Source organism: Nipponia nippon, unplaced genomic scaffold (genome assembly GCF_047370975.1).
Source record: "Nipponia nippon isolate SJK-2023a ecotype South Korea unplaced genomic scaffold, ASM4737097v1 scaffold_8, whole genome shotgun sequence".
Taxonomy (NCBI): Eukaryota; Metazoa; Chordata; class Aves; order Pelecaniformes; family Threskiornithidae; genus Nipponia; species Nipponia nippon.
This window is the reverse complement of record NW_028262402.1, coordinates 666,503-954,860: the sequence shown is the minus strand read 5'-3', so window position 1 is coordinate 954,860 and position 288,358 is coordinate 666,503. Positions and strand designations below refer to the sequence as shown.

The window sequence follows — 288,358 nt, the reverse complement described above, 5'->3', positions numbered from 1 at the left end:
GTTTAGCAGACTAGCTATCTGATGTTGAAGAGGAAAAAATAAATAAATACTGGTACACATAGTTTGGAAACAAGCAAATCTCACAACCTTGTGTTCTGCTATGCCAAATGGTACGCTGGCCAGAGATTCATCCATACCATGAGAAACAGATCTCCCTTTGTTCAATGAGAGCATTTAACTAAGCAGCAGAAGATCCTGGAAAGAATCCCTGGAAAAACAGGATCTGGAGTTGTGCCCTCGGTACCATTTCGTGCAGCATAACTTGAAACCATACAGAAGACTCAACTGTTTCAACTAACCTTCCTGTGAAAATAACATTCAATCCTTTCCCACCAAGCAGAAGGAGATCTTTATATTCCAGCCTGCCAGCAGTTTTGTTGGCATGCTGCATGCATCACAGGTACTGACTCCCAGCAGTTATTTTTCCACCATCACTAGTATAACTTTACAATAACTTCTTGAGCTGCTTATCCCACAGTGGTTTAGCTTCCGTACAACCAACCTGATCCCTGGTTAGATGTCATACTCCAAGCTCCTTGGTGCAGCTGAGCCTGCCTTTGTACAGTCAGTGGTTCAAAATCCCCTCTTAACTCCCTCAGAAACAGTCAAATCCAATATGAAGAGAATGAAACATTTAAGAAGAACAGTTGCATAGATTGCTATTTTCTCAGCCATGAGTCCAGTCATTCTGTCCACAGAGGGACTGATGAAACTTTCTGACTTCAGTGATAATTGAAATGAGTTTGTCAGAATTTCTGGCCTTGATGCAGTGAGTGGTAACACTTCCATGAAAATGAGGGCACAATTATACCCTGGATTTTTTAGAACACACTTATTTTATGCTTGTGACAAGCCTGTATAATTCCTGCAAGAGAAAGTTTAGTCTACAGGAGGACTGACTTCCAGAGGCTATAGCTGTTCACGACTTTTTCTCCAGAATTTCAGTCTCCTCCTTGTGTTCTGCCAACATTGTGGTTTAGTGCACTGGAGATGAACATAGACTGGACAATAAATAACCAAAAGCAAGCGAGCCTCATTCACAATTTACCTTTTATTCTCAGAAGTCAGATTCTATTCCTCAAGTAAAAAGAACTGGAAGACACCTCATGGCTTAGAATCTCATTCTCTGTCTGACTGAAAATCCCTTCTTTTTCAAGACACAGCAAGCCTGCAACTTTTTTTTTTTTCAGCTGGCAAAAGCAAGAAATGTCTCTGGTATTACCAAACTGTCAATAGCACACTTGCAATTGTGACATTTGATGATGTGAATGGTTCTTCATTGGGCTATTTGATTTATAAATCTGATTTATGCCATAGAATCATAGAATTGTTAAGGTTGGAAAGGACCTCTGAGATCATCAAGTCCAACCTATTAAACCTAACTGCCAGGTCCACCTCTAAACCATGTCCCTAAGCACCACATCCACACATTTTTTGAATACTTCCAGGGACTGTGATTGTACCACTTCCCTGAGCAGTCTGTTCCAATGCCTAACCACTCTCCGTGAAGAAATTTTTCCTAATATCTAACCTAAATCTCCCCTGGCACAACCTAAGCCCATTTCCTCTTGTCCTATCACTTGTTACCTGGGAGAAGAGACTGACCCTGCCATGGTCCTGTTGCCCAAGCCACCAGGTATACATTCATTAATATTCCAATTACAAAAACACACATACAGCTACAAAAGGTGAATGTCTTCAGTAGCACTTCCTGTATTTATTGCATTTACCAGCCATTACAAAAAGAATAAAATCAGGAAAAAAGTGATACGCAGTACACAACAGACTTTATGAAAAATGATGAACAGTTTGTACATTTCATTAAAAGTCTGCCTGATGCATTTCCCACCAGTATTTATACAAAAATGAAATGAAGAAAAAGATTCTGTCAAATGAGAAAGGCAGCTCTCACAACATGTCTGTTTGCAAAATAGCCTGTAACATCTAAAAGGTGCATTTCAGCACAGCTTTAGTTCATCAAGCCTCAGATGGGTTTGTTGCCTGAAACAACCTGTGAACTTCAAGTTTCAATATGTTAATGTGCATAATACGTGTATTTGACAGGTGCTTACAACTGGGGGAGGAAATTAACACAGCGGTTCTCACCAGGCTCAAACCTGCTTCCACTCCTTCTGTACTTAGGAAAAACTCCAGGAAAGATTTAAGTGCTTTTATCTTATAAAATTGATCTGAGTGGAGACCTGAAGGCTGGGGCACAATACTGCCTGCCAAAAAGTGTAAAGGTATTGCCCATGACAAACATGCTGGGCATGAGAAGGGAATTCCCTTGCCCTAAGGAATGTTGGCCCCTTCTGTCTATCAAATGATGTAAATTTCAAACAAACATGAGAATGCATTGGTTGAAGGCAGATCAGCAATAACTATTTTTAAGAAGTTTGGCAGCACATTGTGCAAACAAAAGACATTTTTAAAAAATGCTGGAAACCTGTGCTCAAAAATCTCTTAATTCCTTTCCTAAAAAGCAGGTGTTTTATTCCCATCTTCTGCTCTTACTTTTCCCTTTTCTGTTTTTGAGTGAAAAATGCAAATGCTGTTTAGGATTTATGTTCTCATAGAGTACTAGTCTTTTCTTGTTCTCTCTTCCTTTTCCTTTTTCTTTTCCTACTCCTTTATGTGGGGGGAGGAGGGACTATTATTTCTAGGGCAGAAGCAAAAATTTTGAAACAACACGTTTTCTGAAAAGTGTGAAAAAGTTCAAGGAAGTGAAAAACAAGAGGTATAAATCTTTATATCCTTCAGTTGCATTCACTGGGAAAGGAGAGGAGGAAGGAAAGTAATACCTTCAAAAAAAAGTCCACATTTTTGAATTTTCAGAAACCTGAATGAAAAACATTTCAGGTAGCAATGAAACTAGATGCAAAGGCCAGGTTGAGAAGAAGTGGTGAGAAGTGTTCACCTACAAAATTCACTCAAATAAACAAGTCTCTGTGGAGGGTTACTGTACATCCCTTACAAGATGTACTTGAGGGTTTTCATGAACCTTTCTTTCTGCAGGTGACAAGAGAGAAGGCATTTAGCTCCACATGAGAAAACAGGAATGTTTTGTCATGAGACTCCTGGCCTAATTTTCAGTTCTTTAATGGGGACCTATAAACAAATCTTCAGAATTCCCCTGAAAATTTTGTTTGTCAGATCAGGAGCTGAACACTTGAGATGGAGCATGTTGTTTGTGCAAGTTAGAGGTAAATCCGATACTGACCACAAAATCTCCAACTAAGTCCCACTTAAACTGAGATTAAAGGGATTTTTCCTTTTGTCTTCTTTCTGATCTAGGATTATTGTTTCTTCCTGGGTGATTTTGATTACAAATTGTAGCCAGGTAGAAGAGAACCTACGGTCATTGGGTGGTGGAAATGCACCTTGATCTCCAGTAGAGGCAGAATGGAGACCTCATCTCTCATGTAAAACATGCAAATATCAAATAAGCCTGGAAAGAAAGTATCTGCCATTTGGCTTCCAAGACACATGCAAAGATCTTCAAGATGCATTTCATATCTGAGGACTTTGACACCTTGTGAAACCCCTTAGCTATTTGGAAGATTTGCAGAGCCTGCAAAATGCCCTTCTGCCTTTCCCAAAATTCACTGCAACACCACTAAAAACCTCCTTGTGCATAATCTCCTCCTTCTTCCATTTCCTCCAGTTATGGCACACCTCCCAAAGGAGAGAGCATCCAGCTGAGGACATGAGTTCTTCCTAATCAAACTCACTTGCCTATATAGCAATGGGCACTGTGCTTTGCAGTACACAGCTGTTTGCAGGGACCCTCCTTCAATTCTTCAGCAGTAACAATAATGGACAGACTTTTTCTCCTGAAGTGGGCTGGTCTTTCAGCATTTCCTACTATCTGCAGCCATAACATTGGCCGTGAGATTGTGATGTTCTCTGTTTTCAGCGAACATCTTTAATGTGTATACTTGCAATTTCTCCTCAGCCACTCACTGCTGCATGGCACAGCTACAGATTCTCTTGAACAAACACAGCTTGCCCTCAGTTTTAAAGATATCAAGATGGCACTGCTCTGAGACAAGTCCATGCTGTAGTTTAATCTAGCATAAATCTCTGCAGCCATTGACTCTAGTTCATTTCCACCAGCCCTCATGTGCTAGCAGTGGGATTCCTACAGACCATATCAGGGAACTAATCTTGTTTCAAGCTCTTCCTGCCTATGCTTTTGGGGTTAGTTTGAAAACGGATCATTTTTCTTGTATAAATTTAGATGTAGCTTCTCGAAAATCTGTGCTAGCTCCAGAGAGTCAATGGGAGGTGGAGAGCAGCAGGCAAGACAACTTTCTGTGGCAGCCCAGATTTACCTAATTACAGTGACTGTGCAGCCAACATCTTAATTACCCTAGTTTAATATGGCAGAACCAAGACTAAAGCTAACAAGTGACTGGACATGTGCACTTGTGTATTCTCTAAGAGTGCCTGCACCTGTCCGTCTTTTAAGCTGCAGCCCTGATCCTGTTTCTCCATGTGTTTATGCATGGATTTTTTTAAAGTGTGGACAGTTCAACAAAATAAATCAAGTCTGAGAAAGATTACCCATGGTAGCCCAGAAAGAAGGGAGATGTCTGAGCAATGCATCCAGTGGAAACCAGCCACGTAGTCTCATCATGGCAGAGGAGTACTGACATGCACTGTGTTGTTGTGGGAGAAAAGGGAGCAGTGGAAAGTTTTGGGATACAGTGAGGGCCAGGCATCTGAAGTTAGTAATTAGGGACCAAAAGGTGAAAGAAATCAACAACTCCACTGCTTCAGGAACAAAAGTTTGAGATTTTGATCAAGGACCTCAAACTTGGGTGAGACAACACCAGTCTTCAGCCAAGCAAAACCTGATATTCCCATTGCAGGAATGCAATGCACAAAGCTACTGATGAGATGTTGGAACCTGGGTGTCCAGAAAAGGACTCTCATGCCTTTAGAGAAACAGCAGTAACCACCAAGGACTGCTGGTTGACACAGCTTCAGTCAAAGACTCAACATGAGTGCAATGTCACATATTCTTGTTTACTTATTTATCTGCCTCGGTTTGATGGTACTGACAGCTCTTTGAGATCACAGTATGATTCAGGTCTGCCTAGTTCATTTGTACGTCCTATTCTTTCAGCACTGACCTTTCATTCATTGAGCCTTCTGGGACACAGTATTTTTAGATCCAAAGCCCAATTCTTTGACAAAAAGACTACTAGAACCATAATCAGGGTCAGAGTCATAAGAAATGGTACTTTTTGCAAGTGTTTCCTTCCCCAAAGAAGGAAATTGGTCATTGGTTGTTGATTTTGACCAAGATTTTTCAGAACACTCTCATGATTTGCCTCCTAGACAATGTACATTTTCAGGAGGTATGCTAAGCCACCTCCTCTGGGAATCTTGAACCACAGCCTGCATGAGAGCAGCCATACATGTATTCATCATTATATTTATTTCATCCTGTACATTTATCATAAATTAAATGCAGTTAGATTGAACGTCTGAGCATGCTGGTGAGGCAGCAGTTTACAATTCTTTTACTGATGTATTCAGCAACAATGTTGGACTAAGAAGTTCTTGCATGCACCAGTTTCTGCTCACTGGTAGTTGGTGTTTCACACTCAGTGTTGCCTTGTACCACCAGTTGCGTCAAGAGAAGTGACAGTCAGGCCGTAGTTTAACCAAGGTCACTCAAATGGTTTGGCCTGAAAAGAGCACCAATTCTTTTTTCACAGAGTCACAGAATGGTTGAGGTTGGAAGAGACCTCTGGAGGTCACCTGATCCAACCCTCCTGCTCAAGTGGGGACACCTAGAGCCAGTTGCCCAGGACCATGTCTGGACGTATTTTCAGTATCTCCAAGGATGGAGACTGTACAAGCTCTTCGGGCAACTTGTTCCAGTGCTAACTTTTTAAACAGTTAGTAGCCAGTCTGATAGCATTAGAAAAATTCTATCAGGATATCTTTTGGGGAAGAAAATGGCAGTATGGAGGCAAAATAGGTCACTGCAAACACTTGAGGCTGTCTTTGTCACCAAGCTGTCATGGTGTGGAGCCATACTAAGTTTAACCATCAGTCTATTTTTCACTGAGTTATTATGTGTGGGTGGAGAAGGAGGAAAAATAGATAGCAAGCAACATCCGCTTAAACAGAATATCTGACCAGCTACATTTCATGGCTCTTCAAAGTAATTTGCTTATCTACCTTAGTTCAGCTAGATTCTGCAAGGAATTAATCACAAAGCTCTCATATTTTCAGTAGGTATACTTCACCAATTCATTTTCAAAAGAGAGATAATTCAGTCTGTCTACCTGCTGTTTGTGATTTGAGTTTTCTTTGCACTGAGGGCAAAAAATGAAGACAATGCTATTAACTATTCAGTAATATAGAAAACCATGCTGCAAAGCTGTGATTAAGTCATTTATATGCAGAGAAACAGCCAATATATGAAATGGCACTTCTACATCTGCATGAGTGAAGGGCATCTCTCACAGCAGAGCTTCATTTCTGTGTAGGCACTGAAATAAAAGACCAGATTTTGAAAAAGCTCAAGATAGTTGACGTCCGATAAGTGGAAACTTCTCTGACAGAAGGGTACCTATTCAGGTTTTGAAGCAGGTGAGAAATGCTTTGATATCTCTGAGGACCTGGGCTAGTCTGGCCATAAATTCTCCTGCCTAAAATACGTGAACTTCAAAAACTCCAGCTCTTTATAGACTCTGAAACAGGAACTAATCTTTTGGAAAACCTGGCTTGCATCTAAGTCAATTAGAAAATAGTTTCAGACTCCAAACAGAACCTAAAAACTGTAGGATGAACTGCTAACACATTCCATTTAATGCAAGAACACTTTTTGCAGGCTATGCCATTCGTATGGCTGCTCAAACATGAAGGAGTTTATTTACAAAACACCATTATCCTCTTTTCCTTTTTCCTCCCCAAAAGGGAGAAGATGTCACAGAAGATGCCACAGAAGATGCACATACAAAAAGTCTCTTGCAGTCTAAGAAGCATACACATATACATATACTTATATACATCTACTTACATACACATACAGGATTCTTAGATAAGAACTGCAGCCACCTGAACATATGGCAAAGCCGTGGGCAACTTTGCATTCAGAAGAAATGGAGGTCAGTAAAAAATAGAGCAATGCTCAGGGGAATTTTACGGCTTAGACAGCTTGTCAGTACCAAAGACAGCCTGCACCCACAGGAGAATCAAAGGTGTCCACTGCCAGTCACGACAATGAAGTTATAGATAATCTGGCTAACCTGGGTATCAGTAGCTTGCACAAGGGCACAGTGCAGCACCATACTTAAGCATGCGTCAGTTGTAGGAAATCTTGAAGGCAGTAAGGCTGCTCATTAACGTCAAGTGAGACGTGTTTAAGTGCCTGGCTCACCCAAAGCCTGGCGAGCATCAGCTGGTATGAAATGCTACTGTGCTCTTTCAAACCAGATGGGCAGAGTGCCAACACAGTTGGTCAAAGGTACAAAGAAAGCTGACTGCCTTGCGACTTACCCTCCACCCTCCTGTCAGATAAGGAAGCACCAGAGAACCCCACCCCCCACGCTGCCCCTTCTCACTCCAGCAGTGATGGGGGGCAGATGGCACAGTGCAGCCAACTGAAGCAAGAAGTTATCACAGAAAAGTTTTCAGTGTTAAAATACTTGGAGAATTAAGAAATGCCTGGGAAACAACAGTCCCACTGCTCATGTTTTTCCTGCAGAGCTAAAATTTTTATTTTAGCATCTTAAAATAAAAATGTTTATTCTCTTCAGGAGTTCATGTCAGCCGCTCCAGCAGCAGGAGTAGAAAGCTGCTTTAGAGCCTGGATATGTACTAAGGAATCCATATAAACCCGTCAGCAGCTAAGCTTTGCTTAGAAATGACAGTTCAGCGGAGCAAATGTGATAGGAGTCACAGAAGTACGAGCTTGGTCCTCCCCCTGGGATGCTGTGCCTGAGATTATGGACCCAGGGAAAAAAAACCTTTTGTCATTGCCTTATATATTTTCTTGGAAGGTGCATGTCCAATAAATAGAAAACAGATGCTGCTGAATATTTGATTACTTTTCTCACCCCTCAGCATCCACAAATGTTTTATAATTAATGGACCCAGAAAAAAAAAAAATCATTCTATCCCTGTGCTTTTGAAACAGCAAGAGATGGGTCTGTTTAATGTCCTGTGACAGTGGACTTTTATATGTACAGCTCCTTTTCTTGCAAGGGAAAAAAAAAAAAAAATCTGACTGAAAGTTCACTGAAGAAAAGGGTAGATAGAGAAGAATTTGAGCTTGACGTTAATCATAACATTATGATTTTACAGGCTTCAAATTTAAAAAATAGGAGTAAAATGACTAAATGAATAGAGTGAAGAACTACTGGAAAAACCTCTGTAAGAAAATACTGCTAATAAGGTTTCTTGTCTCTTCCTTTGTTTTCATTTTATTCGCTTCTTTTAGTCTCTTTCTTCATAGAGTCCTTTTGTTGAGCCTCTCTCTGACATTGTCATGGATCAAATACACTGTCTTCCACAAACAGCACGCAACACTACACTCTCCAAGCCCAGAAAAAAATTAAGACTTCCTAGTTTTGTTGAGAACATGCACAGCCAGACTGTCACGAGTCTGCAGTGTGCTGCAGAAACGTTCCCAATAGTCCAGCCCTCACTGCCTGTGGAGAGGTTGATCTCCCTCAGAAAGTAAATTGTTAAAGAAATGCTTTCTTTTGAAAAGCTGCTTCTGAACAGCATTCACTCTATACTACTGAGTGGAGCACAACACAAACACAGACAAATATAATTAAGCATTTTGCAGTGAAAATACAAAGTTTCTTTGAACTGTTCTTACTAGCACAGTTAAGTGGGCAGAATTCACTGCCCAGACTATTAGAAAGTCTTGGGTCTAGACAATTAGTCTTCAGCACACATCCCTCACAACTGTAGTTAATCCATTGATGCAGAGGGCTGTACTTTTGACAATCTAAGTTTTAGCTTATCTCTTCTGCTGCACTGCCAGGAGTGGGGCACCATACTGTGGAACGAGGCTGTATGAATAGAAAACTTTATACTTTGCAAAGCAAACAGATGCTAAACTGATGAATGCCACAGAAATACAGAATGTGAAAACAAAAAATGGTATTTTCTTTTTTCCCCTGTAAAGTTGTTGATATAGACTCTGCTGATGACCATCTTAAACTTGGTTCTTCTCACACGACTAGAGTAAGATCACAGAATGGATGTGGGTGGATGGGATCTTAGGAGGTCTCTGGTCCAACCTCCTGCCCAAAGCAGGGTCAGCCTGGGGGTCAGACCAGGTGCTCAGGGCTTTGTCCATCTGCGGCTTGAAACCTCCAAGCACAGAGATGGCAAAAACCTCTCTAGGAAACCAGCCTCACTGCCCGACTGTCCTCAAAGGGGAAAGGAGGCCCCTGGTCTCCAGATTGAACTACTTAATTTTACCTGATGCTGTGCACCTGCGGGGGCAGATGGCCTGCTGTGATGTCACTGTGTGATGGACTGTGACATCAGCAAGCGATGGACTGTGACCTCACGTCCCACGCTGCTTATCTTTGGGCACAGCAGATGCCGAGGGCAGAGCAGGCAGGAGGGGAAGCTGGTTTGTTGCAGGCCCAATGCCCTCAGCCTGCATCCAGTCCCTCTCTCTGGCCAACTACTGACACTTCTGCTTTGCTCTGGTGTCTCTCTGCTGTCTGATGTTGGCCAGGGCAACCTCACTATAGGGAGGGCTGTCAAGGAGGCATGGACAATGGGCAAGGGCATCCAAGCTGGAGGCAAGCCTTGGGGTAACAGTATTTGGCAGGCATAGAGTGATTTCTGCCAGCCCAAGCCTTTACCAAGAAAAACAAGTCCTTCAGCTTTCACCTCCTGCAGGCTGGCATTTCACTTCTCATTTGGCCAAGACAGAAAGTGATGACGAAAGGTGGGGTCATCCCAGTTCACAAAACAACTACCTGCTAGACCCAACACTCAGCTTCTGGAAGCTCCTGGCTCCTAGTCCTGAGTAAAGTGATTCATATGGCTGATAAGAGCTCCCAAATAGGGAAGTAAAAGGTTTTCTTTGTGTAGGGGTGGCAGGACCAGAGATACTTCCAACATTTTGCTCAACATCTCTACTCCAGGACAAAGGTGAAGTGAGAGAAGAAATGTAGAAATACCACTGGAGGAGAAAACACGAGGAGAAGACAAGCAGAATGAGCTTGGGAAGGCTCAGATGTTGACAAGAGGCATGTTAACTGTTACCTTTTTGCATATACCATGTGCATTCATATTCTCCTAAAATCCCATGGTTACTGGACCAGGAAGGCTTTGATAGGGAAGTGTCATCTTCTAAGCTGAATCCTATTAGCTCTAGCTCTGAGAGAAAGTACAATGATGGTTTGGTTTGGCTGGGTTGCGTTGAGTTGGGTTTAGCTGTTTTTTGACCCCAGGGTGCACAGTTGTAGAAACCACAATGCTGTTGTCTTCTCTCCAGAGCCTTTCCAAGCTCATTTGTGGGAGTATTTTTGGGGAGAAATCTGCTGGGTTTTTGTCTCTCTGGTTTGCTTTTCAAAACCAACGCCTGTATCCAGGAAATACTTTCTCTTTGTAACGCCATAGGATTTCTCATCTTCCAGGGACTAAACACTATTTTCACTCCTGTTCCTTTCCCTCCAGCCTTTCTGTATTTATGTAGTGATTCTACTGAGAGTTCTGCAGCAGCAGGGAACAACCTTTACCCTGCTACCCATTCCCATCTAACAGCCAGTTGCTGCTGTATGGTGGTGCTGAGCCACGTCTCTCGCACAGCATTTTCCAGCAGAAACTCAGTCCCTGTCATGCTTTCCAGGAAGACGAGGACCACCAGGCTTTTTCCACCCTTCCCACTTTTGGAAGGAGGAGAAAGATCTGTTGTAAGCGCCGGATCCAAGAACAGCCTAATTCCAAGCTGGATCAGACACAAATGCAACCTGCTCTGTGACTAACTCTGCAAAGCACATTCACCTCAAAATCTCTGCTAGTCTAAAGAGACTGGTTATCATCACTTCTGGCCTCTAACAAGACTGCACTGTTTCCATTCCTTTTTCCTTGTGGGTTTCAGACTATACGGTAATACAAAGTACTAATACTGCACACAACAATATTTGTCCAACTCAAAGGGAGTGCTTACCACAACATTGTTTAATCATTAATCTATAGTTCAGTGAAGTAGCGGGACTACTAACTAGTCTGCTTACCTCTGGACAGAAGAAGGCTCTACTCAGCTGTGTTCAGGGGAGAGCAGCATCTCTAGACTGGACAGAGTAATTCAACAATCCCTTAACAGGAACATTTAAACTTTTCACTTAATGAAGTGATGAGTCACAGGAATAATTGAGAGAAAGGAAGCTTTTTAATCTTCGGTAAGAGCTAGGCATTTAAGGGTGCAATTGTCTTTAAGTCAAGATCTTCTTCATTAAACACTGAACTCAGGGTAAGACATTTTCTACTGAGAGGCTGGACTGCAGCCACAGACTGCTGTAAGGACAGGTCGTTAGGTGGGCAACAGAGTGAGAGACTTCTCTGAAGTCTCAGAAGCTACTGGGAAGTATGCACAGACAGAACCAGGGCTTTTATTTCCATGTGGCTGTTTCTGATCTAGCTTCTTTGGTGACTGGGTTAATTCTTACAAGTAAAACCTGTGTTTCCACCTTTAGCTATGCCTGGTGTCATGAGAAGTGTCATGGTAACTAGCAAAGAGCAGGAACGTCTCTCAGGTGTGTGAGAGGTGGAGGAGTGCCCCTCCCTGCTTACAGAGGTGGGTGTTGCATGGGGCTGGTGTGTACAGCACTTGGGGGCTTTGCAATGTGATGGTGTGCATGGCAAATTTGGCTGTGAACAGCTCCAGGCAGAGACTCCTCAGCCTGCAGCAGGACACAGGGCACGAGTGACAACATCACCCTCACAGGCCTGTCTGCAAACACACAATGCCTGCAGCTCCATCTCTACAAGGGGCAGTGGTGAGTGCTTCAGATGAAGGTGCTAGACCTCACTCCACCCCCTCTGGTCAGTAAATGTAAAATCAGCCTGATTTCTGCATAAGAGCAGATTAAATCTAATGGCCAGGCATGAGTTTAACACCTGAAGGTCAGGGATTTAACAACCCATGCAAAATTACTTAAGGAAGGAAAATGACACTGAAAGCACTCCAAAAGTATTGTACAAGAAATAGTAGAATATGGGACTAAGAATATGAGAAACAGGGATTCCGACTGAACTTATACATACCACCAGATACTAGATGACAATAAACCTTAATGAATATATCTAGTGAAGATGCCTTAACTCTTGCCTACTTTTTTGTCAAACGCCTTAAAAATCAGTGCTATAAATATAGAGCTGGGGAGATGAAAGATAGTCTTCAAAGACATTGGTGTCATCTAGGAATCACATTTTTATGGATTTCCATAAATACTGAGTACCTATTCCATTCTTGGCTTTCAAAAAAATCTTCCCCATTAATCAATGATGATCATCCCTGAAAACAGATACCCACAGAAATAAAGGCCTGTACAGAATACTTGGCCCAGTTTTCTCCCAAGATATTTTTGAGCATCAAGCAATAGCTCCTTTCCATCAAATGCTCTGTTCCTCTACTCTAATTTAATTTCGAATGCAGCTGGCCATCTAGTTCACATGCTGTTCATTATAGCTTTTAAATTTTAACGATGCTCTTGGGCTGGATGCATGAAAAAGAGAATGCGTAGCCATTTGTCGTTCTAGTGGTAATGAAAAGACTGTCTTGGCTGTCCATTTTTAATTCATTTTTAAACATTAATGCTTTTGAAAAGAACAATTTGGCTATGGTTTATCTTCCCAGGTGCCAGGCTAGACAATCACATCATGTCTTCAAAAAGACTTCCTTTGCTTCTAGAGCATGTACACAACTTCAAGACTTGCAGGCTTATGCTAGCAAAAGAGGCCTGGGAAAAAGCATTTGCACATAAGTATAGAGTTATCCACTGTTTCACATCTCAGAATTAAATGTTTTGAGGGAATGAATTACCAACCAGGGCTTATATTCTCTGAAGCTAATTAGGAACCTGGTCCTCACTGACTTCAATGGGAGTTAGTTACTCAAGAATCTTTTAAGAATAAGCAATGACATGGCACTGCAAGATAACGCCAGAAATTACTTGCATTTAACGCAGTTTGGCTTTGATCTATATTTTCTATGGAAAACTGTAGGCATGCCACAGTCCACCTATAAGAATAATCATCTAGTGCTGTTGTGCTTCAGCTGGTTGAATCCAGAGGCTGAGAGGCAAGAGACAACACCTGAGATAATATGACACAGGTGAGTAATTCACTAAATTGCTGACGGGGATGCAGGAAATGGGCCATATGGGTGAAAAATGAAAGAAAGAAGTATCAGCTCCAGTGAAAAATCACAGTAATTTCAACAAGAGTCAAGAAAATAGCTAACACTGACTCATACTCATCAACTTTTATGAACTTTCCAAAAGCAGGTATGTTATTGGAGAAACAACAAAGCAGCCATTTGATTTCCAAACAGTAACCAAAAGTCCACTTTCAGCACAGTACTGAGACATTCAGGATAAAAATTAAAATTTAGGAAGTTCTGCATTCTGCATTCTGTTATTATCTTCTTTCTGAAATATAAGAATAAGTCGCTCTCATGGACAGAACGGATGTTAAATTGCTGCGAAGGGACATCAATGTCTCTTTGCAAACTGACGCAAAATTGTCTTCCTTCATTATCAAATAAAAGTGACATCACATATGCTTCCTTAAGTTTGATAGGACTTAAATAGGATCTATACAGGTTTTATAGACACTCTATCTGAATCAGACAATATCAAATAAATTCATTACACTTTACCATATTAAAACAAAAAAATAATGATGACGACCACAGGATGGAGGAAATGGAGTAAGAGAACCGTCTTTATTAACCAGGATAACAGGGTAAGAGAATATTTTATGAGCTTCATAACAGATTATTTGGTGTTTGAAACTGATGACAAATTTGAAACAGGTGACTATAATAGCAGAAGCATACATAAACATTATTTTACCAGCTAACCTCAAAGGCAGCAATGACACAGACAGAGACCTTAAAATGCACTTCAGGACCTGGACTGCTGCAGTGTACTCTACCTGCAGAACTCCTACAAACCAAGGCTTATATATTTTTTAAGTATTTTTTTTAAAGTATTATCCACCACTGTACAATACTCAAAAGTAGGATAATATGTTACTGATATACTTTAAGAAGTTTAAAAGTTAGTTTACTTGGGAAATTCAGCAAAATACCTTTCATTAGAATCTGTCAGGCAAAGAAACTAGAGCTACAGGAAATAACCCTTTTAATGAAATATGTTTCATATCTAAAGGAGAAATCCCTGGGAAAACCAAAAGCTTCAATCCAGACACCAAAGCCTGAAAGGTCAAGAACAACATACAGATTTTTGGTCTACACTTCTACTCTGCCAAAAGGAGACTGAACTAGCTCTCTGTTTTAATGGCAACTGAGTTTCTTGGGGGATGTATTAGGTCTGGCTGGGATGGAGTTAATTTTCCCCATAGCAGCTGTGCTTTTTATTTGTAGCTAGAAAGGTGTTGATAACACAGCAGTGTTCTGGGTACTGCTGAGCAGCACTCGCACAGCATCAAGGCTGTCTCGCCAACATTTCCCCCCCTCACCAGTAGGCTGGGGGTGGGCAAGATCTTGGGAGGGGACATAGCCCAGACAGCTGACCCAAACTGACCAAAGGGATACTCCATAGCATATGATGTCTGCTCAGCAATAAAAGCCAAGAGAAAGGAGGAGAGAGGGGCATTCGTTACTATGACGTTTGTCTTTCAGAGAAACCACTACAGGTACTGAAGCTCTACTTCCCAGGAACTGGCTGGACATCTCCTGCTGATGGGAAGTAGAGAATACATCTTTTGTTTTTCCTTTGCTTCCGTGCGCGGCCTTTCCTTTTGCTTTATTAAACTGCCTTTATCTTGACCCACGAGTTCTTTTCCATCTTATTTTCTTCTCCCTGTCTTGCTGAGGAGGAAAGTGACCAAGCAACTTGGTGGGCACTTGGTGGCCAGCCAAGGTCAGCTCATCACAGGGGGAAATGTATTGATTTCACTTTAAGAATTCCTCAAGCCTTTTATTGCAGGATGAAAACAGCCATTCCTCATTGACTCCTAGAAGTACTGGTGACACAAAGTATTACTTTGAGTTTTTGCAAGGAAGAAGAGGAAGAAAAGTCCCGAAGGGCCCCACTGAAGCACCAACGATCTTGGAGAAACCTTCAACAGTGGCAGTCAAGCAAAACAAGCCTGCTTTTGCCTACTCCGTAGGGAACGCACTGCAGCCATGCAGAACAGTCAGCTAAGCACGCAGGTCCAAAGCAAAAATTCTCAGGATGAGGCAAAACAGATTCATCAGTGGGCAAAGGATTCATGTTGTCCTGAACATTACTGGGTTGGGAGCTGGCTGCAGGAACAGGTTTTTACAGAGCTCAGTCCTGCAGATATGAGCCTCCAGGAAATCACTTTCAGAAAATTAATATTATTTCCAAATATCCTTGCTTCACCTACTCCCCGCCTCCCCCTTCAATGTAGTTTAATTTTTTTTGGCTCTCCAGGCCTTGATGTAGTCACAGCCATTCCCCTGTGACTCAGCCTATTGTAACATCCAGAGGAAGAAAGAGACAACAGGGAGTGGGATGATGCATGGGACAGGGAAAGTTGTGTGGGGCAGGGTTCAATTTCTGCTCACTAGGACCTCTGCTGCATAACTTGGCAGTACGGATTTTCACCTCACTACTGTGGGACGCACACCTTTCTGGCTTAGAGCAGCTGGCAGTGCAGCATCAACGTGGATGCCACTCAGAGCAATTGTGGCTGTGCAGTGAAAGGCGACACTTGTGTACAGTGGCAAGGAGTGGAGGAGCAAGAGCACTCAGACAGTCAGACCCCGGACTTAAGTGGAAAACGGATATTAAAAGCCAATGGGCAGCTTAAGAGGCTGCTCCTGCCCCGCTCATGGCTCTTCACTACAGCCTCTCACATAAGGCACGATCATGAAGAACAGCATTGCAGCAACCGTCAAAGCGAACTCAGATAGGGCCAAACACACCACTTAGGCACAGTTATCACCAGGTAGGTGGAAGAGAACAGCGCTGAGAAGCAAATCTGCCATCACACCGGCTCCAGCCAAGTAGGCTGCGTAAAACATCCTCTTATTCACTTTTAAGTTCCACATACTCTGCTCATCACTTCAAAGCATCTCAAAGAGGTAAAGTATCACAGAGAGCTGTCTTGCAGTTGGGCTTGATCTTCCTGCTAATGAGGTGGGTGGACACCTCTCTAATGCAGATGCTGACAAGTAAATAGAACTTCTTATTTCATTCTCCACTACCCTTCTAAGTAACATACAACATGGGGAGAGAGTTCAGAAGCTAAACAGTCACACAATGACCAGCTAACGGGTTTCCTTCATGGCCTTTTCAGAAAAAGGGTGGAGTGGCAGGGCAGGAATTTGAAAGGCTTAAAAATCACAGCCAGCATCTGGACATACCAGTTTACCCTTGTCTCCCACCTTACCTCTCTCTTCTGTGTAGTGAGATCATCCATGGCTCTGTGGCAGGACTGGCTCCGGACCCCGTGTCTGCCCAGTGTTGAATTCCACGGAGCTGCAGCAATACTGACAGTCAGCAGGCCCTGCAGCAACATTGATGATTTTGTAGAAATTACATGTGATAAGAGAGCACTAACAGACATTTGCATTTCCTGCATCTCAGTTGTTTAGATAGCTTCAATACTTTGAGGCCATATGATGTACCATATGACACGGAAAGCTGTCGAGCTGACGATGTCCATTTTTTCTTGATCAAGAAGCTAAACACACTTTCAGGGCTAAGGTTGTGCCAGCCCACGGTGGTCTTAAATACTTCAAAGAGTGAAGATTAATTTGCCTTAAAGAACAAAAATATTAGGTCTATTTCTGGTTTACCAATTAACTTTTTACCCAGCATTGCCCATATATTTCTTCCACCGTGGTGTCTCTCTACATTTTCAAACTTTTGCAGTTGTGCATACTTCATTCCTATCACAGAGGAACAAAACACGATGAAATCTGTCACTGTCAGAAATGGAAGAGCTGAGAGCTAAATGAAATAACTACACAGACCCTTACTCAAAAATGTAAAAAAAACCATCCAGGCCAACCATTGTTTTAAGTAAAAAATAATGCAACCCTTCTTTTCCGTGCTCCTCATTTCCTGATCTTAACTGGCACATGGAACAAACATCTCTCTTTTGCAAGACATTCCCAATCTATCTGAAAAAAGTAAGTCTCTAAATCTGTTTGATCTCTCAGAATTCCACCTAAACTTGTTTAAGGTAGGGGCATTCAGACACAGGTCCACCTTTGCTCCTCTGTTTTGTCTGTCACATGAACACAACTGGCACTTATTCCTTGTCCTTGCATACCACCTATACCAGTCCGCCTGGGTTTCTAAATGTGAAAACAAAGATAGGCAAAACAATTTACATCCTGACTGTGGGTCACTGTTAGACGGAAACAATACACCTGGATTTTGGAAAGTAGCATAATGCACACCACATCAAGGACACAGCCACCCAGTGGGAAGTAACGGACCTACCAACATGCTTTAAGCAACGCAGGAATGGGATGCGCACACCCTAAAACTGCTGCGTAAAAGGGTGGTTGCTATAAAATCAAGGTCTGACCTGTTTCTTAATTGACAGCATTTTAACGTGTTTCAGATTATATAATAAAATAAAACAGCATTCGCAGTATTTCCACCAGGGCTGAGGCATTGTCTTGTGCCTTTTGCTGAGGAGTTGAAACTACCTCAGCTTTCACTGTTTTTTGGTGGCAGGGTCTCCATCCACAGTGGTATTGCACATTAGAGAAAGGGACACATGAAGGCAGCATGCCACATGCTGTACCTGGAGGCAGTGGGAGATTTGTGAACCATTTGCCAAGGGACATTTATTCCTCTGAAAGATTTAAATGCAATAGGCTGGTCCCATTAAATCTGACAACTGGTCATTGTTTCCCAGCAGAAACTGACTCTGAAAGTTTTGTCAGAAACCAGTTTAGTGGGGAAACGATAATCCTACTTTCTATTCTAGACAGAACTGCTTAAAATTCTCTTTGATCCAATAATTTTTTATTTAAACTCCTTCTTTATATGTATAACCTGGATGTGACTTACACATTTACTCTGTATTAAAGTTGATCATGCATTATCCTATTGCCTTCCATCAACTATGTTCATTATTTTCTCTCATATAAAACTGCACATAAACATCCCTTCTGTCAAAGCTCAAAATCTTAAAAGTGGTTGTAGCTTTCAACTGATGAGGTTTTTTACAAACCTTCCACTGAAACTTGTTTTATCTTTCCATTTTTAAGAGGAGAAATGCACCCCACCAAAGCTATTTGTACTTCTGCCCTTTCAGATTCAAATGTAGCTTGAATGAAAGCACAAAACCCCTGTTAAGATGCCACCTTAAGACCTTCATGACCTATATTCTGTCCCTGACTTTTCCCTGAGACAAGGCTCTGTGTCTCAGTTCCAGTGCTTCAAAAATGGGAACGTCATCACTGTCTTACATCAGGCAATGATCAGGAGGATGAGTAGGTTGCAGACTGCCAAGGGGCACAAAGATACTCTGCGGTGCTGCACTAGAAACACCAGCACTCAGGAAGACTATAATCACAGAAGCCTGGTGCCACTTTTAATGGTAGATCAAGCCAGGCATAGAGCTATGCTGCTTCCCATTTTTAAATCCATCTGGTAATTCTGAACAGCTTTTGTCGTGTTCAGCATGGCATAACTAGTATTGTGAACACCAAAGATGCATGTGTTGGCTTCTCATCTTTAAAAAAATGCTTCTTGGAATGATACTATACTGTGCTCTGAAAAATAAAACTTAATGCTTTTTCATGAGGAACTTTTGAAGGCTCTGGGCAGCATGCACGGGTTAAATGCAGGCAGTCCAGATACAGGCTGTAGCTGACCACGGGGAGCTCCCAGGACAAGAAAGTTGTAAATAGCTCTTTACCACTTACGGATCTCTTTCTGGAATACTGATTAACTTTATGTTTGAAAGAAAAGCCTATTTTCTCAAAATGTTGTTGTTGCAGAGGATGCACTTTGGGATAAATGAAAGTCAAATGACTCTTGAGTTTGAGTTTATAATTTTTAGTGACAAAATTCAATTAGGAGCTGTATATGTAAATACTAAGGCACTCAGTTATGTTTAAGCTTGTGTGAATATATAATCCTCTTACAGTCTAGATGATTTAATAGTCACTCTACTGAATAACAGTGCTTCTTTCCCCACAGGTAACACAGCTGAATACTGCAATCCACAGACACAGGATTTAACTGGTTTGGAGACCTTAAACTGAAACAGAGTTGGAATGATGCCACTTGGAAAAAGTTATCTTTTATGCACAAAATATTTATCATTTCAACCTCACCAGACACTTATGCAGAGACAGCTCTCTAAGAAAAGAGTTCTGTGCACAGAACTAACACAAATCAAATTAGTGCACTGAAGCTAAAGAGGACACGTTTAATCTCATCTCTCAAAAGTTCTTCAAGAAGTCATTAAAAAGAAGTTTTACCTTTTTTTTTAAAAAAAAATCTCTCTAGGAATGACTAGGAAAATATGACAATGAATTCCCAAGGGTAGAGGTCATGGAGCTCCATTCAGAGATAGAAAATAATATCACCACCCATTGGAATTATCTTTTTTAAATTTACCAGCTCTTTAAAAAGATGGAAAAACTACAGAGTACATAAATGCTTTTTTGATTGAAAATCCTGTTGATGCCCTGCATGATTCCAGTCACGCACTATCCAATGTCATTCATTTGGAAACGGGAACCAATGAAGCTGGTAGCTACTTTAAGAAGCAGTGCACAGGTTATTGCATAGCAGTGCGAAGTTTAAGTGTTTCTATTTTTAATATAAACTGGTTTATTTCAAATGTTTTCCAGAGAAACCATCCATCTACAGATTTTTCATACAAAGTCTCCTTTTTCCCTCCAAAACTAATGGACAATTTTAATCCTATCTTATTCTATCACAGTGCTCATTCATGCATGCAGAGGTATTCATAATACAACACTACTCTAGGAGAGCAATAAAGACCTCAGGAAGTTTTCCCTCAACGCTAAATGCATTTTCATAGCTCAAAAAATGGTTTTATAATTTTAAACTAACTGTATTCTAAATTTCTTAAACTTAGATTTGCCAGCATTTTCTCAGAAGAAAACAGCAGCAGAGCTAAGAGGCCAGTATGTTCAGCTTGTGCAGCCTATGGGGAGTAACATGCAATGAAGAGATATGAGAGCAATGTAGGGAAAAGGGAGGGTGACCACTCATAAGGAATCAATAATATATCAGTGCCTTGCAGTACTTTTCATGATCGAACTCCCTCATTTCCTTTTCTAATTCTTTTCCACTAAACCTAAATAAAATCTTCTGAAGAAAAAAACCCCAAACTTTTCCCTTGGAAGATTTCCTAAAAGCTGCCTTTTTTTTTTTCCTTCAGGTTTTTCTTCAGATGCAAAGGAGTTCTAGAATAATTATAATGGAAAAAATTATGTTTTATGTAGAAAATATTTGTCATTTGAAGCTGACAAGGCTCTTATGCGGAGACAGTTCACGGAGAAAAGAGTTCTGTGTACAGAACTGACTGTATACACTCTGGATACCAATATTTTCTTTTTTCTTTCAATTGTATTCTACTTTCCCATTTCAAACTGTAGTGCACTATTAAAGTTGTGCATTTCCAATTCTTATATCTAATTAATATTTAAATATTTTTTTCTCAACATTGCAGCAGCTGGCATTGTTTTACACTCTTAGCTTGCCCCTAGAGAAGTGATAAGTTTCTAGCCTTCACAACTCTAGGTGAAACTCAATATATTGACAACACCAGCTTGAAACCCTGGAGGCATGCAGGAACAGAAAGATTTTTTTTTAAAGTCATAATTTTGAGTACCTAGTTCACGATGGTTAATAACTTGGGATTGGCAATCTTGAAACAATTGAACTAGAAGTGACAGGCTGAAGTGAGATTTTTAAAAACATAAGTTTATGAAGTGAATTATTAAAAAAGCAAGCTCCATTATTGCTTTAAATAACAGCTCAGGTCTCTGAGCAGACATCTGGATAGCTACTTTGTTGATTATGTGAGAGAGGCATGGATAAATGAACAGCAATTTAACTTAAAAATGACCAAGAAATTCCAAACCAATCAGGGCTGGAAGATGCTCCATCAGTGGAAGCTTTTACTGAAAGCACTTTCCCAAGTTTCCCATGGCATTTTGATTTAAAGGAATGATGTTTTTTTGAGTTTTCGTGCTGTAAATATTCAACTCGGTTAAGCAGAAAAAGCAGTACTCCTGCCTGACATAACAAGTGTTTGTCCAAACAGCAGTGAATAATAAAATGCAGGAAAAATATGCACCACGAACACCATTGAATTTAATGGTTCATCATTCGCTCCCAGCTCTGTATTTCCAGCACTGCTAAGAGGCTTTAACATACTTTGGGTGTTCACAGGTCCCATTTGGTATAGCACACATGCCTTCTTGGTGGCCTGTGAGGGCCTGGAAGTGCTTTGGTCCCCATTTCACAGGCACAGAATAAAAGGCTTGGGGAAGCCGCGCGACTTGCAGAGGGTCAGACAGTGGCTGCACAGCCATGTCCCCCATTTGCACCCACACCACAGAGCTTTTATCTGCAAGGGGGCCAGGAGAGCTGCTTGAGGCATCACCCCCTGGGCAGCGGGAGGTGTTCTCCTGCTCCTGCTCCTGCAGATGGAAGACGGGATCACTAAAGCACAAGCACTTCCCACTTACCAGCTGTAGCACCCTCCAAGCACAGGAGAACCTTCACCCTCCCAGCCACCTTTCCAGTTAGCACCTCTTAACAGCCTCTTTCCATGCACCCTTGAGAGTGGAGGGTCACAACTCCAGCTAAGACATCTGGGAATTGCTTATGAGACCAGTCCTTGAGACTATACTTGTTTCAAGGATTAGACTGAAACGATTTGATTTATGTTTTGTAACATAGATTCCCATTTTAATAATTGTCTTTGTTACCCCAGCAGTAGAATTAAAACTGTGTATCTTCCTTTGGTTGCTGCCTTATTCATGGCCATGGTGCTATGTGTGTGTTTGCTACTGCATCAGCATGCTTCTTGTTCCTCCAGGGAACTCAATAGGAGCAACCTCTGCTCTGTTTAAACCATCTGAGCAAGATGATGCTCAGACTTGTTTTCTTGTTGCCCATGGCAATTTTCTGGTCTTGTGGGATAAAATTCTCTTTAAAAAGCCCTGGCAGTTTGACTTGGACATCGAAGATAGAAGAAGAACAACAGTGATATGAACAATATTAATAAGGAAAATAATTTTCTTCTGATTTTGTTGCACTCAACTGTAGGGCTGCTTCTTCCAGATGAAGCTATTGCTATCAGGCATGCAGAGGAAGATGAACCAGTTGGCAGCACAGTCACACTGCAAACAAGTGACAGGAAGGTATGACAGAAGTTGCGAAAAAAGAGGGTACTTGAACAGGGGTGTATTAGAGTTTTTTGCTAAACTCTTGATTAAGTATCCATAACAACTATACAGTATGTGGTCCTCTACATGAAATAGAAGGTATAGAAGAGAAATTGATTGAGTGAATTTGTTTATTAAGAAAAAAGTTTGTCTGCAGTGTGTTAAAACTTTGTTTCTGTGTTCATAATCCCTTGCAGTTCAATGCTTAGTAAAACTTCCTAATTTCATGTCTGTAGTTTGCTGTTAATGCTTGTAATGGGATCGATAAATACAACTTGGTAGCTTTTTACTATGGGTTTAAAATTAGCAACAAAATTTTTGGTAAACTCTGCGTGAATCAACTCTTTCTATTTTCATTGTTCCTCAGAAATAAAGAATAATGATAAAAATCTACTAAATATTGGTAGTACAAACTGGTAGAAGAGGAAGGCATAGTCTTTTTAGCAGTATGGGCAGGGGGATTCATTGACAGTGCAAGCATGCTCCCAGTAAGTCTAGACTGGTTTTGAAAAGGGCTAGATTTGAGCTGAGTGGCACATGGGAAGAGGCTGTCTTTACAACTTTGTCACAGAGGGACTGAGGAGAGTGGTGGAAAGCAAGAAGGAATTGCCAATCAGTACATATTACTGCACAAACAATATGTTAGAGCAGGTATCTCTGTAGCAAATTCAAAGGCAAAGTATTATTATTAAAAGGTTACTTGCCCTGAGGGAGACTTATTAGGAATATTTGCCAAATGGAAATGGACGGTTGAACCATACCCAAGCGCAGTGATGGAGATTGCTATCACATCTGTTGGCAGTTTCATTCCTGTAATGGCCAGGTGCCCAAGCGAAACATCACACAGGGACATAATTCTTGCAGCAACGTTGTCACTTAATATTGCAGAGTGACCAGTGGTCTCATAAAGACAGGCAAAAAGTGCTGACTTTTATAAAGGCTGTTGATTCTTCCAGCAGCCATTTCTTCATGGCTCTGCATAAAATGTTAATGCCATGACATTTGTTGAAGGCTTAAATCATCCTAATGAAACAGGAACAGTTACTGAACTAATTCATCCCAGCATGTTCCACTGCAGATCTTTTACCAGCAGTTTTAAGATAATTAAATTATAATATGAAAAATGTGTCATTTTCCAGTGAGAATTAACCACATGCAGTTTTATCTGTTTATTTAAGGACTTGTGTAGTCCCCATCACATATGATCTGAACTCAGCTCTGGTATTTAGAAACAGAAATTATTTGTATTTCTTTCACAGATCCTTTTTTCCTTAGCATGTAGGTGAAATATTTCAGAATTACTTCAGTGGGGGGAGAGTCAGTGAGAACAAGTTTATCCCTAACTATTCAGACAACTCCCTAAACCACTTAAAAACTATAGTGGGCTGAAAAAGGACCTTCTAGCATGATTTGAGATAGCTTTAGTTTCATGCAGTGTATGATGAAGCAGAATCCAGTGCATCTGGGTAAATAAAGGAACAAAGCCTGAAAGAGGAAGAGCTACTAAGATGCGTTTTTTCTCAGTCTCCCTGAACTTGTGCAAAACTGAGAAATGAATGCATTCACACAGGCAAGTTAAAATCTGGATGCATTTCTGCTACTGCTTAAATGAAGTGTAAGGTAATAAAAATTCTTGCATCATGAATAAAAAGATGCACCTGAAGTTCTCCTCCTTTTGAGTGAGTAAGAATTGAACAGACCCCTATTCCAAGATATTTCATGCCAAATTACTTTGCTATTAGTAGGGTTTGTATGTTTCTTTTTTTTTTTCCTTTCCTGTGCAAAAATACACTTCCAGAAATTCTTCAGGGCACTACTGAGATGAAAACATGGGGAACCCTACTGAAAAGGTCATTATTTATCAAATAACAGCAACTGTTACAACAAAGGTTTTTACCAAAGTCTTTGGTATAACAAGTTCTTAATTGAAAACCATAAAATCTGCAGAGTGAGAACAGATGAAGGCCCCTCCAAAATAAGACCATCACAGTTTTACTCACAGCTGTCTACCATCCTCTTGGTGAGTCTGCACACTTCTTATCTGTGAAGCTCAATGTCAAATAAAATGCACCAAAAAAACCCAGCAGCCCATAAATGTCTGTATATGTGTTCATAAATGGGAGTCCCCAGACTAGCTTTACGTGTGTGTGTGTATGTGTTTGTATATATATATATGTATGCACACAAAGGTATATAAACATGTATATATAAATATGTGTATACATATGCATTTAAAAGAATGTCTGTGTAATTAAAGTTCCAGTTATACATACTGCTGTATATCATTATGAGTATCAAATCTTCTTACAGAAATTTGCTATAAGGGTTGGGAGGTGTGAGGAAACAACCACACAAGTGCTACGTAGACTCTCAAACGTGAATGTTTAATGAAACTGCCCCGCAACCTACTAGAATAGGTATAGGAAGAGAAGTCCGCTGGGCTACAGTAAGAGATAAGGGAGAACCTGACACAATAAATCAGTGTCCACATCATGCCATTACACCATTCAATAGACACTAGTTTCTGTTGGTGCCACTACTGCTGTAGGCATTGCTTTAGTAGGAAGGGATTCTTTCTGCAGTAAACACAGTCAGTTAAATGAATTGCTGTGGAAACAGACACTCTGCTTTTCACTTATAGAATGCTGATATTCAGCTTTCCAGAACAAGTGGATGTAAGGCAAGTACACAAGTAATACCAGTAGTCTGTCTCTGAAATGAGCCCTTCAGGCTGTCTGCTGAACGGGTCAGTGGCATCACCTCAGGCACACCAGCTCCACCAGCTGCACATCCAGTGTGTGGCACAGTCAGCACAGGAAAAGGAGAAGGAAAGCATACCACAGTGCTGCATTTAATTCAGTTTGACCCGCCAATCTACACCTGAAAATATGGGTCACTCTTTTTAATTCTGCCAGGATCATTCCTGAAAAAAACATGGGTATGTCCACAGCTCCCATTGTTGATCTCCCTCTCACTTACCACTGGAAAACCCTAAATCTTACTTAGAAGATGAGATCTTTAATCTTGGACCAAGTGAAGCATCTTTTTTGATCTAAGACTTACAGTGGAAGAATTCAATTAAATCCCTGTCTGCCCTGACCTAGCTCCTAAATCTTACAAATTGCAAATGTTCCCTTTTGATTTACTTCCATGGCATTTCTTGGAAAACAGATTATTTTATTTCTACAAGCTTAATGTCCACCAACTTCACCCTTGGCATCTCTCAAGAGGTTGTTTAGACTGACTTACACTGAAGGGCCAAGTTTAAATGCCTGAGTAACACTGGTATTATGTCAATGAAAGACAGTAGTCAAGTGATGAACTATGAAGCACACCCTTACCCTTGCCCACTGTCTAAGTGAGAATATATACCGTTTCTTGCTACTCTGCAAGACTCCTGTATCTAAGAAGTCCTGCTCTGCTGAGTTTTAACATCTTGTTTTAATTTGCATAAGGATCACTGCTATCTGACAACCTCGTAAGAATTTCAAAGGCTTTTGCATAGCAGCTGAAATGAGTGCAAAAGCCCGCATTCGCCCAAGGGCATTAAAGACCTTGTTCAGGGAATCCATACACCAGCCATGCCAGGTCTGGAGCAAAGGGTTTACTGCTTGCATGAATGTACCACTTGATACATGCCTACACTCACGCAGCAGCTACTAATGCCACATGACTCTGGCCATGAGGGACCCCTATGGAGATAAACAGCAGCTACATGGACATTATTCATGCTTATGCTGTTGGATTTTTCATCTCTGACAGCAAATTGCCAAGTGAGTTTTGTGAAGGCCAAGGCTGGGAATAACTCCTTCTCGAGAGTCTGTAAGGCAACACTCAGGTGCTGTGAACTGAGGTAGTCAGAAGTTTATATGCATGGAAACTAACTTTTAGTCAGACTGAATTTAGATTTAAAGCACTTCAGATGGTTGCGTCTGGCCAGTCAAATTAAGCCTTGTACAACTAAGAGAGCATACAGGCTGCAACATCTTTTCTGAAGCAGTAGTGCTAAATGCAGATAGGTACCGCTAACACAGATTGATTCACAACAGAACAAGGTGTCTAGACAGGTGGATAAATCATGATAGCTTTTGAACAGGAACCAGGTTTCTATTGTTGTTTTTTTTTTAAATCATTCCTATGCACCATAAGCCACAGCCAGTTTAACCGGAGTACAAGCATTTGTATCGAGATAAGAGTGCCAAAGCCTGTGAAGAAGACTGAGTGAGCAAACCAGGGAGAGGAAGGTACTGGGGGAAACGCTTTTCCCACAGCTGCACGGGAAGCCTCACTCCCAGCCTGCTGGCAGCTTCTTCAAGCCCTGGTGTGGCACTTCCTCATTACTTGGCAAAGCAATTCAGCACCAGCTAACCACTAATCCCACATGATTCAAAATGGAGTTAGGCAGTGCAAAACTGAATTCTTCTAGCAGAGCCCACAGCTGCCTGTGGTGCTCTGCACCCTGCACACAGAGGATGTTAGCTTGCTCAAGCCAGAGAGTTTAACACGACAACCTTAATTTCTGACCTTCCCCAACTGTCATCTCCTAGGAGACAACTCCCTTGGGATATGCAGTGAGGAAATACCCTTCTAAAGACTGGTGATACCTCTCCTCCTATATCTTTTTTTTTTAACTAAAAGTTATAAAGCATCACTCTTTAAAAAGTAATAAATAACATAATAATAATAATAATAATAATAATAATAATAATAATAATAATAATAAGGACAATAGGAGGGGGAAGGAACAGAGATGCTATATCCTAGTTGCTAGATGATGCAGAGAGGCTAAGAAGGTAATCTAGGTGAAGAATGGAAAAGAAATCTTTTAATTACACTTTTTCTATGCTTTTGATATTGGAGATGGATCTCTATTACCAATAATCTTTTCTTGCAGAAGTAGATGAAGTGAATATCTAGCAAAAGAAAATTGCTCACGTACACCTACAAAACTTGAGTTGAACTGTGAACAATCAAGCGCCAGAGAGACTTCTATGTGTGGGTGGTGGAACAGATTGCCATTTCAGCAGAATTCAGTCACTGCTAGTCACATTTCAGTGTTGCCTAACATGCAAGACACAAAAATGTCTCAAGGATAGCTATCCTTACCTTATCTTGGTGGCAGAAAGTGAAGTGAATACAATCAAGATTAATCAAGTTGAAAAGGAAATGAATCAATCAGAGGCTGGGTCTTCTCATCACCCAGGACTGTGCTTGTTACACTATGTACCTACAGGGCATGCAGAAGGCATGGACACACTGCAGGTGCACAGTAACTCTGACACATCACACAGTGCAACACCTAAGAAGAGCTGCTTTAACTTTGAACTTCCTTCTGTTAAAGCAACCCCTTCCTGAAATGCAGATTTGTGCCCGTAACTGTCAGAAACCAGAGTTCTCCCACCCAAAGACTTCATTCTTTCTACTGCACAACTCTGGTAAAAAAAGAAATCTATTTATCAATCTTGGGGATGCTTTAGGTCTAAATTTGTGGTTTGTCCTATTTTAGTAGTTTTTCAACACTGGCTTTTCAGTCTGAAGTCTCCAGTGACTCAACAATAAAGGCAGAAAGTATTTTAAAACTCCCGAAGCCTTCCCCTTTCTATTTTAATTTTGTAGGCTGGGACACAACTGCCCATAAATAATGACACGACATATCAAAATAGCTGTCAGCTCCTGCAGAGGCCCTTTACTGAACTAAAATGATGAATAATGCTAAGTAATAAAAATAGAACAACCGCAGGGGGAGGCTGTATCTAAACTTCAGAATCCAGAAGTGCAGCCCAGTTCCTGGGTGGCGGTGTAATTCTGACCATTTCAAACTATTTTGGGTTGCAAAGCCTCCTGCCTCTGCATCAGCACAAGCACCCCTTCAGGTGGGAAGGAAACCCATCGTTGCTTTCACTGAAGTGAAGCCTGCAGGACTGGGGAATGGGAATTCAGTTGCTCCATAGAAATAAACTGCGGTGCAGGTGCAACATAACCTCTTTAGGTTAGAAAATACTTGCAAGTGTGTCGCATATCTGTTGCGTACTGATTGTTCTGTCTATGCAAGGCACTTGTAAATAAATGTGGGAACTTATTTGCAAATAAGTGTATGTTGACAGTAAAGGCAAAGGGGTGGGTAAACCTCAGGTTCCTGCAGCTGAACAGCTCTAGTGTAGTTGTAACTAATAGGCCAGAAATAGGCCAAATGTGTGCAATTTATTACATTCATCAGGCTCAGCTAAGCCTGAGCAACTGTTCTGCATTCATGGCTAGGGAAATGAATGGCCCTTGGCTGACAAGAAAGGCAGATATTAGAAGAAGAGCTGATGTGTTCTAGTATGCAAGTGTTTATGCTAGAAGGGAACATTTACAAGAGAAACATTTTCTGAAATCCCAGTTGGGCTTCTTGCACAGATAAGGCGTAGAACATTTGTTCATGGTAATACAAAATATTAGATCAATTAGCTCAGCAATTCCAGTCTGAAGGTACTACTACCTATAGCCAAACATTACAAAACCTGCATTTCAACAAAAGCACAGTTGCTTGTATGAGGCAGTTGGAAAGTACAGGTCTCTAACATTGTTTATATCAGCTGTCATTTTCTGCCTCAATTATGGGAGTCATTTAATGGGAAAAGTATCACTGACAGGAATAGCTGTTGAACTGCCGCATCTTCTGCTGGATCTGCATGCAGGGTGGATACACCAGCTAGAGATGAAACCAACAATCGTATCCAGAGCCCCAGGTCTCAAAAAAATTGAAGTCCAGACAGGAACCTTGCTGCACTGAATTCTTTTACATTTTAAAAGAGGGGTCAGTCTGACTCCAGGCAGGCGAAAACTTAAAAGATAACAAAGTCACCTTAGCTAGAAACGAGCATGCTTGTTCAGACCTGGCATTCCCAACACTGTGGGAGATGCACACCACTAACTGTCTTCAGGAAAGCTGAATAGTTAAGAAGGTCAAACATCCTTCCTGCTGGCTGGATACAGATATAAACTGATAGAGATATGACCTGGTCAACTTCAGCCTTCCTCTAGTGGGGAAAAAGTGGCATTGGTAGCAATCAGCTAAGTGAAAGCAAAAGAAAAGCCATAACTTTAAATATGGATCTCCAACTAGAAAAGTCAAGAGGAAGCACAAGACTAAAAAAAGATCTGTTCTCCCTGGATTTGCAGAGAAGAGGGTATTACCAGTTTTGCAAATTCATATGGTAAAAGAGACCTGAGCTTTACAAAAAAACTGTGGATCAAATGCTTCTCTGGTTTGATGTTTCTATACCAATAGTAATTTCATAAAACAATACCGTTTTGTTTATAAAATAACAGTAAGTTTGTTGGATTTAGTTAATTAAATCCAATGTAATTCTTGTGTAAATGACAGCAGAATTATCCATTCTTTGAAATGAAGACAAACAGGCAAAATATTTCATTTTATCAGGCCCTGTCAAATCAATGTAATCAAAAGCTTCTGCTACCTCAGGGACCACTGAAGCTCCTCACCTTCATGGAACACAGCAAGCAGTGGATTTTTAAGTCTGAGTAAGTTGTAGGCTAAGTTGGCATGGCGCTTATGTCCCAAAGAAAGTAAAGGCAGTTCAGAACATCTACTAATTGCAAGGCAAGAAACAGTGTCAGATGAAGTACTTGGCAACCATGGTTGATTTACAAGTACGTGGAAGGCTTAAGAAGTGACAACAACAGGAACTAACAGTCCAGTGGCACATTCTTTTCTGGCAACATTAATGTTGCCCAGTGAAAATAAATAACTTCTATTTTTGGAGTCACTAGCTCAGCTAGTAACTCTACATGCCTTGACTGTCATCTATCTGGACTTCTGTAAGGCCTTTGACATGGTCCCCCACAATATCCTTCTCTCTAAATTGGAAGGATATGGATTTGATGGATGGACTGTTTGGTGGATGAGGAATTGGTTGGATGGTCGCATCCAGAGGGTAGCGGTCAATGGCTCAATGTCCGGATGGAGATCAGCGACAAGTGGTGTCCCTCAGGTGTCTGTACTGGGGCCAGTGCTGTTCAGTATCTTCATCAATGACATAGACAGTGGGATTGAGTGCACCCTCAGCAAGTTTGCAGACAACAGCAAGCTGAGCGGTGCAGTTGACATGCCTGAGGGACGGGATGCCATCCAGAGGGACCTGGACAAGCTGGAGAAGTGGGCCCATGTGAACCTCATGAGGTTCAACAAGGACAAGTGCAAGGTCCTGCACCTGGGTCAGGGCAGCCCTCAGTATCAGTACAGGCTGGGGGATAAAGAGATTCAGAGCAGCCCTGAGGAGAAAGACTTGGGGGTACTGGGGAATGAAAAGCTAGACACGAGCTGACAAAGTGCACTCGCAGCACAGAAAGGCAACCATATCCTGGGCCGCATCAAAAGAAGGGTGGCCAGCAGGTCGAGGGAGGTGATTCTGCCCCTCTACTCTGCTCTGGTGAGACCCCACCTGCAGTACTGCATCCAGCTCTGGGGTCCTCAGCACAGGAAGGACATGGACCTGTTGGAGTGGGTCTAGAGGAAGACCACAAAAATGATCAGGGGGATGGAACACCTCTCCTGTGAGTAAAGGCTGAGAGAGTTGGGGTTGTTCAGCCTGGAGCAGAGAAGGCTCTGGGAAGACCTTATTGCAGCCTTTCAATACTTAAAGGGGGCCTATAAGAAAGATAGGGACAGACTTTTTAGCAGGGCCTGTTGCAATAGGACAAGGAGTAAATAGTTTTACACGAAAAGAGGATAAATTTAGATTGAACAGAAGGAAGAAATTTTTTACAATGAGAGTGGTGAAACCCTGGCACAGGTTGCCCAGAGAGGTGGTAGATATCCCATCCCTGGAAATATTCAAGGTCAGGTTGGATGGGGCTCTGAGCAACCTGATCTAGTTGAAGGTGTCCCTGCTCATTGCAGCATAGTGGGACTAGATGACCTTTAAAGGTCCCTTCCAACCCAATCAGTTCTATGATTCTATGGTTCTATGATTCTATGATTCTATGACAGTCTGCCTTAACTTGGGAGATTTATCCCCAGCAGTATCTTTAAAATTTCTGCTTTAAAACTTGAGACAAACTCTAAGTATTTTCTAACAAGTTCATTTATGTAACAGTGTTGCTATGGTTTGTATTGGCTTGGGCAATAGGACCCGAGACAGCTTATCCACTGTCTTTGCCAGTAAAACTCAGTTAAGCAAGTAACCAACCAAATTCTTTACACGCCTTTTCTTGTTGGTTAACAAAGGGAAAGGAAACTGCAATCTGGTGACAAAGCTGGAATCTGGGGTAGGTCATTCATTGGCCCTGCTCCCATTTACTTCAGTAGCAAAAGTGGAGATAAATTAAATATAACTTCTTATGGTCTTGACTTTCCCCAGCTTACTATCACTACTGCTTATTTAATGCTGGTGTAATTTAACACCAGAAATCTCATGCATGGGAATCACGGAAGGATAAATGCTTCCTTCTGTTTTCAAGTTGCATTTTCAGATTCTAGAAAGTATTTGTTCCTACTTCACTTCATATTCCAAATGTTCTTGAGGAAAATCATGCTTAGCTGCAATCCTACCTTGGATTTAGCAAGGTCTCATGGAACTTTTGTTGATATTTTGATCAAAAAACCTCTGGCTCAATGTTTTCCAGCAAGTTGGAGTGTAATCTAAATGAAGAATCTGATTTAAAAAGGGTATTCAAGAAATCCTTGTAAAACAATACTGCTGGCCAAGGACAGCATGGCAAAACAGCTGCCCCAAAATGAGTGCATGACTTTTGCCAGGGTCGGTATGATTTACAGCATGAGGTTTCTGGCCCAGCTCACCGATTCCTGGGGCTGTGGAGGTTCAGCAAGCCTCTCATCCCCCAGAGACCACAGAGGTGCAGGTTCATAGCTGATCTCTTTCTTATTCCTATACTGTTTTCATCTATACAGTACAAAACATTGTGTAATATTTAATTAAAATGTCATTAATACAGTGATATTTGGATGCTAAGGCTCTTTTTTAATTGACTTGGTGTCTAGTGACCTTTAACTGTTTTTTTAAATCCTGAGTTGCATCTCATTACCAAAAGACAGAAGGAAATGGAGGGGAAACCATTAGAGAAAACTGAAGAAGGGCTCGGGGAAGAGATTAACAACATGCACATGAATTTGACGGTTCTTAAAACACCCACCGGAAAAACAGCTGAGATATTTTGTTTATTGCTGACTATTAATACTGTTGCTATTGCAGCTGAACTCGAGAACTGCTGAAAACTATTGAGGATTTTGAGAAGACACAGTAAGCATTTTTTCTTTAAAGACAATCTCACTTGATTTATTCTGAAGAATGAATTAAGTGGAGTGGGCTTGCTGAGTGCTATGCAATTTGGCCTTTTGATTATGTGCTTGAAAAAAGGTAGTGCTTTAAAAATAGGTAGTGTAATGCCAAGGTAGGCCTTTTTTCCCTATGTGGAACACGTCTGAGTCTCAAATAGCACACTGAAAGAAAGCTAACAATATTGTTTGACCCAAAGTGTGTGCATCTCTGATGCTTTTTGTTTGCCATACAGAGAGATACCACTACAATTTCCTCTCCATCTGTACATTTTTCATGGTAGGGAGGAGCTTTCATTTAACTATTAGAGCAGGGGTGTTTGTGTTTCATTCTCAGCTCTGTTACTGACTCATTAATAAGTTGTTTCCACATCATGAACGTATCTGTTGCGAAAGGTATCTTCATCTTCTATAAAATGTTGAGAAATCCAAAATTGGACTGAGCTACATTAGAATTCTGTGCATCTCACTTTAGAATTCAGCTTGTCATTGACTTCAGAGAAATGCTGAAGTATATGGAGTAGGTTTTATCACCGTCTTTAGAAGATTAGGAAACAGAAATTCCTAGCTTTTACCAGTAGGACTTCAAGAAAATGCAACAGACAGTATCAATCAGCTACTCAGAGTTGGATGGTGAATTAACAAAGGTATAAAATAAGTAAGATTTAAATTTTTGTTTGGTGAGTTTCAGAAACTGCAGGATGGGTTACTAAAGTGTAGTAATTTTATCTATTGTAACTAGAGGAGCTTTAATTTTCTTGCCAGAAGAACTTACATACTTATAGTGTGCATTACCACAGTTCAAGAACCCTGTTGCCTAAAGTGTATGTATTTCATAAATCAAAACTTCAGGGAAGAATAAAAATAGACAGCCTTCATGAGTGGAGCTAGAACAACACAGTCATTATAGTAATGCACGGTTACATAGTGACATTTCTGATGACATTTGTTCCAAAATCCCCAAATGATCCACTTCCAGCAAAAGAAAAGAAAAAAAATTCTACATGTCCTCCTCTGAGTTTCTTTTATCTTCCTCAGGAGAATTCCACATTGGCTATTATTTTTTGCCTGCAACACAAACATTTTGTAGTTTTTAATAAATTACTGCTTCAATTTATGCATTGTTTTTAGAATATTCCTCTATACTGCTCTCTCATTTCTTTTACAGTCAAAACAATGAGGGGGACATTTATACTCTGTAGATGCGTGTGCTTCTATACTAATATTTACTCATAAATGTAATATGATTTATACAAGAGTGATAATCTTATATATTCCAGGGCAATTATAGTAGAATATCAGAAAATGGCATACAGGTCTTTTTTGTGTATAAGATCATACACAAGAGTCACACCAATGCCATGTGAAAAACTTTTCTAAAGAGCCTTCCTGTCATCCAAAAATAGCTTAGCACTTATCATCCATGTACACAGCCCACTCTCGGATCTGAGAAAAAAATCCCCAATACACGATTAAAGAACCATCTTTCATTTTGCATGAGGTTTAGAAATATATATTAGGGGAACAAAACTTGAATGAAAATCTTGCACAGCTCTTGACATAAATAGGCCAGCTTTAATAAAATGATATAGTGAACATGAAGCCCTGTGCCAAAATCTTGCCTTGAAAAGGCTAAAAATGTCAACTTCTTCCTCTTCATGGGGGAGTTATAATTTCACAGCTGCACTTTCAGTTTTTAAACCAGGGAGTCACTTTCTCCCAACCTTTTCTGAATTTCATTAATAGACTAACAAAAGTTTAAAAGGTAGGTGTGGAGATACTCAGGTCATGGGCAGCATAGTATTTAAAAATAGCTGTAGCTCAGGGAAGTTTGCGGAGATAAGAGAGGGGAAGAATAAGGTCTGATCTTACATCCAGGAAACAAATGGGAATATTGTCGTTTGCTTAGTTAAAATACAAGCTCAAATAATTACATGACACTTCTAAAGAGTGCCAGTGTATTCACAACAAAATATGTCTATCTTAACAACAACAGCAGAAACATAAAGGTAATTATAACTGTGATTTGCTTCAAGATTGGCTTGTGTAGCAACCTTACTAAAGCCATATTCTTCTCAAATTCATATGCACCCCAGTATGCAGACAAGGTTCATCAGATGGTAGAAAATGATCTGTCCCTGTGTTCACTGAATCTCAGGTCAAAGAGCTCATGATAAAAACCTTTCAGGCTCAAACCCCACTCAGAAGCAGTTTTGGAAAAGGCATGCTCACTTTTGTAAAGCTAAGCAGTTCCATGTGAGTATTGTGCCCCAGGCTCAAGAAAGAGTTGGTTCCTAGAAAAATCATGACATTCTTTTCATTTGCAAGAGCAACTACAAAAGCTAAGTGTTGGCATCTCAGTTTGTTCTATGGGTCACATTCAGATTTGTCTCCACATTAGAAAAGCAGTAGAGATGTCTTCCCCACCTCTGGAGCTTAAAACACTTAGCAAATGCTCTGAGCTCATCATGCCTTGAACAGAAATCCTCTTGGAGTAAAAACACACCCTCCCTTATCATAAATCAATAGAAAAGAGATCACAAGAGCTAACATTGTATCAACATTTTAGGACAAGACTAAAACTGGTCTGATAGCAATGATGAAGCATTTTGTTTATTGACGTTGACAGTCTGTTCCAAGAAAGACACTAGTGGAGCTGGTTGACTTGTTTCTTTCTGTTCTCTTCCCGGTCACTCCATATTACCAAAACTATTTATACCAACATTCAAGGGAGCTGAAATACTGGAACTAAGCTACTATGCTCCTTCAGTCCCAATCTCTTCATTGAACTTAAAAAAGAAAACCAATTATTTTCTTCAAATGTTGAAAAGCATCTGTGTCATAAAATCTAATGCAATCATGGGTAAAATTGCAATCAATGTCAACAGTTCTGCACCCTCTCCATCCTCATTAAGACAACTGGAAAACAAGAACAGCTGGACTTTATGTGGCTTTCATTTGCAGCTGGGTAGCTTGGGTGGCACAACTACAGCTATTGAAAATATGAACATCTCAGAACAGATCAAAGGATCAACACAGATTTCCTAACTGTGTTCCTCTGAAGACAGATTCACAGACGGCTTCAAATCATCATATGACCCCACATAGGATTATATGAAACCACCTTGTTTCCAGTCCATATAGTGTTACACTTAATGAGAAGCAGACTGTAAAAGCATTATCTACGTCTGGTATAATCTAATTAAGGGTAAAGGTTTTTGTCCAGTACCCGCAAACCTAGCTGTAAACTCCTGACGTACTTTAGTCAGTGACTGAATTAGTCAAATCATCTCTGCCATTGGAAAATTTTATTCTTATCTATTCAAAAACTCTGTAGATAAAAGGAACCAAACCTCTTCTTTTTGTTTAATAACTGAAATGAGCAAGACTAGTTAACAGCACTTATCTGTGTACCTTGACACTCCTTACCGTTCTAACTCCAGATCACGCTATCTTTAAACTATACAGTTATCAGAGATTCTTTTTAACTCATTGAAAATAAAATTGAAAACAAAAATCCTGGAGTAAATTCATTTCCTGTTTTATGGCTTTGAATATTTCTTTTTTCTTTTATTGTACACAAGCTATATTGATTTTTTTTTGCTATGGTTCTTAAACCAAGAATAGAAATTCTTGAACAATGAGTTCATATAGTTATCACTGATATTATTGTAATTTAACAACTCTAGGGCTGTGTAACATTATGTTTTTAGTATCCACTTATTGAATTAAGCTTCATACAGAATACATGTGACATTTCAGATCACTTATTTCTGTAGGGATGCATATACTAGGTTGTCCTTTATTCATGAAAATGCAAGATCAGTCTAAGACCATTCCTGGGTCCAGAAACACACTCCTTTCCCCACTGTGGAAGTATTTAATCCTCTGAAGACAAAAGACTTCATCCACTAAGTAGCAGTTTGGGGTACCAGTCACAATTTCAATCGTGGCTTGACTAGTCCTCTTCCTATCTAGACTAAATAACTAGAGGAGAAGCCATATCTGTCCCAGTGTGATAGAGGTAGGTATGAACTTTTGTATCTCACGATTGATTTGTTTGTTATAGAAGGTACTATAGAAGGAACCACCCAATCCAATGGAGGACAAGCCTCTCAAGAAACTGGGCAAGGGTGGTGGTAACCCAAGCTGAGGTGACTTTGGAGCCCATCAACTCAACACATGCTGCCTCTCCTGTCCTGAGTGACCACCATAACAGAGAGAGGCCAAGCCATGGACTAAATGAAGTCAATGGACATTTATGGACATTTGATGAGGGTGGTCCATAAAGTAAGGGAAGGATATAGGTGTATATAACAAAGGATAGGAAGGAGGGTGGTGGCTGATGAGGACCTGTTGGAAAGTGAAGGACCTGAGCATGATGCAAATGATACGGAATAGGAGATAGAGATTGTATTGGGTCTGGCTAGGGCAGAGTTAATTTTCTTCACAGCAGTCCATAAGGTGCTGTGTTTTGGATTTGTTACTAAAAGAGCCTTAACAGCACACTAACGTTTTGACTGCTGCTAAGCAGTGCTTGCACAGTGTCAAGGCTGTATCTGCTATTCAGGCCACCACCTTGCCCTCTGGTGGGCAAGAAGTTGGCAGGGGACACAGCTGGGACACCTGACAGGAAATGACCACAGAAATATTCCATACCATATAATGTCATGACCTGCAGTAGAAGCTCAAGGAAAGGAGGAGGAAGCAGCAACGTTCATGGTTATGGCCTTTGTCCTCTACTTGCCAAGCAGCTGTCACATGTGCTGACGCCCTGCTTTCCAGCAAGTGGCTAAACATCTGCCTGCCAATGGGAAGTAGTGAGTAAATCCCTCTTTGCTTTCCTTGTGCATGCACCTTTTGCTTCACCTGTTAAACTGCCTTTATCTCAAGGCACAATTCTTCTTGCCTTCCTTCTGTTTTCTCCCTGTCCTGCAGGAGAGGGCTGAGTGAGTGAGTGGCTGTGCAGGTGCTTAGCTACTGGCCGGGCTCAACCCACAACATCCAGAAAATTCAGAATCCCAACCATGCATTGCCATGGCACCAGTCAGGTCCTAAGGGAATGAAATCCGGGTGAACTATCTCAGAAAGGCTCACGATTTATTCTGTGTTCTAATGATTTTTGCTGTGCTACCCAATATGGCATTCAGATATACCGGTACGTCCAGGAGGTCAGTGGGAATTCCTGCCTCTGGATTTTTCAGGTCATGTTTTCCCTTTAACCCCTCTGGCTGCCAAGATATTATTTTCAAAATATGGCCTTTTCTAAAGACTTCTGGACCTGTTATTTTGTGTGCTTGATCCCACCTCTGTCAGCAGGACAGATGAGTACTGAAAGAGCAGTGTTTTAGGGGAAAACCACAAATAAGTCTAGGAAAGAAATGTAGCCTCTGATTAGTTTATGCCATTATTCCAGTGCTTTAATTAGCTTTCTTACTAAAAAAAAAAAAAAAAAAAAAAAAAAAAAAAAGAAATAAGCACAGAGAGGCAAGCACAGATACAACTAACTCCTGTTTGAAGCCACCTGCAATGTCAAAAGTGCTCTTGGAAGACCTGTGGGAGGGACATGGTTGTGCAGGGAACTGGAACCAGAACCAGATAGTTTTGCCTTCACATGGAGAAAAGAACTTTATCTGTCTAGAGGAAATTATCCCTTGGGGCTCCTTTGCTATCATTAATCTTGGGGCTTAGCTTTCAGGGTTTACAGTTTCACAGCACAGAACAAAACAAGAGCCTTATAATGCATGGTGTGGCATACCTTGCTTAAGCAATGAGACATGACAAGTCATGAATTTTTGTGAGATTATTAGCACACTGTGGACGGTGTGATAACATGAAAGGCCGAAGGTCAAAAGCAGAGTCACTTTAATCACCCAGAAAGTATCCTAATTACCCTGAAGTGCATTTCCTGGTCTGATACTGTTGTGAAGCAGAATGGGTTCAGGCAAGTACAGTTCAAGCTGAGCATTTACTGGGCATTACGAGTGCTGCACCTTACCTCCCCAGCTGCCAGTAAGCAAGCATTCATTTATTACCACACTCCTAGGCTAAATCACAGCTTATAGCATAAACACACCTTACCCCACAAAAGGTCCACATTCTTACAGGCAAGGTTATATATATAGCTGGCCATCTGCTTTCCTTCCTTTACCAGCATCAGGTATCCCAAAGTAGCCTCTTTTGGTGCTAGATGTAAAATCTCCTTTTTGTAGCTTCATATAGGAGAAAAATCACAAAGCTCTGCATCCAACAGACTGTATGACTGATAATTAGTCATATAAATAGTACATAGTACATCTTTTAAGACTTAATTCAGTATTTAGCTGGAGCATGTGATACAATATGACAACAAAAATCCATAAACACCTTCCAGTGTTAGTATTACACCTCACCATATGTTATGACCCTTTGGACCTCCGCTGCAGCGTCAGCTCTAGGACACGATTCTGTCCTTAATTACAGAACAAGAATCTCTGCTTTCTTACAAGAATTGAGAGCGGCATCAATTAAGAATGTGACAGTACAATCAGATTCATTATTGTAGACAGCAGTGGAGCTTGGTCACTAGCTTGGCAGAATGCATCAGAATTTTAAATGTACATGTATGAACTTTGTAAGTAAAATGTAAATCTAAAGATTTCATACTTTGCTGTCCCCATGTATTTACCCAAACCAAATACCTAATTCTTCTAATAGCTATTTATAGTGTCGTTATATACAGAAACTTACATTTTAGACATGTTTGGACCACATATGTAAAAAAAGGCCATGGAAGAATTTTTGATTTCTTGCATTTGAGAAGGCTGTTTTACATGTGGTCTAAAGACATGTTTTGAAGGTTTTTAAAAATGTGTTTAGTCTACTCAAGAAGGGCAACATGACAGAAAATTTTTTTCCATACACAGAATGTAACATTCTCTGATGAAGTCTGTTAGCCAAAGGCAAGAGGCTTGAACCTTCAAACCTTGTGCTTTGCCCAAAGGATGCATCTACTCAAAGCAGGTTTTGCACAGGTAAACTTAACCAGTAGATGTAGTCCAAAACATGTCTTATGATAGCAGGATGCGTGTGTAACTCTTAGAGAATGCACCGACTCCTCTGCCCAAAAACACCCAGAGCACCTCTCACTTCTGAGATCAGCAGAATGCAACAACAGTGTAACATAATTGCTAATTAATTGACTGTGGAAATCTTAGATAAAAAACACCTCGTTGCCAATTTGTTAAATTTGGCAGTCTGATATGTCAAAACAGAAGCTGGCTGTGCCGCCTCCTTGCAAGCTGAAAATTATCAATATACTCTCCGCATCCTTTGTAGCTGCAAATGAATTACAGGTTCACATGCTATGCTTCTCCGGGTGAAAATTGCCAGGTACTGCTTACAGCTTACCGTGCTGTTTCTTTCTTCTTAGACTTTCATGCTACTGATTTAAATACCACTTTGTGTGGATTCCTAATGCAGTTTTGAGCAGGAAAGAAAAAAATGAGGTTGATAAGCAAAGAAACAAAATCTTTCCTAGGAAAATTCCCACAGCATGTCCTGCATGTGCTGGGACTTGGCAAACTGGCAAACTCTGACTGAAGAATCAGACCTGGGCAGTTATTCATGCTGTTGCTGAATTTAAGCCAGGCCCTGTAACTGAACTACACTACAATACTCTCCATTATTAAAGTTCAGCTTTGGCTGCCTTTGAACCCACTTAATTGGCTAACCCATTTAGATGCCATGTCAAAGCCTGTGGCCATCCTGGAGCTGTGCAATGTGAGTTATAGTCCTGCTACACCAGCCAGTCCATCAGTATCCCAAAGGATGCTGGTCTCCACTGAGATGTTTGCCCTTGGACAGAGGTTTGCAGAAATGATGTAAAGCAGCTAAAACATTGCCGCAATTCTCTAAACCTCATGAGTGAGCCAGCACTGGATAAAAAGTGACTGGTGACCCTGTTTTCTGAACAACACTCCTTATGTACCTGGCACAGTGAATCTATACCACTGACAACTCATTTTTAAGAGAAAGGCTTGTTTTCTGTCTCATCGTATGTTGAGGCAGGAAGCTTTGTTTTGCCAAGCTAGCAGGAGCTAGAGGAATCCCTCCATTTTGAATGATGCAACAGAAGGGGTCCCAGAGAATGTAATTTAAGTGCCTATGGAAGTCAGCTAAAGTTTTACCCAATCAGAGCTTCTGCTGGCTACCACTGTGCCAAGCAGTTTGTATGTAGCTGACAGGCTAGTGTCAAATGTCATTTTGCTCAGACACACACCCTCTCCAAAAAATTCATTTATTCTGGCAGGGCGGTAAATAACTGTTTTTCTTTTTCTCGCTTATTTAATTGGATTCTAGTTACTCTGAGATACAAAAGTATTTTTAGAACCTGTCGGTTAAGATTTGCCAGGAGAGGATGAACCTGCCATTTAAACCTGCAGTGCAATACATCCGTGCACAGAAACCGACAGACCTCATGGGTCTATGCAGAAACAGCAGGAGGCAAGAGAGATGACAGTCAGGAAATACGCAGCCCACCTGCTTTAGATACTTCAAATCCAGAAAAGCGTGAAATTTAAAGGAACTGGCCTCTTGAATGCAGGTTGTTTTGCATGTTGTAGCATGGGCAGTTCAAGAACACAAGAATGACGTCTATTGCTTTGAACTTCACTATTTTGCGCTACTTCCAAATTTCCTCCCTCACCCAGATTAAAGTGGGATAACTTTTGCTAGTTTTGGAAATGATTAGTAGCAGTGATGCCATTAATTGCATGATTAGCTATAAAGAAGCAAGCTTCCCTCTCTCTTCTACTTCCAAGAGGGAGTAGGTGCCTCTAACAACTACCAAGAGCGTGCATGACTCTCCATCTCTAGGTTACACAGCCAGTGTTGGCCTCATGTTGGTAACAGCCAAGCACTGGCCTGCAAGACCTTACCTGCTATAACTGGTAAAACATGATTGCTCCTCGTGGGTAAATCTCTTTGTCCCAGAAGCTAGCACCTGAGTGGACAGCAGTGTGATAAAACATGGTAGGGTATCTGCACAGCACTGGACATACATACACCAATTTTTCATTCCATTCACCATTGTACGCTGTTAGGATTTCCAAGATGGAGATTTTCCTCTTCTGTTTGTCTGTGCCATTGTAAGTGCTTCCCATTTCTGAAACAGCAAGGGTCCTTCTGGTGGCTCCTAAGAAGATCAGAAAAAAACCTGAAACCATCTTCTGTACCTGGACTTGGATGGAGAATAGATATCTGGTTGTAGGCCACATTGGCAATGTTGGGCTACAGCCATTTCAAATCTCAACACAGCAACCATCTTCTTTCCTCCCTAGCAGCCCGTGTGTCTGCACAAACTGTCCTGGTGAAGTGGCATTCTGCTAGTAACCTCAGGATTTATACTGCATCACCTCTTTTACCTCATCCCTCCACCATGTTCTTTTCCCTGGCATGCACTCCTGACATAATGAAAGACCTGTCGTGAGGCATTCAAGTGATCTGGAAACCCTTGCAAACTACAGGAAACCAAGGAAGACACCAGGAGATACTTTGAATCCAATCACAAAATAAAAGTTTTGCAAACTTGTCATTTTCAAGCTGTCTGCTAAAAATTGGCAAGGATCAACCAGACAAGGTATTTCAGAGATTTTCACTGAAGCCCAGGAAACAAACGCTAGTCTTCTGAAATGCCAGAACTGTGCATGAATACTTCCTCCTCTAAGAGAATTACTTATTCTAGGAACCACATGGTAGGGCATGAAAGAGTTTTGACAGTTTATTCATCAGTTCTACTAACAAAGGAAAATAATGTTTCACAAAAAGACAACACTTATTTCTCTTAGAATCTGTTTTTCTTCTCTGACTTTCTCAGGTTAAACAAATCTGCTTTATTGCCACTCACTAGCTACCAGATACCTGAAATTCTGTCAGAACAGTTACAAGTCCAAACGTTAAGACACACTGTTCACTATTTAGAAAAGAAAAAAAAAAAAAAGGGTTAAATTTATGGCAGGATCTTAGAAATCTAATAACCAGTAAAACCACATTACAGAGAGGCGTAAGCTAGAGGTGACACACAGCATGTAGCTCAGGGAATGAATAAAAACCCAAACACACAAGTGTGTTTAGAGCTGTGAAATTTAAAAATGATACAATATGTGTATTTCACACTCAAGCTGTGGCATTCATGTGCTAATGGAAATTACCAGACCTTGATAACAACATCGGTCCTTCCTAAGAAAGAGGAAGCAAGTTTTTAATTGTTTGATGAGGATTTGTTTGACTCTTGACAAATGATTTCCAATAGAAAATGTCATTTGGGGGGGAAAAAAGCCCTGACTTCAGAAGACATTCAAAGTGCTTTCATTTCAGTTAGAACTTGTTTTTACAGCTTGTGAAAACTCAGTTTCAAAATGTATGAAGTACAAAGGCGGCAAGGACTGGATTTATCAAAGAAAGAAGAAACTAGGTTTTAAAATCATTTCACACAGGGACTAAACAGAAAGAAGATGGGACTTCTGGGTGTGGATTTGCAGAAACTTGGTATTTCTTGGTGGTGGTCACACACTAATGTCTTTGGTGTCACTGCTGATTTGGGCAGTCTCTCTCTCACAGACATTTTTTTTTTCTTCTACACTGCTGGACTTCAGGTGGATTAATGCCCCAGTACAGCTAGCTCTGTAGTACTGCTGGAAGCAGAAGATGAGTTGTCATTTCTCAAAAATGGTAAACTGTGTCCTGCTCAGTCAAGTGAAGTGAAACTCTACATTTAGTCTAAGAGCCCCATGGCATGAGCTATTCGAAGGACCATGTGTGGATTCTGAAAAGCAACCAGACAAGCCTTTGAAGACAGAAGCCCATTTCTTTCTGGATCAAACATGATTCAGTGTAAGGTGATGAAGCTACACAACCAAGACAAAGCTACTAGAAGAACTAAATTTACATCTTTCTTTAGGAGTGCTGTTAGAAGCATAAACGACCAAACAGCTTCCCACTAACCAGTGCCATCCTAATCTGTTCTATCCAGAATCTTCAGATGAAATTCTTAGAAAATTTTAATTTTTTTCCCCTTTAGACAGGAGCAAAGATAAAAATCCACAGTCAGTGGAGCAAAGGTATTCAGTGCAAACCTAGATGAATCAAAAATGCTGAAGGCCTATTAATTGAAATAGTCATTCAGATGACTTTGAGCTTTCCACAACTACCTTCAGGGGAGGTACAGAGAAGGCAGAGCCAGACTCATCCCAGATAAAGAATCAGAGACCTCTGGTCACCACGAAGGTCGTCAAACACCAGAACAGGTCCCTGGAGAGCCTGTGGAGTTTTCAGCTTTGCAGATATTTTAACTCAGCTGCCCAAGGCCCCAAGTAACCTGAATCAGATGGCCCTGCTCTGAGAGGGGAATTAGACCAGAGCCCTCTAGAGGTCCTCTCCAACCTGCATTGCTCTATCTACTCTACCTCTTACAATCAATTAATTAATGCATCCAGCAAACAGCAATGGAGTATAACTCTATCATTGTTTTTTTACCATAACATTCAGCTTTAAGCATAGGAACTTTGACTTAGCAACATTCAGTGAAACATCAGGATTATTCAATAAAGGATATAAATAAATACATCCTGTAGGACCTGTTCCTCCTCCCCTGCTGTCTTGTTACACGGAAAGAATCAGGCCACCAGGAACCACTTTCATTGGGTCCATAAAAAACAACCATCTTTTCAAAGATCTCTGGTCAGGTAAATGCTATGCTGGCAGATTTTGTGAGGGAATGGTAATTTATCCAAACACCTTCAGCTAACAAGCTGCTAGAACAGAATCAACATTGCTGAATAATTTAGTACTGCTAAACTATTCTACCGCCTGCATCTATTCTTCTCCCACTTCAGCAACACTGTTCCTCCACCTGAGTAAGCCAAAACCAAACTCCCTACTTATTCTTGTGGAAACAACAGGAGTTTTGGCCTACTCAGTTGTACATATGCCATTAGAATAATTAATATTTTTCTTTTCCTGGACTGTCACATCAGTAGCACGAAGCACTCATTTCTGCAAATAAAATGCAAGGACTACACAATAAGAAACAAAACTGGGTGCTCAATTATTGAGAACACATAATCTGATGTCATGGTATTCGGACTCCCCAAAACAGTCCAAAGTAGGCCAAGACATCTGTTTGACCTAGAAAACAGCTTTTATTCATTTTTCATGAGAACATTTTTGGACCGATAGCTACAACCTGTATAAATCCTGAATCACCAGAATTTGCTGTACGCAAAGTCTTTGATGGTACTTCTGTTAAGACACCAATTGTCCCTTCTCAGAAGCATGCTGCTCCCTTAGCCTGGCCTTGAGCTTACAGTCCTGCTACCCGTTTGCTGTGTGACCTAGAGGGAGAGTTTGCTTCCATTGCTGTCTCCATCCTCACTCTCCCAAGACCAAGACACATTCCCTGAGCTGACCATTTTGGGGCAGGCTGCTAGCAACCAGCAACACACCTCTGTTCATCAGCTCTGGAGGTCTTCCACAAAAACAGCCTATTTTGTCCTGCAGGATGCAATCTGGATGGTTTAGCAGTGTTTTGGGAGTGGTTTTGGTGGGACATAGGCATTCCAATCCTCTGGTATGGCCTCCCAAAAGAACCTCTCTGCGTCCAATCTTGACTTGGATTCTTTTGTCTCTTTTGATTTATTAATAACCCTTGACAAAAGTAATGCAAACCTTCTGTTATATAGTTAACAGCATCTGAGGAAAATGAAGTCAGGTTTCACTATAAATTAGTACTTCAAAAAAGAAAGCCAAGGCCCTCTTTGGAAAAATTAATCAATCCACAACTTTTCTCAGCCTGTCTGCTTTTAGTTAATGGTTTTCAAGATCATCTGAGAGTTTTGCAGTCAAATACTTCATTTTTTCTTGATGTTTTGAAGAATGAAGCAACATGTATGCAGAAAATACCATTGGCATACGAATCAAAAGTCATTGGATAAAGTGAGATTGCTTCTGGCTTTAGACAAGTCTTGGGCTCTCTGCTGATACCAACAGATGTTGCAGTATCAGTTACATACTCCAAGTTGTCCTGACAGCACGTGACAGACAGACAAACAAAACATCAGGAGAGGAGCCACAGAACTTGCCTCCACCTACTGCCTCCTTTCCTCTTGAAAATGTGATAAGCATCCCACAAAGGAAAAGCTGCTGTGAAACAGGGTTTGTAATGACACTGTAATTGCTTTAGATTGTGCAATTAAAAATCAAGAACACTCGTGTCCTTTGAGAGAATTACTTTTTCGTTGCTACAAACCAACCATCAATATTTCCACAAACTTCTGAGTGGAGAAAATGGCATTTGGTAGCTATTTAGGAACATTTCCCGTGGACAGCAAGGTTACCGTACAGCATCAGGACCAGTTGTAGGCTCAGCAAATTTTTGGACAACAGTGTAAGATCTTAAGGGCGCCAAACTTTTGCTCAGTCCCATAGTGTCCTTGCTAACATCCTGAGGTAAACTGCCTTGGGCAGTCCCTAGATGTATTGTGTTTCACTTAGCGCATCCCTGTGCTGATGAAAGAGCTTTGAGGTGGAGGGAATCCAATCTCCTTTGTGTAAATGATGAAAGACTCTGAGAGACATGCAGATAATTTCTCCAAGAGGCAGGGCAGGAAACAGATACCTGTTCTTGGTTTTCTTATGGCTTCTTCATCAGTCCACAACAAGTCCAAAGAGGAGTTAAGCATTCAGGGCCTGTCAGTTCCAAAAGCACATCTGGTGGGTGACCCCAGTTTTCTGTTTCATTTCCACTGTTAGGAGAAGCTTAGCATTTTGCTGAGATCAGCAAAGGGATTTCTGAAAAGTTTACTCTTGCTTTTCCCCAATGGGAGGACAGTGGTCATGCCTTAAAGCACAGGATTTTACAGGAAAACACCTATTTCACATGAAAGAAGCCTTATATAGCTAAACACATGAGGACAGCAGCTATATTAATTTCACAAATGGTAATAATTTCTGCAGGTTCCAGCAGAAACATATTGTCTGAGAACGTAAAAAAAAATGGAAATCTAGTTTACTTCTAGGTGCCTTACTATATAGTTGCTTAAAATGTGTTTGCTTCAAAAGAGTTCCTTCAATTAATAACTCCAGATGGAAAGGCAATTTTCCCTCCATTATGGTTCACTGCCCTTTTTTCATCTGCCTATAGTACATAGCTTCTAGCTATTATCTCCCAGTAGATGTCTTGCACTGGAGGTCAGGTACATTGCCTTCGAATAAAAGTTGTTTTCTATTAATCAGGTTTTTAATTCTTGCTAATGATATTCTACGCTGCTGACATCATTAACAGAAACATTATTGCCCAGTGACAAGGTATTGCCACATTTCACTGCACTGTGACATTACTACTGCTGTTGGTTCACTTAGTGCCTTAACCATCACCGTCTTTCTCTGTAGACAGCAATTTCACATGGAAAGATTTCATTCTTCTTTGACATTAAAATATACTCCCACTTTTGCTAGTCCACGCTGAAAGAGTCTAATTTAGTCAGCCCATTTTTCTTTAGTATGCCTCTTTGCAATGAAGTCGGGCTTTGTGAATAGAGAGTACTACCACTGCCTTGCAGCTTGCACAGCTGACTACACCCACCACGGAGTAATCAGAGTGAAGCTCTCCTGCCTTGTCTGCAGTAGTACAAATACCACAAAAGCAGAGAGCAATGGTAAATTGCAAATTAGCTTTCTTAGCAGCAGCTAGTAGCCCTCACCTAACATTGCTTGGTTTTGGCAAAGTTATTGTAACACGATCTCAGTTCTGACCTGATGGGAGTGACAGAGTCCTCCCAGACTTGAGAGAAATACCATGGACTTTGTGGGGATGGACATGCAGCACAGAGCAGGGGGCTGGTTCACCTCACCCTCCCTCCAGAGCAAGGAGAGGGAGAGAAATGGCTGGGGAAGTCAGAGCAAGTGCTCAGCACATATGTTGTTCAACAGAGGAAGCACCACTGGAGGGAACGCTTGAACTGATCCTCTTTGTATCAGCCATGGTGTTCCCAGGACAGGAGAGAGATGTTGCCGCTGCTTCCTCAGTGTGGTGCAATCCCACCAAAAACTGTGCTCTCCAAAGCCCTGGGAGATGGTGGCCTAAGATAAAATGTGATAAACTGGACCATTGGATTGAAGGTGTTAAAAGGTCCCACAGTCAGAAGAGAGGGCTGGGTGTGCTGATACCATTAAACACACCAGCAAGATTTAGTCAGTCTGTCAAGAAACTGGGGAAGCTGGGGCACATCCTGCAGCTGGGCTCTGCACCAGGCTGGCTGCCACTGGTCCCCATAGCCATGGTGCCACATATACCACAGCCTGGAAACTCCTGAGCTGTGCTTCTGCAAGTTTCTGACAAAGACTAAGCATGTCGTCTGCAAGATATGCCTGAGCTACCTCAAAATTTGCTAATTCAGATACCCGTGGCAACACAGATGCAACAGGAAGACAGCAGCAGAGGTGAATACTCCAGGCATAAACCAAGAAGCTTGCCTGGATTTGATATTTCACAGTTACACTGTTACAAGGAGGTGGCTTAGCTGGCTTTAGACTGTTCTGGCCATGCCTGCACAAGCTATGCCCACATCCTGACTGTAACATAATCCCGTGCTGTATCCACGTATTTTCTGTATTTTGGTGTACGGACACTTATACAGCTGATTGCAAAGAGCACTAACTAAAAAATCTTTCAGCTGCGTACGTTGCTCAAAGGACAAATGCTTACTGTCAAGTCTCACACACAGTGGATCTTTGACTGGACAGAGTTCAATACTGTGTGAAGGGCACAAGGCAGCTTGTGAAAGAGAAATTAGTATTTTCTCATAATATCAGGGTGCCTCACAAGTGTGAAACATGGAACAGAGATAAATATGAAAGGTCAAGAAAAAATCCCAAACTCTTCACTTTCCAGGTAAAAAAATGGATGGGTTCTGAAAATATAAAAACCATCTGCCCACGTCCTGGAAACCTGCATTTTACTCACAGACAAGGAAATAAACAATTTATTTTAAAATCTGTATTTTTTTCATGTTTAGGCTTCTCCTAGGACCTCACATAGTGTTAATAAAATCTTCTGCTATTCTGGAGACAATGTCAGAAATGCATATATGCTGCAAAATACAAGTTTATATTCACTAAACTGAAAGTCACAACCTTAGATAGAATCTGCACGCATGAAAGATAAAAGTTTCTCATCTGCATTAAATTACCCGTAAAAAGCCCAATGTTATAACTCAGTGTAGACCTGCTGAATTTTCAGTGTATTGAAATTAATTATATATTTCAGAGCAATTTTGCATGAGCCAGTGACTTTTGTCCTTCACAGGTATATTGAAACATTCAGATGCACTGGAGAATTACACTATTAAAGATGCTACAGAGTATATTAAAAATGAACTTCTGCTGAAAGTTTGTTTGTTTTGCATAGCAATTCCCTTTCTGACTCTTGCTAATGATCATTGCTATTAGTTCAGTCTAAATCACTTAATCATCTGATTAGGGGGAGAGGGGGAAGGGAAAAGAAGGAGGAAGAAGAAATCTCACCAGGCTGAGCAATGCCTTTGGTCAGTAGAGAATGAGGACTTTCACACAAGTTGGCTGCCTCCTTGGGCTGTTGCTCTGAGATGGTACCACTACCCCCAAGAGGCTGCAAAAGGCCACAATCCTACGGCTTGCTCTGCCTCTGCCAGCATGCCAGAAACGTAGCCATCATGTTGCTACTGAGAGATGGTCAAAGCATGCACAAAGCGTGAGAAGGTCCCCCATCCAACACAAGGAGCTTTTCCCTGCCCTCAGCTCCCCAACAGTGGCAGACGTAGCAAACTCACTGTCCCACAGACTTCCCTCCCACAAGTCTCATCTCTTTCACTCTCATGCTTGCCGACATTTTCCACATTTGCTTTACAAGTGTGTCAAGCTGTACCTTATTATCACCCATGCAATATGGAGTTCTTCAGTCCATATTTAAAGACTAAAGGAGAGACACAGGGGGATTAAATTAGTTGTTAAAAAAAAAAACCAAACCACAAGAAATTCACATCAACACAGATGTAGAGAATTTCAAAGGCATCGTTGTATCATGACACTCTTGATGACTGATCCACAGCTGCATTTCTTGCTGTGGTGACACACTGTTAGGTGCTTACGTTTTTCTTGTCCGTTAAGTAGCATCAGACTTTGCCTTCACCCAGGCCTCCTGCTGAAGCACACACTGCGATGAAGAACAGGCTGCCCGACAGCCACCGATGGCCAGCCATGTGCCGCTTACAGCGAGAAGGGCATACGGGCTGCAATGCATATCTTCACAGGAACAACACGCCATGTTATCCCTGGACCTGTGGCAGTCTCACAGTTGCTGTGTCAAGATGTTGGGATGTGGCGGGCTCTGGCTGAGGATTTGTTGCCCCTCGAGGCCGAGCACCACTGGAGAGCAGACTGAACCACCGCCACCCAGCACTGTTGGGACAGGTGGATCCTTCATGCACCCTCGGCACAGCAGTGACACAATAAAGTCGTTGCGACCACCAAAGCTGCGTTTTACCCTGGACCCTCTGCAGAGTGGGGGTGTTAACTCATTAACACACAAAACTCCCTCAGACCTTGGGTGCCCGGGACCCTTCTTGAGGAGAACAGGGGACGTGACCAGCTCGCCCACGGCTAATGGCCGCCTGCCCACAAGATGGCTCCCCCGGGGTGAGGCGCAGGGGCCTGCGGTGGCACCTGTGTGGTGTTACTTACCGCTCTAGCATAACCTGTGAAAGAAGGACAAGCAGGTGTTTAAAAAGATACCACAGCTGTGAAATAGCAGATAGGGACCGTGACAGTGTTACCCTGCCATCGAAGCTGGCCTGTGCGGGAAGCCGTTGCCAAGCCACGCAGCACAGTGTTTCTGCACCATTTGCAGATGCTTTCTTTTGCCAGGCTCTTCACCCGCTCAGGCGGGAAATGGCTGCAGCAGCAGGACTCATCACTTCCAAGACTGCTTGGCCAAGGTGGGTGCTTCAGAGCAATCTGCGCTGGAAATGCTGCTCGGCCTGCGTTCCCCGCACTGGGAGGTACCAGTGTGTGCAACTTCTAGGAAATGGGGGGGAAAAGAGGTGTTTCCACAGAAATAAAGCAGGTTACTCCAGAGAGATCAATAAACCTATAGAACACTTGAAATTCATTGTGATAGAACTGTGTAGAATAATACTAGCTATTTGAAAGCTATATACTTCACTGCTCCTCCCAGCACTCCTTCTCCTTCTGAGATACAGAATGAGCCACACTTTTCCATATTCTCCTTGGTGATCAGGCCTTCAGCTAAATATGTAGAATTGAGTATACACAAATGGGCAACTGAAGGAGTCTGGGGTAATGCAGAGTATCTTTGTTTTGGCATTGAATAACAGAAAAACAATCTGCCTGGAAAAGACCTGCATTGGAGGACCTGACATTTAAAGAGCACTGAGGCCTTATAAATAGATTTTTCTGGTCTATAAAGGGCTACAATCACAGACAAGGGGAACAGCAGGCTCTACTGCCACCTGCAAAAGTGGTACCTTTTCTCTTTTGGAAGGCAGCAGTGGTGAGAAGGATGGAAAAATTAAGGTTTAGATGCCTTGCCAGGCCTGTGAACTCAGTAAGATTTGTCCATTGCTAACACACAATGCTCTCCAATTTCTCACGTTTATAGATGTGCTGCTTTCTAAAATGGACTGGGAAGGAGCACTGTCCCCCTTCAGCCTGGAAGGACTGTCTCCTTCCTTTCTCTGCTCAGGAGAGACTCCGGCCTCTGCCACTGGCCAAAGTGCATTGAAACAGCAGCTTCTTTTGAAAATCAAGAATTTTCCTTTTCTCTCATGCTTCCTAAAGTCTTTCCTTCTTCCTAAAAATAACACCCAGCACAATCTGAGATGTTCTCTAAGGCACTTTGTACTCTTGCTCTTTCTCAGAAGGCTGAAAAGCCTCAGACAAGAAATACCAAATAAATCACAAAAACAGAGCAATGTGATCAAACATGGTAGGCCAGATTCTCAAGAAACAGAAATTGATACAACTCTGCTGAAATCCTTGGAACTAAGCCAACGTAAATTAAGTAAAAGATGAAGGACATGGGCCATAGGCCAAATACACTGTTACTTTTTAGTCTTGTGTTTGAAGTGGTGGAGTGCAGTATTCAGCACTGAGAGATGTGTATGTTTAAAAGATGTCAGATTTATTTGCACCACTCAACGTTCCCTCGCTATCACATACCCCCTTGCTATCAAATATCCACATGACTTTTACAGTGGCTTCTCTCAAAGTTTCTCAAACAGTGATATTGGTTACTGGAACACCATTGGAGGTGCTTTTGAAGAAGCTACCAGAGAAGTATGTTGTGTCATGGTTTGGTTGATGAAAGCACATATTCCTCAAGCCTGTCTCCCAGACATTGTCTTGTGGAAATAAGACATGCAGACCTGAGTGTATGGACAAGAGCTCTCTTGCTGCAATTATATGCATTCAGACACAGGATTTCTGGTTGCCCATATTAAGATCCCTCAATCTCCACTGGCTGGAAGCTGTATTGTACACCAGATGACCACGTGTGATGGACTCTGCGTATCACATTCTCCATGCAAAAATACTACTTCTGTGTTTGCTAAAAAAAAAATGGAGAGCTGCTAAGTCTGTTTCCTCCTCAATTTTATCCAGCTAGAAGATGAACCCCAGACCCAGGACAACACCTCGTGAGCCATTAATAAAGCACAGAAGGTGACAGAACTTTAAAAGACAGTTTCAGTTTATGGAAAACCTCAGTGCAACAATGAAATTTAAAATGTACATAGACTTCAGGATGCATTTGGTGCAGTACATGTGAGAAGGTCATAGCTCTGAAGTCTTCAAGATGTCATGTTTAGGGCAATCGACTCCTCCAGTCCTCCAGCACTGGAACTTGAGAATGCCAGGATGCCACATGAGAATCAAAATTGGCAGCAGCTGCATATTCAAGACAGGTTGGTATAGGTCTTTCACAACTTTACACCTGAAACTCTGATGGTGTGAGTTCATGAGATGTTAATATCTCACCGGTACTTGCTAGAAGTTGCGGGCATAAAATGCAAGATGTGTCTGCAATAAAAGTCTGATGGACTGTTCCCAGGCAGAGCATTATTAGTCCTTCTCCAGCTACTGCTGACCCACAGGAATGAACATGAATTGTCTTCCTGATAGATACTTTCACCTTCCAGTGGATTAGACAGATTACAGGAGCCAGGTCCTGCATACTAGTGTGGGACATTTTGGAAAGACAGATGAAGTGAAAACACTGTAGAGAGATCATGATGAAGAAGAAATTTATTCCTATACTGATGCAAGTCCCTAAGCCTTGTCTGTACATTTAAATGTTTCCTCCTGCTACTACTTAGATCCATCAAAAAGAAGAAAAAAACACTCATTCTAACAAGATTATACTAACAAGGCAGTATGGAGCACCTCACCCTTCATTCACATGCCAGCCGCTACCACCTGTGTGAAGAATGTGGTCCAAACAATCTGGTTAGAGTCTGCTTTTAATTATCTAGTAATTTATTCTGCAATGTAGCAGGCTGTGTTCTGTTCAACAGCTGGTTTTTGCTCTGCAGTAATTTGTTTTTATGATAAAAGATCTTCAAGGTCAATAAAGATGGGTAAAAAAATGTTAAAATGGTTTGGAATATGAATTTAAAAATAAAATGGGTGAGTAAATAACACATTTCTCACAGCTTTGTCTTAGTAGTGTGTAGACACACTTTTTGCCTTGACACTTGCAGGCTGACAGCATCTGTGCCATATTTTCCTCTGCAAGTAGCAACAGGGGAGGTTGGAATTAATGTTTGTTTAGGTCTTTTTTTAAGCTAGCTTTATATAGTACACACCCAACAGGCATGCACAAACTAAAATGTATAAAAACCTTGTTTTTCATCTCCTTTTCCAATGCAAATCCTGAATGTGTTTCAGATTTGTCATCATTTAACATCAGGAGACCAGAATGCTGTGCATGACACTGCTCTATTTGTCAGTAGTTAAGACAGCCAGCTTTAACCAGGGGCAAAACAAGGAGGTTTTAGAGATTGGCTTTACTCCTGCACCAGCCTGATAAATATCAAATTGCATTGTCAAACAATTTAACATTTTGTTTACCAACATTTTTTACTAAAGGTTGCTCATTTATTGCCTCTCTGTTGTTTTCTTGGGCTGATCTTTTGGGATAGCAAGGACAGCTGGCTTCCTCCTCAGCCATACCGCTCATGTGTCTGGGTATGAATGGGCTTCTTTGGATTTATAAAAGCTATCCCAGTTTTAACCTTCACGGTGAAAACAGACTGTTGTACAGCTGGCTGTCAGTGCAAACTGCATTCTGCTCCTTACTCTGGAAGGCAGGGAAGTTTCCGGGCATCATACTGCAGGGGATTTTATGTGTAAAGAATACACCTCCTCAGAGCTACATTCAACGAGTCCATCAGTGTCATTTTGTTTGCTTGTTTTGTCTATGACTTTTCTATCTGACATGATTTGTACTCAGATTCTGATATCCTCTGGCCTTTGGCTTCATGCGTGGGTCTGTACCATTCCTTGCAATAACACAAGTAAAGATCTCACATGATAGTTCTTACTAGTTAAGGACACCCTCTTTTCACCCTAACTCCTCTAAGTAATCCCATGCAACTGCTCACTTTAACACCCTCAATTTGAACAACACTAAAACAATGTTCTACTTCCAGGAAAATTCCCATCAAGATCAAAATAATTGTTTGTGATTCCTTACTCTCTTCTATACAAGAATAGCCAAGAGTTCAACACAGACTAATTTATTTCGCTTTCTTCAGTTGCCTCTGCCTGATGAAAACATGGAAGACCCCTGGAGACCAGAAAGAGGAAGCTGAGAGCAAGAAAAAAAGTCAAAACATAATTATAGCTCCCAGTTCAAACATATCTATTTACCTCTTATGCTTCCACACTACCTGCCCTAGCTAGGTTTCCTACAGAAATAAGGACTGTGGGTGGCTCCCTGACCACCTCTGCATCCATTGTCATTTCCGGTTTGACATGAGAGCCAAAAAGGTGATTAGCTGCTAGTAGGTGGCTGTGCAGGAGTGAGAAAACACACAGCCCCTGCTAAAAGTATGCTGACCACAGGAAGAACATGATAGAGCAAGATCCAGGTGGTGAGAAGGCTTTATAAACACTGTTAAATGCAAACAAAGCTTTCGCCAATACTTACGTCATCCTCTGTATCTATCTATATCCATCAGCTTGGAGAGAAATTGTCAGGAAACCAAGCACTATTAATTCCACTGCTTATTGAACTATTCACTTGTTTGTAGCACACTGCCTGTACCTGTCTTAGACTGCAAGCTGCTGGGGACAAGTCCCCACTTTGTTTTTCTTGCACAGCAATAAGCACTGTACAAAATCTCTGGCTAACATTCTCTGCCTGGGAGATCTGGCATGCAACCCAAACAACCCCAGTTTGTTTTGATATGGCAAAATGAAGTTCCTCACCCCAGTTATCAGGGAAATTTAGGCAGGCTTCAAACGAAGTAGCAGTGACACAGAATATACCTGCCACCTGCAAGTGTTAAAGCACAGAGTGACTACAGAAGTCAGAGCTGTGGTTCAGAAGGAAGGTTTTCCTTTCACACCTGTGCATCTTTCCAGGCAATGAGATGACCACAAAAAGCTGCAGAAACGGGTGTAAACTTAATGCCTAGCCAATGGATTAACTTGTTCATCAGCCATTTCCTGTGTGCCATGCGAATTCAAGCACTGAAAAAGCATCCTGCAAATTGATAGATGTACAGTATGTGGTCTCTTAATTGGCTGTTAAGGTTAGAAGAATACGGATTAAGGAATAGGAAAACAATTTGTTACTACCATAAGCAGCTTCAAGCTTCAGGCAGCTTCAGTGTACACTCTAACTACACATTTATTTACAATCTATTACAGCAAACTTGCACAAGAAGGGGCCAGAAAGAAAAAAAAAAGAAAAAAAAAATCCTGTAAACTAGCTTTTGTGCAAGCATTGACAAACGGCTTAGCATTTCCCACTGCTGAGATTAAGTGCTGGGCATATCAGAGCAGACCAAGAAACATTCTGAGGAGGCAGAACTTCATCAGGCTGCTTTGTTTGTCTAATTTTAGGAACCAGACGGAGAGTCTCAGAGGACAAAATGCTATGTCAGATGGCCGGGTAGCCATGAGACACTGAACCTGGAAAGAGAAACCTTCAGTGACTGTGTCCAGGGAGATTTATTCAGGTCTGTAGGCAGAATTCCCCATTGCCTTGCTGCTTGTGATTTTGTATCAGTGCTGCTACACGCTATGCAGTCAGAATGACAATCTATCTCCTTCACCTGCTTTTTACTAACATAAATTAAGACCAAACTGAAAAGGCAGTGGTCAGTTAGGCCTGCTCCTTGAAATGTGTTACACACCTATTCCCAATGCAACAATAAAGTGTACCGATGTCAACAGAAACAAAGGAGCACTCTGACGTACGCCTACATCAATGGGACGCTTCTTTGTCAGATCTTTTAGTGCATTTCTATCTCTGTCATCCTGTCAGTTGCATAAATCTATTCTCACAGTAATTAAAATCGGATCCTTGCTTTGCACTCTCCAGGTTGCATTACACAATGTTTCACACATTTTTATCCAGACTGTTCAGGGGTACAGATCAAAAGAGCTACAAAAATGCAGCTTGTGGTCAAGTAAACAGGGCAATGCTAGCGAGAAGCTTGTCACTCATCAGAGGAGCAAAATGTAGCCTGATTTTTCCAGCTCTTATTGCAAAAAGTAATTGCTATTCTAGCATTTAATGCAAAAACAGTTGTCTTTTCTGGCGGCTAATCCCTGGCAGATGGAGACACAAGTTTGCAGTTTAGTGCATTAGTGATTCCTCATTGTGTTGGTTGTGTGGTAATACCAAATGCAGAGCAAATGCACTACACATCCGCAGGACAGAACCAATGAATATCAAAGCAGTCAGATAACACCTCACAGACACCATTTTCTTTCACTCTATATACATGTTACTGTTAGAGCTTCTGCTCCAGACTTTCCCCCACTGACCATAGCAGGACTTTCTCACTGCGTCCCTCTCATGTGATCAGATATTTTCTGAATATTGCAGAACATGATAGCTGCCAGACCTCTCCCTTTCTGGAAGAAGCAGGTCCAGTGGTCCAGGAACATCCCAGTCTGCTCCACAAATAGGTGTGCTCTTGCCTTTGGGATAGCATACAGACAAAGCACTAAGAATTAAGAGTTAAAATAAATCTGAGTTACATGCCTCCATGTGTCCCCTAGAGTTCCACAAACTCATCTTTAAGTAATGCTTTTCTTGAGATTACTCTAGATTTGTGAGTTTAAGCGGATCACGCAAGAGAATTAGTAAACCTGAAGATAAAAATCTTTAAAAAGAAACCCTGAAAACACTGCTGCTGAATGGCCTCATAAAATCAAAAGGACCGTAAAAGTCTTCGCATTGTTACTAGAAAATACTCTTGAGTTTCGTGAGGGAATAAATATCAGAATAGGTCTGAATATGGTTCCTCTTCCACTGATTGCACATGTTTTCACTGGTCACAGACAAGCAGTAGGAAGCCACAGTTAGGGACAACTCTGCTGTTCCTGTGAAACTGCAATCACTTGCATCAGATCCGTTGTGCTTTAAGGAAACCACTGTGCATCTGAAGAGTGAAAACGTATATTTTGGAAAGAGACAGCAGCTCCCTTCACAACTCAGCCTTCGTGTTAGTGGTTGAACGAATAGGTCTGCTTGGTACTGTGACTCGGGCCAATAATTACTGATTTCTTGTCACTCTGCTATTGATGGTGTTGCTGTGTCAGGTTTTGCTGGAGGGGAGCTACTAGTATGTTTCAATTGGACAGTCTGGACTGTTTTCTAGTTTTGATAAATTCTGCTACCCCTTTGGGTGCCCAGAGCATTTGTCAAAAGACTTCATTCAGTAACAGAAAGCTCCACCAGGAAGGTCCTACTGTGCTGGGCAGGACACATGCTCAACCTGCAGCAATTCTTGGGAGCAGAAGCACAAGAAAATACAGCTTCTAATCCACACACTCACTTCCCTGGAGCTCTGACAGAGCTGTGGAAAGAAGAAAAATTTCAAAGTTCATGGCTATCTGCCAAGAGTGGATGATCAGGTGAGTCTGTTAGCAGGAGTACATAGACCTGGGAAACAAGACCACCAGCCACTGGCTCCTCTCTGGCTTAGACTCTCATTGCATGCTGCCATAAGGTGACAGTCCTTCTACCTGCAGCAGGAAAGAGGAGGATCACACCCTATGCATTGCAACATCAGCTTCAAAGTGAAGCAAGAGTCCAACCTTGGGCTAAACTGACAAGCCGAGGTTCAGCAGGGGTGGTGCCAGCTGAGGAGGCGCTCACGTCCCCCTGTCTCTGCTCCACCAGCCACCACAGCAGCACATCCTCCAGGGACGATGGCACCAGCTTGGCAGTGTGGCCGCAGCACACCTGCAGCTGGGCACTCAGCCACCCACCGGCCAGGTGTATTGCTCTGTCACGCTAAACAAGGACTCTGGGGCCCTCTGCATTGTGCAATACCTCCTCCTTGCAGCGATGTGCATATAAATATGGTGCGTTTTTCTTTTATTTCAAAATGGATGAATGTATGTATGTATATATCTATTTTTTTTCTCTCTGTGTCAGTAGCAGTATGGACTCTTCTACATTCTCCCAGGCCAGTCACAGAATCATAGAATCATAGAATCATTGCATCATTTAGGTTGGACAAGACCTTTAAGATCATTGAGCCCAACTGTGGACTCAATATTTTTAGCCAAACTCCCTATTCCTGTTGATGATGCAATTGTTCTCTAAAAAATCTGAGTATGGGCTGAGGCCTGCTCCTGCAGATAGTGCTTCAGAGGTTCTCACCAGAATGCTGCTGCACCGGTGGTCCCCCTGTAGGAACAAACACGATCGCTTGCCTCTTGCATTCCCAGCCCCATGTGCTTTTAGTGTCATCCTTAGCCTTGGACCACTGCTGTTTCCTTCTCTCCTGCCCTCTTCACACACAAGCACTCCTGCGTGAGCACCAGACTGCACAGCTTAGGTGCTTCCTAGAGAGAGGCAAGACGACAACACACCCATCCTCAAGCTGTGACTGGAGATGATGGAGAGTGCCAGAGTGATCTTTGAATGTGGCGACTTTGCTTGAGCTAGCAGAATAAGTCTAGCAACCTGGAAAAAAGTTGGGTTTATGGCACAGGGCTACGCGCCTTTTAAAGCCATAATCTCTCTTGTCTGCAGGGGTGGTTGTAGACACCTTGATTTTGATAATCCTGCTCAACTGCAGAACTGGTTTTATATTTCCACTGCTGCCATTTTCCAAAATATGCCACAGAGCTATTCAGTTAGCTTTCGTTCAGTCTTATTGTTATGTCCTAACAATGTAGTTAGCGTGCTACATTAGGTCTGGAGAGAGGAAGAGGCAGGCCAACAGGGAAAAGGGAAAAAAAGGTGCAAGTACAGCTCAGAAAGCTATGAATGCCTCAGACAGGATCTGCACTTACTGTGCCAGAATATTTCATAACCTGGTCCTGAGCAGTTTTTCTGCACATCAGTGGCTTGTTGGCTTAATGCTGATTTCCACCACGGTTTTACCTTCACGCACGAGGTTACCATGGAAACTTCTATGCCTGAGAAACTGGGAAGACCCAGCTGTAGGACTGGGGAATACATAAATGAGTAAGCAGGGGAGTAAGTTAGAAGCAAGCAAGGGATTAGGATGTGCACCTTTTCATCAAAGCCATACCTGAACTTGCTACAGAAGGCAAGAAAGGTGCCTTATCCTCGCAGAAGCCATGAGTTATAGAAGCAGGGCACAAGCTAGTTAAAAGGATGCTGAACTAAAATCTAGAGAATGGAAGGAAGACTTAATCTTCTTGCTTGAAAATGTTTGCTTATTAACATCATCCTTGAATCTGATAAACACCCAGCTTTCCCCAACTTGTCCCAGGCAATACTTTTGGCTTTCCTAGCCTTGAGACCGCAGTCAACTTTCCTCCTTTCCTAGTAGCATAAATTAGTTTTAACAAGTATCTCATAAGGGAATAACTCTCCTGTATCTTCCCTCTTCCTACGCTGTTCTCTTCCCCCCTTCTTCCTTCTCTACTTCATGCAGTTCAATAAATCAGAATTTTATATTCTGGCTTGATCTAATATGTGCACTTAGGGAGGTACTATGTGGTAGCTTTTTTTTTTTCCTAAAAGTGAGACACACACTGCACATAAAGAAGGGGATTCTGCTTTTGTCAGCTGCACAATTGTCAGATACTAGCAGCAGCACAGAGTAGCTCATACTCTATGGGTCACAGACAGAAGACTGTTACAAAAGTGGACTTTGTTTTTTCCCTCCCTCAGTTGTTTACCACTACACTTAATACCAAAAATTGTTAGTGTCTCCATTTAATAAATATGGTGAAACACTTTACATGGTCATCTTGATTAAGTCACTGATGATCCTAAAATAATTAAGCTACATAAAGAATTAAGCTACTTGCTTAGGAAAGCACCTTGTCTTCTCACTCTCACCTACAGCACCTATGGCAGCCTTTCCGCTGGCTGGTAGTTGCATGCTCACAGCATGAGCTGTATTGAATAAATCTTGGGAGTAAAACTGAGGAATGTGCTCCTTCTTTCCGGAGAACTCAAACCAACCTGCTAAATGAATTGACTCCACTTCTCGGTGACCTTCCGGGGGGCACAGTTGCAGCCTAATGCTCCCCACTTAAAATACATGCTTCTTTTGTCAAGGGTAAGGCACCATACAACCTTACTTTCAATGATGTCTCAGAAGACTGGAGCCATTTGTAATTACTCTTCCTAGGACACAGCAGACACAGCCTGTGCTTAGACAAACAGAAAGCAATTACTTCTATTGCTAACTAGGCCCTTTTATCACTTTATTGCCTAACAAATTGTTATTATTATCAACTGTCCTTAATCCTTTCCTGTGGTGAAGTCTCATTTTCCACTACTGTCCTTCTGAAAAGAAAGTCTCTGTTTTTGCAGAATTTTCTTTTCTTGTTCTGAGTCGTTCATGGTGCTAAGGTTTCATGGAAGTACTGGAGTTTTCATTAGTCAGGTATTTGCACAGCAAAGCTCCAGTTTGACTTTATGTGCAAGGGAGTGAGAAGCAGAAATATCCATAGAAGACAACAGGAAAATTATACCTGGTAATGTAAGAAAGGCAGCTCGCAGGGTTTCACATCATCAGGAAAGTCAATTTGCAGCAAATCACTGTACCAGAAGAGATATGAGACCAGGGCTGCTTTATACACGGGGCATCTGCACTTTCCAGTCTAATATATGGCATTTCAGTCACTCATTCTTCCTAGGGATGACCCAAATTCATAATTATTCTTAGTCTTTTCCCAAAATTTGGAAAGTTTCCATGATGCCATCTCCCCTCCCCACCCCCCTGTCAAAATACACGGTTTGGGTTTTAATACTAATCAAAACAGGTTTGTTAAACTGCCTGTATCTAGCCGTTATACCAGGAAGCTATTCTCTCAGATCCAGTTAGAAAAAGACATCTTTTGAAAAAGAGACTTTTAATACCTTTGCCTTGGTGCTGCGTGTCAATATGCAGCAACTGCACAGCACAAGCTTTTGCCTTTTGCTCTCAGGATAACAGTACCGACAAAAGCTTACTACGAGATTTGGAGTCCTTATTACCATACTGACTATGAATAATGGCTAGATATATTTTAAAACGTAGCAGGAAAAAACACTTTAGGAAATTCAAGATAACCAACATATGACTAATTTTCTAACCCAAGTTACCAAGTCACATGTTTTATGGGATATTCCTGTTGCCTGTAGAGAGATGGATATATATAATCTCTTCTATGCCACAGAAAGGACACTGGAGAATTTTGGCAGAGATTGTCACGGAAGGAGTTTTATGTTCATCAGATGCAGAGCTGGAGCACAATGGGGACCTGGAGATTTTCAGAAGGTCTGCAGGGAACCCTTCCTGGCAACATAAATTTGCATGCCCTGAGGCTGCTTTAATTTTCGCACCAAAGGTTAGGTCAGTCTCTGAGTACTGCCTGGCAGATGAAAGGCAGGCTGGAGCCACTTTGGATGCCCAATGTCAGCTTCTAATGATCAAAAAGACTGCTTGCCAAGTAGATTAGAAGAGAGATTGACTAGAAATGGAAAAGACCACTGTATAAGTAAATTATATTGGATGATCTCATTCATTTGTTCTGACAAAGAAAGCTTACAAATACTGTAAAAGTCCAAATACTGCTGAATATGTAGATAATGCTAAAGAGTTGACACTTGTGAAGGGGTGATGGCAAATAGGGAGAACAGCAGTAGTTCTGCAAGAGTAAAGTACCGCTTTGAGGAACACTTACAAGAAAAAAATCAGCTCCTACAAGAAGAGCCACTGTGCCCTGGAGCTGCTAATTGCAAGGATTTCTATTTAAATATATGTTTTCCCACAGCTTCCAAGAGGTGAGAAATGTGCTTCATTTTCTTTCAGCCTCCTTGACATTTTTTGGTACTGTTCTTGTGTTATCTACATTTGTTTAAACCATTTCAGCTGTAGAAATGGTATTTACATGCAGGTTTGCTTCACATGCTATTGTCTGCTTATAACAGTATTTGCGTAGCTTAACATTTTAGATTTGCTGGTAATATGCAATTATTTTAATATGTGATTGCTTTCATAGTATTTGAATTGGTGAATACCTGCCTGTTTTTCAGTCATGGAGTTGACCATAACAGATGTTCACTGTTTACATTGTGTTATACTTTGTTAAAAAGGTTTGGTTGGGGAGCAGCAAGACCAGCTTTCTGTTCAGCTTATCCTGAATGTCCACGCTGAGGACCAAGTGGAAAAATTTGGAGCTGCAAAACAGAGATGGTCCAGGAAAGCTGAGAGGTCGATACACAGGTATAGATGGGAAGATCCCCAAGAATAACAATGAGAAGGCAAAGTTACCTTCTTGGCAGGTAGTACTGAGAAGAGTATAGCAATATGCAAAAGTTCTTCTGGCTCCAAAGCAAAGAAATGGAAAAACTCATGTTATAGGTTAAATAACCTACAGCTATTGTGTTATAAAAGTTAAGCACATTCTCCACATTCTTTTATTTGCATTTGAACTTTTGCATCTGAAAGCTGCCTACTCTTATTCCTGATCAAAATCAGTAGGAGTGTTAAGAGATGTCTCAGCAGTCTGATAATCAAGTCTTCATTGAATATTATTAAGATTTTAGGTTGAAGTTTTATTGTATGGGCACTGAACACTGCTGTTCATTCTAGAAGGTAGAAGTCACAAATTTTATTAATAGCCTTTCACTATCAGGCTAAAATACCTAATGAGATTTCATTTCAGACCCTAACTTGGCACCTTGGATTTTACAGAAAGTGATACTTTCCTAAATCCTCTCAGCAAAACAAGAATTGCTCTCTCACATAGCTAAGCCCTTCTCTGTCGTGCTGCCTCCAACATCTAAATCCAGGTCTGGGCTACAGGGTAGCAAGCACCTGAAGCCTGTAGGCTGCGACATTGCTGTTAACAGCTGGTTACATCTGCATCATCACTTCTGTTTGTTCTTAAATGGACAAATGTGGAATGGAAACACAATCTCAATCATATTGGTTAATGGCCTCCCACTGCTAGAGGTGATCCAGCATCCCAGATAATGCCTAGCAGCACCTTATTTTTTAATATGCATGTTTTTATGGACAAGTTTAAAAGGTCAACGGGTTACACTAGAGTGAAAGGAAGAAACCGTATGCCCCAGGAGGAGAGGTGTGATCCATGTTTGCAGGGTTGGTGTCAGAGTTTTGCTGACCAAGTTCCTGAAGAAGCGGCACCTTGCACCCTCAAGTATTCCATAAAACCTCCACTTTTTTATAATCAGAATTGCGGAGATTAGGACTTATACATATGCAACTCAAAATGTAAAGCAAAACACCATTCATTATCAAAAAGTCAGTATGGTTTAGAGTAGTTGCTACAGGAATCACTTATCCATAGAATCCTATTGGAATATTACTTCCTGTAGGGTTTCCCTGTAAAAATAAAAACTAAAAAAAAAATCAACTTGGGTTGGTGTAAAGCCATGTGAATTCTGACTTCAGTGATTTCCCCTCCTCTCATTTCTTCCACAGGTACAAATGAATGCAAACATTGTTCTGGTTGTGCCACCTCAAGATTTGTCTGTTCTCCTTTTGGCAATTGGATTTTCCCACTCCCTCTCTAGCATGCCTGGCTAGACATTTGAACAAACTAGATCTTAAATAATAGACTCCAAGAAGAATATCCTGGATTATAAGCATTATATCAATTTATCAGGTCAGAAGTATCACATTCAGTGACAGACATTTTCTTGTTACAGAGACCTTCATCTCTGCTACCTTCGAACTTCCTCAGTTACTTTCCTCAATAATTTACATATAATCAATACAAAGAAAAATAATAGTGCAAAAGCTCACAGTGGCATTAGGCCATCTAGTAATTTGCAGACAACAGCAAAAGTATATTGACATTGTGATGACTGTTCCTGTACAGGACTGGCATAACTAGCTGCTGAGGGGCAAAATCTCTATAGAGGCACAGCCATGACATTATAATTCATACCGAAGCTCAATTACAATGCATCCACAGTATTTGATTGGGACATTCAGTTTCTGGCTTACATGACTTAAGAGGGAAAATATTTTACTTTTTGGAAAAGTCTCATTAAAATGAGTGAGGAGAACAGGAGGTAATTCTGGTTTTGTCCCTTCTTCATGTTCGTTTCCCCTTTTTGTGTTGTTTTGTTTGTTTTGGGGTTGTGGGTTTTTTTTTCCTTACTCCCTAACTAAACCTTCCTGTACTCGCAATAATGGGCTAAATTCAATCTAAGCCTGTGGGCATCATCAAGGAGGAAGAGGGGACTGAAAATGAAGTGGCGAGTGATTTCCAAGTATACCCATGTTTCCACACCAGGGATTGTCTTATTAAATGCCTGTTCATGAGGAGGTTTGCGTGTCTGCTTGCTTGTTTTTCCCTGTCAAAATGGTCTAAGAGCTTTGGATTACCTGTCTTTACAGTTCCACAGGCAGCTAAGCAGACAGCATTTATAATCAAACTTTTGAAAGTAAGTTTAAATAATGTATTTTAAAATCTTTTAAATTAACATTTTGTCAGGACCAATACCAGTTAAGGTTCATACAGTTAGTGAAAGGGACATCTCAATGTCATTAGCAGAGTCACAGAATACCTCGCCTTTCTTGTTTAGGTCAGACTTTAGCTTCTTTTTCTACGGGCATCAGTTTCCATTCATTCCCACAGGTCTTTAATCAGCAAAACACTCACCATTAAAGCAACAGCTTGAAACTGCAGTGCTCATTTTCAGCTGCTTCTCAAAGAGGCTTCAGCTTAGCTGTAGTCTGAGCAGACCTCCCCTCCTCAGAATTTTTCCTTGTAATCGTGCCCATATTATCAATCCTGATTTTTTTATAGGAGACACCATTTAAGCCCCTCATGTCAGTTACTTTTAAGAAACTTTCTTTTTTTTTGTTGGTTTACATTTCAGCTGCTAAGGTGGTTGTTTCCGATTTTCAAGACTTTTACCTTTGCATTTTCTGTTTATATTATTGATCTACCCTTGGGTTGCTGAAACTGCGCTTGGGGATGACAGCTGACCTGGGCAGAAACCTGGCTCCTGAAAGGGGAATTAAATTAAAAACTGGAGAAGCATTTTGTTAAAAATTTGTCCCTTCCCCTGTCCCTGCCCTCCTTCCCTCCCTCCATCCCATCTGCCTTCCTTCCTCCTTTAGACTCTTTCTTTCTCTTTCTCTTTCTCTTTCTCTTTCTCTTTCTCTTTCTCTTTCTCTTTCTCTTTCTCTTTCTCTTTCTCTTTCTCTTTCTCTTTCTCTTTCTCTTTCTCTTTCTCTTTCTCTTTCTCTTTCTCTTTGTCTTTCTCTTCCTCTTTCTCTTTCTCTTCCTCTTCCTCTTTCTCTTTCTCTTTCTCTTTCTCTTTCTCTTTCTCTTTCTCTTTCTCTTTCTCTTTCTCTTTCTCTTTCTCTTTCTCTTTCTCTTTCTCTTTCTCTTCCTCTTCCTCTTCCTCTTCCTCTTTCTCTTTCTTTCTCTTTCTTTCTCTTTTTTCTCTTTTTTCTCTTTCTTTCTTTCTTTCTTTCCTTCTTTCCTTCTTTCCTTCTTTTTCTTTTCTTTCTCTTTCCTTCCTTCCTTCCTTCCTTCCTTCCTTCCTTCCTTCCTTCCTTCTCTCTCTCTTTATCTACCTCCAACTTTCATTCTCTGTCTTTCTCTTTTCTACAGACCTGCAGGCTTCTCTTTATCCCATATTACAAGGCAGTCCCTGCATAAATGTTGCCACTGACTTGATTTGGGTTTTTTTTAATTCCTCCTAATAAACTGTATATTCTTCATAACACATTATATGTGTATATACACATATATGTACACACATATATGTATATGATTGATTACATGCATGTATGTTATAGTCTGCTTCAGAGAGGAAGAAAAGCCAAATACGGTCTGCTTGGGAGAGGTGAGGCATGTGTCCCACTTTGGTGCAGATATCTGTAGCTGCCTGTCTCTGGGGCGCAGCGTTGGAGGGCGCTGACATCGAAGGTTGCCACTGTCTGGCCCTCGCCCTCTCCCACCTGCATTGCCATCCATGAGCCCATGGATGGCAATGCCCCTTCTGTCCCTCAGGAACATGGACCAGCACCGGGAAGTCCTGCCCCAGCAGTCTGCAGGGACACCGAGTGGTGACCCGTCTTTCCCTTGCCACGGGTGTCCTTTGGGCAGGCTGAGGGTGAAGGAGCCACAAGGCTGCCTGCATCCCTCCTGCCTGCTCTGACATGAGGACAAAGTCATGGCCCTGCACTGCAAAAGCCAACATCTAACCTCAGCAGCCCCTCTTAAATGAGATTTTTTTTCCCATCTACGTCTCTTTTAATGTGCAGTTCCCAGATTCCTTCACAGTCAGCTATCCCTTTTATTCCTTCTGGAAAGCAATATATATAGCGCAGGGCTATAAATAAGACTAGCAATGTCATGGTAACCATGGCAACCGGTAGGCTTCAAACATGGATGTGTGTAAGATTTATAGGAGGCTGCCCTCGACTTTACAGCCAGATGATCTGTCCTTTTTACAATTACACTGCTTGGAATTTGGATTTCTCACCTGGCACAAAAAAAATTTTTTTTTTTTAATAATAAACAAGGAACTGGAGGTTTTTTACCTTTTAAAAAATAAATGGGTGTTGAAAAGAATGCCTGAAAATAGATACCTTCTTTGGATGCTGATTGCAATGATATTTTGAAAACTTTTTAATTTCAGATAAAGGAAGCAGCCATTCTTGCTAACCATCCATTGTAACTATTATGTATCATCTCTTGTTGTGAGGGATAATTCAATTCACTGCAAGGATGGAATGGATGTATTCTGATGTTTTGTGCTGGACAGAATATCAAAGATTCCATTTCTTAAAAATAAATGCAGCAACTGAAATTCAGAGAAGACTCAACTGGGATCTGTCAATAGCTATATAGTAAAAAGGTGCTGCTCAGTTCCCCCAAAGAAGTAGTAACTCGTGGCACAATTTGCACGTGAAGCAGGGGAGGCCTCTGGGTACCTTTGCAGCCCTGCCTCTCCAACAAAGCAGCGACATCCATGCGGACAATCTCCGTGGGCAGTAGCTGGACACTGATTTATGAGGGGGATAAGCGCTGGTCTGCCGCACTGAGGCAGAGATCTGTGTGCCCCTGCCTCCCGCAACAGCAAACCTGTGTCTGCTGTTCCCTTAATATTCATGCAACCGCAGCAGCTCACCACTAGTTGCACAAACTCGCCTGGGAAGCAGGGTGGATGCTCAAATAGCCAGTCCCTGTAGACCTCCGCGTGACTGGCCTGCGACCTGTCATGGTGGAGGCAACAGCACAGATATCCTTTGCTGTGTGTCCCTGGGAGCTTCTCCCCACTCTGATTTATTACTCTGCCCTTGTGGAAATACTGATACCAAAGTGTACAGCAATCCCTCAGGTAGTGGTACTGCAATGTGTTTGGGACCATCGCTGGGGAATGGCCCAGCATTCTGCTTAATTAGTCCAGACAACGATAATTACAGCAGGGGACCTGAAGCTCTTCAAGGTAAGGATAGATATTCATATGTAAATAAATTGATTGCAAAGTCAAACCATGAGCAGAAAGCACTGACAAGTTGCATCTCAAGAAAAGCTCTGGGAAAAGTCAGACCTGAGAGGACCCTCCACGCACAATTCCCATGTTACAGAGAAGGAGTACGATCCCCTAGAGGTGCTAGTGAACTCATCAAGACCAGAGGAAGAGGGGAAAAAAACCTCACAGTTAGTTTTTTCCTACCAGGATCCTGCCATAACCACTACAGCCAGCTCAGCACTGCACACCTGGCTGAACTTTACAGGGGCATCCAGCGTGAGCAGTTGGGTAAAGAGCCTGGTGAGGTCTGTCTCGTCTTCGCTGCACGGGAAGACAACAAATTGTATGTGTTTCTAGACTGTGGGTGGACATGGGGAATACAGGGCTCCCCCAGCAGTAAAACTGCTCTTGTTCCATGAACTTCAGTAAGAAGAAACCTGCACTCTGCTGCCTGAGCTCTTCTTCTTCATACAAAAGCACGGATGCTGCTTGGACAAAAATATGAAGCTTTCACTGTCCCAAAGACAGTTCAGCTTGAACAGTTTGCAGACAGATGCTACAAAATTATGCAGCTCTCCACAGAACAATTTGGGAGTGGCATCTGGGAAAAAAAAGTAATGCATCTCTGTTCTGTAGTTTCAGGTTTGTTGGCAGTCCCTTGGAGATGGATTTGGGGAAGAAAACAACAATGTGTGGCATATGGATGTTTTGGCTGTTCTGCAGACTGGTTCTGCAGCAAATGGAAATTGCTGTGAAAGGCTGATGCTTCTCAGTCCACATGTTAATGGATGTATTTGAAAGGTAACCCTAAGTTTAGTGGTCTTCAGAAATTCCTTCCACAGTGATGTGACTTGTATTTTGGAGTCAGTCCTGAGGCTCTACCCTTTTTTTCTATTATAATGCCTATCCTTAGCTCAGCATCACCTGCAAGCTTTTTGTGATTGGAAATAAATGTGGATCTATTAGAAAATGTTGCTTGCACATATTTTGTGTGTGTGCGTAAAATGCACAGCGTTGAGGGGGAAGCAATATGAGTCAGACTGTTTCTTTCCATTCCATCAAGACTTGCCAAAGGTCTAAGTTTATACAAATACACCACAGAAATTTTTCTCTCTTCCAGCAGCGCACAAAGCATGCATGCTGCCTCCTGCAAAGCCATTATCTCTGCAATTTTTGCTGCTTCCAGCAGCAAGCAGGTTCAGCAATGCCCACCTCAAGCACCTGCGCTCCATCTGTCAGCAACGAATGCTCTTGAACTGACAGAAGTGCCACCAGTGAGATTCACAGTAAAATGCGAGATGCCCGCTTTATCAGCCCAGTGACCCATAACCATCGCCATAGATTTTCAATGAGAGTGCGTTGAGGTGTTAAAATGGCCGTGCTCTACGTGATAAGCAAGGGCGTAGAAAGGTGGCAAGGACACAGTAGATCGATAAAAGTTTTAATGCTGCTCTGTGAAGATGGTGAGCCTTGATCTTGCAAGCAGTCACAGGGTAGCATTACAGCTATCCGTTTTCCCATTCACTCTGGTGGGATTTCTCATGCCAGTAAAGTCCTTTGCAGTGCCAGCCCCGGTGTCTGTTGGTCAAGAATTTAGAGCCTCTTGGTGGGCTTAGACCATGGAGAAAATATATCCTTCATTACCTTCTTTCACAGACAGCTGTCAAATCTGTTGCTGGTACTGAACTGCCAGGCTCTTGCACATTTTCTTCACTCTGGCACCAGTAACACATCTCCAGATTGCTGAAGTTTATTACCTATGAGAAAACACTAGTATGCCCTTGAACTTTACAGCACAGACTTGTATTAGAATAACCTCTCTGCCAGAGAGCAGTTATCCCATCATTCATTTTGAAACCAGGTTCCAGACAAAAGCAGAGTGCTCTTTGATGCTGTGAACAACCTCAAGACAAAGATGAGCACAGTCATTTCCAAAAGACCTCAGACACCCACTTTCCAGGCCCTTTCCCTTCCCTTTTCTTAAATAACAGAGCCAGTTTCTTGCTTGTTTTCAACTGACCTTGCTCAGCTGAAGGCAATAGAAGATGTTGATTTCCGCTAGCTGAGGTTAAAGAAATTACCAATAGCACAGGAAAGATAAGGAAACAGTGGTGGAGCATCTTTTCTTTCACTTTCACAATTTCTATGGTTCCAGTCAGGCATTATAATTGTTCATGACATCTTTTTTTCTCTTCCCACAGACTCAAACTAGAAACTTAGGTTCATCTACAGTTCCCCCAGTTCCTGTTTCATTATGCAACTGGCTGTAAACTATTTATAACACAGATGAGCAGTCTGCCTATCTGAAATGGCTTCTGTGTGAGTTGAGTCTATAGTTGCAGTTGGTTTACAAAGAGCAAACTGTTGTAGGTGAGTAGCTTGCAAAGGGTTTCTCTCAAAACAAATTTTCTCCCTTATATTTCAGGGTAAACAGCTGGCAAAAATAGCTGCCGTTTCCATGGTTAGGGGCCCAGAACTTGCTCCACTGTTGGCTTACCAGTTTTTCACTTGTGTCAGGGGAACTCTAGGCTGGAAATAAATGCCATTGGAAGAGATGTACTTGGTCCTCCCACTGCACAAAGAAGCAAAAAGCCCCCTTTGATGTTAATGAGCTGCTGGTATAGATTGGTGCAGCGTATGGTTATTATCAAGGGGCAGGAGGCCTGATCTGATAGATCTGGGACACAGCCTATTACATCTGTGCCACCCAACACCTGCCCCTCATCAGCTTCAGTCTTGTCATTATTCTGCTAAGACTGATCTTTGATGTTGTAAGAAATTTCTGGCAGGGGCTGAACTTTGTCGTGTGATTCACACACAACACCTGTTACAGCAGAAGCCAGACTAGTCTGGGCAATACAAATTTTAAGCGATTCATATCTGAATCCAATTGACTCCAGCAGAAAATATGCACTTGATTTTCAAAAGTATTGAGTCACCTATCGATGTGTGACTTTGCTTCTGAAATTGTATTAAGCATTTATTTGCATCTGTTGAAGCCAAGATCCATTTAAGAATCCACTCTGAATGTCTGAAAAAACATCTGACCCCAGCTTTAAAGCGGATGGTTAGCATCTCTTTTCTCTGCCAAAAGCAGTTTCCTCATTTCTGTGAAGGAGGAGACATATGGGAAGGGTGGCATGACTGTGCAGCCACAGCGGCTGAAGCAGAAGGAATTTCTTAACATGGTCTTTCTGGACCCCAGGCTGCTCATGGACTACATGTACAGGAGCTTTGTGCTTTGTGGGGCATTGCCACCAGGAACTAGTTTCATGCAGTGTTAGTCCCTGTCTGCGCTCTGCTGTCCTGCATACCTTATGCTGTTCCTTCCTTACTTTCTGCTTCATTCTTTTGGTGGGATTAGTATGTGCTGAAGTGCTACTTTATTGATGATAACAATTATCTCCATAATAAACTGACTTGATCCAGGAAGACAGATGGAAGGGAAAGTGAGAAAAGAACTAAAAAAGGGCACACAGATGAATAGTTTGGAAGGGGGGAGAAAGCAGATGGTGGATGAAATTCATTAGTTTAGTGTAACTGTATTGATCCCCTCCTTTTCTCCCAAGCTGCAGCTAACTTTTGCTGCTCATATTTCTAATCCTGGTCCCCCTGACAGGCAACTTCCTTTCACATTTGCTATCCTTCCAATGCAGTCCTTGGAGAATGCTGACAGCAGCTCCTTGGTTTACCTGCAACAAAGTAAAGCCACAGCCAAACTGCCTTTCCAGCTGTGCAACCAACCAGCAATAAATTCAGGTGGAGATCCAGCTATTGGAAGGCATTGCTTGCTGGTTTTAGCCATGTTGAGACTGTTAATTTGAAAATAGGAACATATGTCCTGTCTTTGCCCCAGGAGTTTAGTGAGCCACTTGGGTACAAAGCTTGAAAGCTCAAGTCCCTCTGAAGTTCAAAGAGACTGAACTGTATTGTGGGGGAGCTCCAACAACAGTCACGTAAATGCATCGTTTCTTGAACAATAATCCAATTACTGCTGTCCCACAATGAAGGCTGTTGGAAGTGGGCAGGATACCCTGGAGCAGAAGGATGAATCTGGACAATGTCCAAGGGCTTTCAGACAAGGCCCCATCCTGGCGAGCGGTTCTGTGGCAGAGGGAGCACCTGCACAGCAGAAGAAGGTGTTCCCCAGATTCCCTCACTCCAATGAGAGGAGCAGAATTTAGCAGGGAAGCCACCCTTGGCCACCAGCAGCAGCCACTTCCCTTTGCCAGCACCGATCTCCTTCCCAAACGGGTTTTCTCCTGTGGGTTCATCTGTGGACACAGAGGAATACCTCTTGCAGCTCATTTGGAAAGGCTCAGCATGCATCCCCCTGAGGCTGGGACCCTCCCTTTTGTGCAGCTGTTGAGCCAACAAGGTAGTGCCAAAGCCCAGAGGGGAAACTGGTCCTAAACCGAATGCAGGGATGGACCAAGGCACACTGAAGTAAATGTTGAGGCAGTAATTAAGTTAGTTGAGCTTTGGGTCTGGCCCATAAATGACTTCTACATCTTAGCATGATGATTTTGCGTGCTGCTAATTTGACTAATTAATTTGACTAATTCTACGCGTTGTAGAACTGTTGATATTGGGGAAGGAAATGTTTAATTTAAAAGCTAATTAAACAACACCAGGCTGTGGTCAAAAAATGCAGCAGGATGAAATGGGTATTTGTCGATCACTTGGGTTTCATCATTTTCAGTGAAAGAAGGCAGGCTTGGTAACCTTAGGAAATAGATACTGCATGTGAGTGAGGAGCAAGTGAAACAATTTCTGATTGACATAACTAATGTTGATTTTTTTTTATCAAGCTGTTGGTGAAGCTCCCCTCTTTCCTACAGTGAGCAATTAGAATATTAATTTTCCACCTTGTTTAAAGGATTTTAGAATTTGTGGCTCAAAATGTTCAGAGTATTTAAATGTAAGCGCTGACATCTAGCCAAATACTGTTAAGTTGGCCGTAAAAGGTTACTTTGTAAGGATACTAAATATATTAAGATTGGATTGCTTTTTCAAAGACTTTGATTAGAAGTACTTCAGGATATTTCATTTGGAGCTTTCATTAGAAGGAGGATTTAGGGATGCTTTGTACATGTGTGCATTTGTATATGTTTCTTTCTTTGTAACATGCTGCATGTGTACACTCTCTGTAATTAGCTATAGCAATAAATTGTGCAGGCTACGTTGCTTCTCCAGCTCTTAGAATCCATTAAACCAATTATCAGGAGAAGTCGGAAGAATGCTTATGCTGCAGTTTGCAGAATTTATGTTTTCAGGAAGCAAATGTAGGAAAGTGTGTGTTTAACATTCACCCCAAGTACTTACACAGTTGCTCATTGAGGTAAGGAGAGGAACATGTATACTTCCTCCACCTAGAGCTGCAGCCAACAGTCCTTGGTCACTGTCATTGAAGAAGGAGCAGGGTCCAAACCAAGGACAGATTTCTGTGAACCTCACTTTACAGTGTTTATCTCAATGACTGTAGTGTGCCCAGAGTCTTTAAAAGCCTGGCATTGAAAGAGCTCATTCTGATTGAGAGAATTAGACTGAATTTGAGGTCATAGCTGGAGATCTGTTCTTTCCACCTACTCCTTCAGAGACTCATCTGCAGGACATATTTCCTCAGGGCAACTCTCAAAGTTGGTGTGGCCACACAAATGAAGAAGTTAAAACTGATGTGGGAAAGATAAACTGCCATGTTGCTGCAATGTGCTACATGGTTGGGGTGACTCTTGCTCTGTACATAGACCTCTGGGTATTCTTCGCTTGAGTCATGGGAGGTGTCATTCTGAGAAGGTATTTCCCCCTTTTATTTGGGGTGGTAAGTTGTCTTGTCACCTTTGTTATGTATCCGTACCCACATTACAGGGTCTGTCCTGGGGCCCTTATAATGCTGCTGAACCTAATCGAAGGTTCAGGCTACCTACCAAACACAAGGATGAGGAGTATCTGAAGGATGCTAGTCTTGGACTTCTGTTGTACAAGAAATCCAGGGAAGTACAACCCCTGGTGAAGAGACATACAGTTGCTGTAAGTTGAAGGCACAAATGAGGAATACTGCAAATCACAGGGGAAGAATGTGGGCCTCTCCTTTCTGTCATAACTGTGGCATCCCTCACCACTTTCTGCCAGAAGACAGATGTAGAGTGTTTTCCTTGATGGGATGGGGTCCTTGCATCCTGGTGAGCACAGGTTGCACTGGTCTCTGCACAAGGCACTCTGAGATCAGGTTCAAGTGCTGCTCTCTGGGTATCTGTGCTTTAAAAAAAGTTTGTAGAAAAACTGGAGAGGTCATATCAAGGACACATCAGATAGATAGATAGCATTTAGGGGCTGCAGAAAATCCATTAAGATGAGATACTTACAGGAATCTGCCTGATTCACTTATCAAAAAGGAGGCTGATCTATGACATGATTGCTGTGGAAGAGTACCTTCGTGAGGAATAATTTCTGTGTACTGACCTTGCCTTTAACATAGCAGAGAAACGTATAAAAGGAATGAATTTCTGGAAGTTAATGTCTGGTCCAAATGAAAAAAAATAGGACATTTTTGAATGGAAATGACAAATAACTCAATTACAACCTGATGCAGAACAGGGAAAAATATCTGTCCTCTCAGCATTGTTCACAAGCTAGAAAAACTATTTCCCATCCTATTAGAGCAACTCAGATCAGAACAAACCACAGCCATGAGTTCTGCTGGGAGCCTTTAGGTGCTATTTTAATGCTACCAATAAAACACAAGCTATCTTCAACTGCAGAAATACTTTTGCTTTTCCAAGAACAAGTATACCTCAGTAACAACAACAAAAGCTAGACCGCACTAATTGATATTGCTACAGCACTTAGAGAATAAATTATACTTATTAATAGCTTTAGGAAGGTTTATTTTTTCTGTGCAATTTCTTTTAAGATAAGATCCTTGAAAAGCAGCACATCAGAAGTATGGAGGATGAAAAAGCCGTGGCCTGTGTTTATGAAAAACGCCAAAGATATGGAATAACAGCAATTAATCAGATATACTGCCGCAGTATAATTGGAAGATGTTCAGACATGCCTTCTAAGGTTGAAGTGCTTATTTGTTAAGATTTTCAGTGCCAAATAAAGCATTCAAATACCCTTTCTTCCATTACTAGCAATGGGAACTGGGCACACGGGTGGCCTAGAAAGCTCTAGGAGTCTCCCTTTCTTTTCACATTAGGACTAATGGAAGACATTTATCCTGCCACACACAGCTGATGCCAAGTTTTTGTGCCTTTGCATCTTGGCAGGAGGCGGTAGCTGTGCTGCAGTCCTTTTGTGATTTTTTCATAAATCAGAGTAGAAAGGAGCGTTGATCATGATTATTGATCAACACCATACAAAAATAGCAGCCTTGGATACAGAGATTTCGTGATGTTTCTAATGCTGACTGTAGATCAACACCAAAAAGCCACAATTCAGAGTGCTCAGTTATGCTGTTGACAGCCCAACAGGAGCCCGACCCCTATTTAGAGAAGAAGCTGTCATTAAGAGCTTTCTTAGCTCTTCCGAAGACCTTTCATTTGTGACAATTTGTTACAGCTCGTAGGCTGGTATTTCTGCAGCTCACATATCATCCTTCCATGCGTAAGGATGGACATAATAAAAATAGAAGTGTAACAGGTCACGTTTCTACACTTTAGCCTAATGGGATAATTTAATGTGCTGTTAATGGCTATAGATCTCTCCCACACTCCCTAAACCCAGTTCTAACAATGTGAGATTTGAGGAAACAGAAGCCTCTGGTCTGGAGCTGTTATTTCTTTTTATAGCTTGCTTTTGCCACTCTGCAGACTGTAAAATTCAAGATTAGTTTGAGATTAGTTTGGATAAGCATAAGTACATCACAGGGAGATTTTTAATTGCTTCTTTCTGCTTTACAAAGCCCATTAGTGTTCAGGAAAAAATGTGTAGAGAATTCATATGTAATATTTGGGTGAAGGCTTTCAAGCCAATGCTTTTAAAGAGCATTCATTGCACAGCAACTTCCACTTGAAAAATCTTACAGCTTCTTTGGGGATCCTGAGCCTTTGACAGCAATGAAGTATTTTTGAAGATCCTGTTTTATTCTGTTTTCACTTTGAACACATAGTATAAAAGTTTTTAATACAAAAAAAATTTGCATTTTATTATAATGTTGAGCCACCAACATCTATTCGATTATTCTATTCAATTTACATGTCTAAATGCACACAAGACATTAAGTCTATGATTACCAAGCAGTTTTTAGATTTGCCTTTTGTAGCATAACCCTTGAAATTCCTCATAACTTCTAGCTTTTCTTGCATCCTTGACAACTCTTTCCATGCACATATAAGCAAAATGTTTTATTCTTTGTTCTGGAGCAATTTGCTTTTGCTTTCCTTGGTACTAGAAAAATGTAATCACGGTGTCAAAAATAAAATATGGTAATATTCCTCTCTGGGCTGCCTTGAAAGTCCCTGAAGCTCTGCCATGTGGGCAAAAAAACCCCACCAAACCTCTATGTGACTATTCTAGGAAATGAATGAATGACAGACTTCAGACTGCAGATATCGTGCCATGAATATACATATATGTACCAAGGCCATTTTCTATCGCATGAGTCATATCCCAATAAAAACACAGATCTCTAGTGATGAGGCTGCAGACAGGCTGTGGCAGCAGTCAGTGTGACAGGCAGCAGTCAGCCTATGCCAAAGCTTCCTTGGTCTCTCCACCAGAGTGATATCAGATTCTGCAGCCAAACAGACCGATAATTCATTATTCCACTGAGCTTCAAGCCAGAAGGGACTACCAGATCTGACATCTAGATACCAGGCTCATCCAGATAGCCTGTATTGAGAGCAAAGTCTGCTGTTAGATCACAGGATGACCTTCTTGTGGAGACTAAAATGCATGTTACAGGCAGAGGACTTTTTCACTGGTGTTTTAGCTGGCTAAGTATATCTTGCAGGCGAAGCAAAGCTGAGCTTACAGCTTGATCTGACAGCCACAAAGAGGCTGAGTGTTTCTCCTCTGACTTCACTGAGATGTGGATGCAGTTTTATGTCCACACACCATCCTCTGCAACTTTGACCCTTCAAGTGACTAAGCAGGATCAGAGAAAAGAACAAGCCTTCACCAAACTGGCATTCACATCGTTAGCCGGGGCAAGGTCGACTAAAGGGAGAACAGCCCAACAGAGTCATCGTTTGATTATGGGTGTGTTTTGTTGAACTGGCACAGTACAGTGTCACATCAACATCAACAGCTTCCCTCTCTCAGACACACCACCACCTGAGCTTACATTGTCAGCCACATGGTATTGGTGTACTGCTCTTCAGCACGTCCTACACCTATAGGTGTATGTGGTTTGCCATAGCTAATCATACTGCAATTAGGAAACTCAGGTTATGAAGCTAGTGAGTAGTTCTTGGTCAAAAGCCATTCAGTTTAGCAATTTCATTGTCCCTCTTTGGCACAAGTTTAGAGTTGGCCTAACATTTACTAATGAAGCACAGGCATTAGATTGCAGTGGAGCTTTGATCTTAGCACTGAGATATTATGAGGCACTCCAGCTCATCACAGGAAAATTCACATCTATGACGGATTTCTTCTACAATTTACCTCTCTCCTGCCTTAAGTTCTCTTGAGGGAAGCCAGAACTGTACATTTATTAATGCAAAATGTACATATCATCCCTGCCTTAATTGATAATGCCCTTTTCCCACCTGGTATCAAGGTCAAGTATTTGTCTAGATGCGTGCGGGATTCCCAGCTCAGACAAGGTCTCATTGTGCTGAATGCTGATCAGACAGATGGTGTGGGCATTTTCCTTTCAAAATAGTTGATAATCTGGGTATCAGACGAAAAATGGCAGGTAAGCAGAACAGACAAATGATCACAAAATGAACTGGAAAAAGAAGTGTGTGGATAAAATTGACATGTTTCCGTAATCGCAATTTTAGCAAAACGGTTATTATCTCACTGCAAACATAAGTAGTGTGGGCTCAGGTGTTTTTTGCCATACTGCAACTCACTTGCCAGGCATGCCTACTACTACTTGAGTTTTTAAATGAAGGATACTTCATTCACTGACTTCTGCAGAATGAGGATGAACTCTTCCTATCCAAAACTGACTCTTCATGGGTAAAGCAGTACCTGCTTGCTTACCTCTGTGCATGTGCTTGAGCTGCACAGACACACTGCTTCCACAGACACGCTTCCATGCTGTTACACAAGAACTGCCTGATGAAATGCAGACAAAAAGAGTCAGTAATTGACCAGATGACAGACTTTATTTTTTTATTACGAATTTGAAAATCAAACTAAATGAACCTTTTCTTATGCTGTCATTCAAATAATATACCTCAAACAGCCAAATCTAAGTTCAGTATCTCTTTTCCACTGTAGTAACAGGGATGCCACACAGTTGTATCCATTAAAACAAGGACACCAGAAATTTATTATACGGCTTCTCTGTCTCATTTCCAAAAATATTTATTCCTAACATACTGAGTGAGAAACAAAGAGTGTATGCATTAATAAATTGGTAGTCCTGAATATCTAACTGATCACTGATCTACGAATGCTCCTTAGCAAAAAATGGTAATGGTTAGACAAAGCATGCAAAGTCATAGTCTACTGATATTTCTGCAGCTTGGTAAACAATGCTGAAAAACTGCAGTCATAGGTAGATCAATGGGAAGTGAAAAAAGATACAAATGCTAAATGTTTGATCTGTCTTGCTCATATGCAGAGCAAAAAAAAAGAAGAAAATTAGGAAAATTGATGAAAATTTGAGTATGTTTTAGTCTAAAAGCAAAGGGAAGCATTTAAAACCCCATAAACCCTAGTTACAGCTGTATTAACAAAAAATAGGGCCTTATAATGATAGGTTTGAGAAGGTTAGCAGATACAGGTCCAAATAATCCAGGAGTGATTTGTCTTCAGCTTCTGAGCCTTTCTCTGAAGTGTGATCAATAGAAAGGTACCAGTAGGGCTGAATTCCTTGGGCAAATCTTCAGCTGCTATAAATCAGTGTAGCTGCCTCTGCTTTGTGATGGGTTCTGAGATCAAGAAAGTGATGGACTTGTAAATGAAATTTATAAGCTATCCAATTGTTGAGTTAGTTATAACTTATTGTTATGCTCAGCTCAGAAACCAGCATATACCAGGTAGAGCTACAATCTAAATCCTTTGTAAAAGGACACATGCAGTGCTTCGTTGGGTAGGTACACAATGGTTTGTACGTCTATTTTACCAGAGCTTTTGCCACTTTTGAGACAACAGTGCCATAAACATTTGAAGAGACTGACAGCACTGAAGTCCATTAATTCTTCTCTTTACAATTTCACCCCTGCAGTGATTGGAGCTTTTAACACAGCTATCCACAACTGCTACAGATACCTCTACCAATGTACTCCTGCACCCTCAGCCGCCAACATACAAGGCTTTTACTGAAGGACTCTGCCAAAATCTGCACTTTGCTTGCCCTTTCATATAACGGGTTTCTTTCCCTCTATATCACCCATACTTACAGCTCCATTTTCTGGTATCTCCAAACCTTTACAGACGTATGCCTTCTTAGATGTTTCCTGCAATCACACTCTCCTCTTGTCCCCTAAGTTCATCCTCCCATATTCTTCCTGCTAAGACACGTTCATGACTGAGCACTTTCTTCTTGCTCTTGGAGAATATTGCAGAACTCCAGACTAGTGAGAGAATAAACCCCAAAAGGCATATATTTTTCTTCCTTCTCTTTGGATGGGGATAAAAAATGAACTAATGAGGTCATCCAGCTGTTCTCCTTCGGCGGTGGTGGTGACATAGCTATAACGAGACATCAACAGGAGCAACGCAAGGTCAGTGTTAAAGGAGAGGAAAACATGCAGTGGAGTTATCCAGCCAGGAATAAATCTGTGATGGTATATATACAATGATCTTTTATAGCTTATATAGACTGTAATCCACAAGTAGGACAGCTGAAGATGGCAATAGCAGATATAATTATGTCAGCGATGTTTGTTGAAATTCGGCAGTATATGGTTACAACTCTGTACCCATGTAACAACTCAACCCCAACTCTGACCCAGAAACAACGAATTACTTCGCTCTCCTTCTGCAACTATCAAAACTGCAATGTAATTTCTCAATTTTCCTACCTCCTAGTAATTTGCTAGATACCTTCACACAGCAATGAAGCAAGCACTGGTTAGCTTCTGTGTTGCCATAAGCAATACTAAAATTACTTATGCTGGTTCACAGTGCACTTACAGACTCACCTGGGCTCAATGGTATCCTTAGTGCTACTGTGAATCTGAGATGCTTGCTGCTCATACAGTTATTTTCATTTTCTCTTACAATGGGACATATCAGAGGAAGATAAACAGCTCTGAAAGCAACTTCCCCTGACTTGCTCTCAATCTTGGCATCTTCTGTTCTGGAAACCACCCTTCTAATCTTCTCTGCAGCTGCTAAAGTACTGTGGCATTTTCTTGTTGTTTGTCTGCAGAAATAAATATTTGCATATAAAAGTACTTTTATTTGCATATAAAAGTACTTTATGAATACATTTATGAGAGACCTGTTTGTCTGCTATGGAATTATAAAATTATCCCATTTGCTGATTGACAAATTGTGCAGGGTCAATAAAAATGGACTTTATGAATGTGAACTGCAGAGCAAAACAAATAGTGTTGGTATAAAGGGCTTGAGATTCCAGCTCTGGTATTGTTAGCACGATCAAATCACCTTTTTCAGAAGTCATTCATGATGTCAGTCTTTTGATTTCAAAGGGTGTGGTTTTCCAGAGGCTGGTGTTTTATTCTTTAATTAAAAGAAAAAGAAATCAGTCCCTTTACACAGTTTTATACTCTGCAAACAAAATCTCCAATCTTTTCTAAAAATATTCGCTTTAATCTATATAAGAGGATGGAAATATTCCTATTCATGTCATCACCTTGTTTCCTGAGTAGACTAATCAACACTGACTGGAAGAAGCGTATTCTTAGTATCAGTAAGGGCATGAAATTTTTGTTCCACTATAGCCATGTTAACTCTAATTCAGAAGGACTATTCAAGAATTTCTTATGGTGCATATTTTCAGGTAGCTTGCTAGGTGAAAGCTAAGTGCCAAACATTCAAAACTTGTCCCTATTCAATCTAGCCTGTGGCAACAAATTAATTATGAAAACAGAAAAAGGCAAATGTATAAGAAAATGTCCATTCAGCAAATCAGAAACATCCAATTGACTACAGAAAGCCAATTCTGCTGTAAGGGTGATAGTATGTATCAAAAAGCCAAGACAAGTTATTTTCTACCTGTAGTTGGAAAGCAATAAACAAATACTGCACAAAAATAACATCTGCACTTTTTCTTGCCTGCCTTGCAATCACAAGACATTACCCTCACAGATTCGATGTATTAATGAGACTTTCTGTTTTTTCCATGACTGCTTGGAGATCGTATGTTTTAGCCTTATGTCTGTTCTTTGAAGTACATGCCATTCCCCTTTCTGAGCAGAGATTATCTTACAGTCGGGAAGCTGTGTGGTGTTTGCAGACAAGACCCATCAAAAAACAACTGGCCCAGGAAGAACCACTGTGCTTGGCCCAGTCAGGGATAATTGCTTTTCTTCCAGCTGGAGTGAACAACTAAACGATGGGGGGGAAAATCATCCAGTCCTCCTGGGAGTCCTCTAGAGAGGAGGGTGAGTTGTGGGGAGACTTTTTTGGGGAGAGAGTTGTGAAAAACAAAGAGTGGAGCGGGGTACGGTTGAGAAGGCAGCTTTCCACTGAGTGGGCTGATGAAAGGGATTTGATGTGGTGAATTTATTTGCCTTGGAGAAATGATGCTGAATGTTCAAAGGGAAGAGTCTGGGCTGAGCTGGAGAGCACCTTTAAATACCTAGTGCTATCAGTTACTTTCGCCTGGTACTTCTTATGAAGCAAATAACTGTTTCCCTCTCACATTTGACCCTTAGTAGGTATGTAGCCAGCTGGGAAATGTTTCGTAGCCAGAGCTTCCTCATTTATTTCTTAGCTTCTTTTCTGTATATCCTTACTACGGTATAAAGCTTTCTGATTCTGGAAATGTTGTTTTGCAGTGCAATAAGCATTTCCATTCTATCTTAAGGCTTCTCAACATAAACTGAAATTATTTTTTTTCCTTCAACACTTTAATATAGAATTTGTATAATATACAGATTTTTCTTTATTAGCTGGAAAAATAGCTAAAAGCAAAACAAATCCTGTCCTTCCTGATGGCCTCAGAAAAGCTGTGCTGCCCCATGCAGTCAGTTCTCTGACAGAGCATCAGCAATGATACGGGCCCTTCTGGAGTCCATCAAAGTTCCCTGCTTGCATGTTTAGATTTCTTCCTTACGACAGAAATTAGAATATGAGGAAGGGTCTTGAATGTCTGTCTGACCAAAGCGCAGCTGGGGTCCAGCCCCAGGAAGTGGTCCTGTGCTCCTGTGTCCTGCACATCGGCCCTGAGGAGCTGGTTGCGAGGTTAGTGAGCCCTGGTCTCTCTGATGCAGTATTCCCACTGTGGGATGCTGAAGATCCACTCCAAGACAAAGGACTCCTGTGATTTTGCAGTCACCTATGCAATGTTGAAGAGCCCCTGTGACTCTGAGCTGGCCAACAAGGTGTGGGTCTGGACTTGCTCCGTAAGAGCATTTGCTCTGTAAGGTCCATTTATACATTTCCTTTTCTGCAGAAATGAAGTCTTGCTTAATTTTGCAGCCAGTTCTGCTTAGGAGAGCAAAGTTGATGATAACCTGATGCTGGCTGAAGTCAAAAGTAAACTGTTTCTCACAGGAGGAAAATGGTTGCAAGGGAGGAAAAGGGTTGTAAGGGAGGAGTTCTGCCACAAAGCATTTTAAAGTTTCTTCTTCAAATATATTCTTAGAAGCAGTTAAGCAGTTAAGGCAGTTAAGAAGCGGTTAAGAAGCAATTAAGGCAAAACTATTTTCTTAGAAGCAAGACCCAAATTTCAAAACATGTCAGGAAGTACTTACTAATTGAGTAACATAGAGAGAGAGGCTTATCCTGAAGGGCATGAGCAGCTTCATACCAAAGCATATTATGTTCTCAAGGAGTAAGTAAGGAAAACATTTCAAATGGTCCATACTGGGGAGCTGCAGAAATTCTGCTTTAGCTGGGGACATTGCAGACATTTCTGAGAAAAGGACATAGTGGTCTTTTTTGATTAGTTCTGTTTTGTTTGAACAGCTGATAAAAAATGGATACTTGCAATTTGCAGGTAGCAGAGCTGTTTTGAGGTCTTGGGGGCATTTTTACGCTCGAGGGAAAGAAATGTCTCTCTGCAAACTTCCAGTGTTACATGCATCACAGAGCTAAAGGAAAAGATTTCTTTCCTCCCGAGGCCAGCATAAATAGCCTTGTTTTGCACACTGTTCTCATTTAAAGCTGCCTTAAAACAGGGGAACCATCCAGTCTGCACTACATTCCCATATGCACGTCTGTGTGTTCCTTAGTAACTAGAACGGGACTGTTCAGTTTTGGGCGGCTCTGCAGGCCAACAGCATTCAATAACTCAACATTTCTCAGGTGGAAGTTGTGACAAGGTCTCTCTGCAGAAGAAATCAGTGCTTTTGCCAGGTCCGTGTAGAGTTATTGCAAACTGCATCATGTATCCTGCTTCCAACCCCTAGAGATCAAAACATAAAGTAACCCATGTGATTTAAAACTCTCCCAGACCTGCTAGGAATTATGGACTTACTATCAGAAGTCTTCTTAGCTCATCCCAAAGGATCAGGGCCTATTGGTGATGAAGGTTCTGTAACTGGTTATTATGGCTACACTATCTGAGGAGCTTCCAGTTCTTAGCTACTAGATCTCGTAGCTCTTAGCTACTAGCTCTGAGTGAGGGCTAGATTCACAAAAGGATTTAGGTGCTGCCAGGAAGTTCCCAATTCTAACCAAGAGAGCCTACATGGACCATCCTTTAAGAGAGAGGGCTGGTATGACAATCTGCCTCTCAAAATAAAGCACGACGTAGTACCTGTACCCCCATCTTTCCAACCTTATACTCTACCTTGGATGTTAGGGATACCCCAAGATGTGAAGAAACCCAGGTTCAGCCTCCTTTTTTTCCTGAATGGATCTTGAGCTTGTCTCCCACCTTGCCGTTCATGAACCCAGTTACCCTTGAGGGCAGATAAGTTAAAGGCACACTGGGCCAGAGCCACAAAGTATTTAGATGAAGGTGTGTGAAGCTGATGGCAAAGCAGGCAATTGAACTAAAGATATCAATTGGATTACTTTTACCTTCCCTCACCTCAAATTGCTTTCACTATCATTTCAATGTTTACTGATATCTTTCAAAGCAGTCTGTAGTACTGATAATCTAAGACTTGTACTCAGCAGCTGCTGCTGAGAACAGCCTGTGCGCTAAGGCACATGTCTATGGCACACCTCACCAACTGACAAATGTATATGCTGTCACGTTAATGTTTAATTATACAACTCTTCCCTATCTCCATCTGCACAACTGAGGAGAGCTGAGACCAAAGGTGATGAGAAAGGGAAAACAGTAATTTGGCAGTGGAAAGCATATGAAAATCTTCCAAGATGCTGAAGCACAAATTACTCCATGAGAGTATGATGGGGCATTAAGCAGGAAGTTGCGGCAGGCAGAGTATTAGGCAGAATAACATCTCCTCTTCAAATTGCAGAGAACAGAGGAAAACAAACCCGGTGCATGAATACAGTGGAAAAATGGAAAGGTGAAGAGTAATACCAAAAGCCCCAACATACAGTAGATGAGAAATGTAAGGAATGTGGGGATACCCATAGTGTTGTGGAGTGGAAAAGTGCTGAGGTGAGATGAAGGATTCAAGACTTAGAGCTTTCCTCCTTTGGTGAAAGTGGAGGTCCTGTTGCCTGATCTCTGCTTTGTGCCAGGCTAAAGCGCTGTAGCAATTACACTCTCTGTCTGCATGCTTCATTCATTATTTTTTTTGAGAAAAAAATCCCAGAACTCTGATAAGCTTTATGATTTATCAGGTTAGTCAGGGCTCCAACAGAAGCCCAGTGTCAGCACTTTCAAAGATGAAGCCAAACTTTCTAAAATTAAGAAGCTTGCATAAATCAAAAGTTTTGAACCTCTGCATCTGAAAGCTCTCTACTTTCCCTTTGCCCTTCAAGTTGTTAGGGTTAATGCTTTTAACAACAATGTTGGATGAAAAAGGAAAGGAGAGATTCACGTGTAATCACCTTGTTTCAGGAGCCTGAGATTTAAGATGCGCAACATAAGGCATTATTAAACTTTCATGAAATGTGTTCATTAAAATGACTGAGTTCCTTTTGTAAATAACTAGCTCCTTCACCATCTAATATCTTCACCAGGCTCTTCACGATCTGATGTCTTTGTAAACTTTGACAATCTCTTCCGCTCCATTCCTCTTCCCCTGCATTTGTTGGAATATATATGCTCCTTCTCAAATAACTTAATATCCCTCAATCCCTATAAATATTAACAAACACTTTGTAGAGTAGGAGATGAAGTGTTTACCGTTCACATCAAAGTTAGTCAATTCATGACCTATTTAGGTTGAATCCCTGTTGGGGGTGCAGGGGAAGGAAGAACAGGATGAGGTAGAAAACAGTCCCCTGTGAGTGCCTTTTGAGCACACATTTAAGGTAAACCTGTCTTGCCTACACAAATATATTTGCATATTGATAAGTAATAAGAATTAAGACATAGGCTTTGTTTGAACTCTTCTTGACATTTGATTTTCCTTTAATAGATGGGTCCTGGTTTGCATACTATGATCAGCAGTATTTGAATGCTCAAACCACTTCACCAAACCAGCTTAATAACTGCTTTCTGGGTCCCTTCAACTCTAGATCTTTTAACATAAATAAATTATCAAAGGTAAATCCTCTTTCCTGAATCTGTGTATTTCAGGGACAGCAAATTAAATGTTCAGTAGTGATTCCCATGTGGTGGTGGCTTTAAGAGTTGCCTGGGGCAGGTGAATGTGTCTGCTACGTGCATAAGATGACATTGAGCAAGTTTCTGAATCTCTTTGTGTTCAGGGTTTTCCCCCCATACTTGTAGGATGGGAATAATACTGATAACTGTAATAAATGTTGAGACCTGGAAGGGCAAATGTTCAAGAAAGGACCAAGTATTTATTATAGAAAGAGCAATCTTATTAATTTATCATTCACTTCACAGTTCAAGCAAGTAAATAGATGGCCAAAATTGCCAAAACAGAATAAAAACCAGAAGGGTAACTTCACTGACTTCAAAACAATGCTATGGATTTATTTCAGCCTTTAACAATGTACCTTACAGTCTGTATCTGCTTTTATCATTCAACTTACATGCACAGTGCAAACGAATGATATATTAACAACTCTTTTTTCTCCAGAGCATCTTTCCGTACTCAGCAATTTCAAATAGTGTTTGAGGTACCTAGACTTAAAAATACACCAAGGAATTACAAAAGCCTCGCTTTTTAAATAGTCCCAACTTAAGAGTTTACAAAGAAAGGAAAGCCTTTGCTGTGATTCAGATTTCATTTTTCTTTAGATAGGTGTTAACTAAGATCATCTGCTGATAGGCAGAAAAAAACCCATCAATGCCACCAACCTGGGTAACATCTTTTTCTTTTAAAACCACTGAAATTCCAATCCTTCAACATCTGATTTTGTGGAGGAAAATTTAATTCCTTGCATGTTTAACAAATTCTAAATCTGTATCTTGCAAATAACTGTATTTTGTGGGGAGTGTCAACAAACACAAACTTGGAAAGTTTGAAGACAAGCAGACATAGAAGCACTCCAAGTCCAGATTCATGCCTTTGCCTTATTTTTCACCACTGATAGAAATTAAATTCCTTACTTTCCTCTCAAAAGTTAGTACAGGGCAAGTACTATCTGGTAAGCAGTGAGTGGTGCCTTGTAAGTGTTCTGCAGAGGTGTAAAAACATACAGAATGACTAACATGTCTTATTGTTGAATAATAGTGCATTTTTATAGTGAAAATGTAACTGGCATTCATGTCCTAATAACAGGCCTAACTCAACTGTTTCATTGTGCTCAGTATCTCATCCTGTGGTGAGTCGCTAAGTGCAAGGGGACAGGAAGACCTTTCCTATTCCTTCCAGGTGAAAATGGTTCTAGGAAAGTGACAGGATATTCTTGGAGAGAAAATAATACAGTTGCAATCCTGTTTAGCCTCCTCTAATAGCCTCAGTTAGATGATCACAGCATTCATTTTCTTTAATAAAATTAAGGTGTAATCATGCTAATGCTATTCACTTACTTTTTGCTAGCAGGAAACTATTGCAATGAACCTTTCTTTCCTCCCTGCCTTGTTTTCCTTCAATGTCAGAAGAAGGTAATGGGTATCACATTGGGGCACGATTACAAAGAAGGTGAATGGTAGAAATGTTTCGTTTGTTAAACAGTTGCTGGTTTGTTATTGAAATAGTCACATCTAGGGCAGATGTTCAAGTTTTCTTCTACTCTGCAAGAGGCAGAGAGACATCCATTTGTCTTTCTGGGAGACTGTGCCACTGCTTAGCTGAAGCAGGAGTCTTCTGCAATAGCTGCAGTCTTCACATTTCTAAAACAAGTGGAGTGTGGGCTTCTGCCACTCTCAATTCCCATATTTTGTTAAACACAAATGAATTTTAGTTTTGGATTCGTGCTAACATATATCCAAAAGCTCGCAGTGGAGATGTGAATAGGTGGTATGGAAATGTCTCAGTCCTTTTTAGTGTGGAGGTCCCTGATGGTGCTGGCACAGGGGGATAGCTGGAGATAGAGAACAGAAATTGGGTTGATGGAGGTCTCTGTGCTCTAGCTCATCTTGTCCTCCAGAATTAATCACTGCTGTCAAGCCAGTGCCAAGGACTCGTCTCAGTGGCAGGAGTTAATGCTACCCTAGGTGAGAATCTGAGACACTGGTCCTGAAGCAGCTCAGGTGGTGTGTTATTGCCTGTCACCTTTCCTTCCTCATCCTCTCCCAGTTTTAATAAACCAGGTGTTTGACACTAACTTGGTGCTCCTAGGAGACCTTGTAGCTACACAGTAGAACAGCTGGAGAAAATCTTCAGGTGTCAGTGAGCTGCCCAACCTCCAGGAAGTTCCTGCTGCTTGTATAACTGCAACACTATTCTGACTCATGGTAAAAGCTTAACTTTGCTCTTCAGTGAGGTCTGGGATGGACAAAAGATCTGGAGCTGAGTAACTATGCTACCTGCTCCTACTCTGTCTGCTTCCTTAATGGTTAATCCTTTGCATTTTCTCTCTCATTTCCTGTCTGTTCATTTCCCCTTCTTTTATCAGTAATCAGAACCTCTCTAAAGCGAGTCAATAAATCCAATCATTACTTGGCCTCAGCATCCAAATTCTTTATATTCATCACTTCCAAACTGACCTCTTTATCCTGGAGGAGCTATGTGAATTGACCTTGTCACTACACAAAATGGTTTGTACTGCCTTTTCAAAGCAAGCACTGCTTCTGGGAACCCGTATCTGAGGAGCCACTACTCTGCGGACACAGTGTATTAACTTTTATTTTTTGGTTCTGTTTTCCTTTTTTTTTTTAATTGACATTTACTATGCGTTCCATTTTAGGACCGCAACTGATTTAGGGCCAAAATGAACTACTTAACTCTTTATCCCACTTGATATTGTCCAGAAACACCACTGCTTTGTCTCTTTGATCAGCTGCTATTTCCTTTCAACCCTCCCAAGGCCCTGGCTTTCCCTTCCCAGCCGAAACTACCAGAGACCTCCAGGCTTTTCAAGGCTTGAAATCTAGACTCAAGTCTTGACTGGACCCTGTTTTTCTGGTGGCAGAGAACAATTTCTACATAAGTGATTATATATCTAGTAGCTGTAAGTGTTGTGTTGATCCTTTGATCTGATAATCTCAAGTCCTCTACTGATTCTGGTGTCTGATTCCTACAGTCATGAGATACCTGGTCATGGCCAGGGTCTCTGGAAGATCCACAGACAAATCTGATTGCAATGACCTAAAGATGACACTTACTTTCAAAACCCTGAGGTATTATACATGAGTAGGGTATCAGGTTTTGGTGTGTAGCCTGAAACTTCTGTAAGAATCAATGTTCAGAAGCAGCCGTTCTACTCAGACTGAGAGTAGGGGGTGTTAAATTTCTGATTGTCAAGGATCAATCACCACTCCTTGTGACAGGTCTGTAGGACCCTGCTTCCATTGTATCTCTGAGCTATCACGGGAGATTTTACACACCCATGTGACACATCTGCCCCTGTACAGGGAAACAATTCCTCTAGGCCAGGCTGTGCGTCAAGAGCACAATAGTGGCTGATCTCAAAATAGACTGTGCCTGCCTGCGAAATATAAGTATGTAGCATCATGGTGCTTGGAGAGCTAAATGTGAGCCTCTTGAGAACACAGAAAGGAATCACATGAATATAATAATTACATAAACTAAATATTTTCCCTAATATTTCTAAAATCTTCTAGATATTCTAAATCTAATGCAATTAATTCAAAGTAAAAGTGTTTGTACCTGATAAAAATTCTATTCTGTGCTACTTGATGCTCCTGTGCCTTGTATTAAATCTAGCAGGGCAGAAGCTGGTGACGAAAAATGTGTAGATTCTTCTCCATCCTCCCTCCTCTGTCTTGTACCCCAACACTCCTCAAAGAGAAGTGGCAGGGACAGTGCATAGTCATTCTATTTTTCACAGAGGAAGCATTTTTTAATTGAGGAACCAAACTTCAGTGGAGCCAAATTCTCTTTGTCTTCTCTCTTTCCTTCCAAACATTGTGGATGACCCTTTTAAATCAGTGGAATTACGGGAGAGAATAAGGTAGAGATGTCTGGTCACAATTTGGAAACATTCCTGGAAGTCTCTCTAACTGTATTGGGTTTGGCAAGGTTTCAGTAGCAGGGGGATTGCAGGGGTGGCTTCTGTGAGAAGCTGCCAGAAGCTTCCCCTGTGTCTGATAGAGCAAGTGCCAGCCGGCTCCAAGATGGACCTGCCACTGGCCAAGGCCGAGCCCATCAGCAACAGTGGTAGCACTTCTAGGATAACATATTTACGAAGAAGGAAAAAAAGCCCTGCACAAGTTCAGCTGGAGAGAGGAGTGAGAATATGCGAGAGGAACATCTCTGCAGACACCAAGGTCAGTGAAGAAGGAGGGGGAGGAGGTGGTCCAGGCGCTGGAGCAGAGATTGCCCTGCAGCCTGTGGTGAAGACCATGGTGAGGCAGGCTGTCCCCCTCCAGCCCATGGAGGTCCACGGTGGAGCAGATATCCACCTGCAGCCTGTGGAGGACCCTACGCCAGAGCAGGTGGATGCCCGAAGGAGGCTGTGAGCCCAAAGGAGGCTGTGACCCTGTGGGAAGCCCACACTGGAGCAGGCTCCTGGCAGGACCTGTGGCCCCATGGAGAGAGGAGCCCACACTGGAGCAGGTTTGCTGGCAGGACTTGTGACCCCACGGGGGACCCACGCCAGAGCAGTCTGTTCCTGAAGGACTGCACCCTGTGGAAGGGACCCATTCTGGAGCAGTTCATGAAGAACTGCAGCCCATGGGAAGGACCCATGTTGGAGAAGTTTGTAGAGGACCATCTCCTGTGGGAGGGACCCCACACTGGAGCAGAGGAAGAGTGTGAGGAGTCCTCCCCCTGCAGAGCAGCAGAGACAACACGTGATGAACTGACCGCAACCCCCCATTCCCTGTCCTCCTGTGCGGGGAGGATGTAGAGAAAACTGGGAGTAAAGTTGAGTCCGGGACTAAAGGAGGGGTGGGGGAAGGTGTTTTAAGATCTGGGGTTTTTTTATTTCTTATTATCCGACTCTGATTTGATTGGTAATAAATTAAATTAATTTCCCTAGGCCAAGCCTGTTTTGCCCGTGACAGTAATTGGTGAATGATCTCTCTCTGTCTTTGTCTCGACTCATGAGCCTTTTGTTATATTTTCTCTCCACTGTCCAGCTGAGGAGGGGGAGTGACAAAGTGGCTTGGTGGGCACCTGGTGTCCAGCCAGGGTCAATGGACCACACTAATCTTAAAGTCAATGGTGCATCCTCCTTGTTCTTAAACACACAGCTTGTCAAGTCACAGTACAATCAAGTGCATCATGAAAAACCTAGAGAGGTCTTACATGTGAAGCTGTTCTCAGAGGAGACGAGCCTTTCCTGCTTCATGCTCGTACCTTGGGTCTCTTATGAAATAGATTTTTTTCTGTTGGTTGATAGCTAAACCTTTACAATTCAAGTGAAGCCTTTACAATTTACCCTCTTCTTGATGCTTAGATTGCATTAGCCGCCTCCATAGGGTAGTAGGTGGCTGTTGGCTGCTATCCAAAGTGCTTTGTGGTTGCAATGGCATTTCTTCCTCTGCCTGCACTTTGACTTGTCTGGAGATGGCTTGTCACCTCTATACAAATGGTGTAAGTATATAAGTACTTTGGGTTTTTTTTAAGACTCCATTCATCATCATACTGTTGTTCAGGGTGGCATGCAGTCCCTGCATGGTGATGAGCTGGCCTGGTCCACTTTTGCCCCAAAAGGGGAGACAGCCAAATGCCTATCACTTATTAAATAAAAGCTGCTGAGTCAGATCAGAATCAAAAGTCATTGACTTTCCTCATTTCTTGTATGTGATTAATGAAAGCAGCCATCCTTCTTGTTACACAGTGCATTCTGTTGTCTTCTATTTTCACAGAAAATTAAATACTGCAAAAAACAGCCTGCATCTTTTCATGATTTTCAAGATGCGCAATTTTATTTGAAGAGAGGAGAAAGCAGAAACTACCCATTTCCAGTAAGTCACTTTCAGAGTTATGACGATTAATTTCAGACACTGGTGTGGTCAGTCCTGTGGGAACCCTGTGCTGTGAGGACCCCATACGTTGCTCTGCTCATCCAGGAAATAGCCATGCACCTGGCCCTTAGTCTGAGCAAGACTGCTGACTGGTTGTAGAGCTGGAGAGGTTGTACTGATACAGTGCAAGACTTGGAGCACAACCCTCCTAAATCTAGGTATCACAGCTGTGGGTAGCAATGCAATGGGCGGTAAATCTGGAATGGTCTGTAGGAACTCCTCTTCTGGCGCTTTCCTTCCTTTTAATGGTTTTAAAAAAAAAACGGTGGCAGTTCAGTCATCGCTCATAGATAATTTCTTGAAGCAGGAAGGAAGCAATGAAGCTGGCTTTTCTGCTCTCGTCATGATGAGCACTCACTGACAGAATGACGTTATTCTCAAATAGTACCTTCTAAAGAAGTTATTGTTCCAGGCTGCATTTCCAGTTGTTAAATCCCCAGACTTCAAAAACAGCCTTTCTGGAGCTCCATTCCTCATATCTGATGGAAAATCTGCTTTGCCAGAAGAGAGAGCAGGTTATTATCAAGCCTTGTAAAAAGAAGCAGTTACCCTGAATGCCCTTGTGTGTGTGACACTACATTTCCCCACCAAACCACACAACCTCTTTGATGTAAGCATTATCCAACTGCCAGATTAGTTCAGGTCCCAGGTTCCTGACCCACCAAAATGATCATTATGACTTCTGTACCTGATTCTCAGCTGCTGCATACGGATGTAGTTGGACTTAACAAAAATGACAGATGACAGTGTAATTAAACTCAATAATTACATCCCTTCTTAATAACCTATTTCTAGAGAGCTGTCCTATAAACTTCAAATTAGTTTTAAACTTCAGGCACTGTATTATTGCACGCTAATCTTGTTGTTAGGCTGAGCACATGAAAAAAAAGAAATTCACCTTGGCATTTGAGCTGATGTAAAGCTTGCTGCTTGGCGGCATCGCACTCGCCTTTGAGCTCTGCTGTGGAGTCATGAGTAAGAAGACAAGCACAGAGGGGGAAGCTCCTGTGCAGGAAAGAGGTAGAGTGGGCAGGGGGAGATCAAGTCCTTAGCTGATATAAAAGCAACTCATTTTAAATTGGTGGAAGTGATTTCCTTGCTAAAGGGCTTTTAAAATTACTCCTACACTGGAGGAAAAAAAAAAAAAAAGAGTAATAAACACTGGCTGATATATCTAACAACTCTTTGTGACACTAATGTTGGCAAGTCAGGTTTTCCAAAGCTGCTCCTCGTCCTTAAAAGTCTTGTGCTTCATCATTGCTGCAAATGACTGACAGCTTGGACCTGGAACCATGAAATGGCAGGCACTGAAAATGGGTTAGGAGGCAAGGACATGGATGGTGGGATGGCAGAGGTGTAAATCTCTTGGTCCTTTCCTGGAGCAGCATGAGAGAGCAGCGGAAGGACATGCAGTTGGAGCTCTGCTGAGGAGCGGTCCACAGCCCTCGATGCTGCCAGACCTGGAATGGGTGCCTGCATGGTATTACAAGGATGCTCAATTTCATCCACCCAGGTACAGGGGTGGACCGCTCCCACCCAGCCCTCCTGAGGCCAAGACCAGGCTCCACTTGTGTGGTGAAAGTGTAGCTACAGGTTTTACTCACTGTCTTGCTCCAGCTGCTGTGCCCAAGTGCAGGGCTGCCTGATGGCTACCCCCAGACAGCCCCACTCACATCCTCTCCAGACCTTATTATCCCTTTTCCCATATCTTAACCCTCCATTTCACCACCCTTGTACCTTCTTATGTCCACCTCAGTCTCCTCCCAAATCAACAACCCACCTCAAATTACTTTTTCCTCACAGACACCGAATTTGGTAGTTCTGATACTGTTACCTGGGTAATCTTTGTCTGATGTGATATACCTGATACAGCTACTTGGGTATGGTAGCTTTTCAAGACTGCACTTCCCAAAAGGTCCTTAGTGCTCCCCCCAGTTATCTCTGGACTTTGGCCATGTCTCATACAAGTCCCCCTTAGCCACCTGTGAGATGTGGCCATCCTTCATGGCACCATCTGTAACTTGCCAGCGTCTCACACAGCTATTTGTTATGCCCAACAATTTTCTCATGTCATGTCCAACATTTTTCCATGTTCTGTTCAGTTTGGTTAACCTCAGGCCAGAGCCCAGTCAGTGCTCTCATCATTTGCCTGCTGCCCCAACAGTAATTTTTAGTGCAGGCCTTGTAGCATGAGTCTAAATAGCACAGTACGTGTGCTCAAATGCTTATCCTTGGAGATCAGACTAAAATGCACTTAGAAGAGCTGTTGCTTGTTCTTTCCCTCTAGGATTCAGAAGTCCAGGGGTACATTAATGGATTTCATGGTCAGAAAGACTTGCTCAATTCATGAGTGCTGCTGGACTTTAACTTAAGGTGCAGCATGAACAAATACAATCAAGTAAAAAACACCAAAGTACAAACTATGGCTTGTGTAGGCCACAAGATTAGGGACCTTTGTTTTACGATTTCATTGATACATCAAAATTAGTCAGCTGCCTTTTGGCACAGGGGCTGCTCAACCTCCAGAAATGGAATACACTTTTAAAAAGAGTATTCAAAAGCAAGCAAAGTGATGGACAGGGAATGGCTAGCTTTGAATACTAAAATAGCATCTTGTTGAGTATGAATGTTACCTGAAGAGAAAGTGCAGTTCAACACATTTGTACAAGAATGAAAAAACCTGATGTAAACTGAAAACACATGAAGATATACCAGGGAAAATCTTGCATAGCTTGGTTAGAAACTAGAAGCTAAAATCCAATTCAGCAAAATAAGACAGGCAAGCTAAATTACTGTGAGTTGATACAAAAATATATAAATAGCAGGGTTACCAATTTAGCTAAATTGGTACATTTTTGTGTAGGATTATCCCTCCTGTTTCTGAGGTCTGCAATTCATACAAATCTGAACCACTGCAGAACAGACCTACTCACAGAAAATTAGGAGGAGCCTCATTTGTTAGAGCGTTGAGTCTTGCTTGTGCTTTGAGACTGATTTTACCCAAAAAATTAGAAAAGACTTGACCAGTCCTTGAAGCTTTTACGGAGGTGCCCACATTTCTGAAATCTAAACATTAGGCTGGAGAGCAAACAGCTGCATGCTATACTTACTCACTTAGTTACTTGTGAGCTAGGCTGAAGATGTAGTCTCCACAGATTTGATACGGTTGTTGTGAAAGCATAAATTTGCTTATTTTGCTAATGCCTCTTCTCTTGTGTAAAGATGTTACATTTTTCCTTGTTTGAACCTCCCTAAATGCTCATGCCTAAGAATATGAAGAGCCCGTAAGGCTTTTCTCCTGCCCACCCAACTGTTCAGGGCATTAAGTTTAGCAGAAGTTATCTCATTTAGGAGGTTAAATTCACTGCTCTTTAGTACGATGGATGATGTTCAGAAAGCTTGAAGAAAATAATGTATGTCATCTCAACAAGCTGGAACTTCACTAAATTCTAACTTTTAGCTCATGTCTGAGCAATTAATTGGTGAGATTTTCAAGCTGTACTGAAATAGTTTTCGTCTTCGTGGCTGTCATACAGGTGAATTCCTTGTCCTTATTCTTGTCAACAGATTTTTTGTCTATACATCAAGTGGTCTCATTAAGGTCCCAAGCAGGTAGCAGGTGAAGTACCCAGCATCAGCTTGAGGACTACACCTGCAAAAAGTAAGCACTATATATTTCTGAAACTCTTTGTAAATTTTTTTGAGTCTTTTAAATCCTATGTGGAAAAGCAGAGTTGATTCTTAAGATACCTGAGTAGCAATACCTGAAATAGTTCTTAGCCCTGAAACAGAAAACAGGTATTTGAGGATTATTCACTCTGCTTTCTCTGGTGGCTTGGTCTTTGTCACCCACGTCTGGACGAACAGGGGGCAGATGCCTTCTGAGGTGTACAGCAAACCCCTCAGGGCTTGTGTGGCATGTCCTAGCTCACATGGACACAGAGTCTGGTGGGGAGAACTGCACAGCTGTTCTGGCTTAGGAGGTTAATGGCCAGAAAGGCTCATAAAATGATGGAGAAGAGGGGTTAATGAGATAAATCTGCACCTCTTTGAATCTTACACAAACATGTGGGGAACTTTTTCTCATTGCTATAACTGTTTTTTTGAATGTGCCAGCTGCTAGTGACCTGCACAGAAGGAATCCCATTGATCTGCGTGTTAGGGCAGGACTTAACCCAGCACCGTTAACGATGCTGACCAGAGAAAACAAGTTGACAAGAAAAAAAAATCTAGAAGTCTACACAGGCCAAAAAAATTAGTTTAAGCAATGTAAAATTTGTGTTCAAACACTGTCCAAGTCGAGGTTGTGTCCTGATTTGAGACTTTAAACGAACAGATAAACGGCAATGGAAAGAACCGGGTTGCAGTATACATCTTGCTCTCAGACATTGCGGACTGTTTGTCTGGAGTGCTGGTTCTAGATACATACCAGAAAAAATACAGAGCATCTCCACTTAGGTGCAAATTCTGGTTTGTTCATCTCTTCCTGTACAGTGATTAGGAATTTGCTGTTACCCATATGGAGATAGTATCTTCTCTCTTGTTAATAGGAAGATGCCAGAAAATTTAAGAAAACTAAAAAAAACCCTCAACATTGGAGGCATATAAAGTCCTCCCATGTGCTAAGGAAACAGCTCTCTAAGTATGCTGAAGCATACTACCTGCCTACACCCACTCAGCTTGAGCTTGCCTACCAGTACACTTTATTATGCAAGTGTAATTTGCTATCATAAAGCTACGAGATGATTTTCCCAAACTTAGGTGTATCACACCCTACAAGCAGTCTTGTGTGTGTGTGCATATACATATGCATATAGAGGGTTTTTTTTGCTAGAAAGCATCAATCTGATGTTGAAAAGCAGAAAGTTGGTTCCCCCGTCCTTAAAAAGTGAATAATTTGGATGGCAGCATTGCAGGGTGCATTGCTCATTGTATTCACACCCCTCTTGCCAGGTTACTTTGTTCCCATTCCCCATGAATCTTCTCCATGGTGAAGACTTATTCTGTGTCCCTGGAAGCTAAAAGATTTTCATACCTGTAGTAGCAATGTAACATGTTAGAAATTGGTCTATTCCCTCTCTGTGGGCTTTAACTTGCACTTTATGCTTGAATCCTTTGTTCTCAGAGAAGAAACTGGTCTTTGCATTTAGCCTACAGAGTGTTTAACGAGAAATAGAAGCTCCCACCATACCTCCCTGTGGCCAAAAGAGTCCATCTTACAAGAGGTTTGGGTATGGCATTGTTTATGAAACTGGTCTTCCCTGAAGCTGAAGTGGAATACTGTTATCTTACTTTGGTGAAACAGATGGTGCATTTTCCTGTGACAAATTAGCTATGCAGTGCCTAGTCTGCAAAGAGTGAGAGGAAATCCTTGATGCCTCTCTGCTGCTTTCTCTTCCCTCCAGGTCTTCTGTCTGTGCAGCACACCACTGCAGACTGTAGTGATCGAGAGCTTGTTCGGGAAACAGTGTCCAGCAAAAAGTGGTCCTGATGTATTTCAGGACTTTGGCAATTTGACAGATCACTCATAATTAGTCATGAGAGGCTTGCTTGGGCCACTGATCGACTCAGGTGTATTTGGCTTGCGCGGCTGAGATGAGAAGCCTCTCTGGCTGGCACCTCTGCAGTCCAGCCAGCGCAGGGATGTTGCCTCCTTCCTGCCTCCTCAGGAAGTTCTTGGATGTGATGGTGGCCTACTGAGGCCCCCTCAGATCTTAGAGAGTTTTCAAACTGTGAACTAAGGAAGCTGTGTAAATCTATATTTTAAGAGACAGTAGTACTACAACAACATGCCCTGCTATTGAGACTATGACAACTGACATACTTACAAGTAAGTGCACTAAATTTTCAACCAGAAACATCTGACACCATAACAATTGGTATGGTTAAGTCTCTGGCTAGTGATGAGGGGTGTGTAATGTCATTTCAAGACAGCAGGAGAAAATAAAGCACAGTGAAAAGGAATCTCCCAAGCTTGAATTCACTGGCAGCTCTGTAGCAGTCAGCCCGAGCTTTCCAGAGTGACACCTGACTGACATATTATCTAACTGCTGCCTGACTTGCCATCAGTGGGCACCTGCTTAGCTTTAGGTGCTTTGCTGAGTTGTAGTCTGAATTGGTTTAAGCAGGCCGAGGATTGGTAACCCGTCGCTGCTGCTTGGCAAGCACTTAACAAAGATGATTAAGTGCAGTGTTCTTAGACAGAATGTACTCAGCTAAAAAAATCCCCAAATAAGTCCTAAAATTATTTTTTTGTTATATTAATTGCAAACTTTGCATTGCCATGCCTATCCACAAATTCTACAGATCCAGTTTGGTCTGTGCATATGTATGTTGTCATTGCCTTGCTCCATGCACAGACAGGTGTGGACATGAATTAAATGCAGCTGTTCTGGTCAGTGAAACACTTTAAAGTCTAATTGGATTCAAAAAGCTTTGCAGAAAGTCTATCCTTTTGCACACTGAAGAGAGTACTGGGGCAAATCTATTGACAGATGATAACAGAGAGGCCTTGCGTTGAATTCTTGTGCACTAGACTCTGACATGACTTCATGTGAAACCTTGTATGTATTTACACTGGTGTAGAAAAAAGTCAGATGGGGACATCAAAGAGGTGTTTATGAATAAGGTGTAAAGCATAAAGTGCTGATTCTTTCTTCTTTTTCAGGACATTGTCTCATGAAATTAACAGCAAGCAAATGCATGCTAAATATAGCAAACACTTTTGTTGTCACTGTGAGCATCCTACTACAAAATGCGATGGAATAACATATGATTGTAGGGCTTCGGTAGCCATCTCTCTCCTGGTAGGGACATGAAGTTTCATTGCAATCCCCTGTACAAAGGGGAAACTGCTTCCCACCTATATGTTGTGCTACACAATCTCAGCTCTTACAGGCTTATGGTGACACAGATTGTTCTGGATTTCTGGATTGGATCTACCCAAACACTCAGGCAAGCAAACAGCTTTGAATATGTCCTGCAATAGGCTTCAATGGAATGACTCGCGCTTTAAGAAGAGTCAGAACATGAGATGTCTTATTGGGACTTCTTCTGGAAAGAGGAGAAACTACTACCAGGAGCTAAAAAAATCAGTAAAAAACAGCTGTGTGAATCCATGTGGGAAGTACAAATGTGGTTGAGGTGAATGTCGTTACATTCATTCTTCCGTGAACATTTACAGACTGCTGAATTATTGCAATCTATTTTTCCAACTCCAATACCAGATGAAGGAGCTGACAGATATCCATGCCCCCCACTGAATTATCATTGATCGAAAACAAAAATTTGTTGCTTTTAGCAGTAAAAAATAAATCTTACTTCTATAGTACATATCCTTACCTCTTTTTTTCTGCCTACTGTAGAGCTGCACCTAGAGAGCAGCACCTTGCCCACAGGATTTCATTAACAAATGTGGGCAGGTATTCTCCTAGCAAGTTGGGAAATCAGTTTCAATGCACTTTGGGTACCAGCCACACTCTGATTCGAAACTTACATGTGTACCGAACTCTACGAAGGAGATTAATATCTATTTAAATTACTGGGCTAAGTATGCTTTTTCTGGGAAAATACTGAAAACTGCTGAACTGGCCATCTCTAAAAATCCCAGTCCAGGTGTATAGCACTAAAACAAAGTACTTCGGTTGTTCTGAAGGCAACACATACTGTTGAGAGATTGCATTTGTTTGGTTTTTGTGGGGTGGGGTCATATCCCCTGATAGGCAGGACACAATTTCTAATGTTTACTATTTAGCAAGTGCTTCTGGTAAAAGATGATCCTTGTTTACATTTCTCAGTTTGTTTTCTCTTTTGTTTGCTTGTTTTGTTCTCAAATGTTCCTCCTATTAATATGTCTTCTGGAACTGCCTGGCCTACTTTAGGCTAAAAATAGCCCTTGTTGCTACTGCTGTAGCTCCACGCAAGCCACACAACACCCACGCTAGGAAAGAAAACCTCATGCCCTGCTGAGCTTCCCTGAAATGACAAGCAGGTCAGAAATCCATATGACCAAAAAGCAGGAGGAAAAACAAATGCTGCCTTCCTGCTCTGCTTCTACTAGGCTTGCTGGTGATGCAAAGTGGGGAAACAGCAGAAAGGCATGTTGGTGTTTTGGTTTCCCTCTGCCTCCTCCCCATCCACCAAGGACAGTAGATGCCATTTCTCTTAGGGAGAGATGTGAAAGAAAAGATGAAACTGCAGGGATATGAAGGTGCAAAGAAGACATTTTCATGTTAGTTTCCAAGCAGTCATTCTTCAAATTAACTTAATTGATCTGTTGGGTAAATATCAGTCTTTGGGTATGATCAGTCCAACGCTGCCCATGCTGTTGCACTGCTTAAATGAACGGAATACCGCTCTCTCGCAACTGAGATGTCTTCAGTGGGCTGTGCCTGTGCTCCTGATGTCTTACAGAGGAAAAGGGCTCTGGATACGCAAATATGTTTTCCTCTGCAGTGCAGCAGACAAAACTTAATACTTCTCAGCCGTAAGTGGATAACTTTACACTACTTGTCTGCTTGTCCCCCTCAGTCCATGTGGCCCATGACACCTGCTGGTGACATGCAAACAGTTTGGGCTTTCTGGTCATCTTGGGCAAGTCACCTCGCTGCCATGTGGCACTGTGCTCCCCGTCTGTGAAATGGAGCGGTAATGAAGTACCCAGAAAAGCTTCTGCAGCTACCTTGGCAACTGAGGAATGGAGCTCCATTGCTTCACAGATAAAAATTTTGTTTTCATGATTTACTCTCTCTTGTGGATGCTATTTTTTTCCCTTTTACAGTTAAGGCATATTGGCAAGAGGACTTCACACACTTATGGGAAACCAGGACTCTGTGCTCATTTGCAGTAGAATAGCTCCTGGATCACCTTTTCTTTGCCCTGCCAACTACGAACTTGACTTACATATAAATAACATTCTCACTTTTAATAACACATCTGTGACTTGGAGGCAAATCTGAGCCTAACGCAGAGTAAGCACGAGCTACTGTCTTGATGTTCTCACTGAGCTCGTAAGTGATAGTTTGTTGACGAAAGGTTGTGTTGAGTACCACGAGTTCAGAGTGGCCCTGCAGCGCCTGCAGAGCAGGAGCTGCTCAGGGGTATGGGGCAATGCATGATTTTTGAGTACGGGCCTACAACACTGTGCAGCAGTCTTGGTCAGCAGCCCTGCCCAGTGCAGAATGAATGAGGCATGGGGGAAGGAGGCACGCCAGGGATGCCAGGGCCTGGACCAAGGCCTGCATCCCACCCTGCTGCTGCTGGCATGGCCTGTGCTCCAGGCCCTGGGCTGGAGGGTCCTCTAACCCAGAGAATCCCTGGGCTTAGGGACAGCAACGCTGTTATGGGAACCTACATCCCATCCTTCTGTGGGTCCACTTTGCTCCCTGGGCACATTCTCCCCACCCCCTCCCTTTTTTGGGGGCATTTGTGTGTGCAGTCCAGCCTGTGGTGATGCTGGGTGAAGCCACTGGAGCTGTATGCTCACAACAGCGGGGGCTGGGGGAGGAATAGCAAGAGGGGGGGCTGCCGGACCGCGTCCAGCCTCTGCCTGGCATTTGCCGAATTACAGGTAGAAATGTCCCGGGGGTGGGGGGGTCGTGTTGCTCCCCGCCCCCGCGGCGTGTGGGAGCGGGGAAAGCCCCGGGGAGCGGTGGCTCCGGCACAAAGGAGGGAGCCGGGGCCGGCCGGGGGCACGGCAGCTCCGGGTCAGGCGGGGGGGCCGCGGCGGTGCCCGGGGGGATCCCGCTTCCCCCCCCTCCCCTCCGCCCGCCCCTCCCCGGCCGGCCCCTGTCCCCTCCCTCCGCTCCGCAGCCGGGGCGGGGGGCTGAAAGCCTGGTCCGGGGAGGCAGAGGAGGAGAGGCGGGCGATGGGGAAGGAGCCGCGCCGGTTATCCTCAGGGCAGCATTAGGGAGAAAAAGGAGGCGGGAGGGCGTGAAAAAGAAGACGGAAAAAAGGGAGGGCGTCCCCGGCCCCCGCCGCTCTCCGCCGCTCCGAGGAGGGAGGGCGGACCACGATGCCCGGCTGGCGGGCGCTGCCCGCCCGCCCGCATGGAGACCGCCGCCCGTAGCGGGGCTGCCGGGCCGCACCGCGGGGTGAGCCGGGCTGCGCGGTGCGGGGGGGGCGGCTGCGGGGGCTGCCGGTGCGGCTCCACGGGGTGCGGACGGGCGGAGGGTCGGGGTGGGCGAGTGGGAGCCCGCTGCCGGGGATGCCTCCGTGCGGCGCCGTGTCCCGGGGAGGGGGGGCTCGGGGAGGCGCCAGGAGCCGGGCAGGGCCCTGGGGGCGTTTGGGCTGCGGGAGCCGGGGCGACGCGGCTGCTTTCCTGCTTACCCCCACCCCGCGTTTCTGCGAGCCGAGACGGGCTGGGATGCGGGAGCTCTACGGGTTTGTCTTCTGCACCTTCAGCATCCCTGGGATGCCCGGGAAGCAGTGCGGGGGCAGAGCCCGGGGTGCCAGGCACCAGCTAGAGGCCGTGCGGGGCCGGTGCGGGCTCGCCGGTCGCCACGTGGCAAGCGGAGGACGAGAAGTGGCCCGCTGGTGACTGCGGTTCATTTACGGAGGGGCGCTTTTCCCACGAGAAGGTGCCGGGTGGCCCCTTTGCCCTGCCGTGGTGCGGCGGACTCGCCCCTTCCCAGGCGGGAACCTCCCCCTGCAAGGGGGGTCCCTCACCGCCGCCTCCGCTCCCCACCTCGGCGGAGCTGTGCAGGCTGACACCTCGCTGGTATCTGGGCTCGGGGTCCCCTGGGGAGCAAACGCCTTCCCCTCGCCCCAGCTCGCTGCCGGAGCAGCCCCTGGTACCGCCCGACCGTGTCTGTAGTGAAACGCGTGGGTTGTCTTCGCCCCGAGAGCGGGGACAGAGCAGTGATTCCCGCGAGCAGCCCACGGAGAGATGGTTGTCAATGAAGGCGGACACCATGTTTCTGTTACTCTATTCCCCGACTGTGCTCGTCTCTCCCGGTCTCTCTTAGCGCTGCAGAGTTGCTTGGTAGTTTGGGAGAAGGCTGCGTGCTGCAGCAGGGCGTGATGGATACACTGCATGCAGGGAAAAGATGGTTTGGAGCAGAAACGCAAAAATGTCACTGTATGCAATGTCCCTGTTAGGTCTGGATGTTTTGAGAGACCTGATTGAGTCTTTTTGCCTTTCTAGAAAACCTAAGTGGTACCAAAAGGAAAAAATGCAGGCATTTTGATCAGCTGTCATTTAAAGCTTGCAGGTAGTGCGATGAGATTTCCTAGCTGACATCTGGGGTTGTACAATAGTTCTTTTGATCCCTCTGGGTGAGTACTTAAGAAATAAATGGGTAAGAGTAACAGCAGTGGTCCTGCACTTGATGTGGTCTTTGTGGGGGCATGAAGACACCTGGGACAGAGCAGGAACTACAGGTGACATCCTCCCTATTGCAAATGAAATGGGTATGGTGAGGAAAAGCAGAGGTCATGGCTCTGTGCTCAGATTTCTGCCTGTTTCTACTTGGGCACAAGGAAGAAGGTTTTTTAAAACCTTTCAGTTTTGTTCAATGGGCTCTTGTGCTTGACTTGGGAAAGAAGGTTTCCAGAGGAGTCACTGCAGAAGGGGTTACCTCTGAGGCAGAGGCTGCTTAGTGTGACTGCCCTCAGCCTTTGAATTTCAAGATGCAGTTTAGTCTGAGGACGTTGCTGTGGACCTCCCTCTTTTTTAAGTCATCTCACTACTCTCGGGTTTGATTTTTTTGGGGGCTATTTCTAAAAATAAAGATGGGTAAGACCTTAGGGGAAATCTTTTATGCATTTGTCCATAGGTAAGTTTGAATGTACTGTACAGGAGGGGAACCTGCTTTGGAAGCTTGACACAGGGGAGGAAAAAGGACAAAATTTACAGCAACTGAGGATCTGTCAAGTACTGGGAGCTATGCCAACAGCACCCTACTACCTCCCCATATTTATTTGTATTCCTTCCTCTCCTCCTTGCCTTTCATTGCTAGCTCTCACGTGGCATATTTCAGTGTTGGCTTATGCTCACTCTGGGTGGAAAACCAGTGATGCTGAAAAACATGCTAAACCCACGTGTATCAACAAGGATGATATTCAATGCTATTTCTCCTTTGATGGTGGATGTGAACTTGTTTCAGCATATGCAGACTTACTGGGCAAAACTGTGCTGGTTGTTGGTGCTTATTAACCTGTTTCAAAACACACAATAAAAAAACATCTTTTTTTTTTTTTTTTTCCCCAATTGATGAGACATCAGAGGAGAGAAAGAGCTGGTGGGAAACCATATCCTTAATTCCTGAGCCATGCAGTCACATCTGCTCAGTTACAGAACCTTTTGCTGGATCTGTAATTGGAGACATATTTTGACTGAATTGAGAGAGTTCAGTAGCAGAAGAAGATTTTTTAATTTGCAATTGCATCATAGCTGTCTTTTTTTTTTTAATATTGTACCTTAATTTTCTTTGACAGCTTTGATCATCATGAAAAATTTTCCGTTTTTTTCTTTGCTCACTCTTCCCTGACTCTTTGTTCAATGATAGGAGTCTAGATGCACTTTGTTGTTTTGAGGGATTTTTTTAAATTGGAAAACATTTCCATAATTGTTACTTCATCGGATAGTATGTCAAACTGATTTCAGCCTACTTTATAGTGCTCTAATTTTTCTTCTTAATAGTTTCCACAGATAATACAACAGCGTGGAGGAAGTGTGTTTTTCCAGTTGTGTTCAGGAGGACCTATTGTGAATATCACTTTGACTGGGATTTTGTTGTGGAATTGTCACTTGTCATGGAACTAGGCCCTCAAGATATGCAAGCTTCTCTAATGGAAAAGACCTACGTATCATCAATGCTTAAAATAAACATTTTTTTAATTCACTAATGCTGGCCTACTTGTACTGGTTGAAGTTATGGCGAGAGACTAACTTTTTAAGTTGGCGAGTCTTCAAGAGTAAGGTGTGTCTTCAAGATTATTTTTCCCCGTCATTGTTTCCTGTAAATAAAAGCAGAACAAAGACGAATTCTGTAGTGCTGATGCCAGAAGCCTTTGTGAGCCTCTCTTTTCTCTCCCTACTGGTTTATGCCAAGCAAATCTGTGATACATGGTCAGTTCTCCAGTAGTTTTCACACAAGGGTGCTGAAACCAGCTGTGCCAACTCATTCTGAGATTGAAATCAGAGTGGTTATTTCTTAGGAAGTGAGAGCACCCCTGCTTATGCCAGCTTAAGTCTTGAAGCCTTTGCTTGGTTTTCAGTCCATTCTTTCCCAGGTGAGATTCCTATGTGAATGGGCTCAGTTTTGTTCTGTCAGCTTGGCTGGCAGCTGAGAGGTTAGTTTTCCAGAACTTGCTGCATAGCGTCTGCTGTGGCTCTGACTGGGAGTCTGTGGTGCTCTGTGCTTTGAATTTCCCAACTCTGGAGGAAATCCACACTCTTCAGATAAGCTGGCTTGATGTTACATTGAGTTCTGCAGACTTAGCCCTGTACTCTTCACAGGCCATGTTTTCTTTCTTTTTGGATTTTTCTTTCTCTCTTTTTTTTTTTTTTTTTTTTGGACCTGAATGCCTGCTTAGAGTTTGTCAAAGCTAATGGGTTTCTAGAGAAGCTGAGTGTTGGACCCTCTTAGAAGAGCTGCCCTGTTCAGTAACTCAAATGGGAGCATGACATTTCAGCGTGAATTTTCATAGATGTTTCTTGTGCTGCTTTTTACTGCTTTGCTGAGGCACCAGTGAATTCAGAATCCTGCTTTACCATCCATCAGTTTAAATCAATCAAAAGGAGAGGAGGAGGAGAAAAAATCCAACTTTGATGGAAACACACATACTGCAAAAGGCAGTTGTATCACATTTATATTCAGCTGCATGCTTCTGTCACCCACGCTTGTAAAATACTCACTGACAACAAAATGAAGTATGTTTAATTTCCACATATACGATAATTTATTGTATTTGCTGAGTAATTACTGGTAGCTTTTCTACGGTAACTTATTTTTTTACTTATTCCAGCCCTTCTTCCATTCCTTGTGCATGGAGGACGGTGTGTAATAACGCATGAACTGAAGAGAAACTCAGTTTGTATTAGCTATTTGTTTTTAAATTGACTGAGATATTTAGCAAGAAACTTGAAAAATATAATTTCATAAAATGCAGCTGGGATTTTTGGAGCATCCCATAAGGACCATTTATGAGAAAGAAAAAATATTGGAATAATGAAGAGTCATTGTAAAAGCATATCTTTTCTTCCCTAAAACACCTGAATCATGCTCCTTTGTGCTTGAAGCTTGCTTGTAATACCCATGAAACACACTCGGTAACCTGTCAGAATAACACAGTTCTGATGGCAATTCTGTACTTGGATAAATGAAGCCAGAAGAACTGTTGAGACACTCTCATGCAGGAATCTTGCTCTCTCAAAGAGCAAACCTGCTATACAAATTTTTGCTCTCCTATGCTAAAACTCTTTCCTACATCTCAGAGTGGCCTTGGCCCTGCTCATGAAATGCTGTGCCAGTTCAGCAAGCAGACCTGAGGACAAGCAGGGAAGGACAGCCTACAAAATGCAGGGCTGTGGGATGACAGCCCCTGTAGACTGCAAAGTGCCCCAAAATGTCATTTGTTTCTTTGTAAGGATCGTGCCCGCTGGCTGCTCTGAGCACGACTGTGCTCCTGACGAAGGCGTACCATGGGGAGGTGTCTTACCAGTCACCATGCTGGGAAAGCTGTCAACAGAGGAGGCAAAATATATGTGTGTGTTGAACAGGAGTGTTTGCACATCTTTTTGGTGTGACTTAAGAGGTACGTCAGGTAGCTCAAAACCTTCGCTAGGTTGCAGAACCATTGGCTGTAATCTACCAAGCTGAAAGTGGAACAGATTTTAAAGAACTGGATGTGAAAAACTAATTGACAGTGGATCATCTTTGCAACTGGGGTATTCAGGGATTTGAGTTGCTGGTAGAAAGGGGTCCACCTTAAGAAATATGTTGTGAGAGTTGGTATGTTTCTTAAGAGCAGGACCAGGTCAGTCAGAAGACACCAGTCTCCAGTGTTATGCTTCTAACACTGGGCTGAGTCAAGGGAATTTCAGATCTCCCCAGTGCAAATGTAAGCTACAAACTGATGAAGGTTTCACATCCTTGCATCACTCAGACAAATTAGTCTCAGTTATCTTGAGAATACAGTGAATGTTATTTGGAAAGACTTGAGAAGATGTTACACAATTTGTCAGTCATGAAAGCCATTAGGAGCAGGTAACGTCTTAGAGCAAATAAAATACCAGAAAAATAAAGTACCATTCAAGAAATAACCAGCTTCCTGAGGCTTTCATTGAGACCCTACTACTTGCTGGCTGCACAGGGCTGTGTAATCCAAATGCAGACACCGTATGCAGACATAAGGTGATGTCCTGGCTACGCGGTTGCAGGTTGGTTTTCTGTGCCGATGAGCATCAGACAGAGGGCAGCCCTTTGTAGCAGTCTGTGGTATTGGGAAAACTAGAGGTGGGTCATGGGTTGTGCACTGCAACCACATTGCTACTGTGAGGCTGCCAAAAACATGAGAGAAAAATCGTTGGTACATAATCATTTCAGGCACTGCTACAGCACTGAATGGAGAGAGGCCATTGTTTATGTGGGGTTGTCACATAGAGTACATCTGCTTCTGCTCTCATGCATGCCCTTGTGCATGAAGCCAGTGACCCAAGTATCTGAGAAACAACTTGGAAATTTTCAGATATCTTAGGTTAGATAAGGACAGAGGCAACTGAAAGGAAAGAAAATGAGCGGTTTGGTGATAATTCAACTTGAGCTTTATAGAGAAGCTGTAATGGCAATCCAGAGATAGCATAAGGGCACATTAATCTGTCCTGCCACCCATCTTAGAGGAGATGTAATTCACATAAGCAAAACAGCACCTGGCCCACCCACAAGCTGTCACTGAGTTCAGCTCACTTAGGGGATAGTGGAGCTGGACTGTGTATGACTTGCATCAGCTAACAGATTATGCAAGGCAGTTGCAGAATATAACTAATTCACAGGTGTTCAGCAAGAAAAGCAGTGTCTGTGCTACAAGGAATGATCTTTAAAGAGAAGCTGTTGAAGGACTATATGCCAATCATTCACTTGTGTGATTTGTATGAAAGTGGAGAAAATTTTGACTAGAACTAGCTGGTCTATGACTTTGTTTCTCTTATGCAGGCAGTTTCCATAGCAAAATAAAATTCTGGAACATACAGATTTCTGCCAAAAATTACTCAGTTCTGAAAAGTTTTGGCCCAAAATATTGAGCAGAAATTATGCATACAATTTTTCAAGCTGTTTTTTGGATGGTTTGTTTTATGTTTACTTAAAATTGGAAACATAAAATGATCCACCATTTTGAGTTGCATTAGGTTTTTCTGTTTTCGTTGTTTATTTTCAGTTGAGAGTGTGAGGGTTTATCTGTTTTTCTGTGTTGTGTTAGTGTCTTGAGTTTGTCAGAGAAGATTCTACTTTTGACTTTGGTATCTAGAGTAAGAGAAGGGATGTGGAGCTTGAAGTAACAAAAAAGAGATTAAGGATCCAGTGAAGGTCCCCTATGTCTACTAATTCTGTTTGTGTGCATATCTATGTTCATTAATCACATTCTTATGGAGATTTTCTTGAGTTTGTGTTTCTATGATAGAAATAAGAGGTAAAGTAGGAGAACAGGGAACCAGGAAGGAAATTGTTTTGGGTTGACTGAAGCCATAAACTATTTTTCTTGCTAACAGGAAGAAAATGTGGTGTCATTTCAGATAAAATGAAATACTTCGTTTGCTTTGTACCACTGTTTTATATCTTTATGGTTTGCAGCTTCTTTTTGTAAAAAATTTCTTTTATTTACCCAGAGTTCAATTTTGAAACTACTTGCTGGAGTTGTTAACTGAAAGCATGTCCCCTGCTCTTTCCTGTGCTCTTTCCTTTGGATTCACCAGTTCCCTTAAGAGAAGGGAAAGCACGCAGCTGGTGTTCAACAGAGTAGCAGTGGTGTGAATTGGATGGATTGCATTTATTTACTATTGCCTGTGATTCCCTGGGAAGTGACTGCATTTGTCCGTACAGAAAAGGGACAACCAAAGACAGATTTTCTTGGCACTGTGTAGCAGCTCTTGAAATAAAAGACTGAGATGCTCCTGTTTTTAAAACCTGTAACAATCTTGTTGCCTAAGCATGACATCAGACCTCATTTCTAATCACCACAATAGTAATGAATAAGCTATTTGCATGAAGAAATATTAATTCCAAGGTAAACAAAGAGTAACAGAAAGAGGCCCTGGCTGGAATGGCAAAAATGAGTAAATGACCTTGTTGTGCTCCTGCTGGCTTTGTTCTCTAAATAGGAATATATAGGTCAAGGAAATGGTAAATAAACTTGCTGACATTTTTTCAATACTGATAGCTCTGCATTTCCTGGCATGATAGTCTGTATTTTCCAGTACATAATGATCTGCAATTAATCTGCAGTCATTTATCCAATCAAATGCTCATGTCTTTGGAATCAACACTACTAGGGTGCTCAAAGGAAAAACAAAGCTCTTATGAGACTAGCTAATCCATTTTGAGAAGGAGCTCATCCTGTAATGTCTTTCAGCCTAGCAGCCCTATAAACATTCTTTCAGTGCTGAAAAAAAGTTTAATTGTTATCAGATACCTGATGTTATTTGAAAATAATTAATATTGATAGTATTAATTAATAGTTGACGTAAACTGTACTCCATCTCAGGTTAGACAAAGTTAACTTAGGGATGGATGCTAGTTCCATTCCTGGTGGTCTGGAGTTAGGAGAAAAATTCCTTCAGCACATGGCTTTGAAAGTTGCATTACTCATCCATCTCCAGGATACCGTCAACGTGCAGATCATCATTACCCTAACTTACACTGTTGAACTGGGCTGTGGGAGATACTTGCTTTGCAATGATTGTGTTGCTTGTTGCCACACTGCTGGCAGTAGCTGAAGACGTTAGTCCTTGATGTCAGTGCCCTCTTAGGACAGCACTTTCTCTTTGATCTCTGTCTGCTGCAGTGTTGCAAAGAGAGATTGGCAGCCAAAGAGGAGAATATGCCGCTTTCCTTAGGAGAATATGGCAGTGATAATAATGATACACACCCAGTGGCTGAAGTTTTCCACTGTGGACTTTAGTTCATCATTATCAGGAAGGAAATTTCTGACCAAATTGGCAATTTGGGTTTTTTTAAGTATTTTAAGAAGTTATTTTTTGATACTAGAAATAGCTGCTTGACTAGTGTTTTAGGACAGACTGCTTTTTTTGGTAGTCTTTATTTGCTTACCAGAACTCACCTTGGCTAACATACAACCCTGTCTTCCTCCGTCATTTCTTCTTGGGAAACTAACGTCTTCATAACATTTCCTTAAATTATTAATGTTGCCATCCTTTTATAATGGTAAGGCTTCATTTATCTTTAGAAGAATTCCTCCCCTGGCTTCATTTATACAGTGGAGACAGGTTCTGCTGCTGTCAGAGACTTGGTCTGATGGATGTATCTCACAGTCCTTAAAGATGACTTAATCTGATCTGGAGTTATTCATGGGGTTCTTGGCTGAATAACTCAGTGAAATGGCTTCACAGATCTAAAATGCATGCACCAGAGAGCTGATGTTTGGTTGCATTACTCCTTTTATGGGGCAGGAAAATACACTTGTAAGTGTGAGCGACATGAGTTCCAAAGACAGGAGGACTTAAAAAATGGTAATTGTTGAAAGAACAGAAAGATTTGTTGAGTAGAGGCTATTTTTCATTATTCCTTTCATGCGTATTTGTCTGGCTCCTAAATTCCTGCTGAGATCATGCTGATTCCTGATTCCAAGATGTTTGCCCTGCTATAGAGGGCTAGCAAAACAGCTGTTCAGCTTTAAATCCCATTACACAGGTCTCATACTAAATTTTACCATGGAGTGCATGGCAAGCACACTTGCTATGTGCAATGATGTGATGTGGAATGATTTTTAAAAATCTTACTGTATTGTGGAACAATAGAAAGCAATCATTTTAAATCTGCCATTCTTCTTCCTTGTTATTCAAGGTAGGGATAGATAGCCATAGCAAAATACTGAGTATTACTGCTTGTAGAATTTCATTTAGCTTGGTGATCTTTAGCAGAAGCCAGTCAATGATGCAGGTAATAAAAAAAAAAAAAAAAAAGGAAAAAGGGAGAAGTATTTATCTCTATTATACAGCATTCAACAAGGGAAATAGAAAGGCAGGAATAAAATCTACACTGTTTTGCGAGGAGAGGTGAATGAGTCAGGCAGTAAATGGTATGTTAATCAGAACAGAGAGAGCACTGTGAGTGTTTCAGGTAATGCTCATATCAAACCACGGGACAGAAAAAGCACATTTTGATAATTTTTCATTCTGCACCTCAGTGAAGAGGTAGTGTCAATACCTAAGTGGGTTTTGATTAGCATTGAATGGCTCCATGGGCAGAAGGAGAGATGATAGGAGGTCAGGATACCCGAGTCCTCCTAGACCTCAGGCCAGTGCATTTTCTTTGTGTGGTGCTTTGTCCCTTGTCAGCTCCTGCATGCTCTTGTAATAGAAAAAGCCATTTTTTCTCCTCTGTTTATGCCCTTTGCCCTGAAGCCAGGTCTGTGAGGTGTCCGTCTCAGGACTCAAACCAGTCATGTTCATGTCCTTCATCCTCCTCAACAACATTTCACGTACCTTAACTGCAAGCTTTTTCTGCTTTATATGACTACGTTGGTGTGACTCTGTGAGTCACACAACTCTTCTGGGGTTTGTTTACTCACATGTATTCAGTGGCAAAGCCTTCCACGGCTTTGCTGGCAAGGATCAGGTCCTTTTCAGGTTTGTTCCCAGGCTACCAGAGGAGTCTGGTGTTCTCTGACCTTGCTTGGGTGTCCAGCCTTGGCCTTCCGTAATATACGGGTCTTCTCAATCCTTATTTACTTTTGTCTCTTATAGTTTTGATTTCATCTACCTGTGATGATGACAGAAGGAGGAAACTGAAACTTCCTCAGTAACTGCATTATGTCAGGAAAGTAAATTGAGATTGCTTGCAAGTATTAGTTAAGGCATTCTTGGTAGTAATTGCAGTTTTGAGTTTGTTTTAAGCCTTAACAGCCTCATGAGAGACTCAAGGTTTTGGTCAAATCATCAGCAATTCAAGACTGGTACTTTTAAAAATTATTTGCTTTTAAGCCTTCAAACAATTCTTCTGCTGGAAGGTTTTGCTGATGAGTTGTGAAGCGCAGGAGGTAATGAAAATATTTCAGTTCAGGTAAGTGACAGGTGGGAATTAGAAACTAACGTTCAGAACTTCTCTCTCCCTCTGCATTAGTGTAGCAGAAGCAGTTCATGCCCTGTTTTATCAGTTTGCTGTAAACAGTAGCTGAACAGTTGAGCAGTGACAGCTTGCAAACAAATGCTGAGGTGCTGGGAGGGTGTAGCTGCTATCCTGAAAGTCTTGCAAAACTCCACATTTAATGTATGCACAGTGTATCCATGTATGACAAATATGAGTTACTACAGATATAGCTGGACTTTAGTGGGAGGGCAGAAGGCAAGTGATATGATGTAAAGTGGAGGTGGAGAAGGAAGGGAATGAAATGGTGTAAAAGGTAGTGGTTGTGTGAGCATCAGTTGTTGTTGACAAGTGTTACGGGAATGAGAGTCGGTCTCTGTTGCCGTCCCATTTCCTTTATACCTTCTAGGCTGAGCAGAACATGGGGTCCCCCAACTTGGTCCTAGCGTCTGTACTCACGCATATGTTAACACAGAATGTCCTATTGCTAAACCAGTCCTATACTGCAGAGCTGTTATATCAGGATTAAGGCCATGCAGCTTCTTGCTAGTGTGTCTTTAGCACTTCTAGCTCTCCTCTGCTGCTGTACTTGGAACATGCTCTTTGTTTGACCTCCTGTGCAAACAGGCAGGGAGTTTAATTTGCTGGTCTTTTAAACACTGTAATGCGTGTCTTGTCTCAGGAACATCCTCTAAAAATGTATCTAAGCTTTGCAACTAACTTCCAGAGAAGCATACATTTCTTTTCCCTCTCTTTCTGGCTGTGCCTGAAGGTACAGTTCATGGTACTGATCTGTTGACAATAGCCTGGTTTGTTGCAGCCAGTGGAGTTATACAGGTTTATAGCAGAGGATGGCATGTGCCATGTGAAAGGTGAAATACAACCCTGTCCAGGTAGCCTAAGTTTTATGTACTACACAGCATTAGGTGGATCGAGTGGGGTGAAATTAAGCCAAATAGAAAAGTCATTGCGTTTTTCTCTCATTTCTGGTTTGCTCAGGTTAAGCAGTGATTAATGCAGGCACTCAAACTCTGTCTAATGGCTGTATTACTTAAAAATTGTTCATTTTTTTAGAAATCTTCATTCTGCTAATGAAGTCTCAACTCCCATCTTGGCCATTGTTACGGCCCTGAAAATGAAATAGAAACAAAAAATAAATTGCAAACTGAAATCTGTGGGTATCCACATTTGAAGTTAAATTCTAGATCTTTTTATGTCAACTCATTCACATTTTGGAGAAGCTATGCTGCAAGAGATTTCTCAGACCACCTTTCCCCTTACTGTTGTGGTGTTTGTCATGGAATTTGGTAGATCTTTGATTCTCTTGAACTTAATGGCAAAGCTTCTATTGATTCAGTGGGATCAAGGTTTGACCCAGTATTTGCAAGTGCTATAAACCCCCCGAACTTAAGTTTTATCTTGCTTACCATAAAAATGGCTAATGCCTAAAATAAATAATTAAATAAATGGACTATCTAGCCTTGATTTCAAATGTTTTCCAGGGAACAGTTTCACAGTAGTTTCTTGTGTTTGTTTATAAGCTCTTATGCAGTGCATGCTGACATGCAGTGAACATCAATTTATTAAGGCATTTCTCTTCCAGCCAAATGTGTGTTTGGCTGTTTTGAGTCAGCCCTCAGTATATGCTCGTCTTTTTCTTTCCTGCCACCTTCCACTCTGCTTTGCTAGCCTTCCCTCCCAGTCTCACAACCTAATGGAAAGATAATGAAATCTAATTAGCTTCTCTGACACAAAAAAAGACCTGGAGCTTGCTCAAACATGTAGTCTTACATTGAAGAACTGCTAACACTGAGAGACTTCTTCAGGAAGTTTCACTTCTTGGTGATTTGGCCAGAAAGTAAATGGCAGGGATATAAATTAGCTTGACAGAAGTAGAAGGGATGAGTACTCTGATGCATTTAGGTCATGAGTCTTTACCTCTCTGTCCAGGGGCTAGGAAGAAGCTGTAGGTAAGTTTATTATCCTGCAGTCTGCTACCACCTGCTGAGCACCTGGAGGCTGCCCCTGTCAGGTGGGATATTGAGTGAGATATGTGGCTGCTCTGATGCCTTTATACCAGTCCCGATATCTGTGGTTGCAAGCACAGTTTATCTGCTGCTGAGTGGATACAGACCAGGTGTCCAAGCTAATCACATTTCCAGTAACTACCCGCCTAATAAGCATCATCCTGAAGAGGGTACCTGGGAAGATCAATCATAATGTAGTCTTGAAGAAGAGCTTGAAGAAGCCAGGACCTTGAGACGGGTTGCTACAAGTTGTATGTTTTGGCTAGATGCAGATGTAAAGGGAGAGACTGGATAAAAGAGTTAAAACGCTCTTAACAAAAGCAGTGGGCATGTAACTGAGAGACATTTGGCTGAGGAGTGGTGTTTTTAGCATGCCTTTGACCATAGGACAGGCTTCTCTAACCCTCAAAGGTTCACATAATATAAAGAAAATTAGCCTAGAAATGAAAAGGACTTAATTAAAATGTTAGTCTCACTTCGCTACCCACTTATTACTAACATAGCATAGCTGAGTTTGTTAATGAGATATGCCAATTATAGATGTTTTCTTTCTCAAAACTGTAGGGAAAAAATATTTTTAAGGTCAATTGCTCTGTCTTTTTTTTTTTTTTTTTTTTAAAAGAAGCTATCCTCCTTTTTAGAATGGTTTTGAAAAATAGGTTTTGAGGAAAGGACAATTACCATGGTCAAAAAAAAAAAAAAAAGCCAACTTTAGTGTTTTTTTAATGCATGTATTTTTAAACCCAATACATTAAATGGAAATGTAGTTCCCTTCTGTACATGATGAAAAGGGAGAAATGGTAAGAATTTGAAATTTAGAAAAAAATAGGTATTATGTGAAATTTGATCATGTGCCATACAGTTTTCTCTGACAGATTTTCTCTAACACAAGGGTGTGTTCCTAAGTAGCAGATTTCCTTTTTATCATAAGGCTGTTACATTAGTGGACATGATTGTCATACTGCTCTTCACATGAACACATACTTCAAGTAGATGTATTCACCAATGGCAGTTAAATTGCTTCTCCTCTTGAAGGCCTATGATCTTTGGATAAAAGGTGGGAGAATATCTTGACACTTAAGGTTTTTTATCTCTGCTGTTCCTTGTGAGGATGTGTTTTCCCTTTTTGTCTGAAAGCCTGCTCTTTGACCTTTCTCCGGCAGCCCCACAAGGGCTAGCTCTCTGAATGTTGTTTTCTGCTGCCAATCAAGATCTACCTTCTACAACCACAACCGCATGCAAGCCTGCCTGGACACGCAGGGCCATGCTCTGCTGACGCTTGCATCTGTATAATCTATTTGAAGGCTTGTAAAGAAGAGCAGAACTTAGCCCTTTGCATTCTCTAATGAATTTCACTTGCCTGTGCCATGGGATTCGTTTTGTCTCTTGCAACCTCACCCCGAACCCTCTTGCTGCTCTTACCTTCTACCCTCTTACTTTGACTCTCTCTGGAAAGGCATCAAAGCTAACCTCTTCTGTCCTTGCTTCACTGTATGTAATTTATTTGCATTGTCCTTCTTTTAGAGTGATAGGAAAGCTACCGTCTAGAACATATCTCACTTCTGCTGTGAAACATTTCTATTTCACCACAGTCACAGTGGGTGGTATATAGGAGTCAGGTGAAGCAAAGCCTGGGTGCCCTTTGCTTCCCTAAACCAAAAAGAGGGAAAGTGGCACCAGTGATGACTGTTTTGGTGATGTATGGCTATCCCTCTGTAAAGAGTAGCAGTGCTTCTTCAATCTTTTCATCACCCGTAAAAACATTTCACAGGAAGTATTCTTGAAGCCAGCCAGAAGCTTAGAGGTGAGGTTATTGCTTTCAGAAATGCAGTTTTTCAGAAAGTTCAAGTTTCTTAGTTACAGTTTCTATTAATTTCTGTGTGCTTGGGTATGCTCAGCATGCAGCAAAGAGAAGGATTAATATATAGGGGCATTTGTTACTGTCCTCCCCTCCTTTCTCTTGGTATTACTGTGCTCTGTTCCTCTGTGACCACCGTCCAGACAAAGCCTCCTGAGAGACAAAGCCTCCCGTTTCACCCTGGCTTCCAGCAGCTATCTCAGGTGGAAGTAGCTCCTTACAGTAGCAGCAGAAGGCTCAACATGAAAGAGTATTCACACTGCTGCTTGGGCGGTTTTGGTAGCATCCCAAGAGGTACTTCAAACCTAGTTCAGGTACACATGTGAGGGCTGAAGTGGCTGGGGCGGTTGATGTGGAGACAGTCTGCAGTACCTGCAGGTGGTTGTGCGCAAAGCTGTGCGGTGCTACGCAAGGTCACACAAGCTTGGGAATAGGGCCACTGTAGTTACATTTTGCTGCACAGGCAATAACACTAGTGAAAAGCTGATGGTTGAAGTCTACCAGTGACCTTTTTTGTGGCACTGCTGTTGTACTGTGTATCCACATAGGACGATGGTGGGAGCCTTCATCTGGGAGGTGGGAGAGCTGAGTTGAAACCTCACCACCCTGGCCTGACACTGCCTTGAATACAGGCCATCTCAAGTAAAGGCAGCATGCAGTGTGTGATTTGAGGTGGAAACAGAGCAGCTGCATTTCCAAAACCCTTTCTCAGCTCCCCTTGCAGCTTCAGTGTGCTGTGAGCATGCCTCTAGGTCGCTGGCCCTGCTCATCAGGCAGGAGGACAGCTAGTTTGAGGACACTGCTCAAAGCAGCCCCACCCCTAGAGCTGCTCTAAATGCATCTGCGCAGAAAATGGAGGTGTTTGTAGGAATAGGAGCCCAGGCTACATCATAGCTAAGCACAAGTTTTGAAATGTCAAAGTCAAGAATTAGACCCCAGACACTTGCAGAGAGGATATTTGCCCAAAAGCATGGTGAATGCAGGAGCCAGTCACCTACAGGTGAATGTTGTCACATGCTCTATCATAATTTAAGCAGTCAGCAACAGGGTACAGCAGCCCTTGTAGGTCATCTGAATGCCACTTCTGGCCAGCTTTCTTGTTTGACAGTGACGGCACCACTGGGATGTTAGAGACCAACATTTGGCTTACAGTTCAACACACCTTGGACTGTATGAGACGCTTGAAATCTAATCCATTATGCTTGCTTAACTTTAAAATAAATGTTTCCTCCTTTTTGGCAAGCTTCATGACTGGCACTGCTTTGCAAGCTAGCAAGTAGAAAAGCAGGTGGTTTCCTGCATCCGTGATGAAAACCATTGAAAGAACAGGTAGCTAATTTTGTTCCTTGGCAAGGACTTGAAATTTTTTAGTTAATTGATGAAGGCCCAAATCTCAGTCAGAAACAAAACCCTGGCTTCATTGAAGCTCTGCCAGTTCAACCAGTAGAGAATACAGCCCTGAGGATCCAAGAGCTGTACCTGGCCATAACAGGTTTGTGAAGAAGATGACAGCTGGTGTGGTAATATTTTGGTGAGAGGGGATGAGAGGTTTTGCAGGGAAGGCTTTTGGCATCGGGTAAATTATTTACTATCCACTTTCTTGTCAGTCTCCAAGGAATAACTGCTTGATTTAATCAATTCTTTAAATATCTTATTTCTTGCGTGACGTTGTTCATTTGGCTAATTAGTTTGAAAGTTTCTGTGTTGTCTGAGCAAGACAGAGATAGGCAGTGTGGCACTCACATGTAAGTATATAGATAATAATAAAATCTGTTATCTGATCATAACCTAACCTTTGAGCATCATTTAGAAGTGTGCTTGTCAGAAATTCACAGTGTCTTTCTAAAAGCTGCTGCACCATGTTCAGCCATCTTCTATAGCACACAGGGTTAAAGGACTGGTTTAAACCCAAAGTATTTTTTGTTGCTGACTGAGTGGCGTGTTTGTAGAGCCTGTTGGCAAGAGGTGAAAGAAATCTCACGTTTCAGTGTGAAATAAAAGCATTAACATCAGATGAAGCCTTCTGCTGTATAAGAAGATAAGCTAGGAAAACCAAATAGAGAAGAAAGCAAGGATTTGATCCAGTCAGACTTAAGGTGATTGAGATTAGACCACTGACTCAGACAGGGCACTGGGTGAAAAGAAGCCACCTGGGACCTGATATTTGATGTGCTAGTTCCTTCACTCAGGTGGATGCCCGAGAGTGGTGGTATGCACTCAGGCATATTCATTCTCAGTTTCAACACAAATTCCATTTCTGAGATTCAGTGTCTTGCTCTCTGTCCTGTCATCCTCTTTATTCTTCTAACCATTCATCAGACTCATTAGATCTGCTGAACTGCCTTATTCTCTGGTCCATCTGTTTTATAGTCTCCATTCCAGAGCTCTGCTGCTGAAATTTGTTTTACTGGATTGAGCTTGCTTCCTGTTCCCAACAGGGTTGAATTTAATCTCCAGTACGTATTCTGAATTATGCTTATGATGAAATATATTAAATTTTTAAGAGTCCATAACATATCATGTTAATCTCTTGATGCCTAGCACAGGTGAACTCCCATTGGCTTCCATGTATATGCTCTGAGTCTTGACTGCATGGATTTATCAAAACCAAACATAAAAAAACTATATAAATGATAGGGTGCTTTTTTACCTGCTGTTATTTTCTTTAACTTCTTGTATTTTTTTTCTATCTAAAACCTTACTTAAGAAACTCTCTAAGACTATATTCTTAGTTGCAAAGAGATTGAGACATTTAGAAAGAGAATGCTACAAGCTTCTGGTGACTTGCATAGCATAGAGGTAGCCTAGGCTGTGTTTCCTGATTTGGTTGTGTCTAGATAGACCTGTGATACTGTACAGAGACTAGTTAAGCAGAAACCTGCTCTTTGTAGTGCCCCTCCATTCCCTCATTCATACTTGGCTTGGTTGTACAGAAGGCAGATCTCAGGGAATGGTAATCTGTATCTGTCTGGGGCAAGGAAGAAGAGATGTGGTGATCAAAATAATGCCCTACAACTTCAGAAGCACAGGCTCAGCTCCTAACTCTGCCTCTGGCCTTGCTAAATTGTGGGTGTCCTAGTCTTTTGATGGTAGTTGAGAGCTATCTTCATAGGTTTTGGCCTCTGAAAAAAGGAATTGCTACCACTGTCTTAGCTTGCATGTAATCATGAAGACACACAGAAGGGAGAATGTCTTCATACTCTATGGACAATAAGGAAGATGTGGTTATTGATTTTATCTGGTTAGACTTGTTAGCTGCAAGATTTCACACCTTATAGCTGCTCAGTTTTACACTGGGAACTTAAAGAGTCTAGAACAGAGTCCTTTTGTCTCAGCTGGATTTTCTTTGGTTTTCTGCTTCACATTCTCTAGGGGTTCTGTTATTGTGCATTGTCCCTGCAACTGTGTGTTAGCGAAGTTGCATAATTTCACCGTCCTAATAGTAACACATGAATCCAACAGCTGTAACTTCAAAAAGAAGCCAGACTGTTAAATAGTGTAGGGTATATGAAATTGCAAAGTAGTTGCAGCACAGGTGGCAGAAGGTGAGTTAAAAGTCTTATCAGCCCAGGGTGCCACTGATGGGTGCACACACAGACCACAAGCACATTTTGGAAGCTGGATTTTCTCCTGCCTGATCATTTTCTTCTCCCCTAGCAAATAGATGTCCATCCCACACACGAGATGCAGATAAAAGCTAACTGCTTCTGCTGACTGATCTCCTGATGACTTTGCTTTTGTTGATGCTACTGCTCTGTCTTATTCTTCCTTCTTGTCCCTCCGCTTCTTGCTTCCAGAAACCACATATGCAAAACTCACTTGCTTCGCTGTTAGAGTGAGAATACTACATGCAAGTTTTTTTGATGAGCGGTGATGAGTATTCTAGACTCTTCAAAAGTAATGATGTAAAAATTATTTTTTGTGTAATGACTTTTTTGGAAGATAAATGTTTTGCTTTCTTTACAAAGCATTCTGTTATTTAAAAACTGACCATCTGAAAAACAATTTCCATCTGGAGCTGCACTCATTTTCTTTGGTGGTTCAGAGTTCTTAGCCAGACTACATCCATGTAATGCAGTAAGGCATCCAGGAAGGGGTACCACACTGCCTTGGAAGGGCACATACACAGTACTTCTTTATAATGTTCTTTCACCTCCAACCATTTCATTCCAAGGACTTCCCAAGTTGGATGTGATTTCTGTGTACAGCGGAGAAAAGCAAGCATATTTTTACTAGGCTTTAATTCACTAGAGAGCGAGCCACATGAGCAGGGAGAGACAGGGAAACAGCTGAAGCAAATTTATCATTGAATTGGAGGTGACATCCATGAAAAATGTTTTGTACTTTTTTTGCCTGGCCAAGCTTTGCCTACCAATGTCTTCACAGCATTAATCACAAGTAAAATGTTCTGCGAGAAACCTTTGCTCTATGTTAAGAAATACTAATGAGGGTATGGACTTAATGTTTTGTCCCTCTTCAGAGGGTTTGCTTGCTGCAGACAGGGAAGGAAAGCTGTCAGCAGAGGGTTTTAACCTTGGAAAGGAAGCAAGTACCTCCCACTCATGAGATGTTTATATTATCTTGCTGTTAATGAGCTATAAGCATGGGATTGACAGCCACTAACATTTCCAGTGGCAGAAGAGGCAGCTTGTAAATGGCCTGATGTGCAGGCAAAGGACCTGTCTATGCTCTTAGCCTGGATCTATGTTAAGAAGAGCAACCTTGCCTGCAAATTCAACAATGAGAGAGAGGTGTGGTTTCGTGTGGCAGTTGCATGGTGGCATAGCAGGACTAGCAGTAATTGGACATCTTCGGTCTTGTGTCAGAGGGCATGCTGTTTCCCTGCTCCTGGGCAGGGAAGTTAGGAGGATAGCACTGTCCAGAGAGGGCAGGGAGACCAAAATTTCCATTATACGGTTGTGAGGCTGCCTACCTGGGTGAACTCTTCTTAGGTGCAGTGATGCATAACACTCTGTGGAGAAACAAGTTTAATTTGTTCACACATATGAAAGTGGTTTTGTTTTCAGGTGTTTTGTGTGCTTATGCCTGGAGCTTGAGTACAATGCAGATCTAATTGCCGTCCTCACCATGTTCACAAGTCCATGGGGCCAGACAGGATCCACCCGAGGATACTGAGGGAGCTGGCAGAGGACCTTGCCAAGCCACTTTCCATCATTTACCAGCAGTCCTGGTCAACCGGGGAGGTCCCAGATGACTGGAAGTTAGTAAATGTGACGCCCCTCTACAACAAGGGTTGGAAGGAGGATCCGGGGAACTACAGGCCTGTCAGCCTGACCTTGGTGCCGGGGAAGGTCATGGAACAAATCATCTTGAATGCCATTACGGAGCACGTGCAGGACAACTGGGGGATCACGCTCAGCCAACATGGGTTTATGAAAGGGAGATCCTGTTTCACTAACCTGGTCTCCTTCTATGACAAGGTGACCCCCTTAGTGGATGAGGGGAAGGCTGTGGATGTTGTCTGCTTGGACTTTAGTAAAGCCCTTGACACTGTCTCCCACAGCATTCTCCTGGAGGAGCTGGCTGCTCACGGCTTGGATGGGTGCACTCTACGCTGGGTTAAAAACTGGCTGGACGGCCGAGCCCAGAAAGTGGTGGTGAATGGAGTCAAATCCAGTGGTGTTCCCCAGGGCTCAGTATTGGGGCCAGCTCTGTTTAATATCTTCATCAACGATCTGGATGAGGGGATTGAGTGCACCCTCAGTAAGTTTGCAGATGACACCAAGTTGGGTGGAAGTGTCGATCTGCTGGAGGGCAGGAAGGCCCTACAGAGGGACCTGGACAGGCTGGATCGTTGGGCTGTGGCCAAATGTATGAAGTTCAACAAGGCTAAGTGCCGGGTCCTGCACTTGGGTCACAACAACCCCCTGCAACGCTACAGGCTTGGGGAGGAGTGGCTGGAGAGCTGCCTGGCGGAAAAGGACCTGGGGGTGTTGGTCGACAGCCACTTGAACATGAGCCAGCAGTGTGCCCAGGTGGCCAAGAGGGCCAATGGCATCCTGGCTTGTATCAGGAATAGTGTGGCCAGCAGGACCAGGGAGGTGATAGTGCCCCTGTACTCGGCACTGGTGAGGCTGCACCTCGAGTACTGTGTTCAGTTTTGGGTCCCTCACTCCAAGAAGGACATCGAGGTGCTGGAGTGTGTCCAAGGAAGGGCAACGAAGTGGGTGAAGGGTCTAAAGCACAAGTCTTATGAGGAGCGGCTGAGGGAGCTGGTGTTGTTTACCCTGGAGAAGAGGAGGTTGAGGGGAGACCTTATTGGTCTCTACAACTACCTGAAAGGAGGTTGTAGCCAGGTGGGGGTCGGTCTCTTCTCCCTAGTAACAAGCGATAGGATGAGAGGAAATGGCCTTAAGCTGCACCAGGGGAGGTTTAGGTTGGATATTAGGAAAAACTTCTTCACTGAAAGGGTAGTGAAGCATTGGAAGAGGCTGCCCATGGAAGTGGTTGAGTCTCCATCCCTGGAGGTATTTAAAGGAAGGGTAGACATGGTGCTTGAGGACATGGTTTAGTGGTGGACTTGGCAGTGCTAGGTTAACGGTTGGACTCGATGATCTTAAGGGTCTTTTCCAACCTTAACGATGCTATGATTCTATGATTCTGTGTTCTTCAGATCACAAAAGGCCTGTCCTTACAATCCACAACCGGGAGTATGTAATCACCTTTGATGTGACCTCCTCATAAACAAACCTCAAATGATTTGGGGCCAGCCTGATTTACAGCCAAAGACCAAATCCCCAGAATGGAGCAACGGTTATTCTGTTTTTATCTCCAACCAGTTTCTGGTTTGCATTTGCAATCGTAACAGGGTGACAAAAAGGTTTTCTTATCTCTTATTCAAACACCAGTATGTCTGAAAAACTCTGTAAATCAGGTGTGGTTAAAGCCAGGCCTTTCAGATTAATCAATGAGAGCTGAAATCTATTTAAAAATGCTGTTTGTTGCAGACTCCCAGCCATGTGTGTGTGCAGAAGCCTGCCTATAGTCTTGGAGGCATTATTTCATCTGAACAGTGGCAAAGAGTGCTTTGCGGTGTGTGTTGCTACTCACAGCACTGTCACTTGAGCCTGTGCTGGAGCTTTGTGGGCAAGGTTTTCTGAAGCATCCAGCCTTGGCCTAACCTTCCTTGCATAGCAACTGATGGTACAATTTGTATGGATGCCAGTGAATGAAGAGTTTAAGCCTAGTGCTGTAGAAAATCCTAGGTAGAGAAGTATTGTCACAATAGGGAATTGTGACAATTGTCACTGTCATATTAGACTGTGTGATTCTAAACCATTCATAAGGGAAGACTGAACCAAGCGCTCAGACATCATAGCAATGAGTGGAGAGAGAGATCTGAAATCCCTGCATGGTAAATGCAATAGCCAGCACAGTATTGTCAAAAGAAAGACCTCTGACAAAAGGTATTCACTGTCAAGTAACAGCATAAAATATTGTGGTTCTTCGAGTATCACATACTGAGATGCTAACAATATGTTAACAAACTACTTAAACACATCCTAACTTTAAACTTCGTGATGGTGTCACCAGACTTAAATGGGTGCATCAAAACCATGGTTTTTTTCATGAATTATGACCTTTGTAAATGGCAGAATTAGCAAAACCAAGGAGAGGGCTATCATATTCTCTTAGTTTTAACTGCCTTTTCTTTGAGAGTTGACATTGAGGACATTTTATTAATCATCCCTAGCTGTGGCTGAAAATTGGATTTGGTTTGAAGGAGGAGTTTTTCAGGTCAACCCAAACTCACTCATCATGCAGTCTTAGTCTTACTATTGGATCAGTCCAGGCACTCGATGCACTTGTATTGCAAATCATTTTGCCTTTAATACCACACAAGAGTCTTTTGTGAATAAAGCTGCAATGTTAATCCATTCCTTGGCTTTTCAAGTAAGTGCTTCTTAGGAGGTGAAGAAGGCAGCCTGTTGCAACGTGAATCCTGAATAGGAGACCCTAGTTCCCTTGAAGTCAATGAATGACGTCAGAAGCAAAACTTCCAGGCTCCTCTGCAGTCCTCATTAGGGCAGCACAGGCATCATAAGCCCCCATGGGTGCAGGTAAGACAGAGCAGCTGCCTCAGCAGCTGCAGCCCTTATTTTGGCCAGTTCTACCTTCTCCTGCAAATCTGCAGCTCCTGTTTACTTGCCTGCTCACGCTAGCATCATTTTTGTCAAATCCAGCAGTGGTGCAGTGACCTGAGGAAATGTCCCTTCTTTAATGACAGAGACAGAACTTTTTAGTTGCCTTTCTTTTTTTCTTGTTGAATATAGCTGAAACTCAGTGTTTTATGTCTTCAGCGTCAACAGATAGATTATTGTTACCGCTGTGCCTTGAAGACATGTCGCCTGTTTCTTTGTATTCAAGGGTAGTGCAATTTCTTCCACCTTGCTGAGCTGAAAGAAAGCAAGGAGGTTGTCGACCTGTCCCATCTCCAGCTTTGGGAAAGATTCCCTGGGACCATTGGATGGGGAGTGGGAGAAGGGTGAGAGGGCTGGGGTGGCAGTGGGGCAGGCTGCCTGCCCTTCTCTCCCCACGAGCCCCAGCCCAGAGGACGGGCATGAATCAATGCCCTCAAAATCTAAGGCCAGGGAGTGAATAGGTGAGAAACTGCTGACTCCTCCCTTCCTACTGGGATCTGACCTGAGTGCAAATAGCTGTGTGCTTTAGCTGACAAAAATACGCTAACATCCCTTGCAAACAAGTCTTGCAAGAGTCAGCTTGATTTTTTTCCTTCCCTTCTCCCCCTTAGTCACGTCCTTTGTAATATCGAGATAAATCTGTGTCAGTCTCAGCTCAGTTTCAGGATCTCTGCTGAAGGGAGATCAATGTCAATGTCTCTGCTGCGGCATGCCCAGGGTTGGTCATGGCCTGTTCTAGACAGCTCCAGCCCTTCAGCCACTGGTGCGGCTGCCAAAACGTATGGAAGAAAGGGCAAAAATGCTAGAGGAGCAGAGGAGTGAGGAAAAAAGAGTGAGGGACAGGAGGGCGAAGAGCAAGGAGGGGCAGGCGGCACCAAGCAGCACCCTGGGGCTGGAGCAGATCTGCCCTGCCGCCTACAGAGAGCACACGCCGGGGCAGTTTTCCTGATGGGTACTGCAGCCTTGGGGAGAGCCCAGAGCAGGGGGAAAGTGTGAGTGGGAAGGAGTGGCAGAGAGAAACCACCATGTTCTGACCAGCCCGTGCTGCTCCAGGCGGTGTATGTGGGGACGGTGTTGGTTGGTTTGCCTTTTTTTCTTGCTACCTGAATCTATTCTACCTGGCAATAAATCAAATTAATTTCCCCCCAAGGCAAGTCTGTTTTGCCCACCACAGTAACTGGTAAGCAATCTCCTTGTCTTTAGCTCGACCCACGAGGTTTCTCATCCTGTTTTCTCCCCGTGTCCTGCTGAGGAGGTGGAGTGATTGAGAGGCTGAATGGGAATTTGGCCGTTGGCCAGGGTTAACCCACCACAATACTCTGCCAAGGAAGCACCTTTAACTCTCTAAATAAATATCTCTTTCATTCTTAGGGGCTCTGGTAGGATGCTATAAAAATCTGATTTCAAATTTTCTTTAGCAGTAGGAAAAAATAATCTCAACCACGCAAAATATTGCTGAATCATTACACAAGGCCCAGAGGATATGGTTCTTTCCTCAGCTGCGTGAGGAAAGTCAGAGTAGTTAATCTCAGTCATCTGCCCTGGCCTTTGAAACCAAAACTTCTGATCAGTCGCTGCCCTGAAAAACGTGCATGAAGGCTGCCCAGCCCTTCAGGGGAAAAAGGCTTGTTGTTACTGATCTATGTGAAACTCTTCTTCAAAAGTGCTTAAGGATTCTGTAAATGCTGGGACTACAGAGGCAAAATACGGCCCCTTTTCTCAAACAGTTCATGATTACAGGCAGCAGTTCCCAAATTATTCTGGTCATGAGGCCACTCTCAGGAATGGGCTGGCCATGTTGACCAGATGTTATCTCCCTCAGTGAAATCTCCTTCAGCACCCTCCTAGCATCTGGGAAATCACACATGTGTAGCTGATTCATGGTATAGATGCTACTGATTCTTTTTTTTTTTTGTCCTTTCTTTCTATTTTTGTAAAGAAAAAGTACCCTTCTTCTCGGTGTTCTTGTAAGAATCCAACTAACAAGAAAAATATCCTGAAATCAGAAGAGACTTCTAAATACAGATGTTGCCATTTTATAATGCAAGGTTACACACAAAGCAAGTGGTGACTTTTTAAAGACATACTTGCTTGGAGCAATTAATTTTTGCCCCCCCCCCCCCGGATCTGCCGTTGAGGCTATGTCCTGGTTAGAGGGCAAGCTCTGCACTCTTATCTGTGCTAGAGAGCAACAGACAGGCACTGTAATGATAGTGTTACTCTGCACCCACAGGAGGCCTGTAAATAGATCTTGATTCAGGCAGTGATGCATGTCTAAATGAAGGCTCTGCGGTCTCTCCCATTTACCCTTTGGCTATGTTGCAGTGTGTCCTTTTGCAATGTCAGTTACAGACAGTCTCTCAGAGCTTGCAGGTGGAAGTAGGAGCAGCATGTAATCCTAGAGAAAGGTATGGGATTTCTGGCAGGCGCCTGTCTGTATAGTCACCTACAAGCCTGCTGTCATACTCTATATTGCTAGCACGTAACCCTTTGAAATACCAAGTTTCAGCTTGTTCACTTACACACAAATCCGCTAACAGCCTCTACCAAAGTGTAAATTTCCAGAAGAGGTGCAAAGTTTCTTGATAGCTGATGACAATAATATACTATTTCAATCAAGAGAGAGTTCAAATGGGACTGCTAAACATCTCTCAGCAAAGCCTTTGAACATGATGATAATAGAAACGTTTTCACTGAGAGACAAAAAAGACCAGAACTGCTGTGAATTGCAGTGATGTAAAGGAATAGCAATAGGACATTGCTATCTTCTTAAGCTGCTAGAAAATAGTAACTTATTCTGGTCTCAATCACAGCTCAGGTCCCTAATCCCTTTCATCTCATTACCCTTGCTGAGCAAAAGATAAAGCAATTTCAAATTTCAAAACAGATCCCCTGCTGTCAGACTGGGGTAACGTCTTCTCAAATCTAAAGTGGAACACGCTCTAAGTGGGTCACTTTTTGTCTTCAGACTTTGCTTGCCTCCAAATGCCAAGTCGGGCACCTGTCCCTACCCCTCTGATGTTAAAAGAAGGTTCGACTCCATGTGGAGAAACTTTTGCATTTGTCTGATAAGGTGAAACCAGAGTGGGATGTCAAAATTTTTTTTCAGTTTATAGTTATATTTGGAGCACAGCACATTAAAAGGCCTCTTGTTCATATTTTAGTCCTTTCAACAACGATGTAATGGAGTTGAGAATTTCTATGAAAGTATGATGAGATGTCTTTTAAAACTGGCATGATTGCTGAATGACCACAGGAAACACAGGTACCATCAACTGCCATTACAAATAGATACTCAGTCTTGTAGTGGTATTTTTTTTTCTTTTTGGAAGGAGTAATGCATAATGCCAGGCTAGGAACAAGCATTATTGTGATTTCAAGGTGGTAGAGAACGGACTATTCTTATTCTGATTATTAATAGTAATTCACTGTGTTCTTAATTAGAGTATTAGCCTTTCTTCTTTCTAGCTTTTTTCCATGCAGAAGAGATATTTCTGGCTTTGAGAAATTTACAAGTCCATGTATATAGAGTGTAAAGCATAGTACTCCCATTGCATTGCTTTTGTTCAGACTTCAACAGAAAGAAACTGTCACTGAGTACTTTCAAATCCTCCGTAAAAGGGCATTAATATAAAAACAGTTTTAAGATTAGTCTGCCCTTGCCAAAAACATTTAAAAAAATCTGTGTTATCTTTAATAAATTCTTTTTTTTTTTTTTTTCCTTTCAGTGAACACTAAAACGTATTGGAGCTTGTTCTAAACTGAATCAAACAGAGCCTCAGCCTTCGGTATATGTGCTAAGAGATCCAGGTATAACTCTAGTTATTTTTGTGAAGCTGTCATTGATTTTAGTGGGTGTTTTGTACAGTAATTGAAAGGTATATTGCGACCTGGAAAGAGTGAGTTATAGCCTTGCTATCTCTACGTGTGGACAGCTGCCTGATCTTAGACTGCCTGTAAAAAGCCCAGTACCAGACCTGTTAATCTTGTCTCATGTCAGAACAGTAACTGACTGTAATTGGTTCAGTTTCAAGTTCAGGTCCCATCAAAAGAAAAGCAAAGTAATGCAAATGTCCATTTAATTTCTGTGTTTTGGACAGGTGAAATCTTGACCTTTTTCTTCGTTTTGCCTTAAAACAGGAGGAACGTTTTTTTCTTGTTCAGGTTCATCACGTAAAGAATTAATTAAGGGGGACAAACCTTTGAACTTAAAAATCTGTCTTATAGGAGAACGGATCCACAGCTATGTCTTCTAGTTCTTCAGAGAGCCATGCCTCTTTTATGTCTCTTCCTGGTTTTCTTATAAAGAAGATCTTAGTCTGTATCATGGAAGAGATGCAGTGCAACTAGCATAAGTTTGCACTTGTAGTTTAAATACTTTTCCAGGCAAAGTAACTAGATTAGCCAAGATAGGGTGGGATTTTCAACTGACAATGGCCCTACTCTTTTGTGTTTGTAGTTTCTATAGTATGAATTAACAGTTCTGAGCTTCTCTGTTTGTGTCTGTACTGACTTTGAGACCCTCATTTTGTCCAAGCTGGCCATGTAGCTTTCAGGAATGCTTATGTTGCTAAACTTCAGAATGAGCAATCACAGTAAAAAAGTCCCTGAGCACCAGTAAGAAGCACGGGAAAAGCTACATGTTTTCTGGACCTCCCTAAAGGAGAAATTGCTTGTGATCAAGAAAGAGGCAGGCTGGGTTTATGGTACTAGACTGAAATAGGGGTTTTCATCTTCCCTTTGGAAATGAAACAACTGGGGAACAGATCAACTCTGCCTGCTGCCTCTCAGGACAGGCCTTAGACAAGAAATCTCTCCAAGGTCTGCTAAGAAATCAGTCATTCATAGACGTGGGATTTGTCCTCACCTCTGCCATAGGAAATCCCATTTCGTGGCTTTCTCCAGCCCTTGATTCCAGCCCCAGCTGCCCTGTTGTGTCCCTTGCAGCTTGGTGGCACTGCTTTGCCTTCAGTACCGCAAGGGGAAAGTACATCTCAAAATGCACTCCTCTGTGCTAATTCTGTCCCTCAAGAAATGTAATGCAAGCCCCTTGTCTTCGTGCCCACTCCTTGTTGGCTTTTGGCCTCAGGTTTGGGTTCATGCAGGCCAGTGCAATACCTTGGTGACTCTCCGGGGTAATACCATGTGTATGTTTCAGTCTTGCTTCTGCATTGGAGGAGGAAGGGATTTTTAACTTGGGGTTGCTTCTCATGCTCAGGTTTAAGCAGAGTAATTCCGAGCCACGGCTGTTGAAATGGAAAAGGGGAGAAAAGAGGATTTTGTATAGTTATGTATAGTTAACTTAGTCTTTCATGTTTCACTTCAATAAGGAAAAAAAATCCATGTAGGTTATGTTACCTTCATTTTAAGACATGGAGAATCTTATCCCGCTGATTTGGTTGGAAGCATATTCTAATGTAATATCCCTGGGCAGGTTATAAATTCCTTATGTTTCATTTGGGCATAGTACACTGGATCTTGTGAATGGTAATTCCATGGGAATTACCTGACAGTTGGGTAAAATACTTTTCATGGGGTGGATAAATGATATTATGGCAGGGGGATAACATGCAGCAGAATGACTGGTCTGAAAAAACAAAAAAATCTGCATTTTGAACATGACAAATTTGACTTCATATCCTCTTTGGCGACTCTGCAGGGCAAGCAGATGCAGCCAACAATGGCATCTGCTGCAGGACTGGCAATGCAGCTCCCGCAACCAGGAGCTGAATCCTTTTCTCTTATGATGTATGGATTAGGTGCCAGGTGCTTTTTAATTTTTTATTAATAAGGTAGAATGTAGGGTATTGGGAATGCTTCTTGTAGATCAGAATAAAGCAGTTTAGACAATGCCAGAAGTAAAGTATATTTCCAAAGCAAAAACCCAGCAGAAGACAGAGGTCTGCTGAGTGTAAATTCTTTGCAAGCTGCACAGATGGCCCAGCCTCACAGCAGCAGGATGGGAACAATACTGTGTTTCCTTACGGTGCAAACAATGATGACAGCCTTTTTCAGTCCTTAAACCAGGGTGAGGAGCAGCCCTGAAGGGGAACCCATTGCAAGCTGGGAGATATAAGGAATGCAATCAGTGCAATGTGAACACTTGCACAACACAGGTGTTTAACAGCTTTTATATTTATGGGCCTTGTTAATGAACTGTAATGATGAATTGCAATTCAATGAATTTCCAGGAACCTATAATGCAGCAATAGCAAGCAAATCCATAAGACTTCTGATTTGTCAGAGTTGTCTAGCCTTTGTCTGAGGAAGATAGACTTTGGCAGTGTGCTGTACACTGTAGTCTCTTCATAATGAATATGCTTTGGGCACTGTGCCAAGATGTAATTATTCAATATGATGAAGTAGAATCCTATCTATTTATCCTGTTTATGCTTCAAAACTCATCCTTTCATTTTATTTTCCCACATGCCAAATGAAATTTAATATGTGTTGTTATTTGAATATAATACTACAGTTCATGGTATTAAATTGTACAAAAACATTTGCAAATGGTAGGCTCGTTGCAGACTGTCTTTGAAATGCCTTAATGGAAAAAAAAAAGGAGGTCTTTTATTACTAATGGGTCCATACAGAAAGAAAAAAAAACATGTCTTACACCAGTGAACTAACAGGTGGCTCAATAGGGCCACGATCTGAAACAGGACAGACTAAAATACATTGACTAAAAATCAGCAGTTTCACTCAGTCAGTACAACAGCTTAGGGGCAACATGGTTTGGTTTTGCTTTTAACTAGAATGGGGCTTTACATTCTTTACCAATTACAGGATTACTTTTTTAGAATGCAGGAAGTTGCTGACATTTGAAAACAAACCAGCATAGAGCATGATCTGGATGCACTTTGTGAGAAGCTGCATTCTCTAGCTTCAGTACAGCAATTGTTGGTCACAGTTAATCTGAACACTTTTGTTTGGTTGCAAAATAACTGTTAGTGTGAGCAGGCAGTGTCCTTATCTAGTTCACACTTTGAAAAGATTTATTTTCCTTTGTTTGATGGAGAATACAGCAATATAACTTTCACAGAGCATGAAGGAACTGAGTTTTGTTCAAACACATTGGAAGGCATCTGTGAGAAAATGAATCCCAAGTGATATAAGCAAGTGAGTTCATACTATGTCTCTTAGTCACTTTTGGCAGTACCTTACTCAATAAGTCATTCCATCAAGACTTCCCGTGGAGTCCGGTTTTACTCAGGATGTCACAGTCTGGCCATTACCTGCTTAGACTTGAGTATTTACACTAATTTAGGAATACAGTGAAATTAGCACTTCACACCTTGATGCCAGCGTAACCATTCCTGCACTGTCACTTGTCTTTAGTTCAGTAGCTTGGACAAGGAACAAAATGAGTTCTGGTCATGTAACTGAGGACAAACATAGAGAAAATGGTGCTATTCCAGGAGCTAGACAAACAAGTTACTGACCCAAGCAGAGAGGTAGACTTAACTGGACCAGGGAAAGAGGGAGTAACCGTGTAGGGTGGGGGTTGCTTTGGGGTTGGTTGTTTTTTGGGGGTGGGGTGTTTTTTTTCCCCCTCACAAGTTTTTTTCAGGCATTTTGGAAAGAAGGGAGTCTGTGTATTTAAAAAAAAAATATGGCTGCAATTTAAAGGCTGGTACAATAGAGAATATACGCTGCATATCCATGTTCTCAGTATGGTATGAATTTTTTTCAGCTTGAGTGAGAGTTTCTCTTCATGCTGTCACAACTTACCCTTTTAACATTGGCAGTTGTCTTCAGTGTGTCAGACAAGATAGGAGCAGTCACATAAGCAGGGCTGCAAAGGACTTGCTTTCTCTGGTGTTGTTTTTGCAGCAATGTAACCCCAGTAATGGGTCACAAGAAGCCTTGTGCTGCAATAATGTTGTTGACTGCTCTAAATTTTCTACTAAAATAGCTTGGGAAAAAAAATCATCTTACCATTCTCTAAGAGGTCTGTGGTGAAGAAAAAGAGTTTGATAGTTTTTAGTAGGCCAAAACACACACAACCACTTGGCTGCACTTCACTCGGCTTTATGGGAGTCGAGTAGCTGTAGCTGAGCTGTTGTAATGTGCTTTTCCTTTTCATCTGAAAGATAACAGTGTAGTATCTAGCTCACAGAATTCTTTGGACAAATTTCTTTAGAATTACAAATGCTGAATTATGGAAAATAAAATGTCATAAAGCTCAGAGATGAAGTGACTTGCTTGAAGCCAGCCACCTGTCTGTCAGTGCAGTGCTTGGGGTAGGAACAGATACGGTCTTTCCAGAGTCCCAGTCTGGTGTCTCAACTGTATGGAAAGAGCAGGCCTTTTAGAAGAAGTGCATAGCATTGATTTTGAGAGCATTGACCTGTACCTGCAGAGGTGAAAGCCTTGTGCATAATTTCCTTCCTTAGCAGATGCAGGTGTCCTGCAGTTGCACAGACAGGAGGACTCAAGGCAGGCAGGAACTCCCAGAGGCTGCTGTTGCTGGATGAGCAGCATAAACAGGTGTAAGCCTGGAGATACTTGGTTATTTTGTTCACTATTTGGGTTGTTTTTTATTTGAATGTGTTATAGAAAATGTGCTAGCTCAACCGTTTCCATGGAGTGCCAAATAAGTCAGAAAACAGAGGCCTTACAGTAACAAGAGGGAGTAGTAAGTAAATGTGTTCAAGAGCTTCTTCATCAAGTGTCAAACGTGTAGAGCTGATGGATTATTCATTTTCCTTTATCAAAAGTAGAGCTGTTTTTCTAAATAAATAGCCACTTCTTTGTATTGTAAGGGAACATGCAAATCTGAACAACGTGATATTTAGCAAATTCCACTGGCTTTTCTTTCATGTGTGAAGACATCTCTCTTCTCTGGAAAGCTGAGACATGCTGTCTCTCTGCTTGTGGAAACTAAGTGCTTCCAGTGCAGCTGTTAAGAGCCCTATTCCATTAAATCCAAAACATTTCGTGAGATATATCAGCATCAGTTAAGCTTTTATCATGATATATTTTACGGTTGGTCACTTCTGACTAGGGATCAAGGGAGAAAAAAGTCTCTGTGAGCGAAAACACAATCTTGAACTTCTGGACCTGAAAATGGGCTATTTTAAGAAAATTGCATCTTGAAAAGATATGCAATTTGCAATGCAGAATGAAAACACAAGTTTACTGTTTTGTCAGGATACAGTATATCCTTTTGGCAGTTCTATTTCTTGATCTAGTGCATGGATATTAGAGAACCCTACCCATCTTACCTCTATTGTTCTGTGGAGAAGAAAGGGGAGTCCTAATTTGAGATAGAGAATTCTGTAGTATAGAAGGGATGGGAAATCACAATATGGAACAAAGCTGTAACACAAACATGGTATGCAAATACCATAATGTGAAGAAACTTCCCTGAGTAATTCAAAAGTGAATATAAACAGAACAAAAATACACAGAGATCTCAGACTGACAGCTCTTTGTTGGAATTATTAATATATAAAGCAAAATGCTAACTCAGATAACATTTTCAGGCCCTTTGATTTTCAGTGCAGCCTAAAATTCCAAAAACGTCATCCTTCCTAACCTCCCTAAAGATGTTAAAATCCTGCAGTCATTCATAAGAATTAATAGCAAAATTTGCTTGGTGTACACATTTTCATATGCATTCCCATCTTTTGTATTCAGTTCCCTGTTATCCAGATAAGGAGTGGTAAGGAGTTGCATTTAATTCTGAGTAATGTGCCTTTAACGTTATCCCACACCTGAGGTTTGAGCCTTGTAGTGAAGCTGGAAAGTGTGAGTTTTAGCTGTAGAATATCTAAAAAGATTAATTCCTTGTTCTCCAAAATTGCTAACTACAGCATTTCTATGTTTACTGCCGAGTTTCTTGCATTGTTAGCAAGAGGTATTTCTGGGAAGCTCCGCTCTGCCAGAAGCAGTTCTTTCTGGAAGCACTATGTTTAGGATTTCACTCGATATGGTTGATACCTTGATCAAGTATAGTCTCATCAGCTGACAGGTATTTTCTACAGAGAAAACAGCATTGTTGTACTGAATCCTGTTGTGATAGCTATTTTTCCAACTGATTTCAGCAGGCTCAGGAAATGTCTGTTGTGTAATGACCTGTACAATCAATGGCATCCTTTTCAAAATGTCAGTGTCTGTTTCAGACCTGAAAAAAATTTTGTGTTCTAATTGCAATTGCATAACTAATAGAAAAGAATAGATTTGTTGTTCAGAAATTCCACTTGGAAACAATTATGTGACTTTCCAAAATGAAGTGGCTTAAAAAAGTAAAAGGGTGCAGCATGTTGCTGTATTCAGAAGCGATTTACCAGGTATGTGAATGTACTTATGTAATTGCTCTGTTTTTTGTAGAAATCATTAATAAAGATTGATGGACTCCACTGCATCTAATTACTCTGTCCAGTGGTTCCTAAGATGGTGAGCTGACTGAAAGCATAGCTGTCAGGAGTCAAAATTTCTTTTTCTCTTTTCCATTCTGAAGTTCTCCTAGTACCTGACTAATATAAACTTGCTTATTATACCTTCTATATCCTGTTTAGGAGGGGAGGGCAGTAGGCATTATGTGGCTATAAATGAAGATAGTTATTCAAAAGAATTGTGATATTTGTTGTCATTTGGTTGCCTAAAAACCACATCTGAAATTGATTCTTAGAATTTACAGATAGTGACTTAGGATAAGTGAATCTTTAGGGCGAAAAATCTTACATCTTCATTATTACAAAGAGATATGTACAAATTGTTTATTATTTACTAATGTCTGTTTAGTTACAACTGTTAGAAACAAGTCAGTGATAAGAATGCATGAGATGGCATGGCAGCTAGTGTATTCATTTTTACAGGAATGTATACCAAAAATGTCAATTTGTTGGAAACCTTTGTAATTTCTCCTGAAATAAGAAAAAACTTGGAATGACATTCAATCTGTTTTGGTTTTTGGTGGGGATTTTTTTCCAGTCCCTCTATTTATTGTATTTTTTCCATTGTTATCTTTTTCACTTTACTAGAGAGCTGTGATCTAAGGAACGAATGAACAATAAAGGTGGAAAAGATTAAACAAAAAAGTTGGCAAGTGAAAGACATTTCTTCCAAAATTGTTTGGTAAAAATTGCCCAAAATATAAATACTTCTTCCACACCAGCAAAAAATGGCAGGCTTTCAAATTTCAGATGAAAAATTGAGGAAAATTTCATGAAAGCCTGTTCCAAATTCTTTCTTTCTCACCTTTTTATTTGTTTGGAAAACTTTCTGGACAATACTTGAGCTATGCAAGCTGTTAGACAGAAAGTAAAGATTAGCTAGAACTTTGTACCAGAGCAGGCACAAGGAAAGAGGAGCATTGAGTTCATCCAGTTGCCATCCCCAGGCTGACAACTCAACATATGAGCATGTGAATATCATGTTTGTTGGAAATAAGTGTAACAAAACTCTGTGGAAGATCTTACAGAAGAAAAAGGCTGTATTTCTTTACAAAACCTCTGAGTAAGTTGATTTTACTTGCATTCATTCTGTCATAGTTTTCATCTACTCATGTTCTCACACCCACATATTTGCAGGGACCAAGACCTGCATTCCTAAGTAGTCTGTCCAGCACCACTTGTGTGCAATACACAGGACAAGGGCAGCTGATGCCTGACGTTGCGTTACGTCCTTGGCATCCTTCTGAATTGGAGACAAGACAGTAGGTTTGGGACCTTTAGGAGGCTGCACTTACTATGGAAATGTCCTGTGCATCAGGATTTTGCTTCTTGTGGTTTCATTAATCTCAAACAAGGTTGCTGCTCATTGTCTGTTTTCCCTTGTTTGTTTGGAGTGTTTGTCTGTTTCTGTGGTAGGGTGCTGGAAGGAATTTCTTCAGTTATTACAGAAATGGCATAGCCAATATTGCTCAGTCCTGATTCCATCTTCCTGATGTGGGGATCAAGGTTATTGGTCTTGTGGTTGTGTCAGGGTGCAGGGCTTGGCAGAAGCAGTGTGTTCCCCACTTTTGCTTCTGGAATTCATGTCCACTCTTACCTATACAGAGTGTCCTTTTGTTTATTCCTGTCCACCCAGGCACACGTGTTTATATTCTTATGTAATTTATACCAACCTTAATGCTTCTGTTACACATCCAGATACGTTCAGTCTAGCTGGCCATCCCACAGCTCTGTCAGTACACCAATTACTGCACGGTTTCTCAAATTTTCTAAAAATCAGAGCATTAAGTAGATTGTTCCCTCCCTCCCTGCCTCCCTCTGACTTCTTTCTCATGGTATAATCCTGTTCCAGGAAGGCCTTTGCAGAATGTGGTAATTTAAGGGAGTGCTACGCCTGGAGCTCTGAAAGCATTTTACAGCTCTGACTTCTGAAGTATCCACATCTTAATTTACAGGCGTGTGTACTGCACTTTCAGCTATGTCAGCAGAACAGAAAAAAGGTGAATACATTTAGAAATAGGCTTCTTTTATTTTTTCTTGTCTAATTTTCATGGTAGTGTAGTGGTGGGGTACTGGACTAGGATGTGAGAGATATGGCTCCTACTCCCCATGCTGCTCATCTCCTAATGGGAACTGTTGTTCAAAAATTAAGAATTGTACTTACCACTGTTGTGATTTGGTGTATTTCTCAAGGATCTGTGAGTCTGTAAAATCAGGAGAGAAACACTTCGCCTGAAACACTTCATCTACTCTGGCACTTTTTTTTTGCTTTTTAATTATGAGGTGGCTTCTTCTTCATTAAGGTCCTTGCAAGTTTCTAGTCACATGGTGAGGCAGACCAGTTTTGCAGATTGTCCCTCATGGAGATGTACATTATTTCTGCTTTGGGTCTTCATTTGTTTCAGGGATTTTTTTTTCCACTTTAGAAATGAGATTTTATGGATTGGTCTTCTCATTTCCCTAATAAATTGAATGCTTGTGCAAACTAAATTCTTAATGCTGACTTCAAGAAATTTTGGGTTGGGTTTTGGTTTTTTTTTTTTTTAGTTTCATTGCAGGCTAAATGCTTGGAACATATGGGTAAGAGCTGATCATATTGAACATTTACATTACTTCCATGAACATACATAACCTCCATGATGGATTTTATTCTGAAAACTTCCAGAGTGTTGGAGCCTCTGTTTTAAATGAGCTTGTATGTCTTGCATGGAGAAGGCTAATATTACTTTAAGGATCTTTAAGAACATCTGCCATATATAGAAATCTTCTGCTGTTTAAGGATTGATCTGAAATCTGAAATCAGCTGGAGCCTTCATTATGTCCTCAGGAGTGTTAGAGACCAGCAATGAATAGGCAGGGTTTAGCACAGTCCCAGCAAAAAGCAAGGGAAAGACAGCTGAAACTTGCTCAGATACACTTGAAATTACTTTGTATTATTAGACTCCTATAGCATGCTGTAAAACTTGGAATGGCAGCTCTTGATCAAAGAAAGCTCACGTTGCTTTCAGTAATGTGCTATAGGGTGTGTAAAGGCCTACTTTATCCCAGATAATAAGTAATCTCTTTGTACCATTTGTGGCATTACAGGTGCAGTTGCTCATAAAACATCAAGTCCTGTTCCTTCAGTGCATTGGTGTAAACACAAAATAACTACAGATATCACCTCGCTCATTTTACAGTTGTGTAATGCAGGTCTGAATTACATCTACAGGACAGAGGCTGCAATGGTACTGCAGTTCATACAGAAATATTAAGTTGTGCCTTTGGCTTCAGTGAACAATGTGATGGATAAAAATGATAATATAAATTGAGAGCAAGTTTTATACTTTGCAGGATTGTGAGACTTTTCCTCTATTTAAAGCAGTTAGGACTGAGGAGACTTCTGGAATGCAGTCTCTGCATTCAATACTAGCTCAGAGGCTTTCTGCCTTCTTCAGGCAAATACTTTTACACTGTCTGAATACACTAGATGCAGAAATCATTAATACTGATGGAGTGAGGTTTGAAAAATGATTACATGGTAATGCAAAAAAACGTAGTAGGAAAAGATGCCATTGCTGATGACAGGCAAATGAACAATATTTGGAAATGACACTCCAACAGAATCCTGGATTACTATTCTTTAATTCTTTGTTGTGATGGCAAACACTTTAGAAAAGCGCCCTGCCTTTTTATAATCAGGACTTTGTTGTGTTTAAAGGACTTCTCAATTCAGAAGTTGTGCATAGAGACATAGACAAAAAGAGAGCAGAAGACCATTTAAGTTATCCAAAGAAGCATATGGCAGTTTGTCTGTATGCAGCAGTTCTTAAAAGCAAAACTAAAGCCTTATGAGTCTATTAACAGTTTCTTTAATCTTATTTCCATTGCTCAGGAGTATCTGATGTTATATAGTTCATTAAACAAGTGACCCTCGGTACTGATTTTCTGAGATCTACTGTAAAACACACCTTAATATTCTAAGGATTCCTTTGTTTCTCATTATTTTTTTCCCTTTCAGTTACTCCTGAGACTGAGCAATATTACTAACCTCAAGTGCCTTTGTCTCGGTTAGCTTAAATTGGAAAGTCTTATCCCTTTATTCCTGCTAAAACAGCCTTCATTGTTGGTAATTCATCAAAGAAAGATATTATGCCTCTCTGAGACCAAATCAGATTAAGTTGTAAGTCCACTGAGTGTAAAGAATCCAACCTTTCTATGTGTAAATACTTCTCCTTGGAGCATCTAACAATAAGGATAAGGAAAATCTGAGACAGTGAAAGACTAGTAGGTTCCAGTTTCACTTTCTTGAAAGCTTTGCAGTTTTCTCTGTTACAGAGAAAACTCTATTTTTAAGATTATTCTTTGATTACATTTCTGATCTGGCCCAAAGTCTGGCAGGGAAAGTTCTTTCTTAGCTTGAATGAGACTGTATTTCATACTGAGGATCAGAGCTGAAGTGATGCTGAGCTCCTGCAGGTTCTCCTGGCATTGCCTCAATGCCCGTCTGTTCATACCACATGGCCCAGCATTTGGTTTATGCTACCTTGGCTAAATGAACTCCTGGGGTTTACAGTGTGCATTCAGAAAACAAGAATCATATGTGAGATATTGGCTTTAAAGGTTCACACTTTTTAGTTTTTAAAATACTATACTCGAGGATGTATTTGCTTACTGGCAAGTCCATGTTTTCCTTCTGTCTTCTGGGGGGGGGGGGTTCAGTGCATGCACAAAACCCGCAAGACTGATTCTTTGAAAAGGTGTTCAGTTCCCTGTTGCTGACAGTAAGGATCATAGTAGGAGTTAAAATGGCTGTTACCATTTGAAGTGCAATGGGAATCTGGGTTCCTTACAGGGTGGAATAAGTTATATCACCACTGCTGTGAATGTGCCCTCAAGGTGACAGATTCATGACTTTATGCAATGGAAATGTGCGTAATGCAAAAAAAGGAACATGTTTAACACAATGGTTATTCATATGAGAAATGTATTTAGATGTCTTTTATCTTGCTGCAAACCTTTAAGTTGGAAAAGGATGCAAAGCGTGGCTGTTACTGAATATGATGGTAATTTGGCTTTGAGTGTAACTAAGGTAGAATTAGGCCTAGTATATTGCTCAGTTTTGAGTCCTAAACAAAACCAGAATTCTAGGATAGATATGCTATCAAATTCGTAGATGTGTTTCCTGCCAGTTTGGCATTCAGAAATGCGCAGCAACTGCTTTTAAAGGGTTTCTGGTTTCCAGTGTTAGAGACCATTTTTCAAAAAATGAGTGTAAGAGATTTACCAGTCTCCTTGGTTAAAACATATGAAATCAGGATGTTGCTAACTGCAGGACTGAAAAATGAGGGAAACAACCTTATCCCCAGCTCTTGGGGACTGATTTGGGTTTTGGCTCATCAGTAAGCATTTCTGCAAGGCAGGGATGGCAGTCACCTGAGGTCATTCCTCTATCAAAGAGAGTGGATGAGCAAAGGAGGTTGGGCTATTATAATTTCTTTCTATACGTGCAAAATCTAGGGACTACGTTGATGTGGCGCAGACTGGTGCCTTGCTTATTCAGTCTGAATAGAAGAAGGAAAGATGAAGGGATAGAGGGATGGGAGGAAGGGAGACAGGGAGAGAGGAAAAGCTGAAAGAGAGGGAGGAAGTGTGTTTTCAAGTGAGACAGGAATAATATTAATACCAATAAATATAAAATCTTTATATCAATGCAAAGAGTATTTAGAAAGACCAGCATGTATGGCATATGTGGAGTTCTTTTCTTTGTTTTGGCTTTGTTTGTTTTTGTTAAAGCATTTCACTTTCTGGCAGTTACAAATCAAATTCTCCAAGGAGAACTGTAACAGGAGTAGAACAAGCAGAGAATTAAAAGCTGCTCCCAGAGGTATAATGCCTCCATTTCACTCGTCAGGGAATAGCAAGGGGGAATATACTATGCTTGGGGAAGGATGAGTTGTCTTCTGTGTTTGCCATGATGCACAAGAGCTGATAGAAGTAGTCTTTTTCACTGACTTTTGAGGCAAGGCAATGGGTTTACAAATACCAACCAGAATAACCTCTCCATTAGTCAAAACAACCTTTGCAGAACAACTTACCCTTTTAGAAAGCGATCCTAGAGTTTATTTGGTTTTGTTTTAACTGCCTTCCCTCTGCTTCCTAGAACCGAAGTGAATAGGAATCATAAAATATTCATGCTACATATAGACAGAGGGCACATTCACCAACCCAACTAAAGGTTTAATGAGCTTGTGTCTATTATTGAGAACCTGTGAAGTCCTGAATATTTAAACCAAAAGAGATTAAGGGAAATGTGAAAAAATTGCTATTTGACGTACTCAGAAAACCCTGTTGATCCACAGATAATGTGCTTATACCCTCAAGAGGAAAGTGGGAGAAAAGGGAGAAGAGAGAGACAAACTTTGCTTATATGTTTAATCTCCTATTTTGAAAGTTAGAGCTTGTTCATTTTTTCAGGGTTTTTTGCTGTTTTGGGTTTTGTGGTTTTTTTCTAATTAAAAAGGCTTTTACCTATAGTAAATTTACAAAACATTCAAGCTGAAAATTAAAATGACTGTTTTGAAAGCAAATGCTTCCAGGGGTTTAAGTTCCTTCTGCCTCTGACTTCTTTCCTCTCTTCCTTTCTCTGACAAGCACACACAAATGATGCTCTCTGTCAGCTCAGGATAGTAAAAAGTGTTTAAAAGTCCAAATAGCTTTCTGCTGAAAAGTTCTGGTTTTGAAAAGAATGCTTCTGAAGGGTTAAATTCGTCCTAACTTCAATGGCACTATGTAATTGCAGTATGTTCTCTACTATCTTACCTGATGTAATTTTAGGTGAATTTTCTTCACGGTCCTTGGGAGAATGTTTCGCAGCCTACAGTGTGCAAGCCTACACTTACACATATTCTGTGCTTGCACCTAAAAAGACAAAGAAAGAAAGCGTGCAAAGAAAATGCACCTGCTGCAAGTTTGCGATTGACAACCAGTTGGTTTGTGTCACCTTTTTTTTTCACTGCCAGTATAGGAGGCAACTAACTATTTGAACAGCACTGTTTATCTCATTAGAAATCAGTGTCTTCAGCCCAAGAAGTCTCTTTGGTATAGGCCATTGAAGGCTATGATAGTGACACACTCATTTCTGTGTGCCTTTTGTTTCTTTTGTTTTAGAAAATAGCACTTTTTAAACCATATTAAGCTTATCCAAACTGAAGGTGAAACAAAGGCATCTGTTCCCTAAAACTTGTACTGATTTTAACTAAATCATTTTCCCTTCACACCATAGGCTTGTTGGTCTATGTGTAAACTAAAGATACTTTTGTAAGATTGGGTAATGGGTCTTATTTTCCATCTTTTGTTCTACTGCAGTATCATACTAGCAAGTTGGACTGACATTCCCCCCCACCCACCTCTCCTCCCCGTTAGACCTTTGTGATTATCATCATAACTGGAGGACAGCAGATTTTGTTAGTCAGATGCTGTTTTGGTAAATGTGGATGAGAGAATGAAGGCATTTGATTTGTATAGAGATAAAGAGCATAATACTCATGTTTCACTCCAGTGGTTTTAAATCAGCTAGGCAGCCTGTTCTTGGCAGGTCATATCCTGAGCTGTCTTCTGCAGTATCTCGAAACAAAATATCATGTGTGAAAGTGGTGTTAAACAGCCATTCTTTTATGCATGCACCAGCACTGAACTTGTGTGTGGGACTGGTCAAAACAGCTGAGCTCAAACAAAAACATTTCTGATTGCACTACTATGCCTAAAAAACAAAAAGCCTTCCTGCATTGCATCCACTGAAAGACAGGCAGAGATCTATCCAAAGGAAAATGCAAGCATTTCCATTCTTCTTCTAGCCTCCAAGGACCACATATGTAACACCTTGTGTTGATGATAAGGTTATGTAAAATGGGTTTGCAGAATTGTACTTCATGCTTGTCTTAAAGCCTGTGCTCCCAGAGTTCAGTGGTTACATAACCCCTGTCTCTCTCTTGCTTTTAAGGCCTGTGCACAATGGTTTCAACAAAAAGCTTTGTGGTAGGAAGATGTGCATTCCAAAAGCTCAAAAAACAGGAAAAGATGAATCAAAGAGTGTAATAATAAAAATAGCAATTTTCACGTAAATATTGTAAATTATAAGCATCTTTCTCATTATTTTAGAATGCCTGTATATAACTTCTAATCTCTTACCTAGGGGTCCTTGAAAGTGCATCCAGCTTGCTTTGTCCCATTTCAAAGTTGTCCTAAAGTACTTTGATTTATTGATAATCATCAGGTTTCATGACTTAGGAACAAAATCAGTAACAACAGGAACTAAAGCAAAAATTGGTGTGGAAATGCATTGGAGAAGAGAAGAAATTTAAAGGCAAAAATTACTGAGGTGAGAACAAGCTAAACTCTCATGGGGAAAGATAGAAGGTCCTGGGTACTACCAAACCCTATCACACCACTTAGTGAAATATTCTGTGACTAGTAACTCCAGAAGGAATTAAGGAAAGTTAAAAAGGAATAGCCTTTTCAGACTGATAAGAATTTTTTTTTAATTTCATCAGATAATGGGTTGTTTCCTTTTGTTACTCTGCAGCTTATGTGGGGTACAGGAATATACCTTCTATGCAGAGCCAAGAGTTTATTTTCTAATCTTAACAGTTTGGGTTTCTAATCTTAACTGTGTCTTAACAGTTTAGTCACCATGCACCAGTTGTTATTACTCTGGCTGAAATGATACCAACAGTCTAAATTACCTCTTTTTTTTAAGTAATTCCCTTCCATAACTCAAGTAAAACTATTACTTATACTCTTGCCGGTACCTGCCCCTTCCCTTGTGTTACACTGGCCCTTCCAATGCCCCTCTGGGTCCTTTGGTCAGTGGCTTCAGTCTTTATCAAGAGGAGGAAATGATGGTAAACAATCAGCAGCTCAGGTCTCAGGTGAAAGGAGGACACTGATGTTCATGGTTTCATCTTGGGCTTGCTTGGGGTTATTTTCATACCTCTCCAAACACAGACAAATCCTTGCCCTTTCTTTATTGGTCCGCAATTTCACATTACATCGAATTTATTCTATGTGTCATGTTTCTCCTTTGTTCCCTTGTAACGCTGATAAACTGGGCTGCATTACTTTAATGGCTCAGGACTGTTGCTGGGTTGTTTATCACCCTGTGCCTGTGATTTCAAAGTCTGCTATCATTCTGCAACTGTACTCCTCTGTGCTGTGATTTTATTCGAGGCTCATAGATAGTTTGCTCTACACAAAATACTTTAATATTAAGACTCTTAGCTGCAGAAATACACCGAAAGTATTGTAGTAATAGGCATTGTACCACACAACTGCACAAAAGCTGAGCTAAAGTCGATCGGGGAACAGTTACCTGGTTGCCACCTGCTGAGACAGCTGTGCAAGATAAATCAAAGCTCCAGGCTGGCCAAGATAAAGCTGGACAAGCCTGGAGGCCTTGCAGAGTTCATACAAATCTTGGGGCCTGTCACTAGTTATGGCAATATCACATTTATTAGGCTACACTTCTCCCTTCAGTTCTGTAATTCTACCTCTTTGAATTTATTCTTCAAGCTGCCTGTTATCTTTATAGTGCTGTATTCACTGAATTCTTTCTAAGCTTGTGGATTTATCGAAAATTTGTGTAGATGAGTTACATGGATATTAAGACTTTATTAGTACTGTGTATGTTTTCACTCAGTTTAATGGGGGAGCCCTCTCTCTGTAGTGGGCCATTGACTAAGGCAAGTTTGTGTCGTGTTGCTAATGAGTATATTAAACAGCATGGGTCTGGTGTGAATCGGACAGGGGACCCAATTATCACAGAGGTTGCTGAGTCCTGTTCTGTCTCTGAGTCTCTGCTTGGTTGACAATGGTGAATGGGGTTTAGACCTACTTTTCTTTTGTATTCTTTAGGAGTGGGTGCCAGTTTGGATCTTTCACCTGATTTTTTTTTTCCCCCCACCTTTTCAACCTTCTTATAAGTCTTGGGGAAAGTTCTTGAATTTCACAGTTCTCATGTTTTCCGTATCTGGGTATTTTATGTCTCCAGATATGTTCTTCACCCTCTTGGCAGCTTATCTGTTCTGTTTCAATGAAACCATTGCTCTGTGGCAATTAATGCATGTCTTTCTTTTTAACCCTTCTTCTTTTGTTTCTTCTGGTGCTTTCCCTGTCTGTCTTCCTCTTCCCTCCATTTACTTGCATTCATGCTTTCCTTATACAAATCCTAATAGTTCTGTTGCAACACTCTAACTTTTCTGAAAACATTGTCTGCTGCCAGGTCTCTACTTGCTCTTGATCCACGCAGAGATTATGTTAGTGTCAGAAGAATCAAATTGACCCAAGTGTTCAAAATAACTTCGTTAAATCTATTAGTCTGTATGTTAACCCAGAGCTCACTCACAGTTTAGCTACAAGACTCACTTCTGTCTTCAGTATAAATGTGCAGTTGGTTCCTGTGCTGCCCTGAGTGCCCTTAATTTGATTTGATTTAGTGAAGAGGGCTGATTGTCTGTTAGCAGTCACATGAATGTTTGAAAAAAAGCTTCTAGAACTTAATTTGGTTTTTAGTTATGTTGGTGGATTACCTGAACTGGCAACAATCTGCTAGATTATTCCAGGGAAAACAAAGTACTCGCAGAACCCCAAACTTCAGTTGATTGGAATTTATTCCGATCACCCTTGTGCGTACTTATCCTTGACAAGCAAATTCAACTGTGCTGGCAGAAACACAGCTATGGCAATATAGAGGGCTTTATTTTTATACCCTGTGTGACCTTTCTGGAACATTTGTATCAGTTAGAGTTCACTTTCATTGCTGTGAGCGTATAGATGGTACCACGAAGGCCAATTGAGACATGGCCTAAGAGTGAAGTTGTGCATACCTTTGGTGTCTGGCTGGTTCAGACTGCGAACTTCAGAAGCTGAGGTTTTGTTCAAAGGAACATGGCCTGCTGGTACCACTTATGTTGATTTTTAATGATGTTTTCACATGAGAATGCTGAGCTAAAGTTGTCTAAGGGCTGTGAGGAGCCCTTCTAAAACAGTGATATATAAGCAAATACCTTATTCTTGTCTCTTGATTTCTAGACTGTACAGGGTAGGACTTCCTACCCTGGGGACAGAACTTTTAGCAGGGCCAGTAGTGATAGGACAACAGGTAATGGTTTTAAAATAAAAGAGGGTAGATTCAGACTAGATATAAGGAAGAAATTTTTTACAATGAGGGTAGTGAAACACTGGAACAGGTTGCCCAGAGAGGTGGTAGATGCGCCATCCCTGGAAACATTCAAGGTCAGGCTGGATGGGGCTCTGAGCAACATGATCTAGTTGAAGACATCCCTGCCAATTGCAGGGGGGATGGACTAGACGACCTTTAAAGGTCCCTTCCACCCCAAGCATTCTATGATTCTATGATTCCTCCAAGAAGAGTCCTGGACAGAGAGTTACATAAATCAAGTTGCTTTTTCCTGTCTCTTATAAAACCTTGCCTGATGATAGAGAACGTGCTAGTTTAACAATGGAATGAATTTTATTCCTCTGACAGCAATGTCTTGATAAAAAACAAATGTGAAATCTCACCCAGCTGAAGTCACTGGCAGCCATGGACAGTGGCCAGACTGTCCCAGCATTGATGCAAAAGTTGTGGAACTCCTTCTTACCACATCTTAAGGTTTTCTGGTTTTCTGTAAGCCCTGCTATGTCCACAAATCAGCACTGAGAGAGACATAGATCATTTGAAAAAGCACTGTCAAGTATTAGATTTGGACAGTGAATCTACAAATGGCTTATGATGGCTGTGGGGCTTATTTTGCATTGCAATCTATGTGGATACTACCATGGTGAAGACAGTATGCAGAAGGAGTTGGTAGCCCTTTCAGCTTCCTAAGAGAGATGAGAACATGGTGACTTTTCAGTTGTTTATTTATTTGTATATCCACTGAGAGTTGAAAAGATGTCACACTACATTCCTAATTACTCAAGTTAAAAGATTGGAAAAGGCTATTAGCTCCTGCATATTAGCAGCCATTGCTCTGGTGCTGTATGTATGTGTGTATGGCTAGACGTAGTAGTTGCAAGTTTGCTGAAATCTTTCCAAAGTTTTCCATGCTAGAAATATGTGATGTATTAAATCTGATACTTCACACAACTTTTCTTTCTTAGATTCCATCCTGCTACTTGTCCTTATCACCAGCACACTAAATACTTCCGTTCCTTTGTTAAAGGAGACACGTTGTTGCTTTGCATCTTGCGGCTGAAATATCTCTTTGCAAACAGGTCCTGAAATGAAAAGATCCTTTTGCAAGTTACTCTCAAGAGAACAAAGCTGTAAAGTAATTTATACTTCCAAAATACTTGAAAAGCACTATCATATGTTCCTCATTGTTTGGGGAAGCTGGATATGTTTAGCTGTCACAGTCCTTCTCTTATGAGCAAGTATTTCCTGTTGTGATAATTGTTGTATTGCTTATCTTGGGGCTCTTTTATGCCAATCATTATTACTGTGAGTTTCGCTCCACCAGACCAAACTCATTACAGTGGATCTCCTCCTCCCCACTGTCATCCATCTCTCTGTCAATTTCCTGCTGATTTTTTTCCTTTGTGCAAGGATGTGCAGGGAGATGGGATTTGGAGACATTCCAGTTTTGTCAGTAGGAGCAGGTAAAAATGTTCAGCTACTGCACACAAGTAGAGGTCCTCTGGGTCCAATTCGTATTCGTCAGAACTGAGAGAGTGGTTGCACACTCATTAATACCAGATCAGTGCACTGTGGATTACCGAGCAGTGCTAAATCCATCTGGGTAAAGTGGTGGGCCTGTGACTGTGATTCTGCTGAATTCGCTGAATGCAAAATCTGCCTTTTCTGTGGCTTTTGGCAGCTGTAAGAGGACAGGCAATACTTGATTCAGAACACAGCCTGCAAATGTAGTTAGCCAGTGATCTTCCTTTTAATAATTCTTGATTATAGATATGCTTAGTACCTGAACAATGCATTGAGACACAGGCTCTGGTACCCTTGATCCAAATATTGGGAAACTGAAAGCTGAATTTTAGTGACACTGAGACACAGTCTTAGCTGTTGCTGAACTCTGTTATTTATGGAAGTTTTATCCCTGCCTTCAGTGACTGTACAGTTAGCTAAGCAATGCTTTGAAAAATTCATCCGTGGCCATTTTTATGGCAGCTGTGCTCTCTGCAGAGATCATTAATGAATCTGACTGCAAGAGGAGCAGAAGCATGTCCCTGTGGATGTACCTGTCACTGGCAGTGGAGGGCAATGATTTGGTCTGTGTTTGGCCACTTTTAAATGAGCTGCTGAGACCAACTGGGTAAAAAATGTCTCACAGGCCCCTTGTGTGCCTGATCTACAGAGCTTGGATGTCTTTTGCAACATTTCCTGTGGAGAAGTGGATCCAGGCTAAAGCAGGTTTTTGTTTTGGAGGAATCAGGGTCAGTCCCTGGTCTGTTGGCCAAGATGCCAGCCATCACACAAGTGCTGTTTGTTTCTTTCTCCACATACAAGGGTAAATAGATGCATAATGATGGCTTTTAAGCTAAACTGTGGCCATGTTGTATGATTGATGCCTAGCTTTATAGATGGAATGGTACAACATCACACGGCTCCCCTGGAAGCTCCAAGAAGAAACTTGCAGCTCTTATGATCCCATCATCTCTTGAATAATCATAATCATGATGGAGTTATGAATGGATGATTGACATGTGACATTAACAGCTAAAAGAGTGAGCCTGCATTTATAAAATACTGGCTTAAACTTGCTAAGAAATAGTAAAGGGGACCTGCTACAGCTCGTAATGTGCCCCATTGTAGCCGCTGCTAGTGACAAGACACAGACTGAAGTAATTTCATTAGCTTTAAGATTTCAGTTAGGCCAAGAATAAATTCCTGACTCTTGATGTAAGGTGTATTTCTTTGGCTTACATAGATGGCACGAGTACATCAAGTTGGTGGAGAAAGCAAGCAAGCCATGCTGGAGGCCTTCATGGCATGCTGGCGCATCGCTGAAGACCAGTTAATGTGTGTGCCTACAGACCTGACAAGTATGTCACTTAAAATGTAGTAACTGACTTTTGGACAACTTAGATGCTACAGGATCACAGGAAAAACACAGAGGAGGGTAAAGATGATCTTTGCCTCCTTGTCTTAATATGGCTGGAACTCAATCTGGGCAAATTTGTGTTTAGTTAAGTGTCAGCCTATGCAGTGTGAGCTGACAGAGCTTGACAAAAATTGGTGAGAGTCTGAGCAAGGTGGAACCAGACAGAAGCCCAGCCTTAGCTGAAATTGGTTAAATAATGGTGTAGGAGATGCAAATCCTGAAAGGGAAGGGTGCAGACTTCTGGGACTCTGAAGCTGAGGTGAAAAACTTAAGTGCAGCACTGGAGCAATGTAATGCCTAATCACAGCTGTTACTAGAGCACCTTCCAAAAGGGGTGCTGGAGTGGGCAGAGACCTATGGTTTCACCTAGTTCAACCCCATCCTTCACTCTGAGGAGCAGAGATTCACAAGACCCAGTGCTCCTGTTAACAAGATGCTGGGAATCTTCAAAGTGAATTTTGGAGCACCCTTTACTGCTCTAAAATGAGAAGGTTGAGAAAGAGCAGAAGAAAGGGAAATGTGCAGTCGGAGATATATCAAGTCATTACAAAATTACTGAGCTAACCCCAGAACTTTAAACAGGCTTGGCTGCAAAATTAGGCCCTTTAAATAAAAATATGTGCACTGAATGGCTTCTTAAATAAGAAGGAAGTATTTGCCTTACCATGGCTGAATGAGAAAATGCTGTGCAAGCTTCCACTACAGCTTCTCAGTGGGTGGCTGTAAAAGCTGGATTAGATGTATCCTCTGCAGCCACAAATCATCATTCTGAGGAGGTACATTGACTTCTGCAAGCTTTAAAAGGAATATCAAAAGCTGAAAAGTTACATTGGAGAAAAGTGTACGTGCCAAATAAAAGCGTATTTGGGTCAGAAGAGATTGTCAGGCTCTGTCTGTGGTCTTCTAAACCAGTGGTCTTCAAAGCAGGGTGCATGCACTGCGAGGGGTGCATAAGACAGTCCATTGAGGTGTGGAAGAAAATATTTTTGTACCACTAATAAATTCTTAGAATAGTGTTTATTTCATCTTTAGCTCATCCTTTTTAATTTCTATTTTTCTGTATGTTTTATAATTCTCATAATATGTTAGTACAGTAGTACATATATACGATTTATAAATTACATACATTGGGGGGTGTGCTCAAAATTTTTTTACTCATATGGGTTTGCGATCACGAAAGTTTGGAGAACGCCGTTCTAAATAGCTGTGGACAAGATCTGAATATCAACCAGTCTGCATATAGAACAACTGTGGTGAATGGTCTTTCCCAGGAGGGCATCTAATTTTAGGGCCTATAAATACGTGAACTACATGTCCTGAGGCAGAACCCTGGTAAGAGAAATAGGAGTGTTTGAGAGGAAAAGAAATGATTGTAAGCTAAAGAAAAATCCTAGGGCTAGGAAAGACTAAGAGGCAGTACAAACTGCTACCTTTGCAAACCATGACTTCCCACTACTCTTGAGAAAAGTGGCGTCAAGAGCGTGTGTGTGGGAAGAAAGTTGTGGCAGGTACCTTTCCTTAGCATGAAGGTCACGGGGGGAATTGAAGCAGTGGGGCAGTGCTTCAGTAAGTGTCATACTGGGCCTTTTGGTGGAGATCAGTACAACAAAAGAAATAAAACCCAGTGCCCCTAACCTCTCAGTCTCAGCCTACAGCCATCCCTTGTCTTTCTGGAGCTTGAGCAAAGTTAAAATGCAGAGACTGGGGAAAGCCTACAGTTCTGGTATAATTAAGTTCTGATCAGGAATTAAAGTGCCTAGGAGCTGCTGCGTACTTTTACGTCTATTGATACCACAGAAAATACTTGATATCAGGTGCAGACTATGGTATCTGCAGTTAGGACAGCTATTCTAAGGAAACAAATAGTAAAAGAGAATGAGGGGCTAAAGACTTGGTTATAGCAGGAGCAAAGAAAGAAAGAAGAGATGCATGTAGAAGTGAAAGAAGCCAGGGTGCTGTGATTGCTGAGGTACAGCTGCAGGATCACACTGACTGTGAGAAGCAGCCTGGAAGCACAGTTACAAAGCAGGTGGTGGGCAATACACACTGAAACCAGTTTAGTCTGAAACATGCCCTAGCCAAGGGCTGGCAGCAGTGTAGGATGCTGCAGAGAGAGCAGAGTGTGAAGCACAATAAAAGCAGGAGTCCTCATCGTGGTGTGAGTCTCGCACGTAGAGAAGCAAGGAGTAAGAAGGGTGGCATTTGTGGCTCTATAGCTCCTTCAGCATGCCTTCCAGAATGTTTTGGAAGAAAAGGGAGAAACATTTACAAAGAGTATCTCAATGTTTTCAGAGGTAAAGCAACTAGACTAAAACAAGGGAATCAAGCAGAGCAAATGCCAATGATATCAATATGAAAATAAAGAGTTTATGCTCTCTGCAATCTTTGCTATTTTTGTCTTCCATAGTATGGAAGAATATGTAACCCATTCCAACGCTATGGATATTGTTAACTTGGCATTTCTTAGCTTTGCTTTCACTGTTTTCGTTTTGTTTGTATCGTCATATATACATGTAGGTGAATGCAATGATGCAATACTTTTCTTATAGGTCAGTTGTCATGACTGAGGTGACAAGAAGAGAAAAATATGAACAAACTAAGGGAAGCAGAAAAACAGATCAAATTTAAAAACATGTTAATCTCCAAAACAGAAAAAGACTATCTTTATGAGAATAGATGTACTTCCTATTACTAATAGTGATCATGCTTTATAGATTAGTAAGACATGAATGCAGTGTTTCAGTATGTAATCAAAAAAAGGTGTGTAAATGTGTACGTGTGTATACATATCTAGAGAAATGCGGTTTTATGCATTTATAAAATGTGATGTTTTGAGCACTACAAGCAGCAACTGTAGATCAGCTAAGTCTAGAACTGTTTCCCATGATAAACTGAGTTTTAACAGATTGCATAAGTATAGCTTTACAATGGTGTGAATGGGGTGACTGCACCTTTGTTTAATATTGTATTTGGGATATTTTAAATAAGCAGTGTATATAGATCAGTGGCCCTCAGATGAGCAGAAAATAACAGATGGTAAAAGCTAGTCTCCTCTGTTATGCAAAATGCTGTGTATGTGTATGATACGCAGTTCTACACCAATTTGCTGGAAAGGATTTTTTCATTTTTAAAGAGCTGATCAGGTAATTTTGGAAAATTAGAATAATAGTATTTTAGAGGTGAGAGCTGTGCATCAGCAATGAAGGGCTATTAAACAAGACACAATGTTCCCAATGGTCTCCTTAGAAGGATAGCAGCAAACAGCACAGGGCAAGATGGGAATGTTTATATGCCTATGTCAGCTTGTACTGTTTAAAGGACTATTTAATCATATTTTGACCAAGTTCAATTATGAAATTGTTCCATTTATTTCCAGTCGTCCTCTGTCATGCAGTTTGTAGGCTCCAGCTGTATTTGAGTGTATATGAATTTATATGCACATATGCACTCACATGTACATGTAAGTGTCCACAAAATATTATAAACTAACTTTCTGTGTACAATTTACCTGATAATAGGTGTATATCTCATGTAAACTCTGTTAAAGAATGTGGTTTTAATCACATCACACTCTTAGAAGTAACATTATGGCCTCAGCTACAGGAATTTCAGAATTTGGCTTTGTATGCTGTAGTTGTCATTTTAATTGTAACAGTTTTATTGTTTGTGCAGGCTGTATTGGCTTTAAAAATCAAATGCTTAACAGGTCAAACAATGGCCATGTGAGCAGCTCTGAGACCTGTATAGGTGACATAAGACAAAATCACACAGGGAAGAGCACAGGCCTCCAGGAAGACCAGTACTTGGCCCTAATCAGGAGCTTAATTCCACAGAAGGTTTTGCAGCAGCCTTTCTGGGTTTATAGGTGAAAGCCTATGTTTTGCAGTCTATCAAAAGCTAGGGGATGGGGTTGTGGTGCTGTAGCCAGACAAATGCTATATTGCCTTTCCTAGTAACAGAACACAGCTTCTGAACTAATTCGCGAGGACAAGGTTTTGTCAGATCTGCATTGTCAGGACTTGTCTTGGCCTGCCTGGAGCTTTGTTCTGGTCTTTTTAACTGTAACATCAATTGTCTAACAAAGTGGTAGCTGCTGTCTAATCAGTTTTAGCTTTAGCTTACTTTTATATGGTTATATAATGTATTGCCTATTTTTATAATGATTTTCATATATTTCTCTACCTAATAAATAGAACTAACAAGTCACTATTCTGTCTAAAATGAACTGTCTGAACCTAGGATAAAAATTCAGCATGGAGGAGAACAGACATGGCAGAGGCCTTAAAACTGTGGGCACAAGATGGTACCAGAGCCAATGGAGCTACAACCAACCAACCCACCAATAGTCAGTTACTGGTTTCTAAGGAATGCAGCCATGGTGTGGGTCAAGCTGGTTTTAGGTGTTAAAAAGAGAGCAAAGAAAGAATATGTAAAGTATACCATATATAGCAAATCTGAATGTGACATGGAATTACAGAAGAATGTAGACCAAGCAAGGTGTAAGTTATCTTAGAAAATGTATAAAAATAAGCCCAGTTGGATCCTAGACTAAAGAGGAATAAGCTCCCAACATCGGCATTGATGCCTTCCTCTTGGAGAAAAGCTCAGGACATTGACAGCTTGCCATAACCCTCTCTCCCATCCCAGACTAAAGCCGTCAGCCATAAAACTCAGGGAGAGGTCTGTGGTGAGCATAACATCACAGAGAAGGGAGAGGTATTACGAAGTTGGTAAAAGATTTTTAACTATTTTGGAACATTTTTGTTATAGTTCACTGAATTTTCTTTTTTCTTTTTTTCTTTTTTTTAATGGTAATAAATAGATCTGGACTATTAACAGTTATTTTATTACACTGTTAAGACGTCAGGTAGTCTAACAGTAAATTCATAAATTCTTGACTTTCCATCCAGGGTGTGTTTCTGAGCCTTCTGCGTGAGCTGTAGTACAATAACGTCCTTAGAAGTGGACAAATTGCAGTATTCAGCCCGTAGAGGTTATACTTGCTTCCCTTGGCCACATAATGGGCACAGGGCTAAAAAGAGGAAAGCAAAAAACTAGGGCTATTTTTCTTCTCCCCCTTCCTTTTTTTTTTTTTTTTTTTTTTTTTTTTTTGCTATTAAGGAGAGCTTCTACCATAGCATTTTTTATGAAGGAAGAGAGCAGGTATGCCAGAAATCCTTTGTCCTCTGTCCTTGCAAGACATGAAGGTGAAGGTGATGTTTATAAACCAGATGAACAGATAAAAAATCCACATAAGATTGAGCTTGCTGCCAAGTTTGCAGGAGTGGGAGTCTGTGCAGTCCTTGTGTATCTCTGACAGCTCCACTGCCAACATGAATACCAGAATATCAGAGGAGCAAGAGGTTGTGCCTCTGGATCTCATCACCAAAGGCTGCAATGTGGTGAGGCAGTTGCTTGTTTACTTTCATAATATTACAGCTTGCAATCAATACTCACATAGTTTTGCTTGCTTGGCCCTGAGGGGACACAATGAATGCATTTTTCTATGTAGAGTCCACTGGCTTGTGCCTATTACATGCCTAGTGTTTACTATTAGCTCACCATGATTTTCAGTTGAAATTTTCAATGCAGCATTCATCCCCTGAAAAAAAATTGGAAATAAATAGAAACATATTACTCAACCAGTTTTCCTTCCCTCACCCTATCTAACATAGCTGTACTCTGTTCATTCCCGTGCTCGTCTCAATATTCCTGCTGTTTTATCTTTACACTATGACCTGTATAAACACTCTCCAAACGTGTTGGCTTCCTAATTTGTCATAGCAGGGAAGTGGGAGGAGATGGGTCTGGAAATTTCCTTGGAGATCTCCATCTGAAGCCTGAGAGTCACTGGCACTTTGCACAAGCCTCTTCCTTCAAATAAAGGAGAAGGATATGCCATTGCTTGCTCAGCAAGGAGAGGTGTGAAAGGGCCATTCATTTTTTCTTGGTTCAGTTATCAGTCAGAGCATCCCACAGACTTTTCTTCCATCTCTGTCAGCTGGATTGGTTGCACCCCCTTGGGAACTGGCAGGGAGCAGATGTGTGGCAGTGCCAGGTAGCAGGGAGAGGGGCAGATTGGTGCCAGGACTGGTTGCAGTAGATCTGTTCCAGTGGAAGCTGCTCATGGCATCAAGGAAATCCCTGCTGGCCAGTTAAGGTGAGATTGTAACGGCTCAGTTCCTCCTGCAAGTAAGAAGGGCATAACTCAATGATTGCACTCAAATGCATGAATCAGCGGCTTGCTTGGACTTAGGCCCAGCAGGGATGGCATACAAAAAGACCATGCAGCATATATTTTTGAAATATGTTTTTAATATTGGGATTCCCAAAATTCTTTCTGTGTATAGCTGTGAAACTCTAGTACAAATAAAGAACCATTATTTTTTTATTCTTGCTGACACATTCAACAAGGCTAAGTGCTGGGTCCTGTACTTCGGTCACAACAACCCCATGCAATGCTACAGGCTAGGGGAGGAGTGGCTGGAGAGCTGCCTGGTGGAAAAGGACCTGGGGGTGTTGGTTGACAGCCACCTGAACATGAGCCAGCAGTGTGCCCAGGTGGCCAAGAGGGCCAATGGCATCCTGGCTTGTATCAGGAATAGTGTGGCCAGCAGGACCAAGGAGGTGATAGTGCCCCTGTACTCGGCACTGGTGAGGCCGCACCTCGAGTACTGTGTTCAGTTTTGGGCCCCTCACTCCAAGAAGGACATCGAGGTGCTGGAATGTGTCCAAGGAAGGGCAACAAAGCTGGTGAACGGTCTAGAGCACAAGTCTTACGAGGAACGGCTGAGGGAGCTGGGGTTGTTTATCCTGGAGAAGAGGAGGCTGAGGAGAGACCTTATCACTCTCTGCAACTACCTGAAAGGAGGTTGTAGCCAGGTAGGGGTCAGTCTCTTCTCCCTAGTAACAAGCGATAGGACGAGAGGAAATGGCCTTAAGCTGCACCAGAGGAAGTTTAGGTTGGATATTAGGAAAAACTTCTTCACCGAAAGGGTAGTGAAGCATTGGAAGAGGCTGCCCATGGAAGTGGTTGAGTCTCCATCCCTGGAGGTATTTAAAAGAAGGGTAGACATGGTGCTTGAGGACATGGTTTAGTGGTGGACTTGGCAGTGCTAGGTTAACGGTTGGACTCAATGATCTTAAGGGTCTTTTCCAACCTAAATGATTCTATGAATCTATGACTCTATGATTCTATGATAAGCAACCAACTGTTTGTTTAGTAGCTTAATAGATTTCAGTAGGGCCATTGACTAAGGTTGTTTTGAAAAGAAATAAACAAAACAACACTAGTAGTTTTCTGGAGTAAAGTACAAGTTTTCATCTGAATAAGGGAAATTTCTTTGGACAATTTTTTTCTTATATTAAAAGAAATAATTTTTAAATACAATTATTTTAATTAGTATTAAAATATCTTTTGCAAAACCCTGAGATATTTGGGACGGGAAAGGAGAATTGTTTTCTAGAATCTATTGTATTGATATTCCTTTATTAGAGTAGACAAAATTTTCAGTCTTGTGTTTTCCCATCACAGGTAACACCTGTGGTCTGTTTTCCGCATCTGCCCTCCATCCCATAGCAATTTTTCTGTAGCTCATCCAGTTTTCCTCTCCTCTGCACTGTTGCATTGTTACCCTCTGTATTCCACAACCTGGTGTTGCAAAACTTGAGGTTTTCTTTTGTTTTCTTCTTTCTCTTCAATGTCTTCCTCCTTTTCCACCAGTTAACTGTGATAAGAGCTTGAGGAGAAGGCTGCTCTGTTTTTTTCCTGTTGAAACTGTCCAGAGTTTCCTTAGTGTCTGTCAGTGCTTTGCATGGAGAGGCACCCAGTGCAATTGAATTGGTTTCAAAGGGTGAAGTTCAGTCACAAGCCCTTCATGACAGTATCCCAAATATCAGGGAGGTCATACTTTAATATTTGGTTTCTGGCCTGAGCCTTGCAAGACTGTCAGCTGTAAATAAAAAGGGGTCTTGACTATTTTCTTTGTAGGTTGTGCAAATGAGACAGTGAAATTAGAACTCTATATGATATTTTAGGACTGGTGATTTAGCATAGAGCTAAACAGAGAACCTGTGTTGAATCAGTTGCAGTTCTGGATCTTGAATATGTTACTTTTGGAACTGTAGACTGCTATATTTTCATTAAACTAATCATATGACTAATCTCTGGAATTTAGAGTCCTGTATGTCTATGAACTGTTACTTTATTGCTGCCCATACCTGCCAGTTTATTGCTATAAATGTCCTTAATGATACATGGATTATCTTAACCAGTTAGAAGTAAAAGGAATGACCAGTTGCCTTTTGCATTTGTTCAGAGAAGCTCACAAGGCAAATTAATTAGTGTACATCAAGATGATGTGCCACAGATGTTACCCACCCTGTGGATGGGTAAAGACCAGAAATAGTCTTTTTGTTTTGCCCAAGATAATGCACAACTATTTCATTTAGATTCACTTTAAAGTTTGAAGGAATGAAATGAGAGAGAGAACAATTAGCTTTTTGGAGTTAAATGAAAGTTAGGAGCAGGATCAGTCTGGTTAATTGCATGCATAAATTCAGTGGTTTGGCATTTTTTTTTCAGAGACTGCTTGTTCCTTTTTTTTAAGAATTTCCTAATGAATCTCATCATCAGATTCCTTCTTCATTTATCATGCACTGTTAATCCTTTTGCAAGAAAGAGAGAAGTGTTACCAGCTATAGCAGGTTAAACTTTTTATTCATATGGTTTTGCTGAAGTGACACCACATTTTAGTGGGTATCATTCAAAGCAACACTGAGTAAATGATACACTGAACATTTTTGCAAGGAATTCAGTGCCTCACCGAATGAAATAGATCAGCCATGATGACACTTTCAGACCTGTAGGACAGGGAAAGGTTTGCAGGTGTGAGAGAGTTCAAAATAAGGCTTGTGGCCATTTTGTTTGACTTCTTGGATCTTAGGATGAATATATCTGCTATTTACACAGTTATGTTTTGGGTTCTACTTAGACAACATCTGTGAAATTCTGGCCAAGTGGCATCAATGTAAATTTTGTTGCTAGCAGCTGTAGTATTGGGATTTCACTTGCCTCCCTGCAGTGAGAAGTTGTTATGAGGCCTCTGCCATGCTGACATAACACTTGAACTCTCTTGAAGATATAAGTGGTGCAGATCCCTTGTCAGTCTGCTTGTCTATAGATTTTGTACTGCTGCTTATTACTCAAACATGGGATAATTTTCCGCATGAAGCTAGTAGCAAGGGAAAACATCCCAAACATAATTCTTAACATCTCTGGCATTTCTTTCTTCTGTGGATCAAATCCTGCTTTGCCACCAGGGATTCAGCAACACATTTTAAGAGATTCATAGTTTAGGAATCCAGATAGCTATTCATGTAGCTTTCTTTGTAACAAGGTGGTGTTTGTATCAAGGATCATCATTTCAGATATGCTGTGAAATATATTACTTAGGTATCATGGTTTGCCATAAAATGGTTTGCTAGTATGAGTGCAGAAATGTTAAAATGTGACCTCTGCTAGCAGAAAAAGGTCAACTCTCATCAGAGAAAGTGTTTTTCTGGCTTAATACTCAAGTGCTGCAAAATTGTCCATCGTAATGGTGAACATGTGTGGGTTTATTTTGTGTATTGGTGGCAGATTTTTTGTTCTTTTACTTGCTATCATTAGTGGTATGTAATTAGTTTCTTGTCATTGAGTCTGTGGAGACATGCATGAGAAGCACTTACTGACAGGCCAATTTCTTTGAATGGCTGTACCTTAAATAGAAACCAGGCATTTAAGCTGTTAGGGAAGTTCATAATAAATTATATTTTGTGGTGAGATCTAGATGCAGTAAACTGAGCTCCTGCTTCATCTGTTCAGCTCCTCTTTTCAGTGTTCTTACAAAGTAGGAAGTCACGCTGCTGATATGGGAGTTCTGTGGGAGACAGGCACCATGCAAATCTTGAAACTTAGAACATACATTTGTTTATGATCAACTACTAGGTAATTTGTCAGTTAACAACTAAAAATCAAGTGTGACTCAAACATGTGAGTCAATGGTTTGGGCATACAATGTCATCAGTCTGACACCATGTTCCCGGTCTGATGGCCATGATGTTGGTCACTCTTTGCCTCTCAGTTCATGATGGATGGGCTCAAGAGTTCTTTGATGATAGGAAGCCAGACCTAGGTGAGTGTCTTCCCTCTTGCCCAAGCTCCATTGTGTGTATGCACTTTTCCACAGATTGAGGGCAACCTCATGCAAAGGCTAACTTTCTCATTTGTAGGTCAAAACCAGTGTGTTCTGGCTCATTGAGACAGCAAACTGAGTGCCAGTTGTCTGGTACCTTCTAATTGTTGCAGACTTGGTACTATTTTCTTAGCTTTACTATTTTTGTGCAATAACACCAAGCAAACAGTCTGTGTTATGTTTGGATACAAGGCAGACAAACCAAATCACAAACAGGTCTTTGTGCTAAAATGTCATTTGGACTTTTACTCACACAATTTGGATTTTGGAATGATTCATGCCTCTACTCAGTGTTTCTGATTACTTGAAAACACTAAAAATGTCTGTACTTTCTCGAGGAAAACATTAAATAGGAATGACTGCCTTTTGCAGGAAAATCTTACCTTTAATTCCTTAGGCCCTTTTGTATGCATTGGTTAGGTTGGTTATGTGGAAAGAGCTTTGGGAAAGACATTTTAACCGTCTATTATCCTGATGCAACTTGTTCAAAATTACATGCATGTTCATGCCAGGGTTGCATTGGGATAATGAGGTGCCTTTGGACATGCCAGGGGTGAAGTTGCATAGAGAGGATGAGAGGCTGTCACGTCTTGGTGTATGTTTGATCGGTGCTTGTGCAGAGTTGTGATGCGCATTCTGTCGTGGTTTCAGTGGCAAGCTAAGGGAAATCTCTATTACTTAAATGCACAATGAGAACTGCATAGTTGTGCAGGAATTAGCAAGCACATTTCAAGTGTGGAGATTGTATAGTCAAGTGGATAGAGCACTTGACAGGAGTCTGAGAATAATATGTCTTTCTTCAGCCGAGACATTGAGTCATTGTGTGATGTCTGGCAAATTGCTTCAACTCTTTCTGGCTCTGTTTCCCCCACAGGAAATAGAGGACTCTGCTTTAGAATGAGATTTGTAAGAGCTAGTGTAATAAATAATGGTTATAATGATACAGTCCTCTGCAAAAGCTTGGATAATAATCTTCAGCAGTGGCATTAGTTTGAACTTGTCTTCTTAATTGAATGGAGGTTTGACATACGCAATTCTGTGTTTCAGTTGGACAAATTGATCCTTGATGAATTGGTGCAGAAGTTTTAGTGGTTTTGTTTTTTTTTTACTAGTAAACAGAATTCTTATTTTAATGAGAAGGAAGATCTTTATAGTTTGAAGCCAATTGCCAACAGAGGGTTACAAATTGTTAATGCAATGTTAAGCTAATTTACAAATGGGGGTAAATGTTTGCATTTTAAGTGTCTTTAACATTGTTACAGAAACGCCCCAGTTGTGTTCCTCCTAATATAGCATTTACATTTTATTTTGAAACAGAAAATTAGCTGCTGCTGAAAAGATCATGAAACTATCTAGATGAAGAGGGACAGGAAATCCAATCCATTTTTTTGTGCTTGCATCACATCCTGGTACCAAATGATCAGTGGTTGCCCTCCTCACCTCTGGTCTGAGCAGATGTGGCATTCTGCAGTGAAGCTATGTCCCATGTATGCCAGCAGCAATGCTACTGTCTTAGTCTGCACAGCAGTTACTGCATTTCAGGCTGGCAGTCTCTGAGCTAATGGCAAAGGAAACATGGTATTGATTAAATGAAACATAGGTTGAAAACTATGATAAACAGTGCCTGTTAGCTTTTCTGGATTGTTGATTTTAGTATTTTCCACAGGCGCACAGATACCCACTGCGGCAATATATAAAGCCATAATGTTCATCTTCTCACCTATGCAGGACATAGTTTAAAAAACATAAGGGTGACCACTGTCTCCTGAGGAATGGACAAGAAATTAATTGTTTTGAGCACTGATAACACAGAACAATGATCAGCTGTACTGTGTGTGCTGCAGGAGCTATACTATAAAGGTTCAGCAAATGCCAGTTTGTCCTAGATATGTCCTTTTTGCCGTCTGCCATGTGCTCACATAAAAAGCTTTAGAAGATACCTGAATGAGGCTTTTAGAAATTCTTCTGCTGATTAGTAACCTGTAAGAAAATACCTTTTTTTAGAACATTCTTCTCATTCTTCTTTCCTCCACTCTTTGACTCTCATTCTTCTTTTTTCCCCTGAATGGATCCCTGCAGCAAGAAAATCTCTTCAGCTTGAATTCTTTTTTCTTTGCTGTCCTTTTCAGTTAATTTTCAATTCACTTATGTATATTCTATGTCCTCGCTTGTTCTCCCAGGAGATGTCAGACCATAACCTCCTACGCTGTAGTTCAGGGGCTTTCTGAAAATGCATGTGGGGTAAATTGAGCAAGATGAGAACTAACTAATGCTAATTAATTCACAAATGTTGTATTACACAATTATATATATCGTTTAAAGAGTAGAAGCACCTCATCATACCAGAGCTCCAGATTATTAATATTCCCTCTACAGTGGTCCCTAATTAATTAGAATAGGTTTGACCAATTCTACTCTCATGCAATGCTTACATACCAGGCCTTGAAAGGTCACAGCTAGTGGGATCTAAAAGCCTCTTATAGTTTTGCTAATGTGAGTTCCTTAACAATTAAGTCAAAATGGTAAAATTAAAAATAAAAAATTGAGAAGGCAATACTGGATGCTGATATTGTAGCTGTTATTTCCTGTTGCTTTGGTCGGAGGCTTTGCACTACTAAAATTTATTCAATACAAAGAGATCTTCATGGATTACAAAACAGGACCGTCACTAAACACTCGTGTTCATCTTATTATGATTCTCTGATTCTTTGGGCAAAAGTGTGTTATCTCTGACTGCTCTGCAGACTGAAGCATCTAGGGATTGCTGTAATCTGTGTTTTGCTGTTTGTGTCCCTAGAGGACTCATTGCCAGCTGGAGAGAGACAAAAGATGGTGCTCCCACCAAGACCATGCTGTTCTTCCCCTTTCCTCTTCTGTCAAGTGAGCTGATGAAAAGAGCTGCTATGACAAGCACAGGCTAGCTGAGAGTTTTTCCACAATCTGGGAATTAGCTGGCCTGATCAGGCAACTATTTGGTCTCTTACTACTTATGTCTGACATAAATGTGTCATCACATAGGAGAAAAGCTGACATGTAAAATGCTTTCCCGTAGGCAATGCAGTTTTTTAAATCAGTAGTGCACAATCAGCTTAAAATAACATAGTGATATGCATTTATGACATCAGGAGTCCCCTAGCATTAAATCAGGCAATTCTCTGTGACTACTAAGAACCCTCAGCTTCTTTGCTAGTCTGTGTAGTTGCTTTCAGTCATCCGTTGAGAACATTTCTTAAATTCTTGGGTTGCCTTGCAGCCCTCTGCTTTGGTTAGGAACACACAGCAGTCACAGCAGTTGGAATTGAAGGTATGGCTTGAAATTACAGGACAGTGTTATGGAAAATCGTGGTTATTTCTAAGCGTGATCTGGGAAAGCATTCATGAGGGTGCTGAGGTATTAACATCTTTGCACTAAGGCATTTGAAAAACAGGATTTGCAAAAAAGGTGCTGATGATAGGGTATCTCCAGGATACAAAAGCAGTTTAGTGGAATAATGCTCTGTATGCTACTCTAACTCTTTGACCTACTATTCTACCAGGCAGCATGCGTTTGCCAGGTTAAAGGGAGAGCCACGTGGCACAAAAGCTGACAATATGAAAAATGTTGTTAAAAAATGAATTATTGGAAATTTTTTCGACAGCCCAAGTGAGGCTGGATTGGCTTGTCTTTTTTTTAAAACAATGACACTAACCTCTGAGAAAAAAAACATTTTACCTCTTAAGTAAAGTTGAAGTACGTTTGGAAAAACAGGCATTTTGAAAATCCAGAATATTTGTATTTCAGAACTGGGATACAGTGTAGGATGGGAGTGTCTGAAGTGTGTTGCAGGTAACATTTCCTGAGTATTTTGTTTGACCTGGACCTGCATTTTTCAATGGTTAATAGTTCAGAAGCCATTCTGACACAGGATGTGGCTTCACTGGAGTCACTATAGCTGTGCTGTGCCTAGAACTGTATTGCCAAAACCATCATATACATTGTGTATTTTACAGCTCTGTGTCAAATTGTGAAGAGCTGAGATGAGAGACACATTAAGTAATTCATAGGTGGGAAGACAAGAGCCTGCATCATGGTGCAGGTGGCAATCCCTGGCAGCTGATCCAGCTCCTCAGGCTTTGTAACCTCTGCTGAACTCAGTGCTCTGATAATAGTGTTTCTTCCAGTAAACCTGCTGAGAGCTGGTGAGAAAGCACTGACCCCTTCATGAACCTTACAGGCTCCATATGCCAAGGCCTGAATTGCCACCCAGATGCCAGTGAGGTCAAAAAGCTGGGAGAAGATGTTGTGCAAAGCATCCTCTGGGAAATAAACCAGCTTTCACCTCCTTCACCCCCCCTGGCCCTGGCTTGTGGAGATGCTTATGATCAGGGCAGGGTTTCTGTGTGAGTGCTGGAAGTGAGGTCAGGCCCACCTAAATCTGTGCTCTTGCTTGATGTGGTCACGTTAAAATTGATAGCAAAGGATTTCCATTCTCCTCTGTGTCTCATGCTCTGTGCAAGCATGCACCTGGCAGCTCTGAGCTACATGCTCTAAAATCATTTAGGCCAGACTTAGCTTCTTGATGTGTTACCTCATGCATGCAGAAAGGCACACGCACTCAAAGTAAAAATTCTCCGTGTTAGTCTTCTGTTCTCTCCTTTCCTACTTTTTATGCTGTAAAGAGATTAAGTGTCTTAGCACAGAGCGTCATAAGGTTATGTTAATTAGAATAACCAGTAGCTCAAAGTAATGCTAAGTAGGCAGGGTTTTGTGCATTGATGTATGAATTTATAGCGGGCTAGAAAGGTTTTGCACCAAGGGCCCAGTTCTTCATTGCATTTTTGTTGTATTTATTTCGTAGGGTTTTTTTGTGCATAAGACATTCTGTCATCTTGAGCAGGTCACGCTTCATGCAGATAAACATTTGATCATGTGTGCAATTAATGTTCTACAAGTTTGTCTTTTAAAGTACAAGTTCACAAGTCAATTACCAAAACCTCTTGATGTAAAACACACTGTAGACAGGACAGTGGGCTGAAATTGTGATTTTACAATCCTGGGGAAGAAGTCTTTGCTTGGGAGAGGATTGTAATCAAGGAAAACAGTTGCAATCCTTATAATTCTTTGCTCTGTAGATGATGTATCTTGTAACCCTTGCCTGTCTCTTGCTTTTGTGCTGCAAAAGGAGTGGCTTCTTAGGTTATTCTGTATGAGCACAAGTTAGACCTTGATGTTCTTTTTAGTCTGTATCCCTGGTCCAATATGTCAGTGCTCCATGTTACGAACCTCATTGTGTTAAATGTGGAGTTTGCAAAAAAAGGAAACATACTGAAATACCTTTGTCTTTTCTTTTTCAGGATAATAGAGTTTTGAACAGTGCCTCCCCAAGAAGTGTGATGAGAAATGGCTTTAGGAAACAATACCCAGAGAAGTTATTCCATCATCCCCTGCTTCATCTTTGTTGAGGTAAGTGCAACATTCAGTTGCCAAGCCTACATGGAAGGCAGCTCTGCCCTACAGGAATTAAGTAATTTGTTGGCCATTTTGTTTGTAAGGAAGAATGCTTTCTTACTTGATAATGTGAATATCCATCTTCATACTGAGTGCCATCAAGTGCCCCTGAAAACAGTCCTGCATGAGTTAGCCAGAACTTAGGTACAAGTGTGCAAGAACAAGTAGATACTGTGTTTTCAAGACTTGCCTCTACCCAATTCACCAGTTAGTCCTGTGGTATTTGGTAGAGAACAGGCAGTAGTTGCAGGTGTAGATCAGCAGCAGGTTCATCTTCCTGTTTTTCCTCAGACCTGTATGCATCTTGCTGCTGCACAAGGACTAGACCTTGTTTAAGGAAATGCCCCACAATGGAGTATGGCTCCACATCTTTGTTAAGGGTAGTTTTCTTAAAAAATTGGCTTATTATTTTACTCTGTACAAATTGCTTCTTTTACTTACCCTAACACTGCCAGACTGAGCAAAATCATTATTCAAATTGATGTATGTTCAACTGGTGCTTTGAAGGCTGGGATGGTTTTCTTGGCAAGGGGGGCAACTCCGGCTTTCCAAGGAGGATGAAAGCTTCCGTCAAATTTAGACGGTGAAAAGGAGATAACTGCCTGTGACTGACCATCTTCAGGGCCACCTGTCTGATGTTGCTTGGATGCAATAGTCACTTTTTGGCCCAAATTATGAGGCGACTTGTGCTCTTCCACAAGAGAAGCACTAAAAACAGTCAAAAGACTAATTGTAATGCTGGGTGTTGTGTACGGCTTATCCCATTTCCACTGAAATCTTGGAAAGGTTTGAGTGTGCTGCGGCAGCAGGTGTAATGAGCACTGTGACTGGTTGTTTTCCAGAGCTCCTGAGCACTGGCTCTTCCCCAGGGACATGGGAAAAGCATGCAGTGGTATCCAGGACCTCTCTAACCCTTACTCCCCTGGAGTCTCCTCCTTATAGCATCTTCTCCAGCCAGGAGACACAGTTTGCTTATACGCACTCCCTACTTTCTGTACTACCAGCTTAGCCCCCAAAACACAGTCAAATGATCCCTGGGTGCTTAATCTAATGTAAGTAGTAGTTTTCCTTTTGATTTGAATGGGCCTTCCTTGCAGGAGGAATCTGACTGGTTGGAAGATGAGGACAGAGGAAAAGCACAATAAAACCACTAGTAAAGCTTGGCACAGGGCCTTCCCAGCTGCAGCAGTGTGGGAAGGTGGCTGAGCCTTGCAGTGTTTCACAGGGATTTGTCACTGACATAATGTCCAGCTTCCTGAGGAATCTGTCTCTGCTCCCTGGTGAAACGGTGGGGCTGTTCCGACTGAGAAAACACATCACTACTTCATCGCATCAGCTAGAGAAAGGAAGATTAAAAATGAGGAAAAAACAGCAATAAGCTCAGACAAAACCAAATAAACACCATCGGGAATGAGATGTCTCAAATTTATTGCTTGAAACAAGCAGCTGTGAAGATTTTTAGTCCTCTAAATGTATGAATGATGAGCCTGGTTGGCAGCCTATGACAGAGATATGAATTGTCCTTCTACAGACAAGACTGACGTGAATATAAGAATAAATCTTTTTACAGGATGAAAAGAATTTTTTGCCCCTTAAGTGTACTTTCCTTATCCTTTCATATACTTGCCTTGCTGATTAAAACACAATTTTAAATTAAAAATCAGTCAAAAGCAGAGAGGTAGTGTCTGAAAAGATGTTCTCTCTGCTACATTTGATGAAAACATGTATTTCTTCCTCTCTCTGTCCACTGTATAGATTTTTAATGTAGCACCACTGGAACTACAAATTCACAGACTTATATCAGGCACTGTAGATTAAACAACAGGAAATCTAATTTCCTGCTGGGAGTGCAGACATGATTGATAGTAGCCATTCGGTCTGAGAAGTCCCTGTAAATCTTAAGGCACACTGAAGCTGTTTTTCTTTTCCTACTGCCATGATTCTGAGTCTAAAGGAAGCACGTTTTAGATGAGCTATGCCAGATACCAAGCCCTGTGCTGGATTGCCTGGGTTAGGATGGACCCTATTTTTGTAGTTTTGAAGCAACCATGAGAATTGATTAGCTGTGAGACACCTGGCTGCAGTTGCTAGCGGTGCATGTAGGACAGATAAAAATATGTTGCCTGCTTTCCTGATAACATTTTTCCATGCAAAAACAATCAGCAGCAGACATGTTAGGTGATCATGAGTAGGAAAAGAGATGGTCAGTGAATATTATCATAGGCTTGTTCCCCAGAATGTGCTGCCTCCCCCACTGTCTTCCATGGAATGTGGTCCTGTGATGAAAAGTTTTGCTCTTAAGAAAAAAAATGCTAAGCCTTGATTGTTATGTCAGATACCCTGCCAGTAGATATTTGCTAACTGCCCAGTATGCAGTGTGTGTTCAAAGAAGTTATGATGGCAGTGGTGGAAATGAGGTGTCACAAACAGTTTGGACATTTTAAATACCATTATGCTTCAGTCTGTACAAATGAGACACTTAGAATTTAAGCGGTTATCCACATTTCCATTTTTTTCCATTTCATTTTCCTCACACTCAACTAACTGGTAGCAGTTAGTTATTATGAAACCTGACCTGAAGATGAATGGCTCATTATAAAAACTTAAACCCTGTGCCTGACTCTACAAATTCCTTTTTATGTTCAAAATACGAACTTTTAAATAATATAGATACCATGTAATGTCTAACATGTAATGACAGAAATGTTAAATCAACATTTTCAGTCCCTAATTAGAAACAAAATGTCACATTATGAGTAGATTTAAAGGCTAAATAGGGAATCATTAAACTAATTTTTAGCCACTTAGCAAATGTAAATCCCTCTCCCAAATAATGCAGGCAGCTTTCTAGATGGTACTTTATTGCATTATAAGAGGTATCATTACAGTCTGGCTTCTGTCACCAAATGTCTATGAAGATTTTGTATATTACATTTTGTTAAACACATAAGCAATTAATTAGGAAGTACAGGAGACTAATATTCTCCTCTTCCCTGTCCCCCTTTGCAGCATTGTTCGCAGACAGCATCAGTGAAAGGAGCCTTCAGGAGGCTCTTGCCCAGCCTTGGTTTACATGTATGAGGTTTCAACAAGATGAAACCAATTTTGTTCCTCATTCAGCTGACATGTGCCACTGCTTTGAGCAGTGTACAGACCATTGAGTACCTGGTCCATGAGAACTGATGCTGCTAGCTGCTGACAGTTGTTAAATAGAAGTGCAAAGAGCAGGATGCCAGTAGCTTCCAGAGCCCTTCGTAGCCAATGATAGACCCAGAACATGCAGCAAGAGCTATAGAGCTCCTAGCTGTTTCTATGCCCTGGATCTATCCCAGCAAATGCAAACAGTGCACAGCAGCCTGTTTGAGGATTTGTTGATGGCCAGGACTGATCACTAAAATGATCTTATGGTTTGTAGTCAAGCATGAAAGAAAGTAGAAGAAGCAGCATCTGGGGTAATAGGAAAAGAATTCTAACATGTTCTTCCTTTTTCACATAATTTTGGTTTATGGTGGCATTTGTTGCCAAAACTCTTTGTGGAGCATTTCCTCCCTCCTTCACCAGCTGGAACATGTGTGACAAAGTGCTGTCAGAAACCTCTTTAACGATGCTTCTTCACAGCTGTCTCATTATTTTGCAAGTCCACTTTACAAGGTTTGTTCCAAGGAATGCTATGTTACATCCTTCCACATAACATACACGTGTACTGGTTGAAGGTGGGGAAAGGTAAAATCACAACTGGCGGAGATGTGTTTTGTACACAGTGGCCAGTTTTCTGCAGGCAGGGAATAAATTGTCAGAAAAACTAAGCTCCCTCAGACCTAGGCAATCATAGAATCATAGAATGCTTTGGGATGGAAGGGACCTTTAAAGGTCATCTAGTCCAAACCCCCTGCAATTGGCAGGGACATCTTCCACTCGATCAGGTTGCTCAGAGCCCCATCCAGCCTGGCCTTGAATGTTTCCAAGAATGGGGCATCTACCACCTCTCTGGGCAACCTGTTCCAGTGTTTCACCACCCTCATCATGAAAAAATTTTTCCTTGTGTTCAGTTTAAATGTACCTTCCTTTAGTTTAAAACCATTACCCCTTGTCCTCTCACAGCAGGCCTTGCTAAAAAGGCTATCCCCATCTTTCTTGTAGGCCCCCTTTAAGTATCAAAAAGCTGCAATAAGGCATCTCCGCAGCCTTCTCATCTGCAGGCTGAACAACCCCAGCTCTCTCAGCCTTTCCTCATAGCAGAGGTTCCATCCCTCTGATCATTTTTGTGGCCCTCCTCTGGACCCACTCCAACAGGTCCATGCCCTTCCTGTGCTGAGGACCCCAGAGCTGGATGCAGTACTGCAGGTGAGGTCTCACCAGAGCAGAGTAGAGGGGCAGAATCACCTCCCTTGACCTGCTGGCCACCCTTCTTTTGATGCGGCCCAGGATATGGTTGCCTTTCTGTGCTGCGAGTGCACTTTGTCAGCTCGTGTCTAGCTTTTCATTCCCCAGTACCCCCAAGTCCTTCTCCTCAGGGCTGCTCTGAATCTCTTCATCCCCCAGCCTGTACTGATACTGAGGGCTGCCCTGACCCAGGTGCAGGACCTTGCACTTGTCCTTGTTGAACCTCATGAGGTTCACACGGGCCCACTTCTCCAGCTTGTCCAGGTCCCTCTGGATGGCATCCCGTCCCTCAGGCATGTCAACTGCACCGCTCAGCTTGGTGTTGTCTGCAAACTTGCTGAGGGTGCACTCAATCCCACTGTCTATGTCATTGATGAAGATATTGAACAGCACTGGCCCCAGTACAGACGCCTGAGGGACACCACTTGTCGCTGATTTCCATCCGGACATTGAGCCATTGACCGCTACCCTCTGGATGCGACCATCCAGCCAGTTAGCTATCCACCGAACAGTCCATCCATCAAATCCATATCCTTCCAATTTAGAGAGAAGGATATTGTGGGGGACCGTGTCAAAGGCCTTACACAAGTCCAGCTAGATGACATCCGTAGCTCTTCCCTTGTCCACTGATGTAGTCACTCCGTCACAGAAGACCACTAGGTCAGGTAGGACTTACCCTTGGTGAAGCCGTGCTGGCTGTCTCAAATCACCTCCCTGTCCTCCATGTGCCTTAGCATAGCTTCTAGGAGGATCTGTTCCATGATCTTCCCAGGCACAGAGGTGAGGCTGACAGGTTTAGTAGTTCCCCGGGGTCCTCCTTTTTACCCTTTTAAAAATGGGTGCAATATTTCCCTTTTTCCAGTCCCCAGGGACTTCACCTGACTGCCATGACTTTTTGAATATCATGGAGAGTGGCTTGACAACTACATCAGCCAGTTCCCTCAGGACTCTGAGATGCATCTCATCAGGACCCATAGATTTACATATGTTCAGGTTCCTCAGGTGGTCGCGAACCTGATCTTCACTTACAGTGGGAGGAACTTTGCCCCCCTGATCCCCGTCATACGGTCCATTGACTCAGGAGGTGTGAGAAGAGAGGTTGCCAGTGAAGACCAAGGCAAAAATGTTCTTGGGTACCTCAGCCTTCTCTTCGTCTGTTGTTACCTGCTTGCCAGTTTTGAAATACCAGGTATAGAAGTGGGAGAAGTGCAAAGGGTGGTGAATCCCAGTTCTCTTCCTAGGGGACTAGTGAGCTGCCCTGAGGTCTTGATCTAGCAGTGCTTTCCATGTGCTGTGGTCTTTCTCTGTCTTTCTTCATCCCATTTTGGGTGTTAGCTTTCTAGGACAAAACTCATGCTAGAGGGGTGTAGGGGAGCTGAGTACAATCTGGCTTTGAATGTAGTGGGTCAAAGTGATTTTACTTGCTTTTGCAGCTTATATCATTAGTGACAGGAAGTGTAATGTAGTGTGATAATTGCATTTTCTAATAGATGTTGGAAAGATAGTTACACACTATGAGTAAACAGCATCCCCACAACTGTATGTGACTGCAGGGGGAAAGCATGCAAACAACTTTTGAGCCATTGCGTCTGTTTGAATGGTAGCTTTTAAAGAAGCAATAAGCAAGCCACACTTCTTTTTCCTCCAAAGAAAACCCTCTCATCTCTTCTGAGTCAACAGCGGTTATGACTATAATGGCTCTCTAGGTAATAAAAAGAGAAATTTATTCTGGAATTTCTGCTGATGTGGCACTTTCTGCTTCCGGTTTCCTCCTCCTCCTTCTCACACTGCAAGTCCTGGTTTGAGGGCTTGAGTTGTTTCAGGGTGTGAGTTATCTGAGGATTTATTTTCAACTACAGTTACTTGTAAAGGAGTCAGGCGCATCTGAGGTGTGTCTTTGCACATGAAAACACTGCAATTTTCTGGCACCAGATTTAATTAAATTGTCTTAAACTGATCAAAGAGTTACTGAATACCAAGTGACTTTAATATGACTGATGTATGTGCCACATTGTGCTTTATTGTAGATTATTGTAATCTTGACATTGACAAGGTAGTAGGGGCAAACTCAAATAAGCAACACCATTAAAACTTAAAACATTGGACATCTTTCAAATTCAGTAATCTGAAGATTGTACTTTTTCATGCTAAATCCATTATTCTGCCCTCAGGAAAGCTTTTGCAGGCAGAGTGGAAACTCTTTTGTCTTGACAACTCGATATATAGTGCATTGCAAAGAACAAAGATTTTGTAAGAAAAATTTCTTCTCCCCTTCCCCCCATGAATAAAATGAAAAATGCTGCAAGATACAAAGCTCTAGTCTTACTCCTATTCTGATGCAACTTTGATTTGAGCCGTAGGTATGTTACAGCCTCATAGGATCTCTGTTTCTACAATCAGGGGGGTAAATTTTCCTTTACTTTTTTCTGTTTTAGTTTTGGACAGATTGAATCATCTTCAAATATCAGTTCAAACATAATTTAAAAAAAAAAAGTTTCAACTTACAGAAGCACAGAAGGAAAGCATTCTTCTTTCTCTGCCTGCCTGCATTTTCCTGCCAGTATTTCATGTAGTCAAGCCAACAACTGAACTACTCTTTAGCAGGAGAATTTCTGCAATACTGAAATCTTTTGTGTAAGTGAAACAAGTGCTTCTTGAACTCCTGTTTGTCATCAGCATCCCAGCAGGGTTTATAGACCTATGAAAAATAAGTGACTTTAGAACAGTCATGGCATATGTGGTACTTTTTTTATTGTAATTTTTGTTTAGGTGTTCTGAAAACTCAATAGATTTTGCAATTTGGGTGTACTCTCTGGTGCTCTCTAATTTTGAGAAGTGTTTGGGGAGTGTGAAATGTCTTTTTCTGTGTGCTGTGGTCCTCAAAGCAACATTTGTAAGAGGCATTGAGTGTATTGGGAATGACTTCCTATTTGTGTTTCTTTAAAAAAAAGTCACTGTCTCATAAGAAAAACTTGCTGATTGCATTAGAGTTTTAATGATATGATTAAAATTGCATAAAGGACATACAAACATAGGACAGCAGTTTTGGATATTCAAAATATAGGTTTTAATTTTGGCAAGGTAATGTCTAGTTCTCCTAGAAAATGCCAAAAAATTCCAGGCAGATTTTAATGTAGACACTAACTAAAAAGGCATCCCAAGTTGAACTAACTTCCAAATAGTTGCAATGATCAGTGACTCTGTTCTGTAGCAGCATCCAGTATCCACCATGTGGGGCTTTTTTATTTTGTTTCCTGCTGAGGCAGAAAAGAAGGATTTTCCAGCGGTTCGTGTGTGCCTGCCCAATCCTATCCCTTGCTGTAGCTGTCTTGCACATAGCTATTTAAAGCCCTGTGCCTTGTTTCTCCATCTGTGCCCTGCAAGCAGTAGTGCTATGCTGCTCCACTGGGATGCTATGAGGACAAAATGCCCTGAGGGACATGTCGTGTGCTGGTGTTGTATAAACTGCCTGTCATTAGACCCTCTAGTTAGACTGACTGTGTGAATTGATGGTGACAGATGCTGTGCAAATTCAGAGGAGCTCCTCTTGTAGCAGGGTGATGTTTCTGCATAATCCCCATGCTTCAGTCACTTCTGTTTCTTGGGATTCATTGTTTCTTATTTTATTCACTCAGCATATGGATCTATTTCTCTTTGTTGCTCTTTCTAAATGTCTTTTATGTTCCCCATTTGCCAGTCATTCCTTATTGGTTGCTTTCTTTGTCTCTCCACCAAGTACCTCCTTTGTTCCAGATGACTGCATAACTCCATATTGTATGGTTATGTATGCTTAATCTAAGCAAATAGATGTCTCCGGAACATTGGATTAGTTTTGTTGAATTGCTAGGCAGCTTTCATATTACCTGACTATAAACTAAAACTTAATTTTTTGAAACTTTAGTCCTTCTAGGTGCTTCACAATTAGGCAAAAAGCACAGAAAACTTGTGGCCTAAACGGTCACTCTGGAAAAAAGCACATTACTGTTTGATTCTCCTTAGCTTCTTGAGGACATTTTAAAATTAACATTAAGGGACTGCCCAGGAGGGATTTTTCTTTAAAACATAAATGAAAGAAATATTGTATTGTTGCTAGCAGATACATGAAGCCTATTTTGTATCCTCCCTCTTTATCCTGAAAATTTCCCATCGCAAATAATCCCTTTGATAGACTGAATAATATCTTAGGGTTTGCACCGAGTTTGGTGCAGTTTTCAGGGAAGAGACTAAAGGTACCAAAAATTCTTTGTCTTTATGAGTAATAAAATATGCATTTGGTAGTAGAGAAAAATGTTGTGAACATACTGCTTTATCTGTTTCACTGTGCCCTGAAACTGTGCCAACACTTTTGAGAACTACTTCAATTTATAATATGTTGATCTATATAACAAAGCTTGTAAGAGAAGGAATTGTGTTTTTTTAATTACACAGCAGTTAGGGAGGTTTAACGTGCTTTGTTTTTTAAATAGAAATCCATTTTGTCAATTTGTAAATTTTTTTTTAAAAAAAACATCGCTTTAGTAGATTACTGCTAGAAAAACTAGTAATCAGAATTGATTGTATAGAGATTTTAAGAGAATTGGTTATAAAACCAGGTGCCATTCATGCAAGTTTTCTTTATTATATGTCCAGAACTCTACAAGCAATGTTTGAAGCCTTCTAAGATGGAAGGTATTTCCAGCAATGACTGGGCAACTTTAATTAGGCTTAAAATAGATAGCAATATGAAAATACATATGACACAATATGTCACATGGGCAGCTATCTCCCTTTCGGAACAGAGTGATATTATCAGTGAAAATTACTGCTGAATTTTTCCCTCCTTTATTTTCAGAAGCATACTTAGATTTTTATGTTTCTTGCAGATTATGGTAGAGCAGTTGACATGTTACTTTTTTTTGTTTGCTTGCATAATTCAAAGACCCGAGGGTTTTTCATATTTTCTCTCTCAAGCACACAATGTCGAGCTATTTATTTGCTCAGATATATGAAAATTTGAAGAACACTGCAGGTGCAGTGCATTATCATACTATTGACTCCTCTGTGACATGACTGCACCATTTCTTCTGGTCTGCATCTGTAAACACACATTTTTTCTTTGGTCTGTAGGAATATCCCTGGGTTTATTTAACATGATACTTAATTTGCATAAGTTACATGAAGTTTTATAAAGGGTGGAAAGCAATGAATAGGGACTCACAAATCCATGCTAAGTAACCCTAAACACAACAATCAAGCCTTCGCAGAACTGATCAGTAGGGAAGATCTGAGAAACGTCAGAGCAAAGCAAGATGCTGAAAGCATATTTTGCAATATCAAACCCATTCAAACTTTTTGACAATGATTTTGACATCAAGAGAATTTTCAAAAGTAAAATAGGTCTCTTTAAGCATCCTGTCCAATTTCATCAGGCTTGCAAAGGGCTTGATTTCTGGCTCCTGACCAGCCACTCCAGACATTGAAAAAGAGGGTTTTGTTTTAGCAGTGTTACAAGGGTGAAGTCATCAAGGTCAGTCTTACAGCAAACAGATTCATACAAGTGATATAGCTTTTAAAGAATATTGGTATTTTCTGCTCTCTAGAAATTCCAACAGTTTAAAGACCTGATTTAGGAATCAGTCTGCCAACTCTTGTGCTTCCTTTACAAACCTAAGGTATTGCACCAACCTGGAACTTCCCCAGGCTGCTGACAAAACATTTTGGTGCCCTTGTGTGGGAAGCAAATAGCTTTTAAATTGTGATATCTTTTCCTTCCAAAGCACAAACAGATAATCCAGTTATCAGCACCTGAGCAACACAAAATAAATAAAGCTATTATGAATGCAGCAGAACATGGTAACAAATAAAATAAAATAGAGTTTTCTCGAGAAATGATACTGTATGTTTCCGTATTTCTAACTCACTTGGCTGGTGCGCCTCAGGTTTCAGGATTTGTTTCATGACTTCTTGGGCATGAAGGGAGGCCTGCTACTTTGCCTCAGTCCATCCCCGCATCCCAGCATTTTAGTAGTAAACATTTTTCCCTCTGATATATATCCTTATAGTCATACTGCACTTCAGTGGTGTATTTCACCAGGAATTTCTGTGAGGTGTTGGATATAGTACAAGTAGTTCTCAGATCACATTCCTAAAGTCTGATCATATTCTCTGTCACACAGGTAATTTTGCATGGGTCATGTATTTGTTCACAGCTATGAACTCAGTGGGGCAGATGAAGAGACTACATGAAAACTGATCATATGCAGATGTGTTTGCAGGAAATACGTGAGAGAGTGGTATTGCTGGGAATCTTTTGAAAGTTGTTACATCTTGCGCACATGATGCTAAATGGGCACTCAAGTCTTAACACACATGAAATCGTTACTCGTGATGATGATTGCTTGCAACAATGATTAGAGATTGACCCTCATTTTTAGAGTTCATGAGTCTTCACAAATGATCTTTCAGCTTGATGTCATGCCTAAAACAATACTTCTGATTCAGAAGTTCAGGCTTCATAAGATTTAGGATATCTGTGACTTTGGTATAAATATACTATGATAAATTTTATTAGCTCTTCCTGGACCACTCCAGTTTTAAGTTAAAGAGTCAGGAGTAAAGATGCATCTTCATGTTGAACAGAGTGATTTAATGGTCAAGATTTCTGTTGCAGATAGATTTCTAGAAATGGTTGTTAGATGAGTGATTAATCAATATTTTACTAAGCACATTGTCAATTTTTAAAGAGTTGTTACACAGTTCAAGAAACCAAATGGTTGTTCATAATGGTCTGTAACTCTTACTTCTGGGTGATGTGTTTATAGTACTCGCTGGGATTAAGATCTTCATCAGGCTAGACATACCTAGAGTCCTGTGGCTGGCTGTGGTCTCTAGCGGCCTTACAGCAAAGACTCTGCATGTTTGCACAAGGTCAGCGCAAACAGCCAGGCTGTTTAGCCCAAAAGTTTTAAACATACCCCAAAACCCTGCAATACACTTCTTTCTCATGTCATTTCCTTTACAACCTGATCACATGAGCAGATGAATGGAAGAACCCATGTAATAGGACACGTGGGGGATAGGCTATTATTAGTTTAAAATAAGTTTGAATCATTTATTAACTTTTCATAATTCTACAGCATTATTAACTTTTTATGGTTCTACAGTAATTATTGATGAGGTCTACCAAAACTATACTGCAATAAGATTAAAGCAGCTTGGAAATAATGATGCAATTATTACTGGAGTTACTGTCAGTTTTGTCACGACTTCAGTAGGGTGAATTCTATAATTTAAAGGATAGCTACATTTGGTCATGTAATGGCTGAATTATCCCTGTATTTCCTTCTCCCAGCTATTAAATGCTGCATGTCTATCCTAAAAATCAGTAATCTATTGTTTGTCACAATTTAAGGGCTTATTTCTGCAGTGTAGACTTTGCATACCTGGGAAGAGCTATAATAATAATAATAATAATAATAATAATAATAATAATAATAATAATAATAATAATAATAATACACCAGTACTTGTTATATACTTTATTAAAACACAGAAATTTAGTGTGTGATTATTTTGTGCAGATGTACAGCAGTATTGAATTAATTCCACTTTTATTTAGATTAAACCATGCATAACAGCGTACTTGATTTTTCAAGACTCATAGTGAATTTTGCATGCTTCATGGAGAGGATGAGGTTTGGCCTTTAAAACTCTTCTCAAAATAGTTTGTGATATTTTTGTTATCATAGTGGAACTATTGATCAAATTTACATTTGATTTATTGTTGTCTCTAATCAATACTGCATTTTTTATAAAATTGTAGCAAAAAATGTGCAAATGTACCTCATGAATGTAATCTAGTCTCTTATTAGTGCCTGACCAATATAAGATTTCAGTTATAATGGAGTGAATTAACCTTTCAAATAGATTGGATTGACTTGGAGCCAGTTAAATCAGTAGTCATCAGGGATCTTTATGATCTTATTTAAACCAGCCAAAGCAAAATCAGTGCAGCTCTGTTATAACAGTAGGAAACATACTGAAACTCTCAAACTGATGAAATTATGGGAACAGAGTGCTTTATGCAGCATTGGTTTCGTATGAGTATATACCAGCATTGGTTTATGATTGTGAGTTTCAGGCTTTTCATTCTTATTGCAAGAGTCTTTCTGTAGAGAGAAAGGAAAAAAACAGTTTGGGACTTGAGAAAACTCAAATTAGATGAGATTTGAACAAGAAAGGCAGCCAGGGTCAACCAAGTCGGTAAGGAATCTAAGTCTGTACTTCTTTGAGTTAAAAGAAAGGTCATAGACTCATAGAATAATTTAGGTGGGAAAGGGTGTCTGGAGGTCTGTAGGCACAGCATGGCTTAGAACAGTGGCAACTGGGTTAAGTTCCTCTGGGCCTTGTCCAGTTGAGTTTTCCTATTACATTAATAGGCAACCTGCTTAGTTTGTGAGTATCCTCATAAGAAAAGCACTTGTCCTAATCTTTCTAGTAAAGTGATGTAACCTGATGTGAAGCAGAAAGAATCTAGGCCCAATGGCAGTAAAGAGAGAAGGTAGGATGCAACAAAAAAGAGAATGGGTAAACAAAAACAGTAAAGGAAAGAATCATGTGAAAAATCCTCCTGAATTTTACAGGTATGTGCAGTTGGAACCTTAAGATCAGTTTTGCCTGCCGAGCCCCTTTTGTTGCAATAATTTCACCTAGGTATTTGCATGCCCAGTATGAAGATGTGTGTTGATCACTAATAGTCATCGTGTTGATTTCCTTGTCCACATTCCTTGTGGTAGAACCCAACATGTTAGATAAAGCTTCCTATTCCAAGCCTTGCCACCTCAGTCTGTTTTGTAAATCAATGAGCTGTATCGCTGTGCTGCTTTTTCCTAACATCTGCATCCTGAAGTAATTTCCATTGGACTCTTCTCCATACTATCCGCTATTTAGCTTCTTACAAAAAGCACATGTGCATCTTAATGCCTCCTGCTACCGTGCCTTGGTTTAGTAAGACCCTGAAGGAGATAAAACCGCCCTTTGTGTATGTGGAGACTTGTTAAAAAAGAATCTGGAGGAACATCAGTGAAGTTAAATCCAGGTTCAGACAGACTATTCTTGAATTAAAACCAAACCTCTTCATGATAAATAGCCATAGCAAATAGCAGTGAGTATTTCATCTTGTTTTGACAGGGCTAATGGTGAAAAGAGAATGGTATCTTTAAGTGAAAGGGACAAAAGTGAGCACCAGAACCTAGGGATTTTATTAAAGTTTTCAAAACCCAAGTTTTTCCCTTCTTCCCTATACTGCATTCACAATTATATATCAAGATGATTACAGATTCTGAAAAATGAAGTGGTCATTATTAATTTTTTAATATGACTGCCTACCAGTGATAAAGAGTTGTACAAAAGGATTGGCTCAGACACAACATGACTTGCAAGCAGCAGATGAGATTCAAAGTGATAAGGTAATTGTTTTTTTAAAAGCTTCCTCATCAGCTGGAAAAATGTTGGAGGCAAATAAAATGAATTTTATAATGCATTATACATATTAATAAGACTGTGTCCATTTAGGTGAAGTAAAATGTCTTTGATAATTTCCTATTTAATTTAAAACATCATCTGTATTTGATTCTTATGACTGGTCTAAGAGTCCTTCAATCTTGGTATCAGCAGATAGTTTCTTTTGGCAGTAACTGCTGCATTCATCAACGTCTAACAACTGTAAACCTGCACTACTCTATTAAATAACATCGATCTGGAAGCACAGGCAAGTTTTATGAATTTTAATGAATGCTGTTCTATTAATGACAAAGATTCAGAGCTCCAACTGCCTCCAAGGTTGTTGGCTTAGGGGGAAAGCCTTTATACCTGGAAGAAATAGGCAACAGAACAAGCATCTAAGAAGATTATAAGATCAGTGTTCTTAGAGTAAGACTAGATTTTATTTTCTGTCTTCTTCAGATGTTTTTGGAATGATGAATTCTGGACTGCCTTGATACTGAGGGACTTGGTGACTTTTACTGGACACAGCAGTCCAGCGCAAGAGTATTGGAAAACAATAGACCTAAATACAGAACACATCAGGAAATTTCCATCAGGAAACATTGTTTGCAACTCAGTTTTTAATGTAATTTCTAATTTGCTGTATTCACTGAAACTCTGGTCATAGATACCGTGTTGTCCCATTAGCACACCTAGGAGACAACTGGAGATCCTGGATTTTTAAGATTCACTGGTGTGGCACAGCTTGCTACAAAACCCATAAATTTACCCAAGTATGTGCCTGCCACGGCATTGTCACCTTTAAGACTAAAACAGGAAGGTTAGGGAGCTGCATTTTGGGTTTATGCGGCAGGGCTCCTGCTTCTACAAGAGGGCCTCTCTGCAAGTCTTGAGGCTTGGTTTCGTGATGTTAACAGGGAAAGCAAACAGGGCAGGTAGGCTTGCAGGGTCTGTGGCTTTGAGAGATTTTATGGTCTGAAGCAGATAACTGCTTGGAGATACCAACAAAGAGTCTTGTAGGCTCTTGAGTCAGAGAAAGATCTGGAAGACATAACATTGCAGAAGAAGCACGTAGCCTGGAAGCTCTGAAGTTGAAAGATCTCCCAGTGAAATATTTTTTTGTTTTGAAATTAAATTTGCAGATTTTGCTTTTCAGCATGCTCTGCTCCTACAGGATCTAGGTTAGGATGTAGCGCAGCATCAGCAAGCAGATCTGTCTGAAGCTGTGAGACACCAGCAGTGCAAAATCATGTGCTGCATTTCTACACTCGGGCACTGTAAAGCAAAGGCAGGACAACAGGAGCCTCTGTGCCTCTGCATGTGCACTGAGGGGACGGGGTACCTGCCAAGACCTGCAATGCAGGGGTCCTGCACTGTTTTCCCTGCAGTATTTTCATTTGTCTGCAGTCCTTATATGAAAATCAAATAGACAGCAAGGCTGATCACATGCCTGTGCTGACCATTGTCTTGTAACCTTCTTTAAACTGCTCTGTTAATGCTAATTACACTGTGATTTGTTTGTGTAGTGCCACTGGAGATCTTTCTGTTTAAAGACATCAAAGTGCTTCACAGCTATTAAGAGGATACTGAGCTGATTTAGACGAGAGAGGAGAAGAGCTGCATTGTTCCCAGCCCAAGCAACCCTTGGACCCAAGAGGATGACATCTTTCACCAGTAGAATGTAAGGCAGTTGTGAGCCAGACCAAAAGCCTGTCTTGGCAGCAGGGCTCTGAACATCTGTGGTAAGCAGGAGATAGCTAGGAAAAGGTATAAAATAGGACTGTTGTATGGTGACTATCTCTCTCTGACATGGTGTTGGTACTTCCCCTGGTCAGAGGGTGTGTCACTGTATTTAATAGCTTGTGACAGATTTTTCTTCCAGTTTTTTTTACAGTTGCTTTTTGAACCCTTGTAAATTGCTAGCACCCATAATTCCTATGTCAGGGAGTTTTACAGCCATCTGTGTTTTTGCTTATGTCACCCGATATAGCTTAATTTAGTGTCTCCTACATCTAATGCTTGAAAAGACTGCAATCTTTCCCTGTTTACTTGTGCCTCTATGCCAGACACAGCCATTTGCACTGCCGTTGCTGGCCTCTGCTTTGAGACTTGCCAGATCTTCTGGGAACTTCTTCCGGGATGGTCAGGGGAGTCCTGGGAGCCCTTGAAGGAACATTAGGGTGCAGTGAGGACAGCTAGATGAGCTGGTGGCTGCTAATAAGCTCCAGCAGCTTTTAGCAAACTCTGCCAGGTGCTCCTGATCAAAGGGAGCTCTGAGCTTGCAGATCTTGAGTCCTGATCAGGGACAATCAAGCACTAGGTACTAGGCAGTAAGTCCTGGCCCAGAGCACAGCTCTCTGAGGCAGCTGTTTGTACAGCAGTTTGCATAGAAGGGTATGGGTAACTCTGCTCACAACAGCACCAGTGTCCTGAGTTATTACAGTGATGTGTCACAGGATCTGGTCCCCATCAGCCACTGGAGCAATTTTACCTGTAACAACGGAGGCCTTGAGCAGCACATGGAGCTGCAGAAGGAGGATGCAGTTTTGCAGGTCTCAGGCTGCAGAGGCACTTGGGGCCTCTTGCTGTGGATGGGGAAATAGAAGATTGCCTTTTGGCTAGCATGAGGGTTGTTCTCATTGAGGGTCTGTGTCACCAAGTACATGAGCTGTGGGAGCAGGTCAGCAGACTGCACAGCATCAGAGATGGCAAGAAAGAGGTCAATCAAGTCCTCTCTGAGACCCTGCAGCTTCAAAAGCCTGAATCTTCAACTGCAGCAGCGGGACGAGTAGAGTTTCTGTGTATCAGAAAGTGGAAACTCCCATGATGGTGAACGCTGGAAGCTGGTGACTTCTGGCTCTGGGGGGAAGGCTCCTCCTCCACATGCAGATCTGCAACTATGAAATAGATTCAGTGCCGTGGAAGCTTCCTGGCTGAGAGCTCTGTCCAGTGAAGCACTTGAGCCAGCTGAACCCTAACCACATGGCAAGAGGAAATGGTGAGTGATAGTGATGGGAGACTTGTGGGGAATGAAGACGCCCATCCGCCGACCTAACTTGCTGTCTGGAGAAGTTTGCTGCTTACTGGGGGGTCATGAGTCAGATGTTGTGGGAAGACTTGTTTCAATCCTCAGACTATTACTCTGGGCTGCTCTTCTGCCTGCACACCCATGATACTGTCCAGAGTGACCTGGGAAACATCAAGCATGACTACACGGCTCTGGGTGCAATAGTCAAGGGCATGGGAGGCCAGTCAGTGGTCTCCTTAATACTGCCAGTGACGAGGAGGAGGGCCTGAAGAGGACTGGATGGATCCTGTGGGTCAACAGCTGATTGCCAGCAGCAGAGTTTGGCTTCTGTGACCATGGGACCCTCTTTGAGGATCAAGACTGCTTGGAAGGGGATCAACCTCACCAAATGGAGCAAAAGCATCTTTGCCAACAGGCTGGCCAACCTGGAGAGGAGAGCTTAAACTAATAGTGATGGGGGAGGGAGGTAATGACCAACAATCATGTGAGGAAGTGAATGAGCAGGTTGAAAGGACCAGTGAAGGACCAGGAATGAGCGAAGGGTCCAGCATGATGTGAACAGAAGGGACTAATCAAAATAAGAGCAGGGAAGTGGGATCCCACCAAGCATAAGCACATAAGTAAAGAAGTGACAGGGAAAGCTCTCAAGCCATTTTTGGGAAATCAGCACAGTTGGATGCTTCTCTGTCATGCCACATTTAATAGCTCGTGACTTGGATTCGTGGATTCCCCTGTGAGAGAACCAGATAACACACAAACACACACTCACTTAGGATTAATTATAAGCTTTAGTCAGCAAGTAAGAACTGTTACATACTAAGTACTAACTCATTCCTGAACCTCTGATCCCAATCACCATCCTCTCAGTTCTGCAGAAAGAAGTAGGTTTTTGAAGCAACAGGTGGTGGCCCTGCCTGTTGGTGGTAATGGCAGTCCCTCCGGTCCACCCATCAGCAGCCTGTTCCCAGCACAAAGGGTTAACAAAGCAAGCTCATATTTATAGCTGGTTTCTTGGCAGGCAGTGCAGGTCACACTATTAACAGATTTTCTTTGTCTAGCTTATTGCCAGGTGTTCTTTGTCCAGCAAGTGGCAGTTTATTATTGGATTCAGTGTTTCAGCTTGAGGCCAGCTTTCACTGTTGCTGAGTTTGAGCAACATTCAAGAGCAGGGTTGCACACTCTAGCTTTGGCAATATTCAAGGCCAGGGACGAATGCACGGTCACACTCTCTGAGGTGCCCGTACACTAATGCACACTCTGTGGGAAGGAAATGAGAGGAATTAGAGGTCTGTGTGCATTTGCAGGACTATGAATTCCTTGGTGTCACAGTGATGTGGCAGGATAGCTCACAGGACTGGAGTGCTGCCATGGATAGACAGGCTTTTTCAGGAAGGACAGACTGGGACAGCAAGAAGGGAGAGTTGCCGTTTATATAAGGGAGCAGCTGGGACACATCACACATCTGCCCTGGGATGGGTGATGAGCTAGCAGAGAGCTTGTGAGTCAGAATTGGCTGATAGACCAAAATAGGTGACATTGTTGTGGGTGTCTGCTGTAGACCGTCTGATCAGGAAGCAGTAGATGAGGTGTTCACACAACTGGAAGAAGCCTCACTTTCACAGACCTGGTCCTCATGCAGGACTTCAGCCACCCTGATATTTGCTAGAGGGACAAGACAACAGAGCCCAAGCAATCCAGGAGGTTTCTGGAATGCATTGATGACAACTTTCTAACACATGTGATCAAGTTGCTGATGTAAGATGCTCTACTAGACTTCATACTTACAAACAAGGTAGAATTTATCTAGGATGTGAACACTGGGGATGCAAAGGTTGGGGATGTCCTTGGCAGCAGTGTCCATGAGATGCTGGAGTTTAGGATTGTGAGAAGAGGGAGCAAGCCAAAACAGGATCACAGGCCTAGATTAGATTTCAGGACAGCAGACTTTGGCCTGTTCAAGAAACTGCTGGGAAGAATCCCATGGGATACAGCCCTTCAGAGAAGAGGCATCCAGCAGAGCTGGTTGATTTTCAAAGATCAAAAGATCACTGCCTCTAAGCTCAAGATTAGTCCATTCTGATGAGCAGAAAATCAAGCAAAGGCAGCAGGAGGTCTGCATGGATGAACAAGTAGCTCCTGACTAACTTCAGACACAAAAAGGAAGTACAGAAGAGGCAGTAGCAGGGACAGGTGATCCAGGAGGAATACAGAGGCACTGTCGGAGCATGCAGGAGTGGGGTAAGGAAAGCCAAAGCCTATGTGGAGTTGAATCAGATGAGGAATGTGAAGGGTAATAAGAAGGTTTCTACACGTATATCAGCAGCAAAAGGAAGATTAGGGAAAATTTGGGCCCATTCCTAAATGGATTAGGGAACATGGTCACAAAGGGCACAGAAAAGTTTGAGAGGTACTCAGTCCTTTCCATGCCTCAGTAAGACTGGCCTGCAGGAATCCCAGGCCATTTAGACTGGTAGGAAAATCTGGATCAAGATAGCCACCCTAAGTGGAGGAGGATCACAACAGGGAACATTTAAATTAACTGGACAGACACGAGTCCATGGACCCTAACAGGATACGCACATGGGAGTTGTCTGGTGTCACTACAAGCCACTCCTGAGTATCTTTGAAAGGTCACAGTGACAGAGAGAGGTTCTTCAGGACTGCAAGAAAACAAATGTCACTCCTATCTTCAAGAAGGGAAAGAAGGATGATTTAGGGCTGGTCAGCCTCTCCTCAGTAAGGCAATGGAACAACTAATCCTGGAAACCATTTCTAAATACATGAAGGACAAGAAAGTGATTGGGAGTATTCAGCATGACTACTGATCTCCTCATTGTGAAGGGGAAAGGACCTGGGGATGCTAGTAGACATGTTGAACATGGTACAGCAATGTGCCATTGTAGCAAAGAAGGCCAACAACCTCAGGTTGCATTGGGAGGAGCATTGCCAGCAGGTCAGCAGAGATCATCCTTCCCCTCTGCTCAGTACTGGCGAGATACATCTGGAGAGCTGTGCTGGGCTCCCCAGTATAAGACAGACTCTTCTCTGTGCTACCCAGTGAAAGGATGAAAGGCTGTGGGCACAAACTGAAACAGGAAATTGCATTTAACAGAATAAAAAGCTTTCTTCCTTTAAGGGTGATTGAACACCATGACAGGTGGTGCAGAGAAGTTGTGGAGTCTCTGGCCTTGAAGATATTTAAAACCCAACTGGACATGGACTTGGGCAACTTACTCTAGCTGACCCTGCTTTGAGCAGGGGGTTGGACTGGGCAATCTCCAGAGGTGCCTGCCAACCCCAGCAATTCTGTGAACTACAGGTGACAGCCTGGCACCTTGTTCTGATGTGTTTGGAGCCATGGCTCCATATAATTGTTCTCTGGTTCACCAGGTCTCCTTGATGCTGAGATAACTACTGTAACATGTGGATTATAAGGGGAGCTGTATTTCAGTTTTACAGATAAGGAAACCGAGACACAGAGTGACTTTTCTACAGTCATTCCTTTGGCTAGGGTCAGGATCTCATATCTGCATATGGAGTCTTTTATCCTGACTTTTGCTTCAGCCTGAGCTGTGACTGTCTCAGATTTGTCTGAGAAAACTAGTAGCTGCTAGTTGAATACTCACCTCTTCTCTTTTTCATAAATCTTTTCTTTTTTTAATGGCCTTGAACAATCAACAATATTTTTCATAGCTAAAGAAAGTAGTTTTATCTTAGAACTAAACATTTATCAAGTTATAGCTCCATTGCACTGGCACAACATTTAAAAATATATTTTAGGAATAAATAAATGCAGTCATCTGTAAAGCTGCTGTCTCTGAACCACAATTACTCAGCCTTTTCCTTTCTTCTTTTCCTCAGCAGGTAGCAGAATAGAAATACTGAAGCATTAGTCATTTAAAAATGTGATAAAGTGTTTTCATGCCTATGGGAAAAGAAGGGGGATTAAACAGTTGCTTAAAATGTGTCACAGTGCCATGCCACTATAGGAAAGAGAGGGATAATATTAAAGAGACTGCTGCAAGAAGTAGTTAATAAATGAAGAACTTGGCAGCAGGGTGAAGAATTTAGAATTGTCATTTGTTGTAACTGATGAAACTATCAGAGCGTCATTTATGAAGGTACACATAGGTAAGCACTCCCTGACTGTAAGTAGAGTAGAGATCTGAATACCTATCAAAATCTTCCTAACAAACCAGTAGTTTGAGCACAGCAAAAGAGCAATAAAATGTGCTCCTTTTTGGTAAGTGCCTAGGTGGCTTGTGGAGTTACCACCAGTCTGGGGGAGGGAGAACCCCCGCTGTGGAAGGACAACAGCAGCAAAGGGTCTGACTGCAGCCTCTTGTCTCTGCATACACATTTGCTGCTGGGAGATTATTTGCCCATTTCTAACCCCAAACACCTACCCAGAGCACTTCCATAATTAATGAAGCTTTCAGAGAAGGGCCAGCTGTTAACACCTTTCCAAATGAATGGCAACATGACCATTTGTTTCAAAAGTAGCAGAAAGGAGCTCAAGAATATATAGTGTCTAGGTGTTTGGCTTCTCTGAGGCTTTACATTTACCATCGGACTTTCTGGTTGAAAAATATTGTAGAACAGTAGTTCTGTTCTGTCTAAGAACAAAATAGAAGTTATTGCTGTTCTTCAAAACCTCACAGCTCTCCAACTTGCCAGTCTACCTGAAATGTTCACTAAAATGTAAATGTGGGTATATGTACTGATTTGCTTTGGAGTTAGGCTTCCTTTCTACTCAAATTTGCATTGCCCAAAGCAACAACTTTTAAGAACCTGAGAGGATTGGTTTCTGATTGAGATTCTCTCCTAACAGGCAGATTGATGACCAGAACAAAAGAGATGAAAGTACGTGCAAAAATGTCTGAGGAGAGAGCAGATCTGGAAACTATACTCAGTGTGAGGAAGGTGAGAGGATGGGCTCTCTGACAGGCTGCTCTTCCTAACCATGCACAGTTACTCTATGACTTTATTGTAAGGTTTCCCTCCCAGGAGAGGTGCTTCCCTGAGCCTGCAAGGCAGCGATGCTGGGGAGTGGAAAGCAGCTTCCCCTTCCTTTTGCCAGGTATGCTCCCAGCAGGTTTTAGATCTGTCAGCCTGATGGGGAGCTTTTTTGTAGCTTCTTTGGTCTTCCTGGAAGAGTAATGTGAGGGTGAGGCAATGGCCTGTGGACCCCGTGGCAGCTGTCTGCAAGAAGGTAGCTCCTTTCTTCCACGTTAACAGGCCGGGAATGATCTTCAGGAAAAGAAAATGCACAGGGTACAAGAATAAAGAACTATTCATTGCGAGGAGAGTATGTACTAATATGTAGAAGGCTATTTTGCTGTAACGCACCTTGGCATTTGTCTAGAAGTCAGGGTGGGCAAAAGTCCCCTCTTGACTATGTTTTCCCTTAAACTTTCTTCAGATGTGTTGCTAGAAGTGTCACCCAGTCCATCATTAACATTTCAGTTTACAGTCTGAAAACAAGCACAGGGAAAGTAAGGATTGTGTTTTGGTGTGGTTCTTTTTTGCTTTCTTGAGATCTTTGTTCCTTTTGTATTTTGCTTTATCCTGGTTCTCCTTTTCATCTGATTCTCCCACTGTCAGTCCCTTCAACCTTCAGAAAGATGCTTGCTTTTCTACCTACAAGGACACATCAGAAATCAAAACATACCTCTGCATCTCTCAGTGAACAGCTTTGCTTAAACATACCACGTGAAGATACCACAGAGCACTCATGAAAAGCATACTGAAAAGATATATTAGTACATTGTGCCAGAATCCTGTGTCTTGTCAGGATCTGTTGCTTCTTGTCATTTGAGGAATAGATTTTGCTGACAGCGTCTACGTAAGTGAAAATAGTCGTTAGATTAAAATGCCTTTTAGAGTGCATGACGGATTTAACAGCTTTTATGAGCCATTTGTACAGTGAAATACCATCAGTCAGTGAACCATTCTCAGGGTTGTATGGCAACTTGGAAGTTGTTTTAGCCAAGGGCAGCATTTCAGCTTTCCAGGGCAGTCTTCATATTGGACACTTCTGAACACAGCCTTATGCAAATAAAATGTGTGTGTTTGCCAGTCAAATCCATATTTTATGTGGAAAGACTGTGGTACTTCAAAACTAAATAAGCTGCAATTTTGTCTTTTGGTTACTGAAATTAGGAAGATAATGAATTATGACAAGATTTTGCTGTATTTCTAGTGCACTAGATGAGTCATGTCAGTATAGTCCAGGTTAAGAACTGCTGTCAAAAAGAATCAAACTCAGAACAGCCCTTTCACTGAAGAACATGTCTTGTTTCAAGTTAGAAGGACAAATTCAACACCAAATTCTCATTAAACTTTTTGGAGTCGATCTGAGTTTTACAAGACTTTTATTATTTTGCTATATTGCAGTATTTAAGTATTCCAGCCAGTTTCATGAATTCAGATATTTCTGAGTCTGGAACAGGCCATTAGGTATATCCAGAGTGATCTCCAGTGAAAAGTAAGCTGCAGAACTTTATCCAGACAACCTTTTCTTGAATACAATGTCTTGTTCATGAGTAAAGCACCTCTTTCATAAAAACATCTGACATGGTATGAAGATCTCATGAGAGGACAACTGTCTGTCCTCTCCTGTCTGTCCCCCAGTGTATACATCATTTGGGTGCTTGTGCATTACCTGAGTCCCTGTGCTGCTGTAGCTGATCCTTGTAGTCATAGGAGTGTTGTTAGGCTTTAGTGAACTGCAGAATGCTCTTTGCATTACAGTCATTGTCAAATCTGCCCTAAGCTCAGGGGAGACAGACAGAAATTCATTATAAGCCAGATAACTGGGGGAGGATCTGCTCTCCAGATACATATCCAGTGCCTGGACTCACTTCCCAGGAAGCAGTCTAGTGTAGTGCGTGCTGAGACACTGGACCTACTGAAGCCTCGTAAAACATGCCCTCCATTGAGACACTGGGATAGGACATAGATTAGGAGGGAAAAGGGGTTGACTCAGTGCTAGAGGTTGATCAATACAATATTATTTTAAATATTCTAAATACAATAGTATTTTAGAACAGAATCTCATTTTTTAGAGGAGCAAGCCCTGAATCCTTTGAAGCACAATTTGGAGAACAGTTCTTTGATGACATCACGGCAGACTGTTTTCTATTTTCTAACCCTCCTGTGGGCAGTTTCATGAGATGCAAGGAACTCAGCCTGCACTTAGAACAATCAGCGACAAATGTTCCAAGTCTTCCAACCAAACAAGCTCTTCCAAAGCACCTGTTTCTAGCAGTGGCTGATCATATGATGCTTGAAACATAGAAGTTTTTACTAATGTGTTAGATGCTGGATTTCATGGAGTCGGTAAGAGCTCCCTTAACAAGGCCTGAAGATGATCCCAGGATTTTTGTACTGTTTGCTTTGGGCAAGCCCTAGATGTGCAGGATAACCAGTCCTGGAGCGTAACTCATTTTTGCTCAGCCCCAAGTGGTCATATGTATCTGCCACCTCAGTATCTCTTCCTTTCCTCTCTCTCTTTATTAGTTGCAAAAGCAAGTCTTTAAACTTGGGGAAACCTGTATAGGGCTGCTTTGGAAAAAAGTGCATGTTTTGTCATTGGAGGTGCGGTATAGCTATTACTGGTGCTAGTACACGCCTGAACAGTAAAAAGTTCAGTGATGTTCTCTTCATTGGAAAATGCTGATTCTGCAGATTCCTTCATGGGCAAATCAAAAAAGAAAAGAAAAGAAAAGAAAAGAAAAGAAAAGAAAAGAAAAGAAAAGACAAAAGAAAAGAAAAGAAAAGAAAAGAAAAGAAAAGAAAAGAAAAGAAAAGAAAAGAAAAGAAAAGAAAAGAGAAAAGAAAAGAAAAGAAAAGAAAAGAAAAGAAAAGAAAAGAAAAGAAAAGAAAAGAAAAGAAAAGAAAAGAAAAGAAAAGAAAAGAAAAGAAAAGAAAAGAAAAGAAAAGAAAAGAAAAGAAAAGAAAAGAAAAGAAAAGAAAAGAAAAGAAAAGAAAACATGCCCTTGGCTTCTTCTAATTTAATATCAGAGTAGTCAAAATATATCTATGCTCTGCTTCTGTTGCAAAAAAAAATCATTCAAAACAGATGCCATTTTAAAGCAGTCTTTTTTTCCTAAGAAAATTACTTACTCTCTGTCATAGTTTGTTGATCATTTTAAGGTGTTAAGTGCTGAAAGCAGCAGTTTCCTGGCTGTGTGCCATTTGGAATTGGACAGAGCATTAATGCCACCTGCTGAAAAGCCTCATGGGACCTGCTCAAGGGAAGATATATACTATATTTGGGGCTTGGAGGTTTTAATAACACTTGGTAATAGTAATAAGATTCTTCATGTAAAATAAAAATAAAAATTAAAAAATCTGATACATTCTCCCTCTTGACAGATGGAAGTTTAATTCTCTTCTCCCCTTGCTTGTATAAATCTTATCTTGACATTTATCAGGAAGGCTCTCAGACACAACATTATTCCATGTTTCTGAGGTCTTAAAGGAAAATTATAGTATAAGCGTCAGGTTTTGCTAAGAGAGGAGTCTTAATTCTCACAGACAGAAGATAGATAGCTGCCAATTTCACAGAAAGTTCAGAAGGCCTTTAGTACTACAGCTGTTTGAGGAACACATTTTGTTTTACTATTGCATAACTGTTTTTTTGTTAACATAACAAAGGCAGCAGGCTGCATTTACCTGAGGAAAATAGGTTAAGTGAATTACAGGATGTGCATATGAGAGGCATAAAAAGTGTGGGACATACCATGATGTCTCAGATACTGGAGCCAAAGCTAGAGGGTCTGGACGTGAAAGCACGACCTAAATCATTTTAGAGAGTAGTTTGCTACTGTAGCAGAAAAACAGCTTAATGATCCACAGCTTTAATGTGGGTGTCATCGGAATGGTGCTTAAAGTCTCAATGTTACTGTGTATTTAAAACTACTCTTCATTTTTCTTAGAAATTCCACTCCTGGAATCAAGTGATGATATGAAAATCTCAACTTTAGTTTGAAAACATTAGCTAAATTTCCAGCTTTTTATTGTGGAGAAAAAAATTTACAGTGCTAGCCCAAGGAATGTAGTTCCTTTCAAAATTTTAAATTAATGACTCTTTATGCAACACATGTGGACGTACTGTGGATTATTGTCAATGACACATAGATTTTAATATGGGAAGATCAGATCCGGTAACTTTTATGCTAACGCTGAACAAAGTAAGAATCAGATCATGGTGTGCCAGGAGTAAGGATCAACCCTGAATAAAAGACCAAGGAGCAGAGCCAATGCATGAATTATCTCTTCCTCTTTAACTTTGACCCAGCTCACTGCTAGATTGACTTTCTGACAGAGGAGGTTTGTGAATTGCCTTCAACACGGTTTAGGAAAAAAAGTGTATTCTTTCTATTGTTTGTTAGTGTAGGAAAACTAACACAAGAGAAAATCCTACTGACATGAACACCTCACAGAGTCATTCTTCATAACAGATAATGATGTAAATTATCAGCATGGTTACTTTTCCCTCAGAGTCAGTGGAGAGTGAAATGGGCACTTTCAGGGGAAAATGGTGCTATTTAAAAATTGCTTCCTGGAAGTACCTCTCTTCTCCAGGTCAGTAGCTACTGTCAGAGTGCAACCGTAGGAAAGTGGGGTGTTGTCAGTCATTTCCTCAAATGTGCATGGTCTGATGTCAGGGAGCAACTGATACTTGTGACCAAATATCCTCCATGAGTGTTGAATCCACCTATTCTTCCTGCTGGAGATAATCCCCTTTTAAATTGCTGGCTGCAAATTTACTGGGCATAAAATCAGCCTCTTCTCTTTTAAACTACATAAAAAAGGGACAAAGACTTCTTTTTAAAATCAGGATGAAGCCTGCAATAGGTTATTAAACAAATTGTTACTGTCAGCAAATGGCCTGGAATTCCAGCTCTACTTTAAAAAATTAGATGATCTTGTGAAAAATACAGGGGAGAAACCAAACATATTAAAAACATAAAACACTACAGGCTCTGCATGGTTGTTTGGTAGTTTGGCATTTGGAATTTAATGTTGCATTAATGCCCCCTGCTGATAAGCTTCAAAGATCTACTTTGGATCAAGCTCAGTATTTAATAGTACTGTGCATCAATACTTTCCTTAAATTAAAAAAAAAAAATCCAGAGTATATCTCATCATAACTGGATTCATCTGGATTCATAAATCACATATCTTTTAAGTCTGCTCCGTAACAAGGCCTGTGCTGTCACAAAAGCAGTAACAAAAAAGTCCTTATAATTGTCACATATGAATCCTTTCTACTGTTTGTTTAGTAAAAGGGACAAAGTGATGTAGCATGACTGTGTAGGAACTAAATCTTAAAGGAGAGAAGCAATCTTTAAAATTCTGTAAAGAAAGCAGATTATTATAATGAAATATAACTTGCCAAAATAGAGAAACTGCAAGGGGTTTAACAGATATATTGCTATTCAGTGTTATACTAGGGGGAGCTAAATGATAGGACTTTTCACAGCATTTATTTTCTATTGACTTTCACAGAAACTCTCTTGCATATGGCAACACAGGTATTACCTGATTCCATAAGAGAGCTGGGAATTCATTTCCTCTTCTTCAAGCCATGAGGGAAATGCTTTTCCTTTGCTGTTAGTGATTAAAAAGACACTACTGTGTTTTTTCCAGTTTCCAGCACCTGTGGTGCTGAATCTTTCCTCATTGTCCATTCATCTCCCTGCCTCCCTGAGGTACATAAGGTACATAAAATCTTGTGCAATTGTCCATAGCATTGGCTGACCACCTAAAGCTTGTAGGGACATCCACCACTGTGTGTCACTCCCTCTGAGAGCAGGGTCAGGCTGTTACAAGATGGAATATTGGGCGCACAAACCCCTGGGTGAGTGCTGCACAGGGCTGGGACAGAGGCACTCCTAGTGCCCTCCTGTCCTGCCTGTGTGCAGGGTCCCAGACAAAGATCAGGCGTTCTGTACGGAAACTGATACCTTCCCATGCCAGCTCTGCTCCCAGTCATCAACAGCTTGCCCAGATATTGCCTTATGAATACAGCGAATTGGGCATTTTTCCCTTTCAGCAGGAACTCAGAGAGATTGTGAAGGGAGAAAGACTGTTTCAGCTCGTAGCTATGTGGGCATTTTGTACAGCAGTGTCATGCATATGGTACACTTTTGCATGTATGTCATAGTATTGGAACGTTAATAGAGAAGAGTGTGTGGGAAAAGGCCAGCAAATTTTGTAGCATTAAAGCACTGATTTTTATCAGTGAGAGAAGATTGCAGAGCATTGTTCAATGGTGTCACAGCCTTACCATGAAAACAGAACTAGGAATGCTATCTGACCCCTAACTTCTGTGCGTCTCTTACAGGATCCGATGCATACCATGCATCAGCTTGTGCTTTAAACAGCTGCAAAATAGCTGGAAATGCAGACCTTGAGTTACATAGATGTGTGCAGCTTCTTGTACTCAAGTCACTAACATGAAGAATTAAGAGGAAGGCAGGACCAGTTGGGAAGTACCCACTTTACCCTTAGCTTGATGTATGAACGAAGAGGGCAGTCAATCAGGCTTATGACATACATGCTTTCCTTTGGTGGCTCTTAAACAGGCAAGTTAGCATCACCATTACCAGCGTCCTCAGGAAACAGCATGGTAGATCTATAAAGAATTTTCCTTTGTTGTTTGTAAATGCATTTTTAATAGTCTTTAAGTTAATGGGCCCTTTCCTTACAAAGGCAATGGTTACAGATTACGAGTGAGAAAAGGAAAAAAAAACCACAATAGGACAGAATTGTTCATCCACTATTTGGTCAAAAGCAGGTATGTGGTTTTTGGAAAACCACAGCATGAGATGGCAAATTCTTGCACACACATTTCTGCTGTAGTAGACAGCCAGCAGCTCAGGATTTGAAACAAGATATGTCCATCACTTGAATTTTCTCCACCACAAAGGAGAAGTGTGCTGAACAAGTAGGGTATGTACGATAGAGAAAGGAGGGCAAACTGCTATTGATGTCAGTTATCCTTCTTAGTTGATAAAGACAGTGTCAGATTTCAGTGGATCTAGGAAGATTTGTCGACTCTCTGAGTTTTTTTTGACAGGGCAGTATCATGTGATGCATTCATCTGATAAGGCAACGTGGCTCCTCTCAGGCTTAGACAACTTTCAGTGCTGATATCAGTGGAATCATCCCAGGGGTTAGAACATGCTCTAGCATCCTTGTCAGCAGTCTGAGAAGGAAGGTAGGCAAGGAGTTATCGAGTTTGTTAACGGCATGTTGTTATTGTTCCCTTGGAAGGGTGTGGGATGTTTTCCAAGTTCTTTTCACTCCTCCTGGAATGGCCCATGTTTCCATCTGCTGTTGCAATACCTGTAGGGGTTGCCCTTGCCAGGCACCTGCCCAGGAGTACCATGGATATGAAGATGGTCTTCCTCTCATCTTCTTACAGGTCCCAAAAGAATCAATGGAGGAGACAGAAATAAAAGCCATTACAAGCAAATCCATCTCTAGTGGAAACCCAGAATAATATCAGAGGGCATGCAGCTTAGATTTCTGTGTTGATATGGAGAATTATTAACTTTGAAAAGACAGATGCCAGGAGAAAAATGTCTTTTTAATTAATAGGAGTACCAGAGGATTATAGCTTGTAATGGACCCATGCAACTGGAGCTCAGAAATCCACCAGCTCTGCATCAGTCTTCTAGCAAGCACTGCTTCCAACAAACTGGACCCAGTATCTCCGGTTGTTCCTATCCTACCTGGTTGCCTGAGCAAATGGAAAGATTTGTCTCTGATGCTTTGGACTTGGTTCATTTTCATACTCAGACCTTGGCTACATAAAAACTATTACACTGTTATAATACACAGCACAGTGTGTGGGTAGGCGTCCCTCCTCCCTTGAAGCTTGTGATTGATCCATGGGTCACAGTTGCCTGTCAAAGAACGTAGGCTTAAATTTATTACATAAGAATCACTGGTAAAATGTAAGGGTTTACAAATTAAAAGGTTGAAAACCATTGCTTTAGACTGAGAGAGCTGGAGCAGTGTGTAGAGTGGATTCGATTACACCTGATAATCAAAGTGCCTCATACTGTTATCTATTTCATTTCCTACATATTAAAAAGTTGTACCAGTTACAGCATTTTTACACCTTTATGTCTCTGTTGCCATTAGGAGAACTGTACTGCTTTAACTACACAGCTAGAGCTGGAGAAATCTAGCTTCTTTATATGGAAACATTAAGTTTCTGTAGTGTAGCACATAGAAATTCTTCAAGGACCGTTACATAAAAAAGAAGCTGAAACAGTTTTTAACCAGGCATCAGTATTTTTAGAGGCCATGCTACTCACACAAAACTACTTTTCCTGACACAAGTGCCTTAGGAAGATGTAAAGTTCTCTTTTGTTTGAGAGTGCCTTCTTCAGCCTTATAAACTATACCTAGTGCCAACTTAATTACTAAAATGGTAAAATAATACTATTAGTTCTCAAAGGGGACTTGTAAGAAGCTCTGCAGAGACCGCTCTGATTTCTACACAGCCCCAGCTTCAAAGCCTCTGTGTGCTAATAACCCCTCTCTCCCTCCAAGCTGCTTTCCAGCTTGTGCCAGCATGCTGACTGGACTTAAAAACTCCTGTAACAAAGCCATGTCCTGTAATTGGCTGCTCTCAGAACAGACCGTGACTTTTGTGTGCCACAGTTGCTTAGGAAAACTGATTTCAGAATCATACTGCAGAGTCAGTTGCATCAGGTAAGGGAGAGAAAACACTTTTGAAGAGGGGCAGCTTGGAAAGATCACTGGCTTTCACATTTATTCTGACAGTGTAAAATATGTGGTTATTTGGCATAATGAAACAATTCACTTGGAATTATTTTACCATTAAGTGGAAGTCCAATATAGATTGTTTTTCTCACTGTCTCCAAGCAAAATGTTTGTTCATTACACATTCCTCTAGCTGCTTTGTCTTTTTTTTAGGTATTTTCATAAAAAGTAGATTATTTGCTGCATCCAGTCCCCTGTCAACCTAAAAGATTATGCCGTTAGCCAGATCCTTACCATCCATTAAAAACATTAGTTCACTGCAGACAGAGACTGTAAGAGCCTTTACTGTCTGATACGCTCTTCCTCTTTCTACAGGCCTGGATATGCTACAGAAGTGTGAAGGTTCAACCTTGTAATGCATGTCGTTTGTGATAAAATGGTACAGAACAGATGCTTAAGAAACTGATGTAGAGACCAAGTCTTTTGCTGATCCCTGAAGAATTCACGCTGCTAACGCCCATTAATGTTAATGGGAGATATGTATCTACTATCCTCACACCTCAGTGCAAAAATAGGCCTTTTAGCTGCTAGCACATCTGGATCAGATGGATTTCTAATTAATTGTTGTCTCCATCTTCTTTGTTATTTGTAAGGACAGGCTTGCCTGAGGGGGTATTTAACGTTTTCCTTACCACTTGACCACTGTACAATGTGAAAATGTAGACCCTTCTTAAGAAGTTATAGTCAGGGTTTTGGCACAGGCAATTTCAGGAGTCCTGAAAAAATTCCTGGACACATACTGTGAAAAAGCTTGTCAAAGTAATTGTTTTAAGTAAAATTATCATGTAATAATACAAATCCAGTTTTTCCAGGAGTCTATATTTCTTCTTTCAGTATTTGAAGGAAGTTTGATTGTTTAAGAAAACCAAATATAAATTATGAGATATTTTCTTTCTCTATTTATGCCAGGTACAAACACTAGAGGTAAGAAATCTGTATCAGGTGAAGGATGATTTAGTAAGTGGATATCACTTACTAAGCTGGCCACAAATAAATGCAGACAACACTTACAAAAAAATTCTTGACTCCTGAAGCAGCATGAGTTTCTGAGGCCTAACCCTAATCAGGATACTTCAGGAAACAACCTCAGTAATTTTTGGATAGAGGCTTGATCTGCTTTTAGAAACATAAAAGTGGGTCATGAAATTTAACAATCCATGTGATTTCTTTCAATTTGCTGTGCTTCTAACATCCCTCTGCTGCAGCGGCAAGACTAGAGTTCCCATCTCCAAGGAAAAACAGCCTGGCTTCCTTCACAGAGAAAGACCCGGACCCATCCCTGGGCAAAGCAGTCAGGGATGCACAGTTAAATATTTCTGATATTACCCAGTAGAGAGCAAAGACACACTCTTAGCAATTCCTTCCAGCAGTAACTTAGGAGTCCTATATGTAGCTAACCTGTTTTCATAACACATGTACGCTATGACTGTTGGATGCTCCAGTGCGTCTATTCCAAGAGTCATGTTCTCATCACCTAGCTCAAAAAAGCACACTAAAATTTTTCAGGCTTTGCATAACAGTTGGTCACTGGAGTTTATTCAGAAGAGGACGTGGAAATCTGATTAAAATGGGTGGAACTGTGAGCCACAGCATGTGTCAAGAGTTGAAACCACTCATGCATGTTTGTGGTGCTCTACTCATGAAATTATGAAAGTTTCAGTTCATGAACTGAAACCCCTCACTGAAGCTTGCTGGTAACAAATAAACTGAGCAAGAGTATCAATAGGTATCTCATTGACTATCTGCTAGGAACATCTCATGCAATATACTGGTTTGGTTTCTTTCAGAGGGAATAAAAGTGTAGTCTTTTATGTTGTCATTTGTGTGCAAGAACAATTTTCCAATTATCAGTCATGCACATTAAAGGCACTGTAAAATATATTATCAGTAGTGTGCGGGAAGGCTGATAAGCTGAAACAATTTACCTATTTATGTATAAATACCAGCAGTACTTGGTGGTTTTCAAATTCATTCAGATGGATTTGCTTTATGATTTATATGAGTGACAAAACACACAGCAAAAGGAGATTTTTGCGGTGCCCATATGCCTGTCTTACAGGACATAGAGACTGTATGGCTAGAGAATACATGAGAAATTTTTACAGCCTCTTCATTTTCTCCCGCAATTTCTTGCTCCTCTATTAAGAACTCTGGAGAGTCTTCAGTAAAGGCTGAAGAAAAAGCTCTGCCTCCAACTGTGTCTATTGTCTATGTTCATCTCTTGTCTTTTACAGCTTTATGTCCCGTTCCCAAATGGAGTTGGCCTCTTGCTTTCTTGTTTGCAAAACAGTGGCCTCTTCTCTGTGGGTAACAGTTAAAAAGAAAAAAAAAAAAATCTTCTGATCATTGTTAAGGGAACGGGGAAGTGCTTTGCAGTGAATGAAGAGAGTGTATGCAGTCTGGGACTTCAGTCCCACTATCTGGTATTGTAATAATTTTGTTTTGAATGTGCAGTGGTCTCTGAGTTATGCTGTCAGAGTATTAAGGCAAAGGGGAGGATTTCTGGATGTATCCCAGTAGCCCTAGGATTAGTGTGACTGAATTGTACTGCTTACTTTGAAGATTCTCTTTATACCCAGGACACGATCTTACACTAATACCTGATTAGCACATGCACCAAATAATTAACAATTGCCCAGAGAAGATTGAAACACTTGCTTCATATTTCTTGGACATTTCAGAAAGTGATTTTTTTTATTATAGAGAACTCCCACAGCTTAAAGAGGTGTAAGGGTGTGCAGTGACAGGAAGGTCTGCAAGGACAGAAATAGTGTGGGCTTGTAGAGCAGCGCAGAATTTAATGGTGTGGCAAGGGACAGGTGTTAAGTGCTACAGAATTAATCCATTTAAATAGCTGGCTTTGAGGAAAAACACACACCAATTGTTTGAGTGCAGCTTGTAAAGCTTGATCTAAAATCAAGCAGGAGTTTTTAAATGGGGCTGAATCAGACACATATGTGTTTCCTTAACACTATCATGAATGAGCGTCTGCAGAACATAAGCATATATCATTGAGCTTTTTCATGTGCAGATGATTGACTAATCCAGAAAAATCTGGTCCAGAAGAAAGGTAAATCTTGGCTGTGCCACAGGTTCTACTGTGACCTAAGGGCAGTCATTTTATCTCCTCTGCTTTTGTCCCCTCTCTGTAAAATGGCGATAAGAGCATTTTCTTATCTTACAATGGAGTAGTGATGATAAATATTAAGGATTATGACATGGTTAAATACTGTGGTAATGGAGGCTATTAAGCACCTTAGACACTTCTATTCATTGGCTGCTTTTCTAAACTGAATTATTGAGCATTTTTAATTTTTCCCAAATAAACTCAAGGAAATGAATTGATAAAGATTAAAAAATAAACCCTGCAAAATGTCAGTATTAAATGGCATTGTGTTTTCTGAATTATGTAACTGAATGTTTTGTATCTTTTTCTTAAGTCAGCCTACCTGGTCCTCTGCATTGCTTCCTTCAGTGACTCTAAACCTGACAATAGGGCGAAAAGGCCAAGTTGTTACTTGCTACAAACTGACTATGGCTACAAAAATCAGGTATTTGTGCATTTGTCATTTTAGGTCCTAGCTTTAGAAATTGAAAAAGGTTAGGGGACTGAAGTTGATTAAGGCATCTGTGACCGGTAAATTAAAACAAATGTTGGGGAATTTTTATGGTACCCCTTAAGGCTAATGAACTCACATTTGTGCCTAAATATGAAGAAAAGATTTAATGAACAACGCATTGAGTAAAGTCCTAGTGCCATAAGCGGTTCTACAGGGAGTCTGCAAAGATGCATCAGGAGCTGATTCCTTATGTACACTTGCACCAGCACCCATCCCGAGAGTGGTTGCATGGGGCACCTCAGCCCAGCCATGTGTCCATCCACTGGCCCAGCTCCGCTGTTCAGAGGTGGCCCCTGGGCACTCCCCTTCCAGGGTGACCACAAGACAATGTTGTGGCTGGTTCTCATCACCAAGGGGAGCTTCACTCCCTTGGAGGGAGTCCTTCTGTCTCTGGCATCCCTGTTTCCAGCCAGTTTGACCCCTTCTTGCAGCTGGGCCGTCTTGCCCTCTGTGCCAGATCATTCCTTGGTCACAAATTACCACTGCTGAGCACTAACAATTTGAATTTCCCCTTCACAAACAAACCAAAAACCTCACTCATGGTTTTGTTCGCCTTTTGCTGAGAAGCTGCTTAGACCAGTGAATACTCAACATGAGGCACAAGAACATGCCACACAGATGTGGTCAGGTCTTCACTGACTGTATAAGGAGCAGAAATTTTGCTCACGCTCATGGTAATAGCTGGACTGTCCTTTCTGTACCTCACATCATCCCTTCTCATCATGGGACTGTGGTAGGGTCTGTTGAGCTGGAGGTCTAATTTCTGATGTCTGCTGTTGCTGTTTCCCTGAGATGGTGGGCATCACCTATAGGATCTGATGTTTTCACGATTCAGATGGTCTTTTTGCAGATAACGTTTTTTCTTTCTCGAAAGAGGAAAACACAGAAACTGAAGTGTGGCCAGGATTGGGTTTATTATTGAGGTATCTGTGTTGTTGCAGGTCAATATTGACATAAGTCTGACTGGAGCTGTATTTTATATGCAGGAGGGGTTTTCATGCAGCACTGAGGCAGCATTTGGCACTGGGAAGGTCAAAGTTGGTTGTGCAACCACTGCATAGAGAGCACATTTGGGATTAGTGAAATTTTCCTACCGTATCAAAAAACCACATTTTTTGAAAAGCATTTTTTTCCATATGACACCCAAAGAAGGATATAAGTTCAGTACCTGCTTTCTCTCTTTCCCAGTAATGGGAAAAAACAGCTGTCTATATTGTACCATCTCCTGTTCTCTCCCATGTATATGCTGGCTGAGGCTGGCAACCTAAAGCATGTCTGGGGGTGTGTTTGGGATAGGAAGGGTGGGTGAGATTGCTTCTGACAGCCCTGGGCGTACGAGGTGCTGGAACTGAGCTTAAATACCTCTATATCCAGCCATCCTGTAATCTCTAACGTGTTTATCTGGCCATGTCAGGTAGAGTAGTCATAGTGTCATTGCCTTCCTCTGATGTTAATTTATAAAACTGAGTTGCCCAGGGTTAATCAGGAAATCTATAGCTGATTAAGGAGTTAAATTCAGGTCTTCCAAGTCCTTAATTATAGGACTATGTTTTTTTATAGGGAATCCCACTGACTCATCCAGGATGCTGTAAAGGTCTCTGGGGAATACACAAATAACAGCATCTTGCTTTATGCCTGTTAAAAAAAATCCCTTACAGCAGGTATAGTGGCTTGAAAATGTCAGGATAAACAATGAAAGTTGAAAATAGTAAGTACTTTTTCAGCTACACATTTACGTAATTCAATACTCTAGCAGTTCCGTCTAAAGCTAGTATTATACGATCCAGATAAAATTACATGAGAGAATACATTTGTTCACACACCTTTAGAGGTAGATATTGCGTAGGAGAAAATACACAGACTAAATCCTTTGAGTTTCCAGCCAGTTCCAGCTGTCTCCAGTGGACACTGCAGGACATAGGAGAAGTGTGAGTGGGAAGAAGCGGCAGAGCAACTGCCTGGTACTGACCGTACATGGTTAGGTTATCTGCAATTTATTGTGGGGTGGTAGATCTCAAGGTTCTGGATCTTAATGTTACTGAATCATCAGAATGAAGCCAAAATCTTCAGAAAACAAATGCCTGATTAACATTTTATGTTGATGTATTACATTCATGCTGTAAATCAGAGTGGGAGAAAGAGAGAATATGCATCTTTTGGGGAAATAATTATGTAGATTCCTGCTTGCTTGAGCTTCTAAAAAGGGGCTATGTGCTTTGTCTATATAAATTTCACTTGGTACCATAATTCTGTAATCAGCAGAAGTTGATGTTTGAATCCATAGAGCTAATTGGTTGAGCTAAAAACATTAAACAAGCCAGGCTGCATTTTCCAGGGGTGGAATTAATCTGTGGTCTTTAAAATCTGGCTAGAAAATTATATTGCTAATTTTGAAGGTGAAAAATGGGGGACTGTGCAGATTGTCTCAACTTTGCCCTGCTCAAGTCTATCTTACACATTGCTCAAGGAGGCCGTGGAGTCTCCATCCTGGGAGATATTCAAAATTCGCCTGGACGTGGTCCTGGGCAATGGCCTCAAGGTGTCCCTGCTTGAGCAGGGGGCCTGGACCAGGTGACCTCCAGAGGTCCCTTCCAAGCTCAATCACTCAGTGATTCTGTGATCTTCTACTTTCATCAGTGATTTCTCTGTTTTAATTTTTTTTTTCTGATTTTAGTCCAACACCCACTCAAATATATGATGACTTTAATGGCTGTCTCATGTGTCAGAGCATATGTGCAAGGTTAGGCCAGAGGAACACATGGATATCTTGTAAGTGTATCTTTGAGACGGAGTTGCAAAATTATTTTTCAAAGGTCTAGTCTTAAAGTATTCTCACAGCAACATAGTTTTGATGCAGGAATCTTGGAGGCAAAATACTGAAAACAAGCCGCTTTGGAGTTTGTTATTTCATGTTTTCTTTATTATTATTTTCTATGGTGTGGCAAGGTAACTTGTATATGTGACAACTCTTGTAATAGTGGCAGGAGGCACTAGTCTCTATAAAGAGGATTCTGAATCAAATCCTGTAATTGTCCAAATTTACACATCAATATTGCTATTTTTGTAAGTGATGAGGATTGTGACATGAGATTTCCTTTGCAGTCTGGCAAAGAGGGAATAAGAAAGATGAATTAGTACATCCACTTAATTTCATGACGTGAGATTAGTGACAGCCTTTGTAAGGTTGTTTTGAGATGTGTTGAAGCAGTGTGGGAAGCTGACACAGACACTGACAATAGCTCATGCACAGTAACTGTGGTTATAAACAAAAAAAGTTGGTAGCTGAGGTTTTCCAGCCAGCCCATTTAGCCACCAATAAACTACCAAAAAAGAGACAAGGAAGACTCCTTGCAGTTTATATGCGTAAAAATGAAGATCCAGACTCAAGCCAGAGTCTTTCTGAAGAGCAGTTGTGATGGAGTGGGGAAGCCAGGCAGTGCAACCAGTTGTTCGGGGAGTCAAGATTTCTGAGTAGATTTCTAAAGCTTTACTTGTAAGCTGCAGCTCCAAGGAAAGGTGAGTGGCAGGAGGCAGATTTCCCTCTCGATGAGCTGTCTTCTGGGACACAGAAGGCTCTTCTGGATTAGCACAAGGTGCACATTGCCCTGCATGGGCTTGCAGCTGCAGCGGGGAAGCATTTTGGCCTTAGCTTCCTTTATCCTTTGTAATCATTGTTTCCAGCTCCCTGCTGCTGTGCACGGGTTTTAGCTTGTCACTGTTGGCTCCTGCAGTGCTGCCCCTCGTCCTGCTAGCTTTCATTGATTGTTGCTGGTGTTGACACTCACATGCCCTTTGATAAAGTAGCTGTCAAAGCTCCCATCCCTCTACAAGCCATGTTACGGACACACTCCTATCATCTGAGATGTTCATTAGTGTCGTTTGCCAAAAGGTTTATGTAACAGATGTTGCAAAACGGACGCGCAGAAACACACACATTCGCACACCAGTATTGCAAGGGCTGTCAGGGTGACAATAAAAGGAGGATGGTCTGCAGGACTAGAGTAGCTCGAAGGCATAGCTGCATCTCTTAAAAAAGCAACTAACATCTCTGTGTGGCCATGCTGTATTTTCAGCTTGTCATCATGGCTGGGACTGTTCTGCTCGCCTACTACTTCGAGTGCACCGATACTTTTCAGGTGCATATCCAAGGTTTCTTCTGTCAGGATGGCAATTTAATGAAACCATACCCTGGAACAGAGGATGAGAGCTTCATTTCACCTCTTGTGCTCTACTGTGTGCTGGCTTCAACTCCGACAGCTATTGTAAGTATAAGAAATTATTTGAATTCTCCACAACTGTTCCATAAATAATAGCAATAGTCCTGTAATATCTTTGTCCCCTCTCCTCTGTTTTCAGCTGTAACTGATTTACACTTATCCGAGTCTCTGTTTTGCCTTAGACTAATATGATCTTCATCAGTTATCTCCAGAAGTAATTATTCTGAGGTAATCACAATGCAAGATTGAGGGGTAAAGCTTTTTAAGCCTTTCACAATAGCTTGCTCACTTCAGTGATTACTTGTGAATTGCCAGGGCTCCAGAGAGGCTCTAATGCAAAGGTGATGTATTACTGGAAATAAGAAAACAGGATAAAGCTGAAGTGAAACCTGGGTCAGACATGCAGTATATCCAGGATTATTTGCTGTTATATTAAAAGGACTGTTGAAGGGCTTTAAAAGGCTTAGATGAGCAGAAAGATGCTCAATACAAAGAAAAGTATGAATGCTATTTCCTTTTGATTTACAATCTCTTTATTTTTGGCAGTCACATCCACTTAACGTTTTTTTTTTACCTGATTTTCTTTACTATCCAATCAGTAAGCTGCAATGTAGCTGTTCTGAGCAGATGAAAATATTCAATTAGCTGTGTACATACAATTCCAAACAGATTATTGCAGTCACTGATTAGCAAAACTTTGGCCCGTCTCCATTTTCTATGCAGAAAGTTGGAAATTTCACAAATAGCCAGCTTTGCTGCATTTGTAATTACATTGATAAATTCCTATCAGACTATGTCTTTATGTACTTTGTTGTTTTCTTTCTCTTTATTTCTTTCTTATATTAACTTTTCTTTGCATCCCTTTCGAAAGTTGATTAAAGTTGCGCATGATGTATTTACTTGTGAAAGGTGAATGCTGCACCATAGTCCATTTTAAGTTTTGGTCTGCAGTAATTTTAATGCATGAAACAGTATAACACAGAACATGATAAGAAATGTGAAAGAGATCTGCAGAAGAGGTTATAGTTTTTGGTACAGGACACTTTCTGAAAATGAGTACGGGTGTTGAATTGGATTACATCATGAGTTTATGAAAATCCTCGGCAGTAACAGTATTATTTTCTGTATTGAAACTCAGTTGAATGTTAAGACTTTCATTTTACTTTGTGCTGAAGTGATAGATGATTTGCAAATGAAGAAATACATACATTTCTCCAGCTTCCCCCACATAAATGTAGTGACATTGTTGAGGGAAGTAACTTCCACGGGCAGTGTTTGTAAGAGGAGATTGAGTGTCACTACCATGCCTTGATGCCATAACAATGAAGTTGGTGGGATGTTTGTCCCTTGATTCAGCAATATGGCATTGGGTGGGCAAGTGGTAGTAAGAATGTTGGTCTTTATTTGGATCTTCTGTTTAAATCCTTGCTCTGGCAAAGTTTGCTGCAAACCTTTCAGGTTTTGCTCCACTGGATCAGCATTTTCTTTCTTTTCAGTGGCCCAAGAAGTTTTTCCTAGTTACTCTTATTTATGAAAGGCTGAATTGGAGTCTTCTTCAGGAGATGAACAATGCTGTTTTTGTAGTTTCCATAGCCCATGTTAAACACAAGGAATGAAAGACTGTAGTGAACGTCAAATAAAGTTTTTGGGTGCAGAAACCTTCAGCTTAGTGCTGTGTGGAGCTGGTGTGATTATCTCATGCAATGCAAGCTGTGCAGAAGTGCTAGCCTGGGTCCAGAAGTACAGTAATCACCCTAGGTGATTAGATCCAGTGCTGGATATAAGCTAGTAAGCTCTGTTTCTTGGGTTATGCTATGCCATTACACTGGCTATACTGCTTCATCTAGAGAAGACATCAGGGACAGCACAGGGCTCTTCGCACCATGCTTCATTGTAATCTCTATGTACAACTTCAAGGAGACAATAGATCAAACTTTACTGGGAAAACATTTTTCTTTCAATTTTTAATGTAGTATTTATTAATACATTATTTAATGCATCATTTGCATTATTTGTATTATTATATTATTAATACATTATTTAATTATTTAATGCATTAGTATTGGGCTAACCTTCAACTAGGGCGTGTGTCAGAGGGATCTTTTTCTGTCCTTCTGACAACTGCTCAGCACAATGTTTTTATGTGAGTAATTTCACTTTATTTCTCATTCCTATCTTTTTCTGAGAGACTTTTCTCTCCTTGCAGGCTACTTTCAGACTTCTGCTTCAGCTAGTAGCTGACTCTGCAGACTGAGTTTTGGCAACGATCATGAATAGAAAGCTAGTAAATGAGACAGAAAGTGAGCTCAGAGTCTCCCTAAACTCTGTCCTTGCATTGCACTGCTGGTCAGACCCCTCAGAGTGTGAGTATCCTCAACTATCATCTGGTACCCGAATGGGTGCTGCCTGTTGTGCAGACTCACAGTCTGAGAAGAGATGTTTCATCCAGTTGAATATCCCAGGGGTTTCAGTGCAAGGAGCAAGTACAGCCATTTGTATTTATACTGTGATGATTGTACTCTCTATCTCAAAAAAAACCCACCAAACAACAATCCCCCCGCCCCCAACAAAAGAGCCCACATAGCTGTGCTTTGTGGAAGGGAGTTTTGCATGCATTCGCTGTGGGTTAAAAGTTGTAGCTTCACTCTCTACGCTTTGCTCTCAGGAATAATCACTGACATCCTACAGCTCCACTGTGAAGAAATTACTTAAGTCAAAGCTAACACCAGTCCCTCCTTACAATTACTTGTTTCTCCTCTTCAAGACACTTTTTGCTTCACACAACCAACAAATTGGTTGGTTTGGCTAAGGATTTACAGTAGCAAATCTGAACTCTCTGTGTATTGCCACTGTCCAGATACCTCATGGCATGAGAGAAGTGATTACTGTTAGAAGGGGTGGAACCCAGCAGCAACAAGGGATCACTCATGGTACTAGTTAACAGTGTTCTGGAGCTATGCAAAACAGTCTAGGAGTCGGTACAAGCTCTCTCATCTGAGACACAGTGTTTAAGTGCAGTCCTGTGTGCACAGGTCTGGAGAGGACCCAAAGCCCTGGTTTCAGTATAGCTGTGAGGTGCTATAATGCTTGCAAGCCGAAAGGGAGCATCCTTGTAAATTTAATGGAATATCTTTGTGTGTCAGTCATTTGGCTATGACAGTGGCCATGGGGAAAACAAATGCATGTATTTTATTTCTTCCCTTACAACACTTCTCAGAAGTGCTGTTGTGGGTTGGTACCACTGTATGTGCATTTCCCTGGACTTTTAGTGGCAAAATAAATGAGACTGGCCTGTTTTTCTGCAGTTTTATTTGTTGTTCTTGAAACATGTGATGCCGCTGACCCCGTTTAACCATTTTTTTCTGCTGCACTGGGTAGTTAATCATCATAAATCAGAATTACAAAAGCCTTTTAATGCTCCCACTGGTAGCCTCTTAGTGTCTGATAATGAGAGTTTCTTGCAAGGGAAGATGCCTGAATCTCATGATGACACTGTTAAATAAATGAAAATCAAGTATGCCTGACTCCGTTCTGTGAAATGCATTTTTCTTCCAAATGTTCCATTGAGGATAGGTCAAAGGCTTTCATCTGCCTTATTAATTTTTAATTTTCTGAATGTGGTGGTATTAGCATCTTTGCAGCAAAGTAATAGGATATGATGAATTCAGTAATAAATTGCACCTACATAAGCAAAAATTTGTTTTTCTTTGTAAAGAAACAACTGGCCATTTTATTTCAGATTTAGTGATTTATCCCCTGAAACATACATCTTCAGGCTCAAGTAGTACATTTTGCTGTCAGCACTGGTAGAAAAGGGAGATTCCTGGAATCCTGTCTGTTCTGGATTGAACTTGTAGTTACCTGTAGGTTCTGGTGCCACAAAGAGCTTCAAAAGATATGTATGGTTTCATCTTCATGTCATGCCAATTGTTTCTAATGTCTTTTTTTCTTTTCTCAGAGACTTTCCACTACTTGCAGGCTGATTTCAGTTGTACAGACATTGTTGGTGGTTGGTTATTGAATTATCGCTAAATTTCCAGCATTCCTGTTGTCATGCTGAGATGGGTATAGGAATGCTTTCAGCCTGTCTCACAGTAAAGTAGAAGATATGGTTAAATAATTTTAATTTTGGCAGACAGGAGTGTACCATCCTTGACAGTCATGGCAAGCACTTGGGTACTGTGCCTACCAGCCAGTCTCTGGGGGCCAGGAAAGGGGAGTGAGAAGGAGGATATTTGTCTTTGGCCTTGTGAGAATAGCACAGAACTTCGGTCGTTGCCTCCACCGCATTTCAAAGGATCAAAAGTTTCCAACTTTCCAAAAACTGCTTTTTTCTTGAGCTTCAGGTGACCTACAGCAACATTTCTGCACATTTGGTTAGCTGACCTCTGCATTACAGGCCTTTAGACAGACAGCCCCTCATTTTGGTGGTTATAGGTACTTGAAGAAGGGTGAAATTAGCCAGAAAATAATTGGTTGGGGTTTTTTTTCAGAGTTGGAGGTCTTAGAATGCAGACCTTTTTCTGGAGGTAAATATAGTGTAGGTATGTTACTCAGCTGGTTTTCCAGTGATAGGGAATGTAAAAATTAAAAGCAGCTTGAAAGTTTAAGCACCAGAGCTTGAGTTCCATGATCTCAGGTCTGGTGAATTTAAAAGTGACCTGTCCCACAGCAGCATGTTATGCAGAGTCTGGGAGAAAGCATAATATTTCAATGCACTGTCAATTCCAAAATACTGGGGGGTGGGAGGGTAAGAGAAAATAATTCTTTTAATTTTTGCCAGTATGACAACTTTATGAAAACAATGTTTAAAGTGGAAGAAGTTGCTTTGCACAAACATAAAATTTTCAAACCATTTCCTTAAAAATATTCTGGGATGACTCCATCACATTCATTAGTGTCCCTCAAGACTAGCTTTCCCCATTACGAGGTTACTGCAAATCAGCCAATTCCCCAGCTGGTACTAAACAATCCTTCCAGAGTTCAGAGCTGCTGCCTGCACTGCTCCATCCATTGTGATTTGTCTGCCCGCCTGAGAGAAGCAGAGAGGCTTAGGAACAGAGCCAGCTCACTGAAATGAATACTGAACAGCAGCAGAAAGCTTCAAGGGCACCATTCTTTGTTTCCTTAAAATAGAATAGAAAGTGCCACTACTGTTTTCGTGCAGTCTTCAGTTTTTTCCTTCCATTTCCAGGGAGGAAGTGGCAGCCTACATGTAATTGTTAACCAGCCAGTACTATTAATTTGTGCAAAGGAGTATTTGTTTTCAGATAATGTTGGAATCCGTCAAATTGAACTGGTCTGATTATTAATTAGAAGATGAATTACAGTGTTGATCAAATTTACCTGAAGCTCAAGGAAACTGTTCAAACTTCTCTCTACAATTTGCACTTACCTCCCAAGCTTCAGAAACATAATTCTTTTAGATGGTTTTCCTATTCTCTCTGCCACCTTGCTTCCTTGGCTTTGGCTTAGTACAGCCATGTTATTACAGTGATTTATTTCTAGAAGGGAAGACAGGGAATTTCTGCCTGTGTTGGCTGATTCCCCTGTGGCTGCTCGGTAGCAGGTGCTGCAAAAACCAAGAGCAGCTAATGCAGCTCAGAGTTCTGTTACAGTAGCTTCTTCCCAGCTTTTTGAGGCAGAAATCCCTAGGCTCTTCTGGTGACTTTCAGTGCTGCCAGAAAGCAGACGTCTCCTACTTGCCATGCTTCCCCCCTGTGCTGGCAGAGCAAGGTGGGCAGCAGTGGAGAGGAGAGGTTAGTGTCAATGCCTGGAGTGTCCCTTACTTCTTGTTAAGGAAGGATATGTCCTTTTTCCAAGGAGATGTACCACACATGGCGCTCATGTGGTCCTGGCTTTCAGGGCTGGGCTCTGTTTCAGCTTGGTCCCAGAGCAGGGGGATCTCCACTCAAGGGCATTTGGCTACACCCTCCTTTTATTGTCGGGAAGCAGAGCTGGGGTTGCTCACAGGGCAAGGCTGGAGGAAGAGTCCTGCTGCTTGTCAGGTTTCATTGAACAACTGCAACAACAACAACAAAAAAAAACCCAACAGAATAAGATAATAAGTAATTGAATGCAGATTAAGGTTTTGTCCTCAGAAGATTATGGGTGAGCTGGCCCTGCAGTGTTCAGCTGAAGACATTGCTTCATTTTGTCTTATAGTTATACAAAATAGAGCATTGATTCCTGTGGGCTAGAGAAGGTCTGTCTAGATGGTGATGGCAAAGATGAGAGAGTGTCCGAGAAAACTCTCAGCTGATCCCTAGTCCTCATGACCAGCGATGGTACTGATGTTAGCAGGGAAAACCTGCCCTCCCAGGTAGGCTTGGGTCAGGGTCCTGGCTGCAGATTACAGCGGAAATACTGTGTCCTGGAGAGGTTGCCAAGGCAGACCTCAGTGACCACTTGCCTCCTACGGTGTCTTTTCTCAACATGAATGTTGCTTAGTGTTTGCCGCCCAGGTTTGACTATGGAGTCTCAGCTGTGCAGTGTCAATATTTGGCACTGTAGGTAGCAGGTAGGATGGCAGATCAATAACCCTCAGGGCCTAAGGCTAACTGCAAGGGAGATCTAAGGAATTAAGGAACTAACACCACTAAGTGAAAGTCAATATGAGCCATGTTCTTAGTGGGGACTGTAGAGAAGATGGAGACAGACTGTTCAAAGCACAAGAGGCAACCCTGCAATGGACACAAGCTGCAAGAAAAGAAACTGATTAAATATTAGGAAAAATCTTTTTACAATGACAGTAGTCAAACACTGAAACAGTGCCCCCCTCGAGGCTGTAGGATCTCTGTTCTTGAAGACATTTGTAACACGACTGCTCAAGGCTGCAGTCTGTGCTGGCTCTGCTTTGAGTAGGGGCTGGACTGGAGGCCTCTGGGGACCCTTCCCAGCTAAATCACTGTGTGATTCTGTGCCTCTGCATTCTGTAGTGCTAGTGAAAGTTTTCTGCTGTTTAACTAATGACAGATAAATGGAGCCATGAGCTCCTGTGTAGAGCCTGTAGAGCTGTGCTAATGCAGTCCCCAGTTACACTGTGATGCAAATGGACAGAATTGCTTTTGGCCCATTGCAAACCAGTGCTGATGAAACACCTGCTGGAGTACTTTGCAAAGGTCACCTTTTGGTGGACAGGACTGCTTTTTCCAGGGAGAGTTGTGTGGAGTCATTTTGAAACTGGCTGATTGGGGTAGAGCCTCATAACCCTCATCTGCTTATATTCTCTGGTTTGTCTCACAGCCAGTGCCTTCCTTGTATCTGCTCCTCCACTTGGCTGCTATTTGAATGCTGCAGACTTGATTAATTTAGTTCTTTCTATTTGTGGCATTAAAAATGCAGCCACACACATTCTTATAGACGATTCAGGAAATGTCATACAGCTTGTTGAAACCTGCCCAGAACAGAGAGTGATGATGTCCTGAGACCCAGGTTCAGTTTTGTTTGCTGCCAGAGATTTTTGTGTGTAATCGGATGTCTCTGGATGTGGTTTCTATGCATAAAGTGGTGTTGACAAAGATTGACTGTCTCACAAGGATGCTGTTAGAGTAAACAAATTGAAAGATTTAAAAACTCCCAGAAATCAGAATAATGTAAACTTTATACATAGAAAAGATAGACAGCTGTACTTCACATAATTCTTCCTGATATGGGATCTCCATCAGAAATGCCATCAGTTGTACTTTTTCACGGGAAGCAACAGAAGGGTGTTCTTTCACAAGGACACTTCAGGCAGTCCCAGGCTGTGGGCACAACTGTGTTTCCTGCATCTCTTCTGTGCACCCTGGCTGACGCTCCTCCTTCTTTATCTGTGTGGAATTGCAGCTGAAATGAAAACTGTCTATGGCAACTTTCACACAACCCCAGTGTTTGCTGAAAGTGTGAAAAAAATAGAAAAATAGTGTTTTCCCATTTTTCACCCCTGAGTGACTGAGTGAATGAGAGGCAGGAGGACTGTTGAGATGCAGCTTCTTCCAGCAGCAATGTGGGACTGTATGGAAGCAGTCAGGCCAGATCCTGCCAGAGAAGAGGGGTGAGCAGTTTGACTAAGTTGCAGTGAATCTGTAGGGAGTTTTCAAAGGGAGGTGGAGAAAATGGATGGCAAAGTCCAAAGAGTTGTGGTGAATGGAGTTAAATCCAGTTGGCGGCCAGTCACAAATGGTGTCCCCCAGGGCTCAGTGTAGGGGCCAGTCCTATTCAATATCCTTATCAATGCTCTGGACGAGGGGATTGAGTGCACCCTCAGTAAATTTGCAGATGACACCAAGTTGGGCGGGAGTGTTGATCTTCTGGAGGGTAGGGAGGCCCTACAGAGGGATCTGGACAGGCTGGATCGTTGGGCCGAGGCCAACTGTATGAGGTTCAACAAGGCTAAGTGCTGGGTCCTGCACTTGAGTCACAACAATCCCATGCAACGCTACAGGCTTAGGGAAGAGTGGCTGGAGAGCTGCCTGGTGGAAAAGGACCTGGGGGTGTTGGTCGACAGCTGGCTGAATATGAGCCAGCAGTGTGCTCAGGTGTCCAAGAAGGCCAATAGCATCCTGGCTTGTTTCAGAAACAGTGTGGCCAGCAGGACCAGGGAAGTGATTGTCCCCCTGTACTCTGCACTGGTGAGGCCACACCTCGAGTACTGTATTCAGTTTTGGGCCCCTCACTACAAGAAATACACTGAGGTGCTGGAGCGTGTCCAAAGAAGGGCAACGAAGCTGGTGAAGGGTCTAGAGCACAAGTCTTATGAGGAGCAGCTGAGGGAGCTGGGGTTGTTTAGCCTGGAGAAGAGAAGGCTGAGAGGAGACCTTGTCACTCTCTACAACTACCTGAAAGGAGGTTATAGCCAGGTGGGGGTCGGTCTGTTCTGCCAAGTAAGAAGTAATAGAATGAGAGGAAACAGTCTGAAGTTGTGCCAGAGGAGGTTTAGATTGGATATTAGGAAAAATTTCTTCACCGAAATGGTTGTCAAGCATCGGAACAGGCTGCTCAGGGAAGTGGTTGAGTCCCCATCCCTAGAGATATTTCAAAGGCATCTAGATGTGGCGCTTGGGGGACATGGTTTAGTGGTGGACTTGGCAGTGCTAGGTTAATGGTTGGACTTGATGATCTTAAAGGTCTTTTCCAACCTAAACGATTCTATGATTCTAAAAAAGGAGGCAAGACTGGGGAAGTGTGACTGGTGATGAGCCACTTTGTGCATAGGAGGAACCAGACTGTGGCACTCTGCATGTGCAGGAGTTTGGAGAAACATGACTAAGGAGGAGGATTTTGTCTGCTAGCATGGTGTGAAGCAGGGGTGCGATTGTCAGCTTTGCTAGAGGATTTGAATTGAAGTACAAGGCTGATGTCCTGAATGAGAGAAACTAGTAAAATGAACAAAAAGTCTTAAAGCTGGACCCATACTTGGCTGTCAGCGCCATCAATAATTACTTTTCTAAACTGAATATAACTCTTCAAGGTGGCACCCCACCCTCACTCCACTGTACAGTTTCTGCAGGAGTGCTGCTCCCCCATGCCACTCTTCTGCAGCCTTGTCTTGGCTGTAACCCAAAGTCACTCCTGGACGGTTTATCTTAGTTTATCCTTACAGAAACAGCTCTTCTTGATTTTTACCCCAATCTATTTTTAGAATGCAGTTTTGCAAAGAAACATTTTGCAAGGACACTGTGAGCTTATCAGAAGGTGTTATAGGAATAAAAAAATCAAAAGAAAAGTTAAAGATTCCATGTCTCCTTAGAAGCAAGTTACATTCTCTTGTTGATTAAATTGATGATTAAATTAACAAACTGTTGGTAGTCTGTACAGGAGTGCAGGGAGTATTGGGTGCTCATGTTGTGCTGAGAACTTGAAAGGGGAAGATGTGATATTTCACTGTCTGAAAATGTCAGTTCACAACTTGAAGGACTATCATTTCCAAATCTATCATGGACAAAAGGCTGTTGAAGAGGAAAATGGGACAGAACATTTTATCCATCTCTTTGCTCAGGAGGAGACAGAAAATAAGTAAAGCATGTGCAGCAGAGGTTTTTGAGAGCTGAATGTTGAGGAGCAAGTATTTGGTGGCACTGCCAGTAATGGGAAGGCAGGACCTTCTGAAGAAGTTTTCTCAATGGACAGGTTGAAATCAGCAGAGGAAAAATGACTGCTGGGTCGGTATTTCTAATTCATACTGGGGCTTCGGGGCATCATCGTAGTATTTTTACCTAATAATAATATGAAAAGGAATGTGAGCAAGAGTGTCCAAGCAACATAACCTCAGTGTAGTTGCATTCAGGAAATCAAGAACAAAATCACATCCAGTGGCACTGCCTTTGCTTCCCTCTCGCCTACATCATCTCAGACTGCAGATCACCTGTGCTTTCAGTCCCCAGCCTCCAGTGCAATTTTCTTGCCATTTCTACTAACTAATTCAGCCTGTATGATACAACAGTTCGTTAACCTTGCATTGTTTTCCCAAACAGAAATAGTAGTTTGCTTACTGTTTTCTTTTTCTATCCATATCTGTGTATCTATATTTAGATTTCAGATTTAGAACTGAATTGTACCGATTCCTGGGGTGCTGATTCTGTTCTGACAGAAGCTAAGGTACTTAACAGTGTCAGTGATTGATTTTGGGAGGCCAGCTGGACAACTTGGCTGGATGTGGACCCTGCTCTTGTAGAAACATCAGGTTTTAAATCATGAGAATCAGTGGATTTACTTAACTTCAGAAATGCCTGGAGAAAAAAAAAATCAGTTCTTTGAGGAGCTATTCAGACCACGTTCAATTTTGCACACCTGGATTAGCTATCAGAACTAGGTGCCCAGGCCCCCACTGAATTTTTAAAGAACAGCAAGGCTCACTTTCTAGAGCCCACATTAAACATATAAAGAAAGAAAATCGTCAAATTCAGGCAACTAAATTCAGTGCCAGAGATGGCACCACAAGAATAGTCCAGTTATGTTGAATCATCTTCTATCACCTCACAAATACAGCATTATTACTATACACCTAAACTCTGTATTAAACCAAAGGCACTATTCACTTTAAAAAGCACATTTTGATCTGTTATACTATAGGAAATCTGGGATAAGTCTGCTTAAATCAGTGGAATGGAATTGAACAGATTTATAGCCTGGCAAAATTTACTTCTAAACCTAAGTGGAACTAATCTATCCACATGAGAGTTGCTAGGAGTATGCCAGACAGCTAAATTCATAGAAATAAAGATGGGAATTGAAGCAAGAAAATATTCAGTTAACTTCTGATGCAAAGAAACTTTAAAAATAGATGTACTGTTAAAGGAGGACTAGTAATATGTTTTATACCTAAGTCTCTCTTATTTGAAAAGTTTACGTTTTTAAAGTCCACTAACCCATGTCTACACAGAGTAGAATTTCCTCAGGGTGTGAATGGTCTCTCAATGTGTATGTACAGCCCCAGACAGACAAAGAGCCAAAGCATTAATTCAAACTTCTGAACATTATCATGATTCAAATAATAAATGGTTTAAAACAGAATGTCACTTTTAAACTGCTTTAGTGCAGATGGTCTTTTTCTTAATTCCCAGCCCCATAGTTAGTGAGCTGAACTTATTGAACTGCTTGCCAATTCTGTTAAGAGCAGATGGAGTGAAATGGGATAAAGGCAATATTTCAGTGTGGCTCCCATGCATTGTCTCCCACCCCCAGATGCCATTATTGACATACATTTTACAACTCCATATCTCTCGCCATCAGTGGTTAGAATTATAAAGAGGTTGAGCAGACTTGGCTTGAATGTCAATAATCAGTAAGGATGCTCATCTGGCTTAATAAGGATAAATTGTTGCCCTTGAAACAACATACCATTCCAGCAGTGAAAGTGAACTAAGACTAGCTCCTTGACATTTATACTAACTCTGGGTGTCTGTGTGCATGTGTGTGCGTGCACACACTTCTGTTATGCATTTCTCTGACCATTCTCTAGCACTATAGGTTCCTCTTGTGTGTCTTATAATAATGTATTAAATTAATTCATTTGAGTGCTGCCCTTTTAAAAGCTTATTTCTTCCACTTCAGACTGTTTTTTTTTCTCTGAAGACTTTCATTACAAACTCTGTCTTTCTAAAAAGCTCACTGTCTCCTTCTGAAGCCTGCTGACAAAACATGCTAGGTGGGATTTTCAGAAGTGCCCGCTATGAGTGGACCGTCACTGCCTCTAAAGCCTGTGATCAAATTCTGTCCAGCTTTAGCTAGGGCATATAGACCTCTGTGCAATAGACTTCAATTAAGTCTGAGTGCTTAGAAAATACTGATCCTGCTCCTATGGGAAGCAGTTATCATTTTTATAGAAAGTTTGAATGTTCCGATCACAAAAAAATACATAATACATAAGCGCAGCTAACAACAAGATCAATGGATCCCTGGAGACTTCATTTTTGATGTTTTAATAAATAAAACAGAACATTTAGTAAATAAAACAGGCCAGAAGTCATCCTCTGGCCCTCAGACTAGCTGGCCTGTGCAATCTAGGGCCAAATGGCTGAAGCCCTTCTGCGTAAGTAGCAGTGGCTGCATGCAGCTTTCCTCATGGGACTTGTCCCAGGCTTTTTCTGAGAGACTGTTGTCACCAGGCCAGGCTATGACAGGGACCATGCTAGCAATGTAACAGTATGGGTGACTGGCCATGCTGCACCCACATCCCAGCACTTTTTACTTCATTGATGCAAGTATGATGTATTTGTCCAGAATTCTCACTGACCTCCCCAAAAGTTTTGTGACTTCAGATCAGTTTCCATTGTGGGGATGTCCTTCATCTAAATTTCTTTTCAAAGCTGGCAGGAGTTCTGTAACCTATCTGGCAGACTTAGGCGAATATAAGTTTCAGAAGGTGTGGAGGCTGCAGGAAGCATCCAATATTGCTGAGACTTGCTGGTACAATGTTGGGGTGGAAGTCTGCAGCATTACTTTCCACTTCCCAGATGTCTAGAAGCCTTCCATCCATCAAATCGATACTGTCAGCAAATTTTAAATGCTTATAGCAGGACATGACAAATTCCATGCCAATCTCAGTAAAAATGGGAGCTTCTGTGATCCACAGTATTCATTAAAGCTCTGTGTGCCCCCTGTATCCTAGGAGTTAGTATAAGAAGGCCTAATATTTGCTGTATCTTGCCAGTGAGTGCAAGAATGGCAGATCCTTTTCTTGGCTGGGAGCTGGATCTATGTCAGTTCATCTCAAGTGAATAAGCGTAGCCGTGCTGTGGAAGTGCAATGTCCAAAAGACACACTGCTGAGTAGTAGTTTCTGTGGGCTGGAACCAGACACCCATGTTTTAATGTTTGGTCATGTCATTTTTAACCTTCCGTTTCTTTCCCTTTCCTGGCAGATTTTTATTGGTGAGATATCCATGTATTTCATAAAGTCAACCCGAGAAACCCTAATTATTCAAGAGAAAACTATTTTGACTGGAGAGTGCTGTTACCTGAACCCACTGCTTCGAAGAATAATACGTTTTATAGGTAAGCATCCTGAGCACTGCAAGCTTAGTCCCTGTTTGCACCAAAACAGAATGAAACATCCTAATAGTCTATAACACAAAATTAAGCTGTGAAATCTTTGCAGGCATCTTCCACCTTAGAGGGATAGTCCCTTTTGGGATTTGCAAGGTAACGTTCCAAATGTGCCATATCATGCTGTCTGAGCTGGTTTATATCCTGTTCTGCTGAGCTTAATGCTTCTTCTGGACCCTTGAAGAAAGGTTATGCCAATCAAATCCTTGTATGAATAATTCCATTATTGCTATTCTGTGCAAGCTACCCATTTTACTTACAAATTGGTCCTCACCAGCCCATCTTTTCAGCATTTTTCTTTTCAGCTCTAATTTTAACATCCGTAGCTCTGCCACATAATGCTCAGCTGAGCACAGTGCAAAAAAGCCCAGAGCCCACTTCAAAATAATGTTCTTATTTTTATTGTATTTGGGTTTTGTTAGAGCTTTCATTGAGTTAATCGCTGAGAAATGAATGAAGAAGTTCTGTCACTAAACCATTTGGAGGTTGCTTTATATGGTGCTTACAAACCACTATGCCTTTTTCACACTGTTGATTAGTGGAGTAAATGCCTACGAGACCTTACTGACGGGACTGTCCCATGGTTCTTCTGGAGCAGGAAGACGAACAGCATTGCAGTTTGCATTTCCGCTGTGGCACTGGCAGAGAATCTGGTTGTCCTCTGAAAGCTTTCCAATTCACAGCCATTTAAGGCTGCCCAAACCGCACCCCTTGGTGTTTAGAGATAAAGGAGGGCTGGTAGCTCACTTTCTGCTTCCTTGTAGCAGTGGAGTAAGAAGAGGACAGCTCTGAACTGCATGTGCAAGGGGTTCTAGCTTCCCTCCTTCTTACTTGTTCATGAGAAGTCTCAAGTTCATGCATGGGGTGGCGTATCTTGCTGCTGGCTTGGGCCGGTGGTAAATACAGCTTCCCACTGACTAAGAGGGGCTTTGCCCACAGAACATCATGGCACCTCCCTCCCTGTATAGTCTTAGAGGTAAAGCATCCTTACACACTGCATCTTACAGAGAGTTGGGTCTGAATTCACAGTCTGAGTTAAAAGAAGCAATGGGAAAAAAAGCTGAACATATCTGGATTGCTTCTTCCCTGTCACTGCTGAATTTTTGAGATTCATCTGGAAGAAAAACATCTGCCGTGACTGTGGCAAGGGTTGTATTGCTTCCACGGAGCACAGCCCTGGCTGCAGGCAGGGATACTTGCTCAGAGCATGGAGTTGAAAGTCTTATCCTGCGTTAAGGTTTTCATCATCAGCAAATATACGCTGCAAAGGAGGAAAAGCCATGGTTTTATTTCTCCCTCTCCTCTCTCTGTGATTCTTGCTTTATGCATGGAAGTTAGGAAATGAAATGTTTTTTTACCTTCTGCCACACTGAGGGTGAAGACAAACCACATGTGGTTCATTCCTGAGGCCTGGCCTGTGTGCTGCTGATGAAAACAAAAGACATGGGAATGCAGTTAAAAGTAAAATACCCTTGAACTTCACATAACCGCTAGGATATATTGATGGATAGTAAGCTGCCATTAAGAGAGATGGAGGGTACCAGAGTCCACTGGGCCACTCAGGGCTGTTTGACTGTTCCAGCACATTCGGCATGTTGCAAAGTCCTAATCAAACACTCTCGCCTGCGGGGTCAGCACTAAAAGAGCTTAGACCATGAAGGCTAAGCACTTGCTCTGTGTGTTTTCTTGTAGTTAGCTTTATTCTTAAACGTTCATGCTATTGTTCCTCTTCTGGTGAAACAGAAGGTGGTAGCAATGATCTGGTTGACTCTCAGAGAGTAGTAGGATATGAACCCTGCTAGAGACATCAGTCTTGGCTTTGCAGCTGTATTTGTTTTCCTGAGAAAAATGAAGTTAACATTACTAGAAATGGCTTAAAGTGTTCATCTCATCTTAAACTACACTGATTGTTTGCTTGTTTTCTTCTGAAACCTTCTCCTTGCCTCTGCAGTAAAATGAAAGAAGCAGAGTTTGTTGAAAAGTGGCTAAAATAATTTATGAAAGGAACTAAAAATAACCACACATTTTTCATTGACATTCCACCTGCATTTTGAAAACATGGCATGGACTAAGCAGCTGTAGCCCATGCTGGATGATCAGGGAAGTTAGCTCCATACAGCTGCTTACTCCAAAAAGAGGCTGCCTGGATGCTTGGCTCTGGAGAGACTACCAGGTTACTCATACACGGATTTCCTTGCATGTGTCTTCTCTTGCTAAACTTGAGGGCCATAAGTTACAGAGCTGATTAAGCAGGTTGTCTTGCAAGATACCCTAGCAAGCAGTGTGGCTTGTTGCAAAGTTTGTTGCCAGTTTAGTCTTGGTACACATTCATTGGAATATCCACATCTGATGATTTCTTTTGGCCCAGATGTGTGAGCAAGAGTCTTAAGTGAGTACCTGCAAAAAGTAGTAATCGAACTCCTTGGAATATTGCCTTATAAGTCATTACAGGTGGTATTACTCAAAAGGATGAGAAAAATCCTTCAATTTGTCTGGGTGCTCATGTGTCAGGAGAAATGAACACTACTTCCTGACCCTGCAAGGCACATCATGGACAGCTTTTGAGAGTTGCTATTGCCAAATTTTAGAAAGGCAAAGAGGCTTTTCCTCCTTCCCTGACTCTGTAACTAGAGTTGCTGGGAAGAGGTGGAGTTTTAAGAACAGTAGCCTGAATGTGCTTTCCACAAAACAAGCAGAAAGTTATAGATACTTCACTGAACATTCACTTTGATTTTGTAAAGCAAGAGAAGCAAAAAGAGAAACTCCAGACTATCTTTTGGTGATGTGAAAGATAAGCACCCTTGTCATACTCTCTCCATGGGATCTTTTGGATTTGGTTGCTAGACTTGAGCCTTTTCCCCTCTTTCTTTTGCTTCATGTATACAGAACAACGCACTTTTTTGCACTTTGATAGTGGAGCAAAAAATTAAGCGAAACCAAAAACCTGCAACTCTTCTGGGATGTTGGCAAAGCTCCATGTTATTTTCCTTGATTTTTCTTATCTTGCCTACTGTGCACTCTGCTTATTCTCTCCTTGTTTTCCTCAAGCTCTCAGCAGCTGTCTGTTTCTAAGATTCTCCCCTCCTGACTTTAGTGGGGACCTCAAACATTGAGCTTTGTCTTAAATCCCTCCCTGTTTCTTTGTCCACAGGAAGCAGAACCAAATTTCTTCTTGCTTCCTGGCCCAGGCATGAATTCTGCACATTGGTAGACATTTGCTTTTCATAGAATCATAGAATCATAGAATGTCCTGAGTTGGAAGGGACCCACAAGGATCATCGAGTTCAACTCCTGTCACTGCATAGAACAACCCCCAGAATCACATCACATGTCTGAGGGTGTTGTCCAAATGCTTCTTGAATAGTCAGGCTTGGAGCCGTGACTCCAGCCTCTCGTTCCCCAGTCTGTATGTACATCCAGGGTTGCCATGTCCCAGGTGCAAAATCCGGCACTTGCCCTTGTTAAACGTCATACAGTTGGTGGCTGCCCAGCTATCTAACTTGTCTAGATTTTGCGGTGAAGGGCTGCCTCTCAACTTGCTTCAGTGTATGTCAAGTCCTTTACTACAGCCTAGATTGGTGAAACCTGCTATGTTTCCTGTATTTAGAAAATCAATTCCTTTATCAGTGAAAAAAAGCTGGCTTAGCTTGGAAACATCAGACTTTGATATATGTTGCAATTTGTTCCATCTTCCTCTTTACCTTTTACAGCTGCTTCCACAGACATTTATTTTGAAGATTTTTCAGGTCAAACAAGTGTTGTGCAATTGCTTTGGAGCTGTTTTTTCTGTCTAAAATATTGGTGCTGCACTGCTCTTCTATAGTCACATCCTCTCTCCTTCCTCCTCTCCTCACCCTTCCCAGCAGTTTTATTAAGGATTTCTGCTGCCAAAATTCGCTGTTTACATGCTGGACCTTTGAGAAACCAGGGGGTAAAAGTGGTTGTTTCTTGGGCTTCTGCCTCTTCTCCCTGCCTCCCAACTTGAGTACACACAGCCTTTTGTGTTTTTATTCACCCTGTCTTGTGGTAATTTCCCATTCGGTACTTCATTAACATCTTCCCATCTTGCATTTTCTTCTGTGTTCTACTTCATAATTTGTATTGCAAACGGAGGTTATAAATTATTTTAGCATTATTTAGTGAATGGTTTCAGTCAAAGATTTACTCTGTTTAGATACAGCTGCTATCATACCCCCAAGATCATGGATTCAGACCTCCCTGACTCAGTTTGGCAGGGTGACTAGAGTGTGTATTGTGTTGCATTTCATTATATTAGGTTTCTAATCCATGTGATTAAGTTGTATACCTGCAAAGCCCTGATAACATGCAAGTAGCCTCTCTCCAGTTCAGATATTTAGAAATGCAATGTGCTTCATGAATTTGTTACCAGTGGCTTTTACTTCGGACCTGCGTAATTTGCAGTTAACAAATGGCGCAGATCAGCTTCTGCTGACAGCTTAATTTAAAGCATGGTGACATCTCACAGTGGGCAGCTAAATAATGAAATTAGGGCTTTCTTTCAGCAAATTAAGGCTTTAGTTCAGCAAATAAAGGTTTACAAGATTTATACACACATTGAGTTTATTGTAATAGGATAGATATACCCCAGAGCTCTGATGTCAATTCCCTAGGCAGCTGCAGGACATAGTTTGCCTGACCTTATCCTTCTGTCTGCCTTGGATCTGAAGTTCACTGTGAAACAACGCATGTTCTGTTATTAATTGGCTTCCTTTCAGCAGAACTCAAGCTGTATTTCGGTGTGCTGCCTCTAACCTGAACTGCTGCAGCAGCTTAAACTACTGTATGTCTCCTTTCTTATCACTGAAGAACCTCCATAATAAGAAACAGGTCACTGTGTTGGGGACAAATCAAACCTTACTGTTCCCTTTTATGCCAGGCTCTGAGCTGGCTGTTGTCTAGATGAAAACTGGTAGTTGTGAAGCATCGAGAAAGAAAGAAATCCTGTGTGGGGAGGAGCGTTGAGGCTCCAGAGTACTTTTGCCCTAGGAACTGAATTTCTTCTTGCATGCTCAGACCACATGTCTTCCTTCTTATGTCTTGAGGGAACAGTATCCGGGTGGGACACTCACAGGTGAAGCAGGCAGACACAAGAGGCAGTAGATGTCTGGAGCAGTGAGCTTTGTGGGGTCTTCACTACTCCGGAGATCAAAGCCGATCCTGGGATCAGATGATGAGTGCTCAGAAGCAGCTTGCTGTTGAGCCTGTTCCTGATGCCATGGCAACAGACAATAAATTTCTCTGCAACCCCCCTCTCTCCAGTTGTAAAATGGATTAATGATACAGCTCTCCTTTAACAACACCCTTTAAGATATAATGATGAAGGGTCGTTTAGCAGAGTCTGAGTCACAGGACTATAAATGTATGGCTTTATTGGATGCACAGGACCATTAGAGCAGAACCTTCAGAGATGGGCTGAGAATCGGCGTTTCCACAGAGCCATGAGTCCTTTCAGGGACTCCCTCCACTGAAACTCTAATCTTCTTTAAAAAACATAGGCGTGGAAAAGGGGTTGGGGGAGTGTCAATGTGCATGTGTAATATGAATGCTTTCCAAACAAATTAGGTTGAGTGTGACAAATTCAGATAATTTTCTGGGCACTGGGAGAGAGAGGAGTGCCTAAATAAATGCACTTGGTAAAAGACATGACGATATGTTATCGAAGAGCACAGCTTCTGATGTCTCATGAGCCCTTCAATGTATTGTTTCTTTTGTCACTTTACTTAAGGGTTTCATGGGTTTTCTCTAATAAAGCCTTCTGTCTCCTGATTCTCGTTTCCACCCACTGGCTTCTCACTTCTTTCTTCCCAATGCCTTTTCAGCTGCTCTTCTACAACTCTCAGGGTTTTTTTGTTAGGGTTTTTTTTGCTGGTTTTTTTGTTGTTTTGTTTCAAATCAGTGGCATTTTAAACGTCTGTAATAATGAGAGTTTCCATGGAGTCAACAAGCAGCTGCAGACACTGATGTTAGACAGATTCAGGTTGGAAGAAGAGAGGGCTTGAGCATGAGTTGCAGTGAGAAGGCAGGGTTATACTAAGGTTACAGTGAGCGAGAAGAGCTGGATTCTTCTTCAGGCCAGATGACCCTGTCAGCAAAAGGAACAGACAGAGCTGGAGGTGGCACCACTGATGAACAGCCACACAGGAAGCTCGGCAGGAGAAAGCCCGTTAGAGTAGCATATGCATGACAGCCCAGAGATTTATGGGTTCATGCTCAGAGGACTTTTTTGCAGCCATTTAGAGGAAGGTGTAAGTGGAGAAATTAAAATTGAATCATTCAAAATTGAAGCTGCTGAAGATTTAGATTCTTCTGCCAAGGCAAGTGTTAGTTCAGGTGAGATGGAGCTGGCAAGATTTAAGGTTCATGTTGTCTGTCCTCAGCATTTTTGAAGAGAATTTTCTTTGCTTTTTGTTTTGCACATTTATTTTGTCTAAGGTCTTTCTCGCTGGAGGTAAATATATGTTCAAATCTGATCCTCTGTTCCTTCTTCTTGGACTCCGGGGCAGCCAAAGAGAGTAGCAGGGAGCACAGCCTACCCTCTGTCTCTGGCCTGAATTAGTCTCTCTCCCAGTTACATTCTGCTTACTGGTTTGCCTTCTCGCCTTTTCTTTCTGGCTGCTCCTGACACATACGAACACAGCTGAGAGCCAGGACCATGACAAAAAGTCAGGAAGCCTTTCCAGAAATAGCTTCTGCTCCTTCTTTAAGGCCTCTTTATGCAGCCAGACTATGTGACACGTGCAGATGAGGGGAAGGAGTGGCTTTATGTAAATGAAATTAACCTCTGTCCATCCTTTCTGCTAGTAACCATCTGTAGAGGCTGTAGGTCTTCTTCACATGTGGCTTGCGCTATTTACATCTTTTCTCAGCATATACTAAGTTCTGGACTAAAGTGTACTCCCAGGTTTTCTAGGCCAGAGTGAGCACAGTGAGATAAAGCGCTTGCTTCTTAGCAGGATGACATCACCTCCCATTACACCTGAGCATCGAAGTCTGGAGGAGGTACATGTTCTCCCATTCTCTCTCTGTGGCATTATATCATGGACTTCAGCTGTATGACCCTGAAGAGCTAGGGCTACTTGCCCTTCCCATGAAGCCTTTCAGCAGCAATTTGTCTGCCTCTAAAAACCAGTCAATCACATCACTGCATTCTCTTGCTCTGGTCAGTTAGCTTAGCTGCTGTAGGTCACTGAACAAATCCATTGAACAGATGGATTCCTGAGGTACAAAAAACATCAGGGGACTCTCCACCACTACTCAGGCTCACTGGTGTTACAACCTTTAAATCAATTACAGCTAACCCTATCTCAAAGTCTCCAGAGACTACATGGTGTGTAATCAGTCTGTAAGGGTTAAAATCCTGTTAGCCAAATTCATTGCTGCACATATAGATATGATTTTCATAAGGCACAGTTTGGCAGAACTGAAAGAAGGGAATTACAATGATCAATATGCATCACAGTCAGAGCATGATAAAGGTTTCAACCATGGCTTGTTCTGCTGTTCTGCAAAGTACTGCAGTGCTCAGCAGTTGAGTCTAGGCCAACACTTTCAGTGCTACCAAATATTGAGAAAATGCAGGTGTTGAAACTTTTTTTCCAGAGGAAAACACTGAAAGACCTTCGTACCTGTGCACTGCCTAGAGATTGAAATAACTTTGTGAAGCCCATGAGCTTTTTCTGAAACACCTCAGTTCTTGGCTTGTACTTACATGATAAAGACCATGGGCCAGACTACCTGGGTCTTAGATTTCCTCTAAGTATTGTAAAGGGCTGGGTAATAATCCTCACTGTGTTCCCTGTGATTTGCACAGCGCACTAAAAAGATGCCATTTAAAGCAAGCTGTGCCAAAAAATTTTAAGAGTTTGGCCAAAGAGCTGTATATAACACGAGATTAATCTCTGGCATAACTTGCTGTTTCACCAGGCTGAAAAGGTACCTACTGCCTTTTTCCTTTGAACTTGCTTGTGCAGTGGCTAATGTAGATGAAGAGTTCCTGCTGGCTGTGGAAAACCATGGATTTAAAATATTAGCAGAGGGATAAAAGAAATAAAGGAGCAGTGTCAGTGCTCTCTGCATTTCCTTTTTAGACACAGACACTTAGCAGGATAAACGAGAGGAAGACTGTCACGCAAGTAGAAAGACAGGGGCCAGTCCTGCAGTCTAGAACCAGAGGAAAGCTACCTCCTTCTTTGACCACCACTGGCTTTTCAAATCCATGATCACACATCAGTTCATTAATAATGAAGAATAATAAATTTATATAAAGAATAGTAATAAACTTGGTCCCCAAAATTGTCTCACTGTGGTAAGGCTCCTTCCTAACTTTGGGGAAGTGTGGTGAGGAGTGCTCTGCACTCCTGCAGCCGCTCCAGGCAGCAACCCAAGGAGAGGGCTGTTCCTGTCTGTAGCCCAGTGAGGAAGCTGTGTTACAGCACAGCTCTATCAGTCACACCACACCATCTCTGTGAGACAGTGGCACTGGCAAGCCCCACTTGACACTCGTACAATGAATCCATTTTTAGTTATGGATTTTATTTTATGTTACTGTCTGTGCAAGTGTCCTGTGTGTAGATAGGCCCTGAATGTTTAGAAGGACCTAACTCTGTCAACTGTAGCCCTTCTACTTTCTGTTACCTGCATGGTGGGCGACAATATCTGCAGAATGATCTTTGATTCTTGTTAATTTGATGTAAAGCATTTTCTGCTGCATTATATTGCTGACTCCCTGATATTTTTTGTTTCTCAGACTATAGCAGTTTTTTTCTTTTTTTTTTTTTAAACTCAGTACAGATGAGCAGTGAAATTGTTATAACCGTGGTCGTGTCAGCTCTTAAGATTTTATCACAGCTCTCCTAATATGTTTTCCCTGGAGCTCCAGCTCTTGGTCATATTTAAATGTATAGCAATCTGAGCTAATTTATAGTTTAAATGACTTTTGCTTACAGAGCTACAGGAGGGAGAAAGCAAAAATATATGAACCTTAACATTCCCACACCAAAAGTAAATATTTATTTGTTCTAAATTTTTGTGACACTTTAATTCACCTTAGTGGTGGGAAGGAGGAAAGGACAGCCAATTTAGTCTTTTGGAACGTCTGAGTTCAGCATTTCTGCAAACGTGCTGTTCTGTTCCGTTGGCATGTAGGCAGTAATTGCAAGTAAAAGATCCTCATATATGTTCATAGCAGCTGTAGCAGGTATTGGTAACAGTCATGGGGAGTCAGTGGAGGATGTGACAACTGCAGTATTGAGCAAGGGATGTTACACAACCCTGGAAATGTTGCTGCATTCAAGTGAATGCTTCCTGCTATAGCATTTGCGGGTCTGTGCTCCCAGTGACATGAGCTGAACTGCAACTGTGTGGAAATGTCTTCCAGAGGAAAGCACTAGGATATTTCCCAAAGGACCTGCCAAATATTGCTATATCAGGATATTAGTTTTTCAACATCAGGACAATGAATAGTCAAAATCCAAAAGGTACTTGACAATAGACAGTTACAATAAGTGCAGTCTTGTGGCTCAGCACTACACTGCTCTTTCAGGTTCAGAGCCATTATATTACCATTTTTTGGCCCAGATGTGGTAAAGATACATAAACATTTTTAACAACTCATGTGCATGACATCTAACTGCAGGCTATGTATGACCCTTTGTCATAGTGGAAACTTTACAGGCATAATATAGGTGCAGAGTTTTCAGTGAAATCTACAGCTCACAGTTCTGTTCAGAGCTTGAATTACAAAAGTACTTAGGCGCTTGCTTATCATTTTCAGCCTGTTTCTGAGTCCTTCTGGAGTCACTGAGTTAAGCACCTGCCATGTTAGAGATAAGCATGCAGTGTTTTGTGTCATGCCTTTGATGCAGGACTCTGCTGGAGTCAGCAGGGGCTTCTTCCAGGTAATGAATGGCAGGCTTTGGTCCCTTAGCTCTCATTATGTCTCTTCCTTTCAGGTACCAAGGTGTTTTTTTAAACCTGTTTGACTAATCATTATTTTTAACCTTTCCTTGCAGGAGTGTTTGCGTTTGGACTTTTTGCCACTGACATATTTGTAAATGCTGGCCAGGTTGTGACTGGGAACTTGGCTCCCTACTTCCTGACTGTATGTAAACCCAACTACACTGGAAACGACTGTCGGGCCCACCACCAGTTCATAAACAACGGCAACATCTGCACTGGGGATGTGGAGGTGATTGAAAAGGCAAGGAGATCCTTTCCATCCAAACATGCTGCTTTGAGCATCTACTCAGCTTTATATGCCACGGTGAGTGCCAGTGATGATTGCTAACTTGTGTGAGAGGTTTCTGTATGTGCATCTAGATGGGGCCATTTTTCTTACAATGTGTTTTTTAAGAAAAAGAGTGTTGTTTGGGGAAGGGTTTTCTTCTTTATCTGTGGGGGAAAATCCCCTTCTCTCTCTGTTTTACCAATCCTAGTATAAGCAAATCAAATGCTCGTCGTTTTTGAGGCACTGTATGATACAGAGGCATGAGGTCCTAATCTTGTCTTTGCTGCTGATTTTCTCAGAAGCCTTTGAGTATGCATTCAACCTCTTTTTCTCCCTGCCCCTTTCTCATGAACATTAAAATGAAGTTGATGCTTAAATGGCTCCTGGATCACTACTATTTCTTTTGTTCACATGCCATTGGTTGTTGAACATTTAAAATGTAAATTGTGCCATTTCAATGGGAGGCTGAACTAGGCTGGATTTTGCTCCCCTTCTTTAGGATCTGAATTCCCCATGCAAAGAAGGTTGTTATAAAAGTCAGTGACAGAATTTTGCTGTTATCACAGAGAAATGGACCCCAGTTGACATCTTGACAAGGTGACACTGCTATACTGTCAGGAAGGAAATTGTCTTTAAAAGTCTAGTGAAACAAATCAGCTGCTCCTTTGTGTTCTCTGGCTAAAGTGTCTGTAATGTTTGAAAATTGATCCAAGAAGCTTACTCACGAAGCAGAAAACCTTGGTGGTTTTGCCATTAAGATCCAAGGACTTAATCTGGTTCTGATCTCAAAATGGCTTAACTAGGTCTTTTTTCCCCCAATAGCTTGACTCAAATGAGTGGCAGAGTCTGTCTGTAGGTCATCAGGATTTGAGAAAAGCCTTAAACTTATTTACTTATTTACATATTTACTGATTATTTTACCCTGATCTTGGTAGCAGATGAATAAAACACCACATTATTACTATAAAATGAAGAGGTCACTCGCTGGTGTTTCAATATCCATCTGTTTGCACTGAATGTTGTGTGAATAATGATCGAGATATAAATTGGTAACTCCTTTGATCAGGATTTGTTGGGAAGTGTTTGGAAAGCTCGGAACATTTTGCATGCGTTACTTCTGAACAATAAGCAACCATGTGTGAAATACAGTTCCCAATAAACTCAGCGTAGTTGTAGCAGCTGTTTTCATCATGATAAACTCTTAGGTGGAAGCTCCAGAATCAGGCTTGGTCCTGGTTCTGCCCTAAGCTAGTTACATCCTTTCATGGACTTTCCCTGCCCAACCTTCCTTGTTTCCTAGGAAAGCAAGTCTTCTACATACAGGCTGATTTCTACAACTGAAGGGGAATAAATGCTTTTCCTTGCTGAGCTTAAGTCCCCAGTCATTCAGTGTTTCTGAGCCCTAGTCCTTCAAGAGTACCTGTGATGGGCCTGCACTTCTCCCACATAGGAAGATACCAGGTGGAACCGGGACATGGAGTTACTTCTCAGCCGCAAGGTCATAAAAGTCTGCCCTTAATGCATTTCAGCCTACAGTCCAATTTTAGCCCAGTTCACTGCCTGAAGACACCCTCTAGCACTAAAGGTGTTGTCACTTGTCTTTTCTCTGTCTGTCAGCTGGGAATAACATGACCATTACACAAGAAATGCAGTGTTGAGATCTAGCTTTGCTTAATAATTACGCTGTGCACAATTTTTTGAGAAGTGTCTTGCTGATTCTAATATGCGTGATAATGTGGGCTGCTGAACAAGAAACACAGGGTATTTGGTTGGTAATAGCTGTATTTTGCATAAAGCTGAAGATCTGAGCCATGGCACAAGAAAAATAAAACAGGTTGAACATGAGGAGGCAGGAGAATGGAATCAGCTCAGACATTGTCTTTCATTGTATAAACGCCTGTTGAGATCTGGGAGTCTCCTCCCAGCACTGAACGTTGAGTAGCCTCTGCAGATGTCTCTGTACTGATTTGTTCATTAGTCTGCTACTGACAGTACTCCCACTGTGATTGAATTGTCTTTTTGTTTTTTGGTTTGTTTTTTTTTTTTTTTTATAATCTGGGTTTTATATGTAATCAACTAGGCTTTTTCTTGTCACCTGTCAAAGAAGCTGAAGAGAACCCAAAGCATCACTTTTGTGATCTCTGTAGGCAGAGATGAATCTTATATGCCTAAAGTAGGGGAAAGAGAAAACAGCCAGCAGCCCTGGCTTCCATACTTAAACAAAACTTAGAATGTCATCTAATGAAATTTTATTAGCCTCCCAGAATTATTGCAGGAAGAGATAGCAGTCACTGTACATAGTACATGCTGCTGTACAGTTACTTCTGCTTCTACCTTTCCCAAGGGAAAATGATAGGCTAGAAATACTCCTTAATTTGTTAACATTTCTGGCAAAAACCAAAAAACAGATGATAAAATCATATGCTGCACATGGGTATCATCCCAGTTACATCACCTTTAAACAAATGTTACTTCATGCTCTTCTGAGAAAGATCATGGAAGAGTCAATGACAAGGACATCTAACAGATGGTAGTGTTCAACCAGAACATTGAAAATTAAAGTATTTTGCCAGCACAACTGGAGGGCCTCTTATTGCAGAGTGAAGGTAGATATCCTTGCTGATCCTCCTGTTTGCCTCTGGAGTGAAAGCAAGGAGAATTGTTTTACAGTCACAACAGGGTCTCTATGGTTGAAAGATACAACTAATCACTTAGATTGACTGTTTAGTAGTGTTTTTAGGATTCTTCAGCTAAGCTCTTGCCTAGCAGCATCCACAAGTAATGCTTTCTGTCACCTCCATCTGGCTAGAAGACTCTACCTCATGACACTGGATCACAACCTGGCACACGTTGTTTATGCCTGCGTGCATTGCTTCTTGACTAGATTAGAGTGATACAATATACCTGGACATGAAACTTTCAACATTTGGGAATCTCTGAATAGCAGAGAACACTACAGCAAATCCTTTCTGCAACCCAGATCACTGTGACCCCACCAACAATTTCTTCCGCTTCTGCATTAACACCTACCATAGACTAATCAATGAAATTCAAGGCCTTGGCACTTCAAGCAGCTACACTGAGCATCTAGGAGACTGCGTCATGTTCTACAATACACATCATTGTCAAAGGGTCTGCTTCTCTCTTACTGTAGAAACCTCTATGGTAAAGAAAAAGATTGTCTGTAAAGTTTGTAGGACATAGAATTTTCCAGTATTGGTATGAAATTGTAAACTTTCCAAGGAAAATGAACTATGACAAATCTCCCCACTTTCTGCTGAAAGAACAAGACAGACTTCTTCCTCACTGCCTTTCTCATCATAGATATAACATATATTCTAAATATATGCATATATTTGCATATATATATAAAATATGTATATGTATGTCTGTCTGTTTTAAACTTGCAAACAAAAAAAGCCTCCTTGACTGTCTATGCTTTTGTCTGTCTAAAAAAGATGGGAGAGGAATTACACACAGGATGAATGCTACTATCGTGCATTGCACACTGCTAAGTACACTGCTTGAGTGTACTGATAAGAGCACAGTAAAGAAGCTGAGTTGATAATCTATATAGTTAAGTCATATGTAATTTATTTTTTTATATGATTTATTCTATTTTCTTCATATTTTTTTATATTCACTTCCTTCCTCCCTCTCCCAGCCATCAAATAACTGGTTTTGACATTTAGAGCTTTGTAAATAAATTTACCCTATAAATAGCATTGTGGGAAATTTTCAAAAACACCTGCTGTGTGGAGAAAATCAAGGTAAGTGACTTTCACTGAGATTTTGGGCTTTCACACAAAGCTTTGAAAACATGCTCTAAGTGAAAGGGTAAACACATTGTGAGAACCTTAAAAAAATATCTTGGCTTTAGGGACAAGAACAATAAAGATCAAACTGCAATGATCAGGAAGTCTGACCAGAATGGGTAAGCTCTCCCAGTTTTTTCTGAGCTCAGTGTGTGATTTATGGATGAACTGGAGCATACCTTCTGGGAAAACAGTTTGTCTTGTTTTAAACCCTCCTCATGAGGGTTTAACAGATTTCCCTTGGCAATCTGTTCACATGGTTAATTACTCTCATTGCTAAAAATGTTCTCTTTACTACAAGTTTACGTTTTCCTGCTGAGATGCGTGAAACTCACATACATTAAATACTTCCCATCTGTAAAAAGGAGAACTCTCCCATGTGGGTAACCCAAAGATCCAGCTTCATCTCATACCTGTAAGAAAACAAGCATGCATGGATTGTTCTCTGTAGCTAGGGTTTGCAGCTGTCACAGCAGGACTGCATTGTTACCTTAAAGAGGTGATGCTTTTCCTTTGGATGCTGTAAACCGCAGTAGTGCTTGGGTGGGGAATAGGAAAGCAATCCAGCTCCCTATTGCTCGTTTGAATTGGCTTCTGCTGGAAAAAATGCATAGGGTGAAAGGATGGGCGGTAATTACTCACACAGTGGCACTTCACGGTATTTTTTCCTATTGTTTCCCAAGAACCTGAACGTGAGTTTTGGTGATAGTCAGGTGTAACTCAACCTACCAGCAAAGACTGGGGCAAGATTGCCGCCTAGTGCTCAGTTGCTCACTGTCATTTCAAGGCATGTGCTGCAGTCAGGTATTGGGTTGGAACAACAAAGCAAGCAGGAACCTCTCGAGTAGCTTAGTCCCATTCCCAGTGCTATTACACACTGTAATATTCCAGTTCATAAATTGAATTCATCTTTAAATGATGTGCTCAGCAGCACATTTAAGGGCAGAAGACTTCATTTCCCCAGGCAGAGGTCTGGCAAATTCAGCTGTTAGAAGTCTAGTACTGCAGTTCCTTGGCACGTGAAAGTATAATTTTGCCTAGGTACAGGTCTGGAGGCTGTCAGATCTGCCTTCCGCCGGTTGGTTTCTCTGGCCTGTTCCTTCCCTTCCAGGAGGTGGTTGCTGCATCTCTTCCCTTCTTCTAGAGTTACGTATTGCATTGGGTTTAAAGCTAACATTTTTAACACCAGCCAGTGAGGGGAAGCCAGCTGTAGGGACATTTGATGGCCCAGTCAGGGAAAAGAAATACGGACAGGGAGAAGGTTAGGGTAAAAAATATGTACAATATAGCAGAATAAAGGAATATATGAAAGGCAATGAACAGAGTGACCTTGAGAATGGGTATAATTTCTGTTTCTTGATCCCAAAACTATGTGCCAGACCATAGTGACCTCTCTATACCTGGCTCATGACAGGCATTAAAATATAGTAAAATAATTGCCCATGGTTCCCAAATAGATCAAGGAATGTGAAGCAAGCTGTGCTGGTAGTTGCAATTGGAAGCACCAAACCTCCTTCCTTCAGCACCGGCCCAGGAAGATCCCGAGGTAGCTGGACCCCAGCCAAGCCATTGTAGTCTTGGCCAGAGACTGGCAGTGTGAGCCAGCACAGTGTCCTTAGCTGCTGCAGCAGCAACAAAGGAGAGCAACTCTTGGGTCTCCACCATCCTGCAGAGTCCCGCTGTGATTTCAGTGCTGTCCATGGCAAAGCACTCAGCAGTGCCCTTCCCCAGAAATGAAGTCACCCCAGAGAAAGATCAGGTATGTGACCTTCAGACAGCACAATCAGAGATCCCAGTTGTGGTGTTATTGCAGATGTAACTAAAACAATAAGGATCTCCTACAGAGTCTGGAATTCTCTGGAATTACATTTTCAGAATCAACTTTGTTTTGAAAGAAATCTCTCTCATATTCTGTGTTGCATTTCATCTTGCAGAGAAAATGTCTGGAATGGTTTCTCTTAATGTTCTCTGTTTCTTAAACTTAACACCACCTAGGAAACTGGGGCAGCTAGTTCATACAGATGCTAGGCACTCCATCATGTGTACATTACAGTTTCTGCAGGAGTATAAACACAAATTTTTCACTCCCTTTGCAAACATTTAGTCATGCACATTCAGAGTGCATGTTTGCTAGCATATGAGCAAGTACTGGCACAAGTTGGGAAGCCAGTAAAACTGAGCCTGTACATACCAGCTCAGAAAAAGACCAGTGGGTAAATGCAGTTGGTAGGATATTTGTCATCCTGAAGCAGGATTTAACAGTATCTCTTTTGTTCTCTTAAAAGTGTTTTCTGAATTACCTTAAACCTCTTCCTCCATTTCCCAATGCTTTTTTTAATGAATCATGGGTTTTGTCACATCCTTGCTGATTTTGGATTTGTCTGGGAGGAAAAAGATGCATTTCTGGCAGAGCCCCTTTTCATTTTTGGCTTGCCCTTTGTTTCAGATGTACATCACAAGCACAATTAAAACAAAGAGTAGCAGGCTAGCCAAACCTGTGCTGTGTCTGGGTACCCTGTGTGCTGCGTTCCTCACTGGGCTAAATCGAGTTTCTGAGTATCGAAACCACTGTTCGGACGTGATCGCAGGCTTCATCTTGGGGAGTGCTGTAGCCTTGTTTCTGGTAAGCCCATCAGTCCTTCTGCATTCCTTTTAAAAATACCTCAGGTTAAAAAAAAAAAAAAAAAATTACTATTCTCTTGTGGCCTTGTGGCATATTGCAGCTGATTAATTCAGTTGCTAAGAACTAATTCTAGCCCCATCTAATTAAAGGTATCATCAGAGAAAATCCTAATATGAAATCAGGTTCATACTAATTGATAAGCCTAATATGATGACATCGTGCATTGTATATATTTCAAGATTATTTTAATTACTGTACATGTTCTTACTTGACCTGTCCTGGAAAATGCTTTAAAGATGATGTAGATATCAACTAATGTCAAAAGGGGGGCGTGCTTGAGACTTCTTCTCTGACACCCCTGTGTTGCAATACCCCACTGTCTGCCTGATATCTGGCAAAAATGTAGGATACAGGGTGTTGTCTGGGGCTCTAAGCAGTGGTCCTCGTTCTCCATTTTATTTCAGACCATGAAAGAAGTGCAATAGAAAGGAAGGTCAGGACAAACTCCCTGGGAGACAAAACTACCTCCCTTTGCAGCATTTGGAGTTGAGCTGAAATTGTTCACCATCTCATAGGATAACCAAATGTATTAAAATGTATCAAAAGCCTTCCCACAGAATCTAGGAACAGCATCTCTCTAGACTTCAAATATTACTTGCTCCCCTGTTGGCTGTGTGGTTCAAGTGTTTTCTTTGGTGACAGATTTCTTGCTGAGGATTTACCCACACAGCAGTCAAGGTGATTCTCACTATTACCAAGAAATGTGCCTGGTTCCATTTAACCAAAATATGCTTCAACGCTCTCCACTGCATAGCAACAGACACTTTATCCCTATAATCAGGAGGGATTAGATTTCAAAAAGATCCCTTAAATCTAGATTGTCTTGTCACGGCTTTTTTTTCTATTCTGTACTTAAAAAACAAAACAAAACACCCAAAGCTTCACTTATCATTTATTTCTGTTCCCTTTAAATAAAAAGATGTCCACAACCTCTGACCTGAATCTCCTTGGCTCTAATGTAAGTAGTTGTCTGATTCCCACTGGGAAAGGCAGTTTAAATCTAGCCCATGCAATATAAGAGGCAGTCACCCCATATATCTGGTCGGGACGATCTATGTGCTCCCAGTACTTGTTTGTAGCAGTGACAGCTGGCTCCTAGCCACATTTTGGCCCTGCAGATGTTCTTCCACCCTGCTAGTGTCACAAGCCCAATTGCAGAGTGGTGGAAGGGCTCTCCCCGGAGCTTGGAGGGAAAGGGTGCTGTGAGATTCCTGCTGCTGGCACAAGACTCACTCAGGCTGCAGCCTGCTCCTTGCTCAGGTCTAAAGAGCAGCGAAGAAGAGCCAGCAAGGAGCTAGCTGTAGGAATCACTCTGACAGCAGATGTGTCAGCTCCTGTATGTCTTTTTTTCCTGTATGTCTTTTTTTCCATTGTGTTCCCAAGCCCCAGCCTGCCATGTGTGCTCTTTTTACCATCACTGTGTGGATGCAGTAAGTCTGGTCATGCACAAGGGAAGGGCTTGTAGGATAAACACTACAGCAGTTGTGCTGCAAGTATGCAGGAATGGTATCAAATGAGCTTGATGTCCTCCAGATGTGAGGTAGATTCAGCCATCCAGTGAACTGTTTTCACTGTTTGGAAATGATGGTCAGAGTCTGAAGGGAATATTTGGCCATGGTTCTGTGATCATAAAGCAGACATGGGAATCTCTGTTGTATAAAACATAAAAAGGCTGAGAATGGTTCATCACCTCAGATTACAGGCCAGATGAACCCATTTACCAAGGTAGTCTACCATGCCCAACTATATCAGTAAACACACTGTAGCCCAAGGCTGAGAGAGATGATGCCTTCAACCAAAACCCAGGCTAAGTTCTTCACAAAAACTGGCAGTTGTGAGACCCCTGATGGTAATTCCTGTGAGTTTTTTTGCTGGGGACAGAACATGCTGACCTCACTTTTTTCTTCTGCATTACACAGGGGATATGTGTTGTCCATAACTTTAAAGGCACTCATGGAGCTCCTTCTAAACCGAAGCCTGAAGACCCACGAGGAATGCCGCTAATGGCTTTTCCAAGAGTGGAAAGTCCTCTGGAGACATTGAGTGCACAGGTACTGTAAATTCTCTCACCCAGACCATCACCAAGCACATTTTCTGTTATGGCAGAGTAAAAACTAGTTGTATGCATAACTACACAGCGAGCTGGTTTTATTCCTAACATTAAGCTCATTGAGCAGAGTGAATTTGCATCAGAGGAGAGTTTGTTTTAAGGCATTTATCCCTTAAACTACCAAATACTGTAGATCTTCTGCCCCTGTGCACATCCAAAGCTAAAGCAGTAGGATTTCACATGCCTCTGCATGTCGTTTGTGATAAAAAACTTTTGCTTAGAAAAGTAGAAAACCGAGAGAAAAGTAAAGATAATTCTGTCTAATTACACTTCAGAATGCTTTTGGGATGTCTTAAGGATTTACTCTAACATTCATAATCCTGAGGATAAACTATGCTGTCCAGAAAAACATTATAGATATTAGTTTTTTATTTTTACTACTGTACAGTATCTGCTATAAGGAGACAAAATCATATATGGTTTTCTATCTCTAAGTCATCAGAAAATAAGTTAATAGCATTATTTCAAGTTTGCAAAAAAATAGGCTAGCAGGAGCATCATAATTGATGGTGTTTTTGTTAAACTACTAACTTCAAATGGCTTGTCTTGGCGTATCTGAATCATACCCTGTCCTTTCAAAACAGACAAGCAAATGCCACCTGCCAAGAATTTCTGCAAACAAGGAGGAACTGTAGTTTATAGTTATCTGAAATGCCCTGGTGTAATTTATTTGTTCTTTAAATTGTACTTCCTGTATTAGATGGCCTGTCATTCCTGTGTACATGGTGTGTGGCAAGATCAATAGTGACTTTTGTTAAATACTTTGACAAATAAACTAAAAATAGGAATTAAAAAAATTGAAAAGACACTGTTTCTAACTAATGGAAATATTGTGCTTTATTGAAAAATCAATTTTGATTAGACAATGATTTGCTGGAAGACTTTCAACTAAATCTGCAGAACTGTGTGCATTAGCTCTTCTCTTGGTGGACTTGCAGTCCAGAAACTAAGTGCTACTTACATATCCTTATTGCACCATGTATGACAAAAGGGCTGAACAGGTGAAAATATTCATAGACTGTGAGAAAAATTTTGTCTAGTCAGCTATTTATAGCTTCTGGACTGTGAAGTGCAGGTAGGGACTAGGCCTTAGTTGTTGATGTCCACTATAATAAACAACATAATTTTCTCTGATTCAGGGTGTAAGTGTCTAAATGACCATATATCTACCATGCAGGAGTAGACTGGGAAAAAAGTGGTCCTACTCTGAAGCCATTATAAACAAGTCCTTGGGAGCTCATTACTGTTTGATGCAGCATGATCCAAGGACAACTCAGTATTGCCACTGAAGTCCTGGACACTGGCTTCCAAGAAGGTTCAATCAACACTGTTTCCACCTAAAGAGGATTTCTGTGTTGCTATATATCTGTGGCTGCATGTGTTTTGTCATAATGACCCCACCTCTGTATGGTTTTAAGCTCTATATGTTCCCTAGTATCCAACTGTCTAGGATCTACATGCACACATCACATGAAGTTAAACCATGGTCTTTTAGGCTGTTCATGACTGAGGACAGACCAAACTGTATTAGTTATGTGACTGTATGAAGTGCTCGACCTTGTTCTGACATGTCTTTCTGGACAGGATCCAGTCCAGTTTGAAAGTCTCTCTTGAAAAAGTGGCACCTTGTTTTTCAAGCCCGTTAGTGAGTGTTCATAGCTCAGAAGCAGGGCTTGAGTTCAGTGTTTCCCACCACGAGCTCAGGATAGACGGAAGTCACATTTGCACTCATCTCTTCATTTTAAAGCTCTACATTGGCTGGGCAACAGATTTTATTAGTGAAGGTGTTTCTCATTCATTTTACACACTAGGATATGTAAATGCCAAAATGTATACAAATGTTCATGTGTTTGCCTTTTCCTCTTTGCAGAATCACTCTGCCTCTATGACTGAAGTAACCTGAGATGGAAGACTGGCAACAGAAGCTATTTTTTATTACCCTCCAGTACAGTACTTCAAGACACACAGTTACTAAATGTCTAACTGTGATGACCAGTATTATGTTATGTCTAGTTAGAGGCTAATGTTTTGTACTTTTTTTGTATGAGGAAGTGATGTAGCTTGCCCTGATTTTTTGTCAGCTTTAATATTATTATGCCAGAATTTAAAAGCAAAATGGAAAAAGAACAAAAAAAACCTTTTCTTGTTTGAAGTGTGCACTGAGGAACTACATCTATGGAATTGTTGATGTTGTTATGTGATATTTGTACACAATTTTTTTTTCATTTTTGAATTTATATATCTTGAAAAAAAAAAATTCACTTTTACCTTTTCTTACCATAAGAAGTGCTTCTACCAGCGGGTCAGATTCTGATCTGAGTAAGCTCAGCATAGATCTGAAGTAATTACAGATATTTAACTCAGATTAAAATAATGGTGATCAGGAATCTAACCCGAGTGATACTATCAACAAGTAATAAACATCCATCCTTGATTCAGTGAGCTACTTAAGCATTCCTTATTGTTATGGACTTCAGTTAGCCATCCAGTTTCCAAACTACTTGGCAGACTTGAAGTATGTCCTTAAGCATCTTACTGAATCAAAGCCTGATTGTTCTGGTGTGGGTGATTGTGCTAGTTATTGAAGAATAACTAAAACAACATAATCAGTCTGCAATATAGACAGACTGGACATGAAAATTTATTGTAGTAGCTGATAGCATGTGAGCTGACTATATCATCTCCCTAGATCTCTGTTCCTCCCTGAGGCCCAGCTAAAGCTCCCAGTGAAACCTGGCTTCAGGAATTGACTATGGGGATATACAGCCACCACTGTGGAGCTAAGGCTGCGCTTTAAGTGTTTCATAACTTCATCATAGATTTGTGGGGTAACTAGTAACACTGGTGCAAAGGAAAAGTGACACCCCTTCTCCAGTGGAGTGGCATTACTTGGCATTCGGATTGGCATAACCAAGAAGTCAATTTTGCCCCAAGTGTGTAGTTTTCACTGAGGGGCTTTGGCAAGTGAAAAAAAAAAAAAAACAACAACAAAAAAACAAACCTGACACAGTCTGTAGTAGCAGTCTGCATTTTTTTAAAATTCTGCCATACAGAATTTATATCAAAACTGCTATTTTACAATTTAACAACTTTGTTTAAGGAAAAAAAAGACAATTAAGTGTGGGGGGCGGGAGGGGGAGAACAAAAAAGAGCCCATTTACAATGGGTAGAACTGGGGCAAAGGCTTCATTACATGACTTTTCACTGTTTCTAGGATTTTCCTGCATCTCATTCTTCTAGCATGGTGATAACTGCTGTGTGTCTCCTTTAAAGAATGGAGCCTCTGTCTGTACTTTTACTGGAATGTTTACCTCACATTTCCATGTTGGTTCTTCTTGGCTTTTTTTGTATATTTTTTCCAAAACAGATGCAAAAAAAAATTATCAAAAAAACAAAACATGTAGCCTGGTCTTTGTCATTTGCCCATGACACAAAGAAAATTTGGGATGTCTATTTCTGTCTGGTCTTGCGGTGTTTTTTCCAGGTTGGTATTTTATTCTGACTCTACTGGCATCTGTTTCAGTCTTAGGAACAGAAGGATCAGGCTTGGGCCATGCAGGCTTTCTGTGACCATGAGGAACCATTGATAGTGTTCTGGGTCCCTCACTACAACTTTGATGCAAATTGCCAAGGAAAATTTCTGCTGAATAAATTTGGCTGTGGAACTGGTCCTTGTTCTGCTGTGTTAGGAGAATAATGACATGTTAGGAAAGCTAATCAGCAATGAATACTCCATTCAAGGTGCATCCAGGCAGCAGCACCCAAGTCCACTCATACTGCAAAGGGTTAGCAGGGGGTTGAACTGTAAGATAAAAACTTTATATTCTGTAGCCTAGATTTTGCAGCTGTGAACCCCGAGGTTGTGTTCCTCCCAAGTGTCCTGTTACCACAGCGTGAATCTTGTGTTCATGGTCAATATCTTCCACAGAATTGGTAGTGATGTTGTCACCCTCTGATTATCCTCTAGCATGATGGTGCAGCCAGTCTTTCTGAATGTGGAAGATGTGGTTTTGAGTTTCTTACCCATCCTCCAGGTGGAAGAAGGATTTGAATCTCAGTTTTCCACTTCCCAAAGGACTGCTTTATCCTTCCAGTTATCCTTCCAGTTAGTGCAGCACAGTGAGAGGCACCTCTCTCCACTTTGAAATAAGCAAGTGAGCCCTCCTCTCTTCTCTGACATGGTGCATAGGGATGCCTACACCCAGGAAAGGTCTGCAGGTAGATGCATATCCACAGGGGTGTGCATGCTTGTTTGCATGTGCCTAAGTTCTGAATGAGTGGTTAGATGAAGCTAGACTTATCACACACATTCACTGCACTTCCTTTTGACTAGCTCTATGTGTTTGCTACCATTTTATAGTACCCTCGGCCATTTCCAGTTGACGGATAACCCTCTGCACAGGAAGTCTAAACCTAACAGCACATTTGCTTTTCCCAGGTACCTTTCCCTTCAGGAACAATGTGTGTCCACCTCCTGGAATCTGTGACCCAGTGAAAAATCAGTCTTTAGGTAGCTTTTGGATTTTTTTTTTTTTTTTAGTTCTGAGGCACATGTGTACAGTGAGCTCAGGCAGCTAACCGTGGCTTCTGTAGTCCAGTCATATGACCCACTGTGTAAAATAAACATGTTGCAGTGGCTAGCTTTTCATCATGGAGCTGGATCATCTCTTAAGATGGATGTGTGGCCCTTGGGCTGTGTGCAGTTTCATGCGCTTCAGGTATGAACCTGGTCTATGCAATACAGCTCGCAGCAGTGGGCCACACCCAACTGGATGGCTGTGGCCTCTCTCTGCCCCCCAGTTAACTCCCATCTGACAGGGAAGTGGGTACCCCTGCAGAGCTGTTGTTCTTGCTCCTCCCAGTGTGCGGATTGTGCCTCTTGGCTGTGCGAAGGCTCTGGAACATGACTCTTGGGATCAGGAAAAGCATCTGCCCCTGCCTTAATCGAGTACCTGTATGGAGGGAAAATTGGCACATCTCATCAAAACCAGGGGCCAGCATTAGAAATAAAATGTTCATCCTCCCCCAAACTTGAATGGGCAAACTTTGCTGATGTCCCCACAAGCTGGCAGAGGTGGTTGTGTAGGAGAGCCTCCCTCAGCTAATTGTACACGTGAAGGAGCCTCTTCATAGCGCGCTGCAGCTTTCTCTCATTCATGGAGACACCGGTCCACCTAGTATGGCATCCAGTCTCTCTGTTAAGAAATACCCTCCTAACCTGGCTTCTTTACACTTTCTTTTGAACTTCTCCACTGGTTCTGCCTAAAACAAATGAAGATCAGGCTTCCTGAAAATGTACAGGCCGTGCTTTGAATTATTTATTTATTTGTTTATACTTGAATTCAACAGAAATTAGGTACTTTTGAAAGCCCAAGGATTAAAAAGAGCTTTTACGCACCTAGAAGTCTTAGCCCTTCCATGGCACAGGTGTTCCATGCAAGACTTCGATCTCACTTCTGACTTCTGCTTTTTCAGCTTGTTGCAAGCAGTTAGAAGTTTTGCATCTCAGACGCCTGTATCTGATCTTCTTCCTTTGTACTTTAGTCCCTGCAGCTTCTTGCGCAGGTGTGCTGGTGGAAGCGTGAGGTTTGCACCTCAGAGGGACTAAAGTATTTGAGATTAGGGAAATGGCAATTTGACTCAACTCAGACACAGCAAAACATGAGACGAGGCTGTTGTCCTGCTCCTTTCTTGCCTGTCCTCCTACTTCTCAGTCTTCTATTTTTCACTGTCTCTTCTGATCACATTACATAAGCTCTGAAGATTACACACTGGGAGAGACAGAGCAGAAAGTGCAACTACCACTGAAAGTGTTGTTTAGATAATGAGTACTGAGTAAGAGGAAACAAGGAGGCTTAAGTATCTCTCATTTGATGGGAAGACATAATTTCATGAAAAAAATACTTCCAATTCATTGCTCCAAAACAGAAGCAGACAAGATGACACAGATTTAGCTATTTATCACACTGTGTTTTTGTGATAAGTTACCGGGAAAGGATCTGTGAACAGCCAGCTTTCCACAGTGACCAGTGAAACATCCCCAGTTCCCACACATTCACCACGCGATGGAACATGTAGTAATACACTTACGCTATTCTGTAATTCCCCAGGACTTAAAAGAAGAATAGGTTTCTTAAATTTCTTCAGAGCTATGAGAAGAAAGTAGCACTTGAGAAGTTTGCTGAATAAAGAAACTGAGCACTGCAACACGCAAAAGCAGCAGTTCCTAAGTGTGCTTCAGGTACTTGCACGCTGAAAGCAAGCAGGGGAGCTAGGGTTCAGGGGAGCAAGTGGTATAACCAGGGTATTTCTGGGTCATTCATTCCCAGAAATATCACTGTGCTGGTTTTGGCTGGGATAAAGTTAATTTTCTCCAAAGTAGCTAGTATGGGGCTGTTTTGGGTTTCTGCTGGAAACAGTGTTGATAACACAAGGATGTTTTAGTTACTGCTGAGCAGTGCTTGCACAGAGTCAAGGCCTTTTCTGCTTCTCACCCCACCCCACCAGCGAGGAGGCTGGGGCTGCACAAGAAGCTGGGAGGGGGCACAGCCAGGACAGCTGACCCCAACTGACCAAAGGGATATCCCACACCATATGACGTCATGCTCAGCATCTAAAGCTGGGGGAAGAAGAAGGAAGAGGGGGACGTTCACAGTGATGGCGTTTGTCTTCCCAAGTAACTGTCACACGTGATGGAGCCCTGCTTTCCTGGGGATGACTGAACACCTGCCCACCGATGGGAAGCAGTGAAGGAATTCCTTGCTTTGCTTTGCTTGCACGTGTGGCTCCTGCTTTACCCATTGAACTGTCTTTATCTCAACCCAGGAGTTTTCCCACTTTTACTCTTCAATTCTGTACCCCATCCCACTGGGCAGGGGGGAGAGCGTGTGGCTGTGTGGGGCTTAGCTGCCAGCTGGGGTTAAACCACAACCACACATACAGAATCTAACCTCAGTGCAAACAACCTGTTTTGTAGAAAACACTCACAAAGTACCACGCATTTCTCAGACTGTTGCATTTATTTTTCTGTCCTTCTGACTTCACTGCTTGCCTCCTTTGATTAAAAGAAAACCATCATCAGTTACACAGGAAGAACAACTAACATATAGCTATTACATGTTTTTCCATAGCTACAGAAGAACTATCATAGCCAACATATATTAGAAAAACTAAACAATAGCTATTAGATGGAGCAATAGAACTTAAAAATATAAAAATGGGGTCTTCCAGCAGACATGGAAGAATTCTACAAGCTGCCTTGATGGCAGCTGTTTCTATAGGGCTGTTGGAGAGTTCACCATTACTCATTTAAGAGATTTCTGAATTCCACTTGCCACCGTCTTCATGTAGCAGTTTTGAGTAGAACAAGTGGTTTTATTTTAAGATGGCACCTGTGATGGCTTTTAAAAACCTTACTGCTGACAGGGTCTTTTCAATCTCAAGGGAAAAAAAAAAAAAAAAAAAAAAAGATGCTGGCTTACTTCCCCCCTCCTTCCCCAAGAGTTTGCTGGCCCACCTAGTTTTGGTGGCGAAGCTGAACAGGGCTCCTGACATAGCCAAACTGCACTCGCAAAAGCCCATTACACAGTTCAGAACGGAAGACAAGAAATTTATGAAGTTCAGGGAAGAAACCGCGGAGTTGGTCCCCCCCATTTATCCCCACTGGACCCTGTAACTGTTGGGCAGCACAGTAAAGGCCAGAAAGCATGCATTAGTACTGTTACTATTGATCACAGTGTGTCACTGTTTCACAGGAAGAATTTCTGTTCTTTTTTCTGTATATAATAAAACAGAAACAATGAAACCTGAGGACAACTAAATGAACTTTTATTAGTGATATTTATATATCTGGTTGCTACCACAATGAAAGGGCTCTGCTTCTGTGCTGCAGTCGTGCCTCAGGAACACAAGCAAAGCAAAGTGAAGCTTCGTGGTGTGACTCACTGCTCCCAGATAATCTTCAGGTTTGGGGGTAGCTCTGCAGCACACAGTTCATTAAACTTGGACACATCCTTCACAGGAGTGCTATAGAAATTCAAGACATCCTCAGCACTGCACATCAGGTGAAGCTGTGAGTTGGGGACAGCATGACCAAGCTCTGCTGCCAGCTGAGCCAGAAGGCGATACTTCAACCTGTTTTCTTTGAGTGGTGTCTGCTGCCAATTATCAGGAAGTGAGGGTCCAAAAATCTCCTTGACGTGAGACTCAACGGAGCTCCGTATATCCTCTGGAGGAAGGTAGTTTCTGCTGCGTGGTGGGGGGCAGATCAGGCTGGGTTCACTTTTCTCTTGATGAATTATTTTGTCTGCTTCTACTTCTTTTTCCTCCTTCCTGTTGACATGAGAAAGAAGTATTTTCAGTCTCTGGGCTACTTAAGACTTAGTCAGAGCATATTTCTCTTCATAGTCTTTTAATATCAGACTCGGCTTAGCCTGTAGAGAGTTTACACATCCCATGAACACAACAGGTTCATTATGCATGCAAGAACAAAAGCACACAGGCTAGGCCTTTGGGTTTCCCCAAATGCTGCTCACCACATAGGTTGTCTCTACACAGCAATCACCCGCCTAGCTTATTTTATTGGTCTGAGTGTAAACAGAATTTTAACCAGATTAATGACTTGTTTTCCCAGTTACAGCTCCATTTTCTAATCTGCTGTGAAAAAAAGGACAACAGAAAATAACTACTGCTATAGAAAAAAATAGGGCCCACAGAAAAAATTAGTGCCCACAGACAAAAAAAAAATACGACCACTAGATTTAACTAGAAAATTGAAGCCTACCCCAAGTTATTTGATTTGCTCATATGCCACAATCTAGCGAATACTATAAGCATGGTTTCACCTGAAAAGTTAAACGGAAACGCCTATTTTTCATTCGCATTGTAGTACTGCGCTGAAACATCTCTTTTTCCACACCCAGCAAGTTCCCTGTCCAAAGCAGTTAAGAGCATTGAAAAACATAACTCTGCACCGTCACACCCGCCTGCTAGCAGCGCACCCTCGGCAGGGACGCCACGAGGCCTGCGACCCAACACGCTCTCGGCCGGTGCACGAAAACCGAGCGCTGAGGACGGCCTGCCCGCCCCGGGGAGCCGCCCCCCGAGCCACTCCCCGCCGTTACCTCAGGCCGCCCCAAAACGCCCTGCCCGCCGGAGCGCCGACGCCCAGCCGCCGGCCCGCCACCCGCAGCGCGGCGACCGCCGCCATCCTCAGGGGACGCCAAGCCTCTTCCCGCCCGCCGGCGGGGAGTGACGTACTTCCGCCCCACCCGCACTGCCTCACGGGAACCGTAGTCCTGCCGCGCGCAGGGCGGAGGGCGCGCCGGCCCTTAACGGTCGCCCCCCAACCGTCCCCTCCGTCCTAAATCCTAATCCTAAAGCAACATAAGGTAAGGGCAGACGTCACCCGCTGTGACTTCAGCGATCGCTGTGTATTTCTGCCAGTCGAAGACTCTGCCTCTGGAGGTTCTCATCCCCTCTGCGGGGTGTGACGGTTGCCGGTGCTGTCAGCCAGGCCGTTTTCACAGTGAGTTTATTCTGTAGGCGGCATGTCTGATCCGGGCACTCAATTATATGAGAATATCACTTTTCCTAATTTTTAAAAGGATGTTCATTTTTAAACGTGAGAAATAACGTTTCGTCTATACACAGCCTTGCTTTGATTCATGGTAGTACATTCAGCAGACGCCTGCTTGTGCTGGTCACAAACACCCCTGTCAAAGAGAAACATAAGGAGCCTGGGCACAGCCGCCAGCTGCATCAGCCACAGCATGTGTGACAGGTGTCCAGCAAAGGAGCACGAATTATTTAGCAATGCTACAGCTTTAGTTTTATAAAGTGTGAGATGGTTTCTTTTGCCAGTTTGGGAGGAACATTTTTTCCACTCTCAATTTTAAGAGAAGCAATCTACGTAGAACACTAGGATGCTTCTCATCAGGAGCAGAGGTTTATTTGAACTCAGGTGCATGGAGACCTACAGGACCTGCAAGTCACTTGCTCTTTGTTCATGGTTGAGGTCAGGACAGATTAAATGGATGCATTAATTATGCAACTACTGGATCCATGTGAAGGAGTTTGGCTATTTATTGCCTGTGTGAAAGAGTGGTTACTAATGCAAAGAACACGAGGAGGTGACAGGGCAGTGCTTTTCCCTGTTTTCCCTTTCCTTCTGGCAGGAGCAGCCTGCAGAGTGGGCTGGCTCCAGCTGCGCAGGCTTGGTCCTAGGTGGCCCTGGAGGGACGAGGGGGGGGTGTCTTCTGGGTTGCGTGGTCTTTGCTGGTTGGTGGGCTGCTCCAAGGTGTCGATAATTCATTGGTGTAGTGTGTTGCCAGGCGAATGTTCTTGTATAACCTTAGATCTGCTATTTCTGCCATTTATGCCTTTTTTCGTAACAACTGCCTAATTGTGCTTTAGCTAACAAAGCTCACACCTCTAACAGGTACATAGCAACATACCAAAGGTCAAACTGTGGGCCAAGATGCCTCCCTGCATGTTTTATGTTAATTATTGTGCAAAATGCCACCATAAAAGTGCTTTGGAAAAACAGTCTTTGCACAGCACTAATTCAACCTGTGCAACCCTAACTCGGTGTAGAGCAGCCTCATCACAACAACCATGATTCTCCAGAGACATGAGAGGCTTCTGAAGGTAGTGTTATTAATCTGTGGCCTGACTCCAGCGCACTGCTCACCATACATGTCTCTCAAGTTTTCTCAGTGTCTGTCAGACTTCAGTCAGCAGGACTAATGTCCCCAGCTGTATCGCTATTGGATTATTTCCCTTTGGTCTCCTCAGGGTTTCCCAAGCTCACCAGCAGTAACGCTTTGTGACTTAATCTTTGCATAGGCTACTGAAAATGACAGATGTGTGAAAGAGACTGTAAAGTTTATACAGAATAAAGAATTGTGAGATAGAGATTAGTTTTCAATTACTGTTTTATTCCCATGATTGAAGGCACAGTCAGGTTTTGTAATTCAGGATTTTGGCTGCAAAATGTGGTAATGGGCAAGGGTATGTATTTGAATTGCTAGGGAACTACTAAATCTGCCTACTATTATGGGGACTAAGTTTAAACCAGAGGGAGAGTGGGTTCGTGATTCATTGGCAGCTGTTGTTTGTTATATGGAAACAATTCCCCTTCCTTGGAATGGGCAGATGAAACAAGAATATTCCCTTGGTAAATCGTGGGAGAGAAGGGTGGAGAGGAAGCTAATCCATTTTATCTCCAGTTTTGTTCAGGGTAAGGGAAATTAAATTTCTTTGGTTTTCTTTCATTTCTGAACATCTTCCACCTTGTGAAGAGGGACAGGACGAAGGAAGGTTCCTGCACTTTCAGTAGGTGTAGCTGGCAGTGAAAAGTGACTGCATGGCAGCTGTGTCAGTCTTCCCAGACACGACATACTGTCCTCTGCAAGCCAAACCATTAATCTGAAAAAGAAACAAAAAGGAAGGGGAAACCAGTGAGCTTGGAGTAAGAAAGACATATGTAGAAAGGCACCAGGAGAAAGCAAGCAAGGCAGAAATCACAGAGTAACATCCCTGGTGAACGTGAAGCACCAGGAGGGGTGGGAACAACAGGAGCCTTAGGAAGGTGACAACATATGTCCCTTCATGGTGCGCAGCTCCCCTCTGTGCTGCGGGAAAGCCTCGTACCTGTGCCCGCTTGCGGAAGGCCTCCTGTGCAGCCTTCTTGTTCTCGCTTTTGCCCACCCATGCTGCCAGGGCAGAGGCTTGCAGGGCTCTCCCGTATGAAAACGTCAGTTTCCAAGGCTTAGGCAGAGGGCACTGATTCATGGCGTTCAGGTTGACAGAAGCCTCCTCTTCACTCTGGCCTCCAGACAGGAAGCAGATTCCTGCAAGAAAGAGGTTTCAAGGCTTAGAAACAGAGTGCTCTAGCCACCGCAATCCCTGACCTTCACATGCCAGAGGAGCAAGCGTGTCAGATGTAGGAGCAATGTCAGGAGGAGTGACAGTGTGAATGAATACATAGGAATGAATCGGAAATCACCAGGAACAGCAGCAGGGACGGTGCGGAGAAGGGTAGTGACAGTTGCTATGGCTACATCCTGAGGGGTGTACTTCTTGGGGCAGGAATGCCCAGCCGTCACCATGTTGGGTTTCAGCAGTGTCCCTTCCAGGTACACATGATGATCATTCAAGGCCTTGTAGACAGCAGCCAGAACCTGCAAACAGAAGGACTGAATACAGACCTCTGCTCAAATCTTCACCTCAACCTGCTGTGGAAAGACAGCTTATTTCTTGAGAGTGTGGGAAGATCAAATTGAACTTTGCTTTCTCATGAAATTTATCACAGGGGTGGCAGCCCTGGAGACACCACTGCTTTTGAGATGACCAGGACACCACTCTTGCTATTTACTGGATTTGACCCTACCAACTGAAGTACTGAAAGAGGGGTAAGTGTTTTGCTTCCAATCCATCTTCTTGAGATTGAGAATGCTTATATTGACAGTTTGAGTAGAAATCCAAAAGCACTGATTCTACTCTTACATTTGCTATTAACTCATTATTTGACTGTGAGCAACTAATTTTTGTGATGCAGTTATGAAGTACCTTTTTGGTCAAAACTCTTTGAGATCTGTGAACACAAACTCTGCATAAGATTAGCTACCGATTTGTGAAGGGGAGGAGAGAGCCAGGAATCTCTTACCTTTTCTGTGACATACTGACAGCGCTGGAGATCATGGTCTCCATCAGGCAAGATTTCTGGCTCCACAATGGGCACCAAACCATGCTAAGAAAAGAAAAACAGGGAAGGTTTTGCGAGTGTGGAAGAAAAACTGTCCTTGTCTACCCTGACTTTGTTGGTAATCCTTCTTGCTGCGCTGCTCTTCTTCCTCATCTTTCCCAAAACCCTCACAGAGATCTGCCTGTCAAGTTACCTAGCATGTTATCACAGGGAACAGTGAAAAGGGGCAACAGCATCTCAGGAAAGGTTGCTGGAGGGTAGATACCTGCTGGCAGATGCTGGCATAGCGTGCCAATGTGTTGGCATTCTCTTGGATGGCGAGTTGAGAGGGTGTTGTGCTGGTGATCTTCAGCACTGCACGCCACTTGCCAAAGTCAGCACCGTCTTTCTTGTACTGGGCACAGCGCTCAGCCAGTCCATCCAGCCCTGCAGACGAAAGAACAGTGCTTCACTGATAGGAGTTCTTCTAGGACATAGGTCTGAAAAGTACCATAACGACAGCCAAGGCTGTGACTCAGGTGAGTCACCCCATGATTTTTGCTGCACTACTCATAACTTAGGCTCCTTAAATCTCTCCTTACCTTGGATGGTGGTTTCTCCATTTGTTCCTGCGAGGGGTGCTGTGCCTTTATCCAGCTGTGGAGACCAGAAGAACAGGAAGGGTTACAGAGAGATGGAGATCAGTCTCATCCTTATCTTCTTACTCATGGCTAGTCTGTCTTTGCAGGCTGACTGTGAGTAAAGTATGGGGCTGAACACCCTAAGGGTGCAAAGGAGGAAAATGTTGGAACAAAGGGGAAGAAAAGGAGTGACTTGGGTAATAGGAAGGGGCAATGTGTAGATGACTGCAGGGAATGGCTCAAGAGCTCTGTCAGGTGCGGAAATGACTGGATTTAGGTTACTGCATGGAGGGATTTAATTGCAGTGAATGGTGAGTAGATGGGAGTTGGTGGATGAAAAGTTCCTGCATCAAATGCAAATGTGCCCGTGGTTAGTTGCACAAAAGCAATACAGAGAATGGTGGCAGACATCCTCTAGTGATTTTAAAACCAAGTACAAAAAAGAAAAAAAAGTGTTTGACAGGGATAGTGCAGCCCCATATATAGTTTTCACTGGAAAAACGGGTTTGGAGTATGCTGCCAGCCAGACATGTACAGATACTGACCTTTATTCCCACCACAATGCCTTTTTCTTTGATGAGAGCTGGAAATGGCTTTCCACTGCTGTCTTTCTGATAGAGAGTCTCGTGGAAGAGGATCACTCCCCCAATGCTCTGGTTGATGGATGCATCTGAAGAGAAGAGGATCTCTCGAAAAGCCCGGCGATTCTCTTCTGTGTTCTCCACATTGATCCTCTGCAGCCTATTCCCCATGGTACCTAGCGAGGTGGACAAAGGTCAGACAGAGAGGTGTTAGGCTTGGATGGCCTCCTGGTGCCAGTGTGTAGTAATGAACTGAGGCTTCAGTTCAGAGCCTCCCTTCTCAACCCATAGTTTGTCAGCTTTTGTTGCTATAGATGCAGCTCTGCCTGGCTGAGTTGCTCCTGCTCAGTCAACAGTTTTTAAGTGTTTTTAATTTACTCCACTGATTTCAAAGATGACTTAAAAGTCTTGGGTGCTGCTAATTGATTGATATACAGAACTCACCCACTGATTCATCTGCAGCTAAGATCCCCTTTCCTGAAGCCACAATCCGCTGAGCAATGTCTGAAAGAGCTTTCTTCTGCTCTGGAGTCAGCGCTGGGAATTGGTGGGTCATGTTGACTTATCTGTGGAAGAGAATTACTGTTACAAGCCGGGGGAGACTGTATACATGAACTGTTAACCAGAGACACCACCCGGGTATTTCTGTTGGAGGGCTCTCAGTGCTTGTCTGGTCCATGTTACCATAGGCACATGCCCAGAAATCCATTCGAGTTCTTCTTGGCTTGGTGTGTCTGGCAAAACTAGAAGAGAGAAGTTCAGGAGCCACATCCTAACACATCCATCCAGAACTAAATGGGGAAAGACTCTGCATTTTACATGGATTTGCTCAGAGACTGTAGGAAGGTCAGTCTGTCATAAAAACGTGAACCAAGCTAACAAGTATGCTAATTGCAGACTCTGCAAACTTATTTGCAAAGCACTTAAGACCTTTTGGTACCAATCAGAAGAATGCCAATTATCACATTGCTCAGCTTTACACATTTCCTAACAATGCCCCTCTCCCATTCCCTGGCCTGTGTTGGTAGTATTTGCTCCTTTGTCTAGTTGCCTTTCCATCCCCACCCTCCTGCCTTGCTTTGTAATTCTCTCCTCCCCATGGCTGCTTTCAGAACCACAGCGCATTGCTTACTCTATGTAAGACCTGAGGGTTTAGAAGGATTCACCACCTGTTTCTATCTTTTCAGCTGTGGCAGAGTCTTACCAGCTGCAGCTAACCAGCACCTGAAATCCAGGTTCTGTTGTGTTATGCCAAAGTGCTTTATCTTATTAAAGTTTTGATTATATGGCATTAAATTACAGTTTCTCAGATCATCTGAATAGTCCAAGTTACTTCCCCATGTGTATAAGCCTGTGAGCCTGAGACATAAAGACTCTCTTCCCTCTGTTTATCATATGCTATAGCTAAAGCAACACCCATGTTTTTATCAGCGAGTGGTAAATCCGTGACATGCATCATTAAAAACAACACAAAAGATCTCCAATAACAAGTTTTCCTCCAGAGAGGAAGGCCTCTTGGCAGTGCCTGCATTTTCTATTCCCAAACTCAGCCTTAGAGGGGAGTGAGAACATGCCATTTCCCATTTCACTGTGTGCCAGAGATGGCCAGCAAATACGTCTCCCCATATAAGCATGTACGCAGCCAAGTCCTCCATCCTCTTTCCCTTCACACAGATACTATCTTGCCAGGGAATCCTTGTCTTGCCCTCCCTGCTGAAGGGTATAATGGGGAGAAGGAATCAGGGGTCTGGCTACGAGTCATGATTGATAGGATACCGGAGTTCTGTGCACCGTGCCAAATAGTGCCTAAATTTTCTGGCAACAATGCCAACGCAGTACTGTGACAGCTATAAATCCATGTCTCTGATTTATAGTTGAAGGTACTTTGGTATCAGTGATGTTATTGTGCAAGATTCAAATGGTGTTGTCTACCAGTACAGACAAGTCAGATGCAGTGTCCAGATGTCTGCTTTATGTTTTTGTGAGTTGTTTGAGATTAGAATTTGTCCTGCACAACTTATCAACAGTGAGTCATTCTAGGTTTAGAGGGAATTTGAAGGAGTGCATGATGAAGACTGCATCAAATGTGGCAGGGTTCCCTCCTTTGCCAAGCGTTGAAATGCCTTGCTGTGGTCCTGCAAAAGCAGGCTTTGCTGAACTCCTCTCTCTGTATGCCAGGCTGTGGCCAGAGCTCTGGGAAGCATCCTTCTACAGTGGTGACCACAACTCCATCACTCCCAGAGGTTATCGTGTTTGGCCCACATAAAAGAACTTGAAGAGCTGTGGTTTATGCTGCATAGATAAGTAAGTTCACCTGTAACCCTCCTTATCCCTCACCAGCTTTCTGTGTCTGATATATCTCTTAGAAGTAGGAAACTGGCTTGTTATTATGATTACTGTAATAATAGTTTGTGTTGTAACCACTTCAGTCAAAACCATAGCACTGTTAAATAAATTGCTATGCAAAATGATGACTAGTTCACAGTCTGTGGAAAAGACTGGAAAATTGTGATCTGGCAAGAATATGATCTTGTCCAAGGTCAAAGCTAATGAATTGCTAAATCAGTAATGGGATTTCAGAGTTGCAGTTTCGAGGTATGCTACAGCACGAGTAGGCGTATCCAGATAATCTTTAATCCAGCTACCTGAATTACAAGATCATCAGTCACTCTAGTTATGCTATTATGGGTATTCTTTCTCTCCAGCAATGCAGTAAGCAATGAGACTAATGTCTGTTGTATCTTGCTTGTTTCTGGTGTTTGCATAAAGATAACAAAGAGACAGTTATCACTCAAAACCAGCCTGCAAAGCAAATTGCCAAAACATGGAAATACGAGTTTTCAGTGCACAATGCTGGTCTAAGTGAGTACTCTGAGAGACTGAAACAATACAGTGTAGTTCCACAATAATGAGATGGAAGACAGCAGATTAGTTCCAGTTTCCATGCAAGTATCTCACTAAGTGTGAAGGAGTAGGTGGAGATTTGCCAAAAGGCTCCCCGAAATTATCTGTAAGGCCATGGTGAGTGGTTCCCAGCTACCCTGCTGAGCTACAAGGACAAATAAAATACACGGTGTTTCTAACTGAAATGGTAAAGAAATGAGTGCAAAAGAGCAGTTGTAAAGCTAATGATAGCTCTAAGGTCCTGAATGTTCAAGGAACCTTGATTCAAGACTTTATTTTTCTGTGATTCTTTCATGAGGAGCATAATCTCTGAGGCTCTTCCCCGTTGGATTCAGAAAGAGTGTCTCTGCTGCAAGGTACTCCTCTGAGCATTTAAAGGGGAGTGGAGAAGTCTTACACTTTAGTAACACTTCATACAGCTGCCTTGTAAAGCGTAAGCTCCCACCACATCCACAGAAACATTAATGTCCCCCTTTAAAGAGCTGGATATCTCACCTTACAGGTCTTGAGAAAAAACGGTTGTACCCGGGCTGCCAAAGCTGCACAGCTCATTTCATTCTTCCAAGAACGAAGCCTATTTGCCTTGTTATTCTGCTTTATTTGTTTAATTTGCCAACTGTTCCAGGCAGGAAAAAGCTCGAAGGAACCATGTTCTCAGTAACAGTATCTAAGAGTTGTCCCACTACTAAAGTTTTTCAAGAGGTTTTATTTTTATTTACCCATTTTAGGCTGACAGCTAGTATCATAGTGTCACAAGCGCAAGTGATTTCACATTGATTTGACATTGTAAGAATACAATGTATTCTCTTTGTAGTAACTGCTTACATAACATTTTTAAAAAGTGGAAGAAAACCCAAAATAATAGAACTGCACAGAATGCACAAACCCCCCAGCTTTATGGCTACCTTGAGTGTTTGTTGGGCTTCATCAGCTCCTTAAGCAAAGAAAGTTCTTTGTTCAGCCCCCAGTCTGTGACCAGCAGGAGATGGGGGTGAGGGGAAAGGGGACAGCACAGTTGTAAAAGTAAATATTGTACTGATGACGTCTCAAGTTTTTCTCAGCTACCACAATGGAGGACTGCAGGGGAAATATCTTCATGGATATCAGCACAAGCACTGCATCCTGTTAATATTAATAGTGAGAACCAAAGGGCAGAGGCAAGACAAACAACAGAAGGAACAAACTGTTGCATTCCACTTCAGGTCATCTTAGAAACATTAATACTTCATTGGCATCTTTTCTTTCCAACCACCTCAAGTGACTGGCATTTTCTAATCTTACAGAAAATCTCACCTGAGTCCTGGTTTGCAGATGGGAAAAGATTGGATTAGAATCTGTAAGTTTTTTCTCTTGGGTCTCTTCATTGCCTTCTTTTATAAAATTGGTTCCAAAAGTGCAGGACCAAACTCTCAAAATACAGTTTGTGTCTCATGCATGTAGCTTTTCCTGCTCAGTTACTAGTAAACACAACCCTTCAACATCATCTCTGACGGCAATACAAACCACATGTGCATGTTGTTGTACTGTGCACACAAGAGGTTCTGCTTCCGAAGAGCAGGTTTGAAGAAGCAAATGTTGCATATATAAATAGATAGATACAGTTGATAGGGAGAGTGAAAAGTATTGAAAAATGTAGCCCATCACATGTAGGCACAGAGTTAACCTAACTGGATTTACTTCTCATTTACACTATCATGCTTAGGAGAGACAGACACATAATGACACATAATTATGCACCTTATATTCTCATTACAGTGTATAAATCTGTTTATTGGCCTCACTTCTCTATGGAGCTCCACTAAAAGGCTATTTCTGAGTAAGTCTGGTTACTTGGACATTGGGCAAACTGATAGGTATGAACGGCTGGGCAAGCCTGGCCCCGTCCTGCTGACGGAGCACATTCTTACCTAGCCTGCAGATGACACCAAGCTGGCAGGACTAGTTGATATGCTTCATTGCTGGGCAGACTTCCAGAGAAGCCTGGACAGGGGATGCGAAGACACCAACAGGAGCACCATGAAGTTCAGCCAGGACAAATACGCAGCCATTGCCTGGGGAGCAGAGCCCTGGCAGTGATCCTGCCAGGGCTAGTGGGATGGGGAAACAGCTCTTTGGAGAAGGCTCAGGGCCCTGTCAGGCAGCAAGCTGAGCAGGGGCCAGCAACGAGGGCCAGCAGCATCCTATGTGAGCAGGGGTCCGGCCCAGAGAGCCAGGAAAGGACAGGGATTATCCCCCTCTGCTCAGCACTCTTTAGATCACATCTGGGTACTGCATCCAGTGTTGGGCCCCTGCAGTACAGGAAAGACATTGACAAACTGGAGTGAGTTCAGCAGATGCCACTGAGAAGGTCGGGGGCTGAAGCACTTGCTCAGCGAGGAGAAGGCTGCAGGGCTGGGTCTAGTTCAGCCTCGCACAGAGATGGCTTCAGGGGCATCTCTCAGCAACCCCCGATACCTATAGAGTGGTAATTGAGGAGGCAGAGGCAGGCTCTTCACGGCAGCATGTGACGGGAGAGTGAGAGACAACAGGCATAAGCTGAAACTAGAGAGATTCCGACTGGATATGAGGAATTTTTTTTCACTATTGGGACAGCCAAGCAGTGGAGCAGGTTGACAGAGAGGCTGTGGTGTCTCCATCCTTGGAGGCTGTCAAGACTCACCCAGATAAAGCCATGAGCAGCCTGGTCTGACCTTGTGTCTAACGCTGCTTTGAGCAGGAGGTTGCAGTACAGACCTCCTCATGTCCCTTTCAGCCTGAATTATCCTGTAACTCTGTGTGAGTACTTGCTTTAGGAAGTTGGTGGGAGTGGTGCCTTCTGTATGTGTGAAGGAGCTCTGAGATGTTTCTCCCTTTATCTTTGCAGAGGAGTGAAGGTTTTAGTATAGCAAAATGTTTCATTTCTGTGTTTAAAAAGTGAGTCAAGGGTATGGGACAAAAAGAGATACTCAGACTTCTGTCACCTAGAAAAAGCAGCAGATATTTTTGATTGACATACTAATTTCACCATCTTGATAGGTCCTTTGGGGCATATATGATGGTAAATGGCCTGGTTGGTTTTTGCTCTCTCTTACGAGGGTGAGAACAAAGTTTTTTCCATCTTCATGCTCTGTCTAGGGACCTTGCTTCAACATCCTGTCTCAAGTGGAGGGGAGTATGTGAGACTGCAGTTCCCTGTCCTGATTCCCATGTTAGCCTCAGAGCTATACTCAAGCCCTAAGCAAATGTGCCCCTATTTCATCTCTCTAGCAAGTATGAAAGGAGGTTGTGTACTCAGGGACCTGGCCTCTGCAGTCAGTGCAGAGCACTCATGATGGCTAGAGATGGCTGAGTTGGCGAGAAACTGGTTTCTTGGACGTACGCGTGGTCATTAGGGTGAAGCTGCTTCTCTCTCAGGGCTGGGCTCTTCTCAGAGAAGGTAAAAAAATGCTGTCAGACTTGCACAAGAATTCAAGTCCTGTAATGCCAGCACGGGCGGCTGGGGGAAGCGGTGGTGAGGGTTTCAGGTGGGCTAAATAGTTTTGGGTGCCAGGCACATGGAATAGTTGAGAAAGTGATGGAGGATTACAGACTCAGTGAGGATTTGAGTTTGTTGAGCAATTTCCTGAAGCTGGCTGTTCACAGCTTGAAAGATTACAGCCTATGCAATAGCAATTTTTAGTTTCCTGCACTTTAGTTTCCTACCTTACATCCCCCTGCCGAAGAATCTTATCCACGCTACTGCACTAATACTTCAGAAGAAGCTACGCAATGAACACACATAATTACACTTCTGTCAGCATTGATGTTTGTCAGGACCAGCTGCATTCTCCAGTCATTCTCTCTTCTCCTTGCAGAACATAAATTTATATACTCCACAGCATAAACAAACACATACAAAACAAAGCAGTAGAAAGCAATGCAGGTACGTTATTGCTCTAGTTCCCTTAGGCTAGGGATTCACTTACTCCAGGAGTTCTGAGTGACTAAGCTAAGCTAGAAAGCCAGTGTTAGCAGCAAATGGGTCACATTGGAAGATCACTGCAGAATGGCTGAGTGGTTATTTCTTGCAAGCTGTTCCTGGAACAAAAAAATAAAAACAAAACCAAAAACAACTTCCCAAGCCCACTTTAGATAAACACATTGTGTCTCAGCTGCTGATATACATACCACCTTTACAGTTTAGAAATGAAATTATTATACTTACTTGTTTGTGGGCAGTGCCTCTGCTGCTACAAGCTTCTGGTGAGGTGGCTGCAGGCAAAGAGACCCGGTCCTTCTAATCACTAACTTTTATAAAATTCTTGACAGTGGTTTTTTTTTTTTTCCCTTCACTCCTTCATTCTCCCTCCTCCTGAGGCTGGCTGGGGAGGTGTCATTGCTCGAGGTCGGTCATTGGCTGTCAGACCACAACCACGCACAACCAATGGCACCTAGTCTCACTCCTAGTGTTCCTCCCTTTTCCCCTCCCCTGTATATATAAGGCCATTCATGATGTGGCGCAACTGAGAAGTTTTCCAGTTGTCTCAAATTATTCCTTCTCTTTCTGAAACAGACTGAAAAGAACTACAAGAGGAACCATGGAAATTGTTTACAAGGATCTTGGGCATAACTTTCCATTTAGGGTTAGATCTTCTGGAAGCTTATACTTAGGAACCTACACAGTGCAGGAAGGAAGAGTAGAAAACAAAATGCAGAACCTGTGCAACAGGTCCTGAATTGACATGAGTTACTATCATTTCAGTGGCTTCCTAAGTGTTACACTGATTTTCCCCCACTTGAAAATTTAGCGCAGAAACTTTTTCTTTTCCAATTTGTATATGGAAAAGCAAAATGTGATGCTACAGTATCAGGGTTAATGAAACTGCAAGTTCTGATTTCCTTTAACACGGTGTATGTGTGAGAATGATGGTTATCAGGAGAAATAGGCCCACACTGAGGTGCAAGCCAAATTTTCCACCAAAATCCCATTGAAACACCTACCTATATTACAATGGCATACAAACTTCTCAGTTGCTTAGCAAATTTTTTCTGTGAAAAATGCTAATGCTCTATAAATGCTATATCAGCATTCAAGTTTATATGAAATCACACTACAGCTATTCACCAAATCCAGGCAGATAGACTTGATTTCCCCCACCCCCCATACTGCAGGTCAGTACTCCTGGAGGTAAGTACAGCACAGGGACTGTTAGGCAAACATTATACCCTCAGCAACAACACACTCTGCGACCTTGGACATTAGCATGTCTTTACCACAAAGACCCAGTGTTTACCTGAAGAATGACGTAGTTTCTCCATTTGTTTGGCTTATGTAGTGACACCTTTAGCCTTTACATGGACATGGTGAGACATCTGACTTCTCCTCTCACTGAGCAACACTGTCTTCATTAGGGCACTTCCTCCTTGAGCCTGTCTCTTCTAGAGCTGCATGCCAAGGTCAGCGCCTGTGGGAAATCTTAACAGCTTACATGCTGCCAGCAGTAGCACTCTGTGACAGTCAGCAGAGAAACCTCTGAAAAAGCTGAGGATACAGTCCAATTGAAGGCCTTGTGCTTGTGTTGTTTCGTTTTCTTTAATGTTCTCCTTCCTGATCCATACCTTGTGCTGAAGAATGCTGTGGCACATAACATGGACATAAGGCCTCCCCTGCTTTACAGTGTTTGCTTTACATTCCATTTCTCCCATCCCAGCAGAAAGATGAAGCCCATGGTGTATTAAAGTTTCTCCACCACAAACAGAGGCATCTAGTATGGATTAAAAATATTTTTAATGAAATGGTCTTGAGACGATGAAGGTGTCATACTGATAGTCTTCTTCAGGGCCACAGAGAAAATCAGAGTTTGACTCCTGTCATTCCTGGTTTGGTTAGAAGCTGTCACAAGTAGGAAAGTATTTGGAAGTGTTTCTTTCCGAGTGTCATCTGTGATATGGCCTGACAGGCTATTAGAGAAAAACTGGGGGAGTCTCCTTGAAAAAAATAGTGTCTGACATTTAGAAACCACTTTAGATAATCCCCTGCAGCCCACCTTGCATTCTTAACTCTTTCAGAAGTATATATATGTATTTCCAGGTGGGTAATGGCTAGTATGTGCCTTTCTAGTCCTTCTGAGCCAATATCCAGCACTTCAAGCACTAGGATTACAGGCCCTAGCAGAGATTCTGAGGGTTGAGGAGAAAAAAAAGTTAATGGACAAGACAGTTAACTTTTTCACTTAATTTAGGGATGGAGGCCTTTTCAAGCAAGAATATGGAATGAGCAATTATGCTAGATAATGTCACTGTAAAGTTCAGTACTATTAACATGCAGACCCATGATGCTGACCATGCTGTGCAGAAATTAGTAGTAGGAGAGTGATAATAAAGTGATACTGGAAAAGAGTACATACTTTCATCATCACAGCTATGTAATCATAGTTTGGGGATATTTATATCTCTAAAAATTAGGTTATAGTGGTATCATGTATCCTTAAATGATAAGAGGAATAAACTTGCATTGTGAGGGGAATGCAGTGTACCTGCATTTAACTGAGCAACTGACCTGCCCCATAAAAAATATCAAATCATTGTCTGCACTAATAATTCTATGGCAAAATTGGTGTATTATCCAAGTTGTAAACCTGTCTCATAGATTTAGTGTTTGAACTCATAGTATTGCCAACTCTCTCAGCTTTCCAGTGACTCAGCTAATTTTGGAATGGTTTCTTTTTTTGTTTAAGCTTTTTTCAGAGTAACATGATGCAGCCATAGGCCTGCAGCTAGCAAGAGGTTGTCTGCTGGTGTGAGCACCCTTAGTAAAGGTGGCTACATCTAGAGATTACTTTGACAGAGATTGAATTTGTGGCTATGGACAGCATGATTTTGATACAGGCGTAGCCATACAGGAAGACTGGGACACCATTGGCGGACATGGACTGGGAGGAACACCGAGGCCCTGGTGGAAGGTGTGTTCAGAGGAATAAGGACGCAGGTCAGGAATCAGATTTGGGGACTTTAGGAAAACAGGAGGCAAGGAGAGGCAGAGATCATGCAGATGAGTGTTAAGCGGTACAGATAACAACTTTGTGACAAAGTGGCTTGCTAATGGCATGAAACAGATGCCTTTTGTCACATCTACTGTTGGATGCGTTGCCACCCATCTTAGTGGTATGTGGGGTTTGTCTTCTGCAGCTTTTATGGCTGGCCATGCAGGCAGGATTTCCTGTGGGAGTTCAGCTCCTGAGGAAGCATCAACTCTCCTCTGCCTCCCTAGGGTTCCTCTTCCCCCTCTGCCTCTAGGCATGGGAAGGGGGAAGGGAGAAGTACTGCAAAGATCCCAGGCTGAGGTTAAGGACAAGGAGAATGGGAAGGGAGGGCAGTTGAGCTAAAGAACAAGTACTCTCAGTTACTGATATTCTTAACAGTAATTTTACAGACTATTGCAGTAATTGCTGATCCACTTTTCCAGTGAAGAAAAAAATATTTTAATAGAGAAAGGATTACTAACTATTTTTTGAGAGTTTTGGATGTGTGAGAATTGATTACTTAAATACATATCTAACAAAATACAGTGATTTAAGTTTTTCTGCATGCATTATGGCTTTTTTATCTGTTAATGAGAAAGCTGATATAAACAGTCGTGTGATATAAAAATCTTTATAGCTCACTCAAATGCGTGTTTGAGACATCACTGCAAACAAGATGCATAACTAGTGAGAGAGCTTAAATGTTCATTGTTATGCCTTCTATAGCATGGAAACAGAAAATGGTGGTCAGCTACAAAAGAGATGGATAATGTTAAAACAGAAGCCTCTGGCATTTCCTCTCACAAACGTGGCACAGCATAAGTGAATTTTGTATTTGAATGGCTTGGAGATTTTGATGATGTTGAGTTTTCCATCTGAAATTACCATACAAAAGTTGACAGAAGTACACATTTAAAAATTTTAAAGACCACTAAAACCTGTCTTTACACGTGGCTTGGGTTATTATTTAGGTCTTAATTTGTGGTTTTGCTTTCTTGAGTTTGACAATGCAAGTACTGGATTTTCATAGTATAAGTTAATTTAATTGCTGTCCTTGTTGCAGCCAACGTTATTGTCAAAGGATCTGTCAGTTCTGCACTGAAGTTTTGAGGAAAGACTGTTGCTGGATGAAGTACATTAAAATCAATGGAAAGCCTGGTTTAAAGGCAACAGGTAAAAATTTTAGAATTGCTTATGTTTCTTCAGGGTGATGATTGTGTTTTTTCTGTGTTTCCAGCAGTATCATTCTGATACTGATTTTGCCTTTAATTACTTATATTAACTAGCATTTTAAATGAAAATAATAAGTAAATGTGACGAGATACAAACTGTAGTGCATCTGAGAAAGGAAGAGGAAAAAGAAAGAAATGGATGAAGCCATTTCAGAGATTACATGGTCACCAAAAGAAAAATGAAAAAGTTAAAGCTTCCCTCTGCACTTCAGTAAATGACGTACGTAATCTTATCAACACTTCTGTATGTGGTCAGGCCTGTAAAAGGGTTTGAAATGGAATGGAAAAAAACACTGGAAGTTGGAAGAACGTCTGAGTGTAATATGCCTCCACGTGAAAAACACCTGTCTCTGTGTGCCCCAGGAGTGCTGCCTGCGTGATGGGGTTAAAGTCTAATCAGAGCAGACTTGAGCTGAGTGGAGTCTGCCTCCTCCTCACCTCTCCATACCGTGCTGGATGTTTCCTGTTTTTTGTACTCTGCAGTCTTGCTTAACTGTCTCAAAGTCCAGCTTGTTCATCCCTATCTAATCAGAGGTATTGTTTATGAAGTAGCTTGTTTTCCCCATTCACCTACAACCCTCACCCCCGATGCAGAGAGACTGGCGTTTAACTCCACTGAAAGAAACCACCTATATTTCTGGCTTCAGAGCAGTGTCTACAGACACGTACATCACGAAGGATATGGAGGGTGCTGGGCAGAACAGACAGGCCCACAGGGAGCGCTGAGGGGATTGCACAGGGAGGGTTTGCTTGCTCTTCATTCTTTGTGTCATAAAGCTGGGCTGCAACAAAGACCATGACTTGGGATGAAAAACAGGCAAGCACATAACATTACTGTTATCAAAACCCAAATCTTTGTAATAATTTCAATAGTGGGAACAGCAAACAAGGATACAACTTTACATCAGGCTGCCAGTGGCAACGTTTTTGGGCTGTGCAAAATAGCTGTAACAGGACATGAAGATAAATGCAGTAATGACACTGGTCTCTGTGCCTTTCTGTTGACATTTTGATTTTAAAAAAAGCAGGTAGGCAAACAACTGGCTGCTATAATGGGAGACACTTAACTGTTTATTACTTGTTTATCTAAGCAGCACCAGGTCCCCCAAAAAAGCACACCTAGGTGCTGCGTGTTAACATTGGCATACAATTTGCAAAATACAACCTACAACAGATGTCTGAACTGGACCAGTTTGCTGAAAAGGCCATTGTAGACGTGGTTTCTGCACTGCTGGAGGAACACTGGACACCATGGCAGAAATTCAAAGAGAAAGTAGGCACTGAAGAATACATAGCTGGCCAGATGCTTACTACAGGGCAAGAAAATGTAACACTGTTTTTCTTCATCAACATTTAAATATCACTAGTGGTTACACAGCTGGGAATGTGGCATTCATAGCTTGCCATGCAGAACAAAGTCGTGGAAATAGACATTGATATTGCTGCCTCTTAGCCTATAGGTGCACAAATAAACTGGCTGATGGGGCGGATTCTCTCAAAGCATGAGCTGGCAGGACAGATAGTTTGTGGAAATGAAGTTACTCTAGCAACAGAGGCACATGCAGTGAAGAAGCACAGACCATGGAGTACCTAATTCTATATGCACTTTTGGCAGATGTATGTTTTACTGAAGATTATTCAGAACCGTATGTTGGGCCCTGCCATCTGCTGAATTTGGATACGACGTCTATAAAGCTGGTGTGGAAATACACAAAAAGAAACTCTAACTTCGGGACAGAAACTGCCACTGCCTTTGTAACTACAACTGTCTCCCACAGAAAATGACCTTTCTGCTTTTGTGAAATATGTAGCCTTTCTATGCAAAAGTATACTAAGGTTAAATGCCAGCAGTTTGAGCTTGAGTTTATTTCCAGTCCCTATTAAAATGCCTCAATAGTTGATTGGAGAAGGGCCTGAGCACCCTGGTTAATAAGACCTGCTTTGAGTGGGGACCTTCAGAGGTCCTTTTCAACCTGAATTGTTGTAGAATCCAAATTATTACATCCATGCAGATGCATGCAGATGCATGAACACAGAAATATCTTTCTTAGTCAAATATGGTAAGGAAAGAGATGGATCTGCCAGTCAGGAAAACAAACAATGGCATACAGAAAGAAGAGACAACAGAGTTTTAATAGAAAGGTTGTTTATTTGGTAGAAAGTTTGCTTGTAAATACCTTTAGAAAAAAAGTAATTCACGCTGCAACCAGCCAAATTGCTGTTGAAATACCCAGTCTGGCAATTCACAGCTCCTCACAACTGAGAAGGTGGCTTTTTCCTTCTCTCTTCAAATGCAGTGGCTTCTCACTAAGACATTGATACTACTGTAGTTAGAAAATCCTCTTGTGCTTCTAATCTAATAGAGACCTATCAATTTATGCTTTGTGTTGTGCCAGAATCATTCTTATGTTGGATGTGCCTTGGAAACAAAGGTAGTTTTTGTTTAATTGAATAACTTCGCCTGAATTTTCTTGGACAATAATGCCTTGAGGCCTGCTGTCTGGCCCATCAAGAATTGTCTTGTGCAAGCCATAGTTGCTGCATTGAAAAATTGTCTCTGAACTATTGGGAATGATTCAACACTCAATAAAATCCATATTGTTTCAAAAACAGTCACTAAGTCTGTTTTAATGTGGATAAAACCAAACTCTTAAGGCCACGTTTCACGCAGTTAATGCTAGGCCTTGAACTTACATAGCCTGAGATATGGCAACTCAGCTCCACTCCGCTGATAGAAAAGAGAGGGAAAAGGCTTGTGTATTTGAAACTGCATTTTTAGCCCGAACTGTGGAACAAAATCCTGCAGGAATTAAGAACTCACAGTAGCCTCCCATTTTCTGTTCCAAGGCCAAAGTACACTTGTCTGACTTGTCATTTCTAATACAACATGTGGCACAGAAAACAGAAACAAAAATCAATCTACTTGTGAAAGTTCAGAGGCAGCAGAGGAAGGAACATTTGCCTGAGATGCCACCTTGGCATGGTGGGCACTGAGCAAGTATCTGAGTCAACTCAGAAACTGCCCCCAGCAGGCTCAGTAAAGGAAGCACCTCTGTTGTAAAGGTGAATTGGGCACTTAAGGAAATTATTCCAGAAGGACTTGAAGAATTTATTAACCTGTTCCTTGTACAAAGAAGTTTGTTCTGAATGGGTTTATCGGAAACTCTCTCACCAGCACGTTCAAGTTGCAGGCCCTCTGCGTATTGTTTGGTCTCCCAGTCAACTTCTCTCGTCTCTTATACCCTGAAAATTGTCTTCTAGTTTAGAAGGGAAGCCTCAAATTCATGTTTTTAATTTTCAGCTATGAAGCTCAGTGAAATTATTGACCTCCTCTGGACTTCTGGGATAACACATGAAGTACTACTGGGCAAACAAGGAAAATAAGACAAACAGATATAATTTCCCACATCAAAACATTTATTAACTGCATATAGTTGGTTGGTTTCTTTTCTAAGGTTTCTTTCTTTCTTTTCCTTCCTCCTTTTTCCTTTCCCTGTCCCATTTATTGTACCTTGCTGTGAGGTTTTCTTTGCAAGAATGAGTATGAATGGACCCTCATGAAAAGAACAGGGCATTGTCCTGGATTTGTACAGTACAAAGACAGAAAAAGAATGACAAGAAAGCACACCACACTGAAACATTCACAACTGAAGATGCATAAACAAAAAAATTTTATTTCCTCACACACACAGGCACTTAGTGGAATAAATATACAATGACACTCAAATCCTGCCATCTTAACCATATTATCGTAAAGCCTGAGAATAGGTTTGCCCACCTGCCACCGTGTGACCACCCTGGTATCTTTGGGGTTTTCAGCAGCTGGGAGTAAATCCCTGTCCTGTCTGTGCAGTTTTTTCTGTGTCCTCTGACAGGAGAGGTGCTTTGCTGTTGGAATGACATGGAATCCACAAGCAGGTTTTACTCACATCTGATTTCCAAAGGTGTTATAAAAGTATCCCAGCTGATTACTAAGGCAGCAAAGCACTGCTCTGTGTTGTGAAGCCACTTCTCGCTAACTTGCATTATGTGCTTGTGTTGTGTAACTGATGCCCATCGCGCGCTGACAGCTGGAGGTTTGCAACTTTCTTTGGTTTCATCTCTCAAGTCTTATGTCTTTCACATCTACAACCAGACTTGTTAAGAGCTTAAGGCATAAATCACTTGGGAGAGACTAGTGGAAAGAAAATTCAAACTAGAGCTCTTCCTTCACCAAAAACAAAAAAAACAAACACCCCCACTGACCAAAACTTGACAAAAATATTGTACTTGGTTCATTCCAAAGCTAGGAATATGGTTTCAAAAATAGTTGAACCAAACTCCACATGTAAGTGAACTTGATTCAAAGCCCACTAAAGTAAAGGTGGGCTTTTCATTAGACATAAACATTTTGGTGCCAGTTTTGATTCTGTATGAGATCTCTGTCATCTGCATGGTTTTGTATTTAACTGTGCCCGTAGCTGTGGTACAAAGTACCTATCCCAAATGCCTAACAACCAGAGCACATTAAGTTAATGGGTCAGTATCAGAGTGGCCCCTTGATGTGTTGTGCCATTGCTGCTTGTTTTTATTAACAGCTAGCTTTGTTTCTTACGGGTATTTTGCTTGCTGCCAGGAGCAGTGAATGAACCACTTAGGCTGAGCTGTGAATTACAGCTCCAAAATCAAACAAGGATCCTGCACGATAACAGCATCTGATCTAATCCTTCCTTTGCCTCTGTGCTGATAGGAAGTCAAGGTAAATTCGTGTTGAACATCTAAGTCTAATCAGCAACTGATAAGGCCTCTTTTAATAACCTGGATCCACTACAACTAGTGAGGATAGCAATCAACACAGTAGTCATCCCGTGTTGTTTATAATGTATGTAATGCACCAATGAAAGTGTGCATTTTTGACCTGGCTGTATAACACCAATGGCTGATATTCTGTTTTTCTATTCCTACCTTTAACGAAGCATTGGAGGCTTTGTTTTTAAGAGCCTCTGTTCCAAGAAAAAGGAGTGGGAAGGGTTGAATTGCAGATAGAATCTGTAGGGGGAGACAGTAACAAATAGAGGCTTTGTAAAATTTGAAGAATCTAGGCGAAATTTGTGGGAAAGTTCACGTAAACCACTGCTGCTTTTGAAAGGTCTGCTCAAAAACACAGCTTTGAAACAAACAGAAGTCAGAGATCACACCTTAGTAAGGATGGGAAAATATGGGCTTTTCCTCCTCACTAACTTAAATTTGAATCATTCACCTTGTCCAACATTTCTGTTGCTCTAAGGTGAGGATTTCTGTAACCAATGTAAAGGAGAGTAGGCAGTATAGCTGTTTATATTGGTGTGAGAGCTTTTCCCTAAGAATGATTAAGGAGAGTAGACAATCCACACCCTCAGCTGGAATCCTCCACTCCCCTCCCACATGGTACATGGTGATCAGTTCTAAGTATATACTAAATAGGTTCTGCATGTATATAAGTTTATTTTTTCAGAAACTTTTTTTAAAGAGAGTTATTCTTTGTCCACCTGCAGGCACAGGATGCCCAGTGTGAGCACCACGACATCTGAGTTTGCACACTGTCTCTCTAGCCAGTGGCAAGTTCTCTGGGCTTTGTGTCTGGAAAGGTATGGACAGATCACAGCAGTTTTGGGTTGTCATTTAGCCGAAGGCTGGAATACATTCCCACATGCCGGACCAGGTTGGGTTCTACCACGTAGGCGTTCTCCCTCTTAGTACGCAGCAGTGAGTAGAGGGCAATATCCTTAGCAAAACCCTGGCGGCAGTGCAGCCCCTTCAGGTAACCTAAGGCACGGTGGGCAGAGGGAGCGGAGAACAGCATGGCAGGCGTGCAGCACTCCGTGACCGGCACAATATTATACAGCATGGGGGTCAGCCGGCGCAGCTCCAGCATGTAATGCCGTCCCACCAGCTCTGACAAAGCCATACTGTACAAAGCAAAGAACAAGACAATGGGCCAACTGAGGCTGGGGCGCCCGGTTGCCCAGGAGTACACACAGTTCAGCACGGGCCCCAGGAACATGCCCAGACCTAGCCACTCGAGGATTCTCATGGGTTCGGGGTTGAAGTAGCGCTGAAGCCTCTCAGGATGGTAAAGCTTGAAGTAGAGTGCGTCTCTGAGGTATGGTTTGGAGAACCGTCCAAACAAGAGGTGCTGCAAGACAGCGAATATCTCCTCCTGTGGCACAGCATCATCTTCCACTACGAGGATGTATTCTGGGTTGTACGTCAACAGCGACTGCTCAAGGCAGAAGATGTAGTCCTGCTTCTCCTTCTCAAACTGGTTCATGCTGGGGTCAAGGTTCTCCCCAGTTTTGTCACGACTGACCATAGGAAAGAAGCTCCTCAGCAGCCTGACATCCTGATGGCTGCTGGGGTCTGACTCCACATTACAGAGGAGCATGCGGTGGCTCCGGCAATGTGCACCACATTTCTGGAGGAGGCGGTGGAACTGGGAGGCCACTTGCAAGACATAGTGGAAATCATTCTGCCTCTGCACAGTGATAATGGTGACCAGCAGCAAGGGCTGGAAGGCATCACGGCCAGAGGCCTCGGAAACATTTGGTATCTGCAGCTTCTGAAAGTAACGGAGGGCAGCCTGGCCCTCCTGCTGGTTCTGCTCCAGGAACTCCTGGCTCATGGGGTTCAGGTGCCAGCGCCGCAAATAGTAGTAAGAGTGGAGGAGCCGGTGGCAAATCAAAGGTGCGAGCACACCGAATGTCACCACAGTCAGTGTGAGGAGATGGATAAAAGGACTGGACCAACGGCACCACCTCCCACAGAGCTGCCGGGCTTGGTGTAACATGGCTGCAGCAGGAGGGCACCCCTGCTCTGTTCATGCCTTCGTTCCTTCACTTCCAGTGCATCCTCCCTGGATTGCAAGGTATCACTGGGGCAGTGGCTCCCAAACCTGCACAATTTGTCCAAGCCTAGAGGGGAAGAAAAAAGATGGTTAATGAAATAGGAACTGTCAGAGTGGGAAGATCGTGATTTGAGAAAATGGAAAGCTGAGGGCTAGTCACAGAGTAAGCCAAAATAAAAGGCCCCTGAGGAGTCCCTTGTGGTGGGGGCATCACAGAATTGTCATGGGAGGCTGAGTTTCCAGGAAAGTGCCCCTAAGGCCTTTTCAGCACGTAGGAGCTCTGATCTCACTTAGCTAGATAGGACTTTGTTGTGTGTCTTACTATGCTTCAAATACATAACAAACAGGCAATGTGGATGCAGGATGTGTGGAAATCCCTTTCTGTTAAAGGCAGAGAACTTAGATACCACTATGTGGTCACAGTGACATAGCAAGACTTGGGTCATAGCCAAGAACCAAAGCCAGATCTCTTGTATCGTAGCCTAGCACATACTTGAGAGACAAACTTTTACCTCTGTGGAATAACACATTCTTCCCTTCTGTTACTGACACACTTCCAAACACATGCTTTTTCACTTTACTCCCCAGACTGTGAAGCAAGATAACAAAGATACCGATTTCCTTCACTAAGGACATGTGTACACTAAGTGGAGAGAGAGAGAGAGGGAGAGAGGGGGAGAGAGGGGGAGAGAGGGGGAGAGAGGGGGAGAGAGGGGGAGAGAGGGGGAGAGAGGGGGAGAGAGGGGGAGAGAGGGGGAGAGAGGGGGAGAGAGGGGGAGAGAGGGGGAGAGTGTGCGTGCGTGCGTGCGTGCGTGCGTGCGTGTCTCTCTCTCTCTCACGTCTCCTCTCTAGACCCTGTGAAATACAGTCACAGCAAAATTAACAAGTTGCAATTGAGCCATTGACTCATATTTGTTATTTAAAAGTTTGTAATTAAAAATTATATGCCTTTAATTTAAAATGGAAACATTTATATCAATATATATTTTTTGTATACAATACACACACACTTTAAGCAAACATCCACCTTCACAAGAGTTCAATTTTGCCATATTTGGCTTTTCTGTTCTGCTTCTCTGGGCTGCCGTGAACTCCTAACAGCCTGACTGTCAGAACCTTACAGAAAATCAGGGCAATTAGGCTGTTCAGATGAACGCTCTTGTGCCAGTAATTTCACTTTTTAATCTGCTGTTGGACTCGCTCTTTTACTTCCATTCTCTCTCCTTATGAGCTGTTATTCATGCCCCTCTGCCCACTGACTGACTGTGCCCCATTCAGTGGAGCATTTCTCCCATTTGTAACCTTCTGCCTTCACCAAGTTCTGATCATCAAATGGTGCTCCCAGACCAAAATGTTACCCTTTTTCCTTCTCTGCACTGTCACCTGAAACAGCCTAAGCAATGATGTGTGGATGGAAAAAAATCAGGGCCGTGGCTTTTCTCCTCTGTCTCAGAAGAATGGACCATGTAGAAGAAATGACTCAGGACCCTGAGCAGGATCTAAATCTGGCACCACTTCTAAACTGCCTTCATTAACCATAGTCACAGATTTGCTGTATTTACCATCAAGAGAACTACTTTCTATTGCCATATGGGAATCTTGACAATACTATATGAAAGGCCTTTTACTAAGATAAATGGAAAATATACAAGTGTTATTCCAAGTATTTGTTAGAGACCAAGCACTTCATGCTGCGAGATCTCAATCCATCCTTGGACAGACTCTAGCATCAGTGTTGTGCTATCTTACGATTCACAAAAACACAAGACTTCAAAGATTTAGTGTAATTAAATAGAGATAACAAATGTACACACTGATGCATGAGAATCTACAGTGTCTTCCCATATAGCTCTTTTTTTTTTCTTTCTGATTACACAATCCTGTTTCACAGACACTGCATTGTATTGCATCAATGTACCTTGTAAAGGCCTTAAAAGTGATGGCTGCATTTCAGCCGCCAGATCCAAGCCATAATGATTCAGGACATGAAGACCTGAAATCCATCAGATGCAAAGACCTGGCATTTAAATGTACTTATTCATCCAAAATCCAGGGCTTTCCTTTTTCTCATTTTCTGCTAACCAGTCACAAACATTAAGGGAACACGCAAATGCAGAATCATATTCTGTAACTCACACTGACATACTTTTGAGCCTCCTCTTGATGCAAGCAGCACTGTTGGCACTGTCGCTGAGCCAGCCTCCAAACTTGAAAGTGAGGACCACAGTGGGAAAAGGAGATGAAGAAAAGCTAGAAGGTAGTTTAGTTCTTGGGGAGTAAAGAAACTTACTTTCCATCTGCCAGCTACGCTGGAGATCTGAGCTACAAAAACTATGAGCCTGCAGTGAGCTCTGTAGCTCAGGACATACATTGAAGCATCGGTAATGCCCACCCGAGCAAGAGGCCTCCTCCCTCATACCATCTTCTACTGAAAAGGGAGAAACGGGTGTCATGTCTTCCCCGCAGCGGCAGGAACAGCTGGCTGGCAGCCAGCTGAGCTGTGGAGCCGAACCATAGGGAAGCTTGCCTGAGGTCTTGCTCTTCTGCAGCCCGCGTTGTTCAAGGGTCGGGCTCACCTGTACCACGAGAAGGTACCCGTGGGTGGACTCCCTTTAGGTCTGCTGCCGGACGGTCCGTGCTCCACCGGCCCTGCCTGCTGGGAAAGCTGTGCTGGGACTCCACCTGCCGGTGTCACAGCTCCTGGCACATGGCAGGGGAGCTAGGTTGGTGCGGGCAAGCACCACTCGCTCGGGAGGCATCTCCTCGCTGCATACAAAGCAGCAGCTAACTCTGAGAAAGCACGCAGGACTGGAAGCCAGCCATGCAGGTCACAGTGTCATATTCAAAAGCGTTTCTGACTTATCCTGGCTTCACCTCATCAGTAACACAACTCAAGATCTTAGAGCTCTTACTCTGGTTTCGCAACTCGGAACACCTCAAAGAAAACAACGATCAAACAGGCACTTTTGCTTCTCTCCAGATCTTCCTCTGCTGCCTGGGCTGTGAGCACTCACATTGACTGCCATGCTCTTTATCAGTTCATTTGCAGAGGAAAAGGCTGTTTTCACTGGGTAGTGGAATAAACCACAGAGGCTAAAAATGGTCAGGAGCATATTAAAGTGGGTCAAATACTCTAGTTCATGCCAAAAACAAGCTGAAGGATCTAGAAAAGAGGGGAAACACTGACCTTCTCCCCACTTTTTGGCTGTAACACTGGGAGCCCGGGAGTTCTAAATCTAGATAGAAATTTCTTGCTTCTACAGAGGTGAAGTTTGATCTCATCTGCAGGACTTGAATCCAGACTTTCGGGTCAGGCTGTTTTCTAGTCATTAGGACAGTTCTCACTTTGCAGTTTACAGAAGCTGTTGGTACTGTCACTTGCATTTTTTTCCCTTTTTAGGGAAAAAAAAAAATCTTGTTTCTTCTTCTTTAAGTATTAAAGTGACATTTCTGACAGAAAAATGAAGTTTGAGGAGAAAGGCAAGAATCAGAATTGGATTTTATAGTACTTTAAAAAAAAAAAGTATGAATCCTGAATAATAACTACTCTGCAACCATGTAAATACTTGCAGTGGAGGCCATTTTTATATACGTTCTGTGTAGAACTGAGCCATTGCTTAAATACGTTTTTAAGCCATGGCGATATAAAGCTATCTATTCAGCTTGTTTCTTTACTTAGATCCTCATGGTGAAGATTCCTTCCAGAAACATGGGGTTCACCTGGTTCGAAATCTACATTCCCATCTTCATTAGTCCCTTAATTACTTGGCTGAATTATACTGTTCAGAAAAAAGTTACCTCTGCACACACTGAGGAAGAGTACAAAAATGAGTAACGTCCTCTTTGGCGTGCAGAATACTGTCTGCTGTGCTAGCGCTTTAAAAGAGAAAGCTGATTTTCTGTCTGCTCCAAACTCCTCTCCACAAAGGTATTCCTGCAGGGAGGTATTCCTGGAACAAAGCTTCCTACATGTTCCAAAGCTGTGAAATTTTAGGAGGCTCCTGGAGAGTTAATGTAAGAGAGGGCATCTCTGTCTTCTACTGCCTGCTCTGTGAGACAAGGCCATAATTATTCCTTTATGATTGCAATATTAAATGATTCCTTTTTGCCTAACTACACTTCTTTTCAGTGTTAATGGGAAAAGCCATTCCTTTCCTAACATAAAAACAGCTGGATGAAGGCATGTGGTCAGAAGCCACAGAGTCATCTCTCTGGGAAACAAAGGTAGGCTCTCGCAAAATGTCATGGAAAGGCCAGCTGTTACAGTCACCACCTCAGCCGTAATGGTGGTAGTAGTAATGGTGTTCACACAAGTTGTAGTTTTGACTTGTGTGTTGATCCTATAGTGGCATCCCAAGTTGATGTGCGAAAAACACTTCTACGCCCCAACCTAACATCGTGTGGACAAGCTGCAACCTCAGGACCAAGTTCCTCTACTAATTAACCCTCTCTGGCAGAGACAAGAGCTTTGTCTTGGCTGTGATATTGTTAGTGCACCAGCAAACAGTCCTGCTTGAACCTGGGGAAACTGATGCAAGCTTCACAAACTCATGAAGAGCCGTATAGATCTCCTTCTGTTTCATATATGCATGCTGACAGCTGACGGTTGCGTACAGACATCCTCAGCTTCCGAAACATGAGGTCCCTACCATGAGCTGACCCCTATTACTGGACCAGATGGCCAGCTTTTCTCATCTGCAATTCCTCTTGTTTTCTGACAGCTTTTAGTAGGTCAGGTGCCAGATAATATTTCTGCAATGTGTTCAGGATCACCTTGAAAACAGCAGTGTCCAGCAGAAGCAAAGCATTCACAAATCTGGCTGTAACACTTAGATGCCAAACTGGGAGTTTGGATCCCTAGAAAATACAAACCATTCTGGCAAGAGCCGTGCTTCTAAAAACATTCAGCAGAACCTTAATGGTAAGAGCTCAGCAGTTGCTCCTTGATTGTATTTTACTAGCAGGTACCAAATATATCTTTTCCCTCTCCTACTTCAAGCACTGCTTAAAGCAGTTGTCATTATGTTGTTTCTAGACAACGAACGTCAAATAAGCTAGGCTGTTTAATTTAACCTTCATGTAAAACGCTTCCTGCTATGGCAAAGACCAGGGCTGCTGGTGATGCACCTGATCTCTCAGTTCCCTTAGAACTTTACTTTTTGTTTCTTAGGGTCTATGCACTAGAGGCATAACACTGCTATGGTCTAACAGGTTAATGATAGCTTGAAGCGTAAGAGAAGTGGCTAGGGAGCTGGAGAGGGTTTGGACTTGGTACTTTGCAGGACCTATGTGCTTTAAGAGGTAGAAATCAATGGCACAGTTGTCTGTTTTGATCTACCATTCCTCAGAGCCTGTCAATGACCTTTGTGGCTACAAAGAAGATGGAGACTCCCTTTTTATAAGGAGTCATGTGGAAAAGACAAGGGGCAATGGGTACACGTTACTCCTGGAGAGATTCGGATTGGACACAAGAGGAAAATTTTTCACAATGAGAACAATCAGCCATTGGAATAACCTCTCAGGGAAGTGGTGGATTCCCCAACACTGGACACTTAAGATTCGGCTGGAGAGAGTGCTGGGCCATCTTGTCTAGACCGTGCTTTTGCCAAGAAAGGTTGGACCAGATGATCCTTGAAGTCTCTTCCAACCTGGTATTCTATGATAAACTTTTTCTGTCCAAGGAGATGGAATTTAAGCACTATTAGAAAAGTGAAAATGCAGAGATACACAGGGAGTAACCCTGTCCAGTTAGAAAACACCAGAAACTGCAGAATTGCATCTTGAATGTAAATCTACTGATAGGCTGGTCTGCTTTTCTCATTTAACTGTAGTTAACTTTTACAGGTTGTTCATCAATCCCTAGAAATTCAGGGACCACAGTTTGAAAGCAACTGAACTAACAGGCAGGGTACACGGATGTGGCAGCTGGAAGATACTTTCTCCATTTCCCTTGAACTAAGAAGGTAAAACTATGCCAACAGTGAAACAGGCTGTGAACTGAATGTATATTAATTACAGTTATTTCCCCAACTTTTGTCTTGTTTCTCATGTATATTCATTTTCCTCTATACATAAATCTGAAGGGAACCCATTCTCAACACCTGCTGACTTTCACCTGGTTGCCTCCCTGCTATGCAATGTCATTGGAAAGCAATGCTCTTCCCTGTTGCTATCAAGCAGTAAGGTCAGTATTCAGATCAAGAGGGAGTGGAAAGCAGCCTGGAGGAGAGAGTTCTGCAAGATAATGGCTTAACACAGAGACTTGAGGCAAGGAGTATTGTGAGGAGCTGTCTTTTAGAAGATGACACCAAAGATTTACGTGCCTTTAAAATGATGCAATCTGTATCTGTCTGAATTTACATTTTCTTTTGTGCCAGAGGTAAAAAAGGGCTATGTTAGAGAATTTGATATTGATCTGTATAAAAATTGCTGCACATTTTCACAGAGATCTGCCTGGAGCCCTCCAAAATCTTAAATGTGGCTTTTGGTTTAAGCTCACTTGTGCTTTAGCACAAAATTTACATCCCTATCTGTTAAAAAAAGAAAAATTGCATTAGAAAAAGCTGCTGCTAGTAATGGCACCAGTTATTACCTTTGCTGTCTGCTCCTGGAATCTCAGAGCTAAATGTGCATTGACTCATCAGACGTGCTATAGATAATTGGTATTTTACCTCCTTGTGTTACAGTCTTTTGCTAAAATACGACCAGGCACCTGCATACAAGATACTGTACACAAATACAGCAGATGGCAATTTCTACTTTAGTGGATCTTCAGCTTAAGAATATAAAACATAGGAGGGAATCTGTTTTTCCCAGATATGTAACAGATCAGCCTGGTTTAGTTGTCATGAACAGCTAGCATTTTACAGTTTAACCATACTGGTAATCCACAGAGGCAAATTATCTAGAATAGCTATTGAAAAAACAGCTACTAAGTGTGGTATGCAGATGTAAAAGCAACCTGAACAGACGAGGACAAAGACATCTTGGTGTTGGAGAAGTCTGCCCAGAAGAAGCTATTCCAGAGCAGCAGAAATGAGGTATTCCAGTGCAGCTATTGCAGAATAGCTCCTTCTGCCATAACTCCTCTATTCGATTTCTGTACCCAGTTGTGCCCTCAGGGCTTGCTAGGAAACCAGCTATTTCACTGAAAGAGCAACAAGCAGGTTAAATTAGCTCCCCAAATATCCGTGATTTGGGTAGGTGTGAAGGGTGCACCCACTCTGACTGAGTGAGCAGCGCTCTGGTTCGGGCATCACCGACAAATCAGCCCCACTGTGCAAACTGTGAGAACTGTGCTAGGCCAAATCTTTTCAGAAACTAAGGAGTCTAGGCCACATCTTATCAGGAGCTAATGGTACCAGCCTGAGCTGGGACTAGGCAAAACTACAACTCTTACAGCTGCACTCCTGCACATACACCAAAGGGGGGTTTGACTACAGTCAATCACTTTATGCTATAGATACCTGTAACCCCCCCAAGCCCATTGAGCTCTCCTGTGCAGCAGCGGGCTGTGCAGCGATCTCCCCTTGGGCAGGGATGCTTCTCAAGGCTACTCCTCGGGGCTGAGAGATCCGTTACCCAGCATCTGCTATCTATAATGAGGTAAGCAACATTTTACATTGGGCCTGAAAGTATATTGTATGCTAGCAACATTTATATATATCCAGCTATAGCTTAAGTATTAGAAGTGTAGTAAGTAGCAGAGTGTTTGACAGCCATCTCATCATCGTTTAAATCATTGTTGAAATCATCAATTAGATCATTGTACAAGTACCATTTCATTACAGGTTAATTATCGATTATTGTTAAGTCATTGTTAAATCACTGTTTAATTATCATGCAATTATTATGTAATCATCATTTGATTATCATTTAATTATCATTCAATCATTGATTAATTATCATTTGATCATCGCTTAATCATTCATAAAACCTTGTAGTTAGCCCCACAATGATGACTTTCTTAGTAAGTAACCTGTGACAGCAGGGCTGGGGGGTGTGGGTATATGAATGGGAGGAGAGGGAAAGAAAAGGAAACAGATGTGGTGATGGCTGCTAATGCAGAAAATGTTGCAGCTTTACTGTTTTTCATTTATGACTGTAAAGAATAAAACACAGTCATAGGGAAGTCATGTGAGCAAAGGCCTTTGATGACAAGGCTGTAAGCTTCCAGCTGGAATAGGTCTATATAACAATAAAAATGCAAAACTGTACCAGGCGACAACCAGCATATTGAAAGAAAAAGTTTAGTCATATTGATACACAGCATTCCTCTTTTAAGAGACACTGTCTACTAATGTTAAACAGTACTACTGACTTTTTCCCTGTATTCACCAGTTGTGTCTGAGGAACACACACAGTCTTCCTTCCCTCCCCTCCCATGTATGAAACAGACTATTTATCCTGCACACAAAGGCATGGTAAATGGGATGCCCTGCTTCTGGGGGATACTGGTGATCCGTCTGAGCCAAGGGACGAAAATGGGATAAATACAGTAGCTGAAAAATAGTCTCTTAGATAATTACTACTGCCCTTGTTGGACAGACAAGAAAGCAGCAGATTTCACATGTGCAGGAGGGTATTTCTCCTATATTTCATGTTTGCAAATGCTTGCTGACCCTGGTGTGCCTTTATGGCAGCCCACTGGTTCTACATAAAATTATTTTCTCAGTTACTATAAAAGAGCAAGCCAGCCTATGAACCTGTCGTGCACACTGGTATCGTTTCATGTTTTGCTGCACCATCCGCACGGCTGCAAATCTCCTCCACAGCCTATGATTTTAAATGTCAGTGACTTCAGCCCTTAGGTTTCCTAGGTGCTCCTCTTTCTCTTTGGGAGAGCTGCCAGGTAGCACAAGGTGACCCTTAAAGCACTGGGATTAATAGCAGTTACCTTAGTGATGATGGTCAAAGAGGAGAGGGCGTTGGATAAGAAAAGCTGATCCCCCCTCCACTCTCTGCCCTCCTTGCAGAACAGCAGAGGCACAGATGGCATTTCAGTGTGCCCAGTCCTCGCCCCCCTTGCCCGGACTTTTGAGCGGAGAAATTCTGGCCATGCTTTTCCCTCGGCTCCTTTGGGTGGCACCAAGCACAGGGCTGAAGCTGGCTGTTTGGCTTTTTTTTTTTTTCTTGTCTCCTTAAAAGAGTTTAATTCACCTTGCCTAACAGAAGGGCTGTTTCCGTAGGCCCAGGCAGGCTCTGGCCACCCTCTCTTCTGCTTGTCACCACGTATAGCCACACCCTCAGAGCAAGCACAACACGCTTCCTCGTCCCCTGCAGGCTCTCCGCCTGCCCCCTGCTCGGGTGCGGCAGCTACAGCCGCTGGGCCCCGCCGGTTCCCGCCAAGCACGCCCTTCTCCACCGCTAACGAGTCAGTAACTCGGTGCCTCCCCTGGCACCAGCTCCCCCGGGGCCCGGTGCAGCCGCCAGGACAGGGACGCCCGCCGCCACCCTCCGCTCCGGAGCGCCTTCCCGGGGCGGTCCCTAAAGCCACGCCGGGAGGGCGGCCCCCCTCTCCCCCCAGTCCCCGCAGGAAAGCCGAGAACCAGCCCCCCCGGGACAGCCCGAGCCACACGGACGGATTTACCCTTTCCTGCTCGGCAGCCTCGCCCCGCGCACCAGCGGGCATCCCGCAGCCCCGGGGAGAGCGGGGCTCCGCGCCGCTGCCTGCAGCCCGCTACCGGCGCCGCCGACTCTCCGCCCCCGCCGGGGCGGGGTGGGGGGGACGCACAGCTCCGCTTTCTGTTTTATCGTGCCGCTGCTTGTTGCTCACTTCTCTCCCGCAAATTTTTCTCCTCCCTCTCGGGCGGCGAGGGTGGGATTAAAGGCATCAAAGCCTAAACATGTGACTGACTATGCCAGCACAGAGAGAGATGCTCGGAAGGAGGGGAAGGGGAGCCGACAAGAGTGAGAAGCCGAAAACCAGAGAGGGGGGAGGTGTGTGAAAGGAGGTTAAGAAGCAAAAGGCGAATTGCCTGACCCTCAGAAAGACTCGCGGCGCAGAGCCCGCAGCGCAGCCAGCATCCCTCCTTCCTGCTCCGCGGCCCCCGAATGCTCCCTCGGGAGCAGCGCAACGCCCGGCCGGTAGCGCTGCGGAGCCCTGCGGCTGCACAAACCTCCCCACAGCCCTTCCCCAGCCAGGGTTTCAGATGTGCTGTGCCGGTGTGTTTACCGGCTCCTACGGCCGCGCCTTTGCGGCGCTGCCCCGTCGCGTCCCCTCTGCGCGGCTCCCCCCCGCCGGCGGCCCTCGCCCCTTTGTTTCCTGGGCGCCAGCTCTGCGCCCCACGCCGAGCCCCTCGCCAGCCGTACGGATCACGGCGCCTCACTTCGTGGAGCAGAAGAGCACTCCCCGCATACTCAAGTGGAAAGTCAGTGCTTCAGAGTTACCAGCAGATTGTTCTATGTGCATGTCAGCCTCGATATGTAGCAATGCTGAGCTTTCACCATGTTGATCTGTAATGAATTCGTCCCCGATGTATTCACTGAAGTGGGGAGGCTCACCGGGCACACCAAAATTTGTATCAGGCTGTTCAGCATCCAAAAATCATATCAAACTGACCCAAGAGTGCCTCTGACCTGTTCATTTCCCCTCCCCCTCTCCTCTGTGTTCCGCTTCCCTGTTCTTCCACACACATACCTTTCAGCCCTGTGACCGTAATTATACAAACTCTTACTGTTATCTGAAATACGGCTCAGAGAAAGTTTTCTTTCATTGGAAGGAATTGTAAGAACTCCTTACTTTTGTGCCTGGAGCTCCAGAAAAAGTCAGTGTATGTATTTAGGCTAAATTATTTTCGGTCTCTGACCTCTCTTCTAGGAAAATTCTGAGAAAAACCCCACAAAAAGAAAAAGTCCCTTATGCTGTTTCAGTAAAACACTATGTTCTGTTAAGCACAGCTGGAATTTTGCTAGAGCCCAGTCCTGTGATGAGAAGCTTCTAGCATGATGCATGTTTTTGTTTTTTAACATATCAATTTACATTATTTCCTCTAATAAGCATTATGAACAAAGGAACTCAGTTATGCATGCCTATGATCCTCACTTCTTACAACCGGCAAGAGCTGTCCCTCAGCTAAGGCTTCTTATTGTGGAGACAATGTGGATGAAAGGGGAAAAAGCCAGAGGAACAGTAATGTCATGATAATAATACAATTAAGCATCACAGTGGGGTTCCTATAGTGATGTGCTCTCCTAGGAAAAGGTGAGGCATGCTGGGAGGTGCACAGGTTTACCTAGGTGGATGTTACTCTCTGAAAATAATAAGGAAAGACAGTAGAAGAAAGCATAGTTTCTTAGGCGATTTGCTTTCCAAAATCCTTTGCTGACCACCTCTACCTCTTTTTCTACCAGTTTTTAACGACAGTGATTCATATTCCACCTTCCACTTAAATGTTCTCACGTCTGCAAATATTGATTCACTGGAAACACCATAGATCCTGGAACAGAACAGAGGGAAAAGGGTATATGAGAGTACTGGAGGTGGGAAAGAGATTATACATTCCTGGGAGGTCCATTAGCATGTTCTTCCCAGGATCAGAGTTGCAGAATTTGTGAGAGACAAAAAATATTTATTTTTCCTCTTCTGTGCCAGTATGTGCGTGGGAGAGTGACTATTGAGTGACATCAGCAGAGACACATGTCACATTGCACCCAGTATTACATTTCGGATGGGGTTTCAGCCAGCAGAACAATTTGGCAGTAATAAATTAAAAGGAGTGGGCCAGAAGGTCTTTTCTTCTAGAATAAATATTTCGGTAATTGTAATTTTCTGAGGAGCCTTTCTGTATAGTCTTCTCTGCTCCCACTTCACTCACTTGCCTGCTTTTCAGGGAACACTTGACTTTCATCCTTAAACACTTATTTCTTTAAAACAGCTTCTGTTAGACCCAAAAGAGTGAGGAAGAAAAGTCACAAGTGATTTTGGGGCAGTGGTACAGTTTATACAACAGCCTGTCATCCCTGACCACTCATTCTTATCACAGTTCTGTCTCCTGCTGTGTGCTAGCATAACGGAGACTGATCTGGCTGAAAAATAAACCTTTTCTTATGATGGATTATGTCTTATCTGGATCACTTCATCTCTTCAGTTCTCCACACCAAATGACTATGTGAGCACAGCAGGGAGGGGTCTGGAAAGCAGAGATGAACATTTGGGAACACGACCGCTCATGTAGTAACCTAACTGCTCAGAACAAATAGCTACTTCTGAAATTATTCAGCCTGTACAATAACAGGACAATACTTTATAATCGGAAAAATATCATGTGGTGAGACTTGTATCCAAGTAGGGTAGATTTAGACTAGATATAAGGAAGACATCTTTTACAATGAGGGTGGCACAGGTTGCCCAGAGAGGTGGTAGATGCCCCATCCCTGGAAACATTCAAGGTCAGGTTGGACGGGGCTCTGAGCAACCTGATCTAGTTGAAGATGTCCCTGCTCATCGCAGGGGGGTTGGACTAGATGACCTTTAAAGGTCCCTTCCAACCCAAAGCATTCTATGATTCAGCCCAGACATTCAGATCCGAGTATTTTCTGTTGCCAAAGCAGCCTTCCCCTCTGCCATCCACTGTAACAGCTTTTATGGCACTCAGCATTTGTGCAAGGGAATGAAGCTATTTTCTTTGCTTCGCTTCAGATCAGGTACAGCTCCTGCTTTTCATAAACATGAGAGCTAGAAGCAGGACAAGCTAGCTGGGTGACATTTAGGTGCTTGCACAATGTGGAAAGCAGCAGAGCAGAAATTCATGGTCTTGGGGGCTGCTGAATTGAGAAGTCTGGTTTCTTATTGAGCTGTGTCATTTGTACCCTATGCATCACTGTCAAAATATCCTTAGCTCCTGTCTCATGTTCCTTGCCCTCCCCAATTCCTTAGCTTTCCTCCCACACAGTAGTCCAACTGCTTCATGTTTTTACCAGAAGGCAAGGGCATGAGGGTGTGCATACTCTAGTTAATTTTGAGCTACGTATACTGATTATCCAGCCAACAAATCAAATGTACATGTTCCTGTTCAGTGTGTGTTCATAGAATCATAGAATCGTCAAGGTTGGAAATGACCCTTAAGATCATCGAGTCCAACCGTCAACCTATCACTGCCAAGTTCATCTATACCATGTCTTCAAGCACCGTATCTATCCGTTCTTTAAATACCTCCAGGGATGGAGACTCAACAACTTCCCTGGGCAGCCTCTTCCAATGCTTGACCACCCTCTTGGTGAAGAAGTTGTTTTTCCTAATATCTAACCTAAACCTCCCCTGGCGCAGCTTGAGGCTGTTTCCTCTTGTCCTATCACTCATTACTAGGGAGAAGAGACCGACCCCCACCTGGCTACAACCTCCTTTCAGGCAGTTGTAGAGAGCAATAGGGTCTCGATGTCCTTCTTGTAGTGAGGGGCCCAAAACTGAACACAGTACTCGAGGTGCGGCCTCACCAGTGTCAAGTACAGGGGCACTATCACCTCCCTGGTCCTGCTGGCCACACTATTCTTGATACAGGCCAGGATGCCATTGGCCCTCTTGGCCACCTGGGCACACTGCTGGCTCATGTTCAGCCCGCTGTCAACCAACACCCCCAGCTCTCCAGCCACTCCTCCCCCAGCCTGTAGCATTGCATGGGGTTGTTGTGACCCAAGCACAGGACCCGGCACTGAGCCTTGTTGAATCTCATGCAGTTGGCCCCAGTCCATCGATCCAGCCTGTCCAGGTCCCTCTGTAGGGCCTTCCTACCCTCCAGTAGATCGCCACTTCCACCCAACTTGGTGTCATCTGCAAACTTACTGAGGGTGCACTCAATCCCCTCATCCAGATCATCAATGAAGATGTTGAACAGGACCGGCCCCAACACTGAGCCCTGGGGAACACCACTCGTGACCGGCCGCCAACTGGATTTGACTCTATTCACCACCACTCTTTGGGCTCAGCCGTCCAGCCAGTTTTTAACCCAGTGTAGAGTACACCCATCCAAGCTGTGTGCAGCCAGCTTCTCCAGGAGAATGCTGTGGGAGACAGTGTCAAAGGCCTTACTGAAGTCCAAGTAGACAACATCCACAGCCTTCCCCTCATCCACTAAGTGGGTCACCTTGTCATAGAAGGAGACCAGGTTAGTGAAACAGGATCTCCCTTTCATGAACCCATGCTGGCTGGGCCTGATCCCTCAGTTGTCCCGCACTTGAAGGCTTTCATTCAGTGGGATGGAGGTGTGGGTCTCTCTGCTCTACAAGAGACTGTATGAAGTCTTGCTATAGCAGCAGCAAACATATTTGAGACTTACCCCCTTCAGCCAGTTGCAATGAAATTCGACAAGCGTGTTCAAAATTTATTAGGGACATGGAGGAAACTGTGAAAAGCCAGGAAAAAAGAAGGAAAGCCAGACAAAAAGAAGGAAAAAAAAAAGAAGGATAAAAAAAGAGAAAAAAGAAGAAGAAGGAAAAAAAAGATTTTGTAAGCCTGGTATCCTTAGGAAAAAATTCAAAATGATTGCATTCTAGCAGGAGGAATGAATAGTATGTTTAGCACACATTGTACCAGTATGTGTATAACGTGGTTGGTTGTAAAGGCTGTGCCTCTTAAAAACACTTGGGGAAGTTCTCCAGTGCAGTGACAATATTACTCCTTTACGTTCAGCTACCAGATAATAATAATTACCTGGTTATTCCTATACCATCAGCTGCACAATAGGTATCCTCTCCTTCTAAGTATCTGCTGTTTGCTTCAAAAGTTAACTTTTTAAATATTATTCTTCCCTTGCTACGTATTTATAGAAAAAATTTCACAGAATAAATCAATAAATATTTCCTGCTTACATTCTGCTTTTAAGAATCAGCAGACATTTCTGATGGCTGTTTTGAATAGGAATACAATATTGATGGTAACCAAATTACACAGTGGCTTTCTCTGTTTTTCTTTTAGACTCGGTATTGATCACTGGGGACAAAAAGTGTTCAAAGTCCTTTGTTGTTTATTGGAGATACAGTGAGCTTGTTTGTCACAGCTATTGTGTTTGACCTTAGACAACAGTAGTGAGATGAAGTACAGCTCCAAAGGGGATGAATTCATGCTGGCTTAGCTGCCTAGGGTACATTAATGTTCCCTGAAAAGGCTGAAATATTTTGATCTCCTTTTCATCCTGGTCTGTGCATTTGGTTGTCTGTTCAGGACTAAGCACTCTTCATATATTTCCTAGGGCTTCCCTCTGTACAGCCTCCTATATACACCTGCATTCCAGACCTTTCAGGCTTATACTAATGACTAATTCATCTTGTAGATACATTATTAAATACTGTTCCTGTAATGTCTTCTACATAAGCTGCACACATCTGAAGATGACAGAAACACACTTATTGCTAATTGTAGTCCAGTTCTTTTTAGAGAGTATTGCACACAGACACAAACGCAAAGCTTTTCCATGCTTCCTTTGCTTCTCTGATCAAATCATTAGGTAGGGCTATTCACAGCAAAAAAATGCCAGTGTGCGCTAACAGGGCAATGTGTTAAATGATGGCAGAATTTCAGAAAGACCGCAAGTGTGATCACACTCAGAGAAATGGATGTATCTTAATCAGTTCAGTTGTATATGCTCCGGTGATCCAACTTCCTACCTGTCTTGCTCCAACATTCCGACTCTTGCGGACTACAAACTGAGTATTTCAAAGACAGGGACAAAGATTTTGATTCAGAAATAGGGTCAAGTGGCTCTCCAAACTATCTGTTAAAATACATTGACTCTCAGTTACTTGCTCTGTTTTGCAACATAGAAGAATAGCCTGGAACAGTGTACTTTTTGCAGATGCTAAAAAAAAGAACGGGGTAAAGAGGCAAAACACGAGATTTCCAAACTGAGGGTCAGACAGGAATTATCCTCCAGGGACTGCTGGAAAGCTTTTAATTTTCCCTTGCAGAACAGTGTAAAGTTATTTTGTATGGTCGCTGGGCACATTTCAGTAACAAATTCTGTGCCTGTGTGGGAAGCACAGAGTATTAATAATTTCTGTGCTCTATTTCACTGCAGATTTTAGGTGTGCACTTCTGGAACAAAGGTCTGCTACTGGCATGAGAGAAATGGCCTGTCTAGTGGGCAAGTTTGGGTACCACTCATGCAAGGTTTTAACTACACAAAGACTCTCAGGAAAATTGTATCAAATTATGACTATTCTAAAACTGCTTCAAATCTCTAAGGGACAGCACTATTTGAAATTTAAGAGGTTTTAATTCAGTTTAGCTGAATGGTCTTTGGAAGTGAAAGAAGCAAAATAAATTTTAACCTTTTTTCGTTGTACATAATAGTGTCTGTACAGGATGTTACAGAGAGACTAAATAGTTCACTTTTAGTTCATATTTTTAATTCATTCAGATTAACTTTTTTGAATGTTCAAGTTTAGACAAGTCCTGGGAGGCCAACTAGGGGCACCGGCCTTACTTGAAGAAGGTCATAAAAGTCCACGACTAGTCCATGATCTAGAAGGATAACCTGCTATAATTACTGTAGCTACATTGTCTAGTGTAAAGATGCAAGTGATTTCTCCAGAGTTTATATTGTAAATTCTGTAATTTCCACTGCTGATGAGTAATGAATATTTTCAGATAATTTTCCTTTTCCAATCTCATAGTGCAACAGTATAGAGCTTACCAAGATACAAAGCAATTTCTGAATAGCAGCCTTTTAAAATTTAAGTGCACCTACTAGTATAGATAGTGGACGGGCTCATTCTGAGGAAACTCTTCATAGCACTGTTCTCAAAATCATTTGCACACAGGAACCCTCCATGCACGGACAGCAGATTAAGGGGGTATGCTGCCCAGCAACAAAAACAGAAAGAAACCACTTGAGCTCTGGCTCCATTTGATGGGCTTTTTATTTCTCATAATCGTTATTGCAACTGGGCAGTGAGGCAGCAAGGCAATAGCTAGTAATCCCTGTCGAGACTTCTCAGTCTGGGCTACTCACTGACTGGAGTCTTCCATTCCTTCTTTCCTTAGATTGCCTGCCAGGATGTTCTGGGTGTCAAGACAGTGAGAGAGCACTTCTCTATAGTCTTGACTTGTAATTGAGCTGCTTCCAGTATTTACCTTTTTGTATCTCCAGGGCTTTCTGGTTCTTCAGGCACTTCCAGTGTGAGTGGTGTGGGCAAACAGTCTTTGGCTTACTACAGAAGATCATATTTATGATTTACTGAGCTGTGCAAAAGCTACTGTTCTAACTATATAGTTAGATCATATGCAAAGCTTATATTTGGAAAAAGTATGGGGGGCCATCCTTGTGAGTTATCAAACAGGAAGGGGAAGTAGGTAAGGAATGTTTTACAGACCTCATTATTTCTGTAAAAAAAACCCCGCTTGATCATCTTTTGCATTCACACCTATATTCTCCATTTAGCTTATAGCATCAAGTGTTTCTCTACAAGACAACGACAATTAAGGAAGTAACGTGACAAAACAAAAGTAAGTGCAGAATATAAAAACCACTTAAACATTTCTGTCCAAATCAGTTCTGGTCAGATGACACTGGAATTTCATTCCTACACCCAGGCAAAATATAATTTGTATCTCCTTTCCCAGATGTGTGTCCTAAGTATTCTAGTATGCTGTGGCATTAACTTAGATAAGCAATAATTAACTAATTTTAGTTTTAAAAAAAAGTAGTACAATTTCTTTTTACAGTAAAGCGACACCCCACTTAATCCAAGTGCACTGGCTACAGTTTTGTGTGTGTTCATTTCTTTAGTCAGCTTGTCTGCCAAGAAAATTATACCATCTTAAATATAATAGATCAAGGATGCTGTAGAGTGGTATATTTTTGTGTGATCTGATGTACACACTGCATTGGGTGGATACCATTAGGTACAGCAACCCAATGTTATCAAATACAGTTCCATCGGTGTCCCTAATAAATGTGCATCTAGCACGGCACACTGCAGCATCGCCTTTTCATTCCATTTCGTACCCACAGCAACAACATTAGCTACTTCACAACATTTGTGAGAGAAAAACAAAAATTATGCTATTTTTACAGCACATCCTTAGCCACAATGAGGTAAAGACAAAATCATGCCAAGAGGATGGGATACTAGAACAAACCTTAAAGAACCAAATTTTGAGCAAGGACTGAAGCTTTGTGCTTCAAAGGTCAGATTTCAAAATTAATTTTCTTATAACTCATCACACTTTGGTAACATGAGAGAGCCTACTACACAAATCAGTCAATAAGAAGGGGATGTCTTTTAAGACACTAGTGTTTCTGGTTTTGCTTCAAAGCACCAATGATCAAAATAGCAGAATAAGATAGAATCATCTTGGAGTCTGTAGCCAGTATATGAGGAAATTAAGGGGCTTAGGAAGTTCAGTCTAAGCCCTTCATCTTATTTATTTATTTATTGTAGTTGTTTTCCCAGGGAAAGAGCTACATTTGCTTTGAAGCCAAAGACCTGCACACATATGACAGGATCTGATGCTTTTATTTGGAAGTATGTTCCACTAACATATGCATTTTCCATTTTTTTTTTTTTTCTCTTTTGAGACTTGCCCTACCTGTCCTGTCAACTATGTGATCTGATCTAGTAGGCTCGGAGCACATGTGCAAGCTACCACAGGACACACTAAGCGTTGTGTTTCATACCTGCTCTTCTATGGTAACTGGCACTGGGTTTTCATGAAGTAACAGCTGTGGTTCCAGTTTACAACCTAGCAAATGAAAGGCTGACTTGTGGGCTGACACAAAAAGATACTTTTTCCACAGAATTATTTGTGGCAAGGGCTTTGCTCCATTTAATTTTGGGGTCTGGTTAGCTCTTTTAGGGCAGCTAGTCTGCTGTGAGTGTTGTGGATATTACGTTGCTTTGCCCATTCACACTGGTTGCCTGAAGGTGGCATTTTTCTAGCTTATTATTTAGGCTAGCTGCTTCTTGTGAGGCCCAAGTCCTCAGGTCCATTTGTCCGACCTCTTTCCTTGTGTATGCAACTTGCAATCCCCTTCTCCATCTGCCACTGACAGTATCAGGAGCTGACTGGCCGAAGTTCTTCTGTTGCTGTCTTTGGGATAAATCTGTGTTCTAGTATTTCCTCAGCGGACCCCAGGGCACATAACCTTTCTGGCAAAAGAGAGGATTTCTCTCTGCCCTCCAGGGCAGAGCCTTCTGTTGGCCATGATCTCAGAGCAAGTTTCACCAAAAGGTTTTAGCGAGATCAGCTATCACACCATCTCCCACATGGCCTTTCCTCTTGGAAGCAGCCCAGTTTGGCTGGATGAAAGATCATTTTAGGTAGCATCCTGGATGTGCCAGACTTCCAAATTTAACTACATATCTGCATGCTGCCTGTCCAGACACACCTGGGTAATGCAGTTCCCAACACTGTGTCTCAACATCCTGCCTTACTGAAGAGGACGCATTTCACGTCAATGTGTTGGGCTTTCATATCAAACTTTGGTATGTGCTACTACTCTTACAACTTGAGGGAGAGCCAATATTTGAGTTTTTGTAGGTCCTTTTGATTTGGAATAGAGATTAACTGGTAATGGGTGACGCTCAGCACAATGCTGGTCACGAGGCTGTGCAAGTCTTGTTTACACAAGGAGAACCAGTCAATCTGAGTGTCCTTTTGCAGTCACAGCCTTAGCATGCTAACACTACGAGCTCAAAATTGTCTTCTCTGTAGGCTGTTCCTTACACAACTTTATTTACTCAGTTCATCTCTGGGTCTTTGGTCTGTTTCTTTATATCAGTCTCCCCTCTGCTCACACTAAAACGTGCACATCCTTTCCAAGAAACTCTCTGCTTCAGTCATTCAAATTCTTAAGCAGCTGTAGTTTTGAATGAAGTATGTGCTTAACTCTATTTTACAGTACTTGCAAGTGAAGGACTGTGGTTGAACCTGCCAGTTTCAAGAAAAAGCAACCCTACCTGTCACATTCCTAGCAGACTCTAAACAAATTGCAAATTGCTGCAGGACATCCTCTGCAGTTCCTCTTCAGTGATGTTAGATTGCTCAGCTGTCCCAGTTTCTTCACAAAAGTGTCTCAAGTATTAAAACTCCCTCTCTTTCTCTCCTTAGTGCTCATATTTATGCTTGTATTTTTTCCCACATCTGATGTATTGTCTGTGCATAACAATTCACAAGGACATGACAGTTAATCTATAAATACCACTAAGGTGAATGGCACATGCCTTTCCCTCCGTTCTTGGAGGGAAGCAAGCTTCTCAGTGTTCAGAGGAAATGACTCTCAGGAGTTACATAAAATCAGAGCGGTAATGGAGGGGAGGAGGAGGAGGCCAGTCTTTGTGGAAAGCTACACAGGTATCCTGAAGCACAGCCATCTCTTTTTGAGCACTACAATCTGGCTGGCTGCAAGAACCTTCCCTTTTAAACCCCATTTTATGGCAGGCCCAAACACTATGTGATATGCAGTGTATAAAAGAGCAGCTCAAAGATCAGTTTGAATGCTTATCTAAAGCATGGTAATTAATACAGATATGGAGGAGAATGTACAGAGTAGGAGGGTGTTTTGCAGGAAATGGGTTTTTCTTTCCCTGTGGAGGAAATGCCAAGGTGCATAGAGATAAAAGACACATACACAAAATTAAATAAAAGGTTGTGACTGTCCCCATTTCAGTTACAGTTTTGCTGTGATGATGTAAAGCTAGTCTGCATGGGATCAACACCTGAGAAAAAATACGTAGAGGGGAGAAAAAACAAGTAAAAGCAAAGGCAGGGAAAACACAAGGAATGAAAGCAATGCTGACTTGAAGACCCGATTTGGAGTACATTCGATTCAACAAAAAAGCTCCTTTTGGTTGCAAACATTTTGGTCAAGGACTGGCTGCACTGAGAATCAATGACTTACCAACCGTTTCTTACTCAGCTAGGGGGTCTCCAGCTGCAAGGAAATGCTGTGGGCGGAAAATGCATTAGAAAATACTTTGGGTTTTTTAAGTAAGAGAGGCTTGAATGCAACTTTTTTTTTAAAAAAAAAATGTGAGGTACTCACCTTTCTAGTTCTGTTACATGAAGTTTATTTTATGCTGCAGTACTGTGTA

The 288,358-nt window shown here is 42.0% G+C and overlaps 4 protein-coding genes and 1 long non-coding RNA gene across 16 annotated transcripts; 2 read left to right on the top strand and 3 right to left on the bottom strand.

Moving 5' to 3' along the window:
- Positions 1–101,817: 101,817 nt before the first annotated feature.
- On the top strand, positions 101,818–238,552 carry PLPPR1 (phospholipid phosphatase related 1). 3 transcript variants are annotated; one of them, XM_087741864.1, is made up of 9 exons: positions 101,820–102,084; positions 128,030–128,111; positions 164,367–164,475; positions 202,920–203,108; positions 216,406–216,538; positions 226,621–226,871; positions 233,097–233,273; positions 235,253–235,384; positions 237,314–238,552. In XM_087741864.1, the coding sequence occupies exons 3-9, from the start codon at positions 164,413–164,415 to the stop codon at positions 237,344–237,346; spliced, it is 978 nt and encodes a 325-aa protein (XP_087597990.1). In that variant the 5' UTR covers positions 101,820–102,084; positions 128,030–128,111; positions 164,367–164,412; the 3' UTR covers positions 237,347–238,552. The 3 variants fall into 3 exon arrangements, with proteins under 3 accessions (XP_087597991.1, XP_087597990.1, XP_087597989.1); XM_087741863.1 differs by lacking the exon at positions 128,030–128,111; XM_087741865.1 differs by lacking the exons at positions 128,030–128,111; positions 202,920–203,108 and having other exon boundaries at positions 101,818–102,084.
- A 4,701-nt stretch (positions 238,553–243,253) lies between these two features.
- MRPL50 (mitochondrial ribosomal protein L50) lies at positions 243,254–244,719 on the bottom strand. The gene is made up of 2 exons (XM_087742638.1): positions 244,566–244,719; positions 243,254–243,774 (listed from the first exon to the last, which is right to left on the bottom strand). Exons 1-2 carry the CDS (start codon positions 244,649–244,651, stop codon positions 243,384–243,386), a joined length of 477 nt encoding a protein of 158 aa, XP_087598764.1. The 5' UTR covers positions 244,652–244,719; the 3' UTR covers positions 243,254–243,383.
- LOC148050425 (uncharacterized) lies at positions 244,720–274,786 on the top strand. Of its 10 annotated transcripts, XR_015701109.1 has the most exons (9): positions 244,720–244,969; positions 247,757–247,856; positions 251,529–251,654; positions 253,538–253,590; positions 258,950–259,174; positions 260,298–260,407; positions 263,768–266,072; positions 273,173–273,291; positions 273,412–274,786. It is a non-coding gene; the product is annotated as an uncharacterized LOC148050425 (long non-coding RNA). The 10 variants fall into 10 exon arrangements; XR_015701112.1 differs by having other exon boundaries at positions 265,980–266,072; positions 273,173–274,786; XR_015701108.1 differs by having other exon boundaries at positions 273,173–274,786.
- On the bottom strand, positions 246,360–256,596 carry ALDOB (aldolase, fructose-bisphosphate B). Its single transcript, XM_009473184.2, has 9 exons — positions 256,438–256,596; positions 249,795–249,916; positions 249,315–249,526; positions 248,731–248,785; positions 248,415–248,575; positions 248,111–248,194; positions 247,451–247,625; positions 247,096–247,295; positions 246,360–246,870 (listed from the first exon to the last, which is right to left on the bottom strand). Exons 2-9 carry the CDS (start codon positions 249,904–249,906, stop codon positions 246,775–246,777), a joined length of 1,095 nt encoding a protein of 364 aa, XP_009471459.2. The 5' UTR covers positions 249,907–249,916; positions 256,438–256,596; the 3' UTR covers positions 246,360–246,774.
- Positions 266,064–277,075, bottom strand: PGAP4 (post-GPI attachment to proteins GalNAc transferase 4). Its single transcript, XM_087742636.1, has 2 exons — positions 276,918–277,075; positions 266,064–267,395 (listed from the first exon to the last, which is right to left on the bottom strand). The coding sequence occupies exon 2, from the start codon at positions 267,269–267,271 to the stop codon at positions 266,084–266,086; it is 1,188 nt and encodes a 395-aa protein (XP_087598762.1). The 5' UTR covers positions 267,272–267,395; positions 276,918–277,075; the 3' UTR covers positions 266,064–266,083.
- Between the last annotated feature and the right edge of the window lie 11,283 nt (positions 277,076–288,358).

What these genes read in the sequence shown, in the direction of transcription:
- PGAP4 (XM_087742636.1), bottom strand. Translation starts at nt 267,271, where the DNA reads ATGTTACACCAAGCCCGGCAGCTCTGTGGGAGGTGGTGCCGTTGGTCC.
- MRPL50 (XM_087742638.1), bottom strand. Translation starts at nt 244,651, where the DNA reads ATGGCGGCGGTCGCCGCGCTGCGGGTGGCGGGCCGGCGGCTGGGCGTC. An exon ending in GCGTTTTGGGGCGGCCTGAG is followed by an intron (nt 243,775 to 244,565) that starts GTAACGGCGGGG and finishes TCATGTCAACAG; the next exon opens with GAAGGAGGAAAAAGAAGTAG.
- ALDOB (XM_009473184.2), bottom strand. Translation starts at nt 249,906, where the DNA reads ATGACCCACCAATTCCCAGCGCTGACTCCAGAGCAGAAGAAAGCTCTT. An exon ending in TGGAGAAACCACCATCCAAG is followed by an intron (nt 248,576 to 248,730) that starts GTAAGGAGAGAT and finishes TTTCGTCTGCAG; the next exon opens with GGCTGGATGGACTGGCTGAG. An exon ending in CCTTCCGCAAGCGGGCACAG is followed by an intron (nt 246,871 to 247,095) that starts GTACGAGGCTTT and finishes TTTCTTTTTCAG; the next exon opens with ATTAATGGTTTGGCTTGCAG.
- PLPPR1 (XM_087741863.1), top strand. Translation starts at nt 164,413, where the DNA reads ATGGCTTTAGGAAACAATACCCAGAGAAGTTATTCCATCATCCCCTGC. An exon ending in CCTGCTTCATCTTTGTTGAG is followed by an intron (nt 164,476 to 202,919) that starts GTAAGTGCAACA and finishes CTGTATTTTCAG; the next exon opens with CTTGTCATCATGGCTGGGAC. An exon ending in TGGAGACATTGAGTGCACAG is followed by an intron (nt 235,385 to 237,313) that starts GTACTGTAAATT and finishes TCCTCTTTGCAG; the next exon opens with AATCACTCTGCCTCTATGAC.